Source organism: Macaca nemestrina, chromosome 19, assembly GCF_043159975.1.
Source record: "Macaca nemestrina isolate mMacNem1 chromosome 19, mMacNem.hap1, whole genome shotgun sequence".
Taxonomy (NCBI): Eukaryota; Metazoa; Chordata; class Mammalia; order Primates; family Cercopithecidae; genus Macaca; species Macaca nemestrina.
Genome location: NC_092143.1, coordinates 19,200,326 through 19,488,683, shown reverse-complemented (window position 1 = coordinate 19,488,683; position 288,358 = coordinate 19,200,326). Strand labels below are relative to the sequence as shown.

The following is a 288,358-nucleotide window of genomic DNA, read 5'->3' as shown; positions in this document are numbered from 1 at the left end:
AGGTTTGATGGGAGGAAGAGGTGGTGAGATCTGAAGCTAGGGTTATTGTAAAAGTTGGCTGGCCAGGCAGAGTCACAAAGGGAAGGAGTCTCAGAATACAGGCAACATCATATTCTAGGCATCTTGATACCAACATAGAATAACGAAGTATAACAAAGATATGTATCTTCCGTTTCACCATTTTTTATTCAATTGAGAAGACAACTTTGGATCTATGCTTTCATACTGTCTGAATCTGAAAAAAACACAAACTCAAAAACAACCAATTTCAGAAAAAAAAAAAATATTTGACAGGAGAATGACAATTTTATGTAGACAGAATAAATCCTTTACATGAATCAAAAGTTTATATTTGGGATATTTTCTGTCTCTTACAATTAGCTATTATATTAAGAAATCACATATTTCATTAAAAGAAGACATAAAATCTTTAATATAGGAGAAGACAAAATTGCAGAAAACTAGGAGAATAAAGTCTAGAACATACAACAAAGAGTCAACTATGGTAGCAAAACTTCTCTCACCATTACTTTGAAGTTACTGCCACCAATCAATGTCAGCTATAAATGGTAATAAGAAGTTTCAAAATGTAGATAAAGGAAGTCATAAAAGAAACGGAAAGATTGTTGTTTTAGGTTCAATCATAATTTTGAGTCTGTTTTGCCACTTACATTTTTTAGAGACTTTTGCTAAGTGATTTAGCCTCTTTGAGTCACAATATTATTACATTGAACATACACACTTGATATAAGCATTAAAGTTGATTGTGGGCCAGACATGGTGGCTCACACCCATAATCCCAGCACTCTGGGAGGCCAAAGCAGGCAGATTACCTGAGGTCAGGAGTTTGAGACCAGCCTGACCAACATGGCGAAAACTGTCTCTACTAAAAATACAAAAATTATCTGAGTGTGGTGGCAGACACCTGTAATTCCAGCTGCGCTGGAGGCTGAGGCAGGAGAATCGCTTTAACCCGGGAGGCAGAGGTTACAATGAGCCGAGATTGCGCCACTGCAATCCAGCCTGGGTGACAAGTGTGAAACTCCATCTCAGGAAATAATTTTTTTTAAAAAAAGGTGATTATGAATCTTAATGGCCTGCAAACAGAGGTGGTCAGTGAATGGTGTTACTGTTGAGATCAGATATGCCTGCTCAGGAAATGTTATGTTGTAGCTTTAATTTTTAAAATAGTAGAAAAGTGATTGACAAGATTTGAGACAAATATGGTATCTCTAGGTATGTCACTGATAAAGTTAATTCATTATCAATCCCAGTCAAGGCTTCTAATACATAGACAAAACTGGTATTTGTCCACTAATGTCAAGAAGTATGACTGAATCAGTGAATTAACAGCTAATCCTACAGCAAGCACTAATACGTTAAATAATGGAAAAATGTTTCCAACAATGGCAGATGTTCTCATAAAATACTATTTCAATGAAAAATTGTGGGAAATAGTCAAAAATAAGGCACAAAAAGAAGCTAATGAATTTGCATTATTATTTATGAAAGAATTGAAAAGTTATGTGACAATATGATAATGTCAAGTGGCGAATGGCCTGTTTATTTGGACTTAACAAATGTTAGTATAAAAAAATAAAGGAGTTACTACAAAGAAGGAATAGCTGTGAACGTCAGAATGGCTGCCACACCATTTCTCACCATGAAGTAATCTCACATACAGATCTCAGATACAAAGAAGCAATTTTGCAAAAAGTAAAATTTGTTCCAATGCTAATTAAGACACCATAGTGTTAAAGAAATGATTATGATTTTGATTGAGGTCTTACTACTACTTCATGTCACTTTCATCAATATAAAAATACAATTTCACCCAGTATTATAGCAAGCCAATTAAAACATTTAATTTTCAGTCAAAATTTGTTTAAACCTGATGGCTCTAAAAGTACAATAATATTCAAGTCTTACTGAAATACAGGTGTTGTTGTAAAATGCCTTGCCAACTGGATATCAATTGTACTGACCTAGCCAATAAGCACATTACTTGTGACAGCATACAGGAAAATTGTATGAGTTATGGCATAAGTTTAAAAACAGTATTTTCAAAGTTTCCTAATTCCTGCCTTAACAATATTATCAATGAATTAAATTAGGAGATAACTGTGAGACTTGTTTGGAGGGAGGTCTGAAGATTTACCCAGGGAAAAATGGTTCACAAGGGCAGCTCAGGCACACTTAAATTTGCAATGACTTATCCAAAAAAAATATTTATAGATCTTCTAAAATGTTCAATCTCCAGTTCAAAAAATACATTGGGCACATTTATAGGATAAATTAAGGTATCTTACAAAGGGTGTATGATGCAATGGGGGAGATAGATACTTTTTATCTAAATGAATATTCATTTCTCTGAGATTTTTAAAGCTCTGAACTAAAATTTAGCTAGTTTCTCCAAAATTTAGCTTTGGTTTGAAGTAATGAGAAATGAAATCAGGCTGACTCATCTTTCATCATGCTTCTCCATCTGTCCTTTTCCTTCAGACCCAACTGTCTATAGTTTGGGCTCATACCTGGACGCCTGCAATCCTGAGAGAGAAAATTCCCAGGAGTTCTTAGCACATGGTTTTTGAAGACAAAGACACAGATGAGTCATTTAAGGTGGAAGTATGTGACGAAGGAAGCCGACCCAGAAATAAGCCTCAAAGATGGCCAACATTTCCATTAGAGAAGACGATTTTAGCAAAGGAATCTAGAAGAAGCAGCTTTAAAGGGAGGTAGAAAGAGGAAATATGTGGAAAATTGACTGAAACATCAAAAACAATTGAGAAATGTCCACAGGGTTTGATACCATGAAATTTTTTTGTTACATTTGCAAGAACAGTTTTGGTGAGGTGTCGGAGACAGAAACCAAACAGAAATCTTTGAAAAGTAAAATGCTGGTGAGGAAATGAGGAATGTGTATGTGTGCAACTCTTTTCAGGGACTATGATGGAAGGAGAGGCCCAAGGGAGTGGATGTAAGATGTCAAAGATATTAAAGTGTGTTTAAATGACCAGGGAAAGTTGAAGTGCAGAGGATGGTGAAGGTTTTGTATTAGGGAGAAGAAAACACACAGAGAGCACACCTCAGAAGGCCGGATCGGGTGAGATCTTAAGCATACATGAAAGGATTTCCTTTTGACAGGAGGCACGTGACATCAATTAGAACAGCACGAGAGGAAGAGGCAGATGCAGGTGAGTATGTAGGTTTAAGAAAGGTTTTCCAGTTAAAAAATCTCCTTGCTCTATCAATACCCTTTAATTAGTTACTTCAGTCTTCAGTCACTCAAAGACTCCAAATATGGGTTAATTTTTTTAAAAGCACACATTGCATTTTCATGTAAATATACTAATCTAGCTGGAAAAAAGTACCAACTGTAATTCTCTTCTTCGCATTTATTTTCCATGTCACCTTCTAGCTGAATTTAATCCATTCTAAAGGCAGAAGTCAAACACTTCTCCATCAGTGGTCTCCTTTACCTGTACAGAAATCTCTGTAAAGCACTTCCTGTGTTGAGAAGTGATTATATGCTATAGGTCACTGTGAGCAGAATTCCACTTTGTTGTTGTTGTTTGTTTGTTTGTTTTGTTTTTTGTTTTTTTGAGATGGAGTCTTGCTCTGTCACCCACGCTGGAGCGCAGTGGCATAATCTTGGCTCACTGCAGCCTCTGCCTCCTGGGTTTCAGTGATTCTCCTGCCTCAGCTGGAATCACAGGCACACACAGGCCTGGGTAGCTGGAATCACAGGCACACACCACCACACCTGGCTCATTTTTCTATTTTTAATAGAGACAGTGTTACACCATGTTGCCCAGGCTGGTCTCGAACTCCTGACCTCAGGTGATCCGCCTGCTTTTGCCTCCCAAAGTGTTGGGATTACAGGCGTGAAGCACCACGCCCAGCCCACTATTTATTTTAGAGCATGGATAGGTAGGAAGCCAGAAAGACCAGCCCCTTGAAAAGCTAGTGATCACCTGGAATCCACTGCAGTGTTCCAGACAGGGGGAAAAACCTGCTTCAGCTAAGGAAAGGAGAATAGTAGAAGTGACTGGACTTTAGATGCATTCAGAAATTGTATTCAACGTGGTGATATTTGTTAAGAATTGATTGCAGGGCATGTGAGAGAAAGAGTAAAGATTACACACCAGGGCCTGTCTGGGGATGGGGGGCTAGGGGAGGGATAGCATTAGGAGAAATATCTAATGTAGATGATGGGTCGATGGGTGAAGCAAACCACCGTAGCATGTGTATACCTCTGTAACAAACCTGCACATTCTACACATGTATCCCAGAACTTAAAGTATAATAAAAACAAACAAAAAACCAACAAAAGATCATGCACAGGTTTCTGACTTGCAGTTTGGAAGGCTAGTGTTACCCATCAATATGTACTATGTGAAGATGCGAAGAAGAGCTAGGGAAGATGATGAATTCAGTTTGGGCCATGGCATCTTGTGGTTCCTGTGATGTATGCCCAGGAAGGGCCTGGCAATAGAGTTGAGAAATCCAGGGGGAGGACAGATTGGGAATTAACACCATCTACTGTTTAATGAATTCACATCTGTAGATTTGAACATGTTCACCCAAAAACAGAATGTAAAGTGAGTAGAGAGCTGAGGAGGAGTTAAAGACATAGAAGAATAAAAAAGATCCCTGGAAGGAAAATATGAATAATCACTCAGACATGGGAGGAGAATGAGGAATAATGTCAGAAAATCATGGGCTATAATAAAAGGATAGCCTAATTTGGAGTTAGAATACATGTCAGTTATTTTATTGCCTCTCAGATCCAAATATACCTTTTAATATATGCTCTGTGATAAACAACATAATTCCTTTAATTGTGTCTCCTTTCAAGTGAGCGTGATGTTTCGCTTTTCAGTAAAGTGCACTGGAGAAATACTGGAAAACGAAAGGGCTCTCCCATCCTCTTTCTCCGGGAGCCAGAAGTGGGCTATGTGCACCTGAAGGGGTCCAGTGAAGCCTACCCAAGCACAGGCCCCAACTGTGGTCCCCATGAGACTTCGCAGCTTCAGCCTAGAGGTAACCTCTCTGTTGCCCCCTCTACCTAGAAACCAGAGTCCTCTCCTCTGAGCATCTCCAGCGCCACCAGCTCCAGAACTGCTACAGTGCACTTTGCCACCAGTTGCCGGTCCGCTACCTGCTCCCTCCTGTACTCTGAGGAGTGGATGTATTTGTTTTCTGTTCCAACTGTAACAAATTACCACCAACTTAGCGGTCTGAAACACAAATTTACTATCCTAAACTTCTGCAAGTTGAAATCCAACATGTCTCACTGGACTGAAATCAGGATGGCAACAGGGCGGATTTCCCTGTCTGCAATCTATAGGGAGAATCCCTTTTCTTGCCTTTTCTAGCTTCTGGAACCTTCCCACGTTCCTTGGCTCCTGGCTCCTTCCTCTTCAAAAGCAGCAAGGTTGCATCTCTCTGACAATTCTCCTATAGTCAGCTCTCTCTAGCTACAGGTGAGAAAGCGGCACTACTGAAGAATCTGTTATTATAATGGATCCATCCAGAAAAATCCACATAATTTCTCCATCTCATGGTTCTTAATTTCATCACATCTGCAAGTGCTTTTTGCCATGTATGTTGACAAATTCACAGGTTATGGGAATTAAGATGTGGACATCTTCAGGGGGCCTTTATTCTTCCTACCACAGTGGGTAATTGCTCACCCAGTAACTCCAGACTAGCTCTGACTAAAGAAGCAAACTTCTTTGCTATCTGATGGAATAAACTATATTTCTTCTAGAGAAATCTGAACTTCTTCCAAATGGTCCTTATGTTGCTTTTGTTGTTGGTGGTGTTTTTGTTTGTTTTTTTTTTGTTGTTTTGAGATGGAGTCTCACTCTGTCACCCAGGCTGGAGTACAATGGCACAATTTCGGCTCACTGCAACCTCTGCCTCCTGGGTTCAAGCGATTCTCCTGCCTCAGCCTCCCGAGTAGCTGGGATTACAGGCATGCACCACCATGCCCGGCTAACTTTTATATTTTTAGTAGAGATAGCATTTCACCATGTTAGTCAGACTAGTCTCAAACTCCTGACTTCGTGATCCACCCGCCTTGGCCTCACAAAGTGCTAGGATTACGGACATGAGCCACTGCACCCAGCCCCAGATTGTCCTTTTTAAGGCACTTTCTCTCAGGATATCATATAGAATTTTGTTTTTTCATTTTACTCTTTTCTCATAGTCAGTAGTTCTTTATATTAAATTCCTCCTGTTTAACCTACTGTGTGGTTTCTATCTCCTGACTGGACCTGGACTTGCGGTAGCTTATCTGAATGCATTTTCCAAAAGTAATCTATGAAAGGAAAACATGTACTAAAACTATAACATGAGAGATGAGAGAAGAATCAAGCGTTTTCGTTTGGATTGTTTTGGCTTGGGGAAAAATTAGCAATTGAGTAAGCTGAAGGAAAGAATCGATACAGAAGTAGGATAAAGGTACTAGAAAAAGAAATACTGTCTTCAAGATGGGAGAGGCTAGAATCTATTCTAGAGATTGAAAATGCTGGTTATCAATCATGAGAGGCTTCTTTACAATTCTAATTTCCAAGGCCTATGCTCAGAGATTCTAATTAAATTTTTCTTGGGTAAAGCTCAAACATCAGTTTCTTTGATGGCTAGCAGTAGGGAGGCAAGAACAGGGGTAGGCAGATGTGTAGCTATAGGAAGCTAACATGTTAATAAGATCCCCTATGATTAATGCAAAATTTTGTTTCTGAGAAACTTAAGGCAATATTATAACAATGAGGCATGGATTGTGAAAGGGCTTTGGACATTTAATGACACCCAATATGACACATGTGTACAACTCATTGTATAATAATGTGGGTTCAAAGAATCATAAAACATGTTTTCTGGCCTCTCAAGAAACTTGCTCTTTAGTTGGAAGACTGGACAAAATAATAAAAATATGAATAATGCCATAGGTAATACATTTAAATTCCTAGGAAATTGTAAAGGCAATGAAAACAGTTGGAGTTTAAAAGAAACAACATTGGTTTGAGTGATGAACAAAGATTTCAAGATATGGAATTTAATCTAATCTGAAAAGATGTATCACAAAAAATGGAGGCAAATATTCTTGATGATGAAATGGACATGCACCTCATTTAAGAGTTTCAGAACAGATTTGCCTAGCTATGGTAGAAGGCTTTAAAGAAACAAACGAGAGAGGTTGAATATATGGTTTATGTCAGATTTAGTTTTTATAGAAGAGCCAAATGAAATATATTAAGGGAGAATGTGGGTACCACAGTAAGGAATTTGGACTTTATTCTGTGGCTGATAGAAAACCACTTAAGTGTATATATTTGGCATCCTCTTACCTGCTTTCTGCTATTCTAGTCAGTGCACTGAAAATTGCCCAGGCAGCCTCACTGTGGGGTCCTAGGGACAGGAAGCATGATTATGAGTACATAATTAAGCAGAACATGTTCCTGAATACAAAATATACACTCATGATCTCATAGGTCAAAATTCAGTGGAAACACTTTAGTATAATTAAAGCTTATAGTAATATGGAGAGTGTTTTGGAATATCACATAACTTTCTCATCTTTCTTGGTATAGTGTAGGTTTTGTTATTTGGTTTTGTGTGTGAGTTTATATTCTTCCTTCAGGTATTTCACACAAATAAAATAATATATCCATGAAGCTTATACTAACACCGCCAAAAAGGAAGATGGGTACAACCACAGCAGTGAGGTTAGTCCAGCCTTTTCCAGACTTTCAGGAAATCATAGATTTTTACTCCCAGTCTTTTAAGAGAGGACTCTTAATTTTCATATTAAGAACAAATATTGGCGGGTTACCCAAAGAATCAACCTTGAAATAGAAGAAAAAAACACAGGGTATTTATGTTAAAGAGAAAAGTCCAACCCACAGGCTATGAACTGAATGCTTGTGTCCACTTGAAATTTGTATGTGGAAACCCTATTCCTAATGTGATGCTTCTGTTTGGAAATGAGTCCTTTGGAAGGTAATTCGGTGATGAGGGTAAAACCCTTATGAGGAGATTAGTGCCTTCATGCAAAGAGACACGAGAGAGCTAGTTTCCTCTTTTTCTGCTCTCTGTCACCTGAGGACACAGCAAGAAGGCGGCCTTCTACAAAACCGGAAGAAGATTGTATTAGGGTTCTCTAGAGGGACAGAACTAATGGAATAGATACATATATACATATACATATAAAGCGGAGTTTATTAAGTGTTAACTCACATGATCACAAGGTCCCACAATGGACCGTCGGCAAGCTGAGGAGCAAGGAGAGCCAGTCCGAGTCCCAAAACTGAAGAACTTGGAGTCCGACGTTCGAGGGCAGGAAACATCCAGCATGGGAGAAAGATGTAGGCTGGGAGGCTAGGCCAGTCTCTCTCTTCACATTTTTCTGCCTGCTTATATTCTAACCGCATTGGCAGCTGATTAGATTGTGCCCACCCAGATTAAGTGAAGGTCTGCCTTTCCCAGTCCACTGACTCAGATATTAATCTCCTTTGGCAACACTCTCCCAGACACACCCAGGATCAATACTTTGTCTCCTTCGATCCAATCAAGTTGACACCCAGTATAAACCATGACAAGGACTCTTACCATAATCACACTATTCGTTGATCTTGGACTGCAGAACTGTGAGAAATAAATTTCCATTGTTTAAGTTACCCAGTCTATGGTAATTTGTTACAGCAGCCTGAACTAAGACATCTCAGAAAAAAACAGACAAAATAATTCTTCTGGGTCTGGGGTGGGGAGATAGAGTAGAGAGAAAGGACAGGAGATTTGAAGTGGAAAGATCATGACTACAACCAAGGATTAATTCCTAATTGGAATAGAATGAAAATTGCCAGACAAGCTTAAGTGAATCTAAGGACATCAGCCTGATATCCCTTTTTCTCAGTCATAGCCTGGGAGGAGTGAAAACTTGCCAAAGGAGACCTAAATTCCCAGCATTACATCCAACTGCTGTGGAAATGGAAGAGGACAAATGGTTGACTTGGGGTCTGGGTGAGGGAACCCGGAACCAGCTTCACCTCTCTGGCTCTGTGTAAGAGCAGTAAACCAAACACCAGGGTGTGCTTTCCCCTAAGAGAACACATATGTTTTCCAAGGTTAGCAATATTTGAAGGTTTATTTTAAGTGAAATTAATTTCCAGATGTTCAACTTCCAGATGTACTCCTTCCAAAATTTGATTTGCCTGAGGACTCACTCCCTCTCTTTAGAAAACAGTCCTTCCATTTTACAAAATAAGAACATATTCTTTGGTGCATTGCCCTGGATGTAAAAAGTATGGGACACAAAATAAAGAGACAATTGTGATTCTTGGTCTATCTGTTGAGAGAGTGAATATCTCTACCTAACTGGATTTAAATATTTATCTTGTAAACCAGATGATTATCTAGTCTTTAGGTTTCGGTAATAATTCAAGTATGGTCTGTGGTGCTGTCAACTACTCAACCATTAAAAATACCTTTGTGATCATTGTGTTACATTTGGTATATAATCAAGGAAGACAAAACAAATGAATGACATTGTTATAAAACAACTTCCATTCTCATAAACTTACGTGTGTGGACAAGATTTTTGGACATTTATATCTGTAAACATTTTTAAATGAATAAATTTGATCATTAGCTTTTTTTTCATTCAGTAGTACGTAATATTCAACTATGAATTCTTGAAATAATTGGAAAAAATTCCTCATCTCTCTCATAATGGATGGATTTTCAGTAAAGTTTTACCTTTTTATTTAATGAATATGCATCCAATTTTAAAATATATTTGAATTATTTGGATTAACTGAATACTAATAATAGAATTGATAAACATAAAGAATTTTTTAAATTTTAAACATTTTTAACATTAAAATTTTTAAGCATATTTACAACATGCTTACAGAAAAAAAATCTTTATAGAAAAGCATGGTAGAGAAAATCAGTTAGATTTTACATACAAGCATGCTTTACATAAAAACAGTATCATAAAGCAGTAAGGATCTATTTGCTCATTTGGAGCAGCTGGAGTTTGGCTTGGTGATTCTGCTTGTGTTGGCTGGTCTTGCTCATCCCTCTGTGATGCCTGGATGTTGACTGATCTAGGCTCAGACAGCTGGGGACACTCAGCTCTGCTTCAGGTGCCTTTTATTCTTTAAGAGACTAACTCTGGCAGAAGCATAATAGAGAGGGGAAGTCCAATCATTCAAGAGCTTCCTAAGCCTCTGCTCATCTCACATTTGCCAACATCACATTGGCCAAAGCAAGTCACAGATTAATCTCAGAGTCATAATGGGAAAGTAGCACAAAGTCACATGGCAATGGATGGGGAAAGCCTTAGGGCCACTTTTGTACTCTACCACAGGGCAGTAACTAAAAGGCTTTAAAGCACTGAAATATATAAGAACAAATTTATAGGAAAAATAAAGGGAAAATATGAACTCACAAGAAAAGGAACAAAAATATAATTTATGACTTTCAGTGAAGGGCTTGTTCAATGTTTCTAATATGGATGACAGTGGGTATCCAATTATGATGAATTTAAATTGCATTGGATATATTTTTAAAAGTGATATAGCAGTTCTATTTTAAAATGTCAATATTTACAACATGTTAAAATCATATCTCTTGCAACTATTAAAACTTATGAGGAAACTAAACTAAAAATGTGTGAGTAGTGACTAGATCTCCAAAATTAATTCAGGAGATACATGAGCAAAATAATTTGAATGCCACTGATACCGAATTTTCAGAACTCAGAGAAAGGAGGGAATTGTCAAATTTCTAAAAACTTGTGAATTGGAAGAAGGCTGGTTCAGGTCAAAGCTCATCACATTTGGGAACCTCAAAACAAGGGGCAATGCTGTCAGCAAAGCCAATTTGGGACTTGTGGTTATAAGGCATAGCCCAGTTTTTGGTGACAACTTGGATATAAGAATTCTGTGTCCTGTGGAGAATTCCTACATTAAGTAAAAACATTCTAGGCCTGGCCAGGCACGGTGGCTCATGCCTGTAATCCCAGTACTTTGGGAGGCCAAGGCAGGTGGATCACAAGGTCAAGAAATTGAGACCATCCTGGCCAGCATGGTGAAACCGTCTCTACTAAAAATACAAAAATTAGCTGGGCGTGGTGGCACATGCCTGTAGTCCCAGCTACTCGGGAGGCTGAGACAGGAGAATCATTTGAACCTGGCAGGTAGAGGTTGCAGAGAGCTGAGATTGTGCCCCTGCACTCTCCACCCTGGCAACAGAGCAAAACTCCGTCTAAAAAAAAAAAAAAATCTAGGTCTGTGGGACAGCTAGCTAGAAATCCAACACCAAAAATTCCTGAATTAGACCACAGATCTGAGGAGATAACTCATAGGTGACTATAGAATTAAAGACTCACAGATTGAGAGCAGAGAAAAGTCAAATATAAGAAAGTCTTATCACGAAGCCATGTCCTCCTAAGATTAAGAATTATCAGAAGTATCATTCGCCAAATCTTATGCCAAATTTCAGATCATTTCACTTCAGTCATAACAGGGCAGGACACACAGTGAGAAAACAAGCCAGGCTATAGTAGACACAATGAGGACTGAGGCTAATGACCATAAACCAGCAGGAATAGCAACCAGATGTTAGTCCTAGAACCAGATACACAACCACCCATGAGGTTTTTCTAGATTCCCTCTGTGTTATTTTATCTCAAAAAAAATCAAAATTAAATAATATGGGGAGATCAAATTAATATATCTTAGGATAATATATATCTTGGGATAATAGTCATATACCCACATGAGAAGTTTCTTAAGTTACTATCATCTATAATGTCTAGATCATGGAATTCATTCATCTACTCATTTTTTGAATGCCTAGTGTCTAGCTTTGATGGAAAAACTAAATTATGCAAGTATCAAGATTTAGTACCGCCTGAAGCAAACAAATTAACTAAATGATTTCTCAATTTTCCTTCCAAGTCTTATGATTTAATGAGGTTGTGCAAAAGATGACTAAATCCAAAATGTGTGGAAATGTTGTCAACATTGAGTGTTTTCCTTTAGAGGTGTGGGTGGCTTCTGAGCCTTGATAGCAAGGCGAGTGTGACCTTTTCTGTTGAAAGACTGCAACTCACTGCATGCATTCATGAGGCATTTACCAAATCCTTTAGAACAATAGCTGAGGTGCCTTTGTTGTGAGGTCAGAAAAACAGAATGGAAAATGGTTTGAAGTATTTTCTAGAACCGGCTTGAAGAAAAACCCTAGGAATGGCTGTGCCAGGATAAATGAGTAATGGTCTGTGTCAGTCACAGTCTACTCAGGAGACAGAAATCACAGCAGCTCTTTTAACAGAGAATCTAATATGCGGAAGTAAGTAGGTATATTTAATATTAACTAGAAAGGTAAAACGAAGATGAAAATGCCAAGCCATGCTGGTGGGAGCACCTGCAGGAAGCAGCTGCCACATCTAGGGCTGAGCCTGCTGCTCCCTGGCTCCAAGGAGTTGGAGATGAGACCTCTCAGGAGAGGGCACTGGTCAACTGGGCCTGGTGTTCAGAGGCTGGTTCAGCCAGTGTGATACACATTCCAAATGGGAGTTACCGCTGCTTCTTCAAATAACTACTCCTGTCAAGGTGAAGTTGTAAGACTGTAGTAATATAACACTGATAGGAGCAGGAAACAAACAGGAAAGAACTCAGTTTGCAGGCTCCTCCAGCTTCATGGTCTCCCTCTTGCACCTTTCAATGGCGAAGTCCTGCAAAGCAGAAATGTAGTAGACAGAGTCTCAACCTCAGCAATGCCAAGCCAAGCATAGACGGATGAGTTCAAAGCAAAAAATCAATAGTGCAGGCCGGGCGCGGTGGCTCACACCTATAATCCCATCACTTTGGGAGGTTGAGGTGGGCAGATCACGAGGTCAGGAGTTAGAGACCAGCCTGACCAATATGGAGAAACCCTGTCTCTACTAAAAATACAAAAATTAGCTGGGTGTGGTGGTGGGTGCCTGTAATCCCAGCTACTCAGGCAGCTGAGGCAGGAGAATCGCTTGAACCCGGGAGGCAGGGGTTGCAGTGAGCCGAGATCATGCCACTGCACTCCAGCCTGGGCAAAAGAGCGAGACTCCATCTCAAAAAAAAAAAAAAAAAAAAAAAGAAGGAAGGAAGGAAGATGGGGGAGAGAGAGAGAGAGGGAGGGAGGAAGGATGGAAGGAAGGAAGGAAGGAAGGGGAAGGAAGGAAGGAAGGAAGGAAAGAAAGAAAATAGTGTAATAATTGGAATAGGGTAAAAAAAAATGTAAGGGAGGATAGCAATTTGCAAATTTATAGAAGGCAAAGCTATGGAAGTATGTATCCAAATGATAAATACAAAAATATCAGAATGTGATTGAAATTGTAAGTCTCTAACAGTTACATGAAAGTATCTTTGTAAAGAACACGTAACCGTGGTCTATAAAAACTACAAGCTGCTGGTGATCAAATATGCTCTCTTTATATTTAATCAGAAAAATATATTGATGCGAGCGGTGAAATGTTAGAAGATATGAATTCAAAATGTACTTGGGACTCACACTCACTCTTTTGGAAGGAGGATGTAAGGGGAATGCTGAATACCCACTTAGCCCTGGCTCTCTGAGCCTGCCTAGCTCAGGAGATGTTTGTCTGTTGCTGAACAGCAGTAGGAAACTGAGACTCATTCTGATTGTTCAGGCAAGGCCTTATGAACAAAACTAGCAACACTGAGCCTTTCAGAAGTTGACAGTCCAGCACCAAAACTTAATGTAAGTCGCACACATGACTCCGGGAGAGAGCTGTGTTATGAGCACATCTGTGATTGCTCCCTTTAGAAGTGAACTGTTATCTGTCTAGAAACCATGAGAAGGAGCATACGCTGGATTTTGTGCTGTGTCTGTTTTTCTTTTCCACCCAGCTGAAGACTCTCTTTCACGTTTCTCTATTGTTCACACCATAACCACATGCCAAGTAAGATTATAATCAAGATGAAAACTCAATAATGAATAAGAAAGTGTATTCTAAGAAGATTCATAGACATTATTTCTAGACTTATGAAGACATCAAATGTTAAAGATTTAAGAATCTCAGAATTATAGACATGTGACAAAATTATGGGATTCAAATTCACCGACCCTTAATCCATAGTAATTTTCACTCCTTAATGTCACTCTCCCTAATATCAACATAAACAATTGTAACAGTACCATAAGCATGATGCATATCAATTATAATTGTTTTTAAATAAGACGTCAGCTAAATGGATGTTACCATGACATGGGCCTAATTCCATTTGGCCGCATACCCATGGTTCAAAGAAAGCCGGCTGATGGTAACAGGCTAACAGGCTACATCTTCTGTTGCCATCCCCAGAATCACTCTGATTCAGCTAATAAAAATTGACTTAAAGAATATATATTATCAAGTGCAGTTTTAGGGTACAGAGGGAGTAGGAGAACTTTTAATTGATTTTAAAAACTCAAGGTTCTAGAGTGCTGGGCATATGGCAGCTGCTCAGTTAATTAGATTACAAGGGCATCGTCCCTATTACCAAGGAATCCACACGCTAACTGAGTCAACATCATGTTGGATAAAGGTGGTCTGTAAAATTTCAAACTGTTAAATCAAGAGGTAAAAAATAATGACCTAAAATGGAGGAGGATTTTCTGTGTCATCCTTATACAAGAACCAACTTATCTACTCTTTTTTTTTTTCAATTGTAATATACAAAAGCATTCATACTTACTTGTATAATTAGACAGCATAAAACACCTCCCCAAATGATTAGGAACATGTTTATTTAGTTTGGTGACAGCTAATGGGACTCGCAAGACAAGCACCCACCTTTCACATAGACTGAGGTTCACACACAAATCCTGGAATTAGTCTGATGGCGGGGGACCCACTTACAATAGAGATGGCCTCCGTTCGCATTCCCTTCCCCGAAGTATTTAGTGGAACAAAATATACTGCAGCCAGGTCAATATTTTTTCATGAGACAAGAATCAACGTAGGTTTCTAAGGCCCTGGCAAAATGCAGTGACATGATAGGTTATAAGAGAAAACAGGCTCAGACAAAGAAAGGAAGGAAGAAAATGGGAGCAAGTGACCAGTCACAGAACCCTATTTTATCTTATGTAGTATTGGGTTTTAGGGGTATTGTTATAGAAATTAATCATTATATATTAGGTAAATATGCCACATCAAATAGATATTCTCAGTATAAAATAAAACTTGCAATCATCTTTATTGCTTTTAGCACTGTCTCTTATATTTATTGCTTTTAGCTCTTTCTCTAGTAGGTCAGTGTTTCCCTGAAAATGCACAGCAGCCTGAAAAAAGAAAATTTTGCATTTTAAAATACCAGAGTGACAGTGGGATTAAAGCTATGCCCATTTATGCCGGCATATCAGATTTGAGCCTCTGTTCTCTGAGAATCAGAACACCTGGGTTTTATCAGAGAGACAACGGATTCTGAAGAGGAGTAGCAATTCAATAATAATTTAAGATTTGATGGCAAGTCAACCTACACAGATTCTCTGTCACATAAAAATTTCAAGGTCTCTAACAAGGGGCCTTGACACTCCTGCTAATCTAGGGATATTCACAAATACACTGGGTTGAATCCTTGGCAATCGCTGTCCTGATTCCTGCTTTCAATAAGCTCTTAAATAATTCGTTTATCACTTGAGCCATTTGGTGATAAATGGAGTTCATTCAGTACGTCCTCTAATTAATTAGTTTGCTTTCTGTGCTATTAACGGAGGCAGAAGTATATCCATTAGCCATTTGGGAGTTCGCATGCATGCAGCCTTTGAAAAACACACGCTTCCTATCTGTGGAAGGTGCTGGCTCCTAGTAAAGCTGTTTGGGCTTCAATAGGAAGAGAAAGGTCTTTCCAGGCAATCAGATTTTCCTTTCGTCCAAAAGGGAAAATAAATATCCCCCTGGATTGTGCTTTTCTTAAAGTGCCTATAGTTTCATTGCAATTTCCATCCAAGGCAACATGCATTTTGTCAGGCTGTGGTTCAGCCATTAGGTTGCTAATTAAGTTAACAAGTGCTGTGTGCAGCTTAATTTGGTAACAAGCTATCTTGTAGAGTGTTCATAAGAAAAGCAGCATTCCTGTAATGATTCTGTTTTCAAGCTTGGAATTAAGCTAAAAACCGTAATGGTCCTCATGATGGGATGTCTGATGCATGTGTTCAAAATGCAGAGAGTGAGGATATACGATTTTGCACATTGGAAACTCACACCTTTTATTTACAGATTTACTTCGCAGTGTAGCTGAAATGGGGCTAATTACCTGTGTACATTTTAAATTCATCAGAATTCAAATGAAATGTGTTTCTTTGTCTAACTTTCTTCTTGCAGCTGTCATTTTGCCCAACTGCAAATTGACTTTTAGTAATGAATTTCCATTGCAGTTGGCTAATTGTGAGTGTGATTTATCCTCTCGTTGTCCTCCGTGGATCTCTCTTCCAGATTCTAAAGGCTAAAAATGAAATGCATTGCTTTATCAATTCAATAAATATTTATTGAACACCTACGATGTGGCAGACTCTGCATTAGGCTCTAGGGACTCATAAAAAAAATGTACACTGAGTGAGCTCTCAATGGAGGTTCCAAAAGAATAATTGTGTTTTTATTCCATCAAAGAAAACATAGTGTGAGGAGGAATGTACCTGGACTAAGACCCTGGAGACTGATACCTAGGTGTCAAGTCTTGCCACAGAAAGAAAATTAAATATGCAAGCTGTCTAATTTATCTGGGCCTCAATCACTCATTTGTAAAATGGAAAGCTTGGCCTATTTGTTAAAATCCCTTTCAGCAGATTTCTTGAAAACTCCAAATTGCATCATGACCGACCCTCAACCAAATGCTATTTCCCCAACCTGGAGTTTCTGTCTCCTCCCTTCCTCATTTCTATACATTAAAAGACCACTCAATAGGGTATGGAGTCTAGTTAATTGTATTGTACCAATGTCCATTTCCTGGTACCACTGGGGGAAGCTAGATAATGACTACAGGGGACCTCTCCATGCTATTTTTGCAACTTCTTGTGAATCTATTATTTTAAAATAAAAAGCTTTCTTAAAATGACCAAAATTCACACCTACCTCAAAAACAAAATCAAAACTGCAATCAATCTCTTCTTCTCTTCCCTCTATTGTAACGTTCTGACTACATTAGAGTAGTTGCAAATACACCAGCCTGTCTTGATTTTAAACTTTGAGAGCTGGAACTGAATCCTATTTATCTCTGTATCCTCCACAGATTTTAGAATATTTGCTTTTCTAACCCAGGTTCATTTAATTAAATTCAACAAACTAGGTTCAAAACACTGGTGAAAACAGTTCTTTGCATCTCTTATCTCATCAGGGAAGCTCTGCCTTACATCCTGCTTTTCTTTTTGTGGCATTCAACAGAATCTGTTTGCAGAATGTGTGTAGGCATACTGCTTACATACTCATTTTCTCAAGGTACCTACCAATAAAATGTGACTGGTAGTAACACCTGGTTACCAAGGACAAAGAGATTTAATTAACCAGTTATGGCAGAATATAGTATATAAATAATGGAGCATGAGAACAATAGGGGTTACGTTGTATAAATATTCAGGTCCCGCAAAATCTTTTTCTGGATTTGGTTTTCAAATGGAAGAAAATTAAAATAAAGTGCATTTCTATTTGTTTCTGATGATGCTTTCTGACACCGTGAGCTCCTAACATTAAAACATACATACATAATGCAGATATATGGAGATTAACAAGACAAGAAGGCACTCCAAAAGGTCATTTCTAACCACCTATGTCTTGTATGTGTTGGTAGCAATTGGTAGCAGTTGGAATCAGCCATCTGTAGCTGCTAAGATAAAGATTGCTATGCCTATATATTTTACTACCTGTTAAATATAGGTAATTGCAAATTACTAATGTGTAGTTTCAGTAAAATCTATTGAAATGCCCCCAAAAAACAAACAAACAACTTTAATTCAGCAGCTACTACTGTTTGAGAATATAGGTAAATTACTGAAATAAAAATAATAATAATAACATCCAGGACAAAAAAATCTGCAAAAGCTAATAAAAAAAAATTAATTGTTTGTAATGTATGATTAAAAATGGCATTTGCACTTGATTTTTTCCTCTAGGAATAATTGATAACTATCTTGAAATATTCTAATCATGTATAAATAGGGAGAATGTAATTACTAATGGTTATTCATTTTCCTAAAACTTGATGAGTATAAATATAAATTCCACTTTATCAAAAATGTAAATAAAACTATAAAAATATTTTGCTATTTGTCTACCTAACTTGAATGTCAGTAAAATTTTAGGCTTGTTTTGTATTAGCATTCTTTTCTGTATTCACCTTTGATCTCGAACCTACGGTAGGGAAACTTAGGCATCTATTATATATAAAAGTTTCTCATCTGACAAGTAGGACAGTTATAACAAATGTGGTCAAGAGAATTAATATAACTGCACCCACCAATCTGTTTACTTTTTTGAATTATTTTGAAGGACTTGATAAAATGAAGAAGCTACCACGCTGGATGTGTTAAAACACAATATGGATTTTAGTTTTGTGAATTAAGACTGATAAGAACTCATACTAGAAAGCTAAAGAATTAAAATTGAATGTCCATCTACATGCAATATTAATAGGCAACAGGAGGCATAGTGTGAGTCCTAGCATTGCAAGTGGTTATTTATATAGGAGTCATTAGTTGTCTGAAGAGCTGTCGCGGAAGTCACAAACTATGTTATTGTTGTAGTAGGCAGAATACATCCCTAACAAGATGTCCATGCCTCGGCTGGGTGCAGGGGCTCACACTTATTATCCCAGCACTTTGAAAGCCCGAGGCAGGCGGATCACCTGAGGTCAGGAATTCAAGACCAGCCTGGCCAATATGGTGAAACTCTGTCTCTACTAAAGAAATACAAAAATTAGACAGGCATGGTGGCATGCCCCTGTAATTCCAGCAACTCGGGAGGCTAAGGCTGGAGAACTGCTTGAACCCTGGAGGCGGAGGTTGCCATGAGCCCAGATCATGCCACTGAATTCCAGCCTGGGAGATGACAGAGTGAGACTCTGTCTCAACGACAACAACAACAACAACAATGTCCATGCCTCAATCTGCAGAACCTGTGAATGAATATATTATGTTTTATGTAAGGAGGAATTAAAATTTTCATTTTCTAATCAGCTGATTGCAAAATAAGGAGAATTATCAGCTGAACTGATCATATGGTTTTTGTCCTTCATCCTATTGATATGATGTATCACACTGATTGATTTGCATATGTTGAACCATCCTTGCATCCCTGGGATAAATTCCACTTTGTAATGATGAATGATCTTTTTAATGTGTTGTTAAGTTCGGTTTGCCTTCATTTTGTTGAGGATTTTTGCATCAATATCCATCAGAAATACTGGCCTGTAGTTTTCTTTCTTTTTTTTTTTTTTTGTCTGGGTTTGGTATTGGCAATATTGGCCTTGCAGGATGAGTTTGGGAGTGTTCCCTCCTCCTCTATACCTTGGACTAGTTTGAGTAGTTTTGGTATTGGTTGTGTAAATGTTTGGTAGAAGTCAGTAGTGAGGCCATTAGGTCCCTAGCTTTCCTTTTATGGCTTTCATCTCATTACCTGTCTGGTCTGTGCAGGTTTGGGATTTCTTTATGGTTCAATCTTTGTAAGTTTTATGTCTAGAAATTTACTCACTTCCTCTATACTTTCCAGTTGGTTGGGATACAGTTACTCATAGCCACTAATGATCCTTTAGGTTTCTGCAGTATCAGTTGTCATCTCTCCTTTTTCATTTCTGATTTTTATTTGGGTTTCTCCCCTTCTTACTCAGCCTGGCTAAAGGTTGTCAATTTTAGTTATCTATTCCAAAAAAACAAACTCTTCATTTGATTGATCTTTTGTATAGTTTTCTTCATTTCAAATTATTTTATTTCTGCTCTGACCATTATTATTTATTTTCTTCTACTAATTTGGGGTTTGGTTTGCTCTTGCTTTTCTAGATCTTTAAGATGCATCATTAGGTTATTTATTTGTTTTATTTTATTAGCTTCTTAATAAATCTTGGTCACTGTTATAAGTTCCTACTTTTCTTCAGAAACAGTGTAGTTTTGGCGTTTTGCTCTTCTATATAAATTTTATTTTTAAAACATTTTAATAAAGTTTGTTGTATGTATTTAAGGTATACAATATGATATTATGGAATTTATATAGATTGTAAAATGTTTACTACAGTGAAGCAAATTAACATATTCATTATCTCACAGTCATCCATTGTGTGTGTAAGGTAAGAGCGGCTAAAATCTGCTCATTTAGCAAAGTGTTGAGCACCTTTTTTTTTTTTTTACGTATTTGACCATTTTTATGGTTTTTTTTTTTTTTTTTTTTTTTTTTTTTTGAGACAGAGTCTCGCTCTGCCGCCCAGGCTGGAGTGCAGTGGCGTGATCTTGGCTCACTGCAAGCTCCGCCTCCCGGGTTCACCCCATTCTCCTGCCTCAGCCTCCTGAGTAGCTGGGACTACAGGCGCCCGCCACCTCGCCCGGCTAGTTTTTTTGTATTTTTTTTTAGTAGAGACGGGGTTTCACCGTGTCAGCCAGGATGGTCTCGATCTCCTGACCTCGTGATCCGCCCGTCTCAGCCTCCCAAAGTGCTGGGATTACAGGCTTGAGCCACCGCGCCCGGCCTTTTTTTTTTTTTTTTTTTGGGGGGACGGAGTCTTGCTCTGTGCCCCAGGCTGGAGTGCAGTGGCGCGATCTCGGCTCACTGCAAGCTCCGCCTCCCGGGTTCACGCCATTCCCCTGTCTCAGCCCCCTGAGTAGCTGGGACTACAGGTGCGTGCCACCATGCCAGGCTAATTTCTTTGCATTTTTAGTAGAGACGGAGTTTCACCGTGTTATCCAGAACGGTCTTGATCTCCTGATCTCGTGATCCGCCCGCCTCAGCCTCCCAAAGTGCTGGGATTACAGGCATGAGCCAATACGCCCGGCCTATGTTTAGGTTTTTAATTTATTTTGAGTTGATCTTAGTGTATGGTGTAGTATAAAAATTCAATTTCAATAACATGTTATTAAGTCAAAAAACTGTTTAGATTTTAATTGTAAATTTATTGACCCGATAGATCAATTCAGTAAGAATTCGTATGTTCACATATTCAGTGTTCCTGTGCATGATCATAATAGCCCTTGAAGAATTTTTGTGTTTAAAGTATTTTTTATCATTTCCCTACAAATTTCTTACATTTCCTTTGTTTACTTATCCCTAATTATATTTAATAATCTCTGATAATATTATATCTGTTATCTTCTCTTTAATTGTCAAGTACTTTATTGCTGTGTATAGAAGTTCAACTGATTTTTAAATTTAATTTTATATCTAACTCTCTTGGGGAAAATATTTTTGTCATTTCTAATGATTTGTTTGTAGAATATTTTGGATCATCCAAAAAATTCTATCATCTAGAAATAATAACACAGTTATACCTCAGTATACAGGAGAGGATTTTTCCAGGACCCCTGTGATACCAAAATCCATGCATACTCAAGCCTCCCAGTTGGCCCTGCAGAATCCACAAATGAAAAAGCCAGCTCTCAGTATCAAGTTTTGCATCCTGAAATACTATGTTTTCGGCCCACATTTGATTGAAAAACATCCCTGTGTAAGTGGATGCACACAGGTCAAACTGATGTTGCTCAAGGGCCAATTGGATTTTAATTTCCTCCATTTCACGCCTTACTCCTCTAATACCTTTTTCTTGTCTCATTACACTATTTGGGGTTGCCATTAGAAGTCAAGAGTGGGCATCTTGTGTCATTCCTTCTTTCAAAGAATATGTTTTAATATTTCTTCATTGAGGGTGATATTTGCTCAGATTTGTTAGAAATGATATGCTTATCGGACTAGGGAAGCTCCCTGTTTTCAATTTACTGAAACTTTTGTGTTAAAGAGTAATTTTATCAGATGGCTTTTCTATCTAATAAGATGATTATTTGTTTTCTCTTTTGATTTGTTAATGTGATGAACAACATTCATGGATTTTCTGATGGAAACTATTCTTGTGTACCTGGGATAAATCCACTTATTCATGGTATATTATCTCTTTAAATATACATTGCATTCCAATTGCAATTTTGCTCAAGATTTTTAGCACACATGTAATAATCAGTAAAACAGGCCTGAGCTTTGTCTTTTTTATAACCTCTTTTTTCTGTTTTGTGATGAGAATTATACTAGCCTCCTTGAATGAGTTGGGAAATGCTTCTTCATTTTCCTTCATAAATATTTGGAGGAACAAAGATATATGTCAATGTATACCTTTTTGCTGGAATTTCATAGCAAATCTATTACAGTGGTCACCTTAGGGAGAAGGGATAAAGTCTTAAGGGACAGGGAGTGATGAAGAGGGAGAGGGAGGCCTGTGTTTTCATTATAGTCTCCTCAGGCTGCTTGCTTTATTCATCATGTTCCTATATTACATTATTTCTTACGGAAAATGTTTGAAGAATAAAGTCTTCCATTCACCACAAATACAAAGTAAACTCTTCCCATTACCCTCTTTATAACAATATTACAGGTAGCCTTCAGGGCATACTCACAGAGCTCAAGTGAACCCCCTAGCGCTGACTTGCAATTCAGATTTTTTACTCTATCCCTTCTGCATTTATTTCTCTATAGGGGTGTTTTTCTGCCCAGCATCCAGAGGTTTACTGTCCTAGGAACTAACCCAGCTTTCCATCTACAGGAACCCATACTCCTCCACTCATAGTGCTCATGGCCAGGCAAAGCCCTCTCTAGCTTTAAGGATGGTTCACTTTGCCCAATTTAGGCCAATGGGTAGCACACTTCTGTAATTCATATAGTTAGACAGTTAGGAGATGTGCAGAAAGTAGGTGCTGGGGCTCTGGTGACATTCCTGAGTCTCTGAATCAAACTGGTTTTGAAGCTCTAGACATACCCAGTGACTTTTCCATTACCTGAACAAACAAGTCTATTTTCTGTATGCGTCCATGTGAATTGGCTGTTATTTTACGTGTTATACAAAGTTTCTTAAATGGCAGCAGAGAAATTTGCCAAGCAATTTCCATCTCCGAAAAAGAAAAATACAAGAAAAGCAGTGACTACAATCTCAGTAAAACATGTTTAAGACAAATTAACAGTCCGTATTCCAGCAAATGTTCCTTTTTCAAATTGGTTGCATTGCTTTAATAACCAGATTTAGACTATAAACTCCTGAGATGATGGTCTCCTAAGCAGAGGTAGTAAAGCTAGGTGAAAAGTTCATGGTCCCTGCTGTAATCTTGACACCTCCATTGCTGACACTGAAGATTAATTTTGTGTTTTTGGAGCTCATTTTATCTCATGCAACTCTTACAACAACCCTGCTAGGAAACATTATTATGCTCATTGTGGAGCTGCGCATAATAATGTTTCCTAGCACGGTTTTTGTAAGAGTCACATGAGATAAAATATGTTTGACATAGAATAAGTGTTCAATAAGTCACAGCACATTGTGATATTAGACTTATTAACAGAAGTATTGTATGTTATGTGAACTGAAATGGCCCAGGGCTTTACTACACTGTGGTGCCTGAAGTTACAAGCCAGGCCTGATTTTTTTTTTTTTCAGTTTGATAGATGTATTTCTTTTCAATATTTCCTTCCTCATCCAGCATGGAAAAAACCCAAAGATTGTGCCCAGTGTACAGTCATCAGCCCTCTTCCTCTAATGGCTGTGACCCACACTTTCAGCCTGAACAGCTCCTCACTCTTGTCCTTGTTTGCACAACTGTCAGTAGTGGTGCTGGTAACCATGCTGTTTTCTTCCTCTGGGGTCACTACTGCTGTCCCATGGCTCACACTGTTCATCTATTGGACCCCATTGCTGTTGGTGCCACTGGGATCATTGCCTTTGCTGCTTCCCACAGCAGTTCCCAGCTGCTCTGCCTTGCTTCCATGGCCAGCTGCTCTGGGCTGCTTCTTCCTCCTACCCCATGCTGATGAATTCTACTCCACAGCACTGGATGAAACCTGCAGTGCCATTCTCTCTAAAACACAACTCCACCTTTCAATTCATGCAATACCAATGTGTAATTTTAACAAAAGGCTTACCTTAATCTCAGTCACTAAAACAGCTCTAGGAAATATTGTTCTATTTGTGTATTTCCATTATGGATTACAGCTTTCTCCTCTAATGTAGCATGTGGCTATAAAGTAGTGGGTATAAATGTGGTCCAATTTATTTTTCATGCAATAAATATGAATTTAATGTTTTATTATAAATTGCTGCTAGTGTAAAACTTTACTTCTTATAATAGCATACTTTATTATTTTTGAAGTTGCCAAGGTGATCTTTTTTTATTTTATATAGTTGGTAACTTTATTTTGCAATTGACAGATATAATTTCAAACTAGGATATGCCATCTCCAGAAAGCAAATAAATAGTATTTTCATGTCAGTAAGGAGAAAGAACAGGCCTCAAATAAAAGTGGAATGATATAAAGCATCATGTTTCAATTTTATAGTCTTTCTGTCTATGATACAACATTTGACTTGTAACCTTGCTTTTACACTCACCATCTGCATATCGCTATGACACAGGAAATGTGAGATGAGTCCAGGTCACTTGGATCTATAATATTAAGTAAGAACTTAACATCTAAATAGAATGAGCCTGGTCTGGAGCAGTGGACTAGAAGTCATATAATTTCTATCTCCCAGTCACCAGTCATTTGTTATGTCCTTGAGCAAATCATTTAACCTTTCTATGCCTCAGACTCTTAAATGAAATAATACCCACTTTGATCACAGATATTCACAGACAGTAAATGAAAAGGAAAAGTGTATGGCATTTTACAAAAATGAGTGTTAGAAAAAAATAATTCCTGGACAGTAATTTGCAAACAAGCCAGATCTACATCTGCCACCACCTTTCTATGTGCGGATTCCTTGTTAACCTCAAGGGAGGGAGACAGACACATAACTCTAGCTAAGAGCCCAGACTAATAGAATACTAACAACATCTATCAGGCACTTACTACATGCCAGGCACTGCTCTAAGTGCTTTACATATATTACTTCTATTAATCCTCACACTGACTCTACAAGGCAGGTGCTCTTGTTAGCCCGTTTAGCAGTTGGGGAAAAGTAGGCACCAGGAGATTAAGTGGAATGCCCAGGGTTATATGGAGCTATGTCTAATGCTAATGGTTTATCTAGAATCCGGACATTTAGCCACCCCCTGTCAGGCACAGCCATCCATCCCACTCTTCTACAATGCCTGCCAGGGTCAGAATGGGCCTGTGCTCACCTGGGACTAATATCTAGATGAGCTTTCTTTTCTGAAACACTGAGAGTTCATCCCAGGAAAACTCATCCAAGTGGAAGAGATGGGTAAGAAGCATAGATCTGGATCAAAACAGTTAATATTGGAACAAATGGATAATTTTTTTTTTAACAGCTTGATGCTTGTAACTTGCAGTGCTCTCTGGACAGGACAGCCACTCAATAAGTCAACAGATAATTACTGAGTTCCTACTATGTTCCATGTCCTGTTGTTGCCACTGGAGATTCATCAGGGACCAAGAATGAGTCCCAGTCTTTGAAACAATTCTTTCTTAATGGGGCAGTAGGGGGTGGGGGCAGGGGAGATTTGGGGAAGGAGAGTGGGGAATGTGAGAAGAGAATACACAAATAAAAAGCAAGCAGTAAGTAGCATCCTTTTAGATACTAAAAGTTATTAGGACAAAGTCAGAGAAAAGGCTTGTTCCTGAATCATAGAGAGGAGAAGAGAACTAAAGGAGGTGTTTCTTGAAAAGCCATCAATCATCATTAGAAGCAGAGTTTACAGTTTTCCCAATAGTGGTAATGTTGCTGGAGGGCTTAAGTGGGTCTCTGGATGCTGCTGAGACCCCAGCCCAGCTGTTGTCTGGGTTATTGACACGGCAGCAAGAAAGAATTCAGGAATGGGTCAGAAAGAAGTGAAAGGTAAGGAACTTTCACTGCAAAGCGGAAGTACACATTCAAGAGCGGCCGTGCAGGCATAGTGGGGAGAGCGAGTTGCACACATGGAGTTTGGGTTTCTAATTTTATGGGCTCTTCCAATTAAAGGGTGGAATAATCATGAGGTTTTCTAGGAAAAAGGCAGAGATTTCTGAGAATTGAGGTGCCTCCCATTTTTATACTAAATATGGGCATTCTTGTATCCGCCATTGCACTGGTGGGTGAGTGATTTAGTATGGCAACGAGCATATATTTAGGCCCAGGGTTGGGTGTGGGTCAAATCCAATGCTATGTTGGACTTAGGTGCTTTCAAGCAGCTGGAGCCCCTGCCCCAGCTGTTGGTCTTACCAGCCCAGGCTCATCCTTCTCTTTGTAACTAACTTTAACATCTCCTCTCTTGCTGCTGTGTGAAATTGCTGCTTGATATTTTCTCATTCTCCTGTGACCACCCAGTATTTCTATTTTATGGGTCTTTCTTTAATAAGGGGATGGAATGATTATTAGGTATTCTGGAAAAAGAGGGGATTTCCGAGGCCTCCCAGTTACCACCCCCTTTCTCCCTTATTTGGGTTTGTTTGAAAGAGTCATGGACATGTCACCCTGACTGGGGTTTTGGCTATTTCCTCTTCCTTATTTTGGGTTTTCTGTTATTCTGTAGTTTCTTTGCCTGGTTTTTGTTTTAGCTGTTGTTTCAGTTTTTCCATCCTCCTGTGACCACCCAGTGCTGTTTCTATTCCAAACCAATATGAATGGGAGGATATTTTCCCCACCTGAGTTGCTATGAGAAGCCACAGAAGCACAGTAGCCTGAGCTACAAGCTGGATGGATCTTCATATTTTCATCTGTAGCAGGGGTCCCTGACTCCTGGGCTGTGGACAGTTCCTGCTGGTGGCCTGTTAGGAACCAGACAGCACAGCAGGAGGCGAACAGTAGGTGAGCAAGCATTACTACCTGGGCTCTTCCTCCTGTCAGATCCACAGCAGCATTACAGTCTCATAGGAGCGCGAACTCTACTGTGAACTGTGCATGTGAGGGATCTAGGTTGTACACACCTTATGAGAATCTAATGCCTGATGATCTGAGGTGAAACAGTTTCATCCTGAAACCATCCACCACTCTTCCTTTCATCCATGGAAAAATTGTCTTCCATGAAACTGGTCCCTGGTGCCAAAAAGGTTCGGGACTGCTGATCTGTAGTAAAAAATAGACATTGCTCTTTATCCCAACTGAAAGATAGGAAAATACTGAGAATAGAGGATTCACCAAATAAATTAAATATAATAATAAACATGAAAAAATACGCATGAAAATAGATTGATCTTGTAATTTTAAAGAAATGAAAATGAAATTACAGTGAGGTTTTTTTAAGTTGGCACGAATTTTTGAAAATATAATAGCTAATGTTGAGAACAGACATAAAAAACATTCTTTTTTTTTTTTTTTTTTTTTTTGAGACGGAGTCTCACTCTGTCGCCCGGGCTGGAGTGCAGTGGCCGGATCTCAGCTCACTGCAAGCTCCGCCTCCCGGGTTTACGCCATTCTCCTGCCTCAGCCTCCCGAATAGCTGGGACTACAGGTGCCCGCCACCTCGCCCGGCTAGTTTTTTGTATTTTTTTTAGTAGAGACGGGGTTTCACCGTGTTAGCCAGGATGGTCTCGATCTCCTGACCTCGTGATCCGCCCGCCTCGGCCTCCCAGAGTGCTGGGATTACAGGCTTGAGCCACCGCGCCCGGCCACATAAAAAACATTCTATTCAACAATAAATTATTGAGTGTTTACTGTGTCTTAGGTATTTTGCTAAGCACTAGGGATACTAAATAAAATAAAAAATTATTTTATTCAGTATCTACTTACAAAACATCTACCACATAGAAACTGGTTTGCTGAGGACTGGGATTTCCTGGTGGACAGGAAAGATTGCTTCCTGCCCTCATGGAGCTTACATGCTAGCAAACGAGACAGACATTTAAAAAATAATCACGCACCAAAATAACACGTTTTAATAGTGAAAAGTGCTATAAATGAGATATTATGGCCCCTGCAGGAGTTAATAATATCAGAACTAAATTAATGAGGGCAAGAGAAGTGTCCTTTGAAAAATTAACATTTGATCTGAATTCTAACAGATGAGTCCAAATCAGCAGGGCAAAGAGGAGGACAAAGTGCTTTCCAAGAAAAAATCATCATGTGAACAAAAACGTGAGGTGAGAAGGAGCAAATACATGTGAGAAACTAAAAGAGAAATCAGTGTGGAGAATGCAGGAAGCAAGAGGCAAACACCACCAATGAGGCGAGGAGATGAGGAGGGAACAGATTGTAGAAAGCAATCAGAAGCCACCGAAGGGATTTAAGTAGACAAGTGACATGACCAAAAATAGTGGTGGAAATGCAGATAAGGCTGTGTCCTTGAAGAGTCAACATTCTAGTGGGGAAACAGGTATTTTCAGATGTAACTGGGACAGTACAAGTTGGCGTAAAAATTCTGTTGGCCAATTAGGCAGTAACTCTAAATTTAAAATGCATTTGCATCCACCAACCCTTCATATTTCATAGAAATGATTGCATATGTACAAGGAAGTTAGTATTATTGAAAATTCTGAACCAATCTAATGTCTTTCAAATGGTTTCAAATTAATACAACATGATATGGCCATATAATGAAATACTATGCAGCTATTAAAACAGAGTGAGATAAATCTGCATATATTACCTTGATGTTTTAAAAATAAAGAGCAAAGTTCGAGGTTGTAGGTACAGCTCTGTCCCAATTTTCTTAAGACAAACCAACATATATGTATGGATATATATATGGCAGAGGGCTTGATACTTTAAACACTTATTATTTTGCTAGATTTTATTATAAAAATATTCATTGAAATGTAGTGCTTATCAGTAAAGATACTGAAATATATAATAGACATATAGAAGATAATTTTAAGCAGATTATATACATTTTCATAATAAAAGAAAAGGAAAACATGGAGAACAAGACAGACTAACAGGCCAACAAAAGTCAGACGCTCACCATTTTTGGACAGCACACTCCTCCATTAAAAATTAATGGCAACTAGTAGACAACATAAACAATTCAAGCTTACAAAGGCAGAGAACAAATTCTATTTCCAACATTTTACATAATTTGTTATTATTTCATTTACTGGTGTTTATTACCAATATAGTATAAAATATTTATGTGTAGTAACATTTCCATTTGTCTAAAACACCCTAGGTTTTAGAACAATGGTGCCTCCTTGTAAACATCCAATAAATAATTGTTGAGTCATAGGACTATCATGAAAATTGATTACTGATACCTTAATCTCAGGGAATCAGCCCAGAAGACTGAAAAATGCCCGAGGGCAGTGTGAGACAGGCAATCTCATATCCAAGAACCCCAGATATGACATTGAACGAGAACATTCTAATGACTGCTAACAAATATGATCCTAGCTGCAATTCAGTCTGATCTCTGAAATGGTATTTCTCCAGATAGCACAGATTTCCTTTAAGGGTAATGTCACAGCCAACTAAGATCTCATCGAGGATGTCTAATGTCCACCGAGATCATTTTAATGCTCTTGGCTGAAGCCAGCAAGCTGTCATTTAATTATGCAGGATTTCTGATTGCTCGTCATCATCCCTGCTTTCATTCAGCTTTTCACCCTTGTGTGTCTCCTCTACGGAGAGCTTCCATTCATTCATCTGACTAGCAGCTTTAGTTAAGGAAGATGTGAGTGAGTATGAGAAGGAAGATGATCTTCAGAATATGAAAAAAAATTAGATTGTGGACAGAGCTCTTTTTTCCTGAAATTCTCATACATTGACTCACTTATCAACTTGCTTATGTGATAGTAGCCATTTTACAATTTTTACATCTCCCCCTTTTCTCAACTGGTAACTAATGCTGATATAATTCAGATGAACGAGACTTATAAAATAGTTATATGTTTTCAGATTAAAAGGTAATGTCCCATTGACCACTGACTAAATGGGATTTAGAGACACATTGAAGAACAATTGAATAGTCTTCCTTGCATAGAATAGAATGAGAAGTCATTTTATCAAATTTGCATATAAAATATATCTTACGTTTTGACATGAAAGATAGCAACTTCATTGTAGAACAATAACATAACTTGCTCTTTGGGAATAACCTTGAATTACGTAATTTAAGAATTCTCTAACAATGCCAAGTGAAATCTGTTAAATCAATACTCATCTACTCTGGCTTTGGTATTTCAGGTTCTGTGAGATTTCCAAATTTCAGCATATTAAGTGTAAATCATTCATAAAAACAGAAAACATATATACAAGTTATTTCTTTAAAAAGCCATCTCTCAAAAGAATAATTGTTCTCTAAACTGGAAAATGATACACATAAATCTTCATTTTAATTTTTTGATTTCTGTGATATATGTTTCCCCTCACCCCATAAAACCCTTCAGGATGACTATTTACAAGCCAAATGAGATAATGTTTCAAGGAAACTGCATTAATTCTGTTTTCAGAAAAGGTTCATTGGAAGTCCACTGACAACTGATATTTGACAACCTGAAAGCATTTCCAGATTTGGAGCAGGTGCAGGTTCCAATAGGCATATTCCACAGACAAAGCAACAAAGTCTTTCTTGATGTGATTACGCTTATTATTCTGTGATTGCTACATCCTGATCAGAGATATACTCAGTCATTAAAAAAAAGTGCTGTAGAATTACCCAGAGATTATGTATGAAACTGTTGGGAAAGGGGAAGAGCACAAGAGAGGGCTCTGAAGTATTCTCAGTTGATGCAGAGTGAATGACAGCTCCAGGTGGAATTCTGTGAAACAGGAGACCATGATTAATATATTGTTTGTTTAAAAGAAAATGGAGACATGAAGTATAGCAAAGTATTTCTGAAGACGTTGTTTGAGGGAAGGATAAACTGGTATACTATATGAGAGTTTCATTATTTGAATACACTTCATCTAAGAGATTTAATAAGGAAGGTTTTTGGCATTTGGGTGTGTGTGTTTGCGTGTGTGTGTGTGTGTGTGTGGTGTGTGTAGCCAAAATCTCGGCACTTGTGGGAAGTCAAGGCAGGAGGATAACTTGTACCCAGGAGTTTGAGACCCACCTGGATAATACAGCAAGACCCTGTCTCTACAAAAAATAGTAAAAACTATTAGCTGTGCATGGTACCAAGCATCTGCGGTCCCAGCTACTTGAGAGGCGCACGCACACGTGAAGTTCATCTCTTTAACATACAGTGCTTTTGTCCACCTAGTATGCATCCTATCTCAGCCATATAGAAAAGTAGATTCACCTTCTGCTTTCAGTGCCAAATCAAAACTAAGGAGTAGAAATGTCAGAAAGTGGGCGGGAATTGAAATATCTATTAACAGAACGTGAAAGATGAGCAAAACAAATACATATTTTAGAAGAAAAATTGAAATATTTGACCATGATCAGTTCCCTGGATAACTGAATAAAATACACAAAATTTGAAAGTGTGAAAAGCCACGATGAGACACAGAGTGGGCACAAAAGCCTAGGTGAGGATGCTCTAAATCTAGAACAATTCTCATGGACAAAGGCGGTTCTCTATGGATTTCTGTACAAAACTCCTTAATCTACACCTACTGGGAAACTTCATTTTAATGAAAGAAACAGCTTTCTAAGCCCAACATTTACATCACTAGTTTTATTTTTTATTTAAAATAATTTTTATTTATTTTTTTGAGATAGAATCTCAGTCTGTCACACCGGACTGCAGTGGCATTATTATGTCTCACTGCAGCCTCAGCCTCTTCAGCTTGGGCAGTCTTCTCACCAGAGCCTCTCAAATAGCTGGGACCACAGATATAGGCCACCATGCCCAGTCAACAGATTTTACTTTCTTTTTTTTTTTTGTAGAGACAGGGTCTTTCTATGTTATCCAGGTGGGTCTCAAACTCCCGAGCTCAAGTAATCCTCCTGCCTCGACCTCTGAAAGTACTGAGATTATAGGCATAAGCCACTGTGCTTAGCTACGTTAGGAGTTTTCAAACTTGGTTGCACATTACCAACCATTCTGATGCCCAGGCCTTATTCCTGAAACTTCAGATTCAATTGGCTAAGAGGTAGGACTCAAGCATCAGATTTTGGAAAAAGCTGTTTGTGGCCAGGACTGAAAGAGAGTCACTTACAGTCTGGTAGTAAGTACTCTGGGGTAAATCATACACACACATACACACACACACACACACACACACACACACACAGAGCATGTATATATGTATATATAGAGACACATGTATATGTATATTTATATACACTGTGTATATTTAATATATGATGTTACATATTATATACCTTCTACAACAATTTTAAAAATGTGAAAAGATACAAACATAAAATTGAATATGCTGCAAAGTATGTCAATTAAACTAAGAGCTCTAGTTGTTTTGAAACAGTTGAAAACAACAAGGAAAGCATAGATAATGTATGTGGAAATACAATGGATAGTGATAGCTATAGAAGTTAAAGTTCTCATAGATAATTGGATTGTAACAATGCTGCAAGGATTAGAAAAGGGGACAATAACAAAACTGGAGAGAAACAATAGACATCAAAGTATTTTTAGCTTTGATCCTATTTCTGGAATTGACTTATGACATCATTTTCATGTGATTCAGGATCTCTGTGAGGATGGGTGTGTTTCAGATGCCTGAGTTGCATAGTCTCTAGTACTAAATGCAAGTTTTCTCTGAAATAACTACATTGAATATGTTTCTCTGGTGTCTAGACTAAACTTTAAAAATAAAGGTGACAATGTTCCACTTTTGGGAGGCTGTGTTTGTGTGGGGGCAGTAAATATATGGAAACTCTGTACTTTCTACTCAATTTTGCTGTGAATCTAAGACTGCTCTAAGGATCAAGTCTTTTAAAAAAAAAATAAGCAATCTAGGTGGTACAAAAAATATCAAAAGGTTAATTTCTAAAACAAGATAGACCAGGCAGGGTGGCTCACATCTGGAGTCCCAGCACTATGGAAGGCTGAATTGGGTGGATCGCTTGATCCCAGGGGTTCAAGACCAGTCTGGGTAACATGGTGAAACCCTGTCTCTACAAAAAATACAAAAAATTAACCTGGAATAGTGGCACATGACTGTAGCCCCAGCTTCTGGGGAAGCTGAGATGGGAGGATTGCTGGAGCCCAGAGACTGAGGCTGTAGTGAGCTGAGCCATGATTGCAACACAGCACTGCAGGCCTGGGTGATGGAGTGAGATGCTGTCTCAAAAATTAAAAATATCAAAATTACAAAAGAAGATGTAACATATGACTTTACTGTAAATACACACACACACACACTCAGTAATTACAGACACCAAAATAGAATATAGAGAATATGCAAGAGTCTTAACAAATTTTCTTCTTTTCTAATTTTCTGCAATAGATTCATGAAGAGTCTTTAAAATAGTAAATTTATCCAATAAAGTACATTTCCTCTGAACCTATAATTAATGCCCACACCTTTATTGAATAGTGAGAGCTGTGAAATGTGGAATGTTTATGTATTGCTTTGCCTGGTTCTCCTTTCTTGCTTCCCACTGCTTCTTTAATGTGATTAGGAACCAAGATAGTAAAACATTTAAATGTTTATAGAGTCACTTAATAGTTTCCAGTTTCCAAACTCAAACAAAAACAGAAAAACTCAAGGAAATGTCTAGATTTATCGGGGGTGGGGGTATAAGAATTGTGAACTCACTAAGTAAAAGTAGTTTATTTTCTTTTATTTTATTCATGCAGCTTTGCCTGAAACAGAAATTTACTTCTGCATGGGTCAATTAAATGAATGTCATAATTTACCAGATGATGTCACACAATGATATGGAGAACTATATGTTGTTAGCTACAGCCCTGTAACAAACATTGGGTCTGCATTATCCTTTTCCTCTTCAACCAGTGGCATACTTATAACATCTTATTTTTGCAAATGGTTTCCCTCTTTGATATGGTTCGAACTGTGTCCCCACCCAAACTTCATGTTCAATTGTAATCATCAATGTTGGATGTGGGGTCTGCTGGGAGGTGATTGGATATTGGGGGTAGATTCTTCACGAATGGTTTAATGCCATCCCCTCAGTGCTGCTCTCATGATAGTGAGTGAGTTCTCATGAAATCTGGTGGTTTAAAACTGTGTGACACATTTCCCTTCTCTCTCTTCCTCTTGCTCCTGCCATGAAAGACATGCCTCGCCTCCTCCCCTTCAACTTTCACCATGATTGTAAGTTTCCTGAGGTCTCCCCAGCCATACTTTCTGTACAGCCTGCAGAAACTTGAGCTAGTTAAACCTCTTTTCTTTACAAATTACCCAGTCTCAGGTATTTCTTTACAGTAGTGCAAGAACAAATTAATATATACACACTTTCTCATTTATGAGCACAACACAAGCCTATATATATTATGGTTCTTTGAAGACAACACAGTAGGTATTTGTCCTTAAAATTCTCCTATCTCTTTGACAAATACAGGGAGAGTTGAATGTAACTAGTTTATCTCGTGCATCAAGCATTTTTGTTTTATTTAAATTTTTATTTCATACTAAATAATATCAAATTATCTGAATTAATGACTGTAGTTTCCATGTAGAACACCTTTCCCTGATAATCAGAGTGCCTTCATGCCTGTCGTAGGAATGATCAACCAGTAAACCTGAATCAAAGTTATCAAATAGAACTGACAGCTTTAAAAGCCAATACCTGTAAAGATTCCTGACTACACTCTTCTCCATTTCCAAAGTGTAGAAAATGTATTACTAAGTTAACATTCCCTGTTCTTATACCATAAAAGACTATCTTATAGGCAAGATACACCTAATACTTTTGAAAAGACAAGGGATCTTTATTTCCTCAAAGCCTTAAGATTTCTGTCATAGTCTCTATTGTATTTCCGCCCACAGAAGTCCACACTTACCTTCTCTGTGTTCAAATCCTTCTCCCTTCTTGGAGTTACTTAGCTACTTTCCACCCAAATATCCCACTGTACCACAATTAGACATTTATTCTCTTGACTGGAACACCACCTACTTAGTCATTAACGTGACATTCACATTCTATCTTGTGCCTTTACTCATGGATAGGTCTCCTCTTGAATGTCCCTTGGCTCTTTTTGCCCATTGTTGAGTGAAGTCTTCCTATGGGGATGGAAGTAACCTCAACCTTGATCCCACCTCCTGAGTAATGTCACACTTCACTTCCCAAAGCCCAACACACTGCCAAGGTCAAAGACCAAATTATGCCAGAGGAATTCTGGCAATAGAGTTTTCACATTTTTAGAAATATGAGAAAATAAGCAGATTTAATATAACATCTTTGAAAAAGATGGAATAGTGAGTTATAGATTATAAACTACTTTTCTGTCTCTGATGTTACCACCTTCAAGTATTTAAATCCCCTAAATTGATCTTAGAGACTAAATGTATGCCTCACTTTATTTTCAAGAAAAAAATTGTAGACCAAGAGATTGCATTTGGTATGGTTGGACAGACATTTAATAGGATGCAGAACCAGGAGGCAGCATCCAGACCTCTACTCTAAAGAGGGAACCCATTAAATAAACTTGGTGAGTCTGCATTATTCTCCAGTCAATTGAAGGGTCAGTTAAAGTCTAATCAAGTCCCCATTTGGCTGGAGTATCAGTTTGATAAGACTTTGTGATGGAGTTTACCAAACTGAGGAACCCAAATGAAATTAGTGGTTATTATATCAGAGTAGTAAACCCACTTCAAGTACTATTACTTAAGTATAATGAAGTGGACTCTGTAACTCAAGACTTTCTATGAAAAAAAAAAAAAAAACCAAAAGTCCTTAATGGTACAACCATTGAGGACTGGTACATTTATTCTTTTAAAAATTGTTATGGGTACTTACTAGTTGTGCATATTGTACATAGTGAACTGTAGATGTTCATACAGAAACACACACCACAAAAATATAGATATTTAACATTAATATAACAGGTTTGGTGTCAGCTTACAACCTTTCCTACTTGGGTGTTTGCAATACCCACATCCAGGTGAGGCTAGGGTAGATTTCAGCTTGTTCTTTCCCAGTTCTACACTAATAACGATAATTCATTTGGAGCACATGCTACATGCTAGGCACTATTTTAAGTTTTAAGTATTCTATATTTTTCTACACATTTAATTCTCGTATCAGTTCTCCATTTTACAGATGAAGAAACTGAGGCATTTTCTTCAAATCATTCTCAGTGACAAGAAGCTCTTAGACGTTCTCTGGTGCACACAGAAAATTTATGGGGGATTCCCACAGGATTACTTAAAACCAAGCAATACCTGTGGTCTTTACTTCCAGCCGTCTGCCTATGCCAGTGGATCGGAATTCTAACAAGGACGTGCTACAACTTCTGGTTTTCTTCCAGGAAAAATGCACACAAATCTGACTAACCCACCCCACCCCCACCTACCATCAGCCTTCACCTTCAAGGTTGCACTTTAGAGAAATGAGGGGTCGAAGTGTTGAGGAAACCCAAGGGACTTAATGTATTTTAAATACTTTCAAATTACTGCCATCTCTAGCCAGGCAACTCTCAACCATAGTGTCTATGCTGTCTGCATGGGTGTTTGCATTTTTCCAAAAATCTGTTGCTTATGGTATTTTTGGCTTAGGGTATAAAATGCCAAGAATATTACAACACAAACAAAATAATTTTGTCTGAAAGCAACTCTCTCTTCCCTGGATTCAGACATCTCTTTTGAAACTCAAGAAAGAACACTGAAACTACATTCACTTTGCAATTAAACAAACAAACAAACAAAATGCCTTGCGACAGTGTACATGAAAGAACTCTTGGTATCTAACAATAGGAAAAGGTCAGGAGTAAAGTAATTTCATGGAGAAAACAGGCTGATCTCAGAGTGTTACTCCGAATCATTCTCTTGTGTCCTGGATTCATATCTCGAATTATAAAAAGAGAATTGTACCCAAATGTCTTGCAAGCACCACAAAGTCAAAATACTCAAATAAATATTTACCTCCAACTTTGATTATTAATGCCTTAGATTCCCAATATAAGCTAATGTAGTTCTATGATGTATCCAGGTGCCCAAGCAGGAGATGGCAGGATCTCAATTTTTCTTTCTCTTTCTATCCTCACTTCTGACCCAAGCCCTGTGGATTCTACTACAAGAGTAACTCTCACCTTTCCTCCACCTCCATCTCCATCTCCATCACCACTATCTCAGGTCAAGTCCTCCTATCTGAACTATCACCACGGACTTCCCAACAGACCTTCCTGCATCCAGCCTCTCCCTGATAACATTTTTCCAGTTTCTGCTCCTTGAACTTTAGTCTTGAAACACAATTCAAACCAGTTCACTCCTTTGTGCTAAAAGCTGGTGATGATTGACCACTGTCTTCAGGTGAGAGTTTACACACCTTTGGAAAATTCATTTCTTTCGATGTTGATTTTCACCACATTCTTTCCACTTTCTCCTTTGAATTACAATCAGAGACAACATGCTGTCCAACATTGTTGGTTTTTAAATTGTCATTGTTGTCTTGCTTTAATTTTCATTTTTATTCGGACCCTGAAAGCATTGGTTTTCAAATCATGTTCTACAGATATTTCGATGGGATGCCTTTGTGAACACAGAGAAAAAGAAAGCATGACGATTTAAACTGTATTTAAACATTTTCTCTAACCTTTTGAGTTTCTTTTTATTGACACATACTTCAAATACCACAAAATTCACCCTTTCCAAGTATGCAATTCAATGATTTTTAGTATATTCACAAAAATCACACAATCATCACCACTATATAAATCTGGAAAATTTTCATCACCCCCCAAAAGAAAACTCATTGTAAGCAGGTACTCCCAATTGTGTCTTCCCCCATTCTCTGACAATCATTAATCTACTTTCTGCCTTTATGGATTTCCCTATTCCAGATTTTAAATAAATGTGTAGTCACACAATAGTGGCCTGTGATGTCTGGCTTAATTTTTTTTAGTATGTTTTCAAGGTTCTTCCATGTTGGAGGATGCTTCAGTTCTTCGTTACTTTGTGTGGCCAAATAACACTCCATTACACAGATATATCTTTTTTAATATTCATTCATCAGTTAATGAAACTTGGGTGTTTGCATTTTTTGCTATACGAATAATAATGCCATGAACATTTATATACAAGTTTTTGTGTGGACATGCATTTTTAATTCTCTTGGGTAAACAACTAGGAATGCAGTTACTGGGTCATATGTTAATTCTAGGTTTAACCTTTTGAGAAACTGCCAAACTGTTTTCAAAAGTGGCTGCACTATTTTACATTTCTACCAGTGGTATTCCAGGGTTTCAACTTCTCCATATCCTTGCGAACCCATGTTATCATCTGCCTCTTTCATTACAACCATTTTATTAGGTACAAAGTAGAACCTCATTGGGATTTTGTGTTGCATTATCTTAGCTACTAATGATTCCAAGCATCTTTTCATGTGTATTCTAGCCATTTGTACATCTTTTTGGATAAATGTCTATTCATATCCTTTACCTATTTTTATTGTTGGGTCATTTGTCTTTTTATGATTAATGCCATGGTGCTTTTTAAATCCTCTTTTAGCCAGCTACCTACTACCCTTGAATACCCATAAAGTTACACACTGTTTAGTATATTTTCTCATCTATCAGGACAATCATTTCTTTTGTGCTTCTACATTTCTTTTACCAGTTGTTATGGTTTTGCAATTAAGTATAGTGGCAGCTTGGTGGCTGGTATAAATTTGAAGGCTACAAATTCCATCTCCATCTCTTGCTAGCCATATGATTTCAGTCTAGTCATTTAATCTTTCCAAGCATTCATTTCTTCATCTGTAAAACTGGCTTATTGGAAACTTGGCATACAGGCTTGTTCTGAGGAAAGGACATGTGGTAATGTATTTAGTTCGTTCTTGCCACAAAGTGAGCCTTCAGTACATATGGTTCATTAGTTCAGGTCCTCCAAGATGCAGACAACAAGATGAGATGAGATGTACGTGAGATTTATTGAAGAAAAGCCTGTAAAGTACAAACGAGGGGAAGCAAGAGAGGGTAGGGGGGTTCTCCTAAGGGAGCAGCAAGTCTGGCACCCGTAAAGGACAAGGGAAAAAAGATCATGGAGGAAAAGTCTCAGACTGCACCCCAGGTCCAAAAAATGTTGAGTTAGGCCAAGGAAGAATCTTTGATCCAATATTACCTGTGGGAGAAGTCTTATGTCTGACTAGATTGGCCCTGTCTTACTATGTCTGCAGTGCTCAGTCACTGGCTGAGAGCAGCCAGAGGTGGTGTCTGGGCACAAGTCCGTGGTAGACACAGAGGGAGAGCAGCTGGGGCCATCAATCAACTATGCTTTCAACAGCAAAAGAACTGAGTGGAGCATTTTCATGATACCATACACTGCATTACAAAAAGTATGCATAATAATATTTTTACTATTGCTTTAATTATCCAATGTGGCAAATACATTCTTTAATTCCTGTCTCAAATACCAGATAGAACTCCCCAAGAATGGAAAGTGTGTCTTCTCATCCTCATATTTAAGGTTTCCAGAAAAAGCATAACATATACTAATTACTTAAAAAATGCAGTAAATGACCCTGTCTGACAGCTTTGAAGAGAGCAGTGCGTCTCCCAGCACGGAGGCTGAGATCTGAGAATCGACAGACTACATGCTCAAGTGGGCCCCTGACCCTTGAGTAACCTAACTGGGAGACATACCCCACTAGGTGCAGACTGACACCTCATACCTCACACGGCTCGGCACACCTCTGAAATGAAGTTTCCAGAGCAAGAATCAGACAGCAACACTCACTGTTCAGCAATATTCTATCTTCTGCAGCCTCTGCTGCTGATACCCAGGCAAAAAGGATCTGGAGTGGACCTCAAGCAAACTCCAACAGACCTGCAGCTGAGGGTCCTGACTGTTAGAAGGAAAACTAAAAAACAGAAAGGACATCCACACCGAAACCCCATCAGTACGTCACCATCATCAAAGACCAAAGGCAGATAAAACCACAAAGATGGGGAAAAAGCAGGGTAGAAAAACTGGAAATTCAAAAAATCAGAGCGCATCACCCCCTACAAAGAAACACAGCTCATCGCCAGCAATGGATCAAAGCTGGATGGAGAATGACTTTGATGAGTTGAGAGAAGAAGGCTTGAGTTGATTAAACTTCTCAGAGCTAAAGAAGGAACTACGTACCCAGCACAAAGAAACTAACAATCTTGAAAAAAGAAGGGAAGAATGGATAACTAGAATAATCAATGCAGAGAAGGTCATAAACAAACTGACAGAGATAAAAGCCATGACACGAGAATTACGTGACAAATGCACAAGCTTCAGTAACCGACTCGATCAACTGGAGGAAAGAGTATCAATGATTGAAGATCAAATGAATGAAATGAAGTGAGAAGTCTAGAGAAAAAAGAGGACAAAGAAATGAACAAAGCCTCCAAGAAGTATGGGATTATGTGAAAAGACCAAATGTACGTCTGATTGGTGTGCATAAAAGTGAGGGGGGAAATGGAACCAAGTTGGAAAACACTCTTCAGGATATCATCCAGGAGAACTTCCCCAACCTAGTAGGGCAGGCCAACATTCAAATTCAGGAAATACAGAGGATGCCACAAAGATACTCCTCGAGAAGAGCAACTCCAAGACACGTAATTGTCAGATTCACCAAAGTTGAAATGAAGGAAAAAATCTTAAGGGCAGAGAGAGAGAAAGGTCGGGTTACCCACAAAGGGAAGCCCATCAAGACTAACAGCAGATCTCTCAGCAGAAACTCTACAAGCCAGAAGAGAGTGGGGACCAATATTCAACATTCTTAAAGAATTTTCAACCCAGAATTTCATATCCAGCCAAACTAAGTTTCATAAGTGAAGGAGAAATCCTTTACAGACAAGCAAATGCTTAGAGATTTTGTCACCACCAGGCCTGCCTTACAAGAGACCCTGATGGAAGCACTAAACATGGAAAGGAACAACCGGTACCAGCCATTGCAAAAACAAGCCAAAATGTAAAGACCATCAATGCTAGGAAGAAACTGCATCAACTAACGAGCAAAATAACCAGCTAATATCAGGTTCACACATAACAATATTAACCTTAAATATAAATGGACTAAATGCTCCAATTAAAAGACACAGACTGGCAAACTGGATAAAGAGTCAAGACCCATCAGTCTGCTGTATTCAGGAGACCCATCTCACATGCAGAGACACACATAGGCACAAAATAAAGGGATGGAGGAAGATCTACCAAGCAAATGGAGAACAAAAAAAAGCAGGGGTTGCAAACCTAGTCTCTGATAAAACAGACTTTAAACCATCAAAGATCAAAAGAGACAAAGAAGGCCATTACATAATGGTAAAGGGATCAATTCAACAGGAAGAGCTAACTATCCTAAATATATATGCACCCAATACAGGAGCACCCAGATTCATAAAGCAAGTCCTTAGAGACTTACAAAGAGACTTAGACTCCCATACAATAATAATGGGAGACTTCAACACTCCACTGTCAACATTAGACAGATCAACGAGACAGAAAGTTAACAAGGATATCCAGGAATTGAACTCATCTCTGCAGCAAGCAGACCTAATAGATATCTACAGAACTCTCCACCCCAAATCAACAGAATATACATTCTTCTCAGCACCACATTGTACTTACTCCAAAATCGACCACGTAATTGGAAGTAAAGCACTCCTCAGCAAATGTACAAGAACAGAAATTATAACAAACTGTCTCTCAGACCACAGTGCTATCAAACTAGAACTCAGGACTAAGAAACTCAATCAAAACCACTCAACTACATGGAACTGAAAAACCTGCTCCCGAATGACTACTGGGTACATAACAAAATGAAGGCAGAAATAAAGATGTTCTTTGAAACTAATGAGAACAAAGATACAACATACCAGAATCTCTGGGACACATTTAAAGCAGTGTGTAGAGGAAAATTTATAGCACTAAATACCCACAAGAGAAAACCTGAAAGATCTAAAATTGACACTCTAACATCACAATTAAAAGAACTAGAGAAGCAAGAGCAAACACATTCGAAAGCTAGCAGAAGGCAAGAAATAACTAAGATCAGAGCAGAACTGAAGGAGACAGAGACACAAAAAAACCTCCAAAAAATCAGTGAATCCAGGAGCTGGTTTTTTGAAAAGATCACAAAATTGACAGACTGCTAACAAGACTAATAAAGAAAAGAGAGAAGAATCAAATAGATGCAATTAAAAATGATAAAGGGGATATCACCACCGACCCCACAGAAATACAAACCACCATCAGAAAATACTATAAACACCTCTATGCAAATAAACTACAAAACCTAGAAGAAAGGGATAATTTCCTGGACACTTACACTCTCCCAAGACTAAACCAGGAAGAAGTTGAATCCCTGAATAGACCAATAGCAGGCTCTGAAATTGAGGCAATAATTAATAGCCTACCAACCAAAAAAAGTCCAGGACCAGAAGGACTCACAGCCAAATTCTACCAGAGGTACAAGGAGGAGCTGGTACCATTCCTTCTGAAACTATTCCAATCAACAGAAAAAGAGGGAATCCTCCCTAACTCATTTTTTGGCCAACATCATCCTGATACCAAAGCCTGGCAGAGACACAACAAAAAAAAGAGAATTTTAGACCAATATCCCTGATGTACATTGATGCAAAAATCCTCAATAAAATACTGGCAAACCGAATCCAGCAGCACATCAAAAACCTTATCCACCACGATCAAGTGGGCTTCATCCCTGGGATGCAAGGCTGGTTCAACATATGCAAATCAATAAACATAATCCAGCATATAAACAGAACCAAAGACAAAAACCACATGATTATCTTAATAGATGCAGAAAAGGCCTTTGACAAAATTCAACAGCCCTTCATGCTAAAAACACTCAATAAATTCGGTATTGATGGAATGTATCTCAAAATAATAACAGCTATTTTCGACAAACCCACAGCCAATATCATACTGAATGGGCAAAAACTGGAAGCATTCCCTTTGAAAACTGGCACAAGACAGGGATGCCCTCTCTCACCACTCCTATTCAACATAGTGTTGGAAGTTCTGGCTAGGGCAATCAGGCAAGAGAAAGAAATCAAAGGTATTCACTTAGGAAAAGAAGAAGTCAAATTGTCCCTGTTTGCAGATGACATGATTGTATATTTCGAAAACCCCATTATCTCAGCCCCAAATCTCCTTAAGCTGATAAGCAACTTCAGCAAAGTCTCAGGATACAAAATCAATGTGCAAAAATCACAAGCATTCTTATACACCAGTAAGAGACAAATAGATAGCCAAATCAGGAATGAACTCCCATTCACAATTGCTTCAAAGAGAATAAAATACCTAGGAATCCAACTTAAAGGGATGTAAAGGACCTCTTCAAGGAGAACTACAAACCACTGCTCAGTGAAATCAAAGAGGACACAAACAAATGGAAGAACATACCATGCTCATGGATAGGAAGAATCAATATCGTGAAAATGGCCATACTGCCCAAGGTAATTTATAGATTCAATGCCATCCCCATCAAGCTACCAATGAGTTTCTTCACAGAATTGGAAAAAACTGCTTTAAAATCCATATGGAAACAAAAAAGAGCCCGCATTGCCAAGACAATCCTAAGTCAAAAGAACAAAGCTGGAGGCATCACGCTACCTGACTTCAAACTATATTACAAGGCTACAGTAACCAAAACAGCACAGTACTGGTACCAAAACAGTGATATAGACCAATGGAACAGAACAGAGTCCTCAGAAATAATGCCACACATCTACAGCCATCTGGTCTTTAACAAACCAGACAAAAACAAGAAATGGGGAAAGGATTCCCTATTTAATAAATGGTGCTGGGAAAATTGGCTAGTCATAAGTAGAAAGCTGAAACTGGATCCTTTCCTTACTCCTTATACGAAAATTAATTCAAGATGGATTAGAGACTTCAATGTTAGACCTAATACCATAAAATCCGTAAAAGAAAACCTAGGTAATACCATTCAGGACATAGGCGTGGGCAAGGACTTCTTGTCTAAAACACGAAAAGCAACAGCAAGAAAAGCCAAAATTGACAAATGGGATCTCATTAAACTAAAGAGCTTCTGCACAGCAAAAGAAACTACCATCAGAGTGAACAGGCAACCTACAGAATGGGAGAAAATTTTTGCAATCTACTCATCAGATAAAGGGCTAATATCCAGAAGCTACAAAGAACTCAAACAAATTTACAAGAAAAAACAAACAACCCCATCGAAAAGTGGGCAAAGGATATGAACAGACACTTCTCAAAAGAAGACATTCATACAGCCAACAGACACATGAAAAAAATGCTCATCATCACTCGCCATCAGAGAAATGCAAACCAAAACCACAATGAGATACCATCTCACACCAGTTAGAATGACAATCATTAAAGAGTCAGGAAACAACAGGTGCTGGAGAGGATGTGGAGAAATAGGAACACTTTTACACTGTTGGTGGGATTGTAAACTAGTTCAACCATTGTGGAAAACAGTATGGCAATTCCTCAAGGATCTAGAACTAGAAATAACCTATGACCCAGCCATCCCATTACTGGGCATATACCCAAAGGATTATAAATCATGCTACTATAAAGACACATGCACATGTATGTATATTGCAGCACTATTCACAATAGCAAAGACTTAGAATCAACCCCAATGTCCATCTGTGACTGACTGGATTAAGAAAATGTGGCACATATACACCAGGGAATACTATGCAGGCATAAAAAAGGATGAGTTTGTGTCCTTTGTAGGGACATGGATGCAGCTGGAAACCATCATTCTCAGCAAACTATTGCAAGAACAGAAAACCAAACACCGCATGTTCTCACTCATAGGTGGGAATTGAACAATGATATCACTTGGACACGGGAAGGGGAACATCATACACCGGGGCCTATTGTGGAGAGCAGGGAGAGGGGAGGGTTGGCATTGGGAGTTATACCTGATGTAAATGACAAGTTGATGGGTGTTGACGAGTTGATGGGTGCAGCACAGCAACATGGCACATGTATACATATGTAACAAACCTGCATGTTGTGCACATGTACCCTAGAACTGAAAGTATAATAAAAAAATAAATAAAAATAAATAAAATTAAAAAATAAAACAAAAAATGCTGCTGAACAAATAAATTATGTAAATACATATGTGGATATTTTGTGCAAATATTATATATGAAATATACAGATAGAAAGTTTCAGAATTCTAAATCCAAACTGTTTTATGATATCTGAATTAGTCATTGATAAAAAGAGAGAAACACAATGCAATAAGGTCACCACTGAGAGGAGCAAGTATTTTAGAGGCAAATTTACTCATGCCTCCTTTACCTGGAATCATCTCACTTTTCTTCCATGGAGCAGGATTACGTAGATATAACAAGAGGGCAGTCTACAGGAAACAGTGGTTGTCAAGCAGTTTCTATTATGGACAGTTCAGTCTCAAATGATTTATGAAGTTTTAGTTGTTTATTGCACACAGTTGCTTTACACAAAGACATTTCAGTTTAGGTGAATTTATTAGAGCTCTAATCAGATTAGTTTGCTGACAAGAAATGGCTTCATTTCACTGGAAAATGCCTCATTCTCCCCTGCCCATCCCAGAAGTTATATCAAATGTATGTAAGTTGAAGTGAAACAGTTAGGGCTAACATGTGAATGTCTTTCTTCTTACAGAAAAATTAGCAAAATGAAGACAATTAATGATTGCATAATTGACCTCTGAGGAGAACAGAGCAACATTTGAGGATAACAGAACAACCCCCTGAAAACCTAGGAGTCAAATTATACCTAAACCTTCCCTCAATATCACTCAACAGAGGAGGCTGTACTAATTTACTTGTGTCCCCTCAAGGTAATGGTGAGCCTTCACCAATTTCTAATTTTTTTCACAACTTAATAGTTTCATGTTAACACTTATTTCTCATCATATGATTATGAGGTTTTAAATTGGCAAATGTAAATACAAATAGTTTGATAATATCCTCTATATCGTTTGATATTGCAGAGTGAGAGCAGAAATCTATTCTGTTCCCCACACATCATTTTCTCTGTAATTAGGATCATCCCAGATAATATAGAAATATTGAGATAGAAGAAAGTCAGCTGAATGGAAAGCAAGTACACCCTGAGAGTATATGAATTATTATATGTTTCTAACTAAAATAGATCTTTTGGGTTATTTGATCTTGTTGTTTTTCTAAATGATTGCATTGTTCACGGCTCATTAATCAGTAGCAATGCATTATTGTCTAATAATAATAGAATCTGATTTAACCATTATAATGTCAATGATCAGACTAACCCGACATTCACAGTTTCTATAATTGTTGTCACTGATATTAAGAGTAGTCTTGAATGTTTTATTATATATGTGTTATATTATGATATGTTATATACTATACTGTGATTATAATCTACTTTAATTGAAATGATTCCTCACAACTAATTATGTAACAGTGTTTATTGTTCAATATAACACTACGCAGCTTTACATGCAAATAAAAACTACATTAGCAGAAAATCCTTAGGTGTCACTTTTTAAATAAAATAACAGATACAAATAAGTCGATGTCTTACTTAAAGTACTATAAACATTAGAACTAGATTTTACCTAGACAAAAAAAAAAAAATGAAAAGTTATATCAACCAATATAAAGCTGGGTAGCAACATTTGCTATGGTAAATTACTGATACTTAATGTGCAATCTGGTAATAGTACAGCTTCTAAAATCTGGAAAGGCAAAAACAAAAGGTTGCTCGTATCCTAGGCAGATGTATTCTATCTTTAAAATAAAATAAAATAAAATAAAATAAAATAGAGGATACTCCTTCCTATAGCAAAAACATAAGTGAATGTCTCTAACTTCTCTACTCAAATGGTATTTGGGGGAACCATAATGTAAACATGAGTTCTGTCAACATATATGGCATGTTTCATTAAATATCTGTGCATGAAAGCAGGACAGCAAAAGGACAAAACACGTTACAAAACAATATGGAAATATATCTTAAGAACTGTAACACAGCTACTGTTTTAAGGCAATAATACCATTTGTGGGAAATTTATATTAAGAAAGTAATTATACAAAAAAAGATAGCAGCATGAAGATGCCAATTGCAATGTTATCTACAATGAAAAAATGTTGAAAGAAATTGAAAGGTTCTACAGCAGATGAACAGCTCAATGAATTCTGGGATAGGACCCCATTTGATGTAATATTATTTATCTAGCATAATTATAAAATCCATATGAAAACAGAAAACATTACTTATCTAATGTTACATTTTAAAAATTTAAAAGGCATTATAGGTTTATAGTGATGATAACATTTTTTAACACAGAAATACTGTGAAGAGGATTCTCCATAAACCTACATTTGTTTAAGGCAATGAGAGTAAAAGGGATTTGATTGTTCTTTACAAAATAATCCTTTCCTTCGGTGTTTCTCTGAATTGTCAAAAGTAAAGAAAAATACTTGTGGGTATAAATTCCAGAGAAAAGTAGAATTAATTCAAAATAAGAAATTTATAATTTAGACTAACCAAAAGATATATCAAATATTAGTGATGTTCTTTTAGGCTCTGTTCAATCTGGTAACCTAGAATTATGCTGGCAGCTATTTGTGTAAATAAAGAAAGGGGAAGAGAACCTGCTTTATGTCCCCACCTGTTAAGACTGCTTAGGGTATCACTATGTACTTTGAAAATCATAGATGGTAATATTTCACTTGAAACATCATATTTTGCCATGAAACATGTTAAATTGCCAGCACTATTGAAGTGTGGCACTGGATATTTGATGAGCCATTATCCTTCACACAATTTACCCAAAACTCATCTCTTAATCTCCTTATACTGGTTTTTATCAAATAAGGCATCCTTCCATTTCTTGTCAGATGCCAAGCATGAATCATTACTAACACTGTAGCAAATACCTAAAGGCCACTGTGAGTTTATAGTTACAGTAAAATGTTGTATCTAATGTGGAATTTTAGCACTTGCCAGTGTCCCTCTAATACTAAAGTGATAATTGCACCATTGGGCTGTTTTATGAGGCATTTGTTCACCTCCAGAGGAGATACACTGGAAGAATGAAGGTTAGAAATTTCATCCTGATGGTAGAACTGGGTTATTGCTTGGGAAAGAGTGCCATAGAGCACGTGACAGCTCACTTTGCATGTGTATTATTCTCTGCCTGCACTTTCATTGGCTACTAAGCTAAAAATTAAAGTAAAATTATTACAAAATTAACATTGCATGAAACATGCAAGAAAGAATACAAGAAGAAATTTCTAGTTGAAAATTAATCTGAAGCAAATTATAAAGTAGCAAATATATAGCTTATTTGTAACTGATAGTGTGCATCAAATTTAACTACGTTAACTGATGGATTTCCTTTCTTGAGCTTTCTCTAGAATAAGCAGCAGTTAGATTGAAAGCGTGTACAAACCGGGTGCCAATATTTTGTGTCTGTAATGTTGAAATGTTAGAAGGAATAAGATCTAGTATTTGGTAGCATAATAGGGTGACTATAGTTCACATAATTTATTGTGTAATTCAAAATAACTAGAGGAATGGATTTGTAATGTTTCCCACACAAAGAAATGGTACATTTTTTAAGGTGATGGATATCCCAGTTACTCTGATCATTAAACATTATATACTTGTATCAAAGTATCACATGTATCCCATAAATATGTACAACTATTATATATCCATAAATTCCTTTTAAATGCCACATGAATTGGCTCTTCAGCTGGAAACCTGAGGGAAGAGTAACATGTGGTAGAGACCATGTGAGTCATAACTACTTTTCTAATTAACATTTTACTCCAGAACTTCTTAAATTTACAGAAAAGTTGCAAAGAAAGTACAGAGAATTCCCATAAACCCTTTGCACAATTTCTGCTGTTGTTATATAAGACATTTCTCAAAGCTGAGAAACCCACATCAGTACACATCATTACTAACTGAACTCTAGACTTTGTACGGCTTTCACCAGTTTTTCCATTAATGCTATTCTTCTGTTTCAAACACTGATTCGGAACACCACAATGTATTTAGCATAATTGCTTTTTGAAAGGAAAAAAGAGGTGCATGTAAATTATTTAATTATATTATTACCACATCACCATTTTGTGTGCTTCATTTGACCCCTTTCAACCAAATTTGTGCTAAACTCATAGTACAAAATACCAGCAGGAAAATGAAAAATATAGAGTAACTTTCAAAATATGCATAGAGCTTGTTTATGTAACCCACACGCACACTGCACCAAAACACCAGGGACAATTTTATCACTGTTTTATTTCTCCAAATCAGAACTTAAATTCCTTGCCTGCAGAACTAGCTGGTATATCCTGTTCTCCCCTTAATGAGCGACTCTGCCCTCTACATTACCCTCCCACTCCAAAAACACAGGTTATACTCAGTACAAAGTAGAAAAGAGTTGGTTGGATTTTCAATTGACCTACTTTTGCCCTAGTTCACATTGCTGCCAATATTGCTCGTGAAATGTGGGCATCCTCAGGTCCATCTGCTGCTGTAGGGCCATCATGTGAGGTGTCTGTCTGTCCAGGCCTCTGATCATCTTTAAGAGAAAACAGAACTCGCCCTCTAGCTCATGTGTTCCAGGTGTGCCTCTTTCTGATTCCCAAGTCACCTGCCCTTTATTCTTAGATCTTTCAGTTTAGTATTACATGGCCATTTCCTCAGGGTAGCAGGCACTAAACAGCACTGTCTTGGACTGATTTGGAATTCAGATCCCTAGAACCTAGAGTATCCATCCTTTTCTGCCTCTGGAATCATCTCCCTTCCCCTAGTCACAGGAGTTGGGCACTTCCCTTTTTTATGAACACTCAGAAATGAAAAGTACCGGCCCCATCAAGTCTGTCTCTCAAATTGGAGCTTAATTCCTTGTATGAGACCCATATATTCAAAACTGTCTAGTGTGGGGGTTTCTTGAGGGAGTAGGCTAGCATGCTGCTTCGCTTTGATTCCATACAAATCTGAGTATTTTCTCCTTCATGTAAGCCTGGGAATGGGAAATAGAAACTAAGGGATCATTTCCTGGCCTCACTAGTGAGACAGTATCTCTATTCCCGAAGCAGAGAGAAAAAGCAAATTTTTTAACAGAACAAAAGTGTCCAATTTTTACAATTAAAAGGGAAACCACAAAATCTAACAAGATCTATGTGGTCAAAAAAAATCAAAAATGTATTTTTTTGTTATTTAAATAAAAGTTTTTGAAAAGTTATTTTAGTATAATTCCTATGCATTGTAAAACTTTTCAAAAACAGGAAAAATAAGAAAAATTAAAATAATTTAATGTCATGAACATCCTATTGTTACATGTGATTAGATGAGTTTCTAATTAATATATTCAATAACAGGATGGGTATCAGAATATATGTACTATTTTTATCACTGGCTTTTTAATAGCATTATTAAAATATAATTTACATACCATATAATTTACCCATTTTAAGTGTACAGTTAATAGTTTTTAATATATTTACAGGTTGTGTAACCATCACCATAACTAAATATTAGAATGTTTTCATCATCCCAAGGGAAACTGTACGAATGAACGAGCAGCAGCTCATCTTCCCCCTCCCCACATTCTGAGCTCTACTGCCCCCATGCTGCTGCTGTAGTTACTGACTAAGCTACTTTTTAACTCTATACCTTTGCTTATTTTTGCCAGTGTATATAAATGGAATCATACAATATGTGGCCTTTTAAAAATCTGCTTTCTCTCACTTAGCACAACGTTTTCAAGGCTCATCCACATCACAACATATATTTCATTAATTTGAAGACTGAATGATATCTCATTTTAGGGTAAGTCACTTTTTAAAAATCCATTCATAAGTTGATGAGCTCTTATTGGCATCTTTTGGCTATTATGAATTACATTGCTTTGAGCACTCATACACAAGCTTTTGTATGGGCATCTTTTCATTTTTCTTGGGTACATATATAAGAGTGGAATTGCTAGATCACAGGGTGACTGTATGTTTAGCATTGCGCGGAACTACCAAACTTTTCAAAAGGGGCTGCAGAATTTTACATTCCCACATGTGGGTTCCAGTTTCTCCACATTCTTACCAAAAACCGTTATTATCTTTTTCATTACAACAATTTTACTGCAGGTGAAGTAGACTTTTATTTGGATTTTGAGTTGCATTTTCCTAATGACTAATGGTGTTGAGCATCTTATCATGTGCTTAATGGCCATTTGTATGTATTCTTTGAAGAAATGCCTATTAAAATAATTTACTCGTTTTATTATGTGGCTTTTAGTTGTTGAATGGCAAGAATAATTTATATAGCTGGAACACAAGTCACTTGTGAGATATATAATTTGAAAATATGTCCGCTGATTTTGTGAGTTATCTTTAGAGTTTCTTGATAGTTTTTTTGAAGCACAAAATATTTAATGTTATGAAGCCTAATTTATCTATGTCATCTATATAGTATTTTATCTAAGAAATCATTGTCTAATTTACGGTCGCAAATATTTACTTCCATGCTTTCTTCTGAGATTTTTGTAGTTTCAGTTCTTGTATTTAGGTCCTTGATTCATTACGAGGGGGCTTTGTTTGGTATCATGTGAGTAGAAGTCCGATTTTGTTCTTTACATGTGGATATCTAGTCATTCCAGCACCATTTGTAAAAATGGCTATTCTTCCTCCATTGAATTTTCTTCATATCTTTACTGAAATCAATTGACCTTAGAGGTAAGAGTTTATTTTCAGGACTTTAACCTATATGTCTATCCTTATGCCAGAAGCACATTATCTTTTTTTAAATTATTATTATTTTTTATTACTATACTTTTAAGTTCTAGGGTACATGATAACGTGCAGGTTTGTTACTTGTGCCATGTTGGTGTGCTGCACCCATCAACTTGTCAGCACTCATCAACTCGTCATTTACATCAGGTATAACTCCCAATGCAATCCCTCCCCCCTCACCCCTCCCCATAGTAGGCCCCGGTGTGTGATGTTCCCCTTCCCGAGTCAAAGTGATCTCATCGTTCAGTTCCCACCTATGAGTGAGAACATGCGGTGTTTGGTTTTCTGTTCTTGCGATAGTTTGCTGAGAATGATGGTTTCCAGCTGCATCCATGTCCCTACAAAGGACACAAACTCATCCTTTTTGATGGCTGCATAGTATTCCATGGTGTATATGTGCCACATTTTCTTAATCCAGTCTGTCACTGATGGACATTTGGGTTGATTCCAAGTCTTTGCTATTGTGAATAGAGAAGCACATTATCTTGATTAATGTAGCTTTGTAGTAAGTTTTCAGGTTGAGAAGTGCGAATCTTCCAATTTCTTTTCCAAGACCATTTTGACTATTCTGAATGCATAGAATTTCATATGAATTTTAGGATCAGCTTGTCAATTTCTGCAAGAGAAAAAAGCTGGGATTTTGAGGATTGTGTCAAATCTATAGATCAATTTGGGGAATATTTCCATATTAATATTTTTATTGTGCATTTATATACAATATCATGTTATCTGAGAAACAGCATTTTCTATTTTTCTTTGCCTGGCTGCTCAGATTAGATCCACTATTGAATAGAAGTGGTGAGAGTGAACATCTTTATCTTGTTTTCAATCTTAAAGGAAAAATACTGAGCATCAGAAATGATGATAGCTGTGGGCTTTTCATAGATACCCATTATATGATTGATGAAGCTCCCTTTTTCATAGTTTTTGAATGTAATATCATGAAAGGGTATGGATTTTGTCAATACTTTCTCTGCATCTACTGAGATAATCATGTGGTTTAACTCCTCTATTCTATTTTTTAAATTTTCAGGTTATTGAGGCTTTATAGACAAATAAAAACTATATTTTTGAACATAGTTTGAATATATTTTGAATATAGAACAACTTGATGTTTTGATACACATATACATTGTAGAAAATTCACCAAAATCAATCTTATTATCATATCCATTATTTCACACAATTACCTTTATCTTTTTTGTGGTGAGAACACTTGAGATCTACTTTCTTAGCAAATTTCAGGAACACAATACAGCATTGTTAACTATAGTCACATTGGTGTACATTTGATCTTGGTAACTTATTTATCTTTTATAACTTCAACTTTACTTCCTTGACCATCACCTCCCCATTCTCCCTTACTCCCAGCCTCTGGTAAACACCACCCTATTGTCTGCCCATTAGGCTGACTATTTGAGATCTGCCTATAAGTGAGATTATGCAGTATTTGTATTTCTGCATCTGGCTTATTTCACATAGTATAGTATCCTCAAGTTCATCCATATGGTAATTAATGGCAGAGTCTGCTTTTTAAAGGCTGAATAATATTCTGTTCCATGTAAATGCATGAACACTATTTTCTTTATCCACTCACACATGGATGGACATTTAGTTGTTTTCATATCTTGACTATTGCTAATAATGCTGCAATAAACATGACCTTACAGATATCTCTTTGAGTTCCTGATTTTATTTACTTTCTCTCTATATATTATATATCATATATAATTTATAATAAATAATATATACATTATATATTATATATATTATACATATATACCCAGAAGTGGGAATGCTAGATCATGAAATAGTTCTATTTTTAATATTTCAAGAAACCTCCATATTGTTTTCCATAATGACTTACTAATTTATATTCCCACCAACAGTATACAAGAGATGCCTTTTCTCCATATCCTCACCAACGTTTGGTATCACTTGTCTTTTTGATAATAGCCATCCTAGCAAGTGTGAGGTGATAACTCATAGTGGCTTTGATTTGCATTTCCTTGATGTTTAGTGATCTTGAGCACTTTTTTGTATAACTGCTGGCCATTTGCATGCCTTCTTTTGAGAAACATCTGTTCAATTCTTTGCACATTTTTTAGTCAGGTTATTTACTTTGGAACTGGATATCCACAAGCAGAAAAATGAAATTGGACCCTTATCTCACACCACATACAAAAATCAACTAAAAGGGATTAAATACTTAAATGTCATTTCTGAAACCATGAAACGACTAGAAAGAAAATGGAGAAAAATCTTAACATTGGTTTGGGCAATGATTTTCGGATATGACACCAAAAGCTTAACCAACAAAAGCAGAAATAGACAAATGGGATAGCATCAAAATAAAAACCTTCTTCATAGCAAAGGAAATAATCAGTAGAGTAAAAAGGCAACCCATGGAATGGGAGAAAACTTTTGCAAACGAGGTATCTGATAAGGGATTAATACCCCCCTATTCTATTAATATCATGTATTACTTGAATTGATTTTTAGATATTACACCAAACTTGCATTTTTCAGATAAAATGCACCTGGTCATAATTTATAATACTTTTTTTTTTCTTTGAGATGGAGTCTCGCACTGTCACATCGGCTGGAGTGCAATGGTACGATCTTGACTCAGTAGAACCTCCACCTCCCAGGTTCAAGTGATTCTCCTGCCTCAGCCTCCTGAGTAGCTGGGATTACAGGAGCCCACCACCATGCCCGGCTAATTTTTTGTATTTTTAGTAGAAATGGGGTTTCACTATGTTGGCCAGGCTGGTCTTGAACTCCTGACCTTGTGATCCACCTGCCTCGGCCTCCCAAAGTGCTGGGATTACAGGCCTGAGTCACCGCACCCAGCCTATAATACCTTCAAATAGGTATTATGAAATACTCAGGTTTTAGTATTTTGTTGAAGATTTTTTATTCCGTATCCATTAAGTGTATGAGTATATTCATAAGGTCTATTTTCATTTGGTTTAGATATCAGAGTAATGCTATATATACAGCATAAGTTAGGAAGTGTTTCTTTGTCTTTTATATTTTTGAAAGAGTTTGTGTTAATTATTTAAATGTTCTAATAAGGCATATACATCTTATACCTAGATAGCTCCATTCGCTTCCTTCTTCCTTATTTTTCGTGCTATTATTGTTATGCATATTATGTCTATATGTGTTACAAACCCAATAACATATTGTTATAATTATTGCTTTACATCACCTTATGTCTTTTAAAGAAATTATGATAATAAAGGAGAGCACAATCACAAATATTTATAAATTAGTTTTCTTATTTAGCATTTTTGGTTTGTTTTGTGTTCTTGTTTGGTCCTGTTACCATCTTGGCTCATTTCCTGGCTCTAATACAGCTTCATTCCCACGTTGTTCTATCGTATTGCTATTGTCAAATATACTAGAGTTTGCTGAGCTTCTCTAATATTTACAAAAGTGTTTTTAAGTCTGTTTAGAAATTTTTCAGCCATCATTGTTTGCATAATTTTTCTATTCATTTCTCTCTTTCATTTCCTTCTGGTATTCTTATTATATGTATGTTGTTGGGTTTAAAATGTCTTATATTTTTCTGAATTTTTATTTATTTTTGCCCATTAATTTTTGATTTTCAGATGTATAATCTTTATCTTTCCTCAAATTTGCTGATTCTATCAGCTCAATCTATCCTGAGACTTTTTAGTAAATTTTTATTTTAGTTCTTATACTTTTGATTCCAGAATATCCATTTGTTTCTTTCTTAAAAGATCTATTAATATGTGCTGTTTGATAAATCATTTTCTCATACCTGCTTTTTATTCTTTAAGCATGGTTTTTATTTCCTTGAACATATTTCTATTAGCTGCTTTGAAAACTATCTCTAAGTTCAACATCTGAGTGCCTTCAAGGGCTGTATCTATTGCCTATTTGTTTCCCAGTGTATGGTCATAATGTGTTTTTTTCATGTGTAATGACTTTTATTGAAAACTCAGCATCTTTGATAGTAAAATGTAGGAACTCAGGATACTTTCCAATCCTCCTTTACTTAGACTTGCTATTGTTGCTGTTGTTGATTGGATGATTGTGTTTATGTACTTATGTACTTACTGACTTGGTGAAAATAAACTTACAAGGCCTATTTTCCATGCAATATGTAACCTCCAATGTCCGTGCTCACCATTTTTTCTTCTTTTTATATTTTAAAGTGGGGGAAAGGAGACCCTGTTCAACAAATAGTGCTGGGATAGTTGGCAAGCTACATGTAGAATGAAACGACCCCCAACTCTCATACAAAAACCAACTCAAGATGTATAAAAGACTCAAGTCTAACACCTGAAACCATATAAAATTCTAGAGGATAACATCAGAACAACTTTTAGACATTGGCTTAGGCAAAGACTTCATGACCAAGAACCCAAAAGCAAATGCAACAAATACAAAATAAATAAATAAATAAATAAATAGGACCTAATTAAACTAAAATGCTTCTGCACCACAAAATAATCAGCAGAGTAAACAGACAACACACAGAGTGGGAGAAGGTATTTGCAAACTTGCATCCAACAAAGGACTAATATCCTGAATATGCAAGAAACTCAAACAAATCAGCAAGAAAAAAAAAAATCCCATCAAAAGGGGGATAAGGAAATGGCCAAGAAACATTTGAAAAGAAAAAAATGCTCCACGTCACTAATGATGAGGGAAAGGCAAATCAAAACCGCAATTAGATATCACTTCACTCCTGCAAGAATGGACACAACTAAAAAATCAAAAAATAATAGATGTTGGTGTGGATGTGGTAAAAAGGGAACACTTTCACACTGCTGGTGGGAATGTAAACTTGTACAATCACTATAAAATCAGTATGGAGATTCCTTAAAGAACTAAAAGTACAACTACCATTCAATCCAGCAATCCCACTACTGGGTATCTACCCAGAGGAAAGAAGTTGTCATTATATGAAAAAGACACTTGCACTCCCATGTTTACAGCAGTACTATTCACAATTGCAAAAATTTGGAACCAACCTAATTGCCCATTAACCAATGAGTGGATAAAGAAAATGTGGTATACGTACACCATGAACTACTACTCAGTCATAAAAAGAAATGAAATAATGGCATTTGCAGCAACTTGGATGGAGTTGGAAACTATTATTCTAAATGAAGTAACTTAGGAATGGAAAACCAAATACTGTATGTTCTCACTTAGAAGTGGGAGCTAAGTTTTGACGATGCAAAGGCATAAGAATGATATAATGGACTTTGGGGATTGTGGGGAAGGATGGGAAGGGGTGAGGGACAAAAGACTATATATTGAGTACAGTGTACACTGCTCAGGTGATGGGTGCACCAAAATCTCAGAAATCACCACTAAATAACTTATCCATGTAACCAAAAACCACCTGTTTCCCCCAAAATCTTGAAATAAAATAAAACTTTTAAAAAGTGCCCTTAGGCATGAACTTCTCTATCATCTGTTCCAAGTAAAGTCAGTCCCCTTGGGAAGAACTGTGGAGTTCTTAATTCTTTTTTTTTTTTTTTAATACTTTAAGTTCTAGGGTACATGTGTACAACATGCAGGTTTGTTACATATGTATACATGTGCTGTGTTGGTGTGCCACACCCATTAACTCGTCATTCACATTAGGTATTTCTCCTAATGCTATCCCTCCCCCAACCCCCCCCACCCCAGGACAGGCCCTGGTGTGTGATGTTCCCCGCCCTGTGTCCAAGTGTTCTCATCATTCAGGTCCCACCTATGAGTGAGAACATGCAGTGTTTGGTTTTCTGTCTTAATTCTTATCAGCTGGTGTCTGGTTTTCTGTCTTAATTCTTATCAGCTGCCTCTCCCTTACGGCACAACCACTTCACCTCTGTATCACCATCGTGGGTAGAGACAATAGCCAGATTCTCACAGTGACCTTTTACTCTGCTAGCACTCCCCGTAGGGGAAGCTGAGTAGTCACTCATCTTATAGGCTTACGTTTCCCAGAAGGCAGACCCCAGCTTATGAACAGGATGAACTGATGGGCGGCTAGAGCCTGCTATTCTCAACTTATACCATGCTTGGGGTAGAGCTCCCACCCTGCTAGTGAAGCCTGGGTGGCAGAAGGCACCCCCAGTCCTCTCTGCTATGCCTGCTTGGAATACAGCTTCCACAGCATGGAACTGGGGGTGACCTGGGATATAAGTGGTGCTAGTGGCCTATGCCTTTCAGAATGAAACCGTAGCCCCTAACTAGGAGTTATAGGAAGAGAGAGTTCTCATCTTCTTGGCCACACATTCCAGAGTGGAGCTTCCATAACACCGGGAGGAGGAAAGGAGAGAAAGAGCAGCAATGAGAGGTGAAGCCACCTGGACTTCCTGGGTCTGGTGGGGACTTGGAGAACTTTTCTGTCTTGCAAAAGGATTGTAAAATGCACCAATCAGTGTTCTGTATCTAGCAAGAGGATTATAAAATGCACCAATCAGTACTCTGTAAAATGCACCAATCAGTGCTCTAAAAAGCGCACCAATTGGCCCTCTGTAAAACACACCAATCAGCAGGAGTCTAAAAGTAGCCAATTGCAGGAACGATTGAAAAAACAGCACTCTGATAGGACAGAAATGGAACATGGGTGGGGACAAATAAGGGAATAAAATCTGGCCACCTCAGCCAGCAGCAACAACCCGTTTGGGTGCCCTTCCAGGCTGTGGAAGCTTTGTTCTTCCACTGTTACAATAAATCTTGCTGAGGCTCGCTTTTTGAGTCTGTGGCACCTTTAAGAGCTGTAAACACTCACCACAAAGGTCCACAGCTTCATTCTTGAAGTCAGCGAGACCATGAACCCACAAGAAGGAACCAACTCCAGACACAGCAGTAGGTTCTTGTTTTATAGACTTTTGCTCTTCTTACAGAGATTTAATTCACTTTATTGAATTAACAGGTTTCCATTTGCTTTATGTCCTTATGACATTTTTGAGAGATTTTTAAATATTTTTATTCTTGTTTTTGCTATTGTATTTATTTTTGAGTTACATAGGTCCACTGAGTTCCTCAAACAGCCATTCTGGCAGTCCTAATATGTATAATTCTTGTGGTGCCTAATTGCAATTTTGTTTTTCTCTTTGACAAAATATTTATATGGCAAATAAGTGTGTGCTTTGTTTTTTTTAACTTCCAAACACTTGGGCTTTCATTGTTTTATCTTGTAATTTTTCACATTGATGTTAACATTTAATTTTATGTTATGATTTAAAATAATGTTTTCTTTCCTGAAATTAAGTTTAAATATTTTCTGTCATCTATTAAATGATAATATGTGCTGTATTTGGGAGGGAAGGATATTTGCTGTGTTTTTAAAATGAGGAAGAAGCTGTCCAAGAAAGAAAAAGAACACCTAAGTTGGCAAGATACTCACTGATATAAAGCCTTCAAGCTGACAGCAGGTTTCATCACAAACTAAATTTCAGAAAAATCTCAACAAGGGCTTGCTTTGCTAGCAAATTCTCACCAAGAGGCAGGTCATCTATGACTGACACAGCATCAATTTTGTAGAAAATTTATGGTGTACTAAATGGTGATAGATCATTTTCTTCCTAGTCATTATTATTATAACACAGAAGCACAAAGCCGTGGAAGAGCCTAAGAAGGGAAAAGCTATACATTACTACATAGCTTTTTGTATTAGCTAAATTATTGCAGTTGATGATATAAATGTGTGTTGAACAGGCATGTGTTATTATTGCCTTGTAATATGCCAAAGAATATCACTGTAAAATGTGAGCTGATATTAAGATATCCATTATACCTGTAAGAACATTCATCTACTATGAAATAGTAAAAAGAACAAGGTAGTTACAATGGCATTACTAAGCATAATATTCTGTAAATAGAGTTTTTCATTCAAAGAACAAAAATATAAAGAAGGAGCTCTTTCACAGGACACCCAAACACTGTTTTTTTTTCTTTTTTTTTTTTTTTTATTATACTTTAAGTTCTAGGGTACATGTGCATAACATGCAGGTTTGTTACATATGTATACTTGTGCCATGTTGGTGTGCTGCACCCATCAATTCGTCAGCACTCATCAACTCGTCATTTACATCAGGTATAACTCCCAATGCAATCCCTCCCCACTCCCCGCTCCCCATGATAGGCCCCGGTGTGTGATGTTCCCCTTCCCGAGTCCAAGTGATCTCATTGTTCAGTTCCCACCTATGAGTGAGAACATGCGGTGTTTGGTTTTCTGTTCTTGCGATAGTTTGCTGAGAATGATGGTTTCCAGCTGCATCCATGTCCCTACAAAGGACACAAACTCATCCTTTTTGATGGCTGCATAGTATTCCATGGTGTATATGTGCCACATTTTCTTAATCCAGTCTGTCACTGATGTACATTTGGGTTGATTCCAAGTCTTTGCTACTGTGAATAGTGCCGCAATAAACATACATGTGCATGTGTCTTTATAGCAGCATGATTTATAATCCTTTGGGTATATTCCCAGTAATGGGATGGCTGGGTCATATGTTACTTCTAGTTCCAGATCCTTGAGGAATCGCCATACTGTTTTCCATAATGGTTGAACTAGTTTACAATCCCACCAACAGTGTAAAAGTGTTCCTATTTCTCCACATCCTCTCCAGCACCTGTTGTTTCCTGACTTTTTAATGATCGCCATTCTAACTGGTGTGAGATGGTATCTCATTGTGGTTTTGATTTGCATTTCTCTGATGGCCAGTGATGATGAGCATTTTTTCATGTGTCTGTTGGCTGTATGAATGTCTTCTTTTGAGAAATGTCTATTCATATCCTTTGCCCACTTTTTGATGGGGTTGTTTTTTTCTTGTAAATTTGTTTGAGTTTTTGTAGGTTCTGGATATTAGCCCTTTGTCTGATGAGTAGATTGCAAAAATTTTCTCCCATTCTGTAGGTTGCCTGTTCACTCTGATGGTAGTTTCTTTTGCTTTGCAGAAGCTCTTTAGTTTAATGAGATCCCATTTGTCAATTTTGACTTTGGTTGCTGTTGCTTTTGGTGTTTCAGACATGAAGTCCTTGCCCATGCCTATGTCCTGAATGGTATTACCTAGGTTTTCTTTTAGGGTTTTTATGGCATTAAGTCTAACATTTAAGTCTCTAATCCATCTTGAATTAATTTTCGTATAAGGAGTAAGGAAAAGATCCAGTTTCAGCTTTCTACTTATGACTAGCCAATTATCCCAGCACCATTTATTAAATAGGGAATCCTTTGCCCATTTCTTGTTTTTCTCAGGTTTCTCAAAGATCAGATGGCTGTAGATGTGTGGTATTATTTCTGAGGACTCTGTTCTGTTCCATTGGTCTATATTTCTGATTTGGTACCAGTACCATGCTGTTTTGGTTACTGTAGCCTTGTAGTATAGTTTGAAGTCAGGTAGCGTGATGCCTCCAGCTTTGTTCTTTTGACTTAGGATTGTCTTGGAGATGCGGGCTCTTTTTTGGTTCCATATGAACTTCAAAGCAGTTTTTTTCCAATTCTGTGAAGAAACTCATTGGTAGCTTGATGGGGATGGCATTGAATCTATAAATTACCTTGGGCAGTATGGCCATTTTCACAATATTGATTCTTCCTATCCATGAGCATGGTATGTTCTTCCATTTGTTTGTGTCCTCTTTTATTTCACTGAGCAGTGGTTTGTAGTTCTCCTTGAAGAGGTCCTTTACATCCCTTGTAAGTTGGATTCCTAGGTATTTTATTCTCTTTGAAGCTATTGTGAATGGAAGTTCATTCATGATTTGGCTCTCTGTTTATCTGTTACTGGTGTATAAGAATGCTTGTGATTTTTGCACATTGATTTTGTATCCTGAGACTTTGCTGAAGTTGCATATCAGCTTAAGGAGATTTTGGGCTGAGACAATGGGGTTTTCTAAATATACAATCATGTCATCTGCAAAGAGGGACAATTTGACTTCTTCTTTTCCTAACCGAATACCCTTGATTTCTTTCTCTTTCTTGATTGCCCTAGACAGAACTTCCAACCTATGTTGAATAGGAGTGGTGAGAGAGGGCATCCCTGCCTTGTGCCAGTTTTCAAAGGGAATTTTTCCAGTTTTTGCCCATTCAGTATGATATTGGCTGTGGGTTTGTCATAAATAGCTCTTATTATTTTGAGATACATTCTATCAATACCGAATTTATTGAGCATTTTTAGCATGAAGGGCTGTTGAATTTTGTCAAAGGCCTTTTCTGCATCTATTGAGATAATCATGTGGTTTTTGTCTTTGGTTCTGTTTATATGCTGGATTATGTTTATTGATTGGCATATGTTGAACCAGCCTTGCATCACAGGGATGAAGCCCACTTGATCATGGTGGATAAGCTTTCTGATGTGCTGCTGGATCCGGTTTGCCAGTATTTTATTGAGGATTTTTGCGTCGATGTTCATCAGGGATATTGGTCTAAAATTCTTTTTGTTGTGTCTCTGCCAGGCTTTGGTATCAGGATGATGTTGGCCTCATAAAATGAGTTAGGGGGATTCCCTCTTTTTCTGTTGATTGGAGTAGTTTCAGAAGGAATGGTACCAGCTCCTCCTTGTACCTCTGGTAGAATTCAGCTGCGAATCCATCTGGTCCTGGACTTTTTTTGGTTGGTAGGCTATTAATTATTGCCTCAATTTCAGAGCCTACTATTGGTCTATTCAGGAATTCAGCTTCTTCCTAGTCTTGGGAGAGTGTAAGTGTCCAGGAAATTATCCATTTCTTCTAGATTTTCTAGTTTATTTGCGTAGAGGTGTTTATAGTATTCTCTGATGGTAGTTTGTATTTCTGTGGGGTCGGTGGTGATATCCCCATTATCATTTTTTATTGCGTCGATTTGATTCTTCTCTCTTTTCTTCTTTATTAGTCTTGCTAGGGGTCTGTCAATTTTGTTGATCTTTTCAAAAAACCAACTCCTGGATTCACTAATTTTTTAGAGGGTTTTTTGTGTCTCTGTCTCCTTCAGTTCTGCTCTGATCTTAGTTATTTCTTGTCTTCTGCAACTTTTTGAATGTGTTTGCTCTTGCTTCTCTAGTTCTTTTAATTGTGATTTTAGGGTGTCAATTTTAGATCTTTCCTGCTTTCTCTTGTGGGCATTTAGTGCTATAAATTTTCCTATACACACTGCTTTAAATGTGTCCCAGAGATTCTGGTATGTTGTATCTTTGTTCTCATTGGTTTCAAAGAACATCTTTATTTGTGCCTTCATTTCGTTGTGCACCCAGTAGTCATTCAGGAGCAGGTTATTCAGTTTCCATGTAGTTGAGCGGTTTTGCTTGAGTTTCTTAGTCCTGAGTTCTAGTTTGATTGCACTGTGGTCTGAGAGAGTGTTTGTTGTAATTTCTGTTCTTTACATTTGCTGAGGAGTGCTTTACTTCCAATTATGTGGTCAATTTTGGAATAAGTGCGATGTGGTGCTGAGAAGAATGTGTATTCTGTTCATTTGGGGTGGAGAGTTCTGTAGATGTCTATTACGTAGCTTGCTGCAGAGTCGAGTTCAATTCCTGGATATCCTTGTTAACTTTCTGTCTCGTTGATCTGTCTAATGTTGACAGTGGAGTGTTGAAGTGTCCCATTATTATTGTATGGGAGTCTAAGTCTCTTTGTAAGTCTCTAAGGACTTGCTTTATGAATCTGGGTGCTCCTGTATTGGGTGCATATATATTTAGGATAGTTAGCTCTTCCTGTTGAATTGATCCCTTTACCATTATGTAACGGCCTTCTTTGTCTCTTTTGATCTTTGATGGTTTAAAGTCTGTTTTATCAGAGACTAGGTTTGCAACCCCTGCTTTTTTTTGTTCTCCATTTGCTTGGTAGATCTTCCTCCATCCCTTTATTTTGAGCCTATGTATGTCTCTGCATGTGAGATGGGTCTCCTGAATACAGCAGACTGATGGGTCTTGACTCTATCCAGTTTGCCAGTCTGTGTCTTTTAATTGGAGCATTTAGTCCATTTACATTTAAGGTTAAGATTGTTATGTGTGATCTTGATCCTGCCATTATGATATTAACTGGTTATTTTGCTCGTTAGTTGATGCAGTTTCTTCCTAGCCTCGATGGTCTTTACATTTTGGCATGTTTTTGCAATGGCTGGTACCGGTTGTTCCTTTCCATGTTTAGTGCTTCCTTCAGGGTCTCTTGTAAGGCAGGCCTGGTGGTGACAAAATCTCTAAGCATTTGCTTATCTGTAAAGGATTTTATTTCTCCTTCACTTATGAAACTTAGTTTGGCTGGATATGAAATTCTGGGTTGAAAATTCTTTTCTTTAAGAATGTTGAATATTGGCCCCCACTCTCTTCTGTCTTGTAGAGTTTCTGCTGAGAGATCTGCTGTTAGTCTGATGGGCTTCCGTTTGTGGGAACCCGACCTTTCTCTCTAGCCCTTAAGATTTTTTCCTTCATTTCAACTTTGGTGAATCTGGTAATTATGTGTCTTGGAGTTGCTCTTCTCGAGGAGTATCTTTTTGGTGTTCTCTGTATTTCCTGAATTTGAATGTTGGCCTGTCCTGCTAGGTTGGGGAAGTTCTCCTGGATGATATCCTGAAGAGTGTTTTCCAACTTGGTTCCATTTTCCCCCTCACTTTCAGGCACCCCAATCAGACGTAGATTTGGTCTTTTTACATAATCCCATACTTCTTGCAGGCTTTGTTCATTTCTTTTTCTTCTTTTTTCTTTTGGTTTCTCTTCTCGCTTCATTTCATTCATTTGATCCTCAATCGCTGATACTCTTTCTTCCAGTTGATTGAGTCAGTTACTGAAGCTTGTGCATTTGTCACGTATTTCCCATGTCATGGTTTTCATCTCTGTCCATTCGTTTATGGCCTTCTCTGCATTAATTATTCTGGTTATCAATTCTTCCACTCTTTTTTCAATATTTTTAGTTTCTTTGCGCTGGGTACGTAATTCCTCCTTTAGCTCTGAGAAGTTTGATGGACTGAAGCCTTCTTCTCTCATCTTGTCAAAGTCATTCTCAGTCCAGCTTAGATCCATTGCTGGCGATGAGCTGCGTTCCTTTGGAGGGGGAGATGCGTTCTTATTTTTTGAATTTCCAGCTTTTCTGCCCTGCTTTTGCCCCATCTTTGTGGTTTTATCTGCCTCTGGTCTTTGATGATGGTGACGTACTGATGGGGTTTTGGTGTGGGTGTCCTTCCTAACAGTCAGGACTCTCAGCTGTAGGTCTGTTGGAGATTGCTTGAGGTCCACTCTAGACCCTGTTTGCCTGGGTGTCGGCAGCAGAGGCTGCAGAAGATAGAATACTGCTGAACAGCGAGTGTACCTGTGTGATTCTTGCTTTGGAAGCCTCCTCTCAGGGATGTACTTCACTGTGTGAGGTGTGGGGTATCGGTCTGCCCCTAGTGGGGGATGTCTCCCAGTTAGGCTACTCAGGGGTCAGGGACCCACTTGAGCAGGCAGTCTGTCCCTTCTCAGATCTCAACCTCCGTGTTGGGAGATCCACCGCTCTCTTCAAAGCTGTCAGACAGAGTTGCTTGCGTCTGCAGAGGTTTCTGCTGCTTTTTTGTTGTTGTTGTTGTTTAGCTGTGCCCTGTCCCCAGAGGTGGAGTCTACAGAGACAGGCAGGCCTCCTTGAGCTGCTGTGAGCTCCACCCAGTTCGATCTTCCCAGGGCTTTGTTTACCTACTTAAGCCTCAGCAATGGCGGGCGCCCCTCCCTAGCCTCGCTGCTGCCTTGCGGCTAGATCACAGACTGCTGTGCTAGCAATGAGGAAGGCTCCGTGGGCATGGGACCCTCCTGGCCAGGTGTGGGATATAATCTCCTGGTGTGCCCGTTTGCTTAAAGCGCAGTATTGGGGTGGGAGTTACCCAATTTTCCAGGTGTTGTGTGTCTCTGTTCCCCTGGCTAGGAAAAGGGATTCCCTTCCCCCTTGCGCTTCCCAGGTGAGGTGATGCCTCGCCCTGCTTCAGCTCTCGCTGGTCGGGCTGCAGCAGCAGCTGACCAGCACGGATTGTCCGGCACTCCCCAGTGAGATGAACCCAGTACCTCAGTTGATAATGCAGAAATCACCTGTCTTCTGTGTCACTCGCGCTGGGAGCTGGAGACTGGAGCTGTTCCTATTAGGTCATCTTGCTCTGCCCCTCTCTATTTTTCTTTTTTTTGGCTATGAAATTATACGGCCTTTTGTGGGGTTGGAATTCTTGTGCCCTTCCATAGAGCATAGTTGTAGAGACTGGCATTATCTATTTGCAACTAGGTATCCAAAGCCCGTTGTGCTATCTTATTGTTAAGGATAAAAACTCATTTGGACCAGAAGCTTCAATGGCCAAATCACCAAGAGAATAATTTCTCTTTGAGCCAAACAAAGGCATGTCACCAGGCATGAGGGCAGGGGGTGGGTAACCTGATAATTGACAGCATGCTCTTAGGTGTGAAAGGCAAAAGTATAAGCTCATGTTTGGTGTTAGCCTAAGATACAGCTAAAGAAATATGATTGGCATTTTTTGTTTTATCTATCTCAAAATGAAGATAATGAACATTGAAGAAATTGCTAAATTCAGATAATAAGTAATGGGTTAAAAAAAAAATCTGAAACAGAACTGGCAGCTTCAAAACCAAGCAGAATGCCATTAAGGTTCAAAGCCTAGGCTTGGGAGATCCACTACCTGAGTTAGGATCCTCAGGATCCTAAACCTTACCCCCTTATTCACAGCATCCTGGAGCAATATATTTTACTTTTTTATGATTTTGTTCTGTCACCTATAAAATGGGGCTATTAATAAGGTTGTTGTAATGGAATAAATAAATATATCCAGGTAAATATCTTTGAACAACTTTAGGCATGTGGTAAGTATTCAATGATTCATAGCTGTCAACATTCTCATCATCCTCGCTACAATACTTTATCAACCACCACTAAGAATTCTTCTAAATGAATTAATTTCATTTTAAAAATAGATGGTTTAAGACATGAGGCAAATATCTCCTAATAGAGGGAACTGCCTAGGGATAAAGTTTCAGCCATATATTAAGGGAGAACAATCATCATATCTGTTCAGGATTCCCACAGAGAAATCACCATGGATAAATAATCACTTTAAACCATAATCAGTTTAAACGTAAACATAGAGTCTTAAAAAATGCCAATATAAATGAAAATTATAATGTCTTAAAATTAAGCAGCCCATCGTATATGCGACCTCCTGTAAAGGGCTTCTTTTTTTTTTTTTTTTTAATTTTTTTTTTTTTTTTTTTTTTTTTTGAGACGGAGTCTCGCTCTGTCGCCTAGGCTGGAGTGCAGTGGCCGGATCTCAGCTCACTGCAAGCTCCGCCTCCCGGGTTTACGCCATTCTCCTACCTCAGCCTCCCGAGAAGCTGGGACTACAGGCGCCTGCCACCTTGCCCGGCTAGTTTTTTGTATTTTTTAGTAGAGACGGGGTTTCACCGGGTTAGCCAGGATGGTCTTGATCTCCTGACCTCGTGATCCGCCCGCCTCGGCCTCCCAAAGTGCTGGGATTACAGACTTGAGCCACCGCGCCCGGCCTGTAAAGGGCTTCAATCCCAAAAAAGGGAGTAGGCAGAGTCCTCAGTTTTTGGTTGTGATTTCTTTTCTTTATACTTTAAGTTCTGGATACATGTGCACAACGTGCAGGTTACATAGGTATACATGTGCCATGTTGGTTTGCTGCACTCATCAACTCGTCATTTAGATTAGGTATTTCTCCTAACGCTATCCCTCCCCCAGCCCCCCATCCCCCGACAGACCCTGGTGTGTCATGTTCCCCGCCGTGTGTCCAAGGGTTCTCAATGTTCAATTCCCACCTATGAGTGAGAACATGCAGTGTTTGATTTTCTGTCCTTGTGATACTTTCCTGAGAATGATGGGTTTTGGTTGAGATTTTTATCCTCAAGCATGAAATACAATAATAACTAAGACCTTAACAGTATGTTTTTTAAATCTGCATGTTCTAAAGTTGCCTAAAGAAATATTTAAAAAGCAATGAAGTATGTAAAACTCATATAGGCACAAGTCTGCCTGTCAAAAAGAATGATTTTCCAAAACCACAATGAGATACCATCTCACATCAGGCAGAATGGCTATTAATAAAAAATTTAAAAATAACAGATGGTATAGAGAAAAGGGTATGGTTATACACTGCTGGTGAGAGTGTAAATTAAGTCAGCCATTCCTCAAGGAACTAAAAACAGAATTATTATTTGACCTAGCAATCCCATTATTGTGTATATACCCAAAGGAATATGAATCATTCTACCATAAAGACACATGCACACATATGTTCATTAGAGGTCTATTCACAATAGCAAAAACATAGAATCAATCAAATGCCCATCAGTGGTAGACAAGATAAAGAAAATGTGGTACATATACACCATGAAATATAATGCAGCCATAAAAAATGAGATCATGTCCTTTGCAGTAGCAACATGGATAGAACTGGAGACCATTAACCTTAGCAAACTAACACTAAAACTGAAAAACCAAATACCACATGTTCTCACTTATAGGCGGAAGCTAAATAATGACACATGGACGCGAAGAGGCAAACAGATACTAGTGCCTACTTGAGGGAGGGTAGAGGGTATAAGAAAGTAGATGATCAGAAAAAATACCTATCAGATACTATGGTTAGTACCTAATTATCAGATACTTGGCAATATTATGATTATCAGGTACTTGAGCGATGAAATAATCTGTACACCAATCCGCCATGGCACAAGTTAACCTATATAAAAAACCTACACATGTACCCACATGAACTAAAATAAAAATTAAATAAAAATTAAAAGAAAAATGATTTTTTATTCCACATGATTTTCCTCTTTCCAGTAGAACTTTCTTCTATGAAGAGTTATGCACCATCCTTCAACACCCTCCAATCCACTTAGAGAAAACCTGGTGGCATATTGAAAATGAGTCCCAAGTCATGAGTACTACATGTCCCATATTCCTAGAAAACTCCACGACTTGATCTTTATGTCCTGGCATTTTTCACCTTGGATGTCTATGAGTTCAATATGGTCTGTCTGCCAGTATGACATACCTAAGATAAAACAGTCCTATGACTTGTGAAATTCCACAGAGGCACCTGTTACATGGAACTAGTTTTAGCTTCTAGAATGCTCATTCACCATCTATAGAGGGCATTGGAATCACTCGGAGTCTGGTTACAATGATATATTTTAAAGTTGGCTCTTAGGGACTTCAATCTAGGAAGTCTGATGTGATTATCTGAAAATTTGCCTTTTCAACATGTGTCAGAGGTGATCCTGACCTCTGAATGGTCTAAGGACCAGACCAATGTCTTTGGGCTGCTGTAACAAAATACCCTAAACTGGGTATCTCATAAACAATGAAAGTTTCTCACAGTTTTAGAGATGGGAAAGTCCAAGATCAAGGCTCCAGCAGTTGGTGTCTGGTGAGAGTCCATTCCTTACAGAAGGTGACTTCTAGCTATGTCCTCGTGTGGAGAAAGGGGCTGGCTAGCTCGGTCTCTAGGATCTATTTTTTTTTTTTTTTTAGATGGAGTCTCATTCTATCCCCCAGGCTGGAGTGCAGTGGTGCAATCTCGGCTCACTGCAAGCTCCACCTCCCAGGTTCACGCCATTCTCCTGCCTCAGCCTCCCGAGTAGCTGGGACTACAGGCGCCTGCCACCACGCCCGGCTAATTTTTTGTAGTTTTAATAGAGATGGAGTTTCACTGTGTTAGCCAGGATGGTCTTGATCTCCTGACCTCGTGATCCGCCCACCGGGGTCCCAAATTGCTGGGATTACAGGCATGAGCCACCGTGCCTGGCTTCTAGGATCTCTTTTACAAGGGAGTTAATGTCATTCATGAAGGATCTGCCCTCATGACCTAATCACCTCTCTAAAGCCACTCCTCTTAATACTATCACCTTGGAGATTAGGATTTAAAATATTATTTTGGGGGGGAAAAACATGTAGACCGTTGCAACCAACTAGGTAAAACTATATTTTAAGTGTGTGTGTGTGTGTGTGTGTAAGTCATCCACACTTTACCATGTTGCTTTCTTTCATTCTCCAATGCCTTTCCTGAGTCCACTCTTTAAGACTCGAAAGTCATTTATCTACTCCTGAAGAATTTACCAATCCCTCCCCAATCTGCCCTAGAAGAATTATCAGAATATAATGAACAGCTTTTTATCTATCCCTTGTATTATTTCATTTATTTGCGTACGTGCTTTCCAACTAGCACCTGACCTTTTCAGAGACAGTAACTCTATTTCCTTTTATCTAAATTTCTTTAGGACCAAGCACAGTGAGTGGCATATGTGATGCTAATAACTGTTTATTCAGTGAACAAATTTTCAAATGGCCTTGACTTTTTGAGGTTTTGAAAGTCAGGACAAGGATATTCACATTCACTACCGATTTATTTTTAACTGAGTATTTCCTTATAGCATTTTCCACATTTGCTAATTCTCCTGGTCACCATGTTAGAATGAAGTATGAAAGTAAGATCATTGCTGTGTGTTAGGAGACCCTTTCAAATACTGAGATATGAGGATCCCCTAATAATATCTATCATCCAGTAAAGAAACAGGATACTAAACTGAGAATGCCTTTGTAACATCCAGCTCAGTTCACATGTAAATAAACTCTGAGAAGGTAACAAGCATGAAGTGTCCTTAATTTGTCTACTTTGTGTTCACACACTTTAAGCAAATTATCTAGTCATAACCATATTTGTATTCATCCTCTGAATTTCAAGTGCATGAGAACAGAGTTGAGAATGGCCGAAATAAGAACTATAGAGTAAATGTAAACATCAGTTATACACAAAAACGACTACAACATCTGTTTATAATTCCAACATGTGCAGTTCCAACATCTGTTTATAATTCCTCTCACTGAAGAACAGGTTAATGATAGGAAGTGGGCATGGTCAGGAAATTGTCCCTTCTGTTTATTCTGTCGTGAGCCGTTCTTCTTGCAGAACCTAAGTCCTGATGATCCTTCTCTGGCCCTCTATGTGCTTTTTTACTTCACAAGGTTTTGTGCATGGATAATTGTTTCTTTACATCAAGCTCCTTACTACAAAGAATTCCTACTCTCTTAGTCACTGTCCGAAGTTCAGATTTTTGGTATATGTTTTCTGTTAATACATTTTAAAGAGTCTGTCTACTCTGCTGGCTAAGAAACTGCCACCATATTTAGCTGAGTTATAATATCATTTTCCATTTTCTTTGTCCTGGAAGTCAGCTTCTTATCTATGTGTGTCTTGCAATAAGCCTTTTTATTGTTCCCCATGTTCTATTCCACACACAAGACAAGAAGTCAGTTTTCACACATTTTAGCGGGGAGGGGGAGAGGTTATCAGGAAGCCATAATCCCAATTTTAGCAGAAACGCAGCCACCATGGTATTTCTTGTAAAAGTTGATTAAGTGAGAACTTCACACCCAATAAATATGCAAACTACATCATGCTAAGCAACCTACTTTCTATTTGCCTTTTGTTATTAACTAGTTGACTTAGTTACTCTAACATCATAATTTAAAAACTAATAACTAACAAGTAGAAAGAGTTTATATATAATTCATTATTAAATAGGCCACCCGCAACAGAATTCAGGGGTTATTGGTTGGGCACGGTGGCTCATGCCTATAATCCCAACACTTTGGAAGGCCGAGGCAGGTGGATCTCTTGAGGTCAGGAGTTCAAGACCAGCCTGGCCAACATGGCAAAACCCTGTCTCTACTAAAAGTTTTTTTAAAAAATAACCATACGTGGTAGTGGTGCATGCCTGGAATCCCAGCTACATGGGAGGCTGAGGCAGGAGAATCACTTGAACCTAGGGGAGGTGGAGCTTGTAGTGAGCTGAGATCACGCCACTGCACTCCAGCCTGGGCAACAGAGCAAGACTGCGTCTCAAAAAAAAACAAATTTGGAGGATACTATATAACCCAAGCTGCCCCTTTCAGAAGTCAAATCTGGCAGCGATGTATAGGTGAGTTCAAGATGAGAAGACCTTAGAGGTCAGAAGACCAGTTAAAGACCTGCAACCAGTCGGGATGATGATGACCGTGGTATCCATGGAGATGGAATTCACCCAGGTTGTGAACCTCTGCTTTTCAACCCTCTTTGGATAGCATAATTTACAATGGTGTGTTGAGTTCTGATACTAGTCACATCAGTTATGTCTTACAGAATTCAGAAAGCCCAACAAAGCACAGCCTTCATTCTTTTTTCTTGCTTTCATGAACCTATTTTAGACTTTCCTCTAGATGAGCACACTTACAATAATTCCAAATCAGAAGGTAACCCACATGTAAAATAAAACATCTAAATCTGAGATCCATGATGATTTCTTTTTCTAAAAGGGCAAAAAAGAAAACGCCGCCGTCCTGTCATCTCTCTGTTAATGAGCACTGAATTCTCAGCTCCAGGTTCTGTAAACCTCATTTAGATGTGTCAGCAAGAGCCAAAGCTATATTAAAGGTCTGAAACAGGAACAATAATTAAGAAGGCTCAATGCCAATTCCTTTTCATCTTTAACTGCTGCTTACAGTTCATACACAACAAATACTAAAAGGTCATCAGAACTCATTTTATAATGACTGTGTATTTATATCCCCTGAATTTTTCCTCTAACAAAGGTAGTGATAATGGCCTGAGAAGAATTGGATTTGGCCATAGGGAATGGGAATAGCACAGGATAGAAAGAAAGGAAAAGATAAAAAGACCAACTAAATGCAGGACACACAGTATAGGTTGCACTCTGAAAATTCCTTTAAAATCACATCCTACAAAGGTCAGTCTATACATCCCTTAGAGAAAATAAGTCTTAGTATCAAGAATCAAGAGACAATGTTTATATCTCACTTCAATTGCTCACTAGCTGTGGAAAACTGGAAAAGTACTTACTCTCAGGGTCTTGATTTTGTTATCTATAAAGTTAGGGTTGGGGGACAAATAGTAATACTTGCCCTATGATTTATTTCCTTAGATGATTATGTAGATTAAATGAATTAACTCACATGAAAATGTTTTAATGAGTTATTTATGCATTGCACTGAAGAATAACGTGCTATTCTTATGATTTAACCATTCTCAAACTTTCATTTTTTTTCTCATTAAATAGAAAGGTTTGTTACTTCATAGTAGGGAATTGCTTTGAGATTTGTTCTTGAAGTAATTTATCCAGATCTCACCACAGAAGTCATCCCCTCAGAGATACCTGTCCCAACTTAAGCATCTAAGGTGGTTCCTGCCACCTGCTGCTCCTCTTCACTTTACCCTGCAGGTTTCCTTCATAGAAACTATCAAAATCAGCAATTATTTTCTATACTTATTTATATTCTTCCTCTCACACTGGAACATCAAGTCTCATGAGTACAGGCACCTTGTCCACCTTATTCACCATTGCCTAGCATTATGGCCAGCAGAAAAGAGGCGTATGAGAACACGCCTTCTATTTGTTGAAGAAGTGAGTTCTCAGAAAAGAAGGAAAGGGGAAATGTTTTAGTACTTAAAATTTTAATATTTATAACAGGGAAAATTGAAAAAGAAACAAATCTATGCAAGGAAAGGCTGGGAAAAGGTTAAGAGAGCTGAGTATTATGAGGTTAAGGAATTGTGTTTTATATACAGATGTCTGCTTGCAAGAAGTAGAATTGAGTGACATAAGTTATATGATTTCAGATTTGAAGTTGGAATCAAGTTGTAAATGTGCATACGACTACTACCATCACTATTATGTAAAGAGGATACTAATAACACTAGTAATACTAGTAACACTAGTAATAGTTTGGCACATATGTTAGCTACTATTACTAATTTATTATTATTATTATTGTCATTAGCAGCAGTAGTAGCAATAGTAGTAGTATATTCATGAATATTTACCAAATATTATGGGGAAAACTTTTTAAACAAGTTTTATAGATATTATCTCATTTAAACAGTAGAAAAATTCCAGGAAGTAGATGTTTTACAGAAAACAAACAAACAAACAAACAAAAACATAAGTGACTTTCTCCTTTTTTGGGGTAGTAAGAGGCAGCACGTCGACTTAGGTCTGGCTGATGTTAAAGAGCGTCCTATTCATCTTGCTGAGAAAATTCCCTCATGTGTAGAAAAGCATCAGTATTATGCTCTGGAACTGCTTTTGATTCTCCCATAATGTAAAATGGGGGTCTGGTTTTGTGTTTCTGGACAGATGTACAAAGTACTGAATTAGACATAAGATCTCTTCGCATCTGTGAACGATGACAACTGGAAAGTGGTCCCTGTAGGTAAAGAAATGGGCAAACTGCAAATAAAATTATGCCTCATGCTTCCAAAGGACGGTTTTTGTTCCCTGAATATAGTATTTCTTGGTTAAAAATAAGTTTTCATTTCATTTTGGCACCAAAAATAGTATAGAATAAGAGCTTGCCTCCCAATAATGTTCTTACTATAATTACATTATTTTAGGTAAGAATCATTATGTTTCTTCTGATACAGATGTTTATATTCTTACCTTGTAGTGATTCTAGGGAAAAATATATGAAATTCTGGCTTTAGAAAAAGGCTAGTACAATTTCCCAAATGCCCCCTAAGCTTGCCCTGTGATCGGTTTATTTGGTCCTAGTTACTTATGGACTTTTTGCTCTATTAATATGCACACTTGATGGACTCCTGCTAAAGAAGATGCTGAGCCTTTGAAATGCGAGCATCTCTGGCACCATAAGAACTTGCAGTGCTTATCAGTCACAGTGCCATACCACCACTGATACATTCTCATAGCCATAGGACTCACCCTTGAAGTAGATCAAGAGAGAGTTTTACAGAACCAAGTTATTAACATCTTTGTGCTGAGGTATAACAAAGTACAGAGAGGTACAACATTATAAGTATACAGATTGATGGAGTTTTTATAAAGTGGCACACCTACGTAACCAGCGCCAGACCAAGAAGCAAAAGTTTATCTGCACCTCAGAAGCCCCCTTATGCATCCTGCCAGTCTGCTCTACCTGTCAAAGGGAATCAATCTTTTGACTTCTAACTTGGATTAGTTTTTTCCTGTTTTGAACTTCATATATAATATATATTCTTTTGTGTCGGGCTTCTCACTATTATGTTTGCGAAATTATTCCATGTGTTGTTGACTATCGTTTTAGCTCAGAATTCTAGATTTTCAAAAGCTTAAAATCCAACTCAATGAAAAGTGAGCATTCTATAAAGAATTCATTTCATAGTCATAAACTCAGCTGGTTTTCAGTCAAGAAAAGTCTATATCATTTCCCCCTCACATAATAGATTAGAACCTTCTCCTACCCTTGCTAACCTGAAACATTAGTATTTCTTTTTTCAATGTATGCTAAGATTATGACATTTTTCTAGAGGGTAAAAGACGTACTTGGACCTACATTTTAATCATTTGCTCTTCTAGCAAACAGCTGATGAGAAAAAATATGAACCAAATATTGGCCTTTACGAGATGCTGTTTATGGTTTTTTTTCTAAGTGTTGCTAAAAGTGAAAATGTGTAGTTTCCCCTTAAATGTCAATAATCTTCATGCTACAGATGGAAATACAGTATTTTCTCTGAGTTTCATGGTAAGCCATTGCTGATATGTAAATCTAAAGCCCTTTGAGGGTATAAGAAATACACATTTTCCCCTGAGTGACCTATTTCTACATGTGGATATCTGTTTGAGCTAAAGTGTACCAGGGATCAGGGCAAGAAAATCACATTCAACTAGAGCATGTTGTAGTGATTTCACAGCTGCAGATACTCGAGAGCACACATTATTCCAGCTAAGGCTGGCATTAATCTAATCTCAAAATCCTTGCTTCAGTTCAGCCTATTTACAAAGCCATCATAATTCCAAGATTTGCTTTTAGCCAATTTGTCCCAGTTAGTGAAAAATCATGTCGCCTTCTGGGACATCTGTTCCACCTGCAATTTAGAAGTCATGCTCATCAAAAGACCCTCATTTTGGAAGGTTCTAAGCCTATCTGCAGCTTTACAAATATATGCAGAGGATTACAAAATACAACCCGCTGTATTTTGAAAATAAATGTAGACGCTTTCACAAATGTTCACTGTCCCTTGATACAAATAAGTGAAAAATGATTGTTCTTTGAAGTCAAGTGATATTTTGGTGTAGATTTTCACTCTGGCTTGTAAGAAACAGGCAGACCCTGACAATACAAAAGAGGTTGCATTTACATACTGCTTCCAGCAAATTCTTTAGAATGAAAAATCACCACAAGAATATAAAACATGCAGACCATAGACCTATTATAAGTACTGCAGTGCAACTGAAGGTTCAGCAATCCATACGGAAGTGAAATATGCATAATGCATTTCAGAGTGAGGTCTTTGGTCTTGCCTCCAAATGGCCAAATGAACCAAACTGACGTTTTCCATATGGATTCCACTCTGGTGTCTTTTCCAATATTTCTTTCTCTACTCAAAAATTTTTGTGCCCCCTCTCTGGGAGTTTACATCCTAATCATAATTTTAAAACTACTTCATATTCTACCTACTCTGTCTGAAGCCTTACTAAAGGGTGATATTAAATAATCTCTCTCAATGATTATAACAATAACTACAACAACAACAGAAACAATAGAAACTTCCATTTTTGAGCTTCTGGTATGCCGTAGCACTTCTTTAGATGTTGCCTATTGTCATTCCTACAATTCCCTAAAACAGAGTTTATGATTCTCATGTTGCATGAAAGGAAACTAAAGCCATAAAAATTAGGTAACTCACCTCAGGCCACACAGCTAACCTACAGCAAAATATAGGTCGGCCTGACTCCAAAGTCATGCTCCGTCTCGCATGCTGCACTGATTCTCAGGAAATATGAATAGGGCAGGGTTTCAAGCAGTACCTGAGTAGGGCCCTTCTTAACATGAAAACATATCAAGTAGACTTGACCTCTTTAATATTAAAGTATTTTTTAAAAGGAAATATTGCTAATTGCACACACTATTGTTGTATTAACCAAATAGCTGATTTACAAGCATATCATATAAGTAGGTGTTTCATGCTGTCCATCAGTTCTCAGTCATGCAGGAAATTATTTGATCAGTGTCTCAGTATTATATTTATTATCTTCTTGAGTTCCTTCCTTGTCCCTTTTTGTCATGTGTTTGTATGTGTGAATGTATGTGTGTGATCATTTTCTACAAAGGCTTACCATCCAATAATTTTCATTTTTGAGCTTTGCTTCCCTTTGTGAAACACCCTACAGTGTTCTGCCATCCCATTCCATCAATCTCTCTTTACTGTGTGTTTTATTATTTTCTCCTTACACATTTCCTTCCATTCTTCTGTACGTTTTTCTATTCCTTTTTTCTAGGAGGAAGAAAGAGGCGCTTCTATTGCTACTTCTACTGCTCTTGATGCCCCCAGTGCATCTTCACATGCTCCTCTTTGTCCTAAATGGTCAGTGCTTGGCACTGGTGCAGCTGCAGCTGCCCGTCATCAGGCTTCCCCTGGTGACCACTTTTCCCAGTCCCTTTTCAATCCATTAGTTGACTTCAGGAAGCAATACTAAAAGCATTCCCTTGGCGTGTGCAGTGGTTCTGAGGTTCACCTTTTAACCAAGTTTCTGAACAATAGAATTTCTATTCATTTTCTCTCCAGAAATCAAGTTATTTTAGGGAGAAAGAACATGTTTCCTGGCAGAGGACTTTCTTGACTATTCTCTCTAAAAATGAAACAAACCCAGATCCTAATGTGTCCTAATTCCCTTACTATAAAGAGTCTCATCCCCTCAACGGTTTCCAAACTGTCCTTGAAATGTATTTGTGAATCATTTCTGAGAATGTAGCATTTGGTCTTTAACTCTTTGCAACCAAATCATAAGCCACAGAAACTCTTAGTAAATTATTGTATTGGTCAAGTTAGTCAAACTTAAGGGAAGTCAAAGAAAAACAATTTTTTTTTTGAATTGTTAAGAAATTGCAAAGATGCTGATCTATATACAATGAATTGAATGTTCAGTTCATTTGAAATGTATTATTCACTATCAGTGAACACAGTCTGATTTATTATGACATAAGCAATATTTTGAGTGGAAAATTAGTTCATATCTTGAGGGACTTGAAAAACAAAACTGTGATGGGATAATAAACAGATTTAAAGAACAAAACCAATGAAACGAAAGAACGATTTTGACCTCACTTTGGGCAGCAGATTATTCAAGCATGTGCTGTGAGAATAAGACACACAAAATAAGATTAAAGGAGATAATAGTAGATCTTATCCTTTGGGTCTTGGTTAAGTGCAGACATGTGATTACTACAGACAGACCTTGTACGTTTCAGATGATTAAAAACAATTTTGAGGCTCAATGAACAATGTGAATAACTCCACAAAAGGGAATGTTATTTTGAATACTATAAAGAACTCAATAAATTTTCAATAGTTTTTGACAAAATGTCATTTTTGATGATTAGTGGAGCATGAGCTATGCATGAAAGAGAAAAAAAAAAAGCTTTACCTAATTCATCCAAAATATCATGTTTCTTAAACATTTACTGCTTCATATCACTTTAAAGCAGAGAAACTATTGTTTGGAAAATCCTTCCCCTGGAAAATTGTCATTCGACTTGTTAGGATGACCAATGTTATTACTGAGAAAACAACTTTCCTGAAAACAGGTTCACACTGAGAATAAAATGAATCAGAATTTTGAAATTTGTTGTTTCAACTCTAAATCTATTAGTTGGGCAGTAGTCTGCAGGAAAGGATGGAGTTTTTAAATTTACCTTTGGAAATTGTGGATTTTCTTAATGATGATTTGACAATCAACAATTTATTCTGTGAGTGGCAACTGTTTAATGCTGGGCTTTGTATAGCTTGACTTTTCTCAGCTGCACTGTATTACACCTGAGTCATTTGAATTGCAGCTGGGAAAGAGAAATCAGTTGGTTTCCTCAATTAATTTTGCATGTGCATGGCTTCCCAAGGAAAACTAATGCTCTTCCAGCTTATCTAAATAAAGGCTAGTCAACATTGCCCATTGTGCTCAGCACTGCATGCTGAGAAAAATAGAGCTTGTGAATCTTAACAAATAAGAAAAACCTATCAAACAGTTGTCTGATAGTTTCAAAGAAATGTTTTTTTCAGATATTCAAAAGCTCCATAACATATTCAAAGAAACTTGATGGACCCATTCACTGTGTCAGCTGAACAGTGAATGCCACCTTTGCTGCTACACTACATGGTCTACAAATTGTCATGCTTTGTTCAATAAAAAACATGCTTTATGTATTTTTTAAATCCCAAAGGTCTAGAACAATTTTTAAATTTTGAAAATATTTCCAATGCTGAGCAAGTTTTCTTTTTAAACAGACATTGGGAGGATTTGCAGGAATAAGGTAACATTTTATATACCTGAAAGGATGTAATTAAAATCGTCCAATGTGATTAACAAAAATCTCCTGCATTTGTAAACATCAGTGCTACTGTGGAGGTTAGCTACTCTCTAATGGGAAAACTCTTACTGTATCCATGTGAAAGAAGAGAGCTTTAAATAAATTTTTTTGTGTGTGAAATTACATGAATTTCAATCCTGTTATTTTCCCCTCCACATTAAATATATAAATATATATATAAATATATAAATATATATATATAAAAATATATATGTTGGCTGGGTGCAGTGGCTCACACCTGTAATCCCAGCACTTTGGGAGGCCGAGGTGGGCAGATCATAAGGTCAGGAGTTCGAGACCAGCATGGCCAATATGGTGAAACCCCGTCTCTGCTAAAAGTACAAAGATTAGCTGGGTGTGGTGGCAGGCGCCTGTAGTCCCAGTTACTCGGGAGGCTGAGGCAGCAGAATCGCTTGAACCCGGGAGGCAGAGGTTTCAGTGAGCCAAGATTGTGCCACTGTACTCCAGCCAGGGCAACAGAGCAAAAGACTCTGTCTCAAAAAAATAAATAAAAATTATGTTGTCAATGCTTGGAATCCCTTTACCATAAGCTATTTCTTAACAAAAGAAAAAAAATTGCAGTAGTACAGTTTTCTGAAAGACATGTTTATCTCTCTTTAAAAAATAATCCTATGCAAGTGCATTCCCATTAATTTTACAAAGTAAGCAAGCCTGAGACTGGAGAAAAAAAAGTTAAATTTATCACAAATATCCTCTTCCATGAACAGATAGCTTTTTTTTTTGTATTTTAGAAAATTCATCAAATGTTATATATTCACTTTGTAATAAGTTGTTATGTAAAACCTTATTTAGTTGGTATTTATTTCTGTGTCCTGATCCATATAATTGTAAAGTATATATCATCAAATGATAGAAGTTCTTTCTATCATTAGAAAGAAGTTCTTTCTATCATTAGAAAGAAGTTCTTTCTATCATTAGAAAGAAGTTCTTTCTAATATGCTTTTATCTTTGTAAAACTAAGAGATTTCAAAAATGCAATAACTGTATCTTGTTAAAAATATAACAGAAATATGCAGTTTGGTATAAACAAAATATAGATTCTACCACCTTCTCTTTTGAAATCACATAGGAGAGAAATAGAAAACAGCAGTTCTTTTAAGTGTCAAAAGCTCATAAAACTGTTGTCTGGATTAAGTGAAATGATATGAAAGCACTTAGAATAGTCCTAGGAATATAGTAAATATTCAAGAAATTGTAGCTTCCCTCATTCCTCATCTCTATATGGCAGAAATCAGGCTTTTGTGTATGCCTACATTCTAATATTTCACATATTGTATGACACATTGAGGGTACTGAATAAATATTTGGTGAATCTTCACTAAGCATCAGGTAATGTCTAAAGTTTAAGGGATACAGATGGGAAAGAACAAACTATATCTGCCTTTAATGTGCCTTGCTTTTTGCCATATCTTGGGTATGGAGACCATTTAATGATGCCACAAATCTAAGAGGTCAAGTATCAATGTATCACCTCAGAGTTAGATTCCAACCTCTATCAATATTCAGGTTTTTTAAATTGGGCTAAAATAATATACATCATAGGTTGAACTCAGTCTGATTAATCAATAAGACTGATTGGAAGGGAATAGCGGAAACAGAAGCTATCTAAGCAAATAGTACAATACCCGGTGGGCCTGAGAAAACACTAGTAACTTAATTACAACATCTTAAAGTTGTTGATTAATATTGTTCTGGAAACAATCCCCAACTGTTTAAAGATTTTTCATTTAAATATCAATATACTTTCTCAAATTAGGAACATCTCTTTAAGGATTTGCTCCCTGAATTTCACCAAATCTTCAAGTTCAAATAATATTTCATTCGTTTCTCAAGACCCACTCCCAAGCTTTCCTCTACTCTCACTTCTAATAAGAAATAAGGTCACTGAATTTTAAGGATGGAGGCTCTATAATTCCTGTCTCTCTTTTGGATCTAAAGCAAGGAGAGTTTGTGCTGTAACAAGATGGATGCTTGAGATATGTTTATGATATTTTTAAAAATGCCATTTCTAGTCAAATAATTTCATATTAAATAAATTATAATAATTGCCCTCAGATATGAAACACTAGATGAAAATATGCTGATGATCTCTTTGTAAAGGCATGCAAGTCTCAACACAAAAGTTTCACCAATGAATAAGAAAAAAGTTGGGCACATTCTAAAGGAAGGTCTAGTGGTACACACTCAGCCCTAACACATTGTCTTACTGACCTTTACACAAACTGCTGAAGAGTAAGGCTTGGGTCACCATTTATATTCCATGTGAATATTTGTTACTCCCCTTTTCCCTTGTATTCATACAATCATGGGGGATTGAATTACAAAGATTCAATTCACTGGTTTGTCAGTGATCAATCATATTCTTTCCTTAGAATTTTAACTAACACTAAGCATACAGAAAACACTTATTTTTGGAAGGAGAGATCTAAAAGACTAGGAAGTAGGCAGTTTTCATGATCAATAGCAAAGGAAAGGCAAACTCCCTCACTTCACTTGCAGAGCTCTCCAAGATCTGTTCTCTGCCAGATTAGTCTTCATCTAGCACATATCCCCTATAAATTTATGCATAGCCTCTCTAGTGAATTATTTACTGCTTTTATACTTTTTTGTTCATGACTTAATTCCCATCTAGTGGTGGTCCACAAATATTTGGTAGTGAATGAGTAACAAATGAATACCAGGCTGATGAATGGTTATAGAAAAGGAGAGATGAGAGAAGATGCAGACTCACAAGTACCAGCCTTGATCCTTGAGCTTCCTTCTTCCCTGGGCTCCCTTTCTTTCTTTCTTTTTCTTTAAATGTCAAAAAGCAAGGCTCATTAAAGGCAGATGTAGTTTGTTCTTTCCCATCTGTATCCCTAAAACATTAGATAGTACCTGATGCTTAGGAAGACTCACCACATATTTATTCAGTACCCTCAATGTGTCATACAATATGTGAAATATTAGAATGTAGGCACACAAAAACATGATTTCTGCCATATAGAGATGAGGAATGAGGAAAGCACACAATAAAACATAGTATATGGTTTCTAATAAGCCGAGCGCATTTCACCTGATTGAGCTATTGCCCTAAATCCTTCAAATAACAAGACTGTACCACGAATTTGGGTTTGTTTCTACTCCTTAAACCAAGAGACCACAGTCAAGACAGCAGGTTATCCAGGAAGCAGACTTTATAGAGTAGCCAATTATTACAGATCTCTAATTTTCTCTCTGCAAGGAAACAAGCAATTGGAAAGGACTAACGGTCAGCTGGCAGATACTCATCTTTTCTCTAGGGAAATCTGACATATGTCAAAATTAATTGATTCCCACCCCCACCCCACAAACAAGAACACTCTCTGGGTAATTTTAAACAAATCAACAACAACAACAAAAAGGTGAACCACTGCAAATTTTCTTATCATCCTCCAATTATACGGTTGCAGGGTGGCCATGAAACACTTTCTAAATGAGAAGTCACTAGAATGCAGACCCAGTGAAAAACTGCATTATAAAAGCATATGTCATAAATAGTCTTCCCCAGATGTGTATTTACCAAGAGTGGTCATTTATACAGATAGGTCTTGTCTCTCATTATGCAGTACATTTTGATGGCATCAGAGCTCACAAATATAAAAGGAAGAAAATTGCATGAGACTGGAACAACTGTAGATCTTCACAAATACAGAAAAATGGGGTTGAACGTCATAATAATGAATAGAGGCAGCAAGGATAAAGAGAACCCTTCCATGCTCTGCTTCTGCATATACATCTTTAAAATGTGATGTAATATGGTGAAAATATCTCACAAAATTACTTCCTGAAGGTGAATTAGAAATTCTTAAAGACTACTCTAATTCAACAGTATATAAGAAAAGCAGTAATCCATTCAGAAAACCAGATTTAGTCCAATTTTTCAAGTTATTTTAATTAGTTGGATTATTTTTTACTTGGAAAGGAGGACACATTTTCTGCTAACATATGTATACCCTTTTTAAAATTAATTTGTACTTAGAGATCTGGAAGAAAGAAGCTATAAAAAGTCTATTCAAAGACTATCTACTCTCACATTGAATCAAAAATAACAATATTCGCAAGGATAAACTATATTTTTTCAAAATCTAAAATACATTATGTAAACATATCATTTATATGTGTTTATTATGCCCTATTCATCTGCTTTTTGTTGCCTAAATACTTAAGCATCTTTAAAGTTTCATCATGGAAGTGCCTTAATGCCAAATGCATCAAGCTCATTATTAATTATTTTCATGCTATATTGGCAACAAGTAAATGTATATGCTTAGTAAAATATTTACATTATCACTATTGGGAACTAAAATGAGCTCACAATAAAACACAGTATTTTGAGCCTTTAAAGCTCTTAGAAAAATATCCATCAACACTAGAGGCATTAGATTATGCCTTTCCTTTAGCACTATTCTATGCACTGTTAAGTGGAAGAGATATTAGAATTGCTACTGTACCACAGCATGTTAGGTTTAAGTATTACAGTGAAAGATCTCAGTCTAACACATTTTACAAAATCCATAAATCTTGCTGAAACAGTAAGGTGGTACATTAGGGAACTATAAATGCATGATCTCATACCATGTGGAGTATTCAAATGAGAAATACATATATTTCTATATTAAACTTATATAGGTCCATCCTTATTGAAGCTCAGCAGACATAAAAATATGTGTAGCCATATTCTCCCAGTGTGTAGGATATTCACTAAAGACCAATAAAGGCTTTATAAATTGCATTATCTGTGTGGGACTATAAGGATGGCACTTAGTATACTATAACCGTCATACTCCAAGGGGTACCCTGATATTCTAAAATAGTTACTGCTACTTTCAAATGTGTGTTCTTGTTTTGTTTTTAACAAGGAAACATCTTAGAAACCCGCAGAGATGGACCCACTCCTTATCAAAACAAATGTTATTTATCCAAACTCTGTAGAATGGTATTAACAGTATTGGTTCTCTTGTCTCATATTGTCTATTTGATTTAATAAAAATTCATTAAATTTCTTTAAATATACTTAATTTTATAACCATTTTCAGCTGATCATGGAATTTTAGCAGTTCAAATATGTAGTCTCTATTTTTCTCTGTCTCTGAAATAATACTAAGGCCAAGGACACATTATTGAAAGTAGTATCGGGCTGGGCGTGGTGGCTCACGCCTGTAATCCCAACACTTTGGGAGGCCGAGGCAGGCGGATCACCAGGTCAGGAAATCGAGACCATCCTGGCTAACATGGTGAAACCTCGTCTCTACTAAAAATACAAATAAATTAGCTGGGCATGGTGGCAGGCACCTGTAGTCCCAGCTACACTAGAGGCTAGGTAGGAGAATGGTGTGAACCCGGCAGGCCGAGCTTGCAGTGAGCCGAGATCGCACCATTGCACTCCAGCCTGGGTGACAGAGTGAGACTCCATCTCAAAAACAAACAAAACAAAACAAAACAAAAAGAAAGTAGCATAATTAAGTATTCTGTTCATAGTGCATGAGTGTTCAAATTACTTATTTCGGAAGTCATACTAAACAGAGAGTCATTACTGTAGAAAGGGCATTTTTAAAACATACATGTAGTGAGAAATTTATTTGCCTACAATGATAATAGCTAAAGTAAAGTAGTAAACTATGACTGGCCTATAACATGATTCTGGGTGAACCAAGGGAAGCTGAAAAACTAACTAATCAACACAACTAAGCTATATAAAGAATAATTCTTACAAACATTATTCTTGGCATTAATGTGATATTCATTTTTTCCCTTGAGAATTTGGGAATTCTTTTTCTTACTCAGATTAAACAACTGTATGAGCACAATTTTAAACACGATTCAAAAGAGAACATATAGCAAAAAAATTTAAAAAGTCTACTGCAATGACTCAATATGTGTGTGTTTACTCACCACAGTAACACACTTCTTAGAAAGCTGTCAGGATAAAGGGTCAACTGAAATTCACAATGACTCTTGTCGCACCATGCTCAGGCTCAGGCACGTCGTTTAAAACGATGAGAACACATGGACACCAAGAGGGGAACAACAGAAACTGGGGCCTACCAGAGGATGAAGTGTGGGAAGAAGGAGAGGATCAGGAAAAATAACTAATGAGTTACTAATTGCTTAATATTTGGGTGAAACATAATCTGTACAACAAACCCCCATGACTCTACTCTACCCATTATCAAACCTGAACTTGTTAATGTTTACCTATATATCAAACCTGTACCCCCGAACTTAAAATACAAGTTAAAAAGTAAAAATGAAATGAAATGTGTTAGTTTCTTTGAGAGCTAACATTGTATGTTTTTTTCATGTACCACATCATGTTTTGAAATATACATATATTGTGAAATGGTTAAATAATTAGCAAATGCATTACATTGCATAGTTATTATTGTGTGGTGGGAGCACTTAATATCTATTCTCTACGTTTTTCAAGTACACAATATGTCATCATTTAGTTGAAGCAATTGTGATTCAAAAAAGAAATGTTTTGTGAAACTCATAATGAGAGGATAATTTCTAGAGAGAATATCAAAACAGGCACAGGTAAACTTTATAAAGCCCCTCAAAACTCAGGAAAACATTTCATTTCTTTGCCATTGAGCATTTTGGAAACATTCACCACTCTAACACTAAACTGGATACATGAGATGAATTTATCTCAGTTCATTACTGTTTATTGCTGAAAGTCTAATAGAAGATATTGGCAAATTTGGTCCATAACATCTAAAAATGCATTTTAAATTATTTTAAAATTACATTTTACAAAGTAGATTTTGTTTTCTACAAAGTAGTCTAGAACCTTTACGTGAAGCTTATTTTATAGCATTTAAAGAGGCTTATTTCATTTCTTAATGACATACCCAAAATAATAGTTCACTTTTATTTAGTTCACTAAAGTATAGATTTCTAAGCCAAATATAACATTCAGAAATATACTGTTTCAATAACTTTCACAATATCAAGGAAATATAGAAAACTTTCACCAAGCTTAGCCTTATGAAATAGTAATGATAACATTTTGGAGCTGGAACATTCTAACAGTCTCAGTTTACATGTTTTATGCTGATTTTAAAAGATTCTCAAACTCCGAGTCTACATTTGATGAGGTTCACACAGATTGTGGCAGATGTAGTAGATGTCATCAAATGCGACCATGCTTCCAGTCAAAGATGATGGCAAAGTTAAGGAACAATTGCCCTACTTCAGGTCAAAGATGATGGCAATTTGAAACAGGGCAGTAACGAGGGAGATGGTGAGAAGTAGATGTATTGTGCCTAAAATGGTGAAGCCAGCGTGAAACGGAAAGGCTGGAAGTACCACTTGAGGCATGTTAAGATGGGCATGCCTGTTGAATACATAGAGGTCCCATCGGCTGTTGGGTATATAAAAAGTATGAGTTGGATTTACACATTTGGAAGTTGTTAGCATAGGGATGGTATTTAAAACCATGACACCGAAATAGGTCTCAACAAGAGGAGGAGTACAGGTAGAAAAAAGAACTCAGGGACAAGCTCTGGTGCATTTGTGTTGAGTATCTTTCCCTCCCTGAATCACATCCTCTCTGTTGAGCTTTTTAATTCAGCCATTGCTGTAGCAGCCAGCTGCTATGCAGCAGTAGCCGCACAGCTCCCTATCTCAGCTGAACTGTGTTATCTCCTGGTTTTGCTCTGGGCTTTCTTTCTGGCCACTACTTGGGAGCCTGTGGTAGCCCCCTCAGCCATTCCAGTGCATGTTTATACCAGGAAGATTTGAGGTACGGGTAACAGCAATGAGGCAACCCTTCATCTGTGAAATACATAAATATCCGCCTCATCTACATGTTGCCTGGGCCACTACTAGTTTTATTTTCTAAACCTAAACCTTCTGGTTTCTCAAAAAGGCCCCAGAAAGATTGAGCCTCAGTTATTCACAATAGTTGTAATCAACTTAATAAATCACCTTTCATTCAGTTTTCCCTCCATCCCTGATTCAGTTTTCATTTTGGCTCCCCACTCCTCCTTGGAATCACTTAATAAAAATAACTACCTGCAGGCAAGTGCTTGTCTCTGTAGTTTCCTTGCCGGGGAACATAAGCTAAAGCAACACCTAACATTGAGAGCACAAAACTGAGAATGAGCAACAAAAATGGTAGGAGGAAAACCAACAGATTGTGGTGTCCAGAAAGCCAACTGAAGAAACAGTAAGGAGGGGGAGGGGTCACCACCTGTGTAAAACACTACTTTAGGTTCAAGTGAGGTGAGGATTGAGGCCTGACCATTGGATTGAGCAACATAGAGGACATTGGCAATGTTAACACGAGCACTTTATTCCAGTGAGTGGCACATCTAGGGGAGAATAAGAGGAGAGGAACCATAGACAGTGCGTAGCTGGCACATTTAGTAGCTTCAAGAAGAAGGTTTGTTTGTTTAAAGAGGCGAGGAATAAGAGCAAGCTTGTGTGCTACCAGGAATGATCTAGTAGAAGTGAAGGGGTGATAATGAAGGAGAGAGCAGGGAGAAGAAGGACATGATGGAGCTATCTAATTTCGAGGCAGTGGGGTGGCTCTAAACAGGACCATCTGTGCTAAATTTTGAGTGAGGAGAGTTTGCGGGGCAGATGCTAGTCATTAAGAAGATGTAATGATGTGCGAACATGGAAGTTTTCTGATCAACTTTATTTTCTCAGTGACATAGAAAAAAAATTCAGCTGAGAACGGGGAGAGAGGAGGAGAGTTTGGAGATTGAAGGGGAAAGAAGACATAAAATAGACATTGAAGAGAGAGAGAGAGAATAGATTGTTGTAACTTATAGGGAGTAATTTCCTTGTATTACATCATGTGTCTCCCAGATAGAGAGATCTCTTATTTTCATGATGCATCAAGTTCTCTCCAACATTGATACCTCTATTCATTATTAATGCAACAATGAGTGCCATAAAAATACGTGAATTTAAATTGCATAATATATACAATGTTTTGTAGATATTGACTGCTTTTATAAAATAAATAATTCTAGGTACATCACAAGAAAATGACATTAATTTGCTTCAAAAGTTCTCTGCCCATTTCTCTGACATGCCTATGTGAATATGATCTGTAGACTCAAGACGGCAGCCTGTGATGGGAATAATTAACATGCTGGGCACAACCAAGTCATTCGATCAAGTAGAGTTGGCCTCTAGTGCCCTCCACTGCTGACCCTCAGCTCCTCTTTTAGGAAGAGTAACCTCATCCCCACTCCGGGTTCCACCCCTTCATGTTTACATATTGTTGTACATATTTGTTTCTAATTTCTTCATCCATATGAAGTGCAAATTACTAATAAAACCTCATGCTACCATTTTCAGGGTTATCTGCTTTGTAATTAAATGATGATGAAGTTTTAGACATCAGGAACCAAGGAGGAATTATTTGAGACATCCTGAAGCTCCTACCTAATATTACGCTATGCAAAAAAAAAAAAAAAAATTGTTCGTTTGGCTTGTCATGACCAAATGGAATTCCTTTTATCACCCTGTACAAAACAGCCATTCTCTATATTTATATTCAGTTTCTATGATATATCGGCCCTTACTGAGATATAAAGCTGCTCACTGCAATATTTTCTCTAAGAAATACTCACGGTGTTGTCAGAATCCAGATGTCGTCTGTGGCAGTGATTCAGTTCTTGAGGTGCATAATGCTACAGCAGATGAGGAACTCTTGCTTTTGGAGAAACTACAATTTTCACAACGCGGTTAAATCAAACATTAGCTCAAGTGATTGCAGGTGAACGATTAAGAACCTGATGTGAAACAGGTGTCTTGTGTTTGCTTGACTCTTCTAAACAAGCAGGTTGGCATGGCAAACAGGAAAGAAGCCCATTTCTTTCTCCTGAATGTCTACGGAATTAAAATATATTCTTCAGTTTAAAACATGTTAATTCAAGATGGAAGAATGGGCACAGAAATTTGATTCTTAAAATTTTGAAGATCCTCCAAATGAAAGACTAAAACATAAGTGAATGAATAAATAAGCTAACAGTTTAGGCAGTGAACCTATAACTGCTAAGAAAGCAGAAAATGTGTGGTCAACAGCAAAGGAGAAATTTCCATAAATTCCCAGAAGAAAGAATATGGATGGAAACATGGGAAGATGAAAAAGACAAATAATTCTCTAGCCCATAATACACTACAAAGACACTACCAAGAAGATGGGGATATACCCTGTTGGCAAGAATCCTGCTGGTTGCAAACTGAGCTCAGAGTCAACAGGTAAAGCTGAATTCTAAAGTAAAAAGTGAAGCCCAAAATAGAAGGACTCGGTGAAAGTCTGTAGATGAGATATATGGCACAGCTCTCAGTTACCATCCTCATCCCCCTTTACTTCACCAGCCCTCAGAGCAAAAATAGGCTTTATTTGTCTTCTTATAGCAGAAATCTCTACTATAGTAAAATTTAATAAAATATATAGAGACATTTAAGGTGCAAGGCTTAGGTGTCTAATCCCCAGAAAGCCACTCCCTTTCTGGGACTTGGAGCTTCAGTAGTCTGAGAGTTAACTCCTACTTGCTCATCTTAAATGGCAATCTGCTAGTTCATAACACACCTGTTTCACCACGAGGGGCTCCAAAGCACAAATTCTACTCGAGAAAAAATTTATTGGCAAGCATCCTTTTACAGCAATAGCCAAAGGAATTCTCGTAATATAAAAATCTGTGTGGACATCAAAGGATCATTAGGCATATGAGTGAAGAAAGTAGTATGAGAGAAAAACCAAGTGAAGACACAGAGAGAGAAATATAGATTAAATAATAGAGTAAAAAAAACACAAAACTTTTTTTAAAAAACCTTCTTAATAGTCCAAAAAATGTTCTAAAAGTTATAACTAAAATAAGATGGTGTTATGAAAAAGGAACAATCAAAAGAGAAAGTTACTTTAGCAATTTTAAAAGAGAGAAAGAAATGTAAAATATGAGAAAAGTCAAGATATACTGAGGTTCTAGAAGAGAAGAAATAAATCAAAGAAAATTACCAAAAATATTATATAGAAGCTCTCAGAGCTAAAGTATAGCAGTTTCCATCCCACTGCATGATGTGCATAATCAATAAAAATAGACCTACACCTTGTTTACAAAACCGAATAAACCGAAAGTAAAGATAATTTTTTTTTTTTTTTTTTTTTTTTTTTTTTTTTTTTTTTTTTTTTTTGAGACAGAGTCTTGCTCTGTCACCCAGGCTAGAGTGCAGCGGCACGATCTCGGTTCACTACAAGCTCCACCTCCTGGGTTCATGCCATTCTCCTGCTTCAGCCTCCTGAGTAGCTGGGACTACAGACGCCCGCCACCACACCCAGCTAATTTTGTTTTTGTATTTTTAGTAGAGATGGGTTTCACCGTGTTCGTCAGGATGGTCTCAATCTCCTGACCTCAAGATCTGCCCAACTCAGCCTCCCAAAGTGCTGGGATTACAGGCGTGAGCCACCACACCCAGCCAAGATACATTTTTTAAAATATTCCAATAGAGGAAAATATTCAAGAAAGGTGAGTAAAAAAATCACAGGCCACTTACAAAGAAAATAAATAAGACTGACATCAGAATTCTCATCAGCAGCACTGGATTCTAGAAGACAATATGAAAATTCCTTTAAAAGTATGACAGGATACTTATTTTTGACCTATTACGCTGCCTATGTGACTAAACTAGTGTTTAACAATGAAAGTAGACATTTTCATACATAGAAGTGCTCATAAAATTTACCTCATAGATATCCTTCTTTAGGAGAAGAACTCAGAAAAAAAGAGAATCAACCAAGAAAATGGAAGCCTAGATATCCCCAATGCAGGAGAGCAGCAAATGAGAATCTCAACATGACAGCTGTACCCTAAGCCTGGTGAGAACCTTCCCTGGTTAGCACAAAACAACAACAAAACAAACAAACAAAAAAAACAAAAAAACAAACAAACAAGGAGTCCTGAGAAAAGGCACCCAGAAAGAAAGGATTTCAAGATTAGAAGGTAAAGTTGAGCTACTGGGGAAAAAATTGAGGAGAAAATTAAGGCAAATTGTGGAAGAAAAAGTAATGCAAATAAAAGCTTTAAAGAGAGGAAAAATGAGAACTATGCAACAGATCAATGATTCAAATACAAAATACAAAGCATAATAAAATGTAACATTATTTTAAGCGTTACATGGAGTGAAAGAAAGGAAAACCCAATTGATCTTGTTGCTAAGGACATTCTTCCTCATGTGGCCCAGTGGCTCTGATACAAGACCTATAGAGAAGGAAATGAAATCCCGCTGTACTACGTAGGTTGGCCCTAAGCAATCTGCATAAGGTCATTATGGCAGTTTTAAAAGACATGTGTACATTATTTGGCACTCCTCCCAACAAGAGGTGGAATCTGTGTCACCTGTTCTTGATTCTGGGTCACCCAGGGTGACTCCACTTACAATAGAACGAAGCAGAAGTGGCATTGCATAAATTTCAAGTCACACAGCTTCCTCCTCCTCTTTGGAGACCAGCTCTCTTTGGAGACAGCTCTTGGAGTCCTGAGACTCTGAAACTGCCTTGCTATGAAGAAATCAGGCTACGTGGAAAGACCATGTGCAAAAGCTCTGAACGCTTTGACTGACAGTCTCAGCTGAGGTTCCAGACAATAGCCAGCATCATCCACCAGACATGTGAGGAATCATTTGAAATGACTTTGCCACCAACCACTTTACAACTCGTCAGTCTTTGACTCTTTTCAGCTGAAGTCTCAAATATCATGGAGCAGAAATAAGTTGTCTTTTCTGTGTCCTGGTGGAATTTCAGACCACAATCTGTGAAATTAGTGAAATTATTATGCCACTATATTTTCAGATGGTTTTTACTCAGCAATAGATAACTGGAACACTGTCTATGGCTCATTAGGATAAAAAAAGAATGATTCAAGTTGACTACGTACATTGATTAAATTAAACAAGAAAATAAGCAAAATATAAATATCAAACATTGGGGTAAGGAGAGGAGAAAATAGACTAAGTGAGCTAAATGCTCATTTTATATGTCTAGAAATCATCAGATAAAGTTGATAAATCAATGAGTCTTCAAAATAATGAGTCAAAAATATGTGAGCTATGTAAATGACCTAGAGAAAAATATAATTAAAGCCATTTTGAAAAGAGGCTTTCTCTGAAGAGTGATACCTGAGTTTAGGAAATAAAGCTTAAGAAATTGTTCGTAGTCACTTAAGATAATTTGCATTATTTTGCTTCCAAATATATGTATCATTTGAATAAGTTATCATTTGAATAAGTATTTGAAAAAGTTACAAATACTTATTATGATTTCTAATTTTATTTAGCAATGACAAGTGCAAATGAAAAACAAAATTTTAAAAAGTTAATGCAGCAAGATGTTATAAGTTTCCACATCAAATTATCAAACCTGAAAAACACTAAGTTAGTCAATATTTCAAGAGTTAATTCGGCCAATTTTCTCATGCTGTTGATGCAAATGTGACTTGGCAAAAAGCAATCTGTCTTGAAAGAAATCTGTCAATATATATCATGAACTGATACATGCAAGTAAATCTACATGCTCAACAATGTTCATTTCAGCATTATTTGGGAAAAGATTTTAGTTTAGCTTAGACTTTATCAGTGCTGAACAGTCATGCTTGTCTGAGGAACTGGTGAGGTAGAATCAATAAGATGCTTATTCGAATGTGGGTTGAGGAGCTCCCTGGTACAATATGAAAGCTCTTTCTGTGGCTTCTGTTTAGACAGATCTTAAGAAGCCTAGAAAATTGATGGTACAGGCCAGTTGATTTATCATACATGAAAGGCAAAAAGCCTAGAAAATTTTCCCCATAATTACACATCTTAATCCTCTGCAGAAAAAGAAAAAAAATCTATTTAGGGCAATGTGTCAGCAATAACAGCACTGCTTGGTGACCCTTTAACAAAGAGTAAGTTAATGATAGAGAGAGAAATTTACCCTCATTTTTTTTCTGACACTATTCCTGAGTCAATGGAGAATTTAGTGCATCCGTGGTATCAAGTGCAAAAAGAAGGTTCCCAAGAGATGTTGGTCCTGGAAGAGCATCACATGCCAGGTAGCACCAGCAGGGATCATCTTATTCATAAGCATTTGTGAGTAATCCCCATGGACAGTCTGTAATATATGGAGGTACAGTTAACTTCCTTGGTTGCTGTCCAAGTCTGTTTGTACAAAACCTTGAACAGATGTGGGCAACAACCAGAGAAGTTAAACATATATAGCAAAAATATTGAAAACAATCCAAAAGTATTCATCACTGGAGGAAAGGTTAATTATGTTATAGTTTATTTTGAAAAAGTGATGCTTGCCAAGAGCAAAACATGCTTATATAATACGGCAAAAAGAAAAGAAAAAAATCAATATATAGGCTACATATTTAATATATAGGCTCTATATATAACATGTAGCCTATATATGTGTGCCATATATACATATGTGAGCATGTATGTTATATATTTTATATTTATGTATTATATATACCTATATATTATATATAAAATATATATTTATACATAAGATACACCTTTATATATTATACATAAATATATATTCTATGTATTCTATCTTTATATAAAATATATAAATATGTATTGATATATATCATATATCTTCATATATTATCTATAAATATATATTTTTATATGCACTATTATAAATATCTTTATATATTATATATACATATTATATATCTTTATATATATTATATGTATATATATATAAAGTACTGGAAGGGAAGTATTAAAATTAAGTGAAATTACAGTTAAATCCAGAGTATGTTATGCTGCAGTCTAATTCTTGCTGATTGCTACCGTTTTATCTCAGGTCAGCAGGTGTACTTTACACATAATAGAGACTAGAAGACATCAAGCTAGAAAAATATTAAGTTAGTAAGTATTGTGGAGGGTGCTGTTAGGCCAATGTTCTCATATGTTATTGATGCAAATGTGACTTGGTAAGGAGAAACCTGTCTCAGACATGTGGGCTGAGGGACCAGCTACCATCTGTGCCAGAAAAAAAAAGAGAGAGAGCTCTGAAAGTCTCACATCAGCAATCAAATGTCCCAGCCCAGAAGTGACCCATGTGACTTCCACTCAGAACTCATTGTCCTGAACTGTCTCACTGTCACACCCAAGCCTAAGGGGTATAATCTTACCATGAAAGTAGACCAGAAAGTATAATCTCACCATGTCGCCAGAAAGCTGAAAACTAATGACTATACCAGATTTTTAAGTTGATATGCAAGAGTTTCCAAATAATTACTATGATATACACAAAATATAAAGGAAAAAAAACCTAAGTAAACTTCCAAACTGATTAGATTCGTTACATATTCTCTCTTCTTTTTTTTTCCCTCCTTTTCTCCTCCTCCTTTCTTTTTCTCTCCCTCCCTCCCTCCTATTTTCATTCCTGATAATGTAGAACCAGAAGACACTATGACTATGTATATAGTGGAAGCCTTTGCCTCCCTAGTTAACTGAGGTTCATTTTACCTTATTTGAATATTCTTCCCACTGTCAGGTGGCGCTGCCTTCCATCATTCATGGGTAGAGAAAATGGAAAGTGAATGTCACTACTGACAGCAGAATCGCATGTTCAAAGTGTAGTGGAAGTTCTCATGGTTGCTGTATGATATTAAAAAAAAATAAGGAATTTAAAAGATACATTGTCAGGCATGACAAGATACCCCTACCTCCTGTCTTTTGTCTCTATCTTTCATTCTACAAAGTATTACAAAATTAATCTTGTTAAAGTACAGATCTAATAATGTCATAGTATCTTTCAACCAAGACACATTCCCTGCAGAATAAAGTAATGATTTCTTAGTCTGACATTCAGTGTCCACAAAGTGGTCTTAATTCATTTATCTAGCCCATCCTTCCACCATCTGCCTGTTGACATTTCCAGTTCATAATGACAGACCACCTCCAAATGTGGCTGGATTTCTTCTATATTCACGGCTTTATTTGTGCAATTCTCTTTGCCCAAAAGGCTTGTCTTCCTTATCTCCAAGTTCATACCAATTCCTGAAGACTCAAATAGTAGTTTACTGCCGCCTCAAACCTCCTCAATATCTCCAGAAACAAAAATCACCTCTGTCTTCCATGACTGCCACAGAACTATCTACATTTACAACTATAGCACAAGGGGGAAAATATCAAACCACAGAATGTTTATGAACTTTCATTATGTACATCACTCAAAGCAGCTCCAGAATTTCTTTATAGGAGAAGGTTAGGGAAGTGATGAAGGGTCATTTGCAGTTCAAGAGAAAAAAAAAACCCCTAAATTTGCCTTTGCCAGGACAAAAGTACCTATGCTTTGGTTATTTGGAGAAACTTGGTGGGTAAATGGTATAGAGAAAAAGCCTAAAGCCACTTCAAGTTCAGCCTTGTGGCATCACTACCTATACTAGAATGAGAGAAAGGGCTTTGCCTTACTTTTTAAGTTTCCAAGTAAGAGTTATTCAAATATATATAAACACATAGAGAAGAATTATCATAATGTTTACTAATGTTATAATAATGTATAGCCCATTTGTCATAAGAAACATTGCTACAACTGCCCCAAAGAGAATAGAAAAATATCTGCATGCTCTCTTTAGCGTCTCTTTTCTCGGGATTCCTTTGGATGACCTCTTGCCTCTTGGCCAACATGCTTCAGTTTTTGGAAGCCTTTCTGATTGGCCAGCTGACATCCAGGCCTTAAGAAAATATTCCGTTTGTGGCAGTGCCCCTTCTCTTGGGTTTGTGTTTCTCTGATTTTGTTCACATTGAAGAGCTTTGATCTCCTGAGCCAAGAACAGGATCCTAGCCTAAAGGACTGGTTCCTAAAGCTAAAGGGACTAAAATGATCTCTGATACGGGCAGTGTAGTCCATCACCAGGATTAGGGAGTATTCAAGAGAACTGCTGATGAAATGTCCGTAACACTGAAAAGTGAGCCATTGCCTGAAGTGTTGTCTCTGCACAACTCTCAGGTCATAGCAGGGATGACTTCTGGTTGGATATTCAAAGATTTATAATCCCAGACATTTCTATCATATTCATGCATTGATTTAGTGTGCTTACAATACATATTTTTCAATATTTGCCATCAATATTTGCCATGTCCATCAAAAACACTACTGACAGTGTTCAGTCTGAGTTTGTGAGAGGAAAAAAATTTAAAAACTCAACCTAGTATGACAAAAGTAGAATGAGACTATCGGCTCATATATTTAGGAAGCATGATGAGTTTAACCTAAAGCATGTCAGTTCCAAGAAATAAAATTATGTCATTGGATCTCTCTCCATTTCTTGACATTTCTGAGTGGGGTCGCCATTGTTTAAAGCAGCACCTCTTTACTTTGTAAAAAAGATGCCTAGACAACTACCAACAATTCCAAGTATATATCCTGTTGTCCCGGCAACTCTAGAAAGAGAGATTTTTTTTTCCTCAATAGGACTAGCAGAGAAATCTAGAGAGTATTTTGATTGGCCTAGTTTGTTCATGTGAAATGGTCATTTTCTTCTCAGGGTGGACTCCAATTAACCAAGCCAGGACATGGCTTGATGGGTCATGTGACTATGCTGGCAGTAGGAGGTGGGTGAATCTGGAATGAAAAACCATTAGGGAAGAGGAATTCTGTCATTAAAAAAAAAAAAATGGGGAAAGGATTTGAGGCAAGAAAAAATGACAATTGTACAAAGTAGGTATATGTTAACATATATATACAGACATACACTTTTCATTTATCTTGTGCATGTATTGGATTTTTGTCTTGTTTTCCTAGTTATTTTACCATTATTTATCTGGCCTTAGACAGTTACCCAGAGCTAATCAAACTGCAGGGTCTGAGAAAGCAGTCCTCACAAGAATGCCTTCACTTTTGACACCAATTATAAGTTTGGTGGGGTGGGGGAGCGGGGTGTTTGGTAATCCACTAGAACTTATAAACATCACTGAAAGCTGTTATCCTCATGGTTACTGTTTATTATGAGGAAATATGAGGAAATAGTTTAAAAACAGCCAAGAGACACACAGGCAGACAGTCCAGGAGGAGTCCCATTACCAGAAATCCTAGTTGTCCTCTCCTATGCAGCCAGGGACAGTGCTACCTCCTCCTGGCCATGATGTGACAATGTACATGGGATATGGCCAAACAAGGAAGCTCACTGGAGCCTTTGCTGACCAGAGGCTTTATTTGGCTAATCCCATACTCCCCAAATGACAGACACGTACTCAGTCCTTCCAGAGGTTGGAACTTAGTCTCCAGTTCTTCCATGGATGGGAACTGAAACACCCTGGCTCAAAGCCCCATCAAAAATAACATTGTTAATCTGTCCAGTGAACAAAGCCCTTAGGCAAAAAAAGATACTCCCATCAGACAGGACTTTTGAGGAACCCAGGGATCACCTTTCAGTAGCTGAGGACAAAGGCCAGACCTCTCTCTGGGTAAGGTTAATTCTTCACTACACAACAGAATTTTAAGTGTCAAATCCAGGCAATGCCAATTCACTTTAGTGAAATAGCTATTTCATTTATTTTCTTAAATTGCTAATGAAAAATAATATTTTAACAACTTCTCTACACAGGTCCCTAGTTATATGATGAATATTTCTTGCTTTACTTCAGTTTCACTGGTGTGTAAAGAATTAATGAGGCACAGCTCACAGACTGATGTTCATATTTATTAGTTTTTGTTCTTTTGCTAAACATGCCCTGTGTAATCTTTGATAATCGCTCAAGTTATTGAAAAAGGGTTTGCACAGCCTTGATATTATTTGCTTATTAATCTGTGACAAACCGTAAAATTATTTTCACCATGACTACCTCATGGAATTTGCTCACTCTGTCTCTGATTTAAGTAGCAATGCACAATGTCAACAGCTTTTAAGAGTCTCTTTTTTTGGGGAACAGAACTATATGAATATCATCTTTTTTTTTTTCATTAGAGATATACAAAAGGGACTGAAAATGTTCTTTAAAAATACAATCACTGATATGGTTTGGATCTGTGTCCCCACCAAATCTCATGTTGAATTGTAAGACCCAGTGTCGGAGGTGAGGCCTGGTGGGAATTGTGGGGTCAAGGGGGCAGATTCCTCATGGCTTGGTGCTGTCTTTGCTAATGTGAGTGAGTTCTCCCAAGATCTGGTTATTTAAAAGTGTGACATCTCTACCCGCCTACTTTCTCTCTTGCTCCTGCTTTCGCCATGTGCCGTGCCTTCTCCCACTTTGCCATCTGTCGTGAGTGAATCTCCCTGAGACCTCTCCAGAAGCCAAGCAGGTGCCCGCTGTCCTCCTTCCTGTACACTCTGCAGAACCGTGAGCCAATTAAACCTATTTTCTTTATCAGTTACCCAGTCTCAGCTATTTCTTTATAGCAATGCAAGAATGGCCTAATAACATTCTTTAGCTTTGACTTGAGGAATTATGTCTCATGCCTATTCAGTACAGTCCTGCTGATACAAAACGCCAAATATCTGAGACTGGCCAGCAAAAGTCTTCTTGAGACAACAAGCTGAGGGGTCAAACTACATCTCCAAGTGATGATAAACTTCCACTAAAATTAAGAATTTGGCAGTGGCTTCAGAGTATACATCCTCAATTTGATCGAATCTGGCTGTATTTTGGTTACTACAAATTTTACCCTACCAGGGGCAAGTCTGCAGCACATCACATCAGTTTGTTTCACATAGGTTTAAAACCACAAGTTTAGGCTGGGCACGGTGGCTCAAGCCTGTAATCCCGGCACTTTGGGAGGCCGAGACGGGCGGATCACGAGGTCAGGAGATCGAGACCATCCTGGCTAACCCGGTGAAACCCCGTCTCTACTAAAAAATACAAAAACTAGCCGGGCGAGGTGGCGGGCGCCTGTAGTCCCAGCTACTCGGGAGGCTGAGGCAGGAGAATGGTGTGAACCCGGGAGGCGGAGCTTGCAGTGAGCTGAGATCCGGCCACTGCACTCCAGCCTGGGCGACAGAGCGAGACTCCGTCTCAGGGGAAAAAAAAAAACAAAACAAACAAACAAAAAAAAAACAAAAAAAACCCCACAAGTTTAGTAAAAACTGCCATTTAGATGGCAGTCTGGATTCATTCACTTAAGACAATCTGATGTATCAACCAAAAGAAAACAGTAAAACATTGCTCTCCAGAAGGTTCACCACTTATACCTCATTCTACTCTTCAGTGACTCTGTATTTTCATTTTAAAGGTTACTTTTTATTTCTTAGACTGTATTTTGAGACATTATAACCGCAGGATGATGACCATAGAAACCTTTGTGATATAAGATATGAAATCTCTGAGCCCAATAACGCGCTCTAGAGTTAGAGATTCTCATCAATGACCTGCTGGGCCAGAGTTGGCTCAAGATGATAAATATATGCTCCCAACTGTTTTCATACTTCTTCTATTTTCTCATAGTAAATATCCAACTTGTGTGCCACCTCATCATGAAGCATCCTCCTGGACAATGCTTTTCTAGAATTGAACGCATGCAGATGAAAAATTAGGAAGATTCTGGTGAAGAAATAATCCTTTCCTGCCTCTCTCCTAGCTCACTGTGGCTGCCAGTATTCTTTGGCTTGTGGACTCATCACTCTAATATCTGCCTCTGTTGGCACATTCTCCCTGTGCGTCTCCCTGTGTGGCTCTGTCTTCACATGGCTGTCTTATAATGACACCTGCCATTTATTCTCACTTCTGGAGGCCAGATGTCTGAAATCAAGGTGTCAGCAGAGCCAGCCTCCTCCAAGAGGCTTTGAGAAGGACTCTCCCAATAATTCTTTCTTGCCTCTCCAATTTCTGGAGGCTCGAGGCTCTCCTTGGCTCATAGTGGCATAACTCTCATCTCTGCCTACATCCTCACCTGGCCTCTCTCGTGTCTTCCCCTCTTATTTTATAAGGAAATTCACTATTAGATTTGGGGCCCACCCTATAATCTTTTCTTTGGATCCTTAATTTAATTATACCTGCAACAGGATCATATTTGTAAGGTCCAGGTGAACACTTCTGGGGAGCCACCACTGAGTCCACTACAACAAAAAATAACTAGCATCCAGAAAACATTATGAAATTATACAAATTAGTGAGATGAAGACAAAAACATAATTAAAAATCAGCCCCCTTACCCCCAGAAAGAAAACAAAGCAACCCTAAAACACATAGTTTACAGAAGGCATTTCACACAATCCATACAAATATGGAAAGAAGGTCAACCTCATTAGCAGTTTCCCTATCACAGCTTTTCACAGTCTATGGTAAGTGACTCCTTATTCACCCGATTCTCCTCTAGACTGTAAGTTTCACACCTGTCATTTTCACACTTGCATCACCTCCACCTGGTACATAGTCTGGACATCATTAAGTTGTCCATTGGATAATCAGATTATTTCAACGGATAATCCCCTACCCTCCCAGCAGTTTTGATGATAAAAGGAAAGCAAAGAATAGGCAAACTCAGGAAGAAACTTGCAGAGGTTAGTATCTGAGCATCTAAGATAAGCATGAGGGTTGGCAGGAAGGGGAGGCTTACTGGAGTGGAGAAGATACAGGGCACAATGATAAAAATCCATTATGTAACATTTTTCTGTGGTTACCCTGACTCACAGGACAATGTTCTCTGCACACAGTGCAGCCGCCCAAGTGTGGAGCTAAGAAAACATCTTCTCTCTCAGTGTTCCAAGTCTGCCCTTCCTTGTCTGAAACTGTCCCACTTTGTGACAGCAATCCTCCACTGCCCCTGATGCTTTAGGTCTACACACAACTTGGAGTCAGACAACTTGGGTTCATGTCTTGGTTCTGCAACTGGCTAAAACCCAATATGTGCAGATCACTATAAAAATGAAGGCTACATGGGACAATCTCTAAGGTTACCCACAATTCTGACATTCTATATAGATGCTTACCTATCCCCTCAAAAGTTAAGGCCTGGGAAACATGTATCTGAAGTTCCAAAAGTCACCAGCAGATGGCCCACATTCTCAGTATTGGCTTAGATCCAAATAAGGGGTGGGTGGGTGTGTGTGTGTGTGTGTGTGCGCGCGCGTGTGTTGTGTCTGTGCGTGTGTATCAGTTTCAGATTCAAATCATGACATTTGATATTCAGAATTAAATAATGAGGTGAAGGTGCCTCATTCTCAGAAAATGTTTAGTCAGCCCTCACAATAACTCCATACTCCCTACTCTACAGTTAAGGAAGTCTTGGTGCAGAGGGATTATGAAATTCAGGTTTCCCCAGAAAGTAAAGAACAGCCTGGGCAACATAGGGAGACCTCTGTCTCTACAAATAATATGAAAAGGAGCATATGCCTGGGTCCCAGCTACTAGGGAGGCTGAGGTGGGAGGATGGCTTGAGCCTGGAACTGCTGCACTCCCGCCGGGATGACAGAGCATCCTGTCAGAAGAAAGAAAAAGAAAGAATGAGGAGAAATAAGGAAGGAAGGAAGGAAGGAAGGAAGGAAGGAAGGAAGGAAGGAAGGAAGGAAGGAAGGAAGGAAGGGAGGGAGGGAGGGAGGGAGGGAGGGAGGGAGGGAGGGAGGGAGGGAGGGAGGGAGGGAGGAAGGAAGGAAGGAAAAGAAAGAAAATAAATTTAGGCTTCAGAGCTACTCAGTGTTTAAGTCAGGATTTGAAACTAATATTCTAACATATTAGAGAGTTTCTTTACCTCCAATATACTATACCCCTTCTCTTAGACAACATTTAAATAAATATCTCATCTTAAAAACCATAACTTAATATGACTTGCTTTTAATAGATATTTAAAATAGAAACAATTTGCCTTTTTAGAGCTAATTCTCATTACACTATGTAACATTTTTTCATCCATATGTTATCTTGGTATTACCCTACCTGCCACCTCACCACCATCTCCACCATACACACTGCTTAAATATAAAGGGAAAGGAATCACACAAGGTGTGACTAACAGATTAGTGCTGATACTCTCCTTGATACTCTCCTGTCTCTTCTTTAGAAGTTTCTTGTAGTCTATACCAGAATCTCATTGATATAGTATATTACTACGGAATAGCACTTAAATTACCCTAAAGTGGATGTTCCAATAGATGATGAGATATAATAAACTTGATTTTTAAAAATCAAGTTTTTAAAAAAATTTTTTAAAAAATGCTATTTTTTAGAGTAGTTCATAACAAAAATGAAAGGTTGGTACAGGGATATCTCATCTATCCCCAACCCTCCTGCATGTACACCTTCCCCCATTATCAACATCCCCAACCAAAGCGCTAGATTTGTTAAAACTGATGCATCTACACTGACATATCACAATTACCCAAAGTCCATGGTTTACATTAGGGTTCCCTCATGGTGTTGTACATTCTATGGGTCTGGACAAATGTATAATGACATGTATGCACCAGTCTAGCATCATACAGAGTATTTTCACTGCCCTGAAAATCCTTGTTCTCAGCCTATTCATCTTTCCTTTCCGCCAACCCGACAACCACTGATCTTTTTACCTGCTCCACAGTTGTGCCTTTTCCAGGATGTCATATAGTTAGAATCATACAGTATCTAGTCTTTTCAGGTTGACTTCTTTCATTTAGTAATACGCATTATTAAGTTTCCTCTGTATATTTTTATGGCTTGGTAGCTCATTTCTTTTTAACACTAAATAACATTTGATTGTTTGGGTGTATCACAGTTTATTCATTCACGTACTGAAGGACACCTTGGTTGCTTCCAAGTTTTGTCAATTATGAATAAAGCTGCTATAAACATTGATGTGCAGGTTTTTGTGTGGACACGTTTTCAACTTCTTGGAGTAAACACCAAGCAGTATGATTATTGGATCTTATGGCAAGAGTATGATAGTTTTGTAAGAAACCGCCAAAGTGTTTTCAAAAGTGACTGTGTCATTTTGCATTTCCAGTAATGAATAAGAGTTCTTGTTGCTCCACATCCACGCCAACATTTGATGTTGTCAGTGTTTTCAATTTTACCATTCTAATAGGCCATATCTTATTGTTGCTTTAATTTGCATTTCCCTGATGACATGTGATGTGAAGCAATTTTTCTTATTTTTTTTTTTTTTGCCATATGTGTATCTTCTTTGGTGAGGTATTTTTTTAACATCTTTGGATCATTTTTTAAGCAGGTTGTTTTCTTATTGTTGAGTTTTAAGACTACTGAGTATATTTTGGATACAGTCCTTCATTAGATATGTTTTCTCAAACATTTTCTCCAAGTCTGTGTATTGTCCTTTCATTCTCTTGACAGTGTCTTTTGCAAAACAAAAAATGTCAATTTTAATGAAATCTTGCTGACCAATTCCTTCATTCATGGGTTGTGCCTTTGATGTCATGTCTATAAGTTACTGCCAAAATCAGGGTCATCTAGGTTTTGTCCAATGTTATCTCCTGGGATTTTTATAGTTTTGCATTTTACATTTAGGTCTGCAATCAATTTTGAGTTAACTTTCATCAGGGGTTTAAGTTCTGTGTTTACATTCTTTTTTTTTTTTTTTTTTTGCTTATGGATATATTGTTTTTTTCAGCACTATTTGTTGAAAAGACTATGTTTGCTTCACTGCATCAAGTTTGTTTCTTTGTCAAAGAACAGTTGACCATATACATGTAACCACTAGGCATGTTAGCTGTAAATTTCATGTAGATATCCTTTAGCAAGTTGATGAGTTCTCTTTTATTTGCAATATACTGATTTTATCATAAATGAGTGTTAGATTTTGTCAGATGCTTTCTTGTGTCTATTGATATGATCATGTGATTTAGCTTCTTTAAGCTATTGATGTGAAAGGTTATATTAATTTTCTAATGTTAAACCAGCTTTGCACACCTGAGATAAATTTTACTCATAGTATATACTGTTTTTTTATACATTGTTGAATTCTGTTTGCTAATAATTTGTTGAGGATTTGGCATGTATATGCATGAGAGATAGTGGTCTGTAGTGTTATTTTATTGTAATACCTTTGTCTTTGTCTGTTTTGGTATCAGGGTGATGCTGGCCTAATATAATGAGTTAGGAAGTATTAACACTGCTTCTGTCTTCTCAGAGATTGTAGAGCACTGATAGATTTTCTTCCTGAAATGTTTGGTGGAATTCACCATTGAGCATGTGGGGTCCTGTTGCTTTCCATTTTGAAAGGTTATTAATTATTGATTCAATTTCTTTAACAGATGTAGGCCTATTCATATTGCCTATTTCCTCTTGTCTGAATTTTGGCACACTGTGTCATTCAAGAACTCTTTCCATTTTATCTAGGTTATCAAATTTCTGGGCACAGAGTAGCTCATAATATTCCTTTATTATCCATTTAACATCCATGGGATCCGTAGTAATGGCCCATTTCACTTTTCATTTTTTATACTAGTAATGTGTGTCTTCTCTCTCCTTTTCCTAGTTAGCCTCATTAGAGTCTTATTGATTTTACTGACATTCAAATAATCAGCTTTGGTTTTATTTATTTTCTCTCTTGATTTCCTGTTTTCAATTTGATTGATTTCTGATGTACTATTAATTATTTCTTTCCTTCTGCATACTTTGAATTTAATTTGTTCTTCTTTTTCTGGTTTCCTAACACGGAAGCTTAAATTATTTATTTTACATCTTTCTTCTTTTGTAATATAAGTGTTCGATGCTATAAACTTCCCTCTGATTGCTGCTTTTGCTACATTCCACAATTTTTGGTAAGTTATACTTTCACTTGTATTAGTTAAAAATATTTTTAACTAATAAAATATTTAAAAATTTCTCTTGATACAAACTTTGGTCCTGGTCCTTTTTGGAGTCACAGATTAGATTCTTGAGAATCTGACAAACCCACAGAATTCAATAATCCTTAAACAAGGCCACAGCAGCAACAAGACCACAGCAGCAAAACACACTTACTATAGTTTCAGGGGGTTCATCGGTTATAGCTTTAAACATCCTCCTCTAGAGTTTATTGACCATTAAACACTTCCATATACGTCTGAGATAACATACTTTTACCGGAGTATATTATAGACAAAAATATTGGATTGTCTGGGTATTTGGAAACTTTCTTCACACCCTTTTATTGTGGTTATTACATTGCTCTCCCTTCTTTAATTCTTAGATCTTGTAGAGGTTTTTTTTTTTTCTTCTTCTTTTGAGATGGAGTCTCGCTCCACGCCATTCTCCTGCCTTAGCCTCCAGAGTAGCTGGGACTACAGGCACCCACCACCACATCCAGCTAATTTTTTTGTATTTTTAGTAGAAACGGGGTTTCCCTGTTTTAGTCAGGATGGTCTCGATCTCCTGACCTCGTGATCTGCCTGTCTCAGCCTCCCAAAGTGCTGGAATTACAGGCATGAGCCACTGCACCCGGCTTAGAGGTCCTTTTAAGTTGAGCCTAGTAACTTCTATTTTCCTCAAGAAAAATCAAAGGCCACATTTGTTGGAATCACTGCTATCTGTACAAATATGCTCCACAGGAAGTGGAACCCAAAGGGAAAAGAAAAAGACACATTTTGTTTGAATTTTATTGATTGATTGATTGGAGACAGAGTCTCATTCTCTCACCCAGGCTGGAGTGTAGCGGCATGATCACAGCTTACTGCAACCTCCGCCTCTCGGGTTCAAGCAATTCTTGTGCCTCAGCCTCCTGAGTAGCTGGGATTACAAGCATGCGCCACCACGCCCAGCTAATTTTTGTATTTTTAGTAGGAATTGGATTTTACCATGTTGGTCAGGTTGGTCTTGAACTCTTGACCTCCAATGATCCACCCGCCTCGGCCTCCCAAAGTGCTGGGATTACAGGTGTGAGACACCGTGCCTGGCCTGAAGAGACATTTTAAAACTCCAACATATAGTAGCTAACAAAATCTACTTCAACACCATAACATTGGAGCACAGATAAGGTTGAAAAACCACTAGTTTCTAAGTCTTCCTTATTTTGAGACCTACCTTATTCTTTGCTTATAATAACAGACGGCCTGTTTACTTACAACAACAAGAATAATAAAACCAATTCATAATGTTGATCTGAAGAGCACCCTGTCTGAAAGGTGATTCCTACCAGAGCTCCACGTTTTTGTTTTTTAAATTTTACACTGCGTCAGTTCCATATTGAGGAAAATACACTGGAATTCTCTTATTTATCTTTTCTTTGTAAGCTGACGATAACAGAAGCCTAAAGATACTTATCAAACAGGTAACTTTTTAAAAGTCCTAATGCTAAGGATGAAGTTTTGAGTTGTTTTATTCAATGACTATATATAATATATAGTCAGGTCTTGTTTCACTTGGAGAAAGTTTGTAACATTGAAAAGAATATCTAAGGACACAGATATACCTATGTAAAACTTCTCAGTTCAATTGCCCCATGTGCTTAAAAAATAGGAGATTAAGTTGCTAGGTTTTTATTGAATAAAAAATGCATTTTTCCTTCTTCATCTTCTTCCACTAAAAACAGGATTTCTCTAAGCAATGGTTATCATAATATGGGTGAACACATCTGTGCTTCATAGCTTATGACACCCCAGAGCGTGTTTATCTCCACTCTGCTTTTATGGCTCATAGCACTCCAGGGTGCAGCAAGCTCTTAATGGCTCCAGAAAGCACCGACAGTAATTTTTTGCCACTTAAGACAGTTACTATAACAGGTGGTGATTACAAGTTGGATAGCATTTTGTTCTTTCTCTACATTGCTTACCCCAGATCATTTAATAATTGTATGTAGTATCTCAGTCTTAGGAGATGTACTTTCTGACCAGAATGATGATGATTTTTATAAAAGTGAATATACCTAAATGTTCATAATTCACATTCAAATGTCATCATTCACTAAATGCAGGTCAGATAAAAAGAGCTAATGACAAAGTCATGAAAAGCAATACTTCTTTCAAGATCTCAGTGAAAATGATAAAGGTGAATAATATGTAAAAGAACCAAAAAGCATTCTTAAAATAAAAACACCCACTCAAATTAGTATTTGAGATTGACAGCAAGACAGATTATTTCTTTCATGTTTTAATTTTATTGTATAACTCTGTAAGACAACTTTAACGGACCACCTTGTGAGAATCTGTTATATAAAATTATATTTTACTATGTTATAGACTTAAGCAGGTATAATTATTATCTAGGCAGTAGTTCTAATATAACAGTAATGGAGCAGTAGTCTAATATAATAGCATCTTATATAATAGAAAGAATAATTATATATGATATTGATTTAGGTTGGATTGTCAAATTCTTTCTGTGAAAATGCGGGTGTTTCTAAGGCACTGGAGATAACCAACTTGAAATCTTGAAACCTTAGTAATTCAATCTTCGAGTTATTTTTTAAAAAATGTTTTTCTAACTTCTAACTTAAAAGGTATCCAACTTTTCCAGAATCTCTGTTTCTTCTTCTACAGTAATTAAACTAAGTTTTTAAAACTTTACATTACTTAAGCTAAAAAACATTTATTTCAACAAATGTGCAGCCTGCACGTTTGCTATCATTTATAAGCACATATTGATGAATAATAAACATAATTCGATTATAATGGGAATATTTTGAACATATTAAAACCTTGAAACTTAAACAGCGATTGAGCCCAAATGCTCAGTTTTTCAGTCACTTTCTTATTTCTCATAGTGCATACTTTAGGAATGTGAACAGCTCTAATAGTGGTGAATTTCCAATATGATAGGCAGGATTTGCAGAGTCAGCTCATTGGCCAGGTAAGAGCTGATTACGGTAGAGAGTCATCAAAAATCAGGGCACTGTTATACTTTTCTAATTCACTATAGCACCAAGTATAGTACTGGACATGTATTCATAGTAAATACGTAATTATTAGTCTGACTGGTGTAGGGATTAGTTGAATGATGGAAACTGGTTGAGAAGATGTTGCAAATAAATGCATATCTACAAATGAAGAGTAAATTTTACCATTTTAAATCATCATATTCAGATGGCTGGGAGGAAAAAATTGTCCTTGGAATCTATGCCATCTCTAGAGGTTTAAATGACAAAGAAGTAAAAGTAGCAAAATAGGGAAACAGTGAGCAGTCAGAGAGCAGAGTGTGATTAACTCATATTTAGAAACAATTTTATGGAAGGATCCCAGAATAATAATACATATTTTTATATTGACCAACCTATGTTCTTTATCTAATTCAGAGGTTAAGCAAGAATTAGGAATGTGAACATCTTTACAAAAAGAAACAAAAAGAGCATTGTTGCCAATCAACTAAAGTAGGAAGTTCTTGGCAGCTTTAGAGTATTTTAGAATTGAAACAATGTTGAGGCGGCCTATGTAAATCCTTTGCATAGGTAACGATTTCTCATATTTACTTTTTATGTAGTTTAGCCTAGTGTGGTGGTACACACCTGTAGTCTCAGCTTCTCAGGAGGCTGAGACAGGGGTATTGCTTGAGACTAGGAGTTTGAGGTTGCAGTGACCTATGATTGCACCACCCACTTCAGCCTGAGCGACAGAGCAAGACCCCATCTCTCTCTCAAAATAAATAATAAATAAATAAATAAATAACATAGTTATCTTTCTCCGTGAGCTTTAACTCTTCCCACCCCAATCTTTTTCATCTTTCCTGGACGTGGATGCAAATGCTCCCTTATTTGATATATATTACATTTCAAAAGTAAGTCAGCAGCAAAGGAAGAAACAAGTGAACTGAACAAATGCACAATGCTTGGACCCACAGACTACTCCTGTAAGGAGAAAAGTAGAAAGTTGGTGTTAGAAAGAAAGGGAAAAATGCAAACTGATTCAGAAGGCTGAAAGGAATGATAGGTTTTCCACTTTGCTGACCTAGAATCTGAGTGGTGGTTAGAGTGATCACTGACCTGTGACTCTGACCCAGCAGGTACACAACCTGGATGTGAGCGGGGGCTTGTGGCCAGGATTTCACGCAGGCTTACAATAGCATAGGCATTCTGAGACCTCAGGCAAAACCTTTTCCTTTCCCCAAGAATTTAATATCTGAGCACACTGTCAAGTGGTTATCTGCAAGTGATATAAGAATGGAATAAAGTTCTCATTACGAATTTGTCTGAACTGATTTTTCCAGAAAAATGCACAAGAGAGTTTCTCAATAGTACCAAGCCATATACATGCTATGTATAAATACAGCGCGAGTCGCTTAGTGGCACTTTTGCTACAGCATTTCCCCTTTATGATCAATCAATAAATTTCATAGAACTGGGTATTTATACTTAAGGGACTTTTTCCAGTGAGAAAAAAATCTATTATTATCAGCCTCTTTATGTATGTACATAAAGAGAGATGTTTGTGAGTCTATAAAAAGTACCCTTGATCTTGTTTGATAGACTGCGCCTTCCACATTGTGAATAGGCTTTCGAGTGGGTGACTTTGTATTTGCAAATGAATGGCAATATGTGCCAAATCCCCTCCCCAGCCACAAATGTAACAGGATGAGAATTTCATTTCTGGAAGATTTCAAAACAGGTCGGTTCTCATTTACTCCTCAGCGGGTGCTGCTGAAAAACTAGAAAAAAAAGGAAGACGTGGCCATTAAACACAGGAGACAAAACAATACGTACATCAATCAATGCTTAGAAATAGGCTTTGAATGTTATTTATTACCCGTTTTCATCAAATATGCATCACTGTAATGATCGGCATATTATGAAGACAGGCATTTTAGAGACAAATTATATGATGGACTAAAAAAGATTGCCATTTTCTTGGCAAGGAAGGGTAGTTTAATTTTTAAAAATCATATAATTGTTATGGAAAGAATCAGTATAAATCAAACAGAGAGACAAGATTTTTATCAGTCATGGCAACCTTCTCCAACTTTCCACACAAAACCATATAAAGACACATAATAAAGTTAAATTTTAGACTATTACAGTCAAAAGCATGCTTTATGACTGAAGCTTTGCTCTATTTACTTGGTTGATATTGGTGTGAATGGATTAAAAACACCCATAGGGAAGAAGCTCTCTACCATATTTTCTGATGTTTTTATAGGATGGCACCTGGAGGGCTGCAGTATTTCTTGAAAAGTCAATACAGAAATCTAGTGCAGGTTTGTCTCTTCCTTTATTAGATAAATTGACAGGCGAGAGGAACCCTCTGGTTGTCTGACACCAGTACAAGTCATTTTAACAAATAATTCTCACTAGAGGCAGCCACAGGCAGCATCGCCTGAAATTCTCAGTGCCACTTACCAGTGATGCTACGCCTCTGTCCATTTAAGTTTTTAAATTAAAACCTCACAATTTGTTCAGTATCTTGTGTTCTCCAGGCATCCTTTCCTGAGCTCAATGTTTTATATGGCAAATTACAACCCTCTGCATGGGCCAAGTGTGTGATCCTGTTCAGAGTACTGTTATTGATGTGCAGTTTGTTCTATTAGCTAACGGCTAGAACTGATTGTTAAGAATTAATGGATTCTGTGCTCTGGATTTGGGACTTTATACTTTTGCTCAATAATGGGGTGTCTGACCTTTGAGTGTGCAGACAGTATTCAGACGGAAGACAGGAAGACGCCTGCATCTGGAATACACTGGAACAGCTATCACAAGTTCAAATGGGTCGCTTTTGGGGGAGGAGGGGAACAAATGGAAGAAATTATAGGACTGACCTATAACCAAAAAAAGCCAAATAGAAAATCAGCACTGGAACATCGAGTGCTACAAAGGAAGTGTTACAAAGGAAGTGTTACAAAGGGACCAGAGAATAGGAGAGAAATAAGAACCAAGGACTCATTCAGAAGATGTCAGGCTTTTAAAAATGTCATAGTGTACATATGTGAAATAAGCAAGCATAGGACTCTAGGCAAATACAAAGTAAGTTGTCCTATTTGGTTATTTTTATTTAGTAGACATACTTTTTTTTTTTTTTTTTTTTGAGATGGAGTCTCGCTCTGTCGCCCAGGCTGGAGTGCAGTGGCCGGATCTCAGCTCACTGCAAGCTCCGCCTCCCGGGTTTATGCCATTCTCCTGCCTCAGCCTCCCGAGTAGCTGGGACTACAGGCGCCCGCCACCTCGCCCAGCTAGTTTTTTGTATTTTTTTAGTAGAGACGGGGTTTCACTGTGTTAGCCAGGATGGTCTCGATCTCCTGACCTCGTGATCCGTCCGTCTCGGCCTCCCAAAGTGCTGGGATTACAGGCGTGAGCCACCGCGCCCGGCCCATACTTTTTTATTATTTTGTAATTCTAGATATTTTGATTCCTTAAGTGTCTTATGCTTATAGTAAGGATTATTTGTCAATGAATGACCCATGGACTCCTCCAGGACCTATTTGCTCATCCTGTGATGCCCTCACTGTCTATTCTCATCAAAACTTTCTTGTTACTTAATTCAGCCTTCTATGAAGCCCAAAGTCAACTGGAAAGATTGCTCAAATGGGGCCATTTAGGTAACTTCCATGTAGAGGCAGTCTGCCAGAATATGAGAGAATAAGCCAAAATACAAGACCTTAAAAAAGGAGAAGAAACATGATTCTTGGTTTTGGGGGAAAGGAGAGTCTCTTCTCCTTAAAAAAAAAAGAGAGAAAGATGGTGAAAGTGTGATAAAGGAAAAGACATTGAACTGCTCAGAAGGTTGAAGGGAGATCAATATAAAATGAACAGACCCTATTCATAAATTGGCCATAGGGCTCAGAGGGTTTGTAGCAATTCTCTTAATACGCATACATTTCAAGTACTCCTGAGACATGGAATTATTGAGCACACATCTAAGAAATGACATGGGTAAGTATATATTGTGAATTACAGGTACAGGGAAGTCACTGCAGAGTTATATATGAGGCAACTAGAATAGTCAGGACCCCTAATTTACTCTCTACCCCAAAAAAGTCAAATGCAGAGTACACACAGCCAGCCTTTTCTTCCCAGGTAAAACTCTAAAGGCTATTTTCTAAAGGAATTATAACCAATGTTGGGGGCAAAGGATTCCTGTGGCAAGTGTCCTCTCCGCTTCATCTCCCCTCTCCTGCTAAAAACCAAAATACCATTGATGCTGGCATTGAGTTGGGGAATGGGGTCTGCAGCCACCCGCTGGATCCTGTAACTCTACCTGGCAAAGCGGCCATACACAGAGCTCCTTAGAGAAAATGTCTAGAAAAGTGTTTTACAGCAGCATAGAAAAGCCACATCTTTCTTAAGTATGGATAAAGAAATAGAAAATGCCAGGTAGGTGAAAAGAACCAGCAGCATATAAAAGAAAGCAAAATAGACAAACATTTCAATGGCCTTAGGAAAAGTTCAGAAAACAGACACGAACTTTGAAAACTACAAGTGTGTTTGGAATGATCAGAAAAAGTGTCACAAAACAAAAACAAAGTTATGAACAAGGAACACTGAAGGAGGGAATAAAAAGTCTGAGAGGCTACAGATGTTACTGTATAATTAAAGAGAGACAGAAAAATAAGGTTGAGGACAATCAAGGGTGGATACTACAATCATAACAGAAAAGAATTGCCCAGAGCTGAAGGACTCATGTTCTGACTGAATGTCCATCAAAACAGAGCCAGTGAAGTCCAAGGAGTCAACCCATACATTTTGCAGTAGAAGGATGTAAAAATCCATGGCTGGAAGTCTCCATGAACAAAAAAAGGAACTCAATAGAAGATGTGAGAGAGAGAGAGCAGAAGGAGGGTATTTGAAAGATAAATAATACAGAGTAGGGGAACCTTTAATAAAAACTTAAATGTTGGAGCTGGGAACGGTGGCTCACACCTGTAATCTCAACACTTTGGGAGGCCAAGGTGGGCGGTCACCTGAGGTCAGGAGTTCGAGACCAGCCTGTCCAACATGGTGAAACCCCTTCTCTACTAAAAATACGAACAAAATTAGCCAGGCATGGTGGCACTCGGCTACTAGGGAGGCTAAGGCAGGAGAATCACTTGAACCTGGGAGGTGGAGGTTGCAGTAAGCCAAGATCGTGCCACTGCACCACAGCCTGGGTGACAAGAGTGAAAGTTCATCTCAAAAAAAAAAAAAAAAAAAAAAAAATTGAGCAAATATCCAGAGAGGGTCTGTTCTCTGTATGAATTTGGTGACAGCTAATTGTTTAATATTCCCATTTATTCTCTAAAAATTTTTTAAGGTACTTCAGAGAAAAACAGTGGATTTCCAGACAGGAAAGATGCAAACCTGGGAAGAAACATGCTTCAAGGTCTAGTTTGTCCAGGACGATGTTACTGGGGCTGGCAGAAAGTGGCAGAGGGCAACAAAAAGAAAGTGGCAGGGGCTCAGAAGATGTAGTGCTCCGAAATCATCTGCAAAATATAATTTCTAAAAGACAAAAGAAAGACACCTGAGAAGCCCAGGCCTCAACTATTGGAGGGTCTGACAGTGGAGAAAGAGTGGCTGTGCAGAGTTTCTGTATTTGAATTTTTCACGCAGTGAGGAGGAGCCTTTGAGCTGTGAGGATAAAAAGCCACCCTGTCCAATGTCCATTCTTCTCCCATAGTTCAATAAAATCTAGGATATAATTAATAGAACAGAATATATTTTGTCTCCATACAAAAAATGTAAAAAAGTGGAGACAGTATGTCTGGAAGGATAATAAAAACATGCCTGAAAAAAGGTTGCCACAACATAGATAAAAATTACAACTTAATATCTTTAAGGAACTAAAGTGAATATAATACAATAGCAATATGAAGGAAGAAACACAAACAGAAACTAAAGAATTATGAGAAGAGCTGATCAGACAATAGAGGAATTGAGAAACTTAGGGAGAGAAATAAAAAATACAAAAAGAGAAAAATATTTTAGGAATAACCAAATTTTGAAAGAATAGAAACACAGAAACTGTGGAAAGTGGAATAAGGCATATAAGGAAGGAAATGAGAAACTCAAATAAAGTAAGGTATGAAAAGGGACAAAAGGGATAACAAAGAGATACAAAAGATACATATATATATATAGAGAGAGAGACAGAGAGAGAGAGAAAAAAAACAGAGAGAGAGAGAGAGAGAGAGAGAGAGAGGATTCCCCAGAGAATAAAAAAGAATTTAAAGTAATAATTAATAAAACTCTTACTGAAGTTAAAAGAAGATTTGAATCCACATAATGAAAGGGTTTCCTCTGGGAAAATTTATAGTTACCACCAAGAAGGATTCTAAAATAATTTTTTTCATTTTTTTAGATTTTTAAAAAATTTCAATAGCAGAATGTTTTTTGTTTATATAGATGAATTGTTTTGTGGTGAAGTCTGGGATTTTAGTGTAATCATCACCCAAATAGTGTACATTGTACCCAATAGGTCATTTTTCATCCCTCAGTCCCCTCTGCCCCTCCCTGCTTCTGAGTCTCCAATGTCTACTATACCACTCTGTTTGCCTTTGCATACTCATTGCTTAGCTCCCATAAGTAAGAACATGTGGTATTTGGTTTTCTGATCCTGAGTTACTTCACTTAGGCCAATGGCTTCCAGTTCTTCCCAAGTTGCTGCCAATGATATATGATTTCATTCTTTTTATAGCTGAGTAATATTCCATGGTGTATATATACCACATTTTCTTTATCCACTCATCAGTTGATGGGCACTTAGGTTGATTCCATATCTTTCAATTATAAATTGTGCTGTAGTAAACTTACATATGCAGGTGTCTTTGTTATAACATAATTATTTTCCTTTGGGTAGATACACAATGCTGAATTGAATGGTAGATCTACTTTTAGTTCTTGAGAACTCTCCATACGCTTTTCCATAGAGGTTGTACTAATTAACATTCCCCCCAGCACTGTATAAATGTTCCCTTTTCACCACACTTGTACCAACATCTTTTTAAAAATTTTTTAATAATGGCCATACTGGCTGGGGTAAGGAGATACCACACTGTGGTTTTAATTTGCATTTTCCTGATGATTAGAGATGTTGAGCACTTTGTCATATGTTTGTGGGCCATTTCTATGCCTTCTTTTGAGAAAAATACATATCCTAGAAAATTATTGGACTTTTGAATGAAGAAGCTTTGGTTCTCTGGGCAAATAAAAAACAAAATGCCCCAGTTAACCTGGCGTTATCTTGGTTTAGACTTCTTCCTCAAGCTAATTACTAATATTATTCCTTTTCATACGCAAAAGTATCAGATTGACTGCCAACCTGCTTCTAAGAGAAAGAGCATTAAGTTGGTCTCAAACACCTTGACAAAAACAGAAGACAGAATCCAGTTCAGGAACATTTACAGTATATTCTGAGGAGAAAATGAGCCAAAGATTTTCTATCCAGACAAGATGCCCTTCAACTATAAAGGTTACAGTACTTTGTTTTAAATATGAAGCAGTTCAGGTAGCAATTTTTTCATGTGGACTTTTCTTTAGAGAACTAATAAAGAATTAGTTTTAGCCAATGCATAAATAATTAGAGAATATCTAGCAAAAGGATCAGCTCTAGGCACTGAATATGTTTACTTGTACATCTGAGACAAAAATATATTTAGCAGCAGATCTAAGACACAAACAAAGGTGAGGATAAAGAAGACAGAATAGGAGCTAAATGTTCTGTGCTGTGACAGTGAAAAGTAATACAACCACAAGACATTGGAGGAAAGGAGGGACATAATATAGAAGGTGGAGTAAAGTTAGAGGTTGTGTCATATGCAACACCAGGGATATAAAGGAAACAAATAAAGATGATGAGGCAAGGTCTAGAAGCATAAGCATATGGAAAAGTCAAGAAAGATAGTGCTATCTATGTATGTATGTATTCAGCCATAAAAAGAATGAAATAATGTCTTTGGCAGCAACTTGGGTAGGACTGGAAGCCAATGGCCTAAGAGAAGTAACTCAGGACCAGAAAACCAAATACCACATGTTCTCACTTATGGGAGCTAAGCAATGAGTATGCAAAGGCAAACAGAGTGGTATAGTAGACACTGGGGACTCAGAAGCAGGGAGGGGCAGAGGGGGCTGAGGGATGAAAAATGACCTATTGGGTACAATGTATACTATTTGGGTGATTATTACACTAAAATCCCAGACTTCACCACAAAATAATCAATGTAAACAAAAAACATAAACATAAAGCTGAGTCATTAGGAAATGGAAGGGAAAGGAGAAGAAATAGGATGTAAGCTGTGACGGTTAATATTAAGTGTCAGCTTGACTGGATCGAAGGATGCAAAGTATTGTTTCTGGCTGTGTCTATGAGTGTGTTGCCAGAGGAGATTAACATTTGAGTCAGCGGACTGTGAGAGGCAGAGTCACCTTCAATCTGGGTGGGCACCATCCAACTGGCTGCCAGAGTGGCTAGAAAAATCAGGTAGAAGGTGGAATTAGCTGACTTTCTAAGTCCTACAGCCTTAATCTTTCTCCCATGCTGGATTTTCCTGCCCCCAAATACCAGACTCCAGGCTCTCTGGCTTTTGGAGTCTTGGACTTACACCAGTGATTTGCCAGAGATTCCTGGGCCTTTGGCCACAGACTGAAGACTTCACTGTTGGCATCTCTATTTTTGAGGTTTTGGGATGCTGAGCCACTACTGGCTTCCTTGCTCCTCAGCTTGCAGATGGCCTGTCGAGGGACTTCGCCTTGTGACTGCATGAGTCAATTCCCCTTAATAACCTCCCTTTCATACATACATATATATATCGTATTAGTTCTGTCCCTCTAGAGAACCCTGACTAATACATAAGCTAATTTTATTATTGCTCATAAGAGAAAAGGATAAGATACTGGTGCTGGTGATGATGATGATGATGATGATAAAGAGACAGGTGATACATGGACAGATAGACAGACAGACATAAAAGGTATCAAAAAAGGATTTCAATATAAAGGGTATTATAAAGGTAGTAATGAAAACAAGTATCACTTTTCCATATATCAAAAAGGCTAACTTTTCAAGAAAGAAGAGATAAAATAGTACAAATGTTTAAATATATCTACAGTTGTACATAAACACATGTACAGGCATATCTAGGGAATACTACAGGTTCCATTCCAGACTACAGCAATAAAGTGAATATCACAATAAAGTGAGTTACACAGATTTTTTTGGTTTCACAGTATATTTCAAAGTTGTGATTATACTATCTTGTTACCTATTAAGTGTGCAATAGCATCATGTCTAAACAATGTACATACCTTAATTTAAAAATACTTTCTTGCCCAATAAAAATTCTTAGAATCATCTGAGCCCTTCAGCAATTATAATCTTTTTGGGGTAGAGAGTCTTGCCTCTGTGTTCATGGCTGCTGACTGATCAGGGTGGTGGTAATTTTAAAAATAAGACCACCGTGAAGTTTGCTGCATCAATTGCCTCTTCCTTTCACAAAAGATTTCTCTGTAGCATGTAGTGCTGTTTGAGAGCAGTTTATCCACAGTAGAACTTCATTCGAAACTGGAGTCAATCCTCTCAAAACTTGTTACTGCTTTATCAACTAAGTTTATATTAATAGTCTAAATCTTTTGCCGTCATTTCGACAATGTTCACAACATCTTCACCAGGAGTAGATTCCATCTCAAGAAACCACTTTCTTTGCTCATTCATAAGAAGCAATTCCTTATCCATTCAAGGTTTATTATGAGATTATAGTAATTAATTCACATCTTCAGAGTCCATTTCTAATTCTAGTTCTCTTGCTATTTTCACCACATCCGCAGTTACTTTCTTCACTGAGCTCCTGGATTCTTCAAAGTCATCTATGAAGTTTGGAATCAACTACAAATGTGGATATTTTGACCTCCTCCCATGAATCATGAATGTTCTTGACAGTATCTAGAATGGTGAATCCTTTCGGGAAGGTTTTCAATTTATTTTGCCCAGATCCACTAGAGAAATTACTATTTATGGCAGCTTTGGCCTTCTAAAATGAATGTTTTAAATAATAAGACTTGAAAATCAAAATTACTACTCAATCCATGAACTAAAAAATGGATGTTGCGTTAGCAGATATGAAAACAACATTAATCTCCTTGTGTATCTCCATCAGAGCTCTTGGGTGACCAGGTGTTTTGTCATTGAACAGTAATATTTTGAAAGGATTTTTTTTCTTAGCAATAGGTCTCATCAATGTTTACTGAAATAGTTTCCTCAAAATATTCAGTAAACTATGCTATAAACAGATGTGCTATCATCTAGGCTTTGTTGTTCCATTCATAGAACACAGGTAGAGTAGATTTAGCATCATTCTCAAGGGCCCTAAGATTTTCAAAAAGGTAAATGAACACTGCGTTAACTTAAAGTCATCAGCCACATTAGTGCCTGTTTAAAAGCCATCCTGTCCTTTGAAGCTCTGAAGCCAGGCATTAACTTATTCTTTCTGCCTATGACAGCCTAGATGACATTTTCTTCCAACATAAGGCATTTTGTCTACATTGAAAACCTGCTGTTCACCTCCATCAATGATCTTAGCTAGACCCTCTGAATAATTTGTTGCAGCTTCTCCATGAGCACTTGCTGCTCTACCTTCTACTTTCATGTTATGGAGATGGCTTCTTTTTTCAAAATGCATGAACCAACCTCTGGAAGCTTCAAACTCTTCCTCTACAGTCTCCTCCTCTCTCTGGCCTTCACAGAATTGAAGAGAGTTGGGGTCTTGCTCTGGATTAGGCTGTGGCTTAAGGGAATGTTGTGGCTGGTTTTATCTTCTATCCAGATAACTAAAATTTTATTCATATCAGCAATCAGGCTGTTTAGCTTTCTTATCATTTGTATTTTTACTGGAGTAACACTTTTAATTTCCTTCAGGAACTTTTCTTTTGCAGTCACAACTTGGCTAACTGGCGCAAGAGACCTAGCTTTCCGCCCATTTCAGCTTTCGACATGCTTTCTTCACGAAGCTTGTTTATTCCCAGCTTTTGATTTAAAATGAGAGACATGTGACTCTTCTTTCCACTTGAACACCTAGAGGCCACTGTAGGTTTATCAACTGGCCTAATTTCAACATTGTTGTGTCTCAGGGAATTGTGAGGTTTGAGGAGAGAGAGACAGGAACAGCTGGTCAATGGAGCAATCAGAACATAAACATTTATTGATGAAGCTTGCCATCTTATATGGGCACAGTTCACGGCCCTCTGAACAAATACATTAGTAACATCAAAGATCACTGATCACAGATCACCATAACAGATCTAGTAAGAATAAAAAAGTTTGAAATATTATGAGAATTACCAGAATGTGATACAGAGACACAAAGTGGGCACACATTATTGGAAAATGTTGCCAACAGACTTGCTTCATGCAGGATTGCTGCAGACCTTCAACTTGTAAAGCATGCAATATATGTGAAGTGAAATCAAATGAGGTGTGCCTATATGTTAAACAGAAAACATAACAAAACATTATAACAGAAATAAAATATGAATATCATCTTGACCAATATAAGGGAGCTTACCTCACAGATAAATATTAAAAATCTTTCTCTTTATCACAAAGCTAAAGACAAGTCTATGCTTATTACAGGAAACATGTGTAAAACAAAATTATTTAGAAAGTTTAAAAATGCAAATATGGGCAAAAGTAGACCAGAACATACAACCAAAAAGAAAGCAGAGACTGCAAACTTAGTATCAGACGAAGCAGTATTCAGGGTTCAAAAGCATTAATGGAGACAAATAAGGGCACTTCAAAATGCCAAGGGAGGCAAATAATAATGAAATCATAAAAATTTTATTATCAAACACCAAATATCAGTAGCAAATTTCATCAAAGAGCAGTTACAGTTGATACTGTGAGAATTAGAAATACCTTTTTAAAAGAACACTTTACTTCTCTAATTAAGACAGATCAAGAAGACAAATATATATATATACACACACATAAAAGATTTAAACAACGCATGTTATAATCAAGCAGATGATTTTTATATACCAAACTTTATGCTTTCAAATCGTAGAAAACACTTCTTTTCAAGTGTCCATAGAAAAGAAGAAAATTGACAATACATTAAGCCAGAAAGGAAAAGGAAACCACAAACAAAAAAAAACTAACAAATATATATATATTTTAAAAAGCAAACCTTTTAAAAATCAGGAGAAAAATACCAACTGAAGTTACAGAAACAACTGCAATAAAAGCAGTATATATCAGAACGTACAAAATATAACTAAAGCAAGTCCTACAGGAAACATTTTTAAACAAGAAATGAAAATAAATGCAGTAAGCATCTGGCTCAGAGTCAGAAAATAAAAAAAATAATAATACAAACACGCCAAAAAAAAAAAAAAGACAAATGAAGAAATTAGGATACATTCATAAATTGATGACATAGCAAAAATGAATGACTGAATGAATGGTGTTTTTGAAAATGATCCATAGATTTGTCACTAGCTAATTTATTCAAGAGAAAAAATAAAAGAGCAAGAGAAAGTAATCGTAAGAACAGAAACATTTAAAATTACAAGACCACTTCAGATGACTCTAGGCAACTTACTGTAAAGACCTATATAAAATGAATAGTTTTCTAGGAAAACACGATTCAGTGAAACTTAGTATGCTATACTTTCGTTAGCACAGAAGAAATTAAGAGCTAACAGTAACAAAGCACCAAGCTGGGAGATCTCACTGGGTAGTTTCAATAGAAATTAGACAGTAAATAATTCCAGTGCTATATAACTGGGTTCAGGACTCAGAAAGAAAGAAAACATCCCAATTGTTTTATAAAATGAATATAATATTGATAATAAAAGCCAACAAATATTTCATTTAAAAAGACAACTATAGATTAACCTCACTTACAAATATTAACATTAAAAAAAATCCTGATTATATCAAGCCAAAGTCAACATCAACTTAAAAGGTAACAACTGACTGGAGTTTATTCTAAAAATATATGAATAAACTTGGTATCAAGCATCTAAAGTTAATTATATTAATAGATCAGAGAAATGTTCCTGAGGGGGAAATTCTCATGATCATCTCTCTCTAGATACAAAAAAAAAAAAAAAAAAAAAAAGACATTTAACAAAATCCAGTGGATAATTTACTAAATACACATATCACTCTTTCATCACAACTATTTAACATTCCACTGGAGATTTTGCCAATGCTTTTAACAAGAAAATTAATTTTACTCAAGAATTTTTCTCCTTCCCCAACCCTTCCAATACACAATCAATCCTATCATCTTTGTAGAAAGATGAAATCCCACACAGTGAGTAAAAGTAGTGAGATAGATAATAAAGTACAAAATTAATTTAAAGAACTAAATAAGATATAATTAAAAAGGAAGATAAAATAGAAGATAGCATTACAATAAAAATTTTAACTCCAGTAAATATACTTAAGGAAGATTCAAGACGATAGTTTTGAAAATAGCTCAAATTCTCATGATGGATATGGAAGTGAAATTAAACAACTAGAAGTAAAATTACTATTTATTTAAGACTCAATATCTTAAATAAGTCAATTGAAGTTCAACGTGAACCCAGTGAAAATACCAAAAGGTTTCTTTCCACTTGTGACCACATAATACAACTCAAAGTTTATATGGACCACCTAAAAAGCAAGAATAGCCAGAAAATCTTTTTTAAAAAATAAGAGATATAAGAGTCACTGGCATTGCCAGATATTAAAATACACATTTTGATAGTAAAAACGATCTTACTGTTACATGAATGGACAGACCAATGGAAAAGAATGAAAAGTCGAGAAATAAACCGAAATATATTTATATAACTTAATTATCAAATCAGTACATAAGGATATATATGTTTAAAAATTATGTTGACAAAACTGGGTGGCCATCTGGAAACACACAAACTTGAAACCACACTTCATACCACAATAAACCAAGATCAAAGATTTCAGTGTTAATGTAATACTACAGAAGTATTAGAAAAAAAATCGAGAGTCGTTATTTCATGATCTTGAAGAAAGAAGACCACCTAACTGTTATTTAAAATGTAGAGCTATGGGCTGGGCGCGGTGGCTCAAGCCTGTAATCCCAGCACTTTGGGAGGCTGAGACGGGCGGATCACGAGGTCAGGAGATCGAGACCATCCTGGCTAACACTGTGAAACCCCGTCTCCACTAAAAATGCAAAAAATTAGCCGGGCGAGGCGGCGGGCGCCTGTAGCCCCAGCTACTCGGGAGGCTGAGGCAGGAGAATGGTGTGAACCCGGGAGGCGGAGCTTGCAGTGAGCTGAGATCCGGCCACTGCACTCCAGCCTGGGGACAGAGCAAGACTCCGTCTCAAAAAAAAAAAAAAAAAAATGTAGAGCTATGAAGGAAAAGATAGAAAATTTTAGATATATGGAAATCAAAAAGTTCTGTGGTTAAAAAAAATTTAAGGAGTAAATTAAAAAGCAAATGTCAAACATTGAAAGATGATTAACAAGCTGGGAAAATATTTGCAACTCCTATCAGATATGAGATTAGAATTTTTTAATAACTACAAACCTCATAAAAAATTAACAAGAAAAAAATCCAGAAATCTAATAGAAAAAGTATTCAAGGATATGAATACAGCTCACCCACCAAACAGAAGTTAAAATGGTCTATAAAGTATGAAAGGATACTCAACATCACTCATAGTAATAGAAATGTAAATCATAACTAATAGTAGATCCTATTTTTTCATCTTTCAAATTGGCAAAACTCCAAAGTTGAACAAGCAAATATTAGCAAATCTAAGAAAAAACGGATTCCTTCATAAACTGCTCATAGTAACACAAATGTACTAGGTTTATGTATAAAATTTTGGCAATATTTATCAAAATTAAATATCTGGAAATATAAAAACAGCAATTTTATATTAGGTTGTTATATATATTACCAATATTCCATCACTTTTATCCAAAACTGATAATATTTCAACCTTATAAGAGCAAAAGACTGTAAACAATGTAAATGTTTATGTATAGGGCATTTGTTATAATATATCCTTTCAATAGAATACTTTACAGTTGTAATTAAGAATCAGAAAGCTGTTTAGTGTATAGTTTTTTTCCACAAAAAGCAAAGAAAACATGGCACAATTTTAAACATTTGAGTGCAGAGAACGTATAATTCATTTTATGTTGGTATGAGATATAAATGAAGAAAGAAGAAAGAGTAATTCCTCCAATTGCAAAATAGGAAGATATTTCTAAAATTTCATGTAACAAAAAATAGGTTTTAGTCTCTTATTTTAAGTTACAAAAGTAACTAAGAGAAAGACTAAAAATTGTATAAATCTGTAACAGTGATAAGGGGTAAAGAAAGCATTAGTACAATTGATCTACATCTGAACTTTTCATTTTAGAGGTGCTTAGATCTTATCTAGTGTTTCTCAGTCTTAAAAAAGAGAAGAATAAGAATGACTTCTTCAATCATGGGAATAAGCACCAAAAGAATGTGCCCCTGAGCAAGGAGTGCTGAGGAAAACAGTACTTCCATGTTACTTGATTTACAGGCTATTTTGATAAAAAATATTTTTAACAAAAGTTAATGAGTACAGGCAAAAGATTAAAAGATTATAAGATTCAGAAGGCAGAAGCTATATGTGATTTCGTTTACCACAGTTTCTATCATCCAATGTCTGTTATGTTGTACGTGTCAGTAAATAAGACATAAAGAGTTCTTAGAAGTCACTAAGGAGGGGTCTCAACTAGAAAAGTTGGTAAAGCACATAAATAGTTCAGAAAATAATTATGGGTGGCCAGTAAACATATTTAGTGTTCAACCTCACTGGTAATGCAGGTTAAACCTGCAGTGAGCTATCCCTTTCCCCAAATGAAATTGGAAGTATTTTACAATAGCACATGTACATATAGAAGCTGTGGTGAGGCATAACTCATACACAAGCAATTTAAGTGTAAACTGGTTAACAAAAACAACAACAAAAAAAAAAGAAAAAAAGAGAAAGCTTTCTGATAAACAATCAGAATTAGCAGGAATCTTTACATCTTAATGCTTTGATGTAATGCCCTTATTTATGGAAATCAATCCTAATGAAATAATCTGACATACAACAAAAGATTAATATATAGGGAGTGTTTCACAGCCTTATTTAACACAATGAAAACTGGCATCAATCTAAGTAGTTAACAATAATATTTAGATAAATTATGTATATCCAAATGAGAGCATATTATTTCATTTTCAAAACTTTTGTTCCAAAATATACCCAATTAAATTGAGATGTTTATGATATGACAAATGAAAAAAACTGAAATACAAAACAATATATATATACCAACTTTGTGTGTATCAGCGTACAGGTATTACAAGATGGGAGAAAAAAACGTTGTAATAATGTATAATGTATTTCAAGATGTTAATAATGGTTATTTCTGGGTCATTGGATTACAAATTCTTTTCCTTTTTTTTCCTAAATTGTCCAACTTTTCTACAAGGAAACTCTATTTCTAGAATTAATAACAAGTTTTATTTCCTTAAAAGTTAAGTTCTTCTAGTAATGGCAGAGCAGCTTGTAATGGACTAACACAACATACTACAGATAAAATTACAAACTCTGAACAAAACAGAGAAAATAAGTAGTCAGAGCAGAAAGAACCTGGAAGAGAGTCAACTCTAACTCTGTAGGTTAGAATTTATGCAACTTTTCACCTGGGAACGGTCCACCTCCACACAAGGTGGAATGTCTGGACCTTCAGCAGAAATCTGTCTTCCAGGCATGGATTCAGGAATGTCAGAGTATCCAGAAGATGTGGAAAAAACCCCAGGAGAAAACAGCACAGTGTGGGGAAGTTCAAAAATCCGCATTTAAAATCTGTCCAAACTCTTAACTGATCCCTGATCTAGAAATACTTAAGCCTTCCAGGTGTTCAGCAGAAAGTAAAAGTTTGAATGCAACTCTTTTTAAGCTTAAAAAAGTCTTAAAGACAGATTTTAGCTACTACCAACTGTAAGGGAGATGGTATCGAGAGTTTGAGTTGAGCCAGATTACTCGTGATAGAAAAATTATAAACATTCTTTAGAGAAAGACAGCAGAACTTTGTCTCCAGAATGTTTTATAAACAATATTTTATTTATAAACAAAATTCTTAAACAAGCGAAACAGAAAAAAATATGATCCACAGTCAGATGTCAATCATCAGGAACCAACTGAAAAATACAAATACATCAAGATATAGATCAGCTATTTTATTATAATTATGTTCAGAAACAAAATAAAATATAGAATGAAAAGATGGGGAATTTCAACAGAAAAATAAAAACTATAAAAATGGAGATTTTAGACATCAATGGTACGATATATGAAAATTTAAACCTCAGTGGATGGGATTAGAAGAGGATTGGAGATGGAAGACACAGATCAGTAAAAACTATCTAATCTGAAGAACAGAGAAAAAGAATGGAGCCTCAGTGACATGTGGGACAATAGAGCAGCCTAACAAAGAACAGTCGAAGTCACAGAAGGAGAAGAGAGAGAATTAGGTAGAAAAAATATTTGAGGAAATAAGGCTGGAAAATATTTCAAATATATAATAAGAGTGGAAAATGCTTCAAATATATTGAAAACTAAAACTTAAATTTGAAGATCAATGAAGAAAAACATACTCAAGCATATCACAGTCAAACTGCAAGCAGCCAGAAAAAACAAAGACACACTACATACAGAGGAATGACATGAATGGCAGCTGACCTACCTTCAGAAAAAGAGGAATCCAGAAGACAATGAATATCCTTACAGTGCTAAAAGAAATACATAAATTGCCACCTAAAATTCTATGTCCAGCAAAGATCTTCTTCAAAAATGAGAGTGAAATCATGACATTCCAGAAATATAAAAGCAAAAAGAATTTCTTACTTGCAAAGATGCAAAGAGAAAAATAAATTATTCAGGCTAAAGAGGAGTACCACTAGATGAAAAGAATAAAAAATATGCAGTAAATATAAAACATTATATTTTTCTCACCTTAATTTAAATATATATTATATATTCACCCAAATAGTTACAACACTCTATGTGGATAAATATAACCATAGCATTACACATTTCTTAAAGCTTACAGCTTACATGAAGAAGTACAATCTTAACTCTAGGTATACTGTGATAAATTTAGGATATATATTATAATCCCTAGAGCAAACAACTACAAAATAATGTCAAATTTTATAATCAAAAAGTGTAGTAGAATAATTGAAATGGACCACTAAAAATACATTCAAATAACAACTACTCCCTAATAAAAAACCACACAGAAAAAGAGAATACAAAAAAAAATAAGAAAACATGGTAAACATCAATCCAACAATAGCAATAACATTAAATATTAATTCCATTAAAAAATAGGTTAAAACCTACAGATTGCCAGGCTGGATTTAAAGCATGGCTTCACTATAAAGATAGAAGAAGATGTACTACAAAAATAGTAAGTCTAAGAAAGCTGGAACAGCTGTATTAATATAAAACAAGAAAGATTCAATTATTTTTTAAAAAAGGACACAGACATTTCAAAATAATAAAAGGATAAATTAAAAACAGACATAGCAATCCTAAATATTTATGCACCAAATAACAGATCCTATAATATAAGAATCAAAACATTGTTTAAAGTTAGGAGAAATAGATACATCCACAATTAAAGACTAGCTTCTCACTCAATAACTGATCAAAATAAATGGTTAAAAAATAAATAAGGCTCCTGGTTTCCAACAAGCGATGTAAAAACCTAGAGAGACCCTCTTCACACTAAATTCCTTCATTACCACACTTACACCAGGAAATAAGACATACCTACTGAAAGTTTATAACTTCTCTTGAACCCATCAAAGAGCTGAGGTCACCAAGCAAGCTACTAACCCCAAGTCTCAGGATGTGGAGGAGTCTGCTGGGAAAGAAGTACATTAACATTGACCCGGAGCAATGCTACCAAACATCAATGAAGGAATTCAGCTGTGACAGCTGATGAATTGGTAAAGACATACATAGTACAGACATTGTGAAGCACCTGAAGGCTAGAGGTATAAGGAAGGTTATAGCCTCCTTTAGACTTTTATCTTATAGCAGGCAATTTTATAGATTCCAATATGAGTATTGAAAAGAAAATGAACTTGAATAGCCAAAACAATTTTGAAAAAAGCAAACAAAGTCTGAGCATTAATACTACCTAATTTCAAGAATTTCCATAAAGCTACATTAATTGAAAGAGCATGGTATCAGTTAAAGGACAGATGCATAGATCAACAGAACAGTCTGGAAGCAGACACACAGAAATAAAGCCAACTAATTGTTGGCAAAGAGTTCCTTCGAATATGCATAGTATATAAGGCTATAAATTATCCAACACTACCTCACCAATATAACAAGTATGGAGATTATTTTAATCTTCTGCTAACGCCTCTGGTAATTATAAATTATTGACAAGCTAATTCAGATGGCAATTTATACGAATACAATCTGAAAATCAAATTTTAAACATGTTATATATATATATATCCATTATATATAGACACACACACAGATACACACATATACGTATTTTGTTTAGTTTTATCTCCAGTAGAATAACAAATTATATTATTCTTCAAAGGAGGTACGCTGTCTACTATTTGCAATATAATTGTAGTACATATTAAAACGCAAAGGAATTAGTAAAGAAGTAGAAGAGATGAATCACATTATTGGGACAACACAAAAGATTTGAATTGTCAAATCAGATTCACATGAATCAGAGATCTTATCTGATATGAAGCTTTACAAAAAATGTCAAGAATACAAATGGTTTCTAGGCATAGGTAAAGCAGGAAAAGGTACATAAAAGTCAATACATCACGCAAATCCTTTATCATACATTGGATATGCTTCAGCACAGAATAACATTAGAAGTCTGTAATACATTACTTATTCAGAAAAGAGCTAACACAACACTGAAATGAACCCAGTTTCTACCAAAATAGTTACATAGCTAATGCAACATTTTTTCAGGCAGCCATGACCTATAAATACAGAGTCTAGGCTACTTTATCATAAAAAATACTAGACCAGAAATATTCTGTTAAAGGCTCTTCATAGACAGATACTATCTCACTTTAAATATCATTAATCTGCTAGCCAGAGGATCTATCATTAACACCAAGACACCTGACATTGTTTTTCAAGGATGGATCCTTCAGTAATAAGAATGAATGAATGCATGATCTACTGCTTAACCATTTCCCTCCTATAAACCATGAAGACATTATACCAACATATTCTACCGCTTGATCGAGCAATGCCATTACTGGGTATCTACCCAGAGGAAAAGAATTTATTATACGAAAAAGATACTTGCACATGCATGTTTATAGCAGCACAATTTGCAAGTGCAAAAATATGGAACCAGCCCAAATGGCCATCAATCAACGAGTGGATAAAGTAAATGTGGTGTGTATATATATATACACACACACATACACATATATATACATATATACATATATTTCAAATGTTTAAGATTATATTATACATACATATATGCATATACATATATGTATGTGTATATATGTATACACATGCATATGTATATACATATATGTGTATATATGTATATATATGTGTATGTGTATACATGCACATATATTTTTTAATCAGATGTTTGAAATTATATAAATTATATTCACATGTGTGGGCTTGAGCATCTGTATGTGACTTTAAAAATAAATCTTTTTTTTTTTTTTTTTTGAGACGGAGTCTCGCTGTGTCGCCCAGGCTGGAGTGCAGTGGCCGGATCTCAGCTCACTGCAAGCTCTGCCTCCCGGGTTTTTACGCCATTCTCCTGCCTCAGCCTCCCAAGTAGCCGGGACTACAGGCGCCCGCCACCTCGCCCGGCTAGTTTTTTGTATTTTTTTAGTAGAGACGGGGTTTCACCGTGTTAGCCAGGATGGTCTCGAACTCCTGACCTCGTGATCCGCCCGTCTCGGCCTCCCAAAGTGCTGGGATTACAGGCTTGAGCCACCACCTCCGGCTAAAAATAAATCTTTCTAAGGACAGATTTTTCATCCTAAAAATGTGAGCCTTAATGTTAAAATTATATGTATTTATATACATATATGTATGTGTACACATATATGTATGTGTATATATGTGTACATATATATATGCGTGTGTGTATATATATATAATGTAGTATGGCTTAGTAGTATTCCATACTATATATATGGTATATATGGCTGAGTAGTATTCCATGGTGTGTGTGTGTGTGTGTGTGTATATATATAAATGTGGTATGAATATAAATACATGGAATACTACTCAGCCATTAAAGGGAATGAAATAATGGTATTCACAGCAACCTAGATGAAATTGGAGATTATTCTAAGTGAAGTAACCCAGAAGTGGAAAACCAAACATCCATATGTTCTCACTCATATGTGGGAGTTAAGCTATGAGGATGCAAAGGCATAAGAATGATACACTGGACTTTGGGGACGCAGGGAAAAGGGTTAGGGGTGGCAAGGGATAAAAGACTACACATTGGGTACAGTGTACACCAGTCAGAAATCACCGCTAAAGAACTTACTCATGTAGCCAAACACTACCTGTTCCCCCAAAATCTACTGAAATAAAAAAAGTAAAAATTGGAGTAAATAGGTACAATGTCTCCAATTTACCCTCAAATGGTTCAGAAAAAGATATGAATGCATAAATATATGAGCTAAATGCATATCCAGCTAGTCCTCATTATTCAAGGATTCCATATTTGTGAATTTGCCTATTCACTAAAATGTATTTGTAGCTCAAAATCAACGTTCCCAGAGCTTCAGTGATCATTTGTGGACTGAGGCAGAGCAGTCAGAAATTTGAGTCAACTGCCCTGCTCGTTTTCAGCTGGGGTCCAACAAGAATATGCTCTGCCTTCTTGTTTCAGCTCTTATAATATAAGGAAGTGTCCTTTTGGGGGTCTGTTTAGTAACACATTATTCACATTTTTGTGATTTTTCTTGGTGATTTTGCTGTTTAAAATGACCTCCAATTGCAGTGCTATCCAGTGTTAGAAGTGCTATCCAGTGTTAGAAGTGCAAGGAGGCTGTGATGTACCCTAAGGAGAAAATGCATCTGTTAAACAAGCTTCTTTCAGACATGAGGGATAGTGCTGTTGATCACAGTTCAGTTTTAATGAACCATCATTATATATTAAATTAGGAGTCTTACAAACACATAGAAAACAAGGTTCAGTCCTGATCAGTTGATAAAAACAAGGTTGTGATCAGAGACTCATGTAAACTAGTATTCACTTATTCAAAGTCCATGGCAACTTTATAGAACAAAACTACCATGAATAAATAATGAGAATCGATTGTGTGGTGTGCTTACACACATACATGACAAATGGAACAAAAATTAACAATTGCTGCTGGATCTGGGCAGAGGGTGTTTGAAAATTCCTTTTACTACTTTTAAAACTTTTCTGCACGTTAGAAATGTTATCAAGATAAAAATTCAACAAAATAGATCATAGATAAATTATTACAAAATACCTTTGCTAACAAGAGTCACAAATTGTTTTCTTATCCTCTGGAAATCTGATATATACGGGAATCTAGTTATTTGTCTGGTATTCCGAGAGAGAGAGAGACAGAGAGAAAGACTAGCTTGTAAAACTCAGGCTCTACAAGAAATAGGCTGATCATGCAGTAAAGATAAAGTAACCAAAAGAGCAACAATAATTTTTTTTTGGAAGCTACTGGGGCTCAGGGAATATGCAGCCGGAACAGCAGACAGTAAGTAGCAGCATAGAACATATTTCTGTTGGAGATATTCTTACTAGAGACAGGAGTGAAAGATGTGAAGAGTGTTAGGTACCTGAAGATAGTCATTGGAAAAATGCGTAGGTCCTTGGGTGATGAAGACAACCAGCCTGGGATTCTCTTTACAGTACACATAAAGATAGCTTAGCCCTGTTAAAGAAAGCAGGTTTAGATTGGAGAAGTCCTATTTTGTTGAAAGAAGTTTTCGCTCATTCCCCCTATTGTTCCTGGGTGGCACCCATTAAAGAGCTGAATGCATAAAGGCTGTGGACTTTACTATTAATTAGAATATATTCTTATATTATGGAGCCATTAGTTCCTGACATTAGATTCTACCAGTCATTTCTAATATTAATGAATCTGGGCTTGCAGACAGTTTTAGTTATAATTTTAACACTAAGACTCACATTTTCAAGATGAAAAATCTGTCCTAAGAAAGACTTATTTTTAAAGTCATGTACAGATGTGCAAGCCCACACACATGTGAATATAATTTATATAATTTCAAACATCTGACATTTCAAAAAGAATGTGAATACTGCTGTTGTTTTCAAATGTTTTCATTTTTTAAATATTTTAGTAAATATGGCTCAGATATTTTCACACATAGTGATTTTTTTCATCCAATTCTTGGAGAAAAAAATGATAAAAATAAAATAATAAAGTAAGTCATTTAACTTATCTATTTAAATGCAAAGATGATCATTTTCTTGAGACCATGGTGTTAACACTGCTGTTAAATAAAAGACATAGGACTTGGGATTTGATTGAATTCAACAACTGTTTATTAATATTTAATATGTGCTAAACAGTCCCTATCTTCAAGGAGCACACACAACATACACAAAAATACACACAATCACACACACACTATTGTGATCAATGATATCATAGCTGTCAGAGGTTGCAGTGGAGATGGAGAAAAATAACTGACATTTATTGATTAACTGTAATATGCTTACCAGTGCATTAACTCATTTCAGCTTTACAAAAACCTCATGACGTTATATTTTACGTTTATGTTTTGAGGCTCAGAGAAGTGAAATAACATGCCCATGGTTACACAGTCAGTGGCAGAGCTGAGATTCAAACACCTATGTCCAATACTTACTTATATGTTTGTTTTACTAAAAATTTGCCATAAAAGTACAAATGAAGGAGTTGATGATTCTACTTAAGTGACTTGAGGAAGGCTTTCAGAAGGAAGTGGCATGGGGGATTGCCTTTAAACAAAAACATTGTGACTTCAGCAGACAGTGAAAGAGGAGGACTGCATCCCAGTCCTAGCAGCAGTGTGTACACAGTCGCTGGGATGCATAGGAGCACTGAGGGTTCAGAGACTACTGAGCACTGAGCCCTGTGGTGGGCGGGTGAAGATAGGTGTGGTGGGAGGGGAATGGGTAGCAAGAATAATAATAATAGTAAAGGGACATAAATCTGTAATGGTTAGTGTGGATGATATTGCTTCTACTGGGAATTTGGCCAAGCATCTTCTCAGTTTAAAGGAGCCACTAATACTTTAAAAAATGAGGCAGTTTATGATTTGCCAGTTCTCTGTCTTCCATGGATAGTTGAGCAGAAAAAGGATCAATGAGACAACAGCCCAGGCAAGTAATAATTAGGCTCTTGGCAAGACAATGGCTTTGGAGACACTGGATATGTATACTTGAGGTAGAATCAATGTGCCAGTGTGGATTCGGTGGACAATAGATAATTCCAAGTTGATTCTGAGGTTTCTGGTTTCAGTGATATCATTCATTAAAGTACGAAGCACAAAATGGAAAACAAGTTTGTGGAACAAGATGAAGCACTGAAATGACAGATTTACCTCCAATTATTATATCAAGACATTATCTTTACCGGATTTTAATGGTAAAAAAAGAAGATAATTGGACACAAGAGAAAGATAAGAAAATTGCGCTTTTGAAGGCTTTGATATGTGTACACTCTTGAAAATATTTGAAAACTCTATAATGAAATGCCTTATACGTAAAGGTGAAGACAACACAATTATTCATCCAAAATGGTTATAGTTTTTGTTTGTTCCTTTTTCTCACTGCATGCTGGCAAAACTGTTAGCAATTAATTAATGTCTCTTGAAATCAGAGTCTCTCTGAACTCCAAGAAAACACTGCAGGAAATATGTTGAGCCAATACATTAATGCGCCATGGGTTTGAATCATTTACTGATTCTTTTAAGATGCCTTAAGTTGTCCCACTTGGGGGTTTAAACTTTTGAAGATTCTCCCCAAACCATGCCTTCTGACCCTGAATAGACTGTTGATCTTTTAGGTTGGTTCTTGCCAGAGAGTGTGTGGCAGGGAACAGAGGCTCGCAATCAGAGTTGATAGAACAGAATCTCCTAGGCAGTGACCCTCTATACTTACAGGTGTTCTTGTGATAACCCCCCTTTGGAATAGCATTTAACCAAGGGAGAAAAAGTCTTTAAAAATGAATTTAATAAGGCAAAAATAATATAAAATTACCATTCTGAGTTAGTTTCATATTTTATTCAAAGTGCCATTCGTTAACCGAGAGAGGTACCAACAATCGTTAGAGGGTTAGATGATTGCCCTGCCCCCAAAAGAACAAGCTTCTGAAGTCAGATTAGGGTTGGATCCTAAACATTTCTATTCTGTCTTCCTGACGTCTCAAGAAGCCTCTAGAGCTTTTTAAACAAATATTTTGTAATTGGCAAAGGAAAACTGTATGTATGTATCATGAACAACATGACATTTTGAAATGAGTATACATTGTGAAGTAGTTCCATTGAGCTCATTAACATATTTGCTCCTCACATATTTATTTTCTCATGAGAACGCTTAAAATCTACTCTCTCAGCAATTTTCAAAATACAACAGATTGTTATGAAACACAGTCACTATGTTGTACAATAGCTCTCTTGAATTTATCCCTCCTAAGTAAAATTTTGAATCCTTTGACCAACATCTTTCCAATTACCTGCACCCTTCACCCCTGGTAACCACCTTTCTACTCTCTACTTCTATGACATCAATTGTTTTGGATTCCACAAATAAGCGAGATCATGTGATATTTGTCCCTCTGTGCCTAGTTTATCTCACTTAACATGTCCTCCAGCTCCATCAGGTTGTCACAAATGACTGGGTTTCCTTCTTTCTTAAAGCTGAATTATACTTCATTGTATACACAATAGACGCCATATTTTCTTCATCCATTCATCTGTGGGTGGACACAGGTTGATTCCATACCTTGACTATTCGAGAAACCTCTGTAGCTTTTTGAGGCAATAAATTCTGTGGCATTTCTACCCACAGTGTAAAGCAGTACTTTCTTGTCATTCTCTAAAATTCACATTTCTAGGACACAAGAGATACCTGATAGATTAAATATCCAGAAACTATCAAAACCTGCATTCACCTGAAACATGAACTTCATGAATTTTCAACCAACATCTATTCAGGTTTCACTCCTAATTACTGTGCTTTCAGGAGAGGCTCTGCCATTTACCAGTCCTGTGACCTGGGGTTGCTGCAATAGTTTCTCTGTGTCTCGGTTCTTTCTTCTTTAAGTACGTTTTAATAGTATCTATCTCAGAAGGAGATTACAAAAATTAAATTATGTAATAATCAGAAAGACTTTAGAATAGTGTCTATATAGTAAGTGTTCGATAATTCTTAAGTATTATTCTCATCATAGACATAGACAATGTCTAGATATTAACTTACTGAACAGTTAATGGTGCCCACGTCTGGTGCAAAAAAAAAAGTAGAAAAATTGGGAGAGGATCTGAAAAGAGTAAACTTGATATGCTATCTGGCCAATAATAATAATGCCATCCTATATTTAAATAGCATTTACCAAGATGGCCGAATAGGAGCAGCTCCAGTCTCCAACTCCCAGCGCGAGCGACACAGAAGACCGGTGATTTCTGCATTTTCAACTGAGGTACTGGGTTCATCTCACTGGGGAGTGCCGGACGATCGGTGCTGGTCAGCTGCTGCAGCCCGACCAGCGAGAGCTGAAGCAGGGCAAGGCATTGCCTCACCTGGGAAGCGCAAGGGGGAAGGGAGTCCCTTTTCCCAGCCAGGGGAACTGAGACACACAACACCTGGAAAATCGGGTAACTCCCACCCCAATACTGCGCTTTAGGAAACAGGCACACCAGGAGATCATATCCCACACCTGGCCGGGAGGGTCCCACACCCACGGAGCCTCCCTCATTGCTAGCGCAGCAGTCTGTGATCTACCGGCAAGGCAGCAGCGAGGCTGGGGGAGGGGCGCCCGCCATTGCTGAGGCTTAAGTAGGTAAACAAAGCTGCTGGGAAGCTCGAACTGGGTGGAGCTCACGGCAGCTCAAGGAAACCTGCCTGTCTCTGTAGACTCCACTTCTGGGGACAGGGCACAGTAAACTAAGACACACAGACACCTCTGCACAGACGCAAACGACTCTGTCTGACAGCTTTGAAGAGAGCAGTGGATCTCCCAACACGGAGGTTGAGATCTGAGAAGGGACAGACTCCCTGCTCAAGTGGGTCCCTGACCCCTGAGTAGCCTAACTGGGAGACATCCCCCACTAGGGGCAGTCTGACACCCCACACCTCACAGGGAGGAGTACACCACTGAGAGGAAGCTTCCAAAGCAAGAATCAGACAGGTACACTCGCTGTTCAGAAATATTCTATCTTCTGCAGCCTCTGCTGCTGATACCCAGGCAAACAGGGTCTGGAGTGGACCTCAAGCAATCTCCAACAGACCTACAGCTGAGGGTCCTGACTGTTAGAAGGAAAACTATCAAACAGGAAGGACACCTACACCAAAACCCCATCAGTACATCACCATCATCAAAGACCAGAGGCAGATAAAACCACAAAGATGGGGAAAAAGCAGGGCAGAAAAGCTGGAAATTCAAAAAATAAGAGCGCATCTCCCCCGGCAAAGGAGCGCAGCTCATCGCCAGCAACGGATCAAAGCTGGACGGAGAATGACTTTGACGAGATGAGAGAAGAAGGCTTCAGTCCATCAAATTTCTCAGAGCTAAAGGAGGAATTACATACCCAGCGCAAAGAAACTAAAAATCTTGAAAAAAAAGTGGAAGAATTGATGGCTAGAGTAATTAATGCAGAGAAGGTCCTAAACGAAATGAAAGAGATGAAAACCATGACACGAGAAATACGTGACAAATGCACAAGCTTCAGTAACCGACTTGATCAACTGGAAGAAAGAGTATCAGCGATTGAGGATCAAATGAATGAAATGAAGCGAGAAGAGAAACCAAAAGAAAAAAGAAGAAAAAGAAATGAACAAAGCCTGCAAGAAGTATGGGATTATGTAAAAAGACCAAATCTACGTCTGATTGGGGTGCCTGAAAGTGAGGGGGAAAATGGAACCAAGTTGGAAAACACTCTTCAGGATATCATCCAGGAGAACTTCCCCAACCTAGTAGGGCAGGCCAACATTCAAATCCAGGAAATACAGAGAACGCCACAAAGATACTCCTCGAGAAGAGCAACTCCAAGACACATAATTGCCAGATTCACCAAAGTTGAAATGAAGGAAAAAATCTTAAGGGCAGCCAGAGAGAAAGGTCGGGTTACCCACAAAGGGAAGCCCATCAGACTAACAGCAGATCTCTCCGCAGAAACTCTACAAGCCAGAAGAGAGTGGGGGCCAATATTCAACATTCTTAAAGAAAAGAATTTTAAACCCAGAATTTCATATCCAGCCAAACTAAGTTTCATAAGTGAAGGAGAAATAAAATCCTTTACAGATAAGCAAATGCTTAGAGATTTTGTCACCACTAGGCCTGCCTTACAAGAGACCCTGAAGGAAGCACTAAACATGGAAAGGAACAACCGGTACCAGCCATTGCAAAAACATGCCAAAATGTAAAGACCGTCGAGGCTAGGAAGAAACTGCATCAACTAACGAGCAAAATAACCAGTTAATATCATAATGGCAGGATCAAGTTCACACATAACAATATTAACCTTAAATGTAAATGGATTAAATGCTCCAATTAAAAGACACAGACTGGCAAACTGGATAAAGAGTCAAGACCCATCAGTCTGCTGTATTCAGGAGACCCATCTCACACGCAGAGACATACATAGGCTCAAAATAAAGGGATGGAGGAAGATTTACCAAGCAAATGGAGAACAAAAAAAAGCAGGGGTTGCAATACTAGTCTCTGATAAAACAGACTTTAAACCATCAAAGATCAAAAGAGACAAAGAAGGCCATTACATAATGGTAAAGGGATCAATTCAACAGGAAGAGCTAACTATCCTAAATATATATGCACCCAATACAGGAGCACCCAGATTCATCAAGCAAGTCCTTAGAGACTTACAAAGAGACTTAGACTCCCATACAATAATAATGGGAGACTTCAACACTCCACTGTCAACATTAGACAGATCAACGAGACAGAAAGTTAACAAGGATATCCAGCAATTGAACTCATCTCTGCAGCAAGCAGACCTAATAGACATCTATAGAGCTCTCCACCCCAAATCAACAGAATATACATTCTTCTCAGCACCACATCACACTTACTCCAAAATTGACCACGTAATTGGAAGTAAAGCACTCCTCAGCAAATGTACAAGAACAGAAATTATAACAAACTGTCTCTCAGACCACAGTGCAATCAAACTAGAACTCAGGACTAAGAAACTCACTCAAAACCGCTCAACTACATGGAAACTGAACAACCTGCTCCTGAATGACTACTGGGTACATAACGAAATGAAGGCAGAAATAAAGATGTTCTTTGAAACCAATGAGAACAAAGATACAACATACCAGAATCTCTGGGACACATTTAAAGCAGTGTGTAGAGGGAAATTTATAGCACTAAATGCCCACAAGAGAAAGCAGGAAAGATGCAAAATTGACACTTTAACATCGCAATTAAAAGAACTAGAGAAGCAAGAGCAAACACATTCGAAAGCTAGCAGAAGGCAAGAAATAACTAAGATCAGAGAAGAACTGAAGGAGATAGAGACACAAAAAACCCTCCAAAAAATCAATGAATCCAGGAGTTGGTTTTTTGAAAAGATCAACAAAATTGACAGACCACTAGCCAGACTAATAAAGAAGAAAAGAGAGAAGAATCAAATCGACGCAATTAAAAATGATAAAGGGGATATCACCACTGACCCCACAGAAATACAAACTACCATCAGAGAATACTATAAACACCTCTATGCAAATAAACTGGAAAATCTAGAAGAAATGGATAATTTCCTGGACACTTACACTCTTCCAAGACTAAACCAGGAAGAAGTTGAATCCCTGAATAGACCAATAGCAGGCTCTGAAATTGAGGCAACAATTAATAGCCTACCAACCAAAAAAAGTCCAGGACCAGATGGATTCACAGCTGAATTCTACCAGAGGTACAAGGAGGAGTTGGTACCATTCCTTCTGAAACTATTCCAATCAATAGAAAAAGAGGGAATCCTCCCTAACTCATTTTATGAGGCCAATATCATCCTGATACCAAAGCCTGGCAAGGACACAACAAAAAAAGAGAATTTTAGACCAATATCCCTGATGAACATCGATGCAAAAATCCTCAATAAAATACTGGCAAACCGGATTCAGCAACACATCAAAAAGCTTATCCACCATGATCAAGTGGGCTTCATCCCTGGGATGCAAGGCTGGTTCAACATTCGCAAATCAATAAACATAATCCAGCATATAAACAGAACCAAAGACAAGAACCACATGATTATCTCAATAGATGCAGAAAAGGCTTTTGACAAAATTCAACAGCCCTTCATGCTAAAAACGCTCAATAAATTCGGTATTGATGGAACGTACCTCAAAATCATAAGAGCTATTTATGACAAACCCACAGCCAATATCATACTGAATGGGCAAAAACTGGAAAAATTCCCTTTGAAAACTGGCACAAGACAGGGATGCCCTCTCTCACCACTCCTATTCAACATAGTGTTGGAAGTTCTGGCTAGGGCAATCAGGCAAGAGAAAGAAATCAAGGGTATTCAGTTAGGAAAAGAAGAAGTCAAATTGTCCCTGTTTGCAGATGACATGATTGTATATTTAGAAAACCCCATCGTCTCAGCCCAAAATCTCCTTAAGCTGATAAGCAACTTCAGCAAAGTCTCAGGATACAAAATTAATGTGCAAAAATCACAAGCATTCTTATACACCAGTAACAGACAAACAGAGAGCCAAATCAGGAATGAACTTCCATTCACAATTGCTTCAAAGAGAATAAAATACCTAGGAATCCAACTTACAAGGGATGTAAAGGACCTCTTCAAGGAGAACTACAAACCACTGCTCAGTGAAATCAAAGAAGACACAAACAAATGGAAGAACATACCATGCTCATGGATAGGAAGAATCAATATCGTGAAAATGGCCATACTGCCCAAGGTAATTTATAGATTCAATGCCATCCCCATCAAGCTACCAATGAGTTTCTTCACAGAATTGGAAAAAACTGCTTTAAAGTTCATATGGAACCAAAAAAGAGCCCGCGTCTCCAAGACAATCCTAAGTCAAAAGAACAAAGCTGGAGGCATCACGCTACCTGACTTCAAACTATACTACAAGGCTACAGTAACCAAAACAGCATGGTACTGGTACCAAAACAGAGATATAGACCAATGGAACAGAACAGAGTCCTCAGAAATAATACCACACATCTACAGCCATTTGATCTTTGACAAACCTGAGAGAAACAAGAAATGGGGAAAGGATTCCCTATTTAATAAATGGTGCTGGGAAAATTGGCTAGCCATAAGTAGAAAGCTGAAACTGGATCCTTTCCTTACTCCTTATACGAAAATTAATTCAAGATGGATTAGAGACTTAAATGTTAGACCTAATACCATAAAAATCCTAGAGGAAAACCTAGGTAGTACCATTCAGGACATAGGCATGGGCAAAGATTTCATGTCTAAAACACCAAAAGCAACGGCAGCAAAAGCCAAAATTGACAAATGGGATCTCATTAAACTAAAGAGCTTCTGCACAGCAAAAGACACTACCATCAGAGTGAACAGGCAACCTACAGAATGGGAGAAAATTTTTGCAATCTACTCATCTGACAAAGGGCTAATATCCAGAACCTACAAAGAACTCAAACAAATTTACAAGAAAAAAACAAACAACCCCATCAAAAAGTGGGCAAAGGACATGAACAGACATTTCTCAAAAGAAGACATTCATACAGCCAACAGACACATGAAAAAATGCTCATCATCACTGGCCATCAGAGAAATGCAAATCAAAACCACAATGAGATATCATCTCACACCAGTTAGAATGGCAATCATTAAAAAGTCAGGAAACAACAGGTGCTGGAGAGGATGTGGAGAAATAGGAACACTTTTACACTGTTGGTGGGATTGTAAGCTAGTTCAACCATTATGGAAAACAGTATGGCGATTCCTCAAGGATCTAGAACTAGATGTACCATATGACCCAGCCATCCCATTACTGGGTATATACCCAAAGGATTATAAATTATGCTGCTATAAAGACACATGCACACGTATGTTTATTGCAGCACTATTCACAATAGCAAAGACTTGGAATCAACCCAAATGTCCATCAGTGACAGATTGGATTAAGAAAATGTGGCACATATACACCATGGAATACTATGCAGCCATCAAAAAGGATGAGTTTGAGTCCTTTGTAGGGACTTGGATGCAACTGGAATCCATCATTCTTAGCAAACTATCACAAGAACAGAAAACCAAACACCGCATGTTCTCACTCATAGGTGGGAACTGAACAATGAGATCACTCGGACTCAGGAAGGGGAACATCACACACCGGGGCCTATCATGGGGAGGGGGGAGGGGGGAGGGATTGCATTGGGAGTTATACCTGATGTAAATGACGAGTTGATGGGTGCAGCACAGCAACATGGCACAAGTATACATATGTAACAAACCTGCATGTTATGCACATGTACCCTACAACTTAAAGTATAATAATAATAAATAAATTTAAAAAAAAAAATAAATAAATAAATAGCATTTACCACTTATTGGGTACTGTTTAAACTTTTACATATATTAAATCATTTAGTTTTATAATTCTACAGAGTATACACTTCTATTTCTGTCACATTTTACAGATGAGGAAACTGAGGAAGAGGTAACTTAAATAACCTGTCCAATGTCACACAGCTAATAAGAGGCAGAGTGTGATTAACCCAGAAGGTCCAAAGATGCATTCTGTGCCCTTTACCGTTACGTAGTTTTCTCTCTTGTGGTAGTTACTGAATAAATGTTAGCTGTTATTTTGTCAACTAGAAATGTTGCTGCTTCTGTTAATGACCCTCATCCTTTTAGAAAAATCCAAGGAGAAAAATAGTGAAAGCTTGAAGCAGAGTAAAGCCACATCCACACCCATTGCACCTTTCAATAGCATGGCAGGTGTTAGAGTGAAAGAGGCCTTGGAAGCAGGTCTTCTTCCTCAACAGCATCGCTGAAATCAGGAATCAACTTGGACAAGAAATCAAGCTAAGTTTAGCACTGACTTTGAGTGTGTATTCACAGGCTCAGTGGCAAGACGGTTTTTGACAATCCTTCTAATTTTAACTTTTGAATAAACTGCTCTGAACCCTCAACTAAAACTGTGGATAAAGATGTGGCCTGGGAGAAAATGCAAAGAAAATACAGACCTGGATGGGAGACATCAACGGAAAAAAAAATGACACTTTTGTGAACCCAAAAAAAGATCTAAACTTTTTTTCAGGTAGTGCACAAAATGAAAAGTACTATTTAGGTTGGATAAGGAGGTGGTGTACTGCAGGGGTTGGCAAACTATGGTCCAATTGATGCTTATTTTTGTATGGCCTATGGAGCTAAGAATGATCTTTGCTTTTTTGAATGGTTGAAAATAAAACCAAAGAATAGTATAAGAATATATTAAATTACACAGGAAAATTATATAAAATTCAAATTTGAGTTTCCATAAATAACATTTATCAGAACACAGGCATGCCCATTTTTTAATATATTACCTATGTTTACTTTTTCACTACAACAGCAGAGTTGAGTGGTCCCAACAGAGGCCATATGGCTCACAGAGCCTAAGATGTCCTATCTGGCCATTTACAGAAAAAGTTCATTGACCCCTGGTATAGTAAGTACAATGGAAAAGAGCTTGGGTTCTGCAAACTTTTTTAAATTGGTGTGACTTAGAAAAAAAATGCTACATTTCTCTTGCCTTGGTTTTCATCTGTAAAATGAGAGAGCTGGCTTTGGTCACAGTGGTTTTCTAACTCCTCAGTGACTCGGAGGCTGACTGGGAGCAGACGAGGGGCAGAAGAAAGAAGTGAACAGAGAAGATCTGTGCCCTTCTGACAATCTGCCTTCCTCAACCAGAACCAGGGCTGTTATATCTGACTCTAAAGAACATTTCGAAGAATAGACTGTAGTATCCAAAATAAAAACAGGATTTGAACACCACTGGAAGAGCCTCTATAAATCTGGGTAGGCCCAGGTCTACCCTCCAGCTTCTCTACCTTGCCCTCATTTCTACGCTGGGTGCAGTTCTCTGGGTTTTCACTGGTCAAGGCCTTTCCTAGATCAAAGAAGGCAGGTTCACTTTCTCTATCATAAAGTCTATTTTCATATATTTATGAGTGGAAATGTTTAAGCCTTTTTATTCAAAGCATTGGGTCCATACACTAATAGTAGAACTTCTTTTCTTTGAAAATAGTAGTAATAGCCCGTGTCTAAGTTACCCTGGGCTTTAAAATTTCTAAATGCATTAGCAAGAAACAGTGGATAGTTTGTTGCATAGAAGAGGATAGGAGACTAAAAAATTGAATTAGCCTCTGCATGTCAATTCCTTCATGCAAGAAAGACAGGGTACTGACTGAGCTACCTCAATAGTGGAAGATTTCATCTACAAAGTTGGTTTGGGGAGAGGAATATATGCATGATCATGAATAACCATTTAAGCTGTTTTTTGTTTGTTTGTTTTTTAACATCACACTGACCTTCTGATTGAGCCATCCGGTGACTGGTTTTTGCTTTAATGCTATGAGAGCCTTACACAAATTCTATTTGTTTCTGAAGGATATTAAAAAATGAAACATAATTCATCCTTTGGCTTTTTGTAGATGGATAGCCTCTTAATTATAGAAGATTTTGAGATAGTTTTTTTTTCCTGTTAGTGAATTCGCATTTAGGAACTCTTGTTATTTTTTGTCTGATTTTCACTTAGAGATGGCAAAAATACAACTTTATGGTTCAAAGAGAAACACTTAACATGGCTTATGAAAAATGTATAGAACTTCTCCAACATCAAATAACTCTTAGAATACTGCAGCTTGGTAGGCTAAGTGTAAATGAAATGGAAGCACACTCGAAACATATCTGAATTTAAAAATTAAAAGAGGAAAAGACTCCAGGCAAAAATGCATCATGATCCTGCAAAGCCCAACTTCTTGAGAAAGTTATTAGAAACATTTTGTTAAACACACCACTACTACGTTTGGCAAGGGAAAGAGAGTTTAAATGTGATGATAACACACAATATTCTTGATGCCATGGTTTCAAAGTACAATGGCTTGCTATGCTTCCTTTCTGATGTGCCCATGTGCTCTTGCTCTGAGCTACTCAACACTAGCCATGACAGAAGCAGCTGCATTGCACTGGGGTGTGAAATTATCCTTATGCATATTTGGTGGGAGAGTTAAGTTTATTCATTGTCATCACAAAAGTAATTGCAAGGACAGCGCAGCACTGAACAGACCCGGTCTCATTTGGACAAAATAAAAAGTCTTTGTTTCTCTCTTTGTAAATACACATTCTGCAATAGTATTTAAAATGAAGTTTTTTAATTAACATTTTTGTCAAAGACTTACAGCGTTAAGAGAGGTTAGGCTACATTTTCAATTTAACCTCCTGTCTTACTCCATTTTCCATCTTTCATCTCTGAAATTTGATTAAGATGCTCCCATCTCACATGGCCATCAGGAGAAGTCTCTTTAAGGATTCTTCAAAAAAATGCCATTATAGTTATTAGAATTGTCGCATAATTTAAAAGCAAATGGAAGTGAGCTGTGCTGATTTTAATAAATGGCTATGAAACTACTATCATCATAATTCCAACAAGAAGCAGAGTTCACTGATTCACAATGGATACAAGTTTGGGGTTGACCTAAAGTTCAATAGGGAAATTATAACAATGGATTAGCTTCTTGAATGAAAATTCTCCTTATCTACTAAGCAAGAATACAGAGAAGTGAACGGATGCCTCTTGGAGAGCTGGGAAAGACTTTTTCCCCCCTCAGTGAGAGTTTCCTATTTAATAGCATACTCAAAAAGCACAAGTAGAAGGAAACCAAGACTGAGAGAAAGGCACCTTCTTTCTGACCCATTCTCAAGTTCCTGGTTTTCTTTTCCCACCTACGATCATTATAACTGCCCTAGTCTTCTTGAATCATGAAGTGTTTAACCTGCTTTCATTTCATGTTACATTTTCCTCTTGACACCTTTATTTAAATGCATGCAAATATATGCAAATTGACTGTCCCAATGCTCAGTGCCATGACTCTCTGTGCCCGACTCCCCACCCCACAAGAGCCTGAGTTAGAGGCGTTATTAGTCCCACTTTGGAGGAAACAGGCCCTACAAGATTAAGCAACTTACGTAAGTGGCCCAACCAATGTTGAAACCATAGCTGACTGCAAAGCCTACCCAGAATCTTATAAAATGAAGTCTGCTATACAAGATCCCGAGGAAATATGGAGGGGCTTCACAGTTTTGTATAATTTTTAAAATTATTAAAGAAAAGTAGTGGAGCACTCATATTCTCCCTATCTTCCTGATAAACTTACGTATCTTTGAATTTTGAGTATTATCTTAAAAGCAATAGCATATTGCCTGCTGCATGTCACCTGGATGATCATGTTAAAACAAAGAATTGCATCTGGGCCGGGCACGGTGGCTCACACCTGTAATCCCAGCACTTTGGGAGGCCGAGGTGGGCTGATCATGAGGTGAGGAGATCAAGACCATCCTGGCTAACATGTTGAAACCCCGTCTCTACTAAAAATACAAAAAATTAGCCAGACGTGGTGGCGGGTGCCTGTAGTCCCAGCTACTCAGGAGGCTGAGGCAGGAGAATGGCAGGAACCCGGGAGGCAGAGCTTGCAGTGAGCAGAGATCGGGCCACTGCAGTCCAGCCTGGGTGACAGAGCGAGACTCCGTCTCAAAAAAAAAAAAAAAAAAAAGAATTGCTTCTGTTTCAGGGTCTGTGTCTACATTCCAGTCTTCCCCTTTACAAGTCATTCTTTGCATAATAGCTAGCTTTCTTTTTAATAACGTAAACCCCCTAAACAAAACCTTCCAGTGACTCCCCACTACCATTCAAAGGAAATCCAAATGCCACACAGGGGTTTGTGAGCCCCCATGTAGCCCAGCCCAGGCTACTTCTCCAACCTACGTTTTTACTTCGTCACCTTCTCCCTGCAACCTTATCCCACTCAGTGAGCTCCATGAGGGCAGAGTCCTGGTCTGGACTATTTTTCTACCATACCTATAACAGTGCCTGAAGAAATGGAGCAGGCAATCAAAAAACAAGCACTTCTAAATGAACGGGTGCTTAACATTGGCACTAGATAATGCTACCTTAAGTTTTGAGAGTTTAGGGAAAGAAAACAACAATAACAAAACAGGCAGACTGAACAGATGATTGTAATATAAGGAAAGGCCAAATCATGGCACATTACCCTGACTGAAGAATATTTCTCAGGAGTTCAGACAGAAAAGAGTGAAAAATGTCTCCTTCACACAACCCCACAGTGGTGTGACACACTGAAGAAAGATCCTGCCACAGCCACAATGGAAACATCGGCTTAATTTCCTCAAAATAGCACATTAGTCACATTGAGTTAAAGTTCCTAATTTGAGTTTGTTTTTATACTTTTATTCAAATACAATTTTTATGAAATTATTTTATATTTTTATATAATTGTATGCTTATATACAATTTATTATGAATTTCTACACTTATTTATATATTTTAATATTATATAAAATTGCAACATATTTCTCAATTATAGATTTATGTTACATAAGCATAATGAGTTTCTTACAACATAAACTAGCATTATTACACTAATAAGCAGATCCACATCTTATACAAATCTGAGAAACACTTTCCATGCTGTCTCCCGCTATGTCTAAAATTTCCTTTGAAATCAATTAGTTTAAATTAAATATAAAATATGAATTGTGGTTAAAATATACAGTATATAAATTGTTTGACAGAAAAGTTTTTTTGCATCTCAAATGGTTAAATGTAAGCCAAGTGCAGTGGCTCACACCTGTAATCCCAGCACTTTGGGAGACTGAGGCAGGCAGATTGCCTGAGCTCAGGAGTTTAAGACCACCCTACATAACATGGTGAAACGCCATCTCTACTAAAAATATAAAAAATCAGCTAGACATGGTGTCACACACCTGTAGTCACAGCTACTTGGGAGGCTGAGGCACAAGAACTGCTTGAGCACTGGGGGCAGACATTGCACTGAGCTGAGATCATGCCACTGCACTCCAGCTTGGGCTACAGAGTGAGACTCCATCCCCCCCCCCGAAAAAAAAAGGCCAAGCCAGGCAGCGGGAACCTGTAGTTCCAGCCACTCAGGAGGCAGAGGCAGAGGGATCACGTCACGTGAGCCCAGGAGTTTGAGGCTGTCCTGAGATATGATTGTGCAACTGCACTCCAGCCTGGATGACAGAGCAATACCCTGTCAGGAAAAAAAAAAAAAAAAAAAGAGTTAAATATATCATCCTGTAAGTAATTTATTAAAAAAATCCCAGGAAAAAGTTTACACAATGGGTTAAATGGGTGGTTCTCAAAGTGTGGTACCAGATCTAGCATCATCAGCATCTCCTGGGAACCTGTCAGAAATGTACACTCTTGAGCTCCATCCCAGACCTCTGCACCAGGAACTCTAAGGGTGGGGCCAAGCAAGCTGCATCATAACAGGCTTCCCATCCCCAAGTGATTCGGATGCCCCTCACCTTGAAATCGCTGGGTTATATAATGTAATGACTCATAATATTAAGAATTTGGCCATAAGATAGAGAAATAGCTTTCCCTCCAAGAGGCTTACTTTACAATGAGTTTTTGATTTTTAATTTATACAATTATGTTGTTCTTTGATATGCGTCTGTGTTAATCAGGGTTCTCTAGAGGTACAGAACTAATAGAATAGAGGTATATATGAAAGGGAGTTTAGTAAGGAGAATTGACTCAACGATCACAAGTTCCCATGATAGGCTGTTTGCAAGCTGAGAACCAAGGAAGCCAGGGGTGGATCAGTCTGAGTCCCAAAACCTCAGAAGTAGGGAAGCCTAAAGTGCAGCCTTCAGTCTGTGGCCAAAGGTCCGAGAGCCCCTGGCTTTTCTTCTTTAGGCCTTTAAGGTCAATGCTATTCAATTAAAATAACTTTGGGATAAACAGGCTGTGTTTACAAGATTCCAAATCAGGGAGTAAATTTGATTAACTAATTCAATCAGACATACAGACAAAAAATGAAGTCTCTCATTCCACCTTTCTGCCTCTGCTCAAACCCTAAGGAGAGATTAAGCCTCACACATAATTACAAATGATCTTCAAAATGAAGTCTGGGAAGGGTCCCAGAAGCTGTCATGTGGTTTAGCAATCTGCATTTGTGTCTCATACTCTGGCCACCACACTGCCATTACTTTTCCTGATAACGTCCCCTAGAACTCGGAAGTCTGTGATTCTCATACAATAGACATCTTTAAAGCCAGGGAGCTTCCAAAGGGAATGAGTGCCCTGAGCTTACAAATTCATTTGTCTTGAATTAGTCTATGGGAGAAAGGGAAATGCAGTTTCTTCAAGAAAGAACAGAAAAAAGGTCAATAATCTCTCTAGAAATATCATTTAAAATAATAAATTGTTTCCGCACCAACAAATTTTCCCATTGGCCCCTGAGTGTGTTTTTGTATTGTTTAAAACAACAACAGAGAGTCTCTTCGCTAAAGAAAGATGCCACGTGACCCAGTAAGCACTCCAGGAGAACAAAATAGCGGGTCGTTCATTTCAGAGGCTGGGTCCTTCATCAGCAGGGGGCTTGGCACCAAGTACCATTCTTCACACCAGGTTTCCTTGCAAAATTATCAGCTGGGACAGAAAAGTGGTCCCTGTTGCGCCCAGAGCTGCAGCACAGCTGAGAATCTGAAGCAGCTCTCCAAGGAGACTGCATTTGTTGGGAACTCATAGCAGAAGGGAGGAAGGAGATGACAGGAAAGGAAAATTGGATCTGAAAGAAAATGCATCCTCTCTGAAAGACACACTCATATTGTGTGATATGTGACTCTTTGCTTGGCTGTAACCTGTTTAACTATAAAAGAGGCCCTTTGTCCTCTAATTCTAAAGAGACTTTATGAATATGAATGTTAGATGGTTAATCACTTCTGAGCTGGCAGCAGTTGGAAGAATCAGTGTTTACTTATTTATTGAAACTGTGGTTAATATGTTCATCTGTGCTAGAATCATTTTTTCCCTTCTCCATCTTGAGGATCAGTTACCAAGAACCATACATTTATTTTAGTATTCATGAATTCAAAACCTCTTGTAAGTTCAAAAGGTTTTCTTTAAGCCAAAATCTATAGGAGGTTCAATAATGGTAGAAAACCTCTACTCTTTTCTAAGGAAAAAAAGTTATAATAAACAAGATAATTGCTGGCTGAGTTTGTAGTAGGTAAGATACAGTTCAAAACTAACATATGAGAAATAAAAACAAAACAGCCAACCATGTCTTAAAGGTTCAAAATGTTCAACATACATTTTCAAGGAGAAAAAATATCTAAAACTTCTGTCTTTTTATGGTTTATATGTAAACTCAGGGAAGACTGTTTTCCAAAGACCCTAAAATTTGAAAATCAGTTTTTGGTGGTTATTTAAGTGACCAGCTCTGAGCCATCCTCCAAAGTGGCTTGGAAATATGCTCTAATAAAAGCACCATTATTCACAGGCTGGAAAGGGCATAGGTTTGGGAACGAGGCAGTTCTGAATTCACATCCAAGGTCCAATGATTTCTTGTTGTCTCTGTTTGCGTAAGCAACAGCCTCTCTCAAGCTGTAGCTGATTAATTCAATTGATACTTATTTCCAAGTATCAAATAACGCTTACTTTGTGACATTTCCAGGTTTTTGGCCAAAAGAAAGGAATAGTGAGGAGGCTAACACAGGTGGAGATGAATGAATGAGGGAAGAGGAGGTCCGAGACCTAAAGCAGGGTCAGGTCATGCCCATGCTGTGCCCTTAGGCCGTAGTAACCTTCACCTGGTATCCTGTGTAAGACAAGAGTCCTGGGGGGAATTCCATCAGGGAAGGCACATGCTCTGCTTTATGTTGCAGCAGAACCACTCTGCCTGCCCTGCAGAGGGGCAGGGCAACCAGTCAGGAGGCCGTTGCAACCACCCAGGTGGGTGAGTGTTGTCATAACTTAGAGAGGTAACTCAGCTGGGGATAAGTGGTCACTGGATATGCTTTAAGACACAGCTACTAGAATTTGCTTGTAGATTCAATAATGGGAGTGAGAGAAAACCAGAAGGCAAAAATAACATCAATATTTTTGGCCTAAGCAAGTGGAAAAACAAAGAAGTCATTAACTGAGACTACAGAAAGAGAAGATTAAGGTCAGGAGAAGGTAAAATATTAAGCGCTCCATTTTAGATAGATTAAGTTCAGATGCCTCTTATGTGCAAGTGGATAGAGTACTTAAAATTTTCAGTTTCTTGTGAGTAAAGACAGGAAAGAGAAGATATCCAAGGACTAAGTCTGGAGGGATGCCATCATTAAGGACCAGAAAGATAAGGAGAAAATATTTAAAACATAAAAGTGACAGAGAAAGCACCACTGAAGAGTATGAGAAAATTCAGGAGACTGGTTTCTTGGAAGCCAGGTAAAGGAAGTGTTTCAAGAGGAGAGTAATGCACTGTGTTCAATGCTTCTGAGAGGTCAAGTCAGACGGAGGCTGAGATTCAACCACCGGATTCAGCAAAGTGATTATTCAGCAATGATCTTTAAGGGTAAACCCTTGATAACAGTGGCTTAAATGAGGTATAGAATGATGGCCTGTAGAGTATATATACATCGTTATAGGGCAAAAATGGAAGGAAAGGGAGGAAGAGATGACACAATTGTATAGCAGAGTGAGTAAACAAAGTCAGAAAATAAATAGCATGATTGCCTGGAAACATTCAGAGCCCACTGAGGTTAGTTGGTTATGAACGTGGTGTGTGATTTCCTTCAGCAATCCTTGACTGCCTCTGTGCAGGGACAGAATAGGGGAAGAGCCAGGGTTATCCAAGGTAGTTGGATAAACAGGTATATGGTGAGGGTAGTGCAAGAGAGATGAGAGTGTATGCATGGGAGTGATTATAATAATTGAACATATAATTTAATCTGGATAAAGAAGGAAGTGAACACGTGAACTGGGTGAAGGATTGTGAAATGGACATATGACCAATAAACTGAAGATGGGAATAGGTACATGAAAGAGGGGTACTATATGATAACCAAACCTGGACATTTCTAGAGAGAACACACCGTCTGGGAACATGAATGGGAATCAAAGAGGACACCTACCTCACCTTCACAGATAGTGGCATGTGATATTTGGGAAAGAAAACAGCTCCCCTTGAGAGAGTTTCATGGCAAAGCATCGGGGAAGAACCAAGTTTCCATTAAAACAAGAAGGGAAGGGAAGCAATACCAGCAAAGGTTGAAGATACTGGGGATTTTCAGAAGACGATAGTGAATGGGGTTTAGAAGGTAGAGAATGATGCAAGATGGGGTCAGAGAAGTAGGTACACAGAGTCCTGTAGGTATCAGAGGAGACTGGGAATGACCTCAGAGGACTAGAATGCACTGAGCATGAAGTGGCCATGAGATGCAGTCACATGGCACCCAGGAAAACACTGATGTCATGAGAATGGGAGAGAGGGAGTAATATGACCAGGGGCAGGACAAATTATGGGGCTTGATTTCAGAATGATGGTTTCACCCCAAATGGACATTAGATATGCTAATCACAAACCCACTTCCAGTTACTCTCTGCCCTTGAAAGCAATAAAATATCATTCACTAACACTTATTCTAAAAACCATAGTTGCTCATCAGGGATATGGTCTAAAATTCTCTTTTCTATTGTGTCTCTGCCAGGCTTTGGTATCAGGATGATGTTGGCCTCATAAAATGACTTAGGGAGGATTCCCTCTTTTTCTATTGATTGGAATAGTTTCAGAAGGAATGGTACCAGCTCCTCCTTGAACCTCTGATAGAATTTGGCTGTGAATCCATCTGGTCCTGGACTTTGTTTTCGTTGGTAGGCTATTAATTATTGCCTCAATTTCAGAGCCTGTTATTACTCTATTCAGGGATTCAACTTCTTCCTGGTTTAGTCTTAGGAGGGTGTATGTGTCCAGAAATTTATCCATTTCTTCTAGATTTTCTAGTTTATTTGTCTAGAGGTGTTTATAGTATTCTCTGATGGTAGTTTGTATTTCTATGGGATCAGTAGTGATACCCTACCCCCTTTATCATTTTTTATTGCATCTAATTGATTCTTCTCTCTTTTCTTCTTTATTAATCTTGCTAGTGGTCTATCAATTTTGTTCTTTTCAAAAAACCAGCTCCTGGATTCATTGATGTTTTGGAGGGTTTTTTGTGTCTCTATCTCCTTCAGTTCTGCTCTGATCTTAGTTATTTCTTGCCTTCTGCTAGCTTTTGAATGTGTTTGCTCTTGCTTCTCTAGTTCTTTTAATTGTGATGTTAGGGTGTCAATTTTAGATCTTTCCTGCTTTCTCTTGTGGGCATTTAGTGCTATAAATTTCCCTCTACACACTGCTTAAAATGTGTCCCAGAGATTCTGGTATGTTGTGTCTTTGTTCTCATTGGTTTCAAAGAACATCTTTATTTCTGCCTTCATTTTGTTATGTACCAAGTAGTCATTCAGGAGCAGGTTGTTCAGTTCCATGTCGTTGAGCAGTTTTGAGTGAGTTTCTTAATCCAGAGTTCAAGTTTGATTGCACTGTGGTCTGAGAGACAGTTTGTTATAATTTCTGTTCTCTTACATTTGCTGAGGAGTGCTTTACTTCCAACTATGTGGTCAATTTTGGAATAAGTGTGATGTGGTGCTGAGTAGAATGTATATTCTGTTGATTTGGGGTGGAGAGTTCTGTAGATGTCTATTAGGACTGCTTGGTGCAGAATTGAGTTCAATTCCTGCATACCCTTGTTAACTTTCTGTCTCATTTATCTGTCTAATGTTGACAATGGGGTGTTAAAGTCTCCCATTATTATTGTTTGGGAGTCTAAGTCTCTTTGTAGGTCTCTAAGGACTTGCTTTATGAATCTGTGTGCTCCTGTATTGGGTGCATATATATTTAGGATAGTTAGCTCTTCTTGTTGAATTGATCCTTTTACGATTATGTAATGGCCTTTGTCTCTTTTGATCTTTGTTGGTTTAAAGTCTGTTTTATCAGAGACTAGAACTGCAACCCCTGCCTTTATTTGTTTTCCATTTGCTTGGCAGATCTTCCTCCATCCCTTTATTTTGAGCCTATGTATGTCTCTGCACATGAGATGGGTCTCCTGAATACAGCACACTGATGGGTCTTGACTGTTTATCCAATTTGCTAGTCTTTTAATTGGACCATTTAGTCCATTTACATTTAAGGTTAATATTGTTATATGTGAATTTGATCCTGTCATTTTGATGTTAGCTGGTTATTTTGCTCATTAGTTGATGCAGTTTCTTCCTAGCCTCGATGGTCTTTACAATTTGGCATGTTTTTACAGTGGCTGGTACCGGTTGTTCCTTTCCATGTTTAGTGCTTCCTGCAGGAGCTCTTGTAGGGCAGGCCTGGTGGTGACAAAATCTCTCAGCATTTGTTTGTCTGTAAAGGATTTTATTTCTCCTTCACTTACGAAGCTTAGTTTGGCTGGATATGAAATTCCGGGTTTAAAATTCTTTTCTTTAAGAATGTTGAATATTGGCCCCCACTCTCTTCTGGCTTGGAGAGTTTCTGCTGAGAGGTCTGCTCTTAGTCTAATGGGCTTCCCTTTGTGGATAACCTGACCTTTCTCTCTGGCTGCCCTTAACATTTTTTCCTTCATTTCAACTTTGGTGAATCTGACAATTATGTGTCTTGGAGTTGCTCTTCTTGAGGAGTATCTTTGTGGTGTTCTCTGTATTTCCTGTATTTGAATGTTGGCCTGCCTTACTAGGTTGGGGAAGTTCTCCTGGATGATATCCTGAAGAGTGCTTTCCAACTTGGTTCCATTCTCCCCTTCACTTTCAGGTACACTAATCAGACATAGATTTGGTCTTTTCACATAGTCCCATATTTCTTGGAGGCTTTGCTCGTTTCTTTTTACTCTTTTTTCTCTAAACTTCTCTTCTCACTCCATTTCATTCATTTGATCTTCAATCACTGATACCCTTTCTTCCAGTTGATCAAATCGGCTACTGAAGCTTGTGCATTCATCACGTAGTTCTCGTGCCATGGTTTTCAGCTCCATCAGGTCATTTAAGGACTTCTCTACACTGGTTATTCTAGGTAGCCATTCATGTAATCTTTTTTCAAGGTTTTTAGCTTCTTTGCGATGGGTTCGAACTTCCTCCTTTAACTCGGAGAAGTTTGATCATCTGAAGCCTTCTTCTCTCAACTCGTCAAAGTCATTCTCCATCCAGCTTTTTTCTGTTGCTGGCGAGAAGCTGCGTTCCTTTGGAGCAGGAGAGGCACTCTGATTTTTAGAATTTTCAGCCTTTCTGCTCTATTTTTCTCCATCTTTGTGGTTTTATCTATCTTTGGGCTTTGATGATGGTGATGTACAGATGGCATTTTGGTGTGGATGTCCTTTCTGTTTGTTAGTTTTCCTTCTAACAGTCAGGACTCTCAGCTGCAGGTCTGTTGAAGTTTGCTGGAGGTCCACTCCAGATCCTGTTTGCCTGGATATCAGCAGAACAGCGAATATTGCTGAACACCAATTACTGCTGCCTGATTGTTCCTCTGGAAGCTTCAACTCAGAGGGGTACCCGGCCGCATGAACATCTATGAAGAAATCCTCGATAAAATACTGGCAAACCGAATCCAGCAGCACATCAAAAAGCTTATCCACCATGATCAAGTTGGCTTCATCCCTGGGATACAAGGCTGGTTCAACATACGCAAATCAATAAACATAATCCAGCATATAAACAGAACCAAACACAAAAACCACGATTATCTCAATAGATGCAGAAAAGGCCTTCGACAAAATTCAACAGCCCTTCATGCTAAAAACTCTCAATAAATTCGGTATTTATGGAATGTATCTCAAAATAATAAGAGCTATTTATGACAAACCCACAGCCAATATCATACTGAATGGGCAAAAACTGGAAACATTCCCTTTAAAAACTGGCACAAGACAGGGAGGCCCTCTGTCACCACTCCTATTCAACATAGTGTTGGAAGTTCTTACCAGGGCAATCAGGCAGGAGAAAGAAATAAATGGAATTCAATTAGGAAAAGAGGAAGTCAAATTGTCCCTGTTTGCAGATGACATGATTGTATATTTAGAAAACCCCATCGTCTCAGCCCAAAATCTCCTTAAGCTGATATGCAACTTCAGCAAAGTCTCAGGATACAAAATCCATGGCAAACATCGCAAGCATTCTTATATACCGATAACAGACAAACAGAGAGCCAAATCATGAGTGAACTCCCACTTACAATTGCTTCAAGGAGAATAAAATACCTAGGAATCCAACTTAAGAGGATGTGAAGGACCTCTTCAAGGAGAACTACAAATCACTGCTCAACAAAATAAAAGAGGATACAAACAAATGGAAGAACATTCCATGCTCTTGGATAGGAAGAATCAATATCATGAAAATGGCCATACTGTCCAAGGTAATTTATAGATTCAATGTCATCCCCATCAAGCTACCAATGACTTTCTTCACAGAATTGGAAAAAACTGCTTTAAAGTTCATATGGAACCAAAAAAGAGCCCGCATTGCCAAGACAATCCTAAGCCAAAAGAACAAAGCTGGAGGCATCACACTACCTGACTTCAAACTATACTACAAGGCTATAGTAACCAAAACAGCATGGTACTGGTACCAAAACAGAGATATAGACCAATGGAACAGAACAGAGCCCTCAGAAATAATACCACATATCTACAACCATCTGATCTTTGACAAACTTGACAAAAACAAGAAACGGGTAAGGATTTCCTATTTAATAAATGGTGCTGCGAAATGTAGAAAGCTGAAACTGGATTCCGTCCTTATACCTTATACAAAAATTACTTCAAGATAGATTAAAGACTTAGATGTTAGACCTAAAACCATAAAAACCCTAGAAGAAAACCTAGGCAATACCATTCAGGACACAGTCATGGGCAAGGACTTCATGTCTCAAACACCAAAAGCAAGGGCAACAAAAGCCAAAATTGACAAATGGGATCTAAGTAAACTAAAGAGCTTCTGCACAGCAAAAGAAACTACCATCAGAGTGAACAGGCAACCTACAGAATGGGAGAAAATTTTTGCAATCTACTCATCTGACAAAGGGCTACTATCCAGAACCTACAAAGAACTCAATCAAATTTGCAAGAAAAAAACAAACAACCCCATCAAAAAGTAGGCAAAGTATATGAACAGACACTTCTCAAAAGAAGACGTTCATACAGCCAACAGACACATGAAAAAATGCTCATCATCACTGGCCATCAGAGAAATGCAAATCAAAACCACAATGAGATACCATCTTACACCAGTTAGAATGGCAATCATTCAAAAGTCAGAAAACAACAGGTGCTGGAGAGGATGTGGAGAAATAGGAACACTTTTACACTGTTGGTGGGACTATAAATACTAGTTCAACCTTGTGGAAGACAGTGTGGTGATTCCTCAAAGATCTAGAACTAGAAATACCATTTGACCCAGCCATCCCATTACTGGGTATATACCCAAAGGATTATAAATCATGCTGCTATAAAGACATATGCACACATATGTTTATTGCAGCACTACTCACAATAGCAAAGACTTGGAACCAACCCGAATGTCCATCAATGATAGACTGGATTAAGAAAATGTGGCACATATACACCATGGAATACTATGCAGCCATTAAAAAGGATGAGTTCACGTCCTTTGTAGGGACATGGATGATGCTGGAAACCATCATTCTGAGCAAACCATCACAAGGACAAAAAACCAAACACTGCATGTTCTCACTCACAGGTGGGAATTGAACAATGAGAACACTTGGACACAGGGTGTGGAACAGCACACACTGGGGCCTACCGTGGGGTAGGGGGAGGGGGAGCAATAGCATTAGGAGAAATACCTAACATAAATGACGAGTTAATGGGTGCAGCACACCAACCTGGCACATGTACACATATGTAACAAACCTACACGTTGTGAGCATGTACCCTAGAACTTAAAGTATATATAAAAAAAACAAAACAAAACAAAAAACAAAGTTGCCTGGGCCATGTAAACTATCATTCACTCAAACTAATTTTGCCTCCAATTAGTTTAGATGTACCTCTCTAATAAAAATGATGCACTGCTTACTAAATACTCTGTTGCCCCGTCTTTTGCATTTTAGGAATTTATTCTCTTTATAGAAATGTCAGCTTTTTCTAGTTCATTGAGAATTAGCAATATCCTAAAGTGAAGACAAGTGGCAGTCAAGCAAAGCATTCATGCCATCTTTGCTGAAGGAACACAGTTTTCCTCGAGGTCCTCACCTCATTTTTGATGCTTCTTTCTTACTCCCTGCCTTTCTGGTGTCCTCTGTGCACTTCCTGTCTGCCCTGGGACGTGTATTCCTGCAGTTCCCTAATTCCCAAACTCAGCACTCCCTTCTGTCTGCTCAATCCCCAAACTCTTGCTCTGCAGCGGAGCGATCTTGGTCAGGTATGAGGAGAAAAATGAATCACATTAGAGTAATTTGCTCTAAGCAATGATCGATTTGAAGGTGAAAATGGGTACTTTCATGAAAAGAGAGAAAGAGAGCTTGTTAACTCAAATATACTTCCACTAAATAAAAAATATGTACGTTTGTTAAATGGAGAGGCTGTGAGTGAGAGCCTCGTGTACTCTCAAGTAGAAGCATCTCTATTTTCATTACCCGTTCCCATGTGTCCATCACAACACACACACTCCACATCAGGAGTTAGGATATATCATCATTCTGTTTCTAAAATACTGTTTTCTTGGTAGAACGACCGTCTGCTGCTAGCTTTTCTTTTTCACAGCTGCATTTTATTAGTGGGAAGAACACCCGCCCCCCCCCTTTTTTTTTTAAGAAAGTACTATCAAACATTTGGCCATGTTAATCTTCCATCTGTAAGACACACTTTACTTGGATTATCAGCAGGGTATGTGTCCTCTCTGAATTTGTTTTCCAGGGAATGGGAATTTATTCAAGTAAATTAATTTGCAAACAGATACAGCCATTGCTGGATGAATGGATTTTCGCTTGGCACTTTGAGGTGGAGCTCTGCGGGTATCTGGGCTATTGGCACTCACTGATGTCCTTAGATTGTCTGCCAGACCCATTCCTATAATGCTGTAAGAAAATGTATGTGACAATTTTACAGTTCAGAACACAGCTCAGCCATCTAGCTTCCAGCTCTACTGTTTATTTGAATGAATCCTGTAAGCTCTTTTTAGAAGATATTCATACATGTGGCCATTTAGTTGCTTTTTCTTTTTTGACTTGTTAATATATTACTTTCACCACATCCATTCCTTGCTTTAAGTATTTTGAGCGTTCTTCCACATTTAAAACAAACCCTCTTGAAGTTTAACAATACACAAAAATTCACTTACAGTTGGCCATTTCTGGAAATTCTTCAAACTTGAAAAATTCAGAAAATATAATACCTCGTTGCTCCAAATGTAATAGTGTCTGTCAACAGGCTTTCTGCAGGCAAGTGATGTGTTTAAATAAATGGAAAGATACATTGGTCGGTCACTGAAAAAAAACAAATGAATATAAGGCTTAGTGCGAGTGATTTGCTTTGTTTGTAATTGTATCTTTAGTAAATTTCACCAAAGGGACAGGAGGCAATATTAACAAATGCATTTTTCATCCATCTGTATAGAGAATTTTGAGAGATAATGAGAAGTCTCAGCCTTCCACTGTGAAGGTGTAAATTGTTCTCTTTCACAAAATTTTCCATCCAGTCGACAGTATTGTTGATATCTTGAGTATTGACTGTCCTGACACACTCAGATGTGGGATAACACTGATCATGATTAGTTCACGTAGAGATGCAATGATAAATCCTCAGCCTAAACAGTCCTCAGTGCACATAATAGAAGGCTGAAAATAAGGGATGTGGTTACCGTCTCATGAAACCGATTTTACAAGCATCGGTTTACATGTTTGGCCTTAGGTACTTAACTGTTCTGGGTCTCAGTTTCACCATCTACAAAAGGTCAAAAACAAATAAACTTGAGGTTTTAATTTTGTGGTGCAGAGCTTCTCTGTAATCATTGATTTTTATTTCAGCCTCTTGTGAGGTGTTCTCTTAAAAATTCTAAATTAAAATTTAAGTTTGATAATTAATTCACCATTGTTTTATTTTCCCAGAGTAAATGTACGTGCGTCTCTCTCGTGTATCAAAGGTCTACAGGAGGTAGATTTCAGCAAAACAATGTTCTTCCACTAGGCCTTGCATAGTCTGGGAAGAGACCATCTTTGTGCAAAGACCCAGAGAAGTTCCTAGAGGGAAAGAAGAGAGGCAGACATTCCTGAGTAATTAGAGTAAGTGGAAAAATCATGCGAGCCAAGCTCAACACCGAAAGGCCCACTCACAGCAGAAGGCAACTGTGCTTCCCTACGAGCTACAAAGCCTGTTAGAGATTTTTCAGGCAGGAGGAAAACAAATTGTAAGGAAAGGAAATGGTTTATTCTGGTTTTCCATCTGCCGGACTCCTGAACACGGGGAAGAAAAATCATTCAGAGGAAAATGTTAGGTTCTAAGTAGAAATAGCGTTGATTCTGCTCTGCCTTTTTGCCTACGTGTAATTTTCCTGCATTCTTTAAGAATATGTGTATTCTCGCCTCTTGTTATAGCTTATATAAAAACAGCAGGGAGCTTAGAATTTGAACAGAGTTGCTAGTTTGCGACTTACAAGGCTGACTAGGTCTCAGCTGCCTATAAAATAGCTGAGTGGCCTCAGTGACCACTCGCCACCCTCTTCTTACTGGTTGGTTCTCACATAATATATTCCAAATGGCCCCTCATGGGGGAAAAGATAAAGGAGGGTATAAATCAATATGACCAGCAACTCTTTCGAATAGTCACAGCTTCTGCAATACTTAATGTCCCCATCCTCATGGGACAGCAGCTATTTAGATTCCTTTTAAAGGAAAAGCTATATACCTCGCCACAAAATGGATTGGATAGTCAATAACCAGATGATTTGTCTTTGTTTACCTTAGTCATGTTATATTCCTTTCCCAATTGAGAATTATCCTTAGTATTCTAAATTATTATTCTTTGGTTATTAAATTTTAAAAATATAAGGATAAGTTTTTGTTACTCTATAAACAATGTGTGTAGGGGGTGTTAATCTACTGACTTCTATTTTATTTTTAAAAATCTTCATTTGTGCTTTCTTAGTTCTTAACACCATTTGAAAAATGACTGTTAACATTGACCTTGGAAAATGTGTAGATACCCAGAAAGAAATAAGCCCCAAATTTTCCCACATTGGGCACAGAATTAGAACTCCAGTGAGCAGGTAAGCTCTACAACTATGCTGTCCAACTCACTAACTACTCACCACATGATACTATTTAGATTTAACTCATAAAAATTAAATAAAATAAAAAATTAATTCCTCAGCTGCCCTAGCTACATTGCAATTGTTTAGTAGCCATATGTGTGGTTAGTGGCTACTGCCCTGCACCAACAGACAGAGAACATTGTCCTCACTGCAGGAATGTCTATGCAGCTCGAGTTTCTGTGTGTAACAATGCCTAGAGAGGTTTTTGAACCAAGTCTAGCAGAGGTTGATAAAATATTCTGAAGAAAACTGCTGACACCACACTGTGCAATATAATCAATGTATTACTTATTTTGCAGGTATTCCTTGTTTTTGAGCAAAACCACCTTATACGGTGATATCATCTCATTACCTTTCATGGGTTGAATTATTTTTATATGTCTGTAGGTTAGTAAGTTTTTATGTAGCTTTTCCTGCCAGCCAACAATTTATTTGTATGAGGTTGCCCTCTGTATCTATAGTGGTTTAAGAAATTACTGAAGTCTTCTACTAATTTTTACTCCAATTTTTTATTTCAAATAGTGGAAAAATGAAAATGGCAATACTCATCCAAAGATGTGCAGGTCTCGTAATTGTAATTTGACTAGGACAAGAGGGATGTTAGATGTACCCAAAGTGGTAAACCTTTAGCTCAAACTGAATTTTATTCAGGACAGAATGATATAATTAAATGTGCTTAAAGTAGCAAGGATTGGCCAGGCGTGGTGGCTCATGCTTGTAATCCTAGCACTTTGGGAGGCCGAGGCAGACAGATTGTCTGAGTTCAGGAGTTCGAGACCAGCCTGGGCAACACAGTGAAACCCCATCTCTATTAGAATACAAAAAATTAGCCAGGCATGGCGGCATGTGCCTGTAGTCCCAGCTACTCTGGAGGCTGAGGCAGGAGAATTGCTTGAATCTAGGAGACGGAGGTTGCAGTGAGCTAAGATCACGCCACTGCACTCCAGCCTGACAGAGCGAGACTCCATCTCCAAAAAAAAAGGAGCAAGCATTTAGCTTCAATTGAATGGTAAGTCAAGACAGGACAAGCTCAGTGGCATAACACAGTAAAATCCGAGATCCTAGCAGTGACTCTGAGACCCAGTTTCGCCTACCTGTGTCACCGCACCTGTCAATGCGTGACCATCACTGCCTGGATAAGGAAGCTAGAGGACCTCTTGGCTTCCATCTCTTTGAAGCACATCTCATTATTCATAACTCAGCCACATGTCCACCAAACTATGAGCAAGGAAACCTGAAAGTCTAGTTTTTCTTACCAGTTGTGAAGAGGAAATGTGTATGACGATATATCTTATTGTTTCTGCCACAGTGTGCCCATACAGAAATCCCACTGTATTTGATTTCCCACATATAGAACACCCTCAACCCCTCCCTAAGGGAGACAACTCAGCTAGTCACTGCATCCAGCTGAGAGTCTGGGATGTCAGAATAGTGTATATAAACCGCCACATGATCTATAAATAGCTCTTGTTTACATGGCAATCTTTGGGTTAAAAATGGAAGAGTTTGGTTCCCTGCACATTCTCCCAGTGTAAAATATTGGAGCAAGGACAGAATGCATCCAAAGGAGAATAATGTGGGCACAAAGCAGTCACTGCTTCATGGCAATGTTTAGATCCCTCTGGAAGAATCTGTGAAGTCTCCACTCCCCCATGCAGGGGAGAGGTGAGGTTCCTTACCTCAGCCCTGCCTCTGCTGTCAGGAGGAACATCCTCGTTCATTGTGCTTAGTGGCTCTTGGGTCATATTCTGGGGAGCTCTTCCCTATTCATTATCCTCCTTGGCAATATCTGTAGTCCAGGGGTCAGAAACATGCTCTAATTGAAGGCATTTCATAGCCCTAGAAGTCTGTCTTGTATTCAGGGAGGGTTGGAGGCCCATTGGTTGTTTTAAGTGTTGGACAAAGGTCTTATTGGTATAGGCTCATGAGTTATTTCTCAATATAATTTTCTCAATAACTTCATGGGTTACTAATCCATTTGTCTTCAGCCAACTCCATGTACTAATATCTACCATCAAAAAACTTTTTCAGCATAATTCCCAATGTATGATGACTACCTTGATGCTTCATAAAACAATGAGAGGGACAATCGCATCCTTATTCTGAGCTCCCTGAGTCACTTGATCCAGCTGAGAAGCTCTATTCAATCTTTGTTATGCAAAATCCTTTTTAAAATCTCTAGAAGCAGTTTATTTTTTTCAAGTTTTCAAGGCCCTGAATCTTAGGATGCTACCCATCTTTTCATGTCTGCTTGCAAACTAGATAATTCTTTCCTGGGCTCATCTTTTTCTTAAAATACATTGCCAATTCGACTAACACTTGCAAGTATATACTACTACAGTTCTGTTTTCCAGCCTCTTCCCCTAGAGCTACAAGCTGAGAACGTGCAAAGTCTATCTTTCAAGATGTAGCAGATGATAGTATTTTTAAAATATTTTGCATAACATGGGCCACTATTTTTTCAGCCTCTGAAATCAGTTTCTTTACTGCTTGTAAGCAAGTGAAAAATATTTCAGGTCACTGCTATAGCAGTACCTCACTTTCAGTACCAAAGACTCAGTCAGGTTTTGATCAAGTTCACAGAAACCTTTCTAGAAATTACAGGTAGGAATAGTTCTAATACAACATTGGAAAGCTAGAGAAATAAATATTAGTAGGGCACTTGCAGCAAATCCTTATGTCACTTAGAAAGTTGCCACCAACTGTGAATTCATTCTTGACAGATCTGAGGTGGAACCTAACCCCAGGACCTGCCTTGCCTCATGACACCTGCTCTCTGCTGGGACATCTCTCCTCCCTTCAATGCCCTTATTGCAGATTACAGATGGATCGCAATCCATTCGTTTTCATTAGTTCTGGCAAGGCTGCTTGATGCGGCAGTTCTGTTTTTGTTTTCATTTTACTTTATTAATTTCATGTTTGACTATAGGTACAATGTTACCTCGCAAATCTTTAGAACTTATTCATCATTTAAATAAAAAGCTATGCTCGTTGATTAGTAACTCCCCATTTCCCTCTCCCCCAGCCCCTGGCAATTACCATTTCATGATTTGATATTATAAATTTGACTATTTTAGACACTTCATGTAAGAGGAATTATGCAGTATTTGTCATTCTGTTAGGGGTTTATTTCACTTAGCATGATATCCTCAAAGTTCATCTATGTTGTGGCAAATGGCAGAATGTCCTTTATGGAGGCAGAATAATAATTCACTATCTATAAATACATATACCACATTTTCTTTATCCATTCATCTGTCGATGGACACTTAGTTTGCTTCCACATTTGGCCACTGTGAATAGTGCTGCAATGATCATGCCGTGCTAATACCTCTTTGAGATCCTGATTTCCATTTTTTTGGATAACTACCCAGAAATCGGATTGGTTAGCACTCGGATAGGAATGCATCTCTGTCTTTTAACCAGACTTCTCTCTCTCTCTCTCTCTTTCTCTCATCATCATCTTCTGTCAGTTGTATTTATTCTGCAATGTCAACATTCTTCTGAACTGGTAACTGCTCCTTGTCCTGAGAAGGGACCCTCCCATTTAATCAACACAATGGCATGTCCTCTAGGCAATAGTAGAGGGTATATTGCTCATGGTCAATATTATACAAGTTACAATTTCAGAAATAGGTAGATGAGAAAGAATAAGTCCACTAACTTGATGACACCAAGAAATTGTAAATTCAACAAAATGAATTATTTTATTCATAGTCAATGTGACTTCTGCTGGATAGTGGCTGTTTGAAGTTCACAGTAGTATTATCTCTAGAAAGACTAGCACTATCTAGGGATGAAGGACTCATTGATAGAATAGAGAGAGAGAGAGCTTATGACCTAGTCCTTCCTCTATTCCAACCCTTCAATGCCTTTCATAGACAATTCAGCCAGAGTAAAATATAACAGGGATCTTCTCATAAAAAGTATTTTAAGATGGCAGACAGTAGTATTCTACCAAGTAACTACACACGATCTTTGCCTCCCATAGCCTGGAAAAGTAACAAAATACCCAGTCTTTATTCCTACTGGCTTCACCACAGTGGAGGTTTTAGACGGTGTGGCTATTTAAAATTCAATTGTATTTCAATAACAGGTCTTTGTCATTTCATACTATACAAAGCTATAGATCTTTCTACCTGTTAAGAGAAAAACAGGAAGCATCATAGTCATTTTATAGGCAACCAAAATTTTATTAGAGAAATAAAAGATACGGAATGCACAATGAAGCATCACTGAGAGACCCCCTAGTGATATCTGACAACCTTCCAGAAGACAGAAGGGACCTTATCCAAGACAGAACTGAAAACTAGTGAACAGGCATGCTGCTCTGCCACAATAACTGTTCGAGCCTCCCAGAAATAAATCTGAATTAACACATAATTGTTGTTTTCTGGCTAGTTTTTTTTTTCTAGAAATAAATATGTGAAAGGGCTTTAGTTATTACATGTCTACTTTTGAAAAACACACTAATAATCCGCCCTTTCAAAATGCAAGTCAAATTTTTAAGCATGAAAATGAGAAAAGGAAGAGAACTATATAAGGGATTCCAAAGAACGAAGGACACGGTGAAAATGAATGAGCTTTCCCTTTTATCCTATTCTACAATATGAGAGCAGAGAGACACTCAATGAAATTAGTAGGCAGTAAATTTAGACCTAATAATAGGTAATACTTCATTAACTGGGTATATGGACTTCTCTGCAGTAAGAGGTCATGAAATGAGAACAGTAGCTGGATTTTTTTAAAAGACTGGATCATTTTGCATCTATTAATAACTTTCTGAGTTTGGCAAGCCAAGATAATGAGAAAGGTAATCTTATCACTTGCATGAGGATACATATCAGTTGCTTCAGTCAGCATTAGAAGAAACTACTTCTCTCTTTATGAAACACCTGAAATTGACTTTATATATATATACATATAAAATATATATTATAATTATGGGTGTATAAATATACACACACACACATATATATTACAGTGTATAAATACACACACACATATATATATTACAAGTGTATAAATATACACACATATACATTACAGGTGTATAAATACACACACACACCCCCCTATATATTTTCCTCTGAACTCCTGAATTTTAAGTCATTACTGAAGAGAATATTCTGGATCCAATGAATCTATACTCAAATGTTTAAAGCACATTATAGGAGTCCACAAACTTGAGACTTAATTGTAAATGATGTAAAATATACTTTTATTAAATTGTCTAAAATATCAATGGGATATTTTTTCATTCATCGTCTGTCTTCCACAATAGTGAATAGAGCAGTGGGGTAACAGCTGGGAAATTTGAACAAGTCATTCAGCTAAAATCCCAGAGATACAGTGAGGCTCCTCCACATGCATCAGCACGTCTGTGAACAAGTGGGGGGACAATAATTGCTCTTTAGAAATATTTTATATAAATGCCAATCAGACAGGCAGTCGAAAATATTTTCTGAACATCCACTTACTCCTTGAACACTGTCCATGGGTGGAAGAGTTGCCTTGATAAATCAAGTAGCACAAGTCCTATCCTCAGGAAGCATTCAACATAAGGAGGAAGACAGATACTTTTTAAACACCCAAAACACAGTGTTTGTGTTATTCTACTCTTAGAAAAGTGATTGAATAATTCAGACATTGTTGTTAACTCAGTCCTGTCTGCAACTGTGAGAGGGAAAATTATTGTGATCACCCTGTCTCCACCAGAACCTGAGTTCATCACATTAACTATCAGGAAAAACACTATCCTTAGGTTGTTTCTGTATCTTGGCTATCGTGAATAATGCTGCAATGAACATGGCAGTGCATGTAGCTCACTTAGATACTGATTTTATTTCCTTCCAATATATACCCAGAAGTAGTATTGCTGGATCATGTGAACACATAAAGAAAATGTGGTATATCTATAAAATGGAATGTGATTCAGCCACAAAAAAGGAGGAATTCCTGCCATTTGAGACAACGTGCATGAACCTAGAGATTATGTTAACTGAAATAAGTCACACACAGAAAGACAAACACTGTATGCTTTTATATGTGGAATCTAAAGAAGTTGAACTCACAGAAGCAAAGAGTAGAATGGTGAATGACAGGGAATGTGGGGTGGGAGAAATGAGGAAACTGTCAATGAATACAAACTTTTGGTTATAAGAGGAATAAGTTATGGGGATCTAATGCATAGCTTGGTGGCTATAGTAAATAATGCTGTACTGTATAATTGAAATGTGCTAAGACAGCAGATCTGTCCAATACACACACATACACACACACACACACACACACACACACACACACACACGTCACATCAGTGAAGTGATGGATGTGTGGATGTGTTAGTTTGTGAGGATCATTTTATAAGGTACCTATATATCAAATTATCACATTGCACACCTTGTATGTATACAATGTCCATTTCTCAACTATGCCTCAATAAAGTTGGGGGAAAAATACTGGATATAAAGAAAATATTTTCACCTAGAAAGTTACATACTTAAAAATATTTCCAGAAGTAGGCATATACCTGTGTTGATAATTGCGTAGTGTCCTGTCCTGCTGCATAGGGAGAAAGCAGTGAAATGGTTTGTGTGACTACATCCTAAATCCATTATTTTTATTTGGTCATTAAACAGGTAAACAATTATATTGAAGCTTAATAAGGACCAAGGTAGGGGATGAAGCTAGGTTGCAAAAATAGAGTGGTGATAGATACATTGTTGAAAGGTTTATACACCAATCTGCAGGGTTTGGAATTTATCCTATAGGTAACAAGTACTATGGAAGGATTACAGCTGGGCAATGGCATTATTAAATACACATTCTGAAAGTATCACAGTGGTGGTAGTGTAGATCTATTCAAGAGGGGAGATGGAAAGATTTGTTTAAAACCTATTTCAGTATCTAGAAAAAAATGACAAGGATATAAAATATAGTACTTTCAATGAAAGAATAAAAAGAAAGACAATGTCTTCAAGAGACACCTGAGAAATGGCATCTGCAAAATGTTATAACTAAATGACTATGGGGAGGGGGTTATAAATAAGTTTTTAGAGCAACTCCAAGAGATCAGATAATGCCATGATTTGAAACATGAAAAGGGTTCTCTAACATGTCTGTATGTCAAAAGTCACCAGTAAAGTTGCCCTGACCTACTCCTAGATGTCATGAAATAGCAGGACTTGGGTGAAAGCCAGGTATTTGACTTTTTTCCACGCCTCAAAGGGGAAACTGCTGGGGATCCGGGGCTGAGAAGCAATGAGATAGGGAATAGAGGACAACCTGCTGATATGGCTGGCGAAGGAGAAAGATAATCTTTTTGAACAGAATGCAATTTAGTTACTTGCAGAAATGAAAGCCCAAGAGAAACTGGGTCTCTTCTATGTTATGTGTCTAGCCTAGAGACTGTCACACAAGGGGATCCCATAACAGTTTGTTTTATTAAATAGGCGAATTGATCATCAGTAGACCAAAAAAAAAAAAAAAAAAAAAAAAAAAAGAACACAGGAATCGATTTTAAAGTAGAGAATACGCTGAGACATAACATGTTGTATTAGTTCGTTCTCATGCTGCTAATAAAGACGTACCTGAGACTGAGTAATTTATAAACGAAAGAGGTTTAATAGACTCACAGTTCCACATGGCTGGGGAGGCCTCACAGTCATGGGGGAAGACAAAGGAGGAGCAAAGGGACGTCTTACATGGTGGCAGGCAAGAGAGCATGTGCAGGGGAACCCTTTATAAAACCATCAGATTTTGTGAGACTTATTCACTAACAAGAGAACAGCATGGAAACAACCAACCCCCATGATTCAGTAACTTCCCACCAGGTCCCTCCAACAACACGTGGGGATTATTATAATTCAAGGTGAGATTTGGGTGGGGACACAGAGCCAAACCATATTGCATGTCATGGTAGAAAGAGGATGGGCCTTGCAAACAGAAGGGGTTGGCACACAGCCAGTGAGTGGCAAATTCTACTTTTGCCACTCACTGACTGTGTGGCTTGGAACAAGTTACAGCCTCTTTAATATTCAGTTTTCTCAACTTTCAAATATAGCGAATATTGTTGCATTTTCAATGCTCCAAAAGAAGTAAATTAATACATGTGTAAATGTAATAATAAATATATAAATTACCTAGAATTGAGTATGGACTCAATAAATGATAATTATTGATGCATTATGTCACTTAGTTGTTAAATTATTGATACAATATTTATAAATATCAATATACTAGTCATTATTCTTATGGAGTTTAAAGTGGTTGAGATCTAGGAAAGATTTGTAAGTCAAAGAAGAATTGAGTATGGACTCAAAAACTGATAATTATTGATGTCTTATGTCACTTAGTTGTTAAATTATTGATACAATATTTATAAATATCAATATACTAGTCATCATTCTTATGGACTTTAAAGTGGTTGAGATCTTCTAGGAAAGATTTGTAAGCCAAAGAAGAACAAGAACAGAAGCCTGAGGTACATGAACAATTAAAGGGCAGATAGGAAAAGCAAATAAAAAACAATTGGTGATAAGAGAGGAGATGAGGGGGAACCAAGATAGGTTTTAGAAAGCAAAGATGAACCAATAATGTCAAATAGAAGGGAGGAGCCAAGTGGGCAGTAGCTGAAAAATGACCATTGTAATTGGCATAGAATTGGTCACTCATCACTTTAGCAACAAGTTACATTGTAGTGATCAGCTGAATTTAGAAGTACATACTAGTTGAAGAAGTACAGATGTGGGTATAGGCTACTCTTTAAAAAACTTTAGTGTTCAATGTACATATATATATGTGTGTGTCTATACATATAGTATATATATGTGTGTGTGTGTGTGTGTGTATATATATATGTGTGTGTGTGTATATATATGTATACTCTCTCTCTCTCTCTCTATAAATATATATATATATATATATATAGAGAGAGAGAGAGAGAGAGTAGTTGCTAGGGAGAGTCAGAGCCAAGGACACACTGCTAGGTCTTGTGGACAAAAAAATATTGTTGGGTTTTCCAAGGCTGAGCCACAAATTTCCATTCCAGCACCTGAACACTGACTGCCACATATTATTTCTAGTAGATAGTGTTCTTGAGTGGGTGAATGAGTATGATATTCTGGTTAGAGAAAGAGGGTAAATGGAAAAGCATTATAGGATTAGGAAGAATCTTTGCAACAAAGTGTAGTACAAGATCTTGGACAGAAGAAGAGGGAATATAAAGGTGGAAGCAGCTCCAGTTTCATCTCTTACTATCACTTTTGTTTGGTTTTGGGCTACTAGCGAGTTTGCTTGCCAGGGACCTTGGCACTAAAGTAAACCCGTATTACCATGATAGACTATGGAAAAACAAAAAGACAAAATAAACTCTTTTATATTGACTTATACTGGAATCTGATTGTTGATCTTTCGACTCTTCCACCTTGTTACCTCCTGCATGCTCACTGACAGATTAATTTCCAGATTTTGGGTCTACAACTCCAGAAGGAAGGTTGTGAGCTTTCAGTCTTCCTGTGTTCATAGTTATTAATACTAAAGCCTAGATACTATAAAACCAAAACAATAAATGCCACATTCCCAGTACTCTCAATTCAGAAAAAAAGCCATCAAGACCACAGGTAATGTCAACAAATGCAGAGCATCTAGCTGGTATCTTGTCACATTTCTAAACCTGGGAGATTTAGCTGTCCTCTGGCTACACACGAACACAGTAAGCCTATATACAGATGGATAAAACAGCCTCCTGAAGACATTTTTGTAATGTAAACCAAAAATTAAAAAGTTAGATTTAACATACATACAAACTGGCTCCATACTCTTCAAACCACTGACCCCTTTGCTGCAACTGAGGGCTTCTGCCGCAGAGCTTCCCCTGTCCCTGCCTTCCCAGATGCTCACCTCATCTAGAACCATCTGCTCCATTACAATTGGTCTTTTTGATTTTTCCATGGACTCAGGGTGTTTATGCAGTGTATATAGATGATAAATGAATGAATGTATATTTGATAATGATGGCTATCAAGTTCAGTGGTTGGTTCTTCCAAGGAACATATTTAAAGTAAATGAGATAACCAGTCACACAAAGACTTGAGAGAATGCTATCATAGGAACTTCAAGAAATTTACTGTAAGTGGTAAGGAGATGCCTGGGGAAGGAAGATGGCACATTGCACAGGCATAGACTGGCGGAGTTTCCTGTTACTCTTCAGAGATAAGAACATGAATATTAAGAATACTTCGTTAGGCAGGGAGTGGTGGCTCACACCCATAATCTCAGCACTTTGGTAGGGCCTAGTGGGGCAGATCGCTTGAGCTTAGGAGTTTAGACCAGTCTGGGCAACATGGTGAAATCCTGTTTCTACAAAAAAACACAAAAGTTAGCCAGGCATGGTGGGGCACCCCTGTAGTCCCAGCTCCTCGGGAAGCTGAGGTGGAAGGATCACTTGAGCCCAGGAGGTCAAGGCTGCAGTGAACTGTGAGCATGCCACGGAACTCCAGCCTGGGTGATAGTGTAAGACCCTGTTTCAAAAGAAAAACACATAAAAAAGAATACTTTGTTTTGTTAGATCATTATAAGCATCCTTCCATGAATTTAAGAAATACAAGATAAAATAAAACTTGACCAGTTCTTACTAATCTGCAAAATCTTTTTCCCTGAGAGAAACCAAAGAAAGAATTACTGTAATGAGGTCTTAACTCCCACATGTTTTCTATTTGTTCTAATCGCTGGTGAGGGAGGGAAGAAAAGGCAAATATTTGAAACCAGTGGAATGTTAGATATAATTTTGTAAAAATCAAGATATTTCTTTAGCATTTTTAATTTTCTCAGGCTTCTTTGGAAACTTTGTGCTACTAGTTGAAATATTATTAAAGGAAAATATATGCAGAATTATGTAGGAACCAGAGATGAAAAGGTCTCATCAAAACAAAGTGTTCAAATAAAAAAGAGAAATGAAAACAATAGAAGGCTTTGAAAGGATCACACAACCTGGGTCAAGCATGCTCACAAAATAGCCAGGGCATTGCTAAACTAACTGTGAGATGACGTTCTGCTTGGTGTTTAATGAAGTAGCCCTATAATATTAGAACATAAAAATGAACATTTGAAGTAATACAATCAATGATTTATTTGTATAGGGCCTTCTCTGCCACTTGAGAGTGTTAAAAGTCTAGATGGCACATCCCAGAGCCAGCTAGCCAGAAAGGTCACCTCCTGCTTCCCAGCTCTCTCTAACATTCACTGCTCTAGCTTTTCATTTTGTTTAGGAATTGGTATTTGGCCGGAATTTCTGTGCTTTAGAAATTTTACCCTAATTACTCTCACAAATTCATTTTCCTGAGCTCTCAGGGTTTCTGCAAACAGACATATAGATAGCAATTTAATATCCCAGCAATGTGATAAAAAGTTAGAACTTTTCAGCACTTTGGGAGGTAGAGGCAGGTGGATCACCTGAGGTCAGGAGTTCGAGACCAGCCTGGCCAACATGGTGAAACCTGGTCTCTACTAAAAATACAAAAATTAGCTGGGCGTGATGGTGGGCACCTGTAATCCCAACTACTCGGGAGGCTGGGGCAGGATAATCTCTTGAACCCGAGAGGCAGAGGTTGCAGTGAGCCAAAATCATGCTACTACACTCCAGCCTGGGAGACAGAGCGAGACTCCGTCTCAAAAAAAAAAAAAAAAAAAAGAAGGAAAAAAGGAAGAACATTTCCTCCATTTTCTACGTAACACAAAACAGGCAACGTTACTCTTGAAGAAAACTGGAAACAATGTCTGCATTAGATAGATGCTCCAAAGGCAGGGGAACATACACCTTCTTCTCCCCTGCCTTCCTCATACAAGGCACAGTGCGCAGGCTGACAGAGAGAGTAAAGCTGATCAGTGCTGCTATTTTGTTTCAGTTGAGGCTAAAATATATCCTTACATGTCATCCTAATAATTAACAATTCACTAAAACATGAAGCTATTTTAAAATCAAAAAGAGTTTGGAATTGAATATATCTGATATGGTTTGACTCTGTGTCCCCACCCAAATCTCACCTTGAATTATACTAATCCCCACGTGTCATGGGAGGGACCCACTGAATTGAATCATGGAGGTGGGTTTTTCCTGTGCTGTTCTCATGATAGTGAATAAGTCTCATGAGATCTGATGGTTTTATAAAGGGCTGTTCCCCTGCACACGCTGTCTCTTGACTGACACTATGCAAGACGAGACTTTGCTCTTCCTTTGCCTTCAGCCATGTTTGTGAGGACTCCCCAGCCACGTGGAATTGTGAGTCATTTAAACCTCTTTCCATTATAAATTACCCAGTCTCACGTATGTCTTTATTAGCAGCATGAGAACTAATACAATATCTAACACTCTGAAAATTAGAAAGCTTGCAACGATGAATTCTTGAAGGGCAAGTCCATGTTTTCAAGAAAAGCAGAATAGATATTGAAGAACAGGTCACTGCATTTACTATCACACATACAGACACAAGCACATACACGTGTGTGTCCATATATAAATGTGTGTGTTGTTTTCCAAATACAGAGATCAAATATGCATGTTTTAGGCTTCTCTTACTTTTTTTCCACTTCAACAATGCTTAAGGTTGCCAGTGCAAACCTAAGTCCAAGTCTAAGAGATATATTCAGTCATTCTCCACCAAAATAGTTAACATAATTAGAAAATGTAAAAGTGAGTCACCTAAGGGTACATTATAGTAAGTACTCAGGGTCATTCACTTTTGTGGCTGAGTATAAAACAAAACGTACCAACTTCCATAGGAAATAAGCATCTGAGCCCAGTCTGAGCTCCCTAAGCCACAGAGAGTCAAAACTATCCTGAGCTGGATGTAGTCCCAGCTACTCAAGAGGCTGAGGTGCAAGGATTGCTTGCACTCAGGAGTTCAAGGCCAGCCTGCACAACATAGTGGGACCCGGTCTCAATAAATAAAAAAATAAAAAAATAAAAAATAAATAAATAAATAAATAAAATGATTCTTAGCCTTCAATTTCAGTTCAATTTGAGGTCATCAAAATAATTGCTCTTGGCTTGCTGCTCTCATTTCTGGGTAATTTGCCAGTGTTTAAGACCATGGCTTCCTTATTTTTTTCTTCCAGATTAGTCCAAAAGAGTGCTCTAATTAAGCTACCCTGCATGTTTTTTCCAACAGGAGGACTCTAGTGGAGGGGCACAGGGCCACAGCGGGGCATTCACATGGGCTTTGGAGTTTGACAGACATGTCTCATATCTAAAATCTACTGAAGACTCACTCTCTGGCCTTAGGCAAGCTGCTTGACTTATGACCCTTATCTCATCTTTGAAGTGGGAATGATAACAATTGCACAGTTTTTTAAAGAATTAATTTACATAATCGACACATATGGATAGATAAAAACTATTATGAAAAAAGGTAGCCATCCTGATAGATGTTTACATATCAGAAAGATTAATTTTAAAAACAAAGCTAAATCAATGCCCCCATAGTAAAAAATATCTTAGTGACATACAGATCTCTAAAGCAATTGTCCCAAACATTCTTATTCCTTTTTGAATTGCAAAGAGACATATAGATAGCACTTTAATATCCCAGTAATGTGTTAAAAAGTTAGAACTTTCCAGCACCTTGGGAGGCAAATTAGTTTGCAAGGGTTTGCAAACTAAAACTTGTGGGCCAAATCTAGACTGCACTTGTTTTGTAAATAAAGTTTTATCTGAACAATCACATCAATCATTCATGTTTTTTTCTGTGGCTGCTTTGGTGCTAGAATGGCAGTGCTGAGTATTTGCAATAGAGACCACATAGCCTACAAAGCCTTAATTATTTTCTATTTGGCCCACTGCAGAAAAAGCTTATCAACCCCTGGTTTGCAACATTAAAAGATTTATTATTAGAGAAAAAAAAGCTCCTGTTACCTTTAGCCACATTTACAATTGTAACTTTATCCCAAGCAGCAATAGTGCAGTGACTTTTTGGGTTTGATCTGTGGTGGGCTGGAAAGTGACAGTCTCCTGAAGGGTCCGGAGACACCAAAAATTCTGGCAGCAAAATGATAATGTATGAGGAAGGGAGAGAAAAAGATTGTTACCATAAATAATAGAAACTAAGCTTTCTTCCCCTGGAAAAATTAACTGCTCCAAACAGAGCCAGGACTAGGATGAGGAGACCAAAGAGACTCACCTTACACAAAAATTTAAGGGAACACCAAAAACTGGAATCAAGATAAATAATATTTAAAGTAATATTTTTAAATAAAAATGAATGTGAATAAATTCATGATGATAAAATATCAGAATATTAAACAAGGACAAGATCACTGTTACTGACTTTCTTTTGTCTTAGGTTCTAACATGGTGCCATGTGGATTAGCCCAGCTTAGTCCACTGGTAACTGAGCCAGCCAATGTCTTCTGTAGCAGGATCTTGAAAGGACGAACAGTAAAACAACCAGAGCAATTGTGACACAGGTCTTTAGATATTGTAATCAGCACAGCTACTGATGCATCAAAACATGACCTTAGACCAGACGCAGTGACTCACGCCTGTAATCCCAGCACTTTCAGAGTCTGAGGCAGGAGGATCATTTGAGGCCAGGAGTTTGAGATCAGCCTGGGCAATATAATGAGACCCTATTTCCACAAAAAAAATTTAAAAATTAGCCAGGTTTGCTGGTGCATGCCTGTGGTCCCAGCTACACAGGAGGCTGAGGCAGGAGGATTGCTTAAACTCAGGAGGCTGACACTACCATGAGCCATGTTCACACCTCTGTACTCCAGCCTGAGTGACTGAGCAAGACCCTGCCTCAACACACAAAACAAAACAAAAAACAACAAAAAAACACACAACTTGAGTTTTCTCTCTCATCATCCCTATACACGCTAGTCAAGGTGGGTAACCTCAGCTGACTCAGAAGGCAAGTCCCAGCAGGCTCCTTACCTTCTGCTCCATCTTAGGTAATCAATGTCCCTAAGGCCCATTGCAAACACAATCTCATTCAGAAATTAGAATAAGCAGTCTTGTTTTGAAAAATTAAAATATGTAAAAACTAACTTAAGGGCAACAACTCTCACTTGGCAATCTGCCCTTGCCTCAAGTTGAAAGCCTGAGATTATAAAGGAGAAGAGAATTTTATTTCCCTGCCTTGCAATGCAGTAATCATCTCGCCCCACTCAAACTCCTTGGTTTCTTATCCCTAGGAGCAGGTGCAGAAAGAAGTGAGAGGGCTGGAAAGACCTTGATACCATTAAACACAGGTTCTATGCAACATTGGCCATGCATCTTCAATGGGGACACTCTTGCAGCCCCTATTCAGGATCTTTGGACATACTCTGCCCAGCATCTCTGACAAAGTCCCCTGACACAGGTGGATGCTAGTAGCCAACCTGTGACTCCTTCCTCAGCCTCAAAGCAGCCAGCATTTATTTCCTGATTTTTGTTGCTGGAGGCCTACCATCTCTCCAACTCATACCATTTCACAGGACTCAAGGCAAACCCACCCGTCTCTCTCTCCTCTTCACCCACATTTGGTCCATGAGAAACATCTGTTCACTCCTTGCCTTCACAGACTCCAGGATGGCATGGCACCCAGTGCAGCCACTTCTTTTTCTGCCGTCGTCTTTTGCAGGAGTTCATACTCGGCTCTGCAAGTCTCCAAACTGCAATTAGAGAGCTATAAGACGCTCCTGCGGAAGCTTCCTCGTTAGATTCGCGGGGTGGTGACTAGACTAGCATCAGAGCACTGACTCTGTACAAAGAAATCTCTTCCCAAATCCTTTCCTCTTTCCACTCTGACCTACTTTTACATCCTGTCTGGCTGAGTGATCCAAGAATCATAGAACAATTTCTCTAGAAGTTCATTTGTAAATTCTCCCTTTGAAGGGCGGGTCTGATAGCCACCTTGGTATTGTATTGGCACCACAGTAAAAACCAAGACAGAAATAGTTCCTCTTTAACATTTTTACCATGTCACAAAGAAATCTCAGCCAAGCCCATTACCTAGGTGTGATAACCACAAGGTCATATGTTTGAAGTCATAACCACAAAATAAAAATCTGGCTGGGTGTAGTGGCTCACATCTGTAATACCCCAGCACTTTGGGAGGCTGAGGGCAGATGGATCACTTGAGGCCTGGAGTTAGAGACCAGTCTGGCCAACATGGTGAAATCCCATCTCTACTAAAAAATACAAAAATCAGTCAGGTGTGGTGGTGCATGCCTGTAATCCCAACTACTAGGGAGAGTGAGGTGTGAGAATCACTTGAACCCAGGGGGCAAAGGTTGCAGTGAGCCGAGATGATGCCACTGCACTCTGGCCTGGGCAACAAGGCAAGACTCTGTCTCAAAAAAAAAAGACAAAAAATCTGAAGTCATAAGGGAAGGAAATGATGTTTTTATAAACAGCGCAAAGAAATTAAACACCTTGAAAAAAGATTTGATGAATGGCTAACTAGAATAACCAATGTAGAGAAGTCCTTAAAAGAACTGATAGAGATGAAAACCATAACACAAGAACTACGTGACAAATGCACAAGCTTCAGTAACTGACTCGATCATCTGGAAGAAAGAGTATCAGCGGTTGAAGATCAAATAAATGAAATGAAGCGAGAAGAGAAGTGTAGAGAAAAAAGAGTAAAAAGAAAGGAACAAAGTCTCCAAGAAATATGAATTATGTGAAAACACCAAATCTACGTCTGATTGGGGTGCCTGAAAGTGATGGGGAAAATGGAACCAAGTTGGAAAACACTCTTCAGGATATCATCCAGGAGAACTTCCCCAACCTAGTAAGGCAGGCCAACATTCACATTCAGGAAATACAGAGAATGCCACAAAGATACTCCTCGAGAAGAGCAACTCCAAGACACAAAACTGTCAGATTCACCAAAGTTGAAATGAAGGAAAAAATCTTAAGGGCAGCCAGAGAGAAAGGTCGGGTTACCCACAAAGGGAAGCCCATCAGACTAAGAGCGGACCTCTCAGCAGAAACTCTCCAAGCCAGAAGAGAGTGGGGGCCAGTATTCAACATTCTTAAAGGAAAGAACTTTCAACCCAGAATTCCATATCCAGCCAAATTAAGTTTCATAAATGAAGGAGAAACAAAATCCTTTACAGACAAGCAAATGCTTAGAGATTTTGTCACCACCAGGCCTGCCCTACAAGAGATCCTGAAGGAAGCACTAAACATGGAAAGGAACAACCGGTACCAGCCATTGCAAAAACATGCCAAAATGTAAAGACCATCGAGGCTAGGAAGAAACTGCATCAACTAACAAGCAAAATAACCAGTTAATATCATAATGGCAGGATCAAGTTCACACATACCAATATTAACCCTAAATGTAAATGGACTAAATGGTCCAATTAAAAGACACAGACTGGTAAACTGGATAAAGAGTCAAGACTCATCAGTTTGCTGTATTCAGGAGACCCATCTCACGTGCAGAGACACACATAGGCTCAAAATAAAGAGATAGAGGAAGATCTACCAAGCAAACGGAAAACAAAAAAAGCAGGGGTTGCAATCGTAGTCTCTGATAAAACATACTTTAAACCATCAAAGATCAAAAGAGACAAAGAATGCCATTACATAATGGGAAAGGGATCAATTCATCAGGAAGAGCTAACTATCCTAAATATATATGCACCCAATACAGGAGCACGCAGATTCATAAAGCAAGTCCTTAGAGACTTACAAAGAGACTTAGACTCCTATACAATAATAATGGGAGACTTCAACAACCCACTGTCAACATTAGACAGATCGAGACAGAAAGTTAACAAGGATATCCAGGAATTGAACTCGACTCTGCACCAAGCAGACCTAATAGACATCTACAAAACTCTCCACCCCAAATCAACAGAATATACATTCTTCTCAGTATCACATCACACTTATTCCAAAATTGACCACATAGTTGGAAGTAAAGCACTCCTCAGCAAATGTAAGAGAACAGAAATTACAACAAACACTCTCTCAGACCACAGTGCAATCAAACTAGAACTCAGGACTAAGAAACTCAATCAAAACCACTCAACTACATGGAAACTGAACAATCTGCTACTGAATGACTACTGGGTACATAACAAAATGAAGGCAGAAATAAAGATGTTCTTTGAAACTAATGAGAACAAAGATACAACATACCAGAATCTCTGGGACACATTTAAAGCAGTGTGTAGAGGGAAATTTATAGCACTAAATGCCCACAAGAGAAAGCAGGAAAGATCTAAAATTGACACCCTAACATCACAATTAAAAGAACTAGAAAAGCAAGAGCAAACACATTCAAAAGCTAGCAGAAGGCAAGAAATAACTAAGATCAGAGCAAAACTGAAGGAGACAGAGACACAAAAAACCTTCCAAAAAATCAATCAATCCAGGAGCTGGTTTTTTGAAAAGATCAACAAAATTGATAGACCGCTAGCAAGACTAATAAAGAAGAAAAGAGAGAAGAATCAATTAGGTGCAATAAAAAATGATAAAGGAGATATCACCACCGACCCCACAGAAATACAAACTACCATCAGAGAATACTATAAACACCTCTACACAAATAAACTAGAAAATCTAGAAGAAATGGATAATTTCCTGGACACGTACACTCTCCCAAGACTAAACCAGAAAGAAGTTGAATCCCTGAATAGAGTAATAACAGGCTCTGAAATTGAGGCAATAATTAAAGCCTACCAACCAAAACAAGTCCAGGACCAGACGGATTCACAGCCGAATTCTACCAGAAGCACAAGGAGGAGTTGGTACCATTCCTTCTGAAACTATTTCAATCAATAGAAGAGGGAATCCTCCCTAACTCATTTTACAAGGACAACATCAACCTCATACCAAAGCCTGACAGAGATACAACAAAAAAGAGAATTTTAGACCAATATCCCTGATGAACATCGATGCAAAAATCCTCAGGAAAATACTGGCAAACCGAATCCAGCAGCACATCAAAAACCTTATCCACCACGATTAAGTGGGCTTCATCCCTGGGATGCAAGGCTGGTTCAACATACGCAAATTAATAAATGTAATCCAGCATATAAACAGAACCAAAGACAAAAACCACATGATTATCTCAATAGATGCAGAAAAGGCCTTTGACAAAATTCAACAGCCCTTCATGCTAAAAACTCTCAATAAATTCGATATTGATGGAACGTACCTCAAAATAATAAGAGCTATTTATGACAAACCCACAGCCAATATCATACTGAATGGGCAAAAACTGGAAAAATTCCCTTTGAAAACTGGCACAAGACAGGGATGCCCTCTCTCACCACTCCTATTCAACATAGTGTTGGAAGTTCTGGCTAGGGCAATCAGGCAAGAGAAAGAAATCAAGGAAAAGGAAAAAAGGAAAGGAAAAGAAGAAGTCAAATTGTCCCTGTTTGCAGATGACATGATTGTATATTTAGAAAACCCCATAGTCTCAGCCCAAAATCTCCTTAAGCTGATAAGAGACTTCAGCAAAGTATCAGGATACAAAATTAATGTGCAAAAATCACAAGCATTCTTATACACCAGTAACAGACAAACAGCCAAATCATGAATGAACTCCCATTCACAAGAGCTTCAAAGAGAATAAAATACCTAGGAATCCAACTACAAGGGATGTAAAGGACCTCTTCAAGGAGAACTACAAACCACTGCTCAGTGAAATAAAAAAGGACACAAACAAATGGAAGAACATACCATGCTCAGGAATAGGAAGAATCAATATTGTGAAAATGGTCATACTGCCCAAGGTAATTTATAGATTCAATGCCATCCCCATTAAGCTACCAACGACTTTCTTCACAGAATTGGAAAAAAACTGCTTTAAAGTTCTTATGGAACCAAAAGAGTGCCCGCATTGCCAAGACAATCCTAAGTCAAAAGAACAAAGCTGCAGGCATCACGCTACATGACTTCAAACTATACTACAAGGCTACAGTAACCAAAACAGCATGGTACTGGTACCAAAACAGAGATATAGACCAATGGAATAGAACAGAACCCTCAGAAATAATACCACACATCTACAGCCATCTGATCTTTGAGAAACCTGAGAGAAACAAGAAATGGGGAAAGGATTCCCTATTTAATAAATGGTGCTGGGAAAATTGGCTAGCCATAAGTAGAAAGCTGAAACTGGATCCTTTCCTTACTCCTTATACGAAAATTAATTCAAGATGGATTAGAGACTTAAATGTTAGACCTAAAACCATAAAAACCCTAAAAGAAAACCTAGGTAATACCATTCAGGACATAGGCATGGGCAAGGACTTCATGTCTCAAACACCAAAAGCAATGGCAACAAAAGCCAAAATTGACAAATGGGATCTAACTAAACTAAAGAGCTTCTGCACAGCAAATGAAACTACCATCAGAGTGAACAGGCAACCTACAGAATGGGAGAAAATTTTTGCAATCTACTCACCTGACAAATGGCTAATATCCAGAACCTATAAAGAACTCAATCAAATTTACAAAAAAAAACAAATAACTCCATCAAAAAGTGGGCAAAGGATATGAACAGACACTTCTCAAAAGAAGACATTCATACAGCCAACAGACACATGAAAAAATGCTCATCATCACTGGCCATCAGAGAAATGCAAATCAAAACCACAATGAGATACCATCTCACCCCAGTTAGAATGGCAATCATTAAAAAATCAGGAAACAACAGGTGCTGGAGAGGATGTGGAGAAATAGGAACACTTTTACACTGTTGGTGGGACTGTAAACTACTTCAACCATTGTGGAAAACAGTGTGGCGATTCCTCAAGGATCTAGAACTAGAAATACCATTTGACCCAGCCATCCCATCACTGGGGATATACCCAAAGGATTATAAGTCATGCTGCTATAAAGACACATGCACACATATGTTTACTGCGGTACTATTCACAATAGCAAAGACTTGGAATCAACCCAAATGTCCATCAGTGACAGACTGGATTAAGAAAATGTGGCACATATACACCATGGAATACTGTGCAGCCATAAAAAAGGATGAGTTCGTGTCCTTTGTAGGGACATGGATGCAGTTGGAAACCATCATTCTCAGCAAACTATCGCAAGAACAGAAAACCAAACACCGCATGTTCTCACTCATAGGTGGGAATTGAACAATGAGATCACTTGGGCACAGGAAGGGGAACATCATACACCGGGTCCTATTGTGGGGAGCAGGGAGGGCGTAGGGTTAGCATTAGGAGATATACCTAATATAAATGAGATAATGGGTGCAGCACACCAACATAGCACATGTATACATAAGTAACAAACCTGCACATTATGCACATGTACCCTAGAATTTAAAGTATTAAAAAAAAAAAAGTGAAAGAGAAGGATATATTCTCCATGAGATACAAAATGGAAAACATAGACATTAAATTGACCTTATTTAACAGATCATTTATACCTTTATCATTTATCTAACTTAGCAGTGCTAATAAAGATATCTTGTAATAGAAAAAATAGAAAAAAACCCGAATAAATGAATATTGTTTTTGATTAATCATGCTTATTATATTAATCAGGAGTAAAAAAAATAATTAATTAATTAAATAAAACCTACCTACCCTGAAGCATTTAAGGTATTCCTAAAGATTTAGGGAGAGGAAAATCTGCTAAATTTGGTGCTGCTCCATCAGAGTAATTACCTGGAGAACTGATGTAATAACGCGATGACAGCAGGCTATGCTCAATATGCTGCACTTTTAGTGCAGTTGGGGAAACTGCAGCTGTAGATTTTGCTCATCTTTCAGCTTAAGAAATCAAAAGTTTTCCTCAGTTGGTAACATTAATGATCAGACTATTTTGCTACCGAATCTTGAAATTTAATCTACCCATATGGATCTTTTGGAGTTGCTTTTTTGAGTGTTTTAAATCTTAATTCCTGAATGCATCTTCAAACAACAGATGCTACAATATATACAGTACAAATAAAAGTTTTCACCTGCCTCCATGTTTTTAGCAGTTCTGCCTGCATTTATTAATGCCATCTCTATGCTTTCTAGACTTGCATTCCCCGTATCCTTGCTTCTCACACCACTGGACTTGTGGTCAAGCCTATTCCGAACTGACACTCAGACACAAATTTCAAGAAAACACTATATGAAGGAATAGATAAATCTTACATTTTCTTCTAACTTGGTTTCCTAATGACATGCTTTGGCGTGATTTGAGTTCCTTTTATGACACAGTGGAGCTTTTGAGAAGTTTCTTATGTGAAGTTTTCAGGGTCCATATCATTCATTGCCTACTTTATTATTATTATTATTATAAAAGAAGAAATAGGCGTTCTGTAGGATAAGGGAATAATCAGGGAGATAAAAGTGGTCGCAGTAGGGTAAGAAATGCAGTATGGATTTTATTAGAGTTCCTTCAACTCAATCCTTTCACACTTCCTTGTCCCCCAAACTAATCTTAACCATTTTCCACTTTTTTTTCTTTTTTTTTTTTTTTTTGAGACAGAGTCTCGCTCTGTCGCCCAGGCTGGAGTGCAGGGGCCAGATCTCAGCTCACTGCAAGTTCCGCCTCCCGGGTTTACGCCATTCTCCTGCCTCAGCCTCCCAAGTAGCTGGGACTACAGGCGCCCGCCACCTCGCCCGGCTAGTTTTTTGTATTTTTAGTAGAGACGGGGTTTCACCATGTTAGCCAGGATGGTCTCGATCTCCTGACCTCGTGATCCGCCCGTCTCGGCCTCCCAAAGTGCTGGGATTACAGGCTTGAGCCACCGCGCCCGGCCCTTTTTTTTCTTTTTTAAAGACAGAGTCTTCCTTTGTCACCCAGGCTGCACTTCAGTGGCACCATCTTAGCTCACTGCAGCCTCGAACAGCTGAGCTCAAGCAATCTACCCGCCTCAGCCTCCCAAGTAGCTGGGACCACAGGCATGGATCTCCACGCCCATTCAATTAAAAAAAAAAAAAATTTGTTTTAAGAGACGAGGTCTTACTATGTTTCCCAGGCTAGTCTCAAACTCCTGGCATCCAGTGATCCCACCTCTTGGGCTCCAGTGATCCTACCACCTTGGCCTACCAAAGTGCTAGGATTATAGGAGTCAGCCACTGCACCTGGCCCATCACCACTTTTCTTATGGAAGGAAGTGGGGATGTGGCACTTAGCACCCTAGGCATGGACTCATGGCTCCCTCCTGGCCCCCAAGTTCATGTCTCAGGCTCTTCTAGGCATATGGGCAACTTATGTTATCTCAACCTGTCTGTCTGGAGCCGTGGAGAATTCACAGCATCAGCATGGTCTAGCCTTGAGCCCGACACCAAGTGCTTAGCCATACTCCAAGAACTTTCTGGGAAGCTTATTCATTCTGCATTGACACCCAAATACAAAAGTTTTGCTGCCGATTTATCTCGGTTATCATTTTCTTGGTCAGAGACATTTCTAAGGGTTGTTTTGTCATTTCTCCCATCTTTTTATTGCTAACTCAAATGAATACAATATGAAAGGAAAGAACAGCAAAAGCCCTGTTTGAAAGAAATATTCCCTTGCAATGCCTATGTGGCTTTTTAAAATTAGGAATCCTTTTAAAACAGTCTTGTGGCTATCTTCAACCATTTGCATAACTATTTGCCCACTCAACAAACATGACTTCCCGGTAGTTAGTAAAAGAACTCTCTGAGCTCATAAGGATCTCAAATGCAGCTAAAGAAAAAAGGAGATGAAGCTGCCTTCACAGCATTTCTACCCCAGATCCTAAATTTACCATCATTAATCTCCTCCCTTTAAGTTAAGAAGTTCTTTAGGTGCAATCACTCTTTACCTTTCTCATTCTATACTTCCTGTTAACTTGATTCTCTGTGCTCAGAAGCCTCAAAATACCTGGGAAAAAAAAGAGCCAACACTTCCAAATATTCACATGTTTGATGCCACGTGCAGATTAAACAGCCGGGGTGGGGGCCGTTTGAATTTTATCCAGATGCATTTAAATTGTGTACACTCACCCCCAGCCCTTGTTTTTAGGTGCTCAGGGACATAATTCTTTGAAATAAAATAACTCAAAGTTGTAGTCCTTACATACTGTCTTTATTTACTCATCACTTCTTGTTAACAAGATCACATATACATACAATGTGCCAAAAGTAATTTCTGCCCAAATGGGTATATCATTTATAAAATATTCAGTGTAGGCCGGGCACAGTGGCTCATGCCTGTAATCCCAGCACTTTGGAGGGTGAGGCGGGCAGATCACTTGAGGCCAGGAGTTCAAGACCAGCTTTGCCAACACGGCGAAACCCTGTCTCTACTAAAAATACAAAAATTGACCAGGTGTGGTGGTGCATGCCTGTAGTCCCAGCTACTAGGGAAGCTGAGGCAGGAGAATCCCGTGAACCTGGGAGATGGAGGCTGCCGTAAGCCAAGATCGTGTTACTGCACTCCATCCTGGATGAAGAGAGCAAGACTCCGTCGCAAAAATAAATAAATAAAATATTCAGCGTAAAAATCATCTTTTGACTGAAAAGCAATTAAAGATGACTAAATAAGCTCTTTGTGCTTTAGAATTTCCCCCAGTATACCCTGTCCTAGTTTCTTGTGTCTGTCGCCCTTGTTAACTTGTGTGTTCTCACATTTACCCCAACAGTGCAAGTCTGTTAAGGCAAAGTTTCTTGAGGACCCTGATGTGAGCGGGCGATTCCTTGGGTTTACTTGTCAGCTGTGTCATTAGGTATGGCCCGGCTGATATAGTAGAAAATTGCTGCATTCCATCAAGCCGTTAAACACTGAGGCTTAGAGTTAATCCAGGGCTCACTGAAATTTTTCATATAACTTCTAGGTGCTAATCTTCTTGATAGGAGGTTGCTCCGTGCCCTCCAACATTTGAGACCTGGATGTGTGCACACAACAAGTTTCATCCACAACTCACGGACTCCTGCTGATGATTTTCTTTTCTGCGTTAAGCCTGCTAAATTCTAATGCTATAATTCTGTAGCTGTGTCCCCCAAACTATTATGTAATCAACCCGAATGCCAGCTGTCCAGGATTTACTAAAGCGGACGTCTTAAAGGAAGCTTCGAGCAAAAAATGGTAGAGAGCACTGATGTCTCAAATGATTAAAACTAGCTTCCTAGTGTTTTTTTCTATTAGTCTGTCTTCATTATTTTTGTCATGGTTTCACTGAAGATGAGAAGCATGAAAAGTGGGATATTCTTTATTTCATGCCTTATGGTTTCACATGAATAAGCTGTTCGACTGAAGGAATGTAATCACAGTGATAAAGGCAACAGTACAAATACAGGAACTTGGTTCTCTAGGCTGGAAAATGAAAGAAAGAAAAAGAAAAACTTATTTGATGATGTCAACCTAAGATTTCTGAAAAGTAACAGACCCTTATAGACCCATTGGTGGCAGGGAAATAAAAACATTCTTGCATATTTCTTTTTTTTTTTTTTCTTTTAAAGTAACAGAAGTAACAGAAAAGATCTGTTTACCTTCTTCCCTTTATAAAATCATGGCAATGACCTTAGGGCAAAAATATTGGAATTCGTTGCTGTAGGACTGCTTGAGATAGCATGATTGATTAGTACACCATCTACCCTCTACCTCTTTTTCAGATCACATCTAACAGCATGCTTCTTACCTTTCTCATGCCTTTTAATTTAGCTCAGTTTTCATGGCTGGCCTTATAGTTGAATGCATTTATTTATTCACTTGATGATTTTAGCTTTCTTTTTCCTAGCCTCTCAACCCAATACACCTTTTTTAATATCATTTAAAACAGAGCAGTTTGGGGTGTAACACAGATAAAACCCTCCACGGGAAACAATGTCTTAATTAAGTAATTATGTCCATGTTGCTACCCAGTGCAGTATCCTTAACCACAGAGTAGGTTCTCACAGGTGAATGCATACATGGTACCTATAAGCTTGGAGAAAGGCTTTGTACATTGCACTGTCCATAAGAAGCCACTTTAAGTGCTCTATTTTATGAATGACTTCCGTACCCATGGGAAATAGACAGTCAACACTAGGGCCTGATGGAAACAGTGGTCCTTCAGCCATGATGAAACCACAAGAATATTTATCTTCTCTAGAGTAGCCACAACTGCAGAGAGTTTACTAAAATTGCCCAGTAATATTTAATATCTACCCAACCCCTTTTTGAAAATGCTCTCTCCTACACCCCTCTTCTTTCTCCATTCCCACTCCCTACTCACCAGCGGCAGCATGGTTTTAACAATATTAACACAGAGCTCATTGCCAAGCTGCTGGGCAGTGAAAACAGGAGAGCAGAGAGCATTCTCACTTCTGGGCCTTACACCACTTATCCTTGTTGTACCAAGTGGTAACTGAGGTTTCATTATCCTGTGGAAGCAATACTAGGACTATGAGGTGTGAAGAGTTGAAATAACACTCCTAGTGTAATCTTTCTGGTGAATCATGAACGACACAGATGTATTGGCTGAGCTGCAATTTTTTATTTTATATATTCAAGATATATAGCATGATGTTTTGAAATACACACGCACCACCAGGAAATTTATTGTTTTAAATAGGAAATTAGGTTGTTTGTTTTGAAGATTATCAAAATAAAGATTTTTTGGAGGAAAGGGAAGTGCATTTGTTGAGTGACTACGTTTCAGGCATGTATTCAAAAAACATCTTCCATACAAGTATTATTATCTTCACTTTATAAATAAAAAATTTGAGATTCATAATGATTAAGTTTCCCAATTTAACATCTCTAAAAAATGAGAGAGATTCAAATACAGCAGTCTCTGTGCAAACCACTTGCTTTTCAAACTCCCCTGGCTGATAATTTCAGAATACAATTTGTTCACAGATTGGAAATTGCCAATGTTAAATATAAAAAAGTGCAATCATGGGGTTTATTTTGCCATTAACAAAAATTAAAACAAAAAGAACAAATCTATAATCCTGCCAACAGAATAAATCAAACTGTTTTCATTTCTCTGTATTTTGTTTCAGGCTTGTTTATGTCCAAATTTTGGCTCTGCAACTGAAAAACCATGAGATCTTTGGCAAATTGTTTAATTTCTTGATACCTGAGTTTCCGCATCTGTAAAAATGAAGGTAATTTTAGTGCCTTCCTCACAGTATTGTTGTGAGCATTTAATTAGATAATAAATATAAAGTGCTTGGGATGGTGCCTGGCACATGACAGAAACTTGGTGTTAACATTATTTCTACTTGTGAGCATTGCACAGATTCACAGCCGAGTAGCTACCCACCCTGCCTCAGTTTAATTCTAGGAGTATCTATTTTCCTGTGAGCTCCCTCCAACTAAGTAGTAGGAAGAAAAGTTTAAGCTTGATCATCATGGAACATTTATGCCTGTTTGGGTTTAAACTGTGTCATGAAAGTAAGTCAGTACCTTTCTGAGAAATACTCTTTGACTTTTAGGTCCTCCCCATTTACACCTCCACCATCCCACTGCTCCCCAAGATGGCGCCTGGCGTATGAGAGCACCATGAACCCACAGGGCCAGGGCACACTCTGGACTGGAAATCCACAGGACACTTACTGCATGCCTATTGGGCTCCAATGAAGGGAGGCTGACCTGGGCCTCCCTTCAGCAGAGACCAAGTCCGTGGGTCCTGTATTAATTTCCTGTTGCTGCTGTAACAAAGTACCACAAATCTAGTGGCTTAAAATAATGCCTCTGTATGATCTTATGGGAGAAAATGTTCCCTTGCCTTTTCCAGATTCTAGAAGACACATTCCACATTTTTAGACGCCTAGATTCCTTGGCTCATGACCACATCATTCTGACTTCTGGTCCCACGACCAAGTCTCCTTCTGTGACTCTGACACTCCTGCCTCCCCTTACCCCTTTCTAAGGGCCTCTGTGATCACACTGGACCCATAAGGATAATCCAGGACAATCTCCATCCCAAGATACTTCATCACATCTGCAAAGCTCTTTTGTCATCTAAGGTAATATATTCACAGGTTCAAGGGATTAGGAAAAGGACATCTTAGAGAGGTCATTATTCTGCCTACCAATGTCCCTTACTTTGGTGTCTACTGAGCAAGCAGCAGTGCATTTGCGACTTGTTTTGCCTTAGACAGAGACGGGCGACCTTCCTGTATTTTTGACACCATAGTAGCTCTCATCTTCCTGGGTCTCAGTCACAGCTTTTAAGTAGCTCCTCATTGAACTGAACATCCCATAGATTATGTGTCAAGATCTTTTACAACACAAGGCAAACTCCTCATGTAAGTCTCTAGAGTAGAGTTCCCAGAGAAACAGCACCAGTAGATCTATATATGTATATATAACAATTCATGTGTATACACACACACAGATTTATGCATATTTATATGTCAGATATGTAGAGATATATAACAATTCATATGTGTGAGTGTATAAAGAGATTTATCATGCGATTATGGAGGCTAAATCTCATGTTTCATCCACAAGCTTGAGACCCTAGAAAGCCAGTGATACATTTCAATCTGAGACCAAAGACCTGAGAACCAGGAGAGGTGATGAGGTAATCCCAGCTTAAGGGCAGGAGAGGACTGATGGCCAGCTCAAGCAGGCAGGTGGGAAATAAAAGGAGTGAATTCCTCCTTCCTCCACTTTTTCTTCTATTCAGGGCCTCAAACAGATTAGATGATGTCCACCCACTTGGAGGAGACCATCTACAGTACTGAATTCACTGATTCAAATGCTGACCTCATCTGGAAACACCTGCTGACTCATCCAGAAATCATGTTTAATCTGGGCACCATGTGACAAGGTGAAGCAGACACATAAAATGAACCATCACAACTTTCAGCCACGTCCTTACTCTCTCACAGCTCAGACTGCATATTCCCTCACCCTGGACCCATCCCATGCCAATGGGAGCTCATGGTGGCTCCATGGCTCTCAGTCACCAAAGCTTATCCTGCTACCCTGTGTTGCCGTACGTTTGCTGTGCATGACAGACTTCTCCATTTTCCACCACGCCAAGTTCCAAATAGAGAGCAGGCCATGAAAGCCTCCTGTTTTTGGCGACCTTCCCGTATTTTTGACACCATCTTAGCTCTCACCTTCCTGGGTCTCAGTCACAGCTTTTAAGTAGCTCCTCGTTGAACTGAATATCCCATAGATTATGTGTCAAGCTCTTTTCCAACACAAGGTAAAATAATGGTATCTAATAACACCCACTCCCTGCAATATTTCTGCTCTGAGGGGAGGTAATGACAGGCATATCTCATTGCTGCACTTTCTGGAACTCCTTCTCTGTCTCCATAGGAATGGAAAAAGCAGGGAATTAGTTTCCTTTTTCTGTCCTCCAAGGAATAAAATCCTATTCCTTCCCAAAGTGGCATCTGCCTTTCCCTCTATCCTGGAGCCACATGATGGGGTGGGACACAGAGAAAGAAGAGTTACTGGCCCAGGCACGGTGACTCACACCTGTAATCCCAGCACTTTGGGAGGCAAGGCAGGTGGGTGACTTGAAATGAGGAGTTCAAAACCAGTCTGGCCAACATAGTGAAACCTCATCTCTACTAAAAATATAAAAATGTAAATCGCGGCTACTCAGAAGGCTGAGGCAGAAGAATTGCTTGAACCCAGGATGCAGAGGTTGCAGTGAGCTGAGATCATGCCACTGCACTCCAGCCTGGGTGACAGAGTGAGACTCTGTCTCAAAAAAAAAAAAGAGAAAGAGTTACCAATAATGGAAAATCATAAAAAATTGTCTTTGTTACAGGGACCATTTTATTTCCTTTTTGCATTTCTTGCTTTATCATAGTAATTTTTTTGGTTGGCTGAATCATCTTTATAATTATTGTCTGTCACAACTGCATCATATTTCTTCATATGAAAAACATTTTAAGCATTCTAGGAGTATGAGGAATATATAAATTGTGCTTGGAGTTACAATTTTCTCTTTGAGTTTGTTTTCTTAGGGTAAATACCCTTAATTGGAATTATTGTGTTGAGCATAAATGTTTATAATTCTTAAACCATCATTTCAGGTTGATTTCCAAAAAAGTTATTCCCATTTACATAATAGCTGCAAGATAGGCATGTGAACATTTCATAGCATGTTTTATAGGATGTGATGTGATCATTTTTTTAAATTTTGGGGTAATCATGGTAATAAATAAGTGTAACAATTCATATTCTGGACCAAGTAGTATTTCAGCATTTTTCATGTATAGTTAATACATGCATAAAAATACATTAAATTCTCATAGTATGCCTGTGTCACATTTTTACCCCATTTAACATATGAAAAACCTGAAGCAGAGAGATTAAATAATTTTTCCAGGATCACATAACTAGAATCTGAGGTGATTTCATAGATGCCTTAAATGTAACTTCTTTGTGGCTTAGTTGAACATTTTTCCATATGCATATTAACAAATGATATCTCCTGTTACAAGAATCTTTGGGGATTTCATTGGTTGTTTTTTGTATTTTTTTAATCAAAGAAAAAGTATGAGCTTTTTATGTAATATATGCTAACTTTTTGCCTGTTATTTGTGTGATAGATATTTTCAGTCTATTATTAATAACTTTTTATATGTTTAGTCTACCTGCTATGTTAAAAATATGACTATTCATATAACCTTTTCCCAGTGCTTTTTTTAAAAGAAGGAATATAAGATGAAATCTTGTAGATTGGTTTCTAAAAAAATAGCCTACTGGGACTTCCTAATACTCAAAATTACACATAATATCTAAAAGGACATTTCATCATATATAACATTAATTTATATCACCTGGCATGCAGTGAGCCATATTTCTTTCAGTGGCTAAGCTGTTGCCAGGTTCTAAATTAGGCTCCTTATGAAAGCTGATTAACTCTTTCAGGATAGCAGTGCAGCAGTGAGTACAGACATTGCATTAGCAATGGCAGGGACGTTGTATTCACTACCAGAGCAAGACGTCAGCCAAGGAAAGCAGTGGTGCGTGGTCACTGGATTCCTGCCATCCCAACAGGTTCCCTGCCTCCTGGGCTGAATGCAGGGGATGCTCTTAGTTCAGCTATGACTGGCAGCGTAGCTGGCTAGTCATTTGACTCAACACTGCAGTACATATCTATAAGAGTCAGGGTTCTCCTAAGAAAGAGAGCCAGAACTAGTAACACTGTGTGTGTGTGTGTGTGTGTGTGTGTGTGTGTAAAGTCATGTGCCACATAATGCAGTATCAGTCAACAACAGACTACAGGTAGGAAGGTAGTCTATCAGACTATAATAAAGCTGAACATTTCCTGTTGCCATGTGACATCGCAGCTATCGCAGGACAATCATTTTATTTTTCTTAGATTTAGTGTCGCCTAAGTGTACAGCACTTACGAAGTCTACAGTAGTGTTCATCAATGTCCTAGGCCTTCGCTTTCACTTACCGCTCCCTCACTCACTCACCCAGAGCAACTTCCAGTCCTGCAATCTTCATTCATAAGTGCCCCAGATGGCTGTACCACTTTTTAAAAATCATTTGTATTGTGTTTGCACTGTGCCCTTTCTATGTTTAGATATGGTTAGATACACAAGTACTTCCTGTTGTGTTCTTCAATTGCCTACAGTATTCAGAACAGTAACAGTCTGTATGGGTTTATAGCCTAGGATCAACAAGCTCTATCATATAGCCTAGATATATAACAGGGTACACCATCTAGGTTTGTGTAAGTACACACTATGACGGTCTCGCAACTATGAAATCACCTAACAATGCATTTTCAGAATGTATCCCATCACTAAGTGACACAATTGTGTGTATATAAAGAGAGAGCAAGATTTATTATGAGAAATTGGCTAACACAATTATGGAAGCTGAGAAGTCCCATGATTGGCCACTTGCAAGCTGTAGACCCAGGAAAGCTGGTGGCATAATTCAGTTCAAGTCAGAAGGCTTGAGAGCCAAGGAAGCCAGGAGTGTAAACCCCATTCCAAAATCACAGATGAGATGAGATGTCCCAACTCACACAGTGAGGTAGGAAAGAAAGGAGAATACCTCCTTCCCTTCCTTTCTTTCTATTCAAACTCTCAATAGTCTGGATGATGGCACACCACCTAGGGAAGGGAGATCTTCTTTACGGATTCAAATGCTAAACTCATCCAAAAACACCTTCATGGACATACTCAGAAATAATGTTTAATTTGGGAACCCCAGGGCCAACCAACCTGACTCATGAAATTAGCCATCACAATGCCCAAGAACTCAGTGCAGATTCGAAACTTGACAAGATCCTGATCTGTTCTTGGCAGGATGATAAAACGTGTAAACTTTGCTTATTCTATTGCAAAGCTTCTCTCACTGTTAACTTTCCCTTTCCTGCACCATCAATTTCTCCACCTCTGCCATCAAATCCCAGCTACATTGACACTCCTACCTAACTCATCAAATTCAGTCTCCAGAATTGATTCTAGCATCATTTATTCAATCAAAATATTTATTAAGCACCTGTTATGTGCTAACAGTTGAGTTGACAATAGTGATCAAGACACAGTTCCTCCTCTGAAGCTGCTTACAATTCACACCTTGGTATAAATCCTATCTATATTCTGTCTTCCCAAGAGTATTGCAAATTTAGTTCATCTTGTAAATTAGATTTCAGTGAGGACTAAACTCTGATCTTTTTTCTTTTCTTGACAAATTCCTAGCGAAGGGGCCTGGACAGTTACACCCTACAAACCATGAGGTCTCATCAGACGGGTTTCATGTAACACTCTATAATGTGGCTCACTTTCCAACCTGACCCCAGCATAACATCACACAACAAAGAAGGAAATCAGAATATTTAAACTCCAAACATGTTTCTCTGCCCTATCTTGAAACAGCCCTGCAACGCTGTCTCTTGTGGGAGAAAATCTACATTATGTAGAGTATCCCCTTTCCCTCTTCCAGGGCTTTTTCCTGATCCAGGGGAGAATCAACTAAGAGTCTGACCCCTTTTTAAGTCTGATAAGAAACATGTACAATCTATTCTCTGCAGCCTGCCACCTAAAGGCTTCATCTGCATAAGAAGAACCTTGGTCTCCACAATCCCTTATCTTAACCCAGACATTTCCTTTCTATTGATTCCAGGTCTTTAGATAAACTCTTTCATCCAACTGCCAATCAGGAAATCTTTGAATCTGCCTATAATCTGGAAGTCCCCCTCTACCACCTTCCGGACCAAACCAATGTACCTCTTACATGTATTGATTGATGTCTTATGTTCTCCTAAAAAGAATAAAAGCTAGTGTGGCCTGACCACCTTGGACACATGTTGGGATCTCCTGAGGGCTGTGTCAATGGCCCTGGTCACTTGTATTTGGCTCAGAATAAATATCTTCAAATATTTTACAGAACTCAACTTTTTTCATCAACATCAGGTATCATTAATTAGAAGCTGGTAATAGTTTAAGAGTTAAAATCCTTCTTGATGCCCTCTCCAATCTCTCTTTTCCTCCTTCCTTCTCTCTCTCTCTTGCCCCTTCTCTTATTCTCTCTCATCTTATACATCCCTAGACACATTCTCAATATAGGCTTTCATAACTCCAATGTTTTCTAATTTGCTATCAAGGAAAAAGTGAATTGAGTGTCAAATTCACCATACTACTTATCCAATGAAGAAATCAATAATAAAATGTTTTCCGATGTAAAGTTTGTGTCGCATAAAGATGAGAAATGGCTAGATGAAAATAGACAGAGCAACATTGTGGGAAATATATTATGAAAGTGTACACACACAGTGAATAACTTATGATGGCTACAGACTATTCTAACCTTTATCTTCAGAAGGGAGCAATTACTCACAGCCATGTGGTGCGTATGAATTATCATTACTCACTTGTGAAAGTGAATGTGTAAATGTCACTGTAGGCACTAATAGTCATGCGATATTGCTCTACTTTTAATAGAATATTCGTGCTGTACAGTTGGTACATTTGTATGCATTAAAGAATGTTTTATTACAAAGGAAAGGGTAAAGAAAGAAAAAAAAATTTTTAATTAAAGAGGAAGGTAGGGAACGACAAAAATAGTAGTAGAGAAATGGTGATACTCTGTTGAGTGAATACTAGGTGTTTTTAAGTGAATTATCTCATTTAATACTGGTTTTTAAATGCATGAAATAGCTTCTTTGTTAGAAACTGTTCTCCAGAAAAAAGAAACAGAACCAATCAAATGTATGTGTGCATGCGTGTGCGTGTGTGTGTATGTTTGTGTGTGTGTGTATATGTGTACATATAGAGAGAGATAGAAACAGAAAGACAGAGGGAGATTTATTTTAAGGAACTGGCTCATGCAATTGTGAAGACTGCAACTGTGAAATCTTAAGGGCAGGCCAGCAGGCTAGAAATTACAGTAAGAGTTGATGTTGGAGTCTCAAGTCTGAAGGCTATAAAATCAGGCAGAATTTCTATGTTGCAGTGTGGAGGCAAAATTCCTTTCTTTTCTGGGAATCTTGATCTTTTCTCTTATGGCCTTTAACAGATTGGATGAGGCCCACCCACATTATGAAGGATAATTTACTTAACTCCACATCCACTGTTCAGAGAAACATCTACACTGGTATTTGTCTAAACAACTGAACACCAAAGCCTAGCCAAGCTGACACATAAAATTAACCATCACATCTTCATTTTCAGAAATAGGACAATCAAGGTACAGAGATGCTAACACCACATCCTGGGGCACACAGGAATCGTGGTACATAGGGAAGGAGCAGTGTACAAGCTTTGGAAAATGTCTACCTATGCATCCCAGCTGTGCCACTTAACCCGGTGTGGAAACCTGGGGAATTAACATGTCTGTGCCTTAGTTCTCTCGCCTGTAAAAGGAAATATTGGGCATACTTTTCATGGTTGTTCCAAGGACTCAAGGAGATAAGGTTTTTGGAATACTGGGCATGGACTATAAACAGGTCCCCTAGTAATCCTGTGCTTCTTTATCATCCCTCCCAGGGAAGAACCAGATTCAAGTTCAAGGTTGGCTAACTTCAAGCTAATCTGCTAATTAATAAAACACACGTCCCAATGACAAGAATATGAAACACTAATTTGTTTCACATTGAAGTGGTACATGCTGTGTGTTTATGCCATCACTAGACCAAACACTGGAATATCATTTGATATGTATCTGAAGCCTTCTATCAGGCTCCAAGATAACAAAGAGGCAGTTTTTTTTTCTTTCTTTCTTTTTTTTTTCCCAGAAAAATGAGTAAAACAAGGTTATTACCCTCAGAGCAGTTTATAATCCAGTCTGGAAGGCAAAACATGTGCGTGCATCACACAAAGTCTGGAAATAAGCAGCTCAAGGGGCACATGGGAGCCCTGTCATTAGAGCCCACGTCACAGCCAAGTATCCCCTCATAAGGACTGACACAAATATCAAAGAATAACAGATTCATCATGACTTCCAATAGTTTGATGGAGACATAGTCTTTGTAGGTATGTAAGAGCCATCTCTGTGAGTAGTAGGTAAGGTAAATACAATGTACAAAGCATGTCAAACTGTTAAGTCATCATATACGTCATGATACAATACCAATAACCCAAGGAAATTGCAGTGGCTAATGGCCAACATGCTGCAGGGTCAGAGCCCACTGTTTTACTTCGTGCTGTTAAATAACAAACATTAACCTACCAGTCATAATCTGTTCTATTGGAATTCTGATTTGATAAAGCATAGTTTCGGGTATAGATATAGCAGGGTGCAAAAGTATGTAACAGCAATATGCAATCTATTTTTGTTATTCTTTAGTTTTAAAACATAGGGCACAGTGGCTCATGGCTGTAATCCCATCATTTTGGGAGGCTGAGATGGTCAAATAACTTGAGCCCAGGAGTTCGAGACCAGCCTGGGTGACATGATGAAGCCCCATCTCTACATAAAAGAAAAGAAAAGAAAAGAAAAAATTAGCCAGGTGGGGTGGCGTGGCGTGTGCCTATACTCCCAGCTACCTGGGAGACTCAGGTAGTAGGATAACTTGAGCCTGAGAGGACAAGGCTGCAATAAACTTTGTTCGTGCCACCGCACTCCAGCCTGTCTGGGTGAGAGAGTGAGACCCTGTCTCAAAATAAATATAAATAAATAAATAGATGTAAACAGGAGAGCCTTTCTGTTTTATGTTTTGATCCACTACATGAACTAGAGAAGAAAAAAATAAATAAAAGCAATTAGCTACAAAATATAAAGCTTTTTTGTTTGTTTGAATGCCTTCAAAAGGATAAATTCTTACTTTTTTCTGCATTGCAAACATCTTCCTACATATTGGAGGTGAGCAACACATTAATTAATAATCACAATTCTCTGGTGTTTATATGCCAAGTACAATTTAATTCATCAAATGTTCTTTTTTTTTTGAACCTAAAATTGTAATTTATTGCCGTTTCGGTACAACAAGTCTTCAGTTCTCTTCTCTCACCTACACCTGACCATCCACTAGCTCTCTAGTGAACTCCTCGTGTTTTAAGACATCATTCAATTATGTCCTCCTCTACAAAGCCTCTCCTGTCACCTCTCCCTGTACCTAACCAAAAAGTAGCACTGATTTCTCCCTGGCGGGTAACCCTTGTGTATTGTATGTTGTGTACAGACTTTTAACAGAGTATCTGTAACACTTTATAGCCCTATTTTGTTACACAGCTGCTTCCTATCAAATGACATATACATTTCTTGGGACCAGGGACTGTATTTTATTCATTTTCTATTTCTAATACCTACAGCATACTTTGAATATATTAATTAATAATGTTTGATGAATAAATGAATGGTAGGGAATATCACAGTTGCTTCCAAAAGCATTTTGACTACATCCAGCAAGTAATTCATACACTAGAAAATTCATCATGACGAATGCGGATCTTGGAGTCAGAACATTCGAGACAGAAGGAACTTCAAGAACCACCCAATACCTCATTTTACAGGTAAGGAAACCCTAGCCCATAAAGGTAACTTTTTTAAGGTGACATAGATTGTAGGTGCCAGTACTAGTACTGGCACCTCTGAACAATTTGTCAGATGTTCTTAACCCCCACCATACTGTCTCTCTTGAAGCAAACAAAGCAAGATGCATTTCCTTTAAAGGATGTCAAATACTGATATGCCTATTAATTCACAATAGCTTTCTCTCACTCATAGTTGAAGAACTTATTACTATAGCATTAATTCTGCTTTTCCTAAAAGTTGGCACCTTTCTTAAAGGGTCTCCTTGTGACATAACTTCTTAAAGAGATACTCAGATTTTAGGATTCTTGCTTTTTTTACACGAAGATTTAGTAGATACATGAAACACATAGTTATTTCTGGGTAATATATAAAAGACATGCAAAATATTGCATTTTACCAATGTAGTGCTTTATTTAAACAACTGCACATAGCCTGCTGTGCTCACATTGTATTGTAAACTTAAGGGCATCTTCTGTTACTTTCTATTGAATTGGCCCCAATCATGAAAATAACAATTTCAATGAAGTAAACTGCATTAAGTAGAGATTTTTTCCAATTTTTTTAAAATTGAGCCTTTTATAATTTAATGGCTAAAATCATCATCTATAGGTCTCGTAATTCAACTCAGGACTTTGATTTATATGTTCCTGGTTCACTGAAGCAAATACAGTTAAGAGAGCTCAAGAATAGAAATGCTAGAATGTCAATGGGAGCATTCTTTCTTTCACGTGTTTAAGACATATTTTAAAATCTGATTTGCCAATTTCAAAAGAGAACACTTTACTGTTTTTTAATATTTACATTGTTTTAAGTTTAAAAGTTTGTATCGAGTCAGCTTAAAACTGACAAAGAATGATTGGTCTCCAAATGACAAATTAAAATGTAGGTTTGGAGTTGTTAAGATGTCAGTCATTCTGACAAATTTCACTGCTGAATTAAGTTTTAAATTCTCTATAAATCTGACTGCCAGTTGGAATGGTTGCTGTAGTCTCCAATTATCTGTAAAAATGCTGTTTTGAGTAGAGAATCAAAAATGTTATGTGGTTGGGGAAGATTATGGTAACCCCTCTGATTTTATTCTAGGCCATTGTCCGGGTGTCCTTTCATAAGGACAAGTGACCAGCCTTTCACTGATCTCAAAAGATTATTTTCATTGTGAACATCAGCATGCTAAGAAAGTACAGGGCATAAAATTGTCCTGTATAGCACAGAAGGCAATACAAGAAAGGAACCATAGAAACTATCAAATACCACTTACACGTATTACAAGGAAAAGGAAGCCAACAGATTGCTAGTTAGTGCCAGAAAAGGGCCCAAACCCAGGTCTTCCAATTCTTTCCCCCATATCGTCTTTTTCACATTCACATCCTCATATGATGATTCTTTCTTTAAAAGGTCTTAGGTGCATCCTTTCTTTAATAATTTAGTACCATATCTTTTAAAGTGAATGAAATACTCATATTATTTATCCAAACATAATTCAGAGATGTGATTCCACACCATGTTTTGTGAAAAATTTTTGTTGAAACAATATCAGTCCTGGAAAGCAAAGTAAGAAAAGATTTTACTGTTTCAACAAATTTGATGAAATATATTTGGTTGTCTCCTAGCAGCAACGGACACGGTTTGACCTCTGGAGCATCTAGAGTGCAGGGTGGTGACCATAAAATAAATTCATCTCAATAATCTAAAAATTAATGTGCTTTTTTACAGAGCAACTTGGAGGTGGCCTGTAAGTAGAAACAAGAGTAGGAAAAGCAAAAAAGTCACCATCTCTGTCACTTGTATTTTATTGAAACTTTAAGAAAAATAAAAATTCTCAGGAGAATGTAGAACTATGTTTATATATATGTAAAGTTCATTTAAAATCATTTTCCTGAGGAAAAGAGCAATCCAAGTAGATGCATTGCATGGATAACTTACAGAATATACACAACTGGATGAAAAAAAATATGAAGAGATTGTCAATCTCACTAGCAATCAGGCAAAAGTAAAATAAAACAAGATATAATTTGTTACCCACCCTGCTGCAAAAATTATAAAGATTGACAATAATTACCATTAAACATTTTATGAGAAATCAGGCACTAACATTTGAAAAGGGTGAACATTTGAACAGACAGCACTTTCTGGAGAACATTTCAGTATTATTAATTCAAATTTTAAAATGTGCATACCCTCTGACCAAGTGTATTATTCGGTTTTCACATTGCTATAAAGAACTTCCCTGAGACTGGGTAATTTATAAAGGAAAGAGGTTTAATGGACTCACAGTTCTGCATGCCTGGGGAGGCCTCAGGAATCTTACCATCCTGGTGGAAGAAGCAGCAGGCACCTTCTTCACAAGGCAGGAGGAGAGATAAGAAAGAAGGAGGAACTTCCAAATACTCATAAAACTATCAGCTCTTGTAAGAACTCACTCATTATCATGAGAACAGCACGGGGGAAACAGCCCCCATGATCCAATAACCTCTGTCCCTTGACATGTGGGGATTACAGGTCCCTCCCTTGACACGTGGGAATTGCAATTCAACATGACATTTGGGTGAGGACACAGAGCCAAACCATATCTCCAAGCAATTACATTTCTAGTACTCTTCGCTTCAGAAATATTCACATATGTACCAAGATTTGTCTTTAAGAATGGTTATTGTAGCACTGTTAAAGGAAAACTTTACAAATATTGTAAATATTTTCCAACAGGGAATTCTTTAGTTTGTTACATTAGTGCCATCTTTTGGGAGGACATCTGTCCAGTATTTAATATTAAATGTGAATCATTTTGACACAGAGGTTCCACTTTTAGGTATTTATCCACAGGAAACAAACAAGTTCACAATGATATTAATTGAAGCATTTTTGATGATAGTAAAAAAAATACAAATAACTCTTAACATCCATCAAGGAGAGATTGGTTGGATAAGTTCTATGAAATAAAATACTCTGAGTACTAGTCAATCATTAAATTAAATTAAATAGATCTATAGTATTGTTACGGGAAAAAGTAGAAAAATATATATGATAAATCTTACTCTACAAAAAAGCCAGACTACTTTATTACAAACTGCATGTAAATGGAATACTGGAGAGGGATCAATCCAATAGCAAGCCCCAATTTGGATTGCTATTGCTTCTTTGCCACTGCTTCTTAGCTGACATAGTAAATCACTATTAAAAAGTGATACTGCCCATTCAGATGCAGCCCTACCCATTGTTGTAATAATGTTCTTGCTAATCAATATTTCTTTACCTCCCTTTGGGGCTCTTGGAGGTATTTTCTGCTGAGAAAACTCAGTCCTTCTCAGAGGTTCTAATGACATTGAAATAACACAGCATACCAATGGGATTGTGCTGGTACATCCTTTATCAGGCCATAAAAGTTCCTATTATAGCATTACTCAAGGCAATGGGTGTAACTGTGTATCTGTGTTACTAAGAGAGGTGCTCAAATAGACTGATTCCTAAATGCAGCAGAACTACTGTTTTGTACATTATATTTTACATAGCGGATCTTTCCCCAGTTCCACTAAACTGCTCTAGCGGGAGCTCCCGATCACAGTTCATCCCCGTCTCTGCTCACAGAAGAATGGGTGAGACCCAGGCTGGCCAATCACAGGGCCTAATCCTCCCAGCCAGGTTTATTTTTCAAATAAGGGCAAATAGGCTGAACAACAACAAAAGACACTCTCATACCTGCAATCCCAAAACCTTGGGAGGCCGAGGTGGGTGGATCACCTGAGGTCGGGAGTTTGAGACCAGCCTGACCAACATGGAGAAACCCCTCTCTACTAAAAATACAAAATTAGCCAGGTGTGGTGGCACTGCCTGTAATCCCAGCTACTCGGGAGACTGAGGCGGGAGAATCGCTTGAGCCCAGGAGGCAGAGGTTGCGGTGAGCCAAGATCACACCACTGCACTCCAGCCTGGGCAACAAGAGTGAAACTCCGTATCAAAAAAGAAAAAAAAAAGAAAAAAAAAAGACACTCTCTGTCACTTTTGTTTTTGTTTTTGCTTTTGTTCTCTGGCTGAAGCAGTCAGGAAACACTTCATTCTTCCAAGTACCTTTCCTTTGTGCAAAGAAAAGTGCTCTTTAAAAACTCTACTCCAGCATGGACCCACGACCAATAACGAAAAGGCAACATTTGTCATGAGGGAGAAGAAAATTAAAACCATAATGCAATACCATTACACACACAGAAGAATTGCTAAAATGAAAATTTAAAAATATATATTTAATGTGGTTGAGAATGTTAAGTAACCAGAATACTCATACACAATGGTGGAAATAAGATTGATTCAATTACCTTGGAAAACTGTTTGGCATTGTCTACCAAAGCTAATCAGTTGCACATCTTCTGAACTAAAAATATATACTAAACCAAAATGTGTATCTTTCCAAAACATACTCTATTAATATTCACAGAAACATTATCACAATAACCCCAAATTGGAAACTATCCAAATGTCTATTTGCTAAGTGTGCAACATATGGTGTTCAAACCAAAGACTAGCAATGGCAGTGGCTCACACCTGTAATTCCAGTGTTTTGGGAGGTTGATGTGGGAGGATCACTTGAGGCCAGGAGTTCAAGACCAGTTTGGGCAATATAGTAAGACTCTATTTCTACAAAAAACTTTCAAAAATTAGCCAGGCATGGTGATACACACCTGCAGTCCCAGCTACTCAGGAGGCTGAAATGGGAGGATACTGGAGCCCAGGAGTTCAAGGCTGCAATGAGCTGTGATCATACCACAGCACTCCAGCTTGGGCGACAGAATGAGATCCTATCTAAAGAAGTAAATAAATAAATAAAATAAAAATAAAATAAAATAAAATATGTGATTAAGCTACAGATTTTACACATAAGTAATTTTGATGATAATAAATAAGCAAAAGTAAAAGGTTAAGTGTTTGCTTTATTTTATGGTCTGCTCATGTAAAGATAGTTATCTAGCAGACAGAGCCACTGTAAGAAAATCCAGAACTGCATTAATAAATAATAATAATGCACTGTAGGGGAAAAAATATAAAAATCATTCCCTTTCTTCCGTCGCTTTCCATTTATTTTCCTCTTTTGGCTGTGTATGTATGTGTGTATATATGTGTGTGTACGTGTGTGTGTGTCTATGTGTATATATGTATTTGTGTGTATGTGTATATATACATGCATGTATCTGTGTACATGCATGTGTGTATATGTGTATACATAAGTGTATATATGTATATGTATATATGTGTGTATATACATATATATATACACACACATAGACACACACACGCATATATATATATATCACAGCCTAAAAATTGTAAGAACTGTTTTATCAATTAGTCAACAGTATCATGAATCGATTGGCAGACATGGAGTTTTCCTGTGTCTAAGGGAAATAGTGCATATGAAATAATCAGACTACTTCTTGGCAAATATGTTAAACATTAGTTTCTCTTGTCTTTCCTATGCTAAGATAGGGCTGTAGTGGTGATTCTTAGATGGCTAGGTTGGAAAGTTATATTGTTATCTAACCGGTTTTATCTGATGCACCAGAATATGCACTCAGCAAGTTGTTTATACTTGTCTCTGGAGGTTCTGTCTCACTTTGTTATTTTACAACTTTGTCCCACCCATAGACTTCCATTAACATATAGGAAATACTTCGCTTTGTGTGATGCTTGCACTACCAAACAACAGTTCCCTGGCTGTGAGCAGGGAACCGATTAGAGAAATGGCTTTGTACAATCTGTATGTTCCACTTCATGACTTGATTCGCAATAAAGCAACCCATTTTATCTTAGACTTCATGATGATAATAACCATCTTTATTTTACAATAAGAAGTGAATATGGCATTAATTATTGTTACTTAGTCATTTTAGAATACTATAAATGTTTCAATAAAAAATTGCTATGCTAATCAAAATATTTCCTGTTTCATTAGAACTATGAACTCTTCCTCATGACTGCAAAATGAGCAATAAAGTTTGATAGCATGGCACAGTCAAGATTGCCTCTTGGATAAGGGTGATTTTCCTCAAAATGTGTTATATGAATGTATTAAATATTTGATGCTTAATAAAAGCAAAATAACATCTCTTTCCACTAAGTTGCCTGAAATACCAATTACATAAGAAAGATTTGCTAAGCTAATGATTTTCTAAGTAGCCACAAACACTGCCTTAATTCCTGATGTGTTCTTCTTTGTTCCTTAGAATGCATATGAGTTGTTTTCAATATGTGGTGGCTTCACTTTTGCATAGCAAGGATTTACTTAAAAAGCCTTTTAACTCTGCCTTGGATTTCATACTGATACATCCAACAATGCATTATCAGGCAACATTGCCTCAGACATGAAAGCACTGACATAAAACCTCCAGCCTCTCTTTTCTAATTATGTGATCTCTGAGCTGGTTTGTCTTAAATTTATTTTATGATAAAACAATGTTTTGTAAAGGATATAGCCTCTGACATATTGCTGACTACAAACATCACCTGGCGTGTTCCCATAATGACTCACTTCTCCCCTTGTTTGCATCTTTGTGTCATTCCCTCCCTCAGTGATTCTAGGATTGGCTATGTGACTTTCTTTGGCCCATGACACATTAGCAAATGCAATACAAATAGAGGCTGAATAAAGTCTTGTCCATTAGGACTTGCTCTCCTAAAACCCAACTGCTGTGTGGAGAGAACCGAGGTGCCCTGGCTCATAGCCCCAAGTTCCTTTCAGACATGTGAGTGAGGGTGTTCAGATAAGTCAGCTGCAGCCTACTTGCTAAATGTGCAATAAGTTCAGCCAACACTACATGGAACAGAGATGGGCCATCCTAGGAGAGCCTTGCACAAATTGCTGACCTGCAGAATTAGGAGCAAATATAGTTGTTTTAAGTTGCTTCTAATAGTTATCTTCCACTCTGTCATTCCCTATTTTTGTGAGCCAACATAGAGGTATGGTACTGATGATCAAGGTTTAATTATATGGAAGAAGATAACATGGAAAATTTCAGGACAGAAACAAGGGGTATTTTTATCTGTACAGGAGAGGTTAAAAAATGGGTGACATACATCTCACTGGGGCCACTGTGGCTAAATCATGACCACTATTCTAATATAAACAGTGGACACTTTGTTGATATTTCAGCCACTGAAATTACAACTCAGTAGGGTTAATGCCAAACTGTTTTAATTAAGTTTCTACCGGCTGAACTAGCGCTCAAAATAGAAATTTGGTTTGGAATTATAAAGTTGTTTTTCTTTCATACCTAGCGTATAGGGCAATATTTGTACAACTAAGTGTGCTTATAAATGCCTAATTTATAGGAATAAAAAAAGTTACTGGAAGACACATAATTCTTTGTACTCCCCTATCACATCAGCGTACTGTTGATCAATTATTGACAACACTGACTGATCTTGACAGTACTCTGTCTTCTGTCTTTATTAATCCACACATTTAGCAATTATTTACTGAGTGTTTACTATATGCCTAAGATTGAGTTAGGTATTTATACACCAGATAAGCAAGGTCCCTGTTCTCATGGAATTTCCGTTCTAAAGGGAAAAAAACAGACAATAATTCCAAAGTACTTTTAAAAAATTAGATAATTAAACATTATGATAAATACTCTCAAGAGATGAAACAAAGTGATGTCTAAGAGAAAAAGTACTTGGACAGAGAGAAGGCTTCTTTAGATAGTGTTGTGTCAACAAAAACCTCTCTGAGGACAGGATATTTAAGATCTGAAGAATGAAGGAGTCATCTAGGTGTAGCTATCACAGATCTCTACAAATCTAAAATATTCTGAAGCTCAATAAGATACAGAAGAAGGTTGAAAATGAATCTGAGGAAATCTGTAAAATTATCCAAGAGCTGAAACATGACATAGTCATTTTAAGAAAGAATCAAACTGAACTTTTAGAAATGAAAAATTTTACTACAGGAATTTTATAATGCAATTAGAAGCATTAACAAGAGAATAGACAAAGCTGAGGAAAGAATCTCAGACCTCAAAGATCACTACTTGCAATCAACACAGGCAGAAATCAAAAAGCAAAAGAATTTTAGAGAATGTACAAAACCTCTGAAAACTATGGGATTATGTAAAGAGACTAAACCTATGACTCATTTGCATTCCTGAAAGAGCTGGAGAGAGAGTAAGCAACTTAGAAAACATATTTGAGGATATCACCCATGAAAATTTTCTCAACCTAGCTAGAGAAGTCAACATGAAGTTCAGGAAATTCTGAGAACCCCTATGAGATACGATATAAGATCACCATCCCTAAGACACACAATAATCAGATTCTCCAAGGTCAATATGTAAAAAATAAATAAATAAATAAATAAATAAAGGCAGCTAGAGAGAAGGACAGGTCACTGTAAAGGGAACCCCATCAGGCTAACAGTGGACCTTTCAGCAGAATCCTTATAAGCCAGAAGAGAGTGGGGGCCTATATTCAGCATCTTAAAGAAAAGAAATTTCAACCAAGAATTTTGTATTCACAAACAAAGCTTCATGAACACAGGAGAAATAAAATCCTTTTCAGACAAGAAAATGCTAAGGAAATTTGTTATGACCAGACCTTCATTACAAGAGGTCCTTGAGGTAGTGCTAAGCATGGAAAGACAAGGCCAATATCTGCCACCTCAAAAACACACTTAAGCACTTAGCCCAGTGAAACTATAAAGCAACCACACAATCAAGTCTACGTAACAACCAGCTAACAATATGATAACAGTATCAAATCCTCATAAATTAATATTGACCTTGAATAGAAATGGGCTAAATGACCCACTTAAAAGGCACAAAGTAGCAAATTGGATAAAAAAGCTAGACCTAACTGCATGCTGTCTTCAACAGACACATTTCACATGAAATAACACCCACAGACTCAAAGTAAACAGATAAAGATTTATCAAGAAATTGGAAAACAAAAATGAGCAGTGACTATTATTATTTCAGACAAAACAGATTTTAAACCAACAATGATCAAAAAAAGCAAATAAGAGCATTACGTAATGATAAAGATTCAATTCAACCAGAAGACTTAACTATCCTAAATACATATGCACTCAACATTGGAGCACACAAATACATAAAACAAGTTCTTAGAGACCTATGAAGGGACTTAGAGAACCACACAATAATAGTGGGAGACTTCAAGACCCACTAACAGTATTAGACAAATTATCAAGGCAGAAAACTAATAAAGATATTCAGGACATAAGCTTGACTTTTGACCAAATGGACCTAACAGACATCTACAGAACACTCCACCCAACAACAGAATATATATTCTTCTCATCTGCATACAGCGTATACTCTAAGATTAACCACATACTTAGCAATAAAGCAATTCTCAACAAATTTAAAAAATCATACCAACCACACTCTCAGACCACATTACAATAAAAATAGAAGTCAATGCCAAGAAGATCTCTTACAACCATACAATTATCTGGAAATTAAACAAGCTACTCCTGAATCACATTGGGGTAAAGAATACATTTAAGTCAGAAATCAAGAAATTCTTTAAAACTAATGAAAACAAAAATACAACATACTAGAATCTCTAGGGTACAGTTAAAGCAGTGATAAGAAGAAAGTTTACAGTGCTAAACACCTACGTGAAGAAGTTAGAAAGATCTCAAATTAACAAGCTAACATCACATCTAGAAGAACTAGAAAAACAAGAGCAAACCAAGAGCTAGCAGAAGAAAATAAATAACAAAAATCCGAGCTGAACTGAATGAAACTGAGACATAAAAATCTATACAAAGGATTAGCAAAACTAAATGTAGCTTTTTCAAAAGAATAAACAACAATGATAGCTAGCTAGATTAGTACATGAAAAAGCGAGAAGATCTAAATAAACACAATCAGAAATGACAAAGCATTACCACCTACCCCACAGAAATGTTAAAATACCCCAGAGACTATTATGAATACCTCTATACACACAAACTAGAAACCCAAGAAGAAATGGTTAAATTCCTGGAAGAAATACAACCTCCCATATTGAACCAGGAAGAAATTGAAATCCTGAATAGACCAATAAAGAGTTCCAAAATTGAATCAGTAATAAAAAAATTTCCTAACCATAAAAAGCCCTGGACCAGATGGATTCACAGCTGAATTCTACCAGAGGTACAAAGAAGAGCTGGTTCCAATCCTACTGAAATTATTCCAAAAAATTGAGGAGGTGGGACTCCTCCTAAGACATTCTATGAGGCCAGAATCCTTCTGATACCAAAACCTGGCAAAGACACAAGAAAAAAAAGAAAACTTCTGGCCAATATTCCTGATGAACTTAGACTCCAAAATCCTCAGCAAAATACTAGTAAACCAAATCCAGCAGCACAACAAAAAGCCCATCTACCACGATGATGTGGTTTGGCTGTGTCCATACCCAAGTCTCATCTTGAACTGTAGCTCCTATAATTCCCACGTGTTGTGGGGGGGACCCTGTGGGGGACAACTGAATCATGGTGGAGGGGTAGTTCTTTCCTGTGCTGTACTCAGGATAGTGAATGAGTCTCATGAGATCTGATGGTTTTTATAAAGGGGAGTACCCCTGCACATACTCTCTCTTGCCTGCCACCATGTAAGATGTGACTGCTCCTCATTCTCCTGCTGCCATGTAAGAAATGACTTTGCTCCTCATTTGCCTTCCACCATGATTGTGAGGACTCCCAAGTCATGTGGAACTGTGAGTCAATTATTAATTATTTACAACATTTCCTTTATCAATTACCCAGTCTCAGGTATGTCTTTATTAGCAGGGTGAGAACAGACTAATCCAGTAAATTGGCACTGGTAGAATGGGGTCCCGCTGTAAAGATACCCAAAAATGTGGAAGTGACTTTGAAACTGGGTAACAGGCAGATGTTGGAACAGTTTGGAGGGCTCAGAAGAAGACAGCAAAATGTGGGAAAGTTTGGAACTTCCTACAGACTTGGAAAGCTCAGAAGACAAGAAGATGTGGGAAAGTTTGGAACTTCCTAGAGACTTGTTGAATGGCTTTGACCAAAATGCTGATAGTGATATAGACAATAAAGTCCAGGCTGACGTGTTCTCAGATGGAGATGAGGAATGTGCTGAAACAAAGGTGACTCTTGCTGTGATTTGGCAGAGACTGGTGGCGTTCTTCCCATGCACTAGAGATATGTGGAACTTTGAACTTAACAGGGATGATTTGGGGTATCTGGTAGAAGAAATTTCTAAGCAGCAAAGCATTCAAGAGGAAGCACAGCATAAAGTTTGGAAAATTTGAAGGCTGATGATGCAATAGAAAAGAAAAACCCATTTTCTGGGAAGGAATTCAAGCCAGCTGCAGAAGTTTGCATAAGTAATGAGGAGTCCAATGTTAATCACCAAAACAATAGGAAAAAATGTCTCCAGGGCATGTCAGAGGCCTTCATGGCAATGCTTCCCATCACAGGACCTGATACCTAAGGGGAAAAAAATGGTTTCCTAGGCCAGCTCTAGGGCCCCCCTGCTGTGTGCAGCCTAGAGACTTGGTGCCCTACATCACAGCTGCTCCAGCCATGGCTAAAAGGGGCCAACGTACAGCTCAGGTCATGGTTTCAGAGGGTGCAAGACCCAAGCCTTGGCAGCTTCCATATAATATTGAGCCTACAGGTACACAGAAGTCAAGAACTGAAGTTTGAGAACCTCTGCCTAGATTTCAGAGGACGTATGGAAACACTTACATGTCCAGGCACATGTTTGCTGCAGGGGCGGGGCACTCATGGAGAACCTCTGCTAGGGCAGCACAGAAGGGAAATGTGGTGTTTGAGCCCCCAAACAGAGTCCCCAGTGGGACACTGCCTAGTGGAGTTGTGAGAAGAGGGCCACCATCCTCCAGATCCCAGAATGGTAGGTCCACCTACAGCTTGCACTATGCACCTAGAAAAGCCACAGACACTCAACATCAGCACATGAAAGCAGCCAGGAGGGAGGCTGTACCTGCAAAGCCACAGGGGCAAAGCTGCCCAACACCATGAGAACCCACCTCTTGCATCACTGTGACCTGGATGCGAGACATGGAGTCAAAGGAGATCATTTTGGAGCTTTAAGATTTGACTGCCTCACTGGATTTCGCACTTGCATGGGGCCTGTAGCCCTTTGTTTTGACCAATATCTCTCATTTGGAACAGCTGTATTTACCCAACGCCTGAAACCCTGTTGTATCTAGGAAGTAACCAACTTGCTTTTGATTTTACAGGCTCATAGGCAGAAGGGACTTGTTTTGTCTCAGATGAGACTTTGGGCTGTGGAATTTTAAGTTAATGCTGAAATTAGTTAAGACTTTGAGGGACTGTTGGGGAGGGAGGCATGACTGGTTTTGAAATGTGACGACATGAGATTTGGGAGGGGCCGGGGTGGAATGATATGGTTTGGCTGTGTCCCCACCCAAATCTTATCCTGAATTGTAGCTCCCCAGATTCCCAAGTGTCATGGGAGGGACCTGGTGGGAGGTAATTGAATCATGGGGGCAGGTCTTTCCCATGCTGTTCTTGTGATAGTGAATAAGTCTCACGAGATCTGATGGTTTTATAAAGGGGAGTTCCCCTACACATGCTCTCTCTTGCCTACCATCATGTAAAATGTGACTTTTTTTCTCATTGCCTTCTGCCACGATTGTGAGGCCTCCCCAGCCATGGGGAACTGTGAGTCAATTAAGCCTCTTCCCTTTATATATTACCCCGTCTCAAGTATATCCTTATTAGCAACTTGAATACACACTATCAAGTAGGCTTCATTCCTGGGATGCAAGTTTGGTTCAACACATGAAAATCAAAAAATGTGATTCATCACATAAACAGAACTAAAAACAAAAACTACATGAGCATTTCAATAGATGCAGAAAAGGCTTTTCACAAGGTTCAACATCCCTTTCGTCCCTTTGTGTTAAAAACCCTCAATGAACTAGACATCAAAGGAACACACCTCATAATAACAACAGCCAATAATGGCAACCACAGCAACATCATACTAAATGGGCAAAAGCTGGAAACATTCCTCTTGAGAACTGGAACAAGACAAAGATGTCTACTCTCACCATGAATATTCAACATAGTACTGTAATTTCTAGCCAGAGCAATCAGGCCAGAGAAAGAAATACAAGACATCCAAATAGAAACAGAAGAAGTTAAAGTGCCTCTTGGCAGACAATATGATTCTATACCTAGAAAACCCCACAGTCTCTGCCCAAAGGCTTGTAGAACGGATAAACAACTTCAGTAAAGTTTCAAAATCAAATGCAAACAAATCGGCAGCATTTCTATACACCAATAACGTCCAAGTTGAGAGCCAAGTCAGGAATACAATCCTATTCACAACCGCCCCCCTAAAGAATAAAATACCTACAATTATAGCTAACCGGGATGATGAAAGAGCTCTACCAGAAGAATTATAAAACATTGCTGAAATAAATCAGAGACAACACAAACAAATGGAAACACATTCCACGCCCATGGATAGGAAGAATGAATATTGTTAGAATAGCCATACTGCCCAAAACAATTCACAAATTCGATGCTATTCCTATCAAACTACCAATGTAATTTTTTCATAGAATTTATACAAAACTATTCTAAAATTCATAGGGAACTGAAAAGAGCCCAAATAGCCAAAGCAATCCTAAGCAAAAGGAACAAAGCTGAATGCATCAGATTACCTGACTTCAAAGTATACTGTAAGGCTGCAATAACCAAAAAAGTATGACATTGGCACAAAAACAGACACATAGACCAAAGTAACAGGTCAGATAACCCAGAAGTAAAGCCACACACCTACAAGTATCTGATGTTTGGCAATGCTGACAAAAACAAGCAATGGGGAAAGGACTCCTTATTAAGTAAATGATGCTGGGATAGCTTGCTAGCCATACACAGAAGATTGAAACTAGACCTCTTTGTTTCATCATATACAAAAATCTAGTTAAAATGGGTTAAAGACTTAAATGTAAGACCTAGAATTATAAAAACCATTGAAAAAACCTAGGAAATACCATTCTGGACACAGGTCTTCGCGAAGATTTCATGATGAAATCTCCAATATCAACTGCAACGAAAACAAAAATAGACAAGTGGGACCTAATTAAACTAAAGAGCTTCTGCACAGAAAAATAAACATAAAATAAACTTTTCTGCACAGAAAAGTAAACATAAAACCTACACAATGGGAGAAAATACTTGCAAACTATGCATCTGATAAAGGTCTGATATCAAAAATCTATAAGGAGCTTAAGCAAATCAACAAGCAATAAACAAGGAACCCCATTAAAAACAGGCAAAGGACACAAACAGATTTTTCTCGAAAGAAAACATAAACATGGTCAACGAGCTATGAAAAATACTCAACATCATTAATCATTAGAGACTTACAAATGAAAACCGCAATGAGATATCATCTCCCACCAGTCAGAATGGCTGTTACTGAAAAGGCAAAACATAACAGTTGCTGGCAAGGCTGTGGAGAAAAAGGAATGATTATTTACTTCTGGTAATGTAAATGAGCTCAGCCACTGTGGAAAGTAGTTTAGAGATATATCAAAGAACTTAAAACAGAACGACATTTGACCTTACAATCCCATTACTTGGTATATGCTGAAAGGAATATAAATTTTCCACCAAAAAGACACATGCACCCATATATTTATCACAGCATTATTCACAATAAGGAAGACATAGTATCAACCTAGATGTCCATCAATGGTGGACTGCTTAAAGAAAATCTGGTATATATACACCATGGAATGCTATATAGTCATAAAAGAGAACAAAATCATGTCCTTTGGAGCAACATGGATGTAGCTGGAGGCCATAATACTACGTGAATTAACACAGGAACAGAAAACCAAGTATCACACAAGTGGGAGCTAAATATTGAGTATATGTGGACACAAAGAACGGAACAATAGCCACTGGGGCCTACTTGAGGAAAGAGGATGAGAGAAAGGTGAGAGCTGAAAAACTTCCTCTCAGGTACTATACTTACTACCTGAGTGACTAAATCATTTGTACAAGAAACCCCAATGACACACAATTTACTCATGCAACAAACCTGAATGTGTATCCCCTGAATCTAAAGTAAGAGCTGAAATAAAAAGAAAAAGAAGACATTCTGAGATAATGACTACATATCAAACTTGGGTTCACTTTTATACAAGTCTGTACTCACTTGGGCTCACTTTTATACAAGCCAACAGTGAACAAGGCAGAAGAAGACAAGACCCTATTGCTATAATCAATACTACGGGGCAATTTATTGAAAAATATTTGGTATTGAGTAGATCAAATAATTTGGTGGGTGGATTGTTTGAGGTTTTTCCATTTTTTTTTAAACAAGTTGTGATGATTTTTGTGAAAACACAAGTCAATCATTATTTCACTAAGTTAATTCTACTCAGCTATCTATTTTTAAATGTTACTTTGGATAAAATCAGGCTTAGTCTGTAGATCAATTGGCTTATATGGATCTTTTCAATGGGTTTGGCTTGATAATACAGAGTTGTCTATTAACTTATACTATTTTCAGGTCAACAAATAAATTCTGAGATGCCTATACCAGAATGAAAATTGGCACAGCTTGGCTTTGAAGACAAAAATAAGAATCTTCTAGAGCTCTTGACTGGTAACATTCAGCTTATTAACCTAAACCTTTTCCTAATATTCCTCTTAAAAGTGTGAGTTTCACCCTAGAGAAGGAAGTTATATTTATATTGAACATGAGAGAAAATTCTTATATAAATTCTTGGCTGAACTAGGTCCACAGAAAAGAAAAACATCTCAGGTATAAAAATAAAGTGTGGTGGTAGAAGTACACTGTGTACCGTAATAGCTATTTCACACTTCCAGAAAGTTGATTCCAGCATGGTTTCTAATTACAAGAGAGAGACATAAGCTAATTAGTTATTGAGTCCCTATGTTCTTCTTTAGGGAAAGCCATTGATCTTTACCCTCAGAAATTTATTTTTACACAGTCACATGTGCAAACTAGTGGCTGACAGACTACCTGTGTGGGGTGCTCTTTTCAGCGTTGGTCTTTGAAATGAAAATAATCCTACTTTTACTTACAGGGAGTTTTCAGTTTTCCAAATAGTTTAGAATATACAAGGACTCACCAAGTGAACCATATTTAATTACCCATAGCTGATTACCTATGTAGCCCTTAAAGGAAATTAATATTAAGGCTTCAAAGCCATATGGGATGTCTTTTAACTATGCCCTTTAAATCTTGGTAGCAAGAGTCCTGTGGCTTGAATTATGTGCATTATTACCTTCAAAATGTTGATATGATTAAAAAAAAAAAAAACAGATAAGAAGGTTTAAGAAGAAATATATTGGCCACAATAAGCTTGATAGGAGATTACATGTGTTTCAAAATTAAAGGTGCTTTAGTTCGAGTACAGCTAATTTGGGACCTTGTGTGCTTCTAGTCCAAGGGTGTGCTCAGTACGTTAAAAACAAGATAGATTATACATTCTACAATTTGCAATTAAAGAAAATGAAATATTTACACAGAATATTTTAATGCATATAGGTTTTTAATCCTTTATTTCATTACATTACTAGAATTTCTGACTCATAAAACATATAGTAAGCGTTCACTGGGGCATCTGTGGAAGTAGGGTTATATTTGGGATCTGACTAATATACCTAATGACCAAGGTTGGATTGCACATGAATCCAATTCCTTACCCTGGTTTTTGGCAGTGAGAAAAGGCAGGGAGACAAATCCCCCCTAAACCACAGCTTGCCAAGCCTCCTCTTCCTAGTGTCTTGCTCTTGCTGCCTGCTGATCTTTCTGTGGATGAGGGCAACTTCTCCCAGGAGGAGGAAACCCAGGATATTCTGCCATATCAGCTGCATGAGATTTCAAGAGTGTGTCATTCACTAGAAAGACATTTCACACTCAGGCCAGCAATTGTGCCATCTTTGCTACTCCCATAGAAGGCTCTACTTATTTGTGTTATAACCCAGATTTGACTTTTCAATGTTTTTATTAGGGAAGTATATTAAAGAGAAGGAGTCTTGGTCTCTCAAATATGCTTTTGACTGGTATTGACTCTCCTCCCTATTTGGCACTTTTTATTTAGCTGAGTGGTCTTAAATGGTAAACCAAAGGTCTTCCTGTTCCCCTTACAGCACGAGATGGACATTGTGCCATAAAAGCCTTTTCAGCATTGTGCAAGCTTATCCCTGACATTCCTGGGACCAAAAAGATGGACAGTTCAGTCCCATAAATCTTCAAAAAACTTTAATAAAAATTTTAATCTGCTTCTCAGGCTTTCCCTAGTCTTTCAGATCTCCAAACCAAATTTCCTTTGATTATTCCTACCTCAGTTTTTAATCAGATCGGCTTTATTAAACAAGGTCATAGTATGACTGAGAGGTAACATCATAATCTGAAAGATACAAATCATCTCCATAAAACATCCCAAATATATCCCATCTGAGGATACCACAAATTCTTCCCCTTCTTCTAGTTACTCTCTTGTTCTCACATAGAAATTAACTAATATAATAATTAAGTGTCAGAAATGGGCAAAAGCATCTAACATGTAACACTTTCTTAGCCAATTCTTTTCTTTCCAACTTTTATTTTAGGTTCAGGGGTATGTGCAGGTTTGTTACATGGGTAACTTGTGTGTCCCAAGGGTTTGGTGTACAGATTATTTCACCACCCAGGTACTAAGCACAGCACTTAATAGGTAGTTTTTCGAGTTTCATCCTCCTCCCACCTTCCACCCTCAAGTGGTCAGTCCCTGGTGGCTAGTTTTCATTCTTTGCATCCATGTGTTTACTGAGTAGTATTTAGATCCCACCTGTAAGTAAGAACATGTGGTATTATTTGGTTTTCTGTTTCTGCATTAATTCACTTAGGATGATGGCCACCAGCTGCATCCACGTTGCTGCGAAGAATATGATTTTATTCATTTTATGGCTGCATAGTATTCCATGGTTCATACCCAAATATTGATCTTTCTCCTACTCGAAGTCTGCTGCAGCTGTATCTTTCCCCACTAGGTAGATGATTATTCCTTCCTGTTAGTTGTTCACACCAAACTCCCCTTATTCCAGTCTTTCACAATGCACATCAATTCGTCCTATTACTTTGCCTTTGATACACCAAATTCCAGCCACTGCTCCTCATCCCCACTGCTACCACACTAGACAGAGGCTTCTACCTTGCTTCCTGTTGTCTACACACAAACTCAAGAATTACCCATTTAAAATACATCAAATCTCTGATAAGCAACTCCCCATTCCCTCCCTCCCAACTCTCCCATCCCTGGCCTCTAGTCACCACCATTCTACTCTCTACTTCATTAAGTTCAACTTTACTAGATTCCAGATAGAAGTGAGATCATGCAGTATTTGTCTCTTTGAGCCTGGCTTAACATATTTCATTTAGCATTGTATCCTCCAGATTCATCCATTCATCCATGGTATGGCAAAAAGTAGGATGTCCCCTTTTTAAAGGCTGGATGGAGAGTCCGGGTCTCTTCTTGAACAACTGCAGCTGGGATGACTGAAGCCTTGAATATTTCCATGAATACGTATATTCAGGGAAATGCTCTTGCTCTCTGTCTCTCTCAATCTGTCTCTCTCTCTGTCTATATATATATATATTTTTTTATATATATACACACACATATACACGTATAGCATTTACATATATATACACACACACAGCATTTATATATATATACTATATATAATAATTATATATAAATATATATACTATATATAATAATTATATATAATAATTATATGTATATATAATTGTCTTTATCATTCATACTACTGATGGACACATAGGTTGTTTCCACATCTTGGCTATTGTGAATAATGCTGCAATGAATACAGGAGTTCAGATATCTTTTCAGCATATTGCTTTAAGTTCCTCTGGATATATACCTAGTACCGAAATTATTGGGTCATATGGTAGTTCTGTATTTAGTTATTTGAGGAAGTTGCTAATCAAAGGGTACAAAGTTTCAGATAAACAAGACGACTAGATTTTTTAAGATTTAATGCATACCAGAGTGACTATAGTCAATAATAAGGTATTATATACTTCAAAATAACTAAGAGGGCAAATTTCAAATGGCTCACCATAAAAAATAAGTAAGCCAGATGATAGATATGGCTAATAATCTTGATTTAATGACGTGACATTTTACACGTGTCAAAATATCACATGGAACTCTTTAAATGTATACAAAAATAAATAAAACGTCAAATCATGTCATCCCTTCACTCAGATTTCTCATATATCTCCCTGTTTTATTAAAGTAAAATTCAAAAATCCCTATGGTTGCTTAAAATATTCCTCAATACCCTCCAGACCTCATTTCCCAGTACTCTTTCCCATCACCCCAGTCCTGCCACAATGGCCTCTTGTGTTCCTCTAACACCCTACATACCTCTGTCTGGAAGGCTCGCCCCAAGCAAAACCTTTCCCAGAAGGCTCACTCTGTCCCTCCTTCCAATCACTGTTTGAATGTCAGTTTCTACGTGAAGCCTCCCATAATGCTCTATTCAATACTGCAACCTGCCTCCAGATCTTCATCCTGGTGTCCTAATCCTCTGTATGCCATTCCGTTTTTCCACAGTACATACTTTCTTTTGCTATACTTATTGTATGTTGTTTGTCACATCCCACTGGAACCTAAGCTTCAGAGTACAAGAAGCTCGACTGTAAGCACATAGAACAATGTCTGATGCTGGCTGGGCATGGTGGCTCACGCCTGTAATCCCAGCACTTTGGGAGGCTGAGGCTGGCGGATCACCTGTGGTCGGGAGTTAAAGACCAGCACCCCATCTCTACTAAAAATACAAAATTAGCCGGGTGTGGTGGCAGGTGCCTGTAATCCCAGCTACTCGGGAGGCTAAGGCAGGAGAATCATTTAAACCTGGGAGGCAGAGTTTGTGGTGAGCCGAGATCATGCCATTGCACTCCAGTCTGCGCAACAAGAGTGAAACTCCGTCTCAAAAACAACAACAATAACAACGACAAAATAAAAAATAAAAAAATAATGCCTGACACAGTGTAGGCATCCTCCAAATACCGGTTGAAAATATTTTCTTATTACATGGCTCAGTCCCAGCTTGACGAGGGTCTGACCCCATTCCTGGATGGAGTCTGGGTCTCTTCCTGAACAGAAGCTGGGATGACTGAAGCCTTGAACACTTCCATTTGAAGTTATGATGGACTTCTCCAAATTGAGCACAATCTGTTCAGAGTTCCTGGGAGCTGTCAAAATACATATAAATAACACTCAAAATTTGGAAACACAGGCAAATCTCAGAACCACTAAACACGATCAGTTTAGCAGCCTGTAATTTGAGCATGGCTTTATTATCTTAAAGTCTAGACCAACATATCTCACATTTCTGTTTGAGGTCAATGAGAGATGATAGTCACATATGCAGAATGCTTCTATTTGTACGCATGAGATTATGCACAGTTTCCTACCTAGTATACTACTCCAATAAGTCTTTTCCTTTATTCTTGGAATTCAATGTGGAACGGAGAGAAGTCTCTGTTCCAGACTCTTCTCTCTCCCATGAGCAGATTAATCCACATTTATAATGTGGGAGCCCCTAAATTCCAGGTCCTTATCTTCTCTATGATCTCAATCCTTAGCTTTTTCAGTATTTATCTACCAAAATGCCAAGTCAGATCGGTTCTGCCATTCCGTAACTATAATGCTCAGAAATATTTTCAGCTTGTAATTTCCAATTACTAAAGAAGATCCTCTGTTTATTTCCAGATTTGAGAAGAATCCACCTCCATGGGTTTCAGAACTTGCTGTTCTACTCTTGCTTCCTTCTAAGTCCATTTCCTAAGGGGTCATGAGAAAACTGCGATGTCAGGATTCTCACTTAGACTCTGCTTTCCTCCGCTGTGAAATTCACTGGGCTGCGAGCAACCCTTCCAATTTTGATAATAGCATAAACATGCCTAGATGAACCTCCTTTCCAACTACATCAGAATGTGACCCTCATTTCTCTGTCGTGGTCCTCTCAAATGTTTCCCTGTCTTTTCATCTGGGCTTTGTCAACTTCAAACCACTCAAGTCAGAGTAGGGAGAGCCCTATTTTCTGAATTTGTAAGTCTCCTGCCTCTCTGCTTGCAGTTTCCCAGTTTCTGTATTGACTTCAATAATAATTTTTTATTGATTGTGTTTTTCCCTCATTCCCAGAGTTCTCCTTTCAAAATCCAAACAGCAATTCTCTGTTCACATGTAAGTAATCAGGCTCAGTAGTCAAGAAAGCTTACAGAGTTTCCTTTGGCTCCATTTAACTGGTTTTTTGTTTGTTTTTGTTGTTATTGTTATTGTTGTTGTGGTGGTTGTCATTTTTCAGCATCAAGAAATTCCAAACATTGGTTGTCTTAAAGTCCATTTTGGACTATGAGTTTTAACAAATAAATTAACAATAAATAAGTGAGGAAAATCCCCTTTATAACAAAAGCTCCCTATGATTGACATTCTGGATTTCCAAATTTGGCTTCTCATAATAAATGCTGAAAAACATGCCTGCCCCACACCCCTGGCTAAAGGTCAGCAAAACAGAAAAGATAATCCAACATAGTAAAGACCATGCTAGTCAGGAAGTCCAAATACATGCACAATGGAACTTTGCTCATTTTGATGTGAGACCTTTCTGGCCTTTCAATATTTTAACTTGCCATCCTTCCCAAGACTGGATTCTTTCTCACTGCCTGTGGGATGTTACCCAGCAGATATACAGGTGCTCCTTCAGAGTCTGTTCTGGCTCGGAAAATGGATTCCCATCCCTGCCAACTTGAGTGTCTTTTCAGCACAAGAGCCATGTTCCCTGCATGTAGAACATTAAATATGAAAGTATAGCTGTTCCTGTAGTGTGAAATTCCTAAGAGATTCTGCTTCCCAAATTCTAGTCCTTTGTGCCTGTCTTCACCGTACTCTACAAATTATGGCAGACATTAGAATCCCCGACTCTCCTATTAACTAACTCTTCTACAAATAATCCTCATGGGGGCTGTGCAGAGGGCACACAGGCACAATGACCCTGTGCATTGCCACTTGTGTCTTGGACCCCCAACACTAATGTGCTTAGCAAGCTGAACTGGACTGTGAGTGGACCACAAGAATTTCTTGATGTATCAAGTTGAAAGCCTAGAAGAGAAATAGGCCAAGTAATCACTTCAACTTTCTCCCCCTAGATCTCATGGGCATAGCTAGCCTTCTGGATCCAATTATTCTGACAATGAGAGAGATATGCCAGTGTAGAGCCAAAATTATAATAAATGAATCAAATTAGGTAGTTATTTGGAGCCTCATCCATGAAAGCGTAAAGCTAGATTTCAGATCTAGAATAAGATAACTACAAACATCCTCGATAACACAGATTGTCATCCACAAACATGTTTTTACTCCACTCCTTAAGTGGAGTTTATGTTAATTATGCAATAAATATGCATACTTACTGCGAATTGAGGGTTGAAATGGCTTTGAGACCTTACCAAATAAAATAGGTCAAATAAAAACATTCTGTATACTACGTAAAATATAAAATGTGTAATATGGGAAACACAATTTAAAAATTAAACTTTCACTTTTGTGAAAATTGTTATCTAAGATTCAGCCCAACTGAACCCTGTTTTCGTTTGGAATTCCATGTTGCTTCAATTAGCAGAAAACCCAGCTAACGCTTGCTTACAGATAAATAATTTTATTGGTCTCACACAGCAAAAAGTGCAAGAGCAGGAGGCCCAGCATTGCACAGCTCTTCTAGAATGTTCTACCATCACATGCTCATTCCTCTTTTTGCTTAGCTGCCATCATCAGTGCCTGGCTTTCACCCCTAGGTGACAGAGGGCTAATGTATTCCTTGGCATAGTATCTATGTTCCATGGGGATGGGGGAGACAGGTAAAGGTCTGTGGATAGAGAGGAATGCCAACAGGGTCTGTTCCTTTTAAAAAATTTAACTTAAGCATCACTCAGCAGCCTCTGCTTACATCTCCCTGGTCAGAACTGGGTCAACTAACTGCTCTGGACTGGAGGAAAATGAAGAGTTAACTGTTTAGCTTTCTTGTCATTAGCAGAGGAAGGCATGAAGTACAGGGTTTATGAATAGCCTTAGCCGAACTGCAAACTCCAATCAACCACTTAGAGCTCAGATATTGACTGATGAAGCATAAGTATCTCTCTCTCTCTCTCTCTCTCTCTCTCTCTCTCTCTCACACACACACACACACACACACACACACACACACACAGTTTTTCTATTTGTAACGATCATCAGAATCCAGTGACCAACGTTTACTAGTAGAGTATAAAAAGTCAGTTACCACTGGCTGTTAAATGATAAAGTGAGTCTATGAGAAAGAGACAACATGATAGAAGCAGAAAATTCCAATCACCTCGCACACAAAAAACGAAAACTTTGAAAGAATGCACTTGCATTCCTTGTATCTAGAGGCTGACTATGTCTAATACCTCTGCTGATACCTGTGGTATGGAAAAGAGAATTCCCAAACTGTGGGGTTCAATGGTGCCAGTAATCTTCCAAAAAGTAAACTTGGGAACCACTATAGGGTTGCCACCTGTTGATTTTGCCAAGGTAGGGCATACTACCTACTATCACCATAATCACATAAAGGAAAGGTCAATTTGACTGACACTGTGTTGTTCTTATTTTTTCCTATTTCTCACAGTACTGGAAATAAATGTCTAAATGACTGGCCTGGGATCTAATTATTTTAAGTTTCTCTCCCACATTCTGCCTTCTTTCTCATACATACCAAACTGGTGCCCACTAGTTTTTTGAAGGTCAGAGGTTTCACCTACATTGTAGGTTCTTATAAAAGACAAGCATCCCAAGGGTTTCAAGAAAGAAAAACAATATTTTTAGACACTTTATGTCATAGAGATTTTATTTTTTATTATTAGACAGGGTCTTCCTTTGTCACCCAGGCTGAAGTGCAGTGCTGCGATCATAGCTCACAGCAGCCTCATACTCTCCCAAGTAGCTGAGACTACAGATGTGGGCCACCACCCTCTGCTATTTTTTAGTTTTTGTAAGTATGGGGTTTCATTGTGTTACATAGGCTGGTTTCAAACTCCTGGCCTCATGCAATCCTGTCTTAGCCTCCCAAAGTGCTGAGATTACAGGTGTGAGCCACTGGGCCCAGCCTCATAGAGATATTTAAACTTTTGGCCTCACCCTCAGTTCTACCTCTGATCCATCATCAGCCATCTATCTAAAAAGTAAAGTAGAGGGATGACTAAGCCACAGTCCCCATAATGTTGGTCTGGAAATAGATGCTATATTATTCAAATTAGTACTGCTGTAGGCCTATGTCTCATCAAAATTGTTCTGCAGTGTTTGATGGATCCATTGAGGTTCCTGAAAGATTTCTGTGCCAAATAGAATAAAGTTAACATTTAATAGCAGGTCTGCCCCTTTGGTACCTCCACCTTCAAACACATCAGGATGGCTTTGTCTCTTTTATCAGTTAAAATTCCTCATAAGATTTTGTTTGTAAAGATGGTTTTACTGTTGCAAAATAACAACAATAATTCTGAAAAGCAATCATAAAAAGTTCCTCAGTCATTCACTATTTTCTCCTGATATGAATGATACAACTATGTGTATCACTTTACACTTAAAAGAACTTTTGCCAGGCGTGGTGGCTCAAGCCTGTAATCCCAGCACTTTGGGAGGCCGAGACGGGTGGATCACGAGGTCAGGAGATCAAGACCATCCTGGCTAACATGGTGAAACCCCGTTTCTACTAAAAAATACAAAAAACTAGCTGGGCAAGGTGGCGGGTGCCTGTAGTCCCAGCTACTCAGGAGGCTGAGGCAGGAGAATGGCGTAAACCCGGGAGGCGGAGCTTGCAGTGAGCTGAGATCCGGCCACTGCATTCCAGCCTGGGCGACAGAGTGAGACTCCGTCTCAAAAAAAAAAAAAAAAAAAAGAACTTTTGTTTTTTATTTTGGATACGGAGGGTTCGTGTGCAAGGTTGTTATATGGATACACTTCATGATGCTGAGGTTTGGGATATGGATGGTCCTGTCACTGAGCTGTTGAGCACAGTACCCTATAGGTAGTTTTTCAGCCCATGCCACCCTCCTCCCTCCCCCAACTAGAGTGGTCCCCAGTGTCTACTGTTTGCATCTTTATGTCTACATGCATTCAATTTTAGCTCCCACTTATGAGTAAGAACAAACTTATGACTAAGTCCCCAAAAGCAATTGCAACAAAAATAAAACTTGACAAGCGGTACCTAATTAAATTAAAAAGCTTCTGCAAAACAAAAGAAATTTTCAACAGGGTAAACAGACAACTAAGAATGGGGGAAAAATTTGCAAACTATGCATCTGAAACAGGTCTAACATCCAGAATCTACAAAGAACTTCAATAAATCAACAAGCAAAAAACAAATAATCCAAATAAAAAATGGACAAAGGACATGAACAGACACTTCTCAAAAGAAGATGTACAAATGGACAACAAACATGAAAAAATGTTCAGCGTCACTAATCACCATAGAAATGCACATTAGAACCATGATTAGATCACATCTCACACGAGTCAGAATGGCTATTATTAAAAAGGCAGATGCTGACGAGGCTGTGGAGAAAAGACAAAGCTTATACACTGTTGGTAAGAATGCAAATCAGTTTAGCCACTGTGGAAAGCAATATGGAGATTTCTCAAAGAATTTAAAACACAGCTGCTATTTGACGCAGCAGTCTTATTACTGAGTATATACCCAAGTGAAAATAAATAATTTGAAATAAATAATTCAAAAAGACACATGCACTCATATGTTCCTTGCAGCACTATTCACAATAGCAAAGACATGAAATCACACTAAGCACTCATTAATAGTGGACTGGATAAAGAAAACGTGATACATACATGCCACAGAATACTATGCAGCCTTGAAAAAAGAAGAAAATTATGTCCTTTGCAGCAATGTGGATGCAGCTAGAGGCCATTATCCTAAACATATTAATGCAGGAGCAGAAAATTAAATGGATTTTTAAACACAGAATTATAAAGCCACATTTTGAAAATCTTACAAATTAAAAACCAAATTTTTTACAGTAAAAATGGGTTGACAGTATTTGTCGCATAAAAGTAGAAATTTCTAATAAAGACAAAAGCACTCAGAATTTGTTTTCTCACAAGAAAATATTTTATCTCTTAAAGCAAGGAAAAATTAAAGTTCTATAGATAGAAGAAATAAGTTCTATTGTTCAATAGCACAGTAGGGCAATTATAGCTAACAACAATGTATTTTACATTTCAAGGTGACTAGAAGAGATTTGAAATGTTCCCAACACAAAGAAATGCTAAATGCTTGAGGTCATGGATATTCTAATTATCCTGACTTGATCATTATACATTCTACGCATGCATCAAAATATCACATATACCCCATCAACATGTATAAATACTAGGTGGCAATTAAATATCTCATACATTTTTGAGGTAAAATAAAAATCTGTCTCTGCGTAGACAGAGCTAATGTAATACTGATTTAGCTACATGGTTGAAAATTTGCCCAATGTATGGTGAAAACTTAGGAGCATAAGGCCAATGGGAAGAGACAAAGACATAAAATTGTTGTGACACCCTCCGGCATCACACCTATATGTCCTTCAGCTACTGACCTAGCCTATTCTTCCACATTTCTTCCATTCTCTTCAAGGGCCATGACTCATCAAAGTCTTAACTTGCTTGTTTAGTCGTCCTTATCATTCATCTCCCTATAACCCAAATTTAAAACTCCTTATGTGTTTATTCCTGAATGGTATCCTGGTGCCCACACTAGACACATGAAAACCTCAATTTCTCAAATTCTCTCACTCACTGGTTTATGCTTTGATCAAAGTTATTTCCTAAGCACTTACGTTAGATGTGGAGACACACAGATGAAAGAGAATCTAATCTGTGACTTCCAGAGCTTCACAATCAATTTTATAACACAATTGAGACAAGGTACTGCCAGAGCACAAAGGGAAAATTTCTTACTTCTATCAAAAAGGCTATGTGGGGCCAGGTATAGTGGCTTATGCCTGTAATCCCAGCACTTTGGGAGGCCAAGGCAGGTGGATCACCTGATGTCAGGAGTTCAAGACCAGCCTGGCAAACATGGTGAAAACCCGCCTCTACAAAAATACAAAAATTATCCAGGCATGATGGCAGATGCCTGTAATCCCAGCTACTGGGGAGGTTGAGGCGGAAGAATCGCTTGAACCCGGGAGGTGAAGGTTGTAGTGAGCTGAGATCGTGCCATTGCACTCTAGACTGGGTGACAGAGTGGGACTCCGTCTTAAAAAAAAAAAAAAAAAAAAAAAAAAAAGGCTACCTGGAAGAGATGACATGTGTGTTCATTGTATTTTAGAATGAGGAGTTCGACCCATAGACCAGGGGACACCTGTCACTATTGACAGAGAGGAGCATGTGGCAAATGCATGGAACCATAAAACAACACGAGGCATTGAGGAAAACCACAAGCATATCTGCTTGAGTTTCACAAGAGTCATAGCTGTGAAGAAGTGGTAGAGGAGGTGGTAAAGGTGAGCAGGAAAGGTCTTGGGTACCATGGTAGGGAATATGAATGCAATCTTATAGGGATTGAAGAGTTTTTAAAAAATTTTCTTTAGTAGTAAGGTAAGTGATAAGGTGTGCTTTATAAAAATCAGTCTGGCTGTGGTCTGGAGAGTTGGCTATAGAGACCAGGGCAGGGAAAACAATTAGAGGGTTACTAAAGTAATCCAGGAGAGAAATAATGAGGGCTTAAATCAAGGCAATGGGAATGTAAAACCATTCTGAATTGCAAGAGGGAAAGTTATTAGGTGGCTTGTTATATTTTATATGCATCTGGTGCATGCAATCCTCCGCTTCGAACATGTCACCACTGAGCATTGCAGGAGACAACAGTCATCACTGAGGAGATATTTAAGAACAGAACATGATCTGACGACCTACATTCCTCTAAAATTGCATCACAGAACTTCTACGTCTTCCCACAACCAAATCTGCAAACTCCCTAACTCTGCAGACTTTAACTCTGACTTCCCTCAGGTATTAATGTCTCAGCTGCTGCAAAAGCAAATCCCTCAACCCGTGCTCTGGATCCAACCCTCTTTGAGCAGACCATGGACTTCTATGGGAATTTCTTCCACAACCGCACCCTCTGTCTTTTCGGATCTACTGGACATTCTGTTTAGCCTATGAGTGTGCTGTAAAATCTCCTTTAAAAAATAGTTTTCCAGCAGATAGAGCATGTGGTTAAACAAAATAAACACAAATATTTTACTCTAGATCCCCCACCAAGTATGTCAATGCTCTACTCTTCTACCAAAGTCTTCTTTAAAAAAGATGGTTACACTATTTTCTCTAATTCATCTCACATTTATTTCTTAAATTTATAAAAATAGGTCAATACATAAGAACTGATGTTTTACCATCATGTGGCTCCACAACCTCTTGGATCTCACTAGTCTCAATTGTTTAAGCACATTATATACTCTGACATCTCCATGCTTTTGTTTGTTTTGTTATATCAGTATAGAATGCCTTCCCAATCTTGTCTTCCTATGAAAATGTCAATCATTCAAAGTATAGTTTGGAAACCAACTATTCCGTAAAGTCCTTCTGAGTCTCTTCAATGAGACTGATAAATTTTCTTTGTCCTCATTACTTGTATCTCTATTATTATGTCCTGCTCTATTCTGCCTGGAATTATAGTTTACACTTCAAAGTTCAAGGTCATCATCTTTAATTTATAATTCAGGGTCATGTGTCTGACACCCACAATACATTGTAAGCTTTGTAAAAGAAGGACCCTTGTCTTCATTTCCCTCAGAATATAGCACTATACCCAGCTATTAAAATGCTTGTTTACTTAAATAATTGATTGATTAATTTAGTAGATACATTGAAAGATGAAGATGCAAACATTATTAATTTTTTAATACTCAAACTTTTGTATTTCATAACATTTGATATTTTATATTAAAATTTGAGTATTCAAATGTTCCCAGATATTCAATACTGCCAAAAGCCTGATCAAAATTCATCAAGTCCTTATTACACAAGGTATTATCTGCTAATAATGAGCATAAAAAGAGAAGCTTAGTATAAAATGTTCTTTCATGGGGAAAAGAGAGAAAGACACACTTACTTGCAAATAATCAACTAATTTCCCATCTCCAAGCTGTAAATTTATAGTTCTAAATCCAGTCCAGGCACCAGTCTACAAACATAATAATTAATTCAGTCAACTCAGTCTTATCTTGCATGCTACTTCCTCTGTATGGAACACTCTGCAATTTTATGTCAGCCCCTTAAGATCTCAAAAAAACATTACTTCCTCTGGAATAACATGACATGAAACAATCCCAACTTGGCTTTTTAGCTCTTTCTCGTGTAACAAACTGTTTTTCATCTGTGTTCATATGGAATTTAAACATAATATTTATTTCTCAAGATCAATTTTGGTCATTTTTATTCAATCCACCACAAATATTCAAAACTCCATGAGTATACATTAAACATTTAATACAAGATTGTCCTTAACCTCAAAAACATATAGCTTAGTGTCAGAGATAGACATTTGCCAGGCAACAGACTTTAATTAGTGGTATATGCTATTTCTTCTGCTTAGAGCACTCTTTCTCCTATCTTATGGCAGTCTCTTCAGATCTCAAATAAACATGACTTTCTCTGGAAAATCATGACATGTAACAATCTTGTCCTAGCAGTTCAAGTTGGCTTTTTAGCTCTTTCTCATGTAACGAACTTTTTTCATCTGTGTTGACATGGAATTGTCACTTAGAAGTCATGGTACATTAAAACATAGGCCATTCTATTGCCAGAAATTAATCACAAAAGTGATAACAGAAAGAGAATAAAAACATCAAATTGTCTCCATTCTTTATGTCACACATTACATCATGCGAATTTTTGTGTTTGTGCCACTTAGTAATATATCTGTTAGAGAACAGATGGAAGGCATAGAGGTTTTAAACAGCAGGAGGGGTGATTTAATCAGATTTGTACATTAGAAAAATCACTTGTCCTGGATTGTAGGCAAAGATCCATTTGGAAGCAAATTCTATAATCTCAGTGAGAAATGAAGAGGATATTTGAAGATTAAAAAAAAGTTGCAAAATTTGAGAGCTATGCATAGTGCTGAATCCACACAACATAGATGATTGATTGGAGGCTGGGAGTTATAAAACAAGAAAAGGCAAAGATAACAGACATCTAGGTTTCTAAGTTCAGGACACAAGGACTAGTAAGGCCCCTCAGTGAGTGAAAATTTAAAAAAAAAAAAATTAAAAAAAAAAAACATGTAACTTGAGAGAGAACATAACGAACTCTTTCAGAAAGGGTTTATGTTAGATCTGACACTGAATATGGGCTGATGAATTTATGAACTTGGTAATAACGTGGCTTATTGTCAATACCCCAATCTTCTATTGGTAATGAACAGACAGTCCTAAACCCTTTGGGATCTGAGCTCTTTAGAGAGCCTGATGAAAACTGTGGAGTTAGTCACCAGATTCTACTTGAAGATTCCCTGTTCAAGTAATTAGATGTGTTGGCATTAATCCAAGCTGGATTCCCTCCTAAGAGGATAAATGTGAATGAATCATGTTGCTTTGAAGAATAAAGGTTAAAGAGTGACTGAATTAACCCATTCAGCCTAACAGTTTTTTTTACCTAATGAAATAAATTTTAAAACACTACAAATGTTCAAACTTATGCTTTTCCTTCATTTACCTCATTTTTGTTCATTTTGTACATTTTTAATAATACCTTATTTATGATGAGATTTTGATTCAAGGCTTTTTTATAAAAATAATATTTGCCCACATGCATCTTTGGAAGTGAATAGCAATTCTGTTTTCAGGCTTAATCACCACCAGGCTTTCCTCCTCTCTGAAGAAAGCATTTGAAAAGTCTGTGAAATGACCATATATTGAAGGGATTGAAGGGTTCCACAAGGGTGAAGAAGGTGCTAGCAAACAAGCTAATTAACTTCCTTGATTTGAATATGAATGCTAAGGTTCAAGTCACTAGGACTTAACTCTACAAAAATTCAGCACCTTATTTAACATATTAAATCCTCTCAACTAATTACTGTATAAATAAAACAACTGCTTTTCACGATCTGGATACCAACAAAAGCACAGCATTATAATAATTCTGAATTGTACATTTAGGGCAAAAACAGTCTTGGAATAATAATACAGTTAAAAAAAACGAAAGCCAGTCTCAAATAATTCTCTGCTTTTCATACAAAGTCAACAATACTGAGGCATGTTCAAGTAAAATTCATATGAAGCAGGTATTGGTAATCAGGTCATTAAACAAGTAATGTGGACAGTGAGAGTGTAGTGTCTGTAGAGCCAAAGACATCAGGGCAGCTCAGTTCATTATCTTCTATACCAGCTCACAGATGGAAGCTTAAATGATCAAATCAATGTGTTGGAGGAAAAGCATCCAGTTTCTAAATTACTGCTTTATTCAACATATTTACAAGGCTTTTCCCTTCCTGTACATACACCACCATGATGACATATCACAATGATTTCATCAGGAAAAAAGAATGTTCAAATCCTTTGTGAATTTCTATGTAAGGGATGTAAGGAATAATGAAAACGTAGCCATTTTGTTTGCATAGCTATTTCATGTTCTGTTGAATGATCTATAAGGGAGCTGCTATTTATATTTCTGCTCTTTTTCTCCTTTTACAAAAGAAATTGCTCATCTATAATTACAGTTATATGGTACAGGGTTTTCTTATTGAATTTTCCTTTTCAATGGAATTGATTTCTGTATTGACTCTGGAAGTGAAAACTAGTAAGTAGAATTTGGCATAAAAAGAATATTTGGCCATATGCTTGTATCATTTGCTATAATCTGAACTCAACTAGAATACTAATTGCTTTTGGCTTCTCATACAAATGAAAGGGCACATTTACCAATGGAAAAGTCACTGACTTTTCCAAACAGGCATATAAATCCACTCTGAGATTCACTTGAATCTTTAACTGAAGAAATTATGCAAAGGAAAAACCAAATAAGAGCTATGAGCTTGGCACAGTGAGCAACATTCTGGCTTAAAGAGAATTAGCATATAGTACAAGAAACTAGATACAGCATCATCCCCGGCTGCTTTTGTCATGTGGCTTAGGAATGAAGACAATGAATGACTATGACTGGAATGCTAGTTGGCTAAAAAAATAAACTCAGGGAGTCCAAATAACTGTACATTTCTGGACATTTCAAGTTTTCCAAGATTTCTAACAAATATGCATGTTTGATTATAAGAAAGGCTGGTTTGGAAACTGTTGATGACTCAATATATCTCTATAATCACTACGAGAAAAATCAAAGGCACCACCTGTGCAATATGGAATTTGGAGGACTGCTGTCATGTCCAACAAACAACATGTTCAACCTGGTGAAAGCTGACTCCTTTCCTGGCTTAAAATTAGTCTGGTGTGCTTGTCTACTTGGCACTACTTACTGTTTCCTGAGATGGGTGATGATAAGCCTATTTGTAATCATGTGAATTCTTTCCTGCATTTTGACAGGCATACTTTGAGTTATTTGAGGTGATGAGGGTAATGATTTACCAGTGACATTTTACTGTCTGTGAAAGGAAAAAATGGCACCACTCTTCCATGATCCAGACATGAAAAAGGTTCAGCCTGTTGAAGACTGTGACAAAAAAAGGTCTCATAATAAATTAGAAACTAGGCTGTGATGCATTATATTTTGACTGTACGTTACAAGTACTAGTATTGTTATAATTATGTGGTATTTTTTTGTCTTTCTGTAATTCTGAGACACTTCAACCTGCAATGTCATGTTTTTCTTGTTATGATAGTTATTAGCAAATATTAGAAATTTCATTTAGTGTTTTGACGTGAAGTCATAGCACATAAATATTGGTTCAAAAGCCCTTTTCATCAGAAAGATTAAAGCCAGTTTCAAGCAGATATGTCTCTACTTAAATACACAGACAAATTTCTCTTTCAAAAATAAAAACTATGGTAAAATTTCATAAAAGGTGCAAGTTGGGTGAACAAAACGGAAGAAAATATGTTTTACTGAGCCAAACATGCTTTGTGTTTGTTGTGTTATATTGAGGGATGTTCTAAGTTCACCTATAACTGCTCTTGTTGATTTAAATGATGACCCTGGAAATGGGCAAGAACTATGATTCTTGTTCTACTAAAAGCATGAACAAATATTAATAAACAGCAATCCCAGGTGAAAACAGTACTCAGGTAATTCATTCCCTCTGAAAGGCTGCTCCTTGTCAGTGTTAATTCTGAGGGCAAAGGGGTATTTTAAAAGCAATACAAACACATATCCCTCTCAAAAATACTCTACTTGGAAGGTGTTAGTACAGTAAGATCTCATTATTCCCGGTAGCCATGATCCCTTACAGCACAAGATAAAATAAAACGAATATAACAACTTTCTCCTGCCAGAATTTTAGAAAACATTCTGTCCACTTGAACCCCACTATACCAAGAAGTGTTATCTGGGTGCAACCTGGAGCAAGAAAATGAGTCCTTCACTAAAAATGTATGAGATGCAATATTACATCATCTTCTCAATTCTGCCTTCAATTGATTCCATGACCTAGACTCTCAGAAAATAACAGGATCATGGAATAAAGCTCCTCATGTCACCATGTTAATGCATATTTTGATATTCCCTGATTTCCAATATGCCAAAATACTAAGGTTGTACTTTTAAAGCCCATGTTTTCTAAACTGGTGTATTGGTCAAGTAAGACTCACCTGGGAGGAATGTTCAAAAATGCAAGTTACATTTTAAAAAGAAATTTTGAGGCAATGAGTGACAGAACCAGCTAGAAAGAGTTTGCAGTCATATGGGCATTCCAGGCTATTTCACTATAATAGGGAATATCAGGTGATTAGCAAAGTCAGTGCAGATGCTAAGCACTCATACGATTTTTGCCTTTCTGTGTGAATGCCAATTTATTTTATTTTATTTTATTTTATTTACTTTTTTGACATGGAGTCTCACTTTGTTGCCCAGCCTGGAGTGCAGTGATGCAATTTCAGCCCACTGCAACCTCCACCTCCTGGGTTCAAGCAATTCTCCTGCCTCAGCCTCCCAAGTAGCTGAGATTACAGGTGCATGCCACGATGTCCAGCTAAATTTTGTATTTTTAGTAGAGACAGGATTTCACCATGTTGGCCAGGCTGGTCTCAAACTCTTGACCTCAAGTGATCTGCCCACCTCAGCCTCTAAAAGTGCTGGGATTACAGTCATGAGCTGCCATAACCAGCCTGCCAATTTATTTCAAATATGAAATCTCCTTTTGGCCTCTGCATAATCAGACCTAAACTGCTTTATTTCCATTCCTTCACATTGGTGGAATCTAGGTCAAGCAAGGAGGGAAAAGGAGGAAATGAAGAGGGAAGGGAAGGAGAACGCTGTATGAATGGCATACCTCCACAGTCCTAAAAGTTCTCAATTCTTTCGGTGATCCTTGAACTGGACAAAAGAGATTATAAGAGACTATCAGTCTCTTATACAGATGTTCCACTGAGACCCAGAAACTTTCTATAGGCTCTCAAGAAGTGGAAAAAAGCCTGGCATGAATCTCACTGCATTCCAGCCATGACTTTCTTATTTAATTATTTCCCAGTATGGAAAAGGCATAGATTCAGCATCACGCAACTCTGTACTAGAGATCATCCAAATGTTTTCGAACAGAACAATCATCATCTTTGAAAAGTAGCCACGTTACTGTTATAAAATATTTTAGAAAACAGTTACTGTAGGAAATCACTTAGGTATCATTTGACTGTAACTCTCTTCATTCCTGAGCCAAATGTGGTAAAGAGTATTAACAATTTTATTTGAATACTGAGCTTGCCAATTAATGACTGTCCATTTATGCCCCCAGATGCTCCACTGCTCAATTCATAGGAAGGCCACATTCTGCATTTGCTTTGAGGTTTGCTAATATAAAACTGTAAGAGCTCCTCTGGGAATTCTGGGGGCTCCATATGCCCTGAAGCTTAAACAAGCCAACTCCTAAGCTCAGTTAATGAGCAGACAGCAACATTCCATTGGCAGAAACAACAGTCAGGTTTTAGATACCAGGAAAAAGGTCCTGAATCTTCACTTTACCCGGAAAAAAAAAGTGCATGAAGGAAAAATTTCATTAAGAGCATTCTCTGGCTCAACCTGAACATCTCCTTTTAAAACAACATGAATCCTCTATTTTTTCACTGATGGAATTACTCTGATGTGTAGAACCATTTATTAAATTAGAGGAGCATGAAATACTACATGTATTTTGGGTACAGAAACATGAAGACCAGAGTCCACAGGTCAATCCCAACTTTTTAACCAATTTTTAATTTAGACTTTGCAATTGCATAACAGTTCTCATCATTTTCGGATTTTCAGCGTTGCCCTCCAACTGCCTTTCAGATAATCTCTAGATTTTTGTTAACTGCTTTCTTTTTTCTTTTCTTTTTTTAAGACACCATATTTATTTATATTTTGTTTCCAAAGGGAGAAAAGTTTTGCAATTTATCCCTTTGACAAAGGTCTAATATCCAGAATCTATAAGGAACTAAAACAACTTTATAAGGAAAAAACAAACAACCCCTTCAAAAAGTGGTCAAAGGCTATGAACAGACACTTCTCAAAAGACATTTATGTGGCCAACAAACATGAGAAAAAGCTCATCATCACTGGTCATTAGAGAAATGCAAATCAAAACCACAGTGAGATACCATCTCACACCAGTTAGAATGGCAATCCTTTTTTATTTTCTTTTTGATTCCCACAAAATGTTTTCTTTCTCTCTCAAGAAATGTAGTTTTCCCTCTCAATTAAAAAGACTTTTTCAGTCTTTACAGTGACAAAGAGTACACCTCTCCCAGTGTTTAATTATATTTCTTCATCTTTGTAATATGATATAATAGCCTGCACCAATCTTTAAGGAAAAAAAAACAAAAACAAAAAAAAAACAGTTCAGAACAGGCTCCATCTATTTTGAGGCAGAACTTTCAGGTCCAGATGATCAAGAGAAACCTTGAAATAAGGAATAAATAGCATAAAAACCAAGACTTTCATTTGATGGGATACAAATCCCTACCTATTTAAGGTTTCCAATAATTGTTTTCAAATAACAACTCTCACGAACAATGTTATAAGCAGTCAGTTCTGCAGAGTCCTAGAGTTGCTACGTTCTCTTGTAGTTGAGTACCTAATTTAGGGATTTAGTCTAACCACAGCAGACACATTAGAGAAAACACTCTCCATCAAGTAGGAAAAATCCGTTAGGGCCACTTTTCACAAGTAAGGTTAATATATTACCATTTTAATTTTCAAAAGGGGTCTTACTTCTTAACACCCAAATATATACAGATACATATCATTTTAGACAGTTTTTCAATAAAGCAGTAAGGATTGTGATTTTTTTTCCACTTGATGGCTTCATAGATTAACTGCCTGTCCTAAATGTCTTGTTGAAAAGGTTAATATAACCTGCTTCAACATCATGTCCACACATGAGTTTTTTGCACCTGTTTTGTTCCATATCTAAGAAAGAAATAACACTTTATGTAATTCAATAACTTCAAATACATAGGCTATTCTTTCTTCCTGCCATGAGACAATTTTGGGTGATTGCTAAGATTAAGTCACATATACTATCTGAAGCTAAATGTTACTACGTATCACAGTCAGGGGATGGTAAGAATCTAAATGCCTACACCACGAAAGATGTTACAGAAATAAACTCTAAAGCTGACTATTAAATAGAGTTTAAATCAAAGAACGTGAATGAAGCTGGTGTTATGATTTGATTTGTGATTTTCTGAAAATCATAAAAATGATATTGTAAACCAGGAATGTATTTTCAAAATTCTACTATTGTAAAAGCAATGTTGATTTAAATGAACACAATCTATTTAAAATATATCAAAAGATTTTGATTTTATTTATTCTCCCTGGAAATTAGCCAGAAATTAATACCAATAATACAACATACACATTGTAAGTCCAGGATCCAAATTTTTAAATAATTTTTCAAAGTAATTCATGCACAAAATTCATGTTTTCCTAAACATAATTTTTCATTCATAATGAAAAATGGCAAATCTCGCTCCATCCCTTTTCACTACCAATTCTCACTCCCAAGGACCAATCACTTCCAACCCTCTTAGCTGTTCCTTTCAATGTTTACTTCTGTATTTATTTTGGCATCTGTACAGGGACCGCTTCATATTTTTTAAAACGTATATATACTGCTATTTTTAACTTCTTAGTTTTAGGAATTATCTGTCAACTTTGTTTTATAGTATATTTAACTCTCTTTTGCCACCATTATCCCACATCCCACCTACGTATCTGCTTCCATACTCCTAATTAACATAAACGGATGTTAATATATTAAACAAAATGTTATACATTATTGTTCAATATATGATGTTTGACATACATATTGACATAAATGTTAATATATTAAATAAAAGCTAGTCTTTATTATGTCTGGATAAGTGTTATTCAAGGCACAGTTGAGTAATATGTGTATATGTGTATGTATACATACATAAAATCTACTGTATATATAAAATATATTTTATACATAAATAAAGTCAGTTTGCTTTTTTCCTTTTATATGTTTTCTTCCAGAGCCCCTAGAACGCCTTCAGTCTGGACGGGTTTCTCTTTGACTCTGCTTCACTGCAGTGGTCCGAGAATGTCCCTTTATCAACATCTTTCGATGCCCCTTCATTACTCTCCAGTATCTCATGTCCTTCAATTTTTAAATTCATTTCATATTTTGCTGAAATGTATTCTCCAGTAACTTTTCAAGAAAGTGTGCTCTAAAGTTACATGTTTTGAGTTTTCATGCTGGAAAATATCTCAACTTTACCTTACGAAAGAAGTTCATCAATGTCATACCTGGGTCAGGCAATAGTTGTCACGGGTATGAAGCCATTTTGGAATTGGCCAGTTTTTTCTGAGGAACCTGTTTTAGTTTAGTTTACAGCATTTAGAAATAGAAAGTAACTTTATAGAAGTAACACCAATATTCTAGTCTGCTTGTCCCAAATATAATTAATAGTATTAGGATATAAGTGATACTAAGGTGGTTTTTATTATTTTTTATACACTGTGTGCTTTTCTTTTTATTTAAACTACATCTAAAAACTAAGCTTTTAACTAAAATTGAATGGCATTTAGCTCAATGCCATTATTGACCAAATCATACTCTGAAGATGTTATTATATCCCAATCTAAGGAATCCTTTAATTTGGGGATTAATTTGACTTACACATGTCATTTCAGTCTCAGTTGCCTTATTCTATTACATTATTCTTGTCAAGTCTAAGTTTTATCATGTCTGAATTCTTTTAACACTGAATCTGTGATGTAAAAATGTATGATGTGCTACAAATTTTATTCATAAGTTATATCCTACTGTAACCTGTAAAACATTTCTTGTAAATTACCTAATTCTTGTAAATTGCCTCATTTATGTACAGTTTCTTATGTAAATTTGAAAAATATTTGCCATGACACATTCTGTAAACATTCCCTTATTCTTTTCCTTCATGCTTATTTGCATGAAAGTAACTTGGGTTTTGCCTGTTTCTATTGGATAGCCATTAAGCCAACTTCAGGATCTCTGCCTTTTTTTCTGTAGTTTAACTGTTTCTAGTTTTGTTCATATTCTAAATAGATGTTAGAGTCATACTTTTTATTTTCTACTTTCTAAATAAATTCTCTAAGTTGTTTAAAAAATATCTTTATTCTATTATTATCCCTGATGGATAACAGAAAATCATTTTCACCATGAATATTGTAACCATTGTTCTATTGTGTCTTGGTTCCTTTTTTTTTTTTTTTTTTTTGGGGTATGAGATCTTGTTCCATTCAGATCCTTTGTATGTACACCCTCTTCCCTCTTTTGAAAGCTTAAAGATCTTCACTTTGTCGCAAAGGTACTAAGATTTCATGATAATGTGGTTTAATAGTTGGCTTTTTTCTTTCATTGTGCCAGACTTGTCTTTTTGAGACTTAGTTTCATCAGTTCTGGAAATTTTTTCTTGTATTATTTCTATAACTTTCTTCTCTATGTTTTTACTGTTATCTGTGTCTATAATCCATTTAATAAGACTCTGAACCTCCTAAATATCTATTCTGGTTTTACTCTCTCCTGCCTTTTTGGATTACTTTTTGAACTACTTCTTTGACCTTATGATCCAACTATTCAATTACTTTATAAAATTTATTTTTTCTTTCCTCTATTTTTGAGAGCTCTTTTTTGTTATCTGAATGTATCTATTTTACATCATCTTCATTTTGTTACCTAAATTAGTATTTTTCACTTATTCAACTTAGAATATCCCTTAAAGATCTTTTTAGATGATTTTCTTATTCCCTGAATTGTCTCAGCTTCTTGCAGATTCATAGTTTTTCCCTTTTAGGTAGAAAGTTTTCCTCTGCAATCTTGTACTCTTTGGTCATTCACTAATTCTTCACCTAGAGCACTAACGCGTTCAGACTCTGATGGCGGGCAGGAAGGGACTTCATGGGAGTGACTCTAGAGGGACATCCAAAATACTGTACTGGAGATTTTTCCTCAGGTTTTTTCCTCTAGAGGGACATCCAAAATACTGTACTGGAGATTTTTCCTCAGGTCTTTTCCTCTAGAGGGACATCCAAAATACTGTACTGGAGATTTTTCCTCAGGTTTTTTCCTCTAGAGGGACATCCAAAATACTGTACTGGAGATTTCTCCTCAGGTTTTTTCCTCTAGAGGGACATCCAAAATACTGTACTGGAGATTTTTCCTCAGGTTTTTTCCTCTAGAGGGACATCCAAAATACTGTACTGGAGATTTTTCCTCAGGTTTTTTCCTCTAGAGGGACATCCAAAATACTGTACTGGAGATTTTTCCTCAGGTCTTTTCCTCTAGAGGGACATCCAAAATACTGTACTGGAGATTTTTCCTCAGGTTTTTTCCTCTAGAGGGACATCCAAAATACTGTACTGGAGATTTTTCCTCAGGTTTTTTCCTCTAGAGGGACATCCAAAATACTGTACTGGAGATTTTTCCTCAGGTTTTTCAGTTCTCAGGGAATAAAATCTCCTTTTCTGCCCAAAGAGGATGCATGGCTAGATATAAGAATCCTGCAGACAAGGGAACAACAGCCCCTACCACTGGTTATTTCTTAACTTCCAGAGTTCCACATAAGAAGTCAACTGTTTTCTCATTAATATCTTCCTCTAACACCTACGGTGTTGCTTCCCCCTTTAAGCTCATTAACTATTACTTATTGATGTGATTTCCATGTTTTAAAAACTAGAAGGAAAAAAACTGTTCAATTTCTTCTCTGCTGTTAATTTTCCTTTCATTTTACTGGTTCTATTGGACTTGTAACTTTTTATCCCTTTATTGAAATTTAATTTAATAAATGCTCATAATCAATTGACCATGATTATTCAGAAGCATTAGTATGATTTTAACATGTTCAAAGCTTTTAAAAAAGATATTTACAGTATTGAATATACATTTTAACAGGAATCCTGAGACCTCAGGTTGAAAAGGATGGGAGAAAGTGAGGGACAGAAAGGTGTTTTGCCTTAGAAGAATTTTGCCCGTGTGATTTAGAGACTGTTTATTTTTTTTATTTAGACAGAGTCTCGCTCTATCACCAGACTGGAGTGCAGTGGCTCAATCTTGGCTCACTGCAATCTCCATCTCCTGGGTTCAAGTGATTTAAAGACTGCTTTTTAAGTGCTCCATGGAAAAGCCCACTGAATTAAAAATATTTAATTTTGTATCGGATAAAAGCACAATCATCCTAAATGATCATAGCACATTGCTAAGTAGGATGACACAAGTAACTGACAAAAGACACAAGCAGTGAAGCTGTGGAAACAGGAAGTCTGGTCATACATTATGGCATATTCATAAAATGGAATACTATATAGCCAATGTAATATACTCTAGGCCGGGCGCGGTGGCTCAAGCCTGTAATCCCAGCACTTTGGGAGGCCGAGACGGGCGGATCACGTCAGGAGATCGAAACCATCCTGGCTAACACGGTGAAACCCCGTCTCTACTAAAAAATACAAAAAAAAATTAGCCGGGTGTGGTGGCAGGCGCCTGTAGTCCCAGCTACTCGGGAGGCTGAGGCAGGAGAATGGCGTGAACCCGGGAGGCGGAGCTTGCAGTGAGCTAAGATCCGGGCACTGCACTCCAGCCTGGGCAACAGAGCGAGACTCCGTCTCAAAAAAAAAAAAAAAAAAAAAAAAAAAAAAAAAATATATATATATATATATATATATATATATATATACACACACACATACACACACACACTCTCTAGGTCAAATATTTTTACATTTTACTCTTTAAAGACAATATTATTTTTATTTATAAATATTCTTATTAAGAAAACAAAAACTTAAGCTGTAGAATGGGAGAAAATATTTACAAAACACATAATAAAAGTCTTGTATGCAAAATGTAACAACTATTAAAATTCAGACAGAAAATAAACAGCTCTATTAAAAATGAGCAAAATATTTTACAGACACTTTACCAAAAATGGTATACAAATGACACATAAGCACAGGTAGAGATGCCTGACATCATCAGTCACCAGGGAAAAGCAAATTTCTACTAAAAATACAAAAATTAGCCAGGTGTGGTGGCAGCACCTGTAATCCCAGCTACTCAGGAGGTGAGGCCGGAGAATTGCTTGAACCTGGGAGGCGGAGGTTGCAGTGAACCAAGATCATGCCACTGCATCCCAGCCCAGCGACAGTGCAAGACTCCGTCACAAAAAAAAAAAAAAAGACTGCAGAACTAAGGCCACAACCATGGTCACCTCTGGTAGAATTATGGTGGCTTTTAATCCTTATACTTTATCTTTTTGATTTTTTTAGTATATACTTCCTTTACAATCAATAATATGGACAGTTATAAAAACAGAATCAAATAACTTTGAAGAATTGTCTACATTTTGATGGTATCAAAAGGATTGCAACAAAGTCCAGTTTTTCATACATCTTATCTTATTTCCTTTAAAAATACAAAGAAGATAAAGTTTCTGGGTTCAGCTTAGACTTGACTCTAGTCAGTGAAGGCATTAAGTCTTCAGTCATCCCTACTTAATTACGTTATATGCAATGTTGTTTCAAAACGTTCCAGCAGAGCTTGGCATATGCTGCTTTCCCATCCAGCCAGCTGGAAAGACCACCGTTCCCGAAGAGAGCCAGAACAAGCTGCAAGCACGCACGGTGGTGACGGAATCACATGGCAATTCACCCGGTGGCCGGATGCCTTTCACAGTTTAACCAAAGACGTTAGGCAAAGCCAATGAATTGGGGGCCAACCAGACTTCATGAAATATATTTGGGTTATTTTTGCATAGATTTATGAACAATGTTTTCCCGGTTTCATAAGCAATGATAGTCATTCGGAGCATAAAATACATGTTAAATGAGGTCACAGTATCATTTTCAAATTTCAGTGCATCAGTCAGGATGCAACCACAGAAACAGAATCAGGAGGTCATATATATGTGTGTGTGTGTATATATATATATACATATACGTGTATATATGTGTGTGTACATATATGTGTATGTATATATACACGTGTGTATATACATGTATATACATATATATGTATAGATATCTATACACACACATATATAGAGAGAGAGACAGACACACATACACACACAGATTACAAGGAATCTAGGAATCTGTAGGGCAGGCAGTCAGGAAGAGCAGATCCAGCAAAAAGAGGGTAATTGTAGACTCAGCTGCTCTGGGGAACTCTTTCGCCTTGAATAATTCAGACCCTCTTAAGGGCTCATCTGGAAAGGTCTGGCCTACCTAGAATAATCACAATAATTTAAAGTTAAATCACTCGGGATTTTAATTACACCTGCAAAATCCCACCACAGCAGCCCCTAAATTCACGTTTGGTTGGGTCACTAGAAGAAGGTGTGTATGCTACCAAAAGGCTGCTGTCCTCTCTTTCATCCTCATAGTTTAGCCTAAGTTGACACATTAAAAAACTATCATACCTAGAAGCCACATATTTAGAATTACTTATGTAAATATATAGAAAGATAAGTGTTCATCATTGTTTTTAAGAATTAACTATCTCCCAACTACAAGACAGTACCAATCTTCTTCTTAAATTCTAAGTGCCAGTGCATAATAGGTGCTCAATAAATATTAATTGAATTAATGATATTTTTAAATGCATGTTCTGCCCACTATTTAAAATTCACTTTATTTGGAGAATAAAGCAAATATTAAGCTAAACAGATTGAAAAAGAAATAGTGGCATAAATAATGACATTCTGACAGTCAAGAAGAGTGCTTCAGGCCTTTTCTCCTCATCCCATGGACCTCTGTTTTATCCCCTAAGACTACATGCCCTTCTTCCAGCAAAGCTGATACAGAACATGAATTCTGTGTGAGCTAAAAAGTGCTAGTTCAAGTTTCACAGTCAGATGATAGGAGATTCTTTTGTTTTGCCGTCCTTTATTTTCATAACAGAAAGTCTTTCCTTATATATGGGGTTGGTATTGTAACTTCTATCAAGCTCCATTTTATTTGTCATTTACTGTATATCTCATCCCCTTATATTGTTAATTCCTTGCCAAGAGGACGGTTTTATTCACATGACAGCCCAGGAGCCAACCACACCATTTATGGGACACAGTAGGAGCTCAACTATTTACTGAATGAAGGAGGTGATGAAGAAAGAATAAATTGTGCCTTTGCCTTAAACTCCTGAAGAACCCCAGCTTCTTTCATAAGTTTCTAAGCTTTTCTTCTCACTCCAACCCTATTAGTAATCCTGAAATAGGGGACAAAAATAAAACTCAACTGTTGATGTCATTGGCCAGTAACAGATCTGCTATTTCTTCAGGGATTATGTATATATCAGGAATTTTTTTATTTTAAAATTAAAAAGTTCTCATCTTGATGAGCTCTGCAGACTCAGTGTGGAGCAGCTCAGTATTGATTAATGGAGGCATTTAATTATGGGGAAATGTGGTCACATAAATAAACACCAGGAAAGACTCAATGAGTAGTCTCATATATCAAGGACAGTCTCCTGAGAACACAAGCCTGGATTATGAAAGGTTTCATGCTTGTCTTCCTGTCATACACTCAATTTTCTCTCAGGAGAGCAATTGGGAAAAAAAAGCTCAGCAATAGAAAAAACAACCTATAATCTATTTCAGCTTCTCACTGAAAAGTATGAGCTAAAAAGCTTCAAACTAATGCCAGTGTGAAGCCAAGAGGCTACAGCACTCAGCATTAAAGTTCACTGCATTTTCTCCTGGAAATTTTTTGAGACTAACCAAGTGGATATTTTTATTACAATTTCCAAATAGGATGAGGTTTTACCAAATTTTTATGAAAGCCGAAGTTCTTGGTTCCTAATTTATAAATAAACCATCTTATGACAAATGCATTCCACTGCTCTTTGGCGGAGGTTTTGGGTATCTCGAACATGCAGAAATCATAAAAGTTGCTATGGTCACAGGAGAAATGTTTTAAGAAAAAGGTATTTTATTAATTTCACAATTAAGGTATTAAAACTCCCTCTTCTGCTGTCTACAAGGAAAAACTTGCCTCTAGTCTCAGACCACTGAAGCTAAGCTCCTCTATTCTCCTGTCCCCATTGGCAAATCTGTTCAGTTATTGAAGGTGGAACACAAAACACACAGCTAAAACTGACAGAAGAGGGACTCGAATATAGTTTCCTGCTCTTTAGAAAGTGTCATAGAGACCTGAGTTGGCTTTTCAGCATCCATCTAAGAAGAGTGATTATGCAGGGGCCCAGCGCAGCATGCAAATAGCTCAAACAAGTAGCTACACGTATGCTCACAACTGATAACAAGACTTGCCTAAGTTATCCATTGCTATGTAACAAATTACTACAAACCAGCATAAAATCACACATATCTGTTATCTCAGAAATTCCATGCATCTGGAGTCCAAGCATGGCTTAGCTGGGTCCTTTGCACCAGGGTATCTCCAAAGGCTGAAATCAAGATGTAGGCTGGGCCTGAAGTCTAACCTGAAGGCTCAACTGGGGAAGAATTCCTTCTAAAGCCTACACAGTTGCTGGAAGCCTTCAGGTTTTTGTGGACTGGCAAACTAAGGGCCACAGTTCTTTGCTGGATGTCAATCTAAAGGCTGCCTCGGTGCTTGCCACATGGGCCTCTCCATAGGGCAGTACACAACACGGCAGCTTGTTTTATTAAAATCAGTGCGAGAGAGAGAATCTGCTAGCAAAAACCAAACTTACATCAGTGATCTCATCATCTTTGCTGTATTCTATCGTTCAGAAGCAAGTCACTGGTCCCATCTGTACTCAAGGGAAGAGGATTACACAGGGGCATGAATACCTGGAGGTGAGAATCACTGAGGGTGGTCTAAGAGGGAGACCCCGGACATTAGGCAACCCAGAGCCTGAGGGGGCTTGCAGAAGGGAATAGACAGCCAGTCATATTTCCAGTTTCATTACTACATCCAACAAACAGACTTTTCCTCAGCACACTGGACAGAAATAGGGATTTATTAAATAGAACTGTTTGGATTCAGGGGGATGGCTAACTGCTTCAAATGCCAGGTTGCCTAGGGTGTCCCAAGGAGTTTAGAGACAGAAATACTGAACCCATTATCCAAGATCAAATAGACCCAATGGAACTTCAGACCCTTGACAACATTAAGGGCCTTTAATCTATTAAGTATGTGCAGGACTATCAAATTCTTTATGGTTTTCCCTTTTTCTTCTGCAGGAGGAACACTATTGCCTGTTTCTATCATTATGTTATGTTTCTCTCTTTGCATCCCACTGGTGGGAACTATCTCTAACAGTGGTGACTCCTTTTCATTTGACTATTTGCACCCTGTCATCTGAGCTCCATTGCCATTAAAAGTACAAGTTGGTGAGATGTGTGGCCTGCAAATAATGGCCATAAAATCAAAGGAAACTAACTGGCCAATGTATAGATTGAACTAATAACTGTCTTTATTAGCTCCACATTGTCGAAAATACATCATCAGAGCCAAGGAAGACAAATAGTAATAAAAGAAAAGGGGGCGAGGGCCTTCAAATTCTTGCATCAAAGAACTTTCAATGTTATAATTTATCCTTACTTTAATTCAAATGCCAAACATACGGAATTCAAACAATCCTACAGATTGGCTTGTCTGATAATCTTGCCAATAACTAAATATAGAAGAATCAATTTTGAAATTTAGGAATAGAACCGAGAGGTGTCTCAGACCACAAAGACTGTAGAGCCGTACTTTGGTCCTGTTGGCAAGACTTTAACTGTGTAATATTGTTTCTTTCTTTTACGGCCAGTGAGATCCTTCATTTTCTATCTGAATCACATCTTCTCTCTGTAGGATACATGGCACCTAATCATTCTGTGTCTCCCAAAGCCCAGGTGATATGCTGTCTTCGTAGAACACAGGTTCCAGTACATGTACTCAGAAGTCAATTTAAAACAGATCACTGATTTTACTTAGAATTGGAACCATGCTAAATTTATGAGGAAGACAATCAAACAAGAAACTACATAAAGAAAGAAATAACCAATCAAAGTGAGTTTGTATGAATTTGTTGTTTTACCATACAGTTTATCAGTCCAGAAAATGTCCAATGTGGAATGGCATGGTACTGAGACCTCCAAAAAAAGAAAATAAAGTCTTCTGGGAATCATTTCCTCTGGCACCTAGAGCAATAAATAATTGTCAAGGAAGTTTGAGGTCTAATTTCTACTTGCTAATGTTTTGTGTGACTCTGTACAACTTCTTTAGTTCCTTTAGGTTTTGGTGTCTTCCACCACTGAAATGAGAAGGGGTGACCTGGATGATTTTATTGTCCCACATGACTATAAATTCCAGCATGAAGATTCCTAGCTTCATTCAGTTTAGGAACTGGTGTAGCATGGCACCTGAATGGCAATAAGGGTGCTTCTTAGAAAATGGGGACCATTGATGAGAGTTCCTCCTTATACTCCTTATACCCTGTTCTGCTAAGCTCTGTATTTCAAGTGATCACCCACAGAGGGAATGAGATGCTTTCAATTAGCTTCCTGAGTACCCTAAGGATCACACTGAATTTATAAAAGCATTTCTTCTTTTACAGTGTCCTGATTTTTTCCTCCTATTCCAAATATGTTTGTATGGAGATGTTTTAATATTTAAATGTGTGTGCCTTCTAGATAAGGCCTAAGCATACCTTTTTTTAACACAGAAAAAGCAAACAAATACAGAGAAAATGCCAAAACATAGGAACTGTTTTTAAATAAAAAACAATACAAAATAGAAACAAGAGAAGAGGCATTATCTATTAGCCCAAATAGGTCTTTCACCCCCGTTTTGAAAATTTTTCCAAAGAGATCCTTTTGTCTTTGCTTTTCCTTTTCCAATCTTAGAAAAAAAATATCAGATGATGTTATAAGGTGTCATAATTTGACTGAGAAATGCCTGTGTCAAACAGAATGCTCTTCAAATATCACTGGAAATTGAGAACTTTGGCGGAGAAAAGCCTTTACTCAGAGATAACCAAATAAGCCAGAGAAAGCATGTGGTGCAGTCAATCCCTAAATTTGAAGAGAAACAGCAAGAAGCATTTTATTATGCCTGTTCACTTTTAAACCCCTGAAGGGAGATTAGCGACAAAGTAAATACACATCAAAAACATCTTTACTATCCAGTATGCATCGTTAGAGGGCACAAGTTCTTAAAGTTCTGTTATGACATAAAGTAGCTTTGAAGTTGCCTCTGGTTGGCATCAGGTAGCTCTTGGCACGGAAAGGCAAGCAGAACTTGCAGGGCAGCCTGCCACTGGCCTAAGAGAAAGGAGCATTCATCTGTTGGGAAAGCAAATGCTTGATGAGTAGAATGTTGACTTCGTACTGTTGAAGGCCTCAAGCTTCATCTATTTGCAAAAGAGAGGCTATTTTGGAGCAAGTCCTATCTGAGCAAGCTGCAGAGAGGCAGGGTGAAGATGGAAAAGGATAATCTCCCTGAACATCTGTCATGATTACACATAAAACCTTACTACAAAGTCAAATGCGATCTGCTTGGTACTTTGGACTGTTAAGCCTCTGCTATGTGAATGAATGTTTGCAGTCACGACTGTGTGTTTTCATCTGGTTTTATGATGCCTATCATTACAGACCCGGGCAGTCAAGGGAGGCATAACCATCATAATCAGCAGGTCAATAGAGAAGGTGCATTTGCCCATATAAGTCAGAGGATGAGGCACACATTTTCATATGCTCTTGTGCTCTTTTCCAAAAGGAATCAGGTAGGGAAGTAGACATACTTGCCATTATAGTAGCTGCCAATTTACTGTGCTTTTCTCAATTGATGAAGCCACAGGCCACTGTCACTCCAAATTTCGTCAGCAAAGATGGCAGGGGAAGAACAGCGACAGCAGCCTTCTCTTTCCCACCGCGGTGAGGAAGAGAAAGCCGTTCCCCCACAGAGCCAGCACATTTGGTGATAACTCCAACCCCAGCATGGCTCCTCCAGGCTGGGCTGCCTACTGCACAGGAAGGGTCTTTTGTAATTTATTTAGATGCATATTGACCTTATTTTCTTGGCAGTGACATGTGAGAATATGTTCTTTTGGAGGATTTGGGGAACAGGGGTGGGGGTGTCCAGCACACTGCCTTGCTTCATCCTCTCTGTTGAATTCACCAGCGCAGAGCAGTCTGCCACCTCTTTTCTCTCCATCAGAGCATCACCATGTTTGCTGGACATGGCATTTTTCAAGCCCTCAATTTATATCAGAACTTTAAGACATGAAGCTATATAAAAGGAAATATTTGGATGTCATGTGTTACCCTTTAGTCATAAAAACGAAGTAATGAGTTGATTTTTTAAAAAACATTTGCCAGCCAGGTTTTTCAAAACAGCAAATATCCCTGATATCAAAATAATTCTCCAGAATCAGAAATCCACAGACATTTAAACTGAAACAACATGGCAGTCCTTTTCTTAGACAAAGATACCCTTATAATGATAAGCTTTAAACGGGCATCACCTCCACACTTGTAAAGAGACATGCTTCTAAGGACCATGACAGAGCCTGTCACAGCATCTCATCTTTTCTTAACTCACTGAAAAACATCTAACAGACATCTTTTAAACTGAGTTACTCCCCTTACGAGTTTTTATTCTTCTGTTACAATATCCCTCAGCTTATAACATCTAAGTAATGTTAAAATTCAATTCTCTTTACCTTGACTTCTTAAATATTCAAAATGATAATCATTTACATTTAAAGTACGGCAATTATATTAGTACATCAAAAACTGTCAAGGTCTGTATTTTCATAACATCTTTGGACTGGGACACAAAAGACACACGTATCAAATTTGTGGCGGACACCAAAATAGGATAGGTGGTTATAATATTATGATTCAACGATAATAGAAGACCAGAGCTCAGTTCCTCGTTAACTTCCTCATTTCCCCCATAAGACACAGAAGAAAAAATATTAAACAAGATGACTAAATTAACAATTAGTCTCTAAATTTCATTGAGTATTTTCTATAATACCTGGGTGTGTGGCACATAAATATATGTCTTGCATTTAACTCCTAATTGAAAAAAAAATTAATCTTAGTTCATTACCTCCCCATCTCCCTTGTCAATCATAAATTTCACACTCTGTTTATTTTTTTCATAGCTTTTATGAGGATGGATTCTATTACACATGTGTTCGGTTACCTGCTGTCTGTCTATCTCCCCACAGAAATAGAAGGGCTAATGGTAGCATGAATGATGCTCTTCCTCTCCGAGACAGTCCCATCAATGTAACAACGCCTGGTACATAACAGACACTCGATGAACACTTGAGAAACTGATTAATCAATTCACAGTTAAGATTTTAGGAGGTGGACTTGAACCTCGTTGAAACCAGAAATCACACTCAGAGCAGCTCTTACAAGTAAGCCCAGTCTCACTTCATACCATCATCTAGTGGTCTTCATTGTCCAGCTTTCTGTTCGCACCAACCTATATTCAAACTGCAGTCAAATACCTGCCCTGCTGGGCTGTAGCGTCAGATACTCTACTGAAACTGTGTCCTCACGAGTTTCCCCAAACATTAAAAGTCTACCGTCCAGCTGTCTCATTTCCTCCTCTTGCTCTTTTGCTCTGTCCCATAGCATTTGCCATGTCTGAACTTCTCTGCACGATGGCCCCTCTCCCCCTTTTGACTGCTTTTATTTTCTTCATAAAAAGCCAGTTCTCTTCTCCTATGAGTCTGACCATCAAACGTCCCACCATTTCTCACTGCTTTACGCTCCCCTCTGTGTACAGTGGTCTCAACATCAATTTCCAGCCCCGTCTTCTCTTTTAAACTCTAGAGCTTTATCTCTAAATTTCGGCCAGATAATTCTTCTCCCATGTGCTGCTCTCATCTCAAGCTCACTGAATCTAAAACTACCTATCGTTGACATTTATTTTTATAGAAATACATCTTTTCCTCCTAATTAGATGAAAGCACATTATTCTTTTTTTGGATCCCTACATCATAAAAACACACCCGGTGCCTTGGACTTTTCAGGTCATTAATAAGTATCTGTGCTTGACGAATATCAAGTATGATGGATGTTATGGTAGAATTGTGTCCCCCAATAAGGAGACATTGAATTCCTAACCCCCAAGACTTTAAAATGTGACCTTATTTGGAAATAGTATTATTGCAAAAGTAATTAGTTAAGATGAGGCCATACTGAAGTAGGGTGGATTCTTAATTCAAAGAGACCAGTGTCCTTGTAAGAAGAGAAGAGACAGACAGGGAGAACGCCAGTGACAATGAGGCAGAGATTGCAGTGGTGCACCTACAAGCCAAGGAAGCCACGGATGAAGGCAAACACCAGAGGCTAGAAGAAGCAAGGAAGGCTCCTCATACACATGTTTCAGAGGGAGCACGGCTCTGCTGACAACTTGATCTTGGACCTGGAGCTTCCAGAACTGTGAGAGAGTAAAGTACTGTCATTTTAAGCTACCTAGTTTGCAGTGCTTTATCTGGCAGCCTTAAGAAACTAATGGAGCAAGAGCAAAGCTTTGAGATCAGATGAACCTAAAGTCAATCCCAACTACATCATTTAATCATGTGATCTTGGGAAATCTACTAACTTCTCTGTCTCTCTGTTTTCTTAGCTGTAAAATGAAGACAATAGTTGTTTCACAGGATTTTTATAAGAATTTCATGTATAAAATGTATTATAAACTTCACACAGAGCCTAGCATAGTATGTGCCCATATCCCTTTTTCCCACTGCAGTTTTAAATGAGTCTTTTACTAATGCCACCTGGTGTATTCATTCATTGAATGTCTTCTTTGAGTTAGACACTGCTCAAACAGTTAGACACTGCTCATTTGGGACACAGAGTAAACAGAACAGAAAAAAATACCCTTTTAAAGGGAATTTACGTATGGATAGCAAGCCTGTTCTTTTTCTTAATAAATGAATGAATAAACTAAAACCCTCATTACTATTTGTGCTAAACTCTGCTTTAAAGAATTATGATAAGAAAGGAGTGGATTTGGCCAGTAAACTACAGGGATAGATCCTTTTTAAAGTATCAAAACACTTGCTACAAAGCTATCCTAACTGATGCCTTGCTTAAGGATGAAGCAGCATGAACTAAGATTATCTTTCCCTATAAGATGTATGGGTGCAGAAAACAGTTTTTGTTACATTTCTTAACTGCAACTCCACATTTTAATAAGACTCAATAAGAAAGCAATTAACTTTAGCATACACAAAGTTATTAAATGGTTAAATTGTCATATGTAAAGACACCTTCAAGTAAATCTTCAACATTGAAAATGAAAAAAAAATAAAAACCATTACGCTACTGTAATTTTCAATCTTAAGAAAGAAAATCTTTAGGCCGGGCGCGGTGGCTCAAGCCTGTAATCCCAGCACTTTGGGAGGCCGAGACGGGCGGATCACGAGGACGGGAGATCGAGACCATCCCGGCTAACACGGTGAAACCCCGTCTCTACTTAAAAAATACAAAAAACTAGCCAGGCGAGGTGGCGGGCGCCTGTAGTCCCAGCTACTCGGGAGGCTGAGGCAGGAGAATGGCGGGAACCCGGGAGGCGGAGCTTGCAGTGAGCTGAGATCCGGCCACTGCACTCCAGCCTGGGAGACAGAGCGAGACTCGTCTCAAAAAAAAAAAAAAAAGAAAATCTTTATATAATTATGATCATTTTTTATCATTTTCTAAAATGCATGTAATGGCAAGCACTACAGTAACAAAATTTTAACTAAGTGCTATTGAAAATGAAAAGCAATGGAAGTAACAAAACAACAGGAAGCTCTTAAGCATTAGAATATTAAGAAAGAATGAAGAGAGGATCAACAGATTTTTCATCTCAAAGATAATAAATTATTTTATAATAATTTGATATGATATATTTATCAGTAGGAAGGGTGTCAGAGAATGTAAACATTTGGCTTCAGTGATTCTCAGGTTATCCTGAATGTGGATTCTCCCCCTCGTCACACATCTCTCTGGCTCCATGTCTCTAGGGTTTTCTTGTCCAGTCACAGTAGCCACATGCCACATGGTATGTGGCCACAGCGTTCTTTTTTTTTTTTTTTGAGACAGAGTTTCACTCTCTTGCCCAGACTGGAGTGCAATGGCACAATCTCAGCTCACTGCAACCTCTGCTTCCCAGGCTCAAGCGATTCTCCTGCCACAGCCTCCCAAGTAGCTGGGATTACAGGCACGTGCCACCACACCCAACTAATTTTTGTATTTTTAGTAGAGACGGGGTTTCACCATGTTGGCCAGACTGGTCACAAACTCCTGACCTCAAATGATCCACCTGCCACGGCCTCCCAAAGTGCTGGGATTACAGGAATGAGCGACCACACCTGGCCACTGCATTCTTAATATGGGACATGTCCAGACTGAGGTGTGCTATAAGGGTTAAATGCATACCAAATATTGAAGATTTTGTATGAAAAAAGAATATAAATTATTTAAATTGTTTTGTATATTGAGTTCATTTTGAAGTGATAATATTTGGAAGCTTGAAATAAAATATATTATAAAATTCACCTGTGTCTCTTTCCTTTTAATATATCTACATGTATCTACTAAAAACTTAAAATTTCATATGTGGTTGACACTTGTGGCTCACATTACATTCTATTGGACGGCACTATTCATATTATGGAAGTCCCGGTTGTGGGCAAGAGCAGGGTTTGTTGTAGTAAAGATCAGAAATCAAGTAATTAATTCCTACCACTAGCTGATTGTTTGACCTTGAGCCAGGAAAATCATTTAGCCTACTGCAGCCACCTCACCAAAACCTAGTGCCACATTCATTCAACAATGGCAGTTGTTCCAAAGGTGAGCATATGACTAAATGAATACTAATAAAAGTCCTTTTAGATTTGAATTATGAAACTGACAGTAAAAGTTTTCTTTCTACTAAGACTGATAGCCCAAAAGGACAGGAATCTGTGACTGTTAAGGTGTAGAGAGGAGACTGATCTTCAGAGGAAATAACAATAACACATAGAGGGAAGCAAAGCTGATAGAAAGAGAAAGAGACAATGAAAGAAAAAGAAAGAGAAGGAGGAAGAAAACTGTGTTTAAGCCTCTAGAGCTAGCCATGCCTGAAGCCAGAGCAGTGTTGAACTTCCCAACTCTGTGACATAGTGAATTCACTATTTTGTTTGAGCTTACCTTGAGTCTAAATTCAATCTTTGGCATCATAAAAAAAACCCCAATCAACATCTGCTTGTCTAAGACCAAATCAATTAAACCTTTGACTTTCAACCTGTGAATCAGTGTTAAGCTATTCTGCAAATGACAAAATGCTTAAAATAAGCCAAAATTCATCACATATTGATAGAATCTATATGCAGAAAGCAAACCTAAGGGAGATATTCCTTTCCTTGAGATAAGCAAGTTGCATATAGTCCAATGAGCCTTTTGTGCTCCCATTTATATCACAACACTCATAAAACCTGATGGCATTGATTTATACTACTGTACTTTAAAACTTTCGAGGGCAAGACACATTTTTTGTATGATGACTACCTCTTTGCCACCCAGGGAGGTAGATAGGAAAATATTAATATCTCATAATTCATGTAAAAAAAACTTCAAAAAGTTAAAAGACTTCTTAAATAACAATACTAGTAAATCAGATAAGAATCCAGGTCTCATGACTCCACAGCAGTACTTGCTGCACTGTAGAAAGAGTATCTAGCATCATTATAAATTAACTAAAAAGAGTCAGATACCTGCAGAATCTGTCAATCATACTGGTAATGGTTTCACTGCTCTCCCTTACTTCCCATTTCCCAAGCATTTTCAAGCTTAATTTCTACATTAAAATTCTCCTCCTCAAACTCCCTCCCTTCCCTTTTCCTCTTAATAAATCCACTTACCAGAATAAAACCAAGTTTCATGACTTGTAACTACTGGAACGTTTTGCTTGCAAATAGGAAGCTAGAGCCCTTCCCCTAAAAGGAATGCCTGCTTCTTCTAAATAAGAGACAATGAACCATGACAGGGAAACCTCCCTTCCCCATAATTCAAAGAAAAGCTTTCCTTGATAAGCTTTTCTGCCAGGGAGGGCTGGTTCTGACTGCAACAAAGCAATGCCCAGTCTCATTTTGATCTTAACACACTAAGTAGGAGAGACTGCAATGTAAGAAGGACGGATTCTGCCTTTCCTTTACTGCCCTTGTATCATGTCTTACATTTAGAACATTTTTAGCAATATGGTTAACACCATAAAATCTCATATATATATAGGCATCATATAAACACACACATAAATAGACACAAATTTAGGCAAATAGAAGAACAGACTCTGTGACTAACACAGTTTTATGGTGAAAACTGGAATCTGTATAACAGTTGTCTCTGTTCATCTTGTGCTACAAGAAGGAAATATCGAAGACTGGCTAATTTATAAAGGACAGGGATTTATTTCTTACAGTTTGGGAGGTTGGGAAGTCCAAGATCAAGGGTCTGGCATCTGGAAAGGACATTCTTGTTCTCTCATCTTGCGGCAGAGGGGAGAGAAGGCAAGAGGAGGCCAAAGTCACCCTTACAAAATGGCACTAATTCTACCCCTGAGGGTGCAGTCTCAATGGCATAAGCACCTCTTAAGGGGCCCACCTCTCAATACTGTTACTAGAGCAGTTAAATTTCAACATGAGTTTTAGAGGGAACAAATATTCAAACCATAGCACAGTGGGTGTATAGATTTCAATTTTTATAATAATCCTTTCATAACAACATTTTGAGTCTATAGAGCTGCAATGCCTTAACAGTCTAAATATTTCATTCAGGACAGAAAAAAGAGAGGTGGCAATTGAGAAGTACTACAATAATTTCATGAGAGCTATTTTTTTTGTCCACAAGACTGTAAGAGTGGGAATTCCACTTTAGCCTGCCAGGAAAAGAAAGCTTAAGAGTAAATTCTGGGAACAACTAATTTTTTTTAAATCTTTCTATAAAAAATACTCAGGCTGCTACAGTCTTCAGTCAAGGAATGCTGAGTCCCTACTAAGTGTCAGGCCCTATGCCTGGGACTTAAATTATGTATGTGAAAACAACATATCACCCTGCCCCCTGGTGTAGCCTTCAGTTATTAATTCAACAAATATCTATTAAGCATCTTGTATGTCACAGGCACTACATGCAACTACAACAACAACAACAACAACAAAACAGCTAAAATATTCACCTTCATGGAGCTTACATCCAATTGGAGAAAAGAAATAATAAATAATATTTAAAATTATTTGTTTATGTTAGCTATGTATTATTTTATGAAAAGAAGTTTATTTGGCTTACGGTTCTGGAGGTGTGAAAGTTCAAGAGTGTGACACTGGCATCCGGTGAAGGCCTTCTTTTGCAACATAACATGGCAGAGATCACATGGAAAGAGCGCAAAAGCAAGAGAGTTAGGGAGAGTCGGCTTTTATAACAAAGCCCCTTCCAAGACAATGAACCCATTCCTGTGACGGTGACATTAATCCATTCATGAGAGCAGAGTGATTAAGTTTCCAACACATAAAGGTTTGGGAGACATATTCATATCACAGCATCTTCTAAACGGAGCCTCAGAGTCTACTCTTGCCACCCCCTTTCCCCACAATCCCGTCTTAACAATAGGCTATTTATTTATTTATTTACTTATTTTGAGATGGAGTTTCACTCTTGTTGCCCAGACTGGAGTGCAGTGGTTCAACTTTGGCTCACTGCAACCTCCACCTCCTGGGTTCATACTATTTTCCTGCCTCAGCCTCTGGACTAGCTGAGATTACAGGCACCTGTCACCACGCCTAGCTTTTTTTAATTTTTTTTATTTTTTTATTTTTTAGTAGAGATGGGGTTTCACCATGTTGGCCAGGCTGGTCTCCAACTCCTGACCTCAAGTGATCTACCTGTCTTGACTTCCCAAACTGCTGGGATTACAGGCAAACAATGGGCTATTTAAATTCAAAAATTAATAACAGGTTTTGAGGAAAATAAAATTTCTGCACCAGTTAAGGGTACAGAAATTCAGAATGCTGCTGTCAGGGAGGATTCTATTTTAAATACATCAGCTGAAACCTCTCAATGGGCAATACTTGAATGGAACCCCCAAACTATGAAGAATCAAGTCGTGCAAAGACCTGTAAGAAGAGCACTGTAGGCACAGACCCCTGTACAGAGGAGCATGTGGCTGAAGCATGGGGAGAGCAGGTAGGGAACGATGTTGGAGAGATGGGCAGGAGTTGAGTAGGCAGCTGACTAAGGAGAATTTTGACTTTAAGTACGATACAAGGCCATTTAGGAACTATAAGTAAAATCGCATGCCTGAAAAAGCTTACTGTTGGTACTACATGAAGAATAATTTGTAGACTTAGATATGGAAGCAGTGAAGCAGTTTGAGGCTCTGCAGTAATCTGAGAGATAACAATGGCCTTGATTAGAGTATTAATGAAAAAGATGGTGAGTATACAGACACCAATAATAGTGCCAAGCACTATTCTGCTGGCTTTGTATTTATTTGCTTGACTCTCATGTTCAATATTTGAACCATTTATTAACAATCCTACGAAATAAATACTAAAAGTACACCCACTTTACAAATACAGAGAAAAAAGCAGAGTGAATGTAAATCAATTCCTCAAGACTACACATGTAATAACTAAAAAGGGGATGTGAAGGTTTAGCCAAATGAAAAGTTAGAGGGAACAGCCCACACACAAGATCACCTTCACTTCTGATACCAGCTACAAGTTTGAGGTCCCCAAGACCACTCTATGGTTTTATAATCCACTAAAACTCACAGGACACATTGAAGGCTATTTTGCTCATGGTTAGGGTTTCTTACAGATTGAAATCAGCCAAGGGAAAACATTCATAGAGTGGAGTCCAAAAAAGTATCAAACATGGAGGTTCCAACTGCCCTCTCCTTGTGGGGTCAAGACAGCATGAATTTCTCCACATCTCTGTATGACAATATTCATGGAGAACTCCCAACAAGGAAGCTCACTTGACTTTGGTGTTCAGAGTTTTTATTGGGGCTCCATCATGTAGACAAGATTGATTGCCCAAGTGTTTGATCTCAGTCCTTAGTCTCCCTGGAACTCTACTGATACTGTGTGACTCACCCTTCCTGTCTCCAAATCATACTGCTGATTCTTCTGCTGTGTCCATCCTCCACTCTAAACCATGTTGTTAAGACTATTCTGACCCAAGGTTCACAGGCAAATAAAGACACTTCCCTCAGGCATGACACACCAAGGGCTTAGAAATTACCTTACAGAAGTCAAGGACAAAGGCAAAATCTATCTTTGGGCAATGTTAGATTCTTTACTACACAGAGGAAGAAAGGGATATGAGAGAAGTGAAGAGTTCTTTTTCACCCATGTTAAATTTGAGATGAACATTTTATATCAGAATAAAGATGTTAAGCAACAGTTATATAAACATATCCACAGTTCAAGCATGAGAAGACTGGACTGAAAATAAACATTTTGGAGTGAACACTCTATAGATGTTATTTAAATTCCAGGGGATATAACAGGGTAAATTAAAGAGAAAATTTAAACTCAGAAAAGAAGAGGAACAAGAACTGAGCCCACAAACACAGCCACACATAGGGGTCACAGAAAAGAGGGAGGTATAGCAAAATAAATTTAAAAGACCATACATTCAGAAGAAAAAATGAAGAAGAGAGTAGAGAAAGTATGTCCAAAAAGAGAGATTTATGTAGGAAAACCACCTCCTATTTTGGAGATGCGTACTGAAGTATCTAAAGATACTTGCAAATGAATCTGCACATCTGTAACTTTCAAATGAATCAGCAAAAATTAGAAGATAAAATACATATTATAAACATAAAGGAAATACAACAAAATGTGTGTATGAGATTACTGAATCTAGGTGCAAAATGTATGAGGGGTTCATTGTAGTATTCCTTCAACTTCTTGTATGTTTGGCATTTGGCATAATTAAATGTTGGGCATGAGAAAAGGTACAGCTAATGGCCAGTGCCAACATGTTTCTGAGAAATCCAGAAGGTAGGGCAGATCACAGACTCTTGGAATTTGGTATTGGAAAAGGCAGGAGACAAAAGTCCTGAGTTAAGAAATTTAAAGAGAGAATGAGAACGGAGAAAGATGTGAGGAGAGTTTCTCTAAAGAAAGGCAGAGAAATTGAGCAGAGGTTATAATAATGTAGTGAAGGCCCTCACTACATAAAGTGGTAGAGATTAGGAGGGAATAGGAAACTTCAAGGCTTCAGAAGAAGCTGATGCTTGAGCTACATTTGCAAGGATGTGGAGGTTTTTACCAGATTGAGAAAAAGAGACAAATTCCAGGCAAGAAAAACAGCATATGTAAGGACACGAAGATATAAGAAAGGTGTGCTACTACATTGAGTCTGAGTATCTGCAGTTTGACTAGTACTACAGCTGCTAAAATGAGTAGAGGTCAGATCACAAAATAGCCAGAACTCCTCAAAAAAAGGTCTAGGTTCCTAACTTAAGAATCCAGTGCGTCACTAATTAGAATGCAGATTCACAGATTCCACTGACAACCTGTTGAATCAGAACCCCTGGCAGTGAGACTCAAACTGAGAACTGGAAAAGGAGAACCCTGTATGGGAAAGTGTGCATGCGTTTCTTCTCCCATTCCAGCCAGCATCACGTGGTCTTTCTTCTCTTCCCTCTCTATAGATAGACTTTTCATCTTTCCCCCCGCCCATCCTCTTACCTGTGTCCTCATAGCTTTTGCTCCTCAGAATTTTGGTTTGCTTATGGCTTGATCTTGCATGGAACTGGCTCCAGCCAAGACCCTTTAGCACACACATCCACTGCAAATCAACAACTCCATCTAGATGTCCCCATACCTTTTAGTTCCTATTACGGAGAGAGAAACCGAGAAAGGAGGAGGGAGAGGAGAGGAAGAAAGACAATTGTCACACAGAATGGGCCAAGAGTCCATCTAGACTCAGTCAGCAGTGAGTAGGACCATGTCACATGTACATAGGTGCAGGTTCTCTAGAACAACGCTACTCAAATGCAAGTGTACAAGGAGAAGAGAAGCTTGTGCCATAATGTAAACTAGTGCACTTCATTCATCAATAAGGTGTTGCTATGAAAAATAGAAGAAAAAAACATCAGTTGAACTAAACAGCATGCTTAGTGGCACAGTTAATTTATCTTCTGGCACAAGCTCCTTATCTTATTGAGAACTGAGCCAAACATCTCCAAGACCTGTAACCAGACCCTGGAACACACTCTGAGGAGCACTGCTCTAAAGAGAACTGTGGATTATGCAAGCATTTAAAATAAAACAAGATAAAATATATGTTGATATTACTGATCAAAAATCACCAAAATGTTCATCTAGCAAACCCATGAGGAAAGTATTCTGAGAAATATACAAAAGTGTAAGACTGATTTTATCCACAAGTATCAGATCATGTGTATTTCAGAAGACAGTGAGAAATTAGCTTATGGTTTAACTTGCCACGGAAAATAACTCAGACTACTAGCAGGTAAATTTCTGTTTTTATAAAGAAGAAAGTGTGAACCCGAAAGCACTGAAGGTATGCCTTCATAGCTTATTTTTACTTCTCTCCACAAGGTACAGTACTAGAATGACCTGGGAAGCATAAAAGTCAGAGAACGTTTTTTTAAACTCTCTTCAAGGCTGTTAGGAGGTATAAAATACACACCTTGAGCAAAATAAATGTATGCACCTCAAGAAGATAATAAATCACTTGTAGCTTTATTGTTGTCAGTCATTGGTTTTTGAAGGGCAAACCGTACTTGATTCTTGACTTGTTCTTTGCTTCACTGATCAGTAACTTTCTTTAGAAGCTACAAAGTTTTCAGTGTTGACAACTCTGTGATTTTTTTAGGGAGAAAAGTCACATATTTTTAAAACACTGTTTCATAGACATACTGGCGTGCAATTCAATTCCACAAACCTCAATTGAACACCTACTATGTGCCAGGAACCGTTTCCTCTGGGCTCTAGCAGGAATACAGAAAGGAATAAAATGGCATCAAGGAGCTCATTAATGACATTTTATTCCTTTCTGTATTCCTGCTAGAGAAAATTAAGGTGGACTGTAATTAGTGTTATATTTGGGAAGAAAAGGGAATTATTCATTCTGACTATGTGAATGTAGGGAGATTTCAAGACCAAGACCAAGACGACTTAGTCCTTGAAGGACAGGCAGTAGTTCAAGAGGCAAGGTAAGAGGTAACTAAAGAACATACCAGGCAGAAAAAATAATTGAACTCAATCATGAAAGAGTGTGGCTCATTGAGGAATCCTCAAGAAATCTACTCACACTAGTCCATAAATGTGTTATGGGAAGGATGGACAAAGTACGTAAGATCATGTGGGCTTACAAATGCAAGTGCATTCATGGAATTAGGAGAAGTCCTAGGTTATTAGATCATAGAGGTTGTATAAAAGAGTAGTGGGTTCTGAGGGTGGGATACAGATTAGAGCCATATTATCATAAGCTTTGAATGCTATTCTGAGGAATTTAGTGCAAGAAAAAATTAGTGTAAATTTATGGCATTGTAAAACACCCTTTGTTGTAGATCGTACCATTGTTTGAAATTATTCAACCCTTGCTTCTCCTATAGCAATTTCCCTGTTCCATTGCCTTTGGCTTCAGTCGTGTGATTTGCTTTGGCTGATGGAGTAGAATGTGAGCAGACATGCCCTGTATCTATTACCCCCAAATGGAAACTTTCAGAGGTATTAAAGAGTTTCACCACACTGTTTGCTCCTGTACCCCTGCCATGGAGAGGTCTGATTCTTTAGCCTGAGTCTCAGAATGGAAAGAATCAGGAAACAGACCTCAACCTTTACAACTTCAATCTGGGTAAGAGATGTAGTAACAGCCACCAATATAGGTAAACAAAAAATAATTATTATTAAAAAATAAAATATAGACTGTGGTAATCTACTCTGAGGTGCCAAGATATTTTGTTATACAGTATAATGCAGTGGAAGCTGAATAATTCATACTTTGAAAATTATAAAGCTAAGACATTTTCAATATAAAAATATAGAAAAGTTTAAAGAAAAATAAAATAACCTGTATGTACAATCCCCAAAGATAGTCAGTTACAGAAAACATTTTGCAATGGCCTTCTAGGTATGTATATACATTTTAAATGAAATTATTATTGTACTAAATATTCTATCAGTGCAAGTTTCCATGCATTAAAATTTTTTCTACTTATCTCACACCATTTACAAAAATTAACTCAAAATAGATCAAAGATCTCAATCTCTGAGATGAAAACATAGAGGGAAAGTTTCATGACATTGGATTCAGCAATGAATTTTTGAGATATGACACAGAAGTATAAACAACAACAAAAAATAGATAAATTGGATTTCATCAAAATCAAATAGTTTGTGCATCAAAAGACACTTTATTAAAAGAGTGAAAAATATTCCACAGACCAGTAGAGAATATTTGCAAATCACATATCTGAGAAGGAATTAATATCCAAAATATATAAAGAACTTCTACAACCAAACAACACAAAGCAAACACACTAATTAAAAACTGAGCCAAGAAACTGATAAACATTTCTGCAAAGATCATGTACAAGTGGCCAATAAGCACATGAAAAAATGCTCAACATCACCAATCATCAGGAAAACTCAAGTCAAAACCAAAATGAGTTACCACTTCACACCTATTAAAATGGCTATGATCACAGAAACAGCAAGTGTTGAGAAAGATGTGGAGAAATGGAGATCCTTGTGCATTGCTGGTGGGAATATAAAATGATGCAGCCACTGTGAAAAGCAATATGATGGTTCCCTGAAAAATTAGACATAGAATTATTATATAATCCAGCAATTTGACTTCTAGATAGATACCTAAGAGAATTGAAGATATTTGTACATCAATGTTCATAGCAGCATTATTCACAATAGCCAAAAGGTAAAAACAATCTAAATGTTCATCAATGGATGAATGGGTAAACAAAGTGTGGTGTACACATACAATGAAATATTATTCAGCCTTAAAAAGGAATGAGATTTTGATACATGCTACAATATAAGTGAACCTTGAAAACATTATGCTAAGTGAAATAAGCCAGCCACAAAAAGACAAACATTGTACGATTCTACTTATATGAGGTACCCAGAGTAGTCAAATTTATGGAGACAGAAGGTAAAATAGTGGTTGCCAAGGACGAGGGAGGGGAAGATGGGGAGCTAACATTTGATGGGTACAGACTTTCAGTTGGAGAAAATGGAAAAGTTCTGAAGATAGATGGTGGTAATGGTTGCACAAAATTGTAAATGTACTTAATGATGCTGAATTGTACACTTAAAAATTATTAAAATGGTTGTTATGTATATTTACAACAGAAAAATTCTAAAACTTATTTGTAAAAATTCTATATTTTATTCTAGTTTTAAAGCTAATACATATTTCTTATAGAAGATGCAGAAAATGAAAAGTAGTCTTAATTGACTTAACCTGGAGGTAATCAAAAGAGAAATCTTCATAGATTTTCTTCTTTATATTTATGCAATTGTGTTTACATATATGAATTATATTTCACATGCTATTTACATGCATTTATTATTTTTATATTATGCTATCCCTTAACAAAGAAGTAGTAACTATTTTCCTATTCACCTCAATAGTTTTCTACATTATTTTCATTATGATTGGCATTTTCACTTCTGACATAATATATATTGTGTGCATGACTATCTCATCTGCACCTGCCTCCCAAAAAACCCAGAAAATTTCCAAATAACAATCAAAAATCATCTGTAACTTTACCAACGTATTTATCACAATTTATAACTAAATATTTATTTGTGGGATTGCTTATTATTTTTCTTCCCACTGGACTACTAATTCCATAAGCATTTGGTAGGGATCATGCATGTCCCTACCACCAGCACCTAGCATGGTACCTGCCATTTATTAATTGTTACAATAACTCTTCAATGGCCATCTTTATCTAAACATCTTTGAATATATCTTTGATCATTTTATTTGGAAAAATTTCTAGAAATGGAAATTCTGGGAAATAGAAACTACATATTTAATATAATTGTCAAAGTATGTTAAGAGAAGTATGAACCCATCTAGATTCCCAGGATTAGTGTATGAAGAGTACTGCTTTTCCACATTCTCAACTACTCTAGCTGAGAAGTAGGTGAGACCTTCTATTCCTGCTCTCCTATTTCCTGATTCTGTGAACTGAGGAAGCACATGAATAAGTGTGATTTCCAGTGAACAATGTAAATGGAAATCTTTCTGCTGCTTCTCCAAGTAGAGAACTTTGTTTGAAGTCTTACCTCCTAGAATTCAAGCAGCCCCATCACCACCAACCACCTGGCTCTTTGCTGGAAGCTGATATATCTGAATGGACGTACAAGAAGTAAACGCAGAGATCACAACATTCACACCTATGGAGAAAAAAAAATGGTAAGAACTTACAATCATCTAAAAACTGCCTGACAAACATGGGGTACAATACACAAAGAATTTACACAAATAAGGCCGCTTCTCCTACTGTCTTTAAGGTAGCTGGCTCAGCCCTGTTTCTAAGAAGTATGGTAAGCTAATTACTTTCTTAACCCAACTACATCGGCCTTCTCTTACAGAAATTCTTTCCATAGTCTGTTATATGGTTGCCTATTAATCTAAAATTTAATATTCACTTTCTCTCTGTCTTTTCCTTAGTATCTCAATGGGGAACTAGAAGGGCTGTCAACAGCGTAGAAGAAGGTGTAGGGAAAGAGACTATCAGTCAGAAGGAAAACAACTACAATCATAACAAAAAGAGATTCAAAACCTGAACAGAAGTTGTGAGAGGAACTTTGTATAAAAAAGGTAAGAATTAAAGATAAATTGTTGGTTTTATAGATTGGACACCTCAGGAAGTTAAGACAGTGATAGTCAAGAAAAAGAAAAGCCAAATAGTGCAGCTGAAGAAGTAGGAGATGGTATGTTTTACCAAGGATACTGACTTTGAAATGACTCTCTGGTGTCTGTACTGAAGACAATATGGAGTTTAGACCAATAATTCATAATATGTAGATTTTGAATGGGCTGGCCCTCATCTCTCTTTATTTCTCACCCTTGAATTTTATGTTCCAGTCTTACTGAACTCTTCATAGTTCCCTGAATATGCCACCCTTCTCATGCCATTCTGTTTTTGCACACATTGGGTTCTAGATTTACAACTCTCGAGCACTTTTTACCAGTTTAATTTTTGCTCAGTCTTAAACGTTCAAATTAAACATCACTTCCTTTAAGAAAGTCCTCATAACCGTAGAGTCAAGGTTAGAAGTACCTCCAATGAGCTCATATTGTGCCCAACAGGTAACTCTGTAAGACACATTCTCAACTGAGGTAGTAGTACCACTAATGGGGAGAAAATCGGTTCTTGGGAGGGGAGAAAAAGAATCCTAACCATTGTCTGTATAAAACACAGATGTACATACAGAACATAAGCACACAGATATATGGTATATCTATCAGTGGTATTAGGCTTTCGTGAGAGGAGCAATTAGGTAAAAACTGTCTGAAATGTTTCATTAAGGAGGCAATGGTGAAAAAGGTCTGAGGCACACAACTCTATAATAACATTTATTATACATAATATATTGTAATTTTCTATATTTTTTCTTCTTCCATCCACTACTCTATATTATGACTTTTTAACAGCAAACACCCTGTTTTGCTCATTTTAAAATCTTTAAACCATCTATTATAGCATATTCTTATGTTAGGTACAAAATAAGTGTTCGTTGAATAAATAAGCAAACATGGAAGTCACAACATGAGTAAACTTGAACAAAGATAAAAGCAACCAAGAGTAGTCGCTAACTTAAGGGTCAGATTCAATTATGAAAGAGACTAACTAAGAGGCAAAAAGGTCGATGGTATATTCAATTAGAAATCCATGAAATCCTGAGGAAGATACTATTTCCCTAGAAAATAAGGCTGTCAAGGTACTTCAGAAAGTTCTGTCAAGGATAATAGTAAATTATGCTAAAATTCCCTTGAATTAAATGGAGAAATTTTCCTTGTTTAACAAAATAAAACATGACGTTGGATCAATTGACTACCCATGTTGAAAAAAAATAAGCATGAATTTTGACCAGACCTTGCACAATATACAAATATTAACTCCAGATGAGTTGTAGATCTAAATAGAAAAAGTAAAACAATGAGATCTTTAGAAGCAAACATAGGAAAATATCTTCATGATCTTGGGACAGGCAGAGATTTCTGAAGCAGGACACACACACACTAGTACTAAAGTAAAAGACTGTGAAACTGGATTACACTAAAATAAAAGATGCCTATTAACGAGAGACACCCAAAAAAGAGTGAAAAAGCAAGTCACAAAATGGGAGAAGACGCGTGCAGTCTTTACATCCAACCAAGCACTTATCCTGAGTACATGTAACGAAAAAGGCAAACATGCAAGTAGAAAAGGGTTGAAACACTTGAGTTCGCCTTCAGCCAACAATGCTCTATTTTCTGTTCTGGTGCTGGTTGTACCGGTACATTCCCTTTGTGAAAATTAACAGAGCTCTATGCTTAAGATTTGTGCATGTATATATATAGTATATTATATATAGGTATTTTATATATAATATATATGTGTGTGTATATATAAAAACACAATACAAATATACATTAAAAACGATAGTGCCCAAATTCATATGTTTAGATTTAAAGTCTTCATGAGCAACTTCTCAGGTAAAAGGGGCATGGCCCTTCAAAAGTATCAGTGGAAGTTTTCTTCATGGCGATTTTTAATGCACAACACACTCAATCACACAATATTATAGATTTTTGCAAAACTTCATAACTGGCAACATAATATTAGTTGTCAGAAATCTTGATATCTTACCCAGATGATTTTAATGAATATTTGGATATATAGCAGGCTTAAAAAAATCCTACTTTAGTATGACTAAAACTAATCCTGCAGAGTTCTCCAGTAAGATATTAACAAATATGAAAGATAAATTTTTTTTCATTTGCTTCATTCTTCCATTAAGTACCTTAGAAATCATATCTCAATCAATACATTTGATCTTTTCAAATTGAATTATCTTCTTTTAGAGCGTCAAACAAAAGATGTTTTGAATAGATGGAGCATTTGGTTTATTTTACATTTTGTGATGAATTCCATTTAAGTGCAATTTCTTTAGCAATTGAATTATGTTACTACTTGCTGCAAGTTATTATTCTTTAAAAAAAAAAAAAAGCAAAACTAAAATTTAAAGTGATAAACCAAGATCTCATAACTCTATAGTTGAAAAGTAAAAACTTCTAAAATGTAAAAAATTGTAATATATTGAAGCTATTTCAAATTAATTCTTATGATATTTTACTCATTAATCAGTGCCTTATTTCACAGCACTGAAGATATAATATGGGGAATGATCATAGAAAGATTCATTTACTCAAAAAAATATTTATGCAGTGCCTCTCTGAGCTGGCCCTGTTCTCAAAGTTGGGCCTCAGAGGTAAACAGAGGCAAGGTCCCTTTTGAAAAAGCTTAGCACTTACAAGAGAGAAATAAAGAAACATGGCAAGAAGGAAACCTTGTGTGAGAGAGAGGACTGAGAGGAGCTCACTTAGATTGGGTGGCAGAAGAGGAGGTCCAAGGAGAAACTGAAATCCGAATCCTAGAAGCAGCTACATTAGTGTGTTAGGGCTGCCATGACAAAGTACCACAAACTGTGTGACTTAAACAACAAAAGCTAATTGTCTTAAAGTTCTAGAGGAGAGAAATCCAAGATCAAGGTGTTGACGGTTGGTTTCCGCCAAGGGCTGTGAGGGAAAATCTGTTCCATACCTCTCCCCTGGCTTCTGGTGGCTGCTGGCAATCTTTGGTGTTCTTGGTTTGTACACACATCACCCCAACTCTGCCATCATCTTCACACGGTGTTCTCCCTCTGTGCATGTCTATCTCTGTGTTTCTATTTTCCCTTCTGACAAACTGATCTTGGATTTCCAGCCTCCAGAACTGTGAGACAATATATTTAGGTTGTCCAAGCCACCCAGTCTGTGGTATTTTACAACAGCCCTAGCAAACCAGTATGTGGAACAAACTCAATATTTCACAATAATTTGTCTTGTTTAACTCGCAGCTTAGCGATCTCTAATGAAAACCTTAAATATATTATAATCCAAGAAATGTCTGAAAGTCACTGTCTAGATGCTTTTCTGAGAAGAGCAAAGAAACAATTCTTTTGAAGAAATCACCTCTAGGTTCTTCAAATCAGTGAACACCTGGTATTGTATTGGTCATCTATTTTCTTCTCAACTTTCATTCACACAGTTTGATATCAATATAGATACATTCTAATTGCATATTTTATAATTAGAATAAGTTAGTGGGGTCATTAGATTTCATTTATTTGTCAACAGCTATTTGGTTATTGAGTGAAGTTATTATTTCATTTATTTAAGACTTTTTAATACTAAATTGACATATCCCATCAACCAAATAGAAGCCATGGAAAATTTTTAGTCCCCTCTTGACAAAAGGTAATAATAAAAGATGCCACCACTATCACTTGTCAATGCAAAAGACAGATTCTCTTATCTCTTTACCCAACCCTAGATATCTCTACAGAAAGTTTATATAAATTATTAAATTAAGAATTTCTTACATGTTATTTTCCTAGGAGATGATTCCAGCCTGAATGCAAGGTAGAAATGCCACCACCCTCTAGGTTGTAATCCAGAGATCCTGTGTCTGATCCATAAATAACAAAGTGATTGTTTTTTTTACAACAAGCAACAGGATCCTCTAGGTCAGTCCTCAGGTGGAGGTTTCCCTTGGAAATTGCCCTCAAGTGTTCTCAAAGGTCAGGTTAAAAAAAAACCTGACAACAGCAAAAAAATACTCCAGAGAGCTTCCCTTTTAAACTGCTGGATCAATGTGTCTGTCATCTGACTTGGTGTAAAATGTGAAAACTCAAATCTTAGGTAGCATAATTACCCCATTATCCCATTCCACTGCCCTAAAGTGGCCATCACTCAATTGTCATCAGGTTAGAACATCAGTATCCATGAACCGAAGGAGGAGATTTCTCTCTTAATTCCTGACTGCAATCCTTTTGTCTTTTCCTGCTCTCTGTGACAAAGGCAGTACAGTGCTCTGAGACGAACAGCAGAAGACAGTACAACAAATTAATACAAATGAAGTCATTCCTGAGTGACTCCATCTGCTTTAGAAATAAGGCTCGGACAATAATGTGGCCAAGATCCAGATAATTAGGCCTGACTCCAAATGAAGGCACACAGGTAACTTATAGCTTCATTAACTCTCTTCAAGAAGGCAGACATCCAAAAACTAACCTTAATAGAGGCAGCATATGATCCATTGACAATCTGTTTGATATTAAAAAATGAACTTTGTTTTTGCAACGTTGCATGAACAGTAGGCAAATAACATATGCAACTCAAAATACCATGGACCAAGGCATGGTTTAGCATCCTAGATGCCAGTCTCAAAATTTGGAGAACAAAGCCCTTAATTTTTGTTTACAGAATTTAATCAGAAGGCATTAATAATCTAGCAACTAAGAAAGGCACATAAGGTGTCTGCAAGTGCCTTCTCTCTGTAATCAACAGGAAGATTATTAGGCAATAACAAATGTTATTCATCTTCGTAATGGCTAAATGACAGCCTGTTTAAAAATAACAAATGACTACTCCTCATTGACTATTACAGGGTGAACATGACCTTCACGTATTTTAAGCAAACAAGTCCTCTTTTCAAAGACTTCAGGAGTCCTTTAATTGATAATGATGAGATGTTTTATCTTTACCAAGGGACGCTAAACCTTTTAAGATGCTATTTAAATTGAGATAATTTTATCCAGCCCCCTGAGTTAGAAAAGACCCTGAAGGTCTCCCAATTATTTTTTTTCATAAACAAGGTATTAGTGAACCACAAATGTAATTAGTTAACTGTACTGTGTATAGAAACTTTATACAGAAATGTTTCCTTTCAGTCTTTCCTGATTTTTCTACTGTGGAACAGTGGGTTTCAAGTCACAGGCCAAAAAAATAAATAAAAGATCTTAAAATTGGATTTTCAAAGATTATCTTTACTTACTTTGAAGTACAAGTACTGTATATTTCTCATTACTGTGGATATCAAGGCTTCAACTGAAAGCTCTCTATGGCTTCGAAATAGTTTTGACAATCATAACAAACATAAGTTACAAATGCCTTTTATGGGACTTCAAGTTTTCAGCTTTCTGCATCTCCCAACCGTCACTTTCGGTGACATAACAGAATTGCTCTGTTGCTCCAATGTGACAGAGCAATTCTGACATGCAGGGACCAGAGAGGGAATCACTCAGTGATAACCTGCTAACCTTCCTGACACAGCCAAGTCAGCAAAGAAGCTACTACAACTGCTGCTATTGTTTCAACATCATAAGCCAAACAAACTGTAACTACCCACAGTACTGGGGGCCTTATTCACCTGCCAGAGCCCTGCTGTAGCAAGCAGAATAATGCCCCCCACCAAAGATGTCCATGTACTAATACCAGAGATATGTAAATACACTGTCATAATGGCAAAAGAGATGGCAGATATGATTAAAGACTCCTAGATGGGAGGGGTTAGAGTGACGGACTATGAAGATGAAGGAAGGGGCCACAAGCCAAGGAATGCAGGCAGCTGCTGTAAGATGGAAAAGGCAAGGAAACAGATACTCCCATGAAGCCTCCAGAAGGAACACAGCCCAGCTGAAACTTTGGTTTTAAGCCCATTGAAACTTTGATTTCAGACTTCTCCAGAAATGAACGAAAATAAATTTGTGTTGTTTTAAGCCACTAAGTTTATGTTAATTTGTTGCAGCCACAATAAAAAATTAATACATCTACAGATGTCTTTGAGCTCAAAACTAGCCAGTGGCTTGGGCTTCTGATGGTAAAGTCATCCCTCTCTGGGCCAAAAAAGCATCACTATATAAATAGGCAGGACAATGACAGAATTCCACGGGTAAGATTTTTTTAAGCCAAAAATTAAGTTTCACCAAACTTTTATTTGGAGGCTACAGCTATCGAAGCATTTATTACAAGAAAGAAGTACATATTTTCTCCAAACACAGGCAAGATTCTTTATATTTTAGGCTGGAATTTCTTCTGTAAACTTACAGAGCCCAACCAAATGTTTTCCAAATGTTTTCCTAGCTCTGAGATCCTAAGTCACTTGCCCACATCAGATCTGTCTGCTAACTCTGATATCGTGTAGAGGTATTTCACTTTCATTTACAAGGAAATAAGTTTCCCTTTGTGCTTTATTTGATGATAATCCTGATTATTTCACCTCAGGTCCTGTTTCCTTTAAAGAGAAATTTTAGCTGTAAATCAGCAAAGGTTATTTATCATCGACTTGCCTTTTCTCAGGGACTGAGTATACACATTGATTTTGTAACATGGTTATCAAATTATCTTCATAAATCAGCTAACGGCTAAACAAACAATGTCACAAACAAAAGTAAAAGACATCTTGGTTTTTAAAGGAAGTAATGTGCCTACATTTCCAAAAAGCTATGTGATGTACACCAGCCACTGTAACTAAAAGCATCTCTTTTAAAGTCCTTCTCCTGAGTTCTCAGGACAAATTAGGAGACTATCATGCTCAAGTCTGTGACTTCTCTAAATGAATTTATCTAAAGTAGCATGTCAGCAGGGAGATGGAGAAGGAGTTGTTTTCTGATAAAGCTTGAGGCACATAGTTTAAGTTAACGAGACATGGCAAGAGCAGGTGGGTAATTCGATGTTCACACAGTGTAATGGGCCAAAGGCTAATTACTATTCACTGTAAAATGAACATAAAAGTCGCAATTATGCCTTCATCCTGGTGGATGTGATGTATTAAAAGCTATCAGCTTCACCTTCTGTAATAACAGCTTTTGTCTGTTTGCACCAAGATGTGTGAAAATAAGAAGTATGTGGAAAAGGAGAGCTCTGTGACTTTACACAAGAGCAAACATTGGCTTCTCATTGTCCCGGTTTCTCTGCTCAAGACACAAAGGAAAGACGATGCCCTGTGGCTTAGAAATGTCATTTGTAAATATGATGCTTTCCTTCCTTGGCTATGAAATGCTGCCAAGTTAACTGTTCACATAAGGACTTTTCCCTTGCCGACCCTTCATGTCAATTGTGAACTACAGATAAATACAGAGTTCACAAGGTGAAAGTCTCAATCACGAAGTTCAAGTTGTCAGAGTCAGAGTCGCGTCTGAGTAATGCAGGCAGGCTGAGCTGAGTGTCTACCACCATCTTTGCTAAAGGCATCCAACCAACAGGGCTATTCCATCCTCCTGTTATGCAACTAACGAAAACTTATGAAAAGTGCATGTGGAAGATAAAAAGGAGGAAAGATAATGGATAAGGTTCAGGGATGCCTGTATTGTAGAATAATTCACCTGTGATGCTAGAATGAAAATCTTAAGCATACCAACAGAAAAGAAAACCATGATCTCCTAAGTAGAGGAGAACGGATGCTGAATATCTGAACATCAATCGCAAAAGGAATCCAGCTTGGAGAAAGGAAAGTCAATTCTGACCTTGTCTGCCAAGATCCTGCCACTTGAAGACTTCTAGGATATATCTATAGTTAGTGAGTTTCTAACCATGCATATTCCATGCATCCTGGACACTGCTTTCCTTCTTTACTTTTCGCAGCTTGTTCTCTGATTAACCTTCTGTTCATTATCCCAGATCTATCGCTGATTTATAGATAATCTCCTTTTTCATACCACGGCACCGCTGAGAGGGACCAGCCAGCTCCTTCCTGTCTCTATTTCCTATCTCTAGCTTGACCTCACACTTCTACTGAGAGCTGCCTCTCAAGCAGCCCCAGCGGGTACAGCGTGGTAGTTCCAGGACCTTTCCGTGCACCAGAGGGTCAGGTACTCAGCAGATATTAAAGAGCTGCATGTGAAATGCCAACTCATTTAGGATTGGGGAAATATAATGTATACAGTTATATAACAACAGATCAACTCGGAATTCTCCAAACACAGTGAAGATAATTTTATGGGGAAAAAGGCCTTATATTTGGTATGAAAAGATGTCAGTCTAAGCAGGGATTGTGCTCAGATGATTTCTACCTTTGCTTCAATCCATGCTTCATAAGGACTCTACCTTGATTGCCAAATTTTAAAAGGAAAGTTCAATTTAAACTTACTGATGCCATTGAACATTTCTTATTCTCAAAAGTTGCAGAGATTTTAGGATAGATCTTTAGAACATTGGTTTTGGTTTAAAATATCAGCTTCCAGAGACAACACGGTCACAGCACAAAGTTTTAATCTGTGCCAGGAAAATATCAGTGCCAATGATATCTAACCCACCTGGATCTGTTGTTTGAGTTCTGCCCACCAGCTCTCCTTGCCAAAAGTTGTCCCAAACCATGATGTAGCTGCCAATGTGTCTGAGACCCCGGTCTATTCTCATAATGGACAAAGTTGGGAAATGCAATGATTCTAGAAGCTTCTCACACACACACCTGAGCTACACTATTGTCACTATGGCACATGCCAGACAAATTGAGAGAGTTATAAATACATCCCCAGTACAAATTACATCCCAATGTTCTAATGCATTCTAGCTACTCTGTGGGTGTTGCAATTCAATATTGATTTTATTTAGAGCAAAAAGAGTTATTTGATGACAAAATTTAAATGTATACTGCATAAAAATTCAATTTTTAAAGAAAAGCTTTACTTTCAGATATATTACAACAATAAAACCGCAGCTACCAACATCCTTAACTCCTTCATTGCAATGATCTGAATGTCAAATGCAGTTCTCGACTTCTTTCCATTCTTTAAAAAATGATTTCTCTCATCAAGATAAGGCTGGAGACCACCCAGTAACTCCTGACTTCCCTGGGCTAAATATGTTGCAAGTTTTTTCGTTAATCTTACAGCTTTATAATTTGTCTGAAATAGGCTTGACTGCATTTGTGTTCCCATCATTCTTAGCTTGCCTCCTGATTTTATGCACCCTTGTCTGCTCAAGGAGATTACTAAAGTTACTGATGTGTTTTTAATGTAAATATTCTCCCTTTGTCATGAAAAGGAAAAATTACAAGGATGTCAAGTAATATTGAATGTAAATAAGCCTTTCTCACCTCAGCTCATGCTAAATTTCTACCGCTGAGTAAATAAACTGGTAACAGAGTAGGATTAATGTCAGTGATCCACTAAAGGTTGCTAGTTTGAGGCAGAACAATAAAGCAAAGACTACAAAATACTAATGACGCTTCTGGGTGTTGATATTGCTTGCTTTCCGTGAGGATTCACAGATCTAAATGCTGTTTTGCTAGCATTAACATGGCTGTGGAGCCACTGCAGTACAAACACTGGCAGTTAAAAAAAAAAAAAAAAAAAAAAACTATCTGGCAATTGGACAGATGACCCAGGTGTTAGCAGTAATTCTGTGCCTCATATTTTCAGTTTATTCCCAGAAGTTTAAAGGCACTGAAAGGGACACCAATCATTCTGAGCAAGTAATCAGTCTGACCTAGCACCTAAATGATAGGGAGGGACAGACAGACATTAGTGTAAAAACACACAAACACAAGTAAAGGAAAGGGGAATTGTGACCTTAAACCAAGGGTCAGCAACGTGTCACGGCCTGTTATACGTGGCCTGCAAAGCCAAAATATTTACTATCTGGACCCTGCCATCCTGTTCTAAACACTCCAATGTGGAAATCCATTTGTGTGTGCTCTTGGGGTACTTAACAGGCTGCGGATATTTCTGCAGAAGCCAACCAAGCCTGCTAACCAGGTGTGTGCGTGCGCGCGCACCCTAGTAAGGAACCCTAAAAGCAGACATTGAGATGAGAGTTTGTACGCAAGTGATTTTTTATGGAATGCTCCCAGGAAAAGCCAGTAAGGGAGTAGGGAGACAGGACGGGTCAGAGAAAGAAGCAAAGCGAATGTGGGATTTTAGGCCAAGCTTCAGCTTCAGTCTGATCCTATAGTGAGCTCAGGAGTGTAAATTACACTTCAGAGTTGGTCCCATCTTCCAAGGCAAGGAAACTGGATTCCCCACTCATGCAGAGAGCACTGGTTGTGAGATGAGAGGAGGGACAGATATAAACGTTTAGTGGCTTTTCACTCTCTGGGTATCTAGATCAAACAGCCCCATTAGAAAAGGGCTCTGAAGAAAACCACGGGTGTGTCACTCTGAGCAAGGCACCTGGAGCTGGATAAAGCACAAAGGAACCTACAGGACATCAACGGGCATGAGTGGGTGTAGGTGGAGCACAGGCAAGCCCAACACAAGGTGTGCATGCATTAGCACACACGAGGGATTTTGCAGATAGGATTCAGTGCAGAGTGGCAAAAGATTGGATGCACAACTTTATCAAACTCGTCTAGAGGCCTCTGCTCCACCTTGACACCGTGAAACACCTCTGTCCCCAGCATGAAGCAAAACGATCATTGTAATCATGGTTAATATTTATTGAGCATGGTCAAAATATACTGAGCTCTTTGGATACACTATTTTATTTAATGCCATAACAATTGTGCAAAGTTGGTATCATTGTTCCTTTTTCAGGGATGAGGAACACAGTGCTCTGAGTGGTTAAAATAGCTAAATGATCCAAAAGCTAAATGACCCAAAGATACTTAGGAAGTAGGAGAGATGAAATATAAAGCCAGATGAAGTCTGTCCTGCTCTAAAGCCCTTAGTCTTCCCACTCACCCACCTCTTGAGCTGGGAGAACTGAAGGATACGCCATTCTCTAGAACATTCTGAAAACAAAACTCAACAAGTAATCTCCTCTGTGACACAGTACATGGGAAAATTCAGACGGTGAGAGTGCAGAGAGAGAGACAGAGAGAGAGAAAGAGAGAGAGAGAGGGAGGGAGAGAGAGAGAGAGAGAAACAGACAGTGAGCTGATAAAACCATCTCATGCAAGAGGGTGCCAGGACTTAAAGGGCAACTAGAATGAGATGATCCTCTCTGGTTTGGGTTTTTCAATCTATTTTTAAAGAACGTGAGCTTACTTCTTAAATAATTCAGTAATCAGCTTTCAAATTTGTACCAGATTCTAAGGGAGAAAGGCTGATGTGTATGGGCAGTGGTTCTCAAACTTTACTGTGCATCCAAATTCCCAGAGAGTGTGTCTCAATGCTCATCCCCAGACTCGGCTCTTAGAGATTCTGCTTCCGAATGTCTAGTTGAAGGCCAGGCACCTGGCTTTTTTCTGGAAGGTCTGAGGCAGGTCATCCATAAGTTGCATTTTGAGAAACATGGTTTTAGAAAAATGGGCAAGAATGACTAAAAGAACCCATGTCTACCCAAGAATAGTTGCCTTCCCTGGAATTCTGATAATTTTACAGGTTTCTCCCTCTCTCTTTGTATACATAGAGAGAGGTAGAACTATCCAGGCTGACCAGCCAGAAATGGTAAGAGATTTCACTTACAGACAAGTTAGCCATATGTGACTTCTCAGTATCAATCTGATTCCGATCTAGAGTTGGAAATTAAAAGTTGTTAATTTCTGATATCAAGTGTAATGAACTAGATCCGGATTATTTTTGAGTATAAATATGTGCACCAATTCAGTGTGATTTTTTTTTTTTTTTGAAATTCCAAGATGAGTAGGAGGAAAAACAATTTGGTGTGCTGGCCAAGTTCTGTTCTGGGGTAATTAAAATCTGCCTATTTAAAATTCTTTTTGTAAATTTCAGTAGCTATAGGCTTCTTCTTTACTTCCCGTTCTAAAGGGCCATAGAACAGTGCCAGCGTTAGCTGACTGTCCTATGACTGCCAGGTGACACTCAGTGCAGCAAATGTGGGGCAGTCACATGTAAATCCAAACATGAATTGGACAAGCCATTAATACCAGTATATTATATGAAAACATACTCAAGTAATAAGTTCATGTTTGGCTTTGATTCCAGAGCCTCAAAAACTATATTTCTAAGTGTTGTTATACAAGTGCCATTTAACAATGTTTTGGTCAACAACAGATCGCATATCCAATATTCTAATCCCATAAGATTAGAATAGAGCTGAGAACTTCCTATTGCCTTATGACTTCATAGCTGTTGTAGTGTGATTACTTAATGGTTTTTACAGATTTAGTGTAGTCTCAGTGTACAGTGTTAAAAACATCTACAGTAGTATACAGTAATATCCTAGGCTTCACATTCACTTGTCACTCACTCATTCACTCACTCACTGACTCACCCAGAGCAACTTCCAGTCCTGCAAGCTCCATTCATAAGCCCCCTAGGGAGGTGTACCATTTCGTATCATTTATAGTGTTTTTACTGTACCTTTTCTATGTTTAGATGTGTTTAGATATGCAAATACTTCTCACTGTGTTACAGCTGCCTACAATATTCAGTACAGTAACATGCTGTGCAGGTTTACAGCCTAGGAGCAATAGGCTATATATCCTATGTGTGCAGTAGGCTGTACCATGTAGGTTTGTGTAAGTGCACTCTATGATGTTCACATAACAATAAAGTTGCCTAATGACACATTTCTTAGAATGTATCCCCATCATTAAGTGATGCATGACTGTATTTGGATCTTGTAAGGATAGCTTGATATAGCCAAGGAAATTCATACTAAATTAATAATACATGATTGATTGGAGTGCATCTTGTTATCTAGATAAATAGCGACTTGTCATAGAAAGGGCATTTTCATGCTGTTTGTTGTTGTTGTTCCTGAATCATTCCAATGTGGCCTTAGAATGTTTATTCAGAATAAAAGTTATGCCTTTTTTCTTTCTAAGGATTTTTTAATACTGTCCATACTTTAATGATTGACTTTAATAATGCTCTGAATAAGACAAATAGCAGTAAAAGAAATTAAGAAGGTAAGGAGAAAGGGGACTCACTAGATGAAAGTAGTGGACAAATGAATGGAGAGAAGAAGAGAGAAAGAAAGAGAGAGAGAACATGCAAACTACCACATGGTCCATAAATGAAGACAAAAAGAAAAACATGCCACCAGATGGCAAGTGGGGCAAGAGCCGCTCACAGCCGTTAGAAGCAGAAGCATTCACTATAATTTCTGATATTGCTTTTCTGTCTAAATATGGTGATAAAGCCTCTTTTGACTGGCTTTAGCTTTTGTGATGCAGCAAGGAAACCCATTTGGCAGGAGGAGGACCCATGGCAGAAACAGAAGGCAAGATCCCACAGGGACTGAAAGGGTCTGTGGAAACACAGACATCAAACAAAGGCAATAGATTTAGATTGCTGATTTCAAAATGCTAGAGAGGACTATCTTGGATCCTACAATGGAAATTTACAAAAGCTTCAAGACAGAAACCAGTCTTTGCTTCCACTAGTTCAAGTTACTTCACCTTTTAGCAACAGGCTTATTTCGAGCAACAGTAACTCTCAGATGTGGCTCTCAAGAAAACAGCCTATGGCTTTCTGAGCTCTTATATAAACTTAAGCTTTTCAGACATCAGATCAAACCTATTTTTTCTTAGCAACTGGGATGTTTAAAAATCTAAGTACACTTAATATCAAAATAGAGTACTCTTAGCTGGATATAGATAAGCATAAGAGCAAAAGAGAAGTGAGTTTAGAAATCAAAGGACACCAAATAAAAATAACATTAAAAATACAAAGGCTAGAAACACATCTTAAACATCTCATTCATATGTGTAGTTTTGCATGTTAGAGAGATTATTAATATTTTTATAAAAATACTACTACTAAATTCTAGCAAATCAAAAGTGTTTAAAATACAGAAAGGTTGAATAGAGGACTTCTGGTTGAGAAATATGCAGCTTTTTTATTTGAAAATGCTCAGTAATGCATCGGTTGATTGAAATTGCTAATCAAGGTAAAAGATGTATGATTCAAGCAATTATAGAGCAAATATAGTTTCTTATTTTCAAGACACACAGTGGATGTCTAAACAGGATTTTAATAAACCTTCTGAAATACTTTATAGCTTAGATGCTTTCAATTACTTACTATTTCTTCTTTTTCCTTCTTTTTTTTCTTTTCTTTTTTCCCTTCATCTCTATTACATGACTAGCTAGCTGTAACTATAACAATATGTTCCAGATTTTCTCTTACTTCTTTCATATGCTATAACCAGTAAGTGTTTGGTACAAGAATAAATAAGTGATGGATGAATGGACAGTAGATGGATGGATAGATGAGTAAACAGGTGAATAAATAAGCAAATGAACGAGTGCTGTCTTAGGTCAGGTGTTATGAGGTATAGACGAGAGATGGAGATTGGTATGTGAGGGATTATTGAAGACTGCTCCCACTTACAAAGGAGTGAGGGAAGTAAGATGGGTTGAGCAAGGAGCTAAACAGTGATGCAGTCTTAATAGAAGTCTCAGTAGTTTCCAGAGGGAGCTCTGGAGCTGGGATGGGACCACCCTTTAGAGTTGTTCCATGTTGAGGCAAATGACATGGGCTTTAAATCACACATTAACCAAGAGGGGAGGTGGCATAATTTTGGACAAGTCAGGTCCTTCTGTGGAGGACAAATCCCAGAGAAAGTTTCGCTGACAGGCGTTGGCGACCAACACTTCAGAGTTTGGGAGTGCTTTGGTCCTGAATGGGAATCAGGGTGGTGACCACAGCGCCCACTAGAGTACATTTATATGATTTTTTTTTTAACTAGAGAGTTACCAGGGACTAATGAGTACCCTGAGGTTAGCTGCATCCCCAGTTTTCCAGGAGTAACTAAGTCATAGATGAACTAAATGCATGCCATTTAAAAGATGGTCTTGAGTTCATGTCCTTTGCAGGGACATAGATGAAGCTGGAAACCATCATTCTCAGCAAACTAACACAAGAACAGAAAACCAAACGCTGCGTGCTGTCATTCATAAGTGGGAGGTGAACAATGAGATCACATGGACATAGGGAGGGGAACATCACACCCTGGGGCCTGTTGGGGGGTTGGGGGTAAGGGAGGAATAGCATTAGGAGAAATACCTAATATAGATGACAGATTGGTGGGTGCAGCAAACCACCATGACACGTGTATACCTAGGTAAAAAACCTGCACGTTCTGCACAGAACTTAAAGTACAATAAAAAAAAATTTTTTTTTAAAGATAGTCTTAAAAGCTACCAGTCCATGTCATGAAACAAGGCTCAAGGTCCAACATGTGCACCTGAGACCCAATGAATATAAAACAAGTAACATTACCACTCTCCACTTGACTTTGGTAAGAGCTTGGCAATTTAAGGTTGTATTTCTGCCAAAGGTCTGTATGAAGCAGTTTTGTGCTGATGACTGAGGGCAGATACACACACTGTAGACAAACTATAAAAGAGTAAGATAGAGGTTCACAGATGGGCACTGAAGAATCGCACCAAGCCTCTCACCTGGATGACGGACAAGAAATGCCACGGATAAAATCAGGATTTTTCTTAGGAAACACTCCTAGATCCACTCTCCTTCTTGAGTGACTAATCAATTAAACACTTAAATTCTGAACATGGTCAGATGGTTTTAGTCTGAAAAATAAAATGCATCTTGTAAACCCACATAATGGTGGACGTAATAATGAAGACACAAATAATAGAGTCACATTATTAGCTTTCTTGCCTACACTACTGCTTGCTATTGATGATTTGAAGATATGGCTCATCAGTGTTTCCGGATTCTAAAGATTATGTGCCATCAATAAAGCAAGCACTCCTACTATGAATTAAACCATTATATGTGTTTCTAATAATAAAAATGTAATTTCAATTTTTAAACAGCACTTTATAAATCATTACAGTTGTAAGTAATCAAACAGTAAAAATCCACCAATGGCCTGGAGTCTTGTCACATCTCTCTACAACAGTGAGGTTCCAATGGACACTCAAAAACTACTGCAGGCTGAAAGGGAGAGTCTGCATCTTAGCTGCCAGAGGCTCCTTTGATTTGAACCCAAGCTTTAGTTCACTCCAGGCTACATGAAGCAGTGCCTCTCCAAGACAGAAAATAGATATTTTACAACTTGTGTCGCTGAAGAAGGTCAAACCCACCCTGTACATCCCAAAGTCATCAACACAATTAAAGGGAGAATGGGGTGGGGAGGAGAAGGAGGAACAGAAAGTTAAATTTCACAGATCTATGTATGGGTTAGATCTTGTACCAATCACTTTATTATAACTACACTATTCCTAGAGACACCTCTATTGATGGGAATTTGTCCTAATACAAAAGCCTTCTTAATACCTGAAAAAAAATCCATCATTCACTACCTGTGAGCAGATGAATTCAGCCCAGAGATGAGTCTGCATGAATTATACCTAAAGTTCCCGTTAGGAATCTTTTTCACAGGGAGTAATGTCTCATCATATGTAACTTTGTGGGAAAATGAAAGTACACAGAGTTACTTGGTATGCAAAGCAGGCCCCAACCTACTGTCATGAAGGGGTGATTTGTGAGGTGACACTTCTACTCCTTGCACTTCAATTTCTCCTAATTACTACAAATTTTACAGGAGCCTAAAATGACTTAAGTCTAGATTTTCAGTCCAACACTATTGTGGTCTATTCATCAACCAGTTACCACGATTATTATATGTAGGAAAATATTATCCCTAAATGGTTTCCATGTTCCTGTGTTATCAAAGTGATAACTCCAATGGCTAACTCCTTCCCTTTTCAGGTGATCCTTGCTTGGTATAATGATCAAATGTAGAAATAAGGTCATTGCAGAAATAAAATCATAATTAGGAAATATTTTCATTAAAATTAATTTCAATACCAGAATTTTATGTAAAAATCTAAAATGCAATGATTTACTTTTATAGTCACTAAAAAGAATGACAATTAATAAACTAAACTTAATAAATGATAATAATTTTATGTAAAACTTTAGACTATCAGAAATTATCTTTGCTTTCTAAAATTGCCTATTTTATAATATTTAACATTCAAAAAAGGTAGATAATTCACATTTGACTACAATAAAATTCTTCTAAAATACTTTTGTAATCTAACATCACCTCAAATAAGTTATTGAAGATAAATGTTACTGAGAATTTAAAATAAATGACTGAAAAAGACTAAATTGGTGTAAATGTCTTTTATCCTTAAGATAGTCTATCTAGCCATGTAATTTTTTTCTGTTTTAAAATGCAGTAATAATTAAAGCTTGGTGAAGGTCCCTAGTTTCCAAAATTGATTCTTCAAAAAATGCTGTAAAGGTTTAACATTACTGGCAACAGAGAGGGCAACTGATGGGAGTTATTTTTTAGTAGTTCCCTTATGAAACAAGTCAAATATAATGTTATGGGTTTATGAATTCAATATATCTCTGAGTCTGTTGACTTTAAAAAGTCTTTTCCTAACAGATGGTAATCACTTATTACTTGTGTCTAACAGACAAACGAAATAAACAGTTGTCCACTTATTTGCTTAATTTAGAAGCACCTAACTCACCAACAGTGGAATTATATTTCGAAAGAATGATCGTGAGCTCCTTACTTCAAGGATGGTGCTGCAATAGTTCTTCATGGAAAGTTCAGTTTAGTGTAGTGGTCACAAGGGTGGACTAAGCAACCCATCTTCATAGATTTGAACCTCATCTTAGTCACTTACCTTTAAAATGCTATTTAAACTCTCTTGGCCTCAGTTTTCTCATCTGTAACATGGGATAATAATGGAAATTTCTGTGTAAAGTTGCGAAGATTAAATGCATGAATACACATCATGCCCTCAGAACAGCCCTTTGTAATCAAGAGCTACTTTACATGCTATTTTAAATCAAAAAATAATAAGTTTCTACTTTAGTGCATCTGAATTTAAAACTTAGAATATAAACTACTTTGCATATAAAATCATTGACTTTATTTTAAATGTATACAACATTATTGCCTAATATTTAGCAAGAACCAAGTAAGAAATGACTCAATTCTGAATCTATTCTGAGGCTGTTCTTAGGTTCCAGTAACTATGATCATGCCCAATATGTTACATGTAAGATTCAGTCTTTTACCCCGGTTTTAGTCATCGAGCCTCTGACTTGTTCCTCTAGGTCTGAGTCGCTTCTTTCAGTTTGATCCAGAACACCCTCTTGTCCCCTCAGGCCTCCTGCACAGGAAAACCTTGTTGCTGATCAGTCCTTCTAGCTCATTTTTAACTCCTTCCTGACACTCTCAGTTTGTTTCTTCTGGCATTAACCCATCGCTTCAATCATTAAATGTTTAGTTAGCATTTACTATGTTAAATAAACTGGTTTAGACTTGGTGGTACAGAAAAGCAGCAGCAGACACACGGAGTCATACTTTCTTCTGCAGGGTTTTGCCATCCTAACTAGATACCCACTAGGTACTACCACCAGACATTCCTTCTTGAACTGGCTGCCTGGAATTGCTTGTTTCTACAGCATGTCTTAATGCATCTGTCAGACAGACTTGCTACAATTTATTCAAGAAGTCAAAGCCTTCTTTGATCCCGAAGAAAATCAGCCACAGACTTCATGGAAAGTCAGTGAACATGAAAGGATAAATGCGGCCATCTACTTAGCATCTAGGCTACTCAGAATTCCAAGCATTTGGGACCAGGCCATTGGCTATTTAAACAAGAATGTAATCTGCTCACCAGCCTACTGGCACTGAATCACTCCAAGCCTCCACATGTATCCATTGTTCCTCCTCTGCTCAGCAGAACTGCATGCATACAGAGCACTGCTTACACGGTGCCTTCACCCATCTGCCTTTTCCTGAATCCCAAGCCCAACACTGCCACCTGGATTCAAAGGCTATCACCATAATCCAGGACTATGCGTACCCACACACATGTGCCTCAGGAAGCTGGGCACCTGTCCCCCGAACCCAACTTTACAGAGACACAGGGTTCAGAAGAAGGGGCCCAGATAAAGGGAAATCCATCCATGTCACTGCAGTCGCCCTGAGGAAGGGGACTTTCCTTTAGGGAGCCCTTATTTCCCAAAATACACAAAAATCCAGCAGAGAAATGCTATGCATCCCTCTGGTAGTCAGCGTGTGAGAGAAGATGCAGCAGGTAGGAAACCAGCTTTTGTTGGAGACATGCCAATGTGCAGGGCATCACAATGGATGTGATTCATATCCAATCTCACTTAACTCTTGAAGATGCCTTGGATTAGTTTTATCAAGCCCATTTCATTGATGAGGAAATAGATTCAGAGAAGTAAGCAGTTTAGTAGATCACGTTGAGCCTGTGTAGCACAGCTGGGAGTCTTTCGATGACATAAGGCCACCCTTCCTAGAAGGGTACAGCCACAGAGCCTCTGTGGGGCAACCTTCGTAAAGAGGAGTCAGTGATCAACTTCAGGTGCTGAATGAAGCTTAAAAAGAAAACAAAAAAAAAAAGCAAAACAAACCTAGGAGCTTCTGGGCAATGAGTCGTTATCAGCTTCCGCATGAGCCTGCCAGTAGTCATGACACAAATTTGGTACTACCTGGCTGGAAGGAATATAAATTGTAGGATCTGGGTATGCCCCAGCCTCTCTGCTGTCTCCCAGTGAGCGTACACCAGTCTTAGAACCATTTTCCTCTTCATCTCGCGAGTAGCATTGACTCTTAATTCTGTTCCAAAAGTAGTAACCCTTCAAGTTTACGTGTGCATTTATTAATTGAACAAATACGTTTTGAACCATCAAAGGAGTTCTTGGGCCTTAGACATGAGATCAACGAGACTGGATCATTATCCCTAAAATGTTCACATTCCAGTAATGGAGACAAGTAGTTGAAGAGGTAGCTCAACATAAGTTGCCAAGTACTGTAAGAGGTATTACAAAAGAAGTGTGAGCTGAGGGGTTTTGTGGGATCAGAGGAGAAAGGGGTTTAGATTCACCAACGTTTCCCTGACAAGGCAACACCCAAGCTATATGTGAAGGATGAATGATATATATGATTATTAATTTATGTCTCTGGATGTGGTTTACAATCCGGGTGATCAGAGATAAATTCCAAGCCAAGTGGGGAGTTTTTCTTTACAAATGTTTATAACATAATAACATACTTCTTATCTTGAACTAAACGGAGCTACTGGTGTTTTTCTTTTGGCGTTTTTCATTTTTATCCCAAATCCTTCAGCATACTCACCAAACGCTATAACTCTGGCTCAGGTAGCATTTGGAATATCAACCTCATGAGCCCACACAAATTTAATCTAGGCCCCAGTTTGGCACACTAGTTCTTAACTCTAGTGCATATTTATTTCCATAGAATCTCCAACTAAAAAAAAAAAAACCTAGTTAGGATTCTTTTAAGTAGCATTCTCAATGCTAAATAAAAATAAAAAAGTGTCTTTTATCTTGGTTTGAAACTTTAAAAACAGACTGGCAAATATTCCCTGGATAAAAGATAAATATTTCAAGTGTCAGGACAGCAAATGCAAAGCTTTAACACTAAAACCTATCTGATTAATGCTAAGAGTCTTTAAGAGGTTCTTGGTGTGGCAGCTGTAGGGTATGTACTATCTGCAGGTCCTCGAGGTAGAAGCCAGACCTCAGAATGCTCTAAAGACTGAGTGATAACGGTTTCAAATCACCATGAAGCTTTCCTGCAAGGCAAGGTAAAATCCTTCCATGAAGAAAATATATGCAGATTTAGCTAGTTTCCAAATGGAAAGATGAGCTGCAGAGCTTTATACCGTTTAGAGGTTAAATTTGCCCAGTGGGAAGACCAGTTAAGGAGAATTACAGTAGTTTAGGCTTGAAAAAATAAAAAAAAAGAAAAGCAATGAATCAATGCTCTTAGATTGAGAGCAGTGCTCTTAGGCTTAATGTTATAGTAAGTTATTTTTCCTCTAGAAGAAAAGAAATGTTTTAAATTATATTATTATTGCAATTCATAAATAAGAATATGGCACTGAGTTATTTTAATCTGACACTGATGCTACCAATAATTACAGTTTTCCATTGCAGCAGACGGGTGCTACTATAAGAGGCAAGAAGAAAGCAAGTATAAATAATATCAACATATCTATGTTTTGACCATCAAGACTATTTTTAAAAGGAGTTAATAAGAAATAAAATGAATCTAGTCAGCAAACATTCTGATGTTCTGTCTAGTTAAAGGCAATATTGATACTATTCGATATATATGTTACACAGCATGTAATACAGACAGTCCCCAGCTTACAATGGTTCAACTTACAATTTTTTGACTGTACAGTAGTGCAAAACTGTTGCACTTCCAATGTAATGTCCAGTATTCAATATTCAGTAAACCCATTGTAAACTAAAAATATCCTAAGGCAAAAATGCATTTAATACCCCTATCCTACCGTAGCCTATCATAGTTATTATAGCTTAGCTGTCATAGCTTAGCCTAGATAGGCTATGGTAGGATAGGTGTATTGAATGCATTTTTGCCTTAGGATGTTTTCAATTTACAATGGGTTTATCAGGACATAACCCCACCATAAGTCAAAGAGCATCTGTATTCTCATTTCTAGAATAATGGTACCCTAGGAAGAGCCTGGTCTTGATTTTTGTCATGGTGGTGGTTTTATGGTTTTGTTTTCGTTTTTACCTGATGGCATGTATTTGGAGAGGAATAAAGAAAAAAGAACAAAAAACCTGATGGGTTCAACAAAGTCCAAAACCAGTACCTTCAGGGTTCGACCTGACATTGAGAGCAAAGCTTCTAATCAAGCCAAAAATTTCCAGTTGAGGTCAAAGTCAGTTCAGTTTAAAAAATGTTAAGGAATGTTCTTGTTCCACTGTTTAGCATCCCAGTTTTTTAAATCATACAGTAAGTAACTAATTTCTACAGATACTGAAGACATTTAAGTAAAACCTAACAGAGCTCTTGTCTTGAAACCTATGCCACAGGATCAAGTAGTTTGGCTTGCAGATTTTGTACAAAATTAGTGTCAGAGGATACTTTGAATATGCTTTAAAACTAGCCTGTTCAAAGTCCAGAAGCTTCCATATCCAAAACACTCACTATGCCTTTGTAGATCATTTTTATCCATTTTTCAAAGAAATAAATGCTATCAGATATCAGAAGGATGATTCATCCTCAATAATGTAAATGTGATCAATCTTTGACTCCATCCCAGTAACTGGAAGATTAAACATATATGGTTCATCACTTTCTTTAGCACAGTAGAGATAATTCAAGGAAGAAGGATAATAATGGAGGCATGCAATACTTCTGTCAGAGCGGAGAAGGGAATCAGGAGAGGGCTCAAAGACAGCTTAGAATAGTTTGCTCTCTTGATATCAATCATTGATGTCACTATGGAAAAAAAAAAGAACAATCCTGATGTAAACATGTCACCAAAAAGCATTGCCAAACATCCCCAACTTTGCTGCATTCACTGTGGATGAAAGAATCCTCTTTAGAAACGGAATACAAGAAATTCCATTCTAAAAACAAGGTTGGAAACTAAAATATCTCTTCCTGGTCTCAAATGTGCTACATCACAGCTCTATTCAGCCATGAATCCCCAGTGTCTAGGCCAGCAGTAATAGACATAAAATAAACGTTTATGAATAAATGAGTGAACTACTGATAGGCTAAATGCATCTAACTATGTGAAAGCAAACAACAGTTACACAATTATAAAGCAACTAACAAAAGCCTGGAATGTTTTTATTTCCAGTTGCCCTTACGGTTGCCCACTCTGGCTTTTCCTTTATATGTTAACTGTTCCAGTCCTTAATTTCTCTTTCTGGAAACTGGGGCAAACCTATTGTATCAGAGGTGCTCATGACCAAAACAAACAAATGACAACAACAACAACAAACCAAGTAGGCTCTGTTACCTACTAAAAACATAGCCAGAAACCTGGAAAGGCTTTTCAGCAGACAGAAAGCACAACTGCAGATGTGCCTGGATACCAAAATACTAAATCCTAAAAGAATTTTTAAGTTTCTATTTTATTTATATGTATATATTATCTCTTTATATACTATGTGAGTATATATCATATATAGTCAAGTGTATATATATATCATATAATACACAATATATAGTTAAGTACACATAAATGTAACTATATACCATATATATATATATATATATATAAAAATTGCTTTCTACATAATCCCTAAATATGAGGTCCCACAAGAGTGTATCCAATGTCTTTGCAAGATTAGAATTCCAGCAGGTCCACCCCCTGGATACACTATGCAGTTTCTTCAGCTCAGGTCTTGCCATTTCCTCACGGTTCTGTCGAGAAGTGACTCCTGCTCTTAGAACTCACAGATGTCTCCCATTTATCCACTTTTATCTCCCTTCCTCTCTTACTACCCTCCACAGAATACCCCTCTTGATCCTCCTTCTTAGAGATATGCAGCATCATTTCTTCAAAGAGCTTTGGCATCTCAAATAATAAGAAGAGCCTTTGGTTTCAAGCAGTTTCTGCTTTCTGTTCACTCACTTTAAGCTGTTCCTGAGGTAAGAAACTATAAGGTCTTGATACCTGTCTGAAAAGGTAGGAAGGAAAAATGTGGAGAGAAAAAAAGAAATATTTCAATAGCAGTCACAACTTTTCTGCTTTTATTATCTCTAAAACAACACCTTAGCCCACGTTCACCAAAATTATTCATTCATTCATTCAACAAGCATTGAGTAAGGCCTTCCTGTGTACTCAGCACTTGGAGGAAGTGTTCCATGTGCATAATGCCAACATGGTTCCTGCTCTCTTAAGAGTTTACCATCTAGTTACAGAGACCAAATGACAGGTAAATGAAGACAGGGTAAAAGCGCTGATATAGGGAACTCAGGGCGAAAGAGGGGACAGTAAATCCCAGGCATAGGGCCTGGAGCCAATGAAGGTTTCCCAAATAAGTGACATCTAAGGAAAGCATGAAGGAAGAGTGAGGATCAACCAGGAAAATGAAGGTGGGAGGAGAGAGAGAGGAAATGAAGGAAGGAAGATTTCAGGCTTTGAAAAATAGCCTGTGCGGCCGGGCGCGGTGGCTCAAGCCTGTAATCCCAGCACTCTGGGAGGCCGAGGCGGGCGGATCACGAGGTCAGGAGATCGAGACCATCCTGGCTAACATGGTGAAACCCCGTCTCTACTAAAAAAAATACAAAAAACTAGCTGGGCGAGGTGGCGGGCGCCTGTAGTCCCAGCTATTCGGGAGGCTGAGGCAGGAGAATGGCGTAAACCTGGGAGGCGGAGCTTGCAGTGAGCTGAGATCCGGCCACTGCACTCCAGCCCGGGCGACAGAGCGAGACTCCGTCTCAAAAAAAAAAAAAAAGAAAAGAAAAATAGCCTGTGCACACATTCAGAAAGTGGAAAAAAAAAAAAAAAAAAAAAGCAGCCAAAGATCTAGAAGACAGTCCAATCAGTCCAATATGTCTGGAGAAGAGAAACCCAAATATGTCGCTGATAAGCAGGTGTCAAATCCAGAAAGGTCTTCAGCTTGTTAAAGAGTTTAGGTTTCCTACTACGGGCAATGTGAGCTTTAAGGGGTTTTAAGCAAGAAAAAAACGGCACCCTAGCTGTGGTGTAGGGAACCTAGAATCAGGGAGTCCGGTGTAAAATCAGTTTCAGTTGTCCAGGTGAGAGACGATGGAGCATAAACTAGAGTAGTGGCAGTAGAGACGTCAGGAAGGAGAGGAATTTGAGAGAAATAGAAGAGAGATCCAACAAATCTAGGAGCAAATCTGGGTGTTTGCACTGAGAGGAGAGGTGTCAAGGATTAATCCATCCACTTAATAAAAATATCCTGAGGCTGGGCGTGGTGGCTCACACCTGTAATCCCAGCACTTTGGGAGGCCGAGGCGGGCGGACCACTTGAGCTCAGGAGTTTGTGACCAGCCTGGTCAACACGGTGAATCCTTGTCTCTACTAAAAATACAAAAAAATTAGCCGGGCGTGGTAGCAGGCGCCTGTTATCCCAGCTACTTGGGAGGCTGAGGCAGGAAAATCACTTGAACATGGGAGGCGGAGGAAAATCACTTGAACATGGGAGGCGGAGGAAAATCACTTGAACATGGGAGGCGGAGGTTGCAGTGAGCCAAGATCGTGCCACTGCACTCCAGCCTGGGCGACAGAGGGACACTCCATCTAAAAAAAAAAAAAAAAAAAAAATGTCCTGAGTCCCTTCTACATACAAGCACTGTTCTAAGTGCCAAGAACACAAGGACGACCAGGAGAGTCACACTTCCTAAGGTGAAAATATCGAGAGAATCACAAACTAAACCTGTAGCCACCAAAACAAAATTATAATTAAAATCATATCAAGAGCTATGAAGAAAAATAAAGATAAAGAATACGGTAAGAGAGCATAATGGGGAACTTGTCGAGATTAGAAGGTTAAGGAAGACTTCTCTGAAGTTGTAACCTTGAAGCTAATTCCTGAAGTGCTGAGCCAAGAGACAAATAGAGGAGTGTCCAAGGCAGAAGAAAGAATGTGAAGAGAAGCAGCAGTATTTATTAAGAGATATTCAAAAGGAGTATCCATAGGCCTTGTGACCAATGGGGTGTGTGGACCAAGGGAGAAGGATGCCTAAGGGATCATTCCCAGATCTCAGACATGAACAACTAAGGGGCAGCCCCAGATAACAATGAGCTCTTTCAGCACAATCTCTTTCTTCATAACAAACTGCCAAGCACTAGGCATCAAACATTTTTTCTGTGTGAGATGTGGTGACACAACTCATTGTCTTCAGACAGGCTGGCCAGACTCAAAGTCAGAAAAAAATGGGTATAAACTATATTTTTCAGCCAGGCACAGTGGTTCATGCCTGTAATCCCAGCACTTTGGGAGGCCGAGGTGGATGGATCACTTGAGGTCAGGAGTTTGAGATCTGCCTGGTCAACATGGCAAACATGGTCAGCATGGCAAAACCCGATGTCTACTAAAAAAAAAAATACAAAAATTAGCCAGGTGTAGCGGTACACACCTCCCAGCTATTCAGGAGGCTGGGGCAGGAGAATCGCATGAACCCAAGAGGTAGAGGTAGCAGTAAGCTTAGATTGTGCCACTGCACTCCAGCCTGGGTGACACAGCAAGACTCCATCTCAATAAATAAATAAATAAATAAATAAATAAATAAATAAATACTCTTTTTGTCTTCATACAGAGAATCCACCCCTCCTCTTCGCAGCTTTTCTCCTGAGTATGACCATGTCACCTTCTTGAGTCTCTACAAAGACCAAGGCCTTCAACTGAGTTGTAGGCACTGCTCTGCTAAGCCCCAGTTGAGAATGATTCTGATTAATTGGTAATGGCCAGGAAGGTTCTAGCCCTTTCAGATGACTGGTTTACACTTCAAAGGGAATATTTCATGCCTTAAGCTACTACTGATTTTCACACATTTTAAACAGTAGAATCATTTTATCAAACTTACAAATTTATTCTTACAAAGAAGCTCAGCCAAGAGACAAATGAAAAGGGAGCGGTTCTGGAGGAAGCTGGGGCAGAGGGTCCTGAGCCTCACCCATCGTTCTCCTCACCTCCTTGCCTCTCCCAAGTTATCCCTGTAGAATTTAGAGCTTTTGCCCCAATTCAAGGTTAAGTTGGGGGAAAACAGCAGAAATCTGGGATCAAGTAAGAAACAGGTCTTCTCAAATCATAATATGAAAGCTAGCAAAAAATAAAAGGAAAGCAAACCCAACAATTCTTATGATCCTTTTCTTTTTATAAAAATGATGTCTTAACTATCCATTACAGTATGCGCGAAATGAAAACAGAACAGGCAAATCATCTGTCAGGGCTTGGCAAGAAGCAGATGGGACTCTCAGGCTGGGTCATTTGAGGGAAGTTGAGTAAATGCATACACCCATGTGAGAGGCACAGGAATAACAGTGAATCCCATTAAAGCAGGCTGGAGTGATCATCTGTGGGGTATGAGGAGAGGCCCAGTTAGGAACAGGTTCTCTAAGTCAGGGAGCAGCCAGCCTGGGTGCCTCCTTAGGAAAAAGGCTGAGGAAAATGCTGTTACCTTACTCAGATTTAACTGTGACCTCCTGTACCCAAAAGCCAGAAAACAAGGAAACCCGTTGAGACATACCCTCAGAGCTGAGTGAAAAAGGGTAGAAACTAAATCTGGAGCAAGAAACAGGAAATACGCAGCACAGGCAATTAACATGACTTGTAGGTGCATGAATATTTTAATATAATTTGAATACTTGGATTACAGTAAAACACCACAGCATGCGACATTATATAAAATAGCAATTCATATAGTGTTAAGTTCAGGAAAATGATGTAAGCTCATAAATGCTAAAAATAATA

The 288,358-nt window shown here is 37.8% G+C and overlaps 2 long non-coding RNA genes across 3 annotated transcripts; both read right to left on the bottom strand.

The window, feature by feature from the left end:
- Positions 1 to 94,777: 94,777 nt before the first annotated feature.
- Positions 94,778 to 276,930, bottom strand: LOC105477024 (uncharacterized). Its single transcript, XR_003016915.2, has 5 exons — positions 276,553 to 276,930; positions 260,495 to 260,605; positions 157,701 to 157,845; positions 109,065 to 109,224; positions 94,778 to 94,903 (listed from the first exon to the last, which is right to left on the bottom strand). It is a non-coding gene; the product is annotated as an uncharacterized lncRNA (long non-coding RNA).
- LOC105477025 (uncharacterized) lies at positions 215,325 to 259,568 on the bottom strand. Of its 2 annotated transcripts, none has more exons than XR_011616850.1 (4): positions 258,862 to 259,568; positions 255,896 to 257,033; positions 252,483 to 252,537; positions 215,325 to 216,767 (listed from the first exon to the last, which is right to left on the bottom strand). It is a non-coding gene; the product is annotated as an uncharacterized lncRNA (long non-coding RNA). The 2 variants fall into 2 exon arrangements; XR_011616849.1 differs by lacking the exon at positions 215,325 to 216,767 and adding an exon at positions 239,167 to 239,469.
- Positions 276,931 to 288,358: the final 11,428 nt, after the last annotated feature.